Below are 281533 nucleotides of genomic sequence, written 5' to 3' on the forward strand. Positions count from 1 at the left end.
TTAGCAGTTGCTTATAATTTTTCTCAATTGTTGATTCACAACTCACCAAAAATTTAAATTTAAGTGGCAAATACCTATTTTTTTTTTTTTTTTTTTTTGAGTCTCACTCTGTCACCCAGGCTAGAGTGCAATGGCGCCATCTTGGTTCACTGCAACGTCCACCTGCCAGGCTCAAGCAATCCTCCTGCTTCAGCCTCCCAAGTAGCTAGAAGTACAGGAATGCGCCACCACACCTGGCTACTTTTTGTATTTTTAGTAGAGACTGGGTTTCACCATGTTGCCCAGGCTGGTCCCGTACTCCTGGGCTCAAGTGATCTGCCCACCTCCGCCTCCTAAAGTGCTGGGATTACAGGTGTGAGCCACCATGCCTGGCCCCTGTCTAATTTTTATTCTGCCTCCACAATTATCCTAAGGATTATGTCCAACTCTCACAAACTTCAGAATGAAATTAAATCTAATTCAGTTTAGCAAGTAAAGGTCTTACAGCACCTTTACTAGAAAGTCTATGCAGAAAGGCCAGGTGTGATGGCACATGTGTGTAGGCCTACCTACTCAGGAGGCTGAGGTGGAAGGACCACTTGAGGCCTGGAGTTCAAGACCAGGCTGGGCAACATAGTGAGACCTTTGTCTCTACCAAAAAAAATTGTTTTTTTTTAATTAGCTAGGCATGGTGGCATGCACCTATAGACCCAGCTACTGAGGAGGCTGAAGCAAGAGGATTGCTGGAGCCCAGGAGTTCCAGATTGCAGTGAGCTAAGATTGTGCCATAGCACTGTAGCCCGAGTGACAGAGAGAGACCCCATCTCCAAAGAAATAAATAAATAAATAAATAATCTGTGCAGGAATTGAAAAATTAAAGAATGGTAATAAAGATGCTGTAAAAGCCAAAAAATTATGAACAATTTCTTTTTTTTCTTTTTTTTTTTTTTTTTGAGTTGGAGTCTCACTCTGTTGCCCAGGCTGGAGTGCAACGGTGTGATCTCAGCTCACTGCAACCTCTGCTTCCCAGGTTCAAGTAATTCTCCTGTCTCAGCCTCCCAAGTAGCTGGGATTACAGGCATGTGCCACCACACCGGCTAATTTTTGTATTTTTAGTAGAGAGAGGGTTTCACCATGTTGGCCAGGCTGGTCTCGAACTGCTGACCTCAGGCGATCTACCCGGCTCAGCCTCCCAAAGGGCTGGGATTACAGGCATGAGCCCCTGCACCCGGCCGTATGAACCATTTCTTTAGGTGAGTTTTGCTTCTTTTTATCTGACCCTGAAGAAAATAATTGGAATGAATACAGTAATTCCCTTCCCCTTCCCCTTTCCCTTTCTTTTCGACAGGGTCTCACTCTGTCACCCAGGCTGGAACACAGTGGCACCTTCATGGCTCACTGCAGCCTCAACCTTCTGGACTCAAGTGGTCCTCTTGCCCTCTGAGTAGCTGGGACTACAGGCATGTGCCACCATGCCCAGCTAATTTTTGTTTGTTTGTTTGTTTTGTAGAGACAGAGTCTTGCTTTGTTGCCCAGGCTTGTCTAGAACTCCTGCACTCAAGCAATCCTCCTGCCTCGGCCTCCCAAAGTGTTGAGATTACAGGCATGAACCACTGTGCTTGGCTTCCTTTTTTTCTGATATAAATAATCTGTTTTTTAAAATTGCTGTTTTTGAAGGCCAGAGATTTTTTAATGTTTTTTTCATTTTCTGAGTAAACATATGTCTCAGTGTACTAAGTTTTTAAATTCACAGTGGCTTTCTGGACTAACAGTGACAACATTCAGTCACAACATTCATGTTTATAAATGTAAACATTTACCTTAGGAACAGTCTTTAACCAGTAACTGAACCTCTTGTTCAATGTTGGTTAAACAGCAAGATGGGATATTCTGACCAAAAAGCAGAAAACCGATTTTAATTAAAAATACTTTTAAAGTTTATGTAGTCAATTTTCTATTGTCTTGACACAAAAGATCTATACCTCTAGTTTAGGTCACTGAGTTTTAAGAATATCTCGGCTGGGCACAGTGGCTCATGCCTGTAATCCCAGCACTTTGGGAGGCTGAAGCAGGCAGATCGCAAGGTCAGGAGTTCAAGACCAGCCTGGCCAACATGGTGAAACCCCATCTCTACTAAAAATACAAAAATTAACTGGGTGTGGTGGTGGATGCCTGTAATCCCAGCTACTCGAGAGGCTGAGGCAGGATAACTGCTTGAACCCAGGAGGCCAAGGTTACAGTGACCAAGATCACACCACTGTACTCCAGCCTGGGTGACAGAGCGAGGCTCCGTCTTGGGGAAAAAAAAAAAAAAAAAATCTCAAACCACTATAGTGGTTTACTATATTTCTAGTTACTATAAAGAAACTGGAAATGTAATGGATTTGAAAATAAACTATCATCATGTCAAATCAAATACACCACAGGCAGCTCTTTTGTACAAGGAATATTCTGGGCTTTTAACTCTCATAACCCTCAAGAGTTAGATATTATTATTTTGTATTTTACAGTGGAGGAAACTGAGGCTGAGAAAAGTTAAAGAGTTTGCTCAAAGACAAATAGCTAGTAGCAAGTTAGGACTCGAACCCAAGTTTTCCCAAAAGGAGCTTTTGTTGAGAAGATAAACAAAAGTACAAATATAAGTTACCACCAACAAAAATTACCACAAACTTAGTTAAAAATAACATTATAGGAAATGCCACTATATTAGAAAGCACTTCTGTGATTACTGGTAAAACGTATCATTCAGATATGAGCTACAAAAGTTAGAAAAAATGAGAACTTGCTGACCTGGGGCAGAAGATTCAGCCGGCAACAAATTCCAGCTTCACCACACACTGGCTGTGTGGCTTGAGGGAAACATAGTCTCCTCATCTGCAAAATGAAGATAACATCAACCTTCCAGAGTTATTGTGAGGGTTACATGAAGTACCAAGTAAAGCTCCAAGTAGAGGGCCTAGCACACATAGTAAACACTACATACTGACTCCTTCCTTCTTAGGAAAGGCTCTCCTTGGGTCTAAGACCTTGAACAATAGATTGAGTTGGGATATTGAAAGAGAATGGGGAAGCTCATTTCAGGAAGAAAAAAGAAGCAGAAGTCAGAGATACAGCAGGAAAAATTGGGTTTAAAATAGTTTACCTGATGCAGAACATTTAAATTTAAGGGTATATAATAAGCCTGGAAAGCAGTTTGGGCCAAATTACATCAGGCCTCAGTCAAAGATTTTAGACTTTATATTATAAGTAGCAGGGAATGACGGAGAGTTTGGTTCCTTTGTTTACATTATGCTTTATTGACCTTATGTTTTATTATAAAGCAATACATGTTCATTGTAGAAAGTCTGTAAATTGGCCGGGCGCAGTGGCTCATGCCTGTAATCCCAGCACTTTGGGAGGCAGAGGTGGGCAGATCACTTGAGGCTAGGAGTTTCAGACCAGCTTGGCTAAAATGGCGAAACCCTGTCTCTACTTTAAAAAATTAAAATTTAGCCGGGCGTGGTGGCGCAGGCCAAGATTGTGCCACTGCACTCCAGCCTGGGCAACAGAGCAAGAGACTCTGTCACAACAACAACAAAAAAAAAAAAAAGAAAAAAGAAAAAAAAAATCTGTAAATTACAGAGAAGTGTGAAGAAAAATATACAAAACACCTTATTCAATAGTTACCTTGAGAGATAAATTTTTTTATTGTTTTATCCTTTGGTGGAATTTTTTTTCTTTTTTCAGTAGCTTTACTGAGGCATAATTGACAAATAGAAATTATATAATTCAAAGCATACAGTACGAATATTTGATATACATATACATTGTGAAATGATTACCACAATCAAATTAATTAACACATCTTTCCCCACACACAGTTACTATTTTCCTTTGGTAGTATTTTGATTGAGTTTTTTTTTTCCACGTACATTTGTTATTTTAATACTAATAATAAAATGTATAAGTACATGGAAAACATTAAACACATTTACATAACTGTTCTTTTTATAAGAAGATTTGCCTCTCAAAAAAGGATTTGCATATTTGAGATGGTCAGATGGCCAGTGAGAGTTCCCCAAGGCTAGAACCACACATTTTATAGGGTACAATGGTTGCTAATCTTTATATGCATCTTGGCCTATCATTTCAACATATCGTTGTAACACATTTTTCTTTTATTTTTAATATAGCTAAATTATTTAATTTCTTTAAAAAATATTGCTATCATAACACTCTCCAAAGATTACCTCTGGGGACATTTGGGTGTATCTTTTTCAGTTTGAAGGTTTGAACTTGAAGATAGATGGAATAAAAGTGGGACTTTAGGTGGCTTACTCTGACCAAAGCAAATTAGAAAGATGCGAGGAAGGAGATTATAGAACAAGGAAGACCATATTGGGCTATGGTAGCAATTCAGGCATAGGTCAATAGGTCAAAAACGGGCAAGACTGGTACAGTGACAATGGACATGGAAAGAAAGCAACAAACACAAGTAACAATACAGAGGGAGAATTGACAGGACTTGGTGACTCACGAGCTATGGAGGGTGAAGGAGATGAGTAATGAAAGATGATGCTAAGGTGTCACCTTTGGCAATTTATATAAATTTCAATTTCCTCATCTATAAAATGGGGTTAACAATTGTACCTTCCTCATAGGGTTATTGGGAGGATTAAATGGATGACATCTAAAATGCTTAGCACAAAAACAGGAATGCATTCTTAGCCAATAGTGGCTGTCATAGTTTTTATAGATGTTGAATCTACATGGCTGGGTTTAAGAATAATGAAATTCTTAAATAGGAAAGTCAGGAGAAAGGTCTGATTGAGGTAGAGAGGTAGAGTTGAGCTATAGTTTAGACATGTCAGATTTAGGTTTATGGTGGACAGTTGATTAAAAATGTTCAGCAAGAAGCCACCACTGGCAGTGATGTTTGACAGTGGGTACATTTTAGGAAGACTTCATGTTCATGAGAAGCAGATACCTGGAGGGTGGATACCGCTGCACAATGTCCACATGTCTGCCCGTAACCTCCACTTAACGATCAGAAATTACCTGATCTAATAAGCAATCTCTACATATCGTACACTTCCCGGCTGAGTGGCTCTGGTAGGACAGATACCAAAGTAGTGAAGCATTTAAAGGTTTTGGAACCAGACAGATCTGTTTGAATCCCGACTCTTCCATTTACTGTTGTCTAATTGCAGGAAAAATAATTTTCTTAGCTTCACGTTTTCTTATTTACAAAATGGAGTAATAAAAATTTCTACCTCATAGCATTGATGGGAGAATTAAATGAGACTATTTAAAATAAGGTCAGGCATGGTGGCTCACACCTGTAATCCCAGCAATTTGGGAGGCTGAGGCGGGCAGATTACCTGAGGTTAAGAGCTCAAGACCAGCCTGGCCAACATGGTGAAACCCCGTCTCTACTAAAAATACAAAAATATGAACGGGGCCTGGTCTTGGGCACCTGTAACCCCAGCTACTCAGAAGGCTGAGGCAGGAGAATCGCTTGAACCCAAGAGGCAGAGGTTGCAGTGAGCAGAGAACATACCATTGCACTCCAGCCTGGGTGACAAGAGTGAAACTCCGTCTCAAAATAAATAAATAAATAAATAATAAAACATAAAAATACCAAGTTGTTTTGTTTTGTTTTGTTTTGTTTTGTTTTGTTTTGAACAGGGTCTCACTCTGTTTCCCAGGCTGGAATGCAGTGGTACCATCACGGCTCACGGCAGCCTCAACCTATCCCAGGCTCACGTGATCCTCCACCTCAGCCTCCTGAAGTAGCTGGGACCACAGGCGCTTGCCACTAATAAACTGTTAATTGTTGTACTTTTTGTAGAGACGGGGTTTTTGTCTTATTGCCCAGGCTAGTCTTGAACTCCTGGGCTCAATCAATCTGCCCGCCTCAGTCTCCCAAAGTGCTCAGCCACTGCACCTGGCCATAAATACCAAGTATTGCTATTAATCATGCCTCTCCTTGAGGTTAATAGTTCGTTTATATTTCCTCTCCATTCTTTACGGTGTCAAACATGAGAGGCACTCTCTGCTAACTGCTGATCACTGTGCCTCCACAACTTTGGTTTTCAGCCTCTCCCCATGGCTCAGTTCTTTTTGGAACTTTGTAACTCATAGTTTCGTGAAATTCCAGAATGCCAAACAGCATCTTTGGAGGAAGATGGTCTGTTAGTCTTTGTTTGGAGAGAACTTCTGTATTAGTTTCCTATCACTGCTTAAACAAATTACCACAAACTTAGTGACTGAAAACAACACAAATGTATTGTCTCACAGTTCTGTAATTCAGAAGTACAAAATGGTCTCCCTAATAAAATCAAGGTGTCAGCAGGGCTGCATTCTTTTCTGGAGGCTCTAGGGGATAATCCATTCCCTCACCCTTTTAAGTTTCTAGAGGCCACTTGCATTCCTTGGCTCATGGCCTTCTTCCTCCATCTTCAAAACCAGCAATAGCAGCTTGAGTTCTTTTCACCTCATCAACCATCCCTCTGGTTCACTTCTGCCTCCCTCATCTCCTATTAAAGACCCTTGTGATTATATTGGGTCCACCTGGATAATCCAGAATGCTCTCCCTATGTTAAGATCTGCTAACTAGCAACCTTAATTTCCTTTGCAACTTTATCTCTCTTGCCATGTAACATAACATAGGACAGGTTTTGAGAATTTTGATGTGAACATTTTGGGGGACCATCATTTTGCCTACCGTACCCTCCACAAAGAAAACTCCAGGGAGATTTGCCCCTGCTTTGTCTCTCTGTCTTGCAGGACCTAACTGATCCTCTAAATCATGAACCATCTATCACAATATGATAATTGCAATAATCACAATTGGGAGGCCTTTCATGATAATATTTTTCTTCTGGTCTAAGTCTGATTCTGTTCCATGCTTAAAGATTTATTTGTAGCTAAATACAATGACTGTTAACTAAAAATTCATAAAGAAATAGTGATCTTGGCCAGGCACAGTGGCTCACGCCTATAATCCCAGCACTTTGGGAGGCCGAGGTGGGTGGATCACGAGTTAAGGAGTTTAAGACCAGCCTGGCCAACATGGTGAAACTCCGTCTCTACTAAAAATACAAAAATTAGCCAGGTGTGGTGGCAGTCGCCTGTAATCCCAGCTACTCGGGAGGCTGAGGCAGAGAAAAAAAGAAATAATGATCTCAGGAAATCCTTTCCAGTATGGGGGAAAAAAAGGTTTATCATCAACCATTCACTTTTATAAATGATATGAATGTCCATTTCTTTTTTTCTTCAAGTCAGAGTCTTGCTCTTCTGTCACCCAGGCTAGAGTGCAGTGGCCCAAGTACAGCTCACAGTAGCCTCAACCTGCCAGACTCTAGCAATCCTCCTACTTCAGCCTCCCTAGTAGCTGGGACAACAGGCACTTACCACCATGTCCAGCTAATTTTCGTATTTATTTATTTATTTATTTATTTATTTATTTATTTATTTATTTATTTATTTGTAAAGAGAGGGTCTTACTGTGTTGCCCAGGCTAGTCTCAAACTTCTGGGCTCAAGTGATCCTCCTGCCTCAGCCTCCCAAAGTGCCAGGATTACAGGCATGAGCCACCACACCTGACTGAATGTGTATTTTATTTCTGAAACAAAACCACTACACATGATTGTTACCAATATGTTTCTATTTTTTTTTTTTTTAGCTGGGTATACCTGTAATACCTGTAGTCCCAGCTATTCAGGAGGCTGAGGTGGGAGGATCACCTGAGCCCAGGAGTTTGAGGCTGCAGTGAGCCATGGTTGTGCCACTGACGGCATGACAGAGTGAGAGTTTCTATTTTTTTAACAGAACCCCAACAGCGGTGCTTTCATTTTAGATCCAATTGATGATTAATGGACGGCAGAGTATGTCTTAAGAAAGACAGGTGAAAAATATCAGGTTGCAAAGCAAAGCACGTAAATATACCAAAGCCAGAATTTTTTTTATTTTTGTAAGGGGTAAAAGGCCATGAGTACTATTTTAGGAGTACCAAAAGTTCAAACACTGTAGTTGGAAATGGATAAAACCTCAATACCTTTGAATCTGACACTGAAATTTAGTATTTCTATCTTTTAAGTTCTTTTATCTCAAGGTATATAAAAGTGCTCCAAATAAATATGTCCAAATCTTGGGATTTTCTTTTTTTTTGACATGGAGTTTCACTCTTGTTGCCCAGGCTGGAGTGCAATGGCGTGATCTCGGCTCACCACAACTTCTGCCCCCTGAGTTCAAGCAATTCTCCTGCCTCAGGCTCCCAAGTAGCTGGGATTACAGGCATGCACCACCACGCCCGGCTAATTTTGTATTTGTAGTAGAGACAGGGTTTCTCCATGTTGGTCAGGCTGGTCTCGAACTCCCGACCTCAGGTGATCTGTCTGCCTTGGCCTCCCAAAGTGCTGGGATTACAGGCATGAGCCACCACGTCTGGTGAGCATTAAAAATTTTGTTATAAATTTCAGCATTAAAAAATGTGTTAATGGTTGATCCTAATTTTCTAGTGGGTAGGAGGTTAGCTTTAGTACCTGATTGAAAGAAAACAGCTTGAAAAACAGGAGAGGCTAGCACTAAATTGTTTTATGACTTTGGGCAGGAGACTCAAGAGAAGGAAAATAGAGAGCCCAACAGGTATTGAGCATCTATTATTGCCAAGCACTGTGTTTGCATATATTATTTCCCTGAGTTTTTACAACATTTCCTGTGGGTCGCCATTGTTACACTTTAAAGATGAGGAAATCAAGGCTCTGAGATGTTAACAGACTCTCCCACAATCGCACAGCTAAAGGGTAACAGCACTGGGATTAGAGTCCAGTACTGCCTAACTCCAAAGCCCATGCATATGCTTTCCACCACCCTCAGCTGCTCTTGCCTTGTTTCCTCATCTACAAAACAAGGGAGTTCAGTCAGATAATCTCTGATGCCCCTCAAGTTCTACCTGCATGGCCTTTGTGGTTGGGAGGAGAAAGGGGAATCAGGGCAGGGTCTCCGGCACTGTGCTGAGTGGTCTTCTTCTGAGTGGGAAAGCAATGAAACCACGTGTCTTACTGGTGCTGTACTGACTCCCTGTCCTGTGAAAGAAGGCTGCTGCTGCTGGCAACACTGCAAATGACGATGGGACTCCCAGGCCCACAGCCCTCAAAAGGAAGTGAGTCTTCTCATTCTCCTTTGCAGGGCCACTTTTTATAAATTTACATTTCCAAAACCAAATCCATCAACATTTACTGTTGAGAATTTTATTGTGCCCAACACTGAGTTAAATGGTATTGCAAGGCTCTATATACAATAGCAAGGAAGTATAAGATGTGGTCTGTATTCTCAGGAACTTACAACTAGCTGGGAGAACACAACACACAAAGCAATTTTTGAAGGACACTGTATAATGCAGGACTGAATTGTGTAGTCCAGATGATATGTACTACAGGAGTGCAGAGAAATGGGCGTTCAGTGGGGGCTACAGCACCCGTGAGAACTGGAGCAGAGACAACGTTATTCACCTTGCATTCTTGACTAGTCTTTCTTGGCCTTTTCTGTAATTGTGAAACCCTGGTATGACTCTTTGACATAGTTCAAACATTCTCTGCTTTGCAGGCTGCAGTGATGTCCTTCATATCACGTCATCTTAGTGCCACTTCATCTTTATTGGCATGTGTGGGAGGAACAAAACCCCAGTGGTATGCAAACACCGTCATGGGGACTTGCTTCAAGCCATGGGAAGTTTCACGCAAAGCCAGTTTCTCAGTAGGGCAAATGTTGTGTAAAAGTACAAGAAGTTTGAGAAACTAGTTAAAGGCAAAGCCTGTCACAGCAAGAATGAGATTTGAATGGGGACACTTTCCTGTCTGTGTCAGGGATGGTCTGATGGTCTACTCCCAGCCCCTCACCTTCGGAGCCCCTGTGCTTAAGTACTTCGCTGACAACATGGCCCAGAGGCGAAAGGACCTTGTCCAATGCAGCAGGAACTTCTTATTCCCAAACCCTCTGCCCACCCTCATAGGCCAGTCTTTTGATAAGAGGCTGTAGACCTGAAAAATTATTCTAGAATGTTGGATCTAATAGATTTAATAGTCACTATATATTTACTGCATGTTCTGAAACAAGGCTGGATTGAGGACTGTTTTCATTTGAGCTGAAGACACAAAATGAATATACAGGAAACAGCAGCTAAGTGTACCTGACAGATTAATGGCATCAAGTGCTAAGCCAAGGGTAATTGGTTCAGAAAAATGAGACACTGATAAGTACAGAAGTAATGAGGGAAAGTGTCACCAAGCCAACGTTTAGGAGAGACCTTAAAAAATGGAAAGAATCTGGATTGGCAGGAAAGAGAAATTATGACATTCTAGAAATGATATAGTACCTACTATTTCATGTGATGAATTATAAATTATAATAGGAAACCATTATCAAAGGCAAGAAAAGTGAAAGATATATTCATGGAAAACCAAAGCAGTCAGCCTGTCTGGAGGAAGGGTGGCATAAGAATGTACATAGCAAAAATTAATGGGAAGTTAAGATCATCTGAATAAGATGAATTCATCAACATACTTAGGCTGGGCACGGTGGCTCATGCCTATAATCCCAGCACTTTGGGAGGCTGAAGTGGGTGGATCGCTTGAGCCCAAAAATTCAAGACTAGCCTGAGAAACACAGTGAGACCCTTTCTCTACAAAAATACAAAACAATTTAGCGGGGTGTGAAGGTGTGCGCCTATAGTCCCAGGGAGTATAGTACTTGGGAGGCTGAGGTGGAAGGACAGCTTGATCCTGGGAGGTCGAGGCTGCAAGTGAGCTATGATCACTGCACACCAGTGTCGGTGACAGAGTGAGACACTGTCTCACACAAACAAACTTACCAAACATATATCAAGTGCTGATTACACTAGGTCTCTTGCTGCATAATTATAATAGTTTACACCTATTAAAGCTTACAATGTGCCTTGCACTGTGTTAAAGTGCTTTACATATATTATCTCATTTAATTGTCACGACAGACCTATGAGGTATATGTTACCTCATAGGTAATGTATCCATTTTACAGATGAAACTGATGAAACCCAGAGAGGCTAAGGAACTTGCTTCAGGTCACATAGTTACTGAGTGGGAAAGCCTAGTATTGAACCAAGTAAGTCAGCCCAAACACGGGTTCCGAGCACAATGCTAAACTGTCTCCACAGATATTACTACAATCTCATAAACTTCCCTATGACATAGGTATTATCACCCCAGTTTTGCAAATGGGGATTCAAGGTTTCGAGAGTCAGTGAATTGCCCAAGGTCATTCTGCTGAGTACGGGGCTAGGATTTGAAAGCAGATCCACTAACTCCAAGTCCATTAAACTTCCCATTACAATATAGCCACCTGGCAGAAATATTGTCTAGTATGAGATCAGATTAGAGGAAATTTTGACAGCAAAGAAGAGCAAGAAGTCTATATGAATAGGGAAGAACTTCAGGGTTTTGAATAGACATGATTTGATTAATGAAGGTAGTCTAGGTCTGGCCTCAGTCTTTCACAGGTAATTGAATCAGGGAAAGGGTAGACATGAACAGTAGATGATATTAGAGGAAGTAAGGACCTAGAAATGGGCATAGGAGAGAGGGAATGACAGAAACAAGATCAATATTTGAAGGAAAACCTGATTGTTCTAGGGGCTGAACAGCTGAGAGTGATGAAAGAGGAGATCAAATCAAAGAGGAATTTGCTTCTCTATATCTAAATAACTTCATGGACTATTGACAGGGACTGACAGTTTATATGAGCAGCTGATTTGTGGCAAAAAAAAAAAAAAAAAAAGAAGAAGGTTGTTTTTGGACATGTTGCAATCTGCTTGGCAGAACAATGACCTGCACATTCCAGAGGAAATGGCCAGTAGGCAGTCAGGGAAATGGGATTGGAGCTCAGGTAGAGAGCAGAAGCTGTCAATAGTATCTGACAAATAAGCTCTGCAAGGACCACTGAAGGGGCAGACAAGTCACATCCCAAGAAAAATAGGGTTTTTTTTTAATAATCAGAATGCGCCAGGAGTCAGCAGAGAACCAAAATGCACTATAATGAAAGAGATCAGGCCCAAGGGCAAGCCACAGGTCAAGATAAGTGGTTAGGGACAATGCAGAGATAAAAATTAAAGGGATGCAGCAGCAAATCTGATCTCATCAGTATCAAGGATAAATGACCACAGAATAATTTCCTGTCCTGTTTCTGGTATTTTGGGGTATTCCCCTATTGCAGGAGCCAAATCCACTTAACTGGATGACGCCCTCAGAATGACCCTGCAGAACAACCAGGAATCTTCCTAGCAGGGAGTACACAGTCTACATCAGCACAGGGAGAGAATGAAAGTTATCAAAAAGGGCCTCTCCACTGAATTGTACATGTAAAAATGGCTAAAATGGTAAATGACATTTATGTAGATTTTACCAAAATTTAAAAGGGAGTCTATCTCTTGAAAAGATAAACATCTACGGATTCCCCCAAAATCTCCAAAAGTTCACCTAATTACCATCTCCTGGACTTCCCCTGTTTGTTAAAGATCTTGATTTCCTTGCTTAAGTTGGTGGCTATGGTGCTAAAGGGATGAAGATACTTAAGAAACCATGGAGGCTGCAGCTACCTGGTGCCCTTGTCCCTTCCAGTCTGGGAAGGGAATGGGATAGTTGGTTGTGGTCAGTTTGCTGTGGAAACTCCTCTTCTGGCCTTTCTGCTCCCTCTGTCCTTTTTTCAGAACTTTGAGAACATGACACATTGGCCAATGCTCCACCCTCTGTGACCTCTTCTGCTTGACACAATTAAGAAAATGAGCCATAGAGCAACTCAGCCAACACCTGGAAGGGACTTACCTGAGACAGGAACCTGAGAGTCCTGTAACTTCAGTTCTTGCTCACTGCCCTGTGCATATGGCCTTAGAATCCTAGGATCCTCTTTCTGACTTTACAGAGATCACCTCCAAGCCTATATCGAATTCCTTTCCTGATCAATATATAATGTGTTCTTAGTTCAGGGGGCCTTCACAAACCAGGGCAACCCAAAGGTGCTCAGCTCCTACGCTCTTGGAAGTAGCAAGGTGGGGCTCCTCTTCATCTTGTAAGTAAGGAAACAGTGGCCCAGGATCAGTTCAATGGCTTGCCCACGGGCATATACCTGGCTAATTGCAGAAGGGGAAGGAGATGCAGGCCTTCTGATCCACTCTCCAAATCTCTGTTAGTTAGACAAAGAGATCCCAGCTGAAATATTTGGAATGCTATTTTTACTGAAGCTTTGCTTTCCCCCAGATTTAGTCTCTTTTACTGCCTTTTTCTCAAAACATATTTAAACTGCTTGGAAATGCCAATTAGGGGTCTAAAATAGAATGATAACTGCACCGATCAATTGGGGAAGCTCACTGGTTACCCACAAAACCATCACAGACCGCCTATTATGCTGTGGCTAAAACTCGGATCCATGCCTTCCCGCAGCCTCATATGGCAGAGCACCCCAGTCCCTCCTGTCGTTGCCCCATGTTGGCCTTGATGTCTGCCTCTGAAATCCTTGATTACCAACGTCAACAGGCAATTGGCCAGCTTAGGAGGGGCCTTCCAAGGCTATGGCAAGATAGAAGAATGACAGTACAGCTCATCATAAACGTATTTATCAGGCAAACTTCAGGAAAAACTGGTTTCTCAGGCTTGCCACCTGAAGCAAAATAGTTCTGGGTGAAGCTTGACATGGTGTATATCTGTGGGTCAGGTCAGCACACACACAGAAAAAGAATCTTTTTTGTTTTCTCTTTGGAGATTATCCAAACTATAAAGTTAACCAGAGAAATGAATTATCTGTTTTAGTCAAGCCTATATTTCTTTCCAATGGTCATTTTCTGGAAATGCAGGAATTCAAGTTTAGAACTTCTAAGTGATAGAGTCATATACTCATAAAATAGTAGCACTGTATGGGACCCGGAAATTGTCTAATCTAGCGTCTAATTTTGCAGATAAGAAAGCTGAAGTTTCCCATTATTAAATGAATATTGTACTTCCATGCAGGCAGAGATTGCACTCATTTCTTTACAAGCTGAAATTACACTGTTGGCTCCCATGGCACTGGCAGCCAGCCTAAATAAAACCCATAATATTTTTCATATAAACTGCTCAGCTAGATTTTCCGCATTCCAGGTTTATACATAAATTTCTTAACATTTTGTTCAGGAGTTTACATTTTCCCTTTCTAATTTTACTAGTTTAAACTCTATATGCCAGTCTATGATTTGAATTCTGGCCCGGTCTTAAGCCTTATAAGTACTTGAGAAAGGGCAAGATCATTTGCTAGTGTGCACTTTACAGTGTACCTGTCTTTATTTATTTTTGTATTTATTTACTTATTTATTATGTTTTGAGACAAGGTCTCACTGTATCACCCAGGCTGGAGTGCAGTGGCACCATCATGGCTCACTGTAGCCTCAACCTCCTGGGCTCAAGCAATCCTCCTGCCTCACCCTCCCAGGTAGCTGGGACCACAGGCACATGCCACCATGCATGTAGAAAAATTTAAATATTTCTAAAATGTTGCCCAGGCTGGTCTGAAACTCCTGGGCTCAGGTGATCCTCCCACCTCAGCCTCTCTCCCAAAGTGCTGGCATGACAGGCATGAGCCACAGTGCCCGGCTCCCCTACAACTTCACTTCTTGCTCACTGCCCTGTGTGTATGCCCTTACAGTCCTAGGATCCTCCTTCTGACTTTACAGAGATCACTTCCAAGTCTATATCCAATTCCTTTCCTGATCAATATATAACATGTTCTTAGGTCAGGGGGCCTCCACAAAGCAGGACAACCCAAAGGTGCTCCTGCACTTAGCTATTAGGACAATAGCTAAGTTGTCCTAAATAAAATGCTATTTATGAAAAGCATTTAACTTAGGTTTCCCCCACCTAGTTTTGTCCTAATTTAATTCCTCAAGGAGGTTTGGTAACTTTTCCTCCCTTCTTACATGAAGGAGCTCTAAAAGGGGTCTTTCCTCTATAAGGGAGAAGAAACTTTCGTAGCTTGTCTCCTACCAGAAGTAGAAGTGACTGGAGTAATGTGGTAAAAGGCTACCCTCTAAACTCCAGAGTCAGAAGAACCCTTTCTTTTTTTTTTTTTTTTGAGACACAGCCTTGCTATGAGGCCCAGTCTGGAGTGCAATGATGCTATCTCGGCACTCACTGCAACCTCTGCCTCCCAGGTTCAAGCAATTCTTCTGCCCCAGGCTCCTGAGTAGCTGGGACTACAGGCACACACCACCAGGCCCAGCTAATTTTTTTGTATTTTTAGTAGAGATAGGGTTTCACCATATTGGCCAGACTGGTCTCAAACTCATGACCTCAAGTGATCCACCTGCCTCGGCTTTCCAAAGTGCTGGGAATACAGGTGTGACCCACCACGCCCAGCCAAGAATCCTTTCTTATGTCCATGTTGATGTATAGGTTAGTAGTTTATCTTCCATCAGTTATGAAAACTGCAGGAGTCAAGAAATTTAGGAGTAGGGAGGAAAGAAAGGAAAGATTTCCTAATCTCTTCATACTCAAAAGGATATGTGCTATATGAAAAAGGAGAATTGAGTGAAATATCTGTGATTACTTTATATATTGTAAGTAGCCTAGAAACCTAAGAATTATACCTGACTTCTTCCTTCCCTTCACCCCCCATATCTAATAACAAGAATCACTAACACTTATCAAGTACTTACTGTGTGCCAGGTACTGTGCTGAGCATTTTATAAGCCTGATTAATTGAATCCTCAAAACAATTAGGATTTTAAGATGAGAAGATTGGCACTTTTAAGAGGTTACATTACTTGCTTGAACTCATATATCAAAGATTGATGGAGCCAGATTACCACCCAAATTATTGTGACTCCAGAGCCCAAAAGCTTACCCACAATAAATATTGTCCTCTAGGAGAGCCATCAGACCATGATACAGGTTTGTCCCTTATGAGACATAGAAGGAAGAATGAAAGGAAGTTCAAGAGGGAGAAAGATGCTGGGTAGAAGGAAGGACAAAGGAAGGTTGGTGGGTTGTGCGGCAGGAAGGTTAGGTGGAGGGTTGGTGGGTTGTGTGGAAGGAAGGTTAGGTGGAGGGTTGGTGGGTTGTGCGGCAGGAAGGTTAGGTGGAGGGTTGGTGGGTTGTGGGGAAGGAAGGTTACCTGGAGGGTTGGTGGGTTGTGTGGAAGGAAGGTTAGGAGGAAGGTTGGTGGGTTTCGTGGAAGGAAGGTTAGGAGGAAGGTTAGTGGGTTGTGCGGAAGGAAGGTTAGGTGGAGGGTTGGTGGGTTGTGTGGAAGGTTGGTGGGTTGTGTGGAAGGAAGTTTAGGAGGAAGGTTGGTGGGTTGTGTGGAAGGAAGGTTAGCTGGAAGGTTGGTGGGTTGTGTGGAAAGAAAGTTAGGTGGAGGGTTGGTGGGTTGTGCAGAAGGAAGGTTAGGTGGAGGGTTGGTGGGTTGTGCGGCAGGAAGGTTAGGTGGAGGGTTGGTGGGTTGTGGGGAAGGAAGGTTAGGTGGAAGGTTGGTGGGTTGTGTGGAAGGAAGCTTAGGTGGAGGGTTGGTGGGTTGTGTGGAAGGTTGGTGGGTTGTGTGGAAGGAAGGTTAGGAGGAAGGTTGGTGGGTTATGTGGAAGGAAGGTTAGGAGAAAGGTTGGTGGGTTGTGCAGAAGGAAGGTTAGGTGGAGGGTTGGTGGGTTGTGTGGAAGGTTGGTGGGTTGTGTGGAAGGAAGGTTAGGAGGAAGGTTGGTGGGTTGTGTGAAAGGAAGGTTAGGTGGAACGTTGGTGGGTTGTGTGGGAGGAAGGTTAGGAGGAAGGTTGGTGGGTTGTGCGGAAGGAAGGTTAGGTGGAGGTTTGGTGGGTTGTGTGGAAGGTTGGTGGGTTGTGTGGAAGGAAGGTTAGGAGGAAGGTTGGTGGGTTGTATGGAAGGAAGGTTAGGAGGAAGATTGGTGGGTTGTGTGGAAGGAAGTTTGGTGGAAGGTTGGTGGGTTGTGTGGAAGGAAGGTTAGGAGGAAGGTTGGTGGGTTGTGTGGAAGGAAGGTTAGGAGGAAGGTTGGTGGGTTGTGTGGAAGGAAGGTTAGGTGGAGGGTTGGTGGGTTGTGTGGAAGGAAGGTTAGGTGGAGGGTTGGTGGGTTGTGTGGAAGGAAGGTTAGGTGGAGGGTTGGTGGGTTGTGTGGAAGGAAGGTTAGGTGGAGGGTTGGTGGGTTGTGTGGAAGGAAGGTTAGGTGGAGGGTTGGTGGGTTGTGTGGAAGGAAGTTTGGGTGGAGGAATCTTAGACTGCTGTGCAGTATTAAGAAAGTTCAGCAAGGACAATGTAACATCTTGGAGCTAAAGTTGCCCATTAGAGGGGTCCCACATTCCCCAGGAATGGGCCTGCCTTAATATTCCTGTTGCACTCAGTCATGGAGTAGCCTTCGAGAAGCATGAGCTGAGCAGGAAGCCGTGATGGATTTCAGAATGTAGAAGTTGGGGCTGTAAGTCAATTATGAGGTGCATTTCTTTGGTAACATCTTACATCACACTGTCTTTTCAAGCAAATCTTTTAGCTTTGTCTTCAACAAATGTCTCCACCTACTGCCCTAGTTCAAGCCTCTGTCACCATTCACCTAGACAATTCCAAAAAATGTTTTGTTTCCCTACTTCTAGTCCTAATACCCTTACAATGATTTCCCACAATGCTATAAGGATGAACTTTATGATACATAAATGCAACTGTGTCATAATTCGGCTTAAGAATCTAGGTGGATGCCAGGCCGGGTGACTCACGCCTGTAGTCCCAGCACTTTGGGAGGCCAAGGTAGGCAGATTGCCTGAGATCAGGAGTTCAAGACCAGCCTGGCTAACATGGTGAAACCCCATCTCTAGTAAAAATACGAAAATGGCCGGGTGCGGTGGCTCATGCTTGTAATCCCAGCACTTTGGGAGGCCGAGGCGGATGGATCACGAGGTCAGGAGATCGAGACCATCCTGGCTAACACAGTGAAACCCCGTCTCTACTAAAAATACAAAAAATTAGCTGGGCATGGCGGCATGCGCCTGTAGTCCCAGCTACTTGGGAGGCTGAAGCAGGAGAATGGCGTGAACCTGGGAGGCAGAGCTTGCAGTGAGCGGAGATCGTGCCACTGCACTCCAGCCTGGGCGACAGAGCAAGACCCCATCTCAAAAAAAAAAAAAAATTAGCTGGGCATGGTGGCACACACCTGTATTCCCAGCTACTCAGGAGGCTGAGACAGGAGAATGGCTTCAACCTGGGAGGAGGAGCTTGCAGTGAGCCAAGATCACACCACTGCACTCCAGCCTGGGCAACAGAGTGAAATTCCATCTCAGAAAAAAAGAAGCTAGGTGGAGATGTCTTTTTGTCAATTGATAATGGGTACAATGATCCTTTAGCATATATATGACAACAATCTCACCAGCTTTCATTAACAAAGCTAATTTCAAAATTGCCTCATATTCTTTTTGGTAAGGTCATCATTATATTTATATATGGAGCTATCCCAGTTACCATATGTCATTTATCTGCTTAAAAACCTACAAATATTTACTAGGATAACACCTAAGCTTTTGATCACAGTAAACTAGGACTCCCAGGACCCAGCCACTTTCTACTTCTCCTGTATTATCCCTGCTACTCCTTTCCTGGCATTTAATACTCCAAAAATACAGTACCAAACTGTCTGTAGCTTCTGCTGTGCTGTACACATCATCTTCATGTCTTTGTTTATACTATTCCCTCTACTGGGACTGCCATTGTCTCTTTTCCTCCTCCCCTCCTTTCTGTGCCTATTTGAATGTCATTTTAGATTCAGCTCAGCTACCACCAGCTTTCCAAGACTCCAATACACCAACTCAAAGATCATTTAGTCCAAGCTCTGTCCCAATTCAGGAATCCTATGGAAACCGTTCAGGCAGAAGGTAATCCAAGGAAGAGCTCACAGTATCACAAGGCAACTAGCTGTATCTTTGGACTGTGCTCATGGTCACATAAAGCAATGACAGCCACTTCCCATTGTGTTTTATCAGGGAGTCTATCAGTTCCTGTTTCTCCATCTTTTCTGGGTGCAGTGGTTAGAATAATATACTCACTTGAAGCTTTAAGATGAACGGAGAGTTAGAAGTTGGGAGGCTGACTGAGAAATTCTCTTGGCAAATCCTATAGAGGTGGACCAAGTGTGGTGGCTCACACATGTAATCCCAGCACTTTGGGAGGCTGAGGTAGGTAGATTGCATGAGGTCAGGAGTTTGAGACCAGCCTGGCCAACAATGGTGAAACCTCGTCTCTACTAAAAAAAATAAAAATAAAAAAATAAAAAATTAGCTGGGTATGGTGGCGCGTGCCTGTAATCCCAGCTACTTGGGAGGCTGAGGCACAAGAGTCACTTGAAACTGGGAGGCAGAGGTTGCAGTGAGTGCAGATCGCACCACTGCACTCCAGCCAGGGCAATAGACTGAGGCTCTGTCTCAAAAGAAAAGAAAAGAAATCCTATAGAGGTGATCTCCTGCTTTGAACCTTCAGATCTTGGGTGGGGACAGAAGTGGGGAAGGTGAGGATGAGGAAGGACAGAGCTTGTCAACAAGCCATTGGTCATGTCCTTCTGCTTGTAATGTCTGAACTTTCTAGCTTTTCATTTCTAAATTCCCTGCCTATGACTCACAGATGTTTCAAGGGGCCTTCAGAATGCCTGTGGACTTTAGTAGGTGAGAGCCATGGGCAGAGGAAAGATGTAGTAGATGACAAATCACGTGAGGGTTAGAATTTGGCCACGGTGACTGCAGTTGCTAAGATTCTAAATGTTTCCTTAGTGCTTTTTGGTAAATCTCTCTTCTCCCAAGATCGAAAAGTTGCATCTAGAACTAGATATATAGATGGAAGTTACCTAATATGGAGGAAAAAATAGTGAACAAAGGCTAATTTGGGAATCCTAAACTCAATTGGGATTGTGGAATGAAAAGCATGATGAATATGAGTTTTCTTTATCCACATCTAAAGCAAGCATCATTTTCCCAATTTTGAGTAGGTACTGCCTGCTTTTATGCATTTTAGAGGGTTCAGTGTGGTGGCCGAGTAAGCACTGGGACACTGTCAAGTAGTTTCAGTCAAAAGTTCATTTTGGGGAAGCATAAAAAGGACTCGTAATATGTATGAAAAAATAAGTAAAATAAATATGAATAATTATGAATAAAAATTTCACCACTAGCAATGTTATTCACGCTGCAATCATGGAAATAAAAACAACAATAAAAAATACTGAGCATTAAGAATCACTAAATTATCTTACCAGCCATCATGACTCTGTACAAACAGAGCATACAATTAAATTTTTCACTGGAACTTGAGTATTGATCATCTGGGAATATAAACATGAGAGAAAGATAATAAAAGGAAACTAGTGGCTGCAGCGGCTCACGCCTGTAATCCCAGCACTTTGGGAAGCAGAGCTGGGAGGATCACTTGATCCCAGCCTGGGCAACATAGAGAGACCCTGTGTCTCTTTAAAAAAAAAAAAAAAAGGAAATTAGTTTCATTGTATTTTAAAATTTGTTCTAAAGCTACATTAATTGAAACAGTTGGAGGCCGGGCACAGTGGTTCACGCCTGTAATCCCAGCACTTTGGGAGGCCAAGGCGGGCGGATCATGAGGTCGGGAGATCGAGACCATCCTGGCCAACATGGTGAAACCCCGTCTCTACTAAAACTACAAAAAATTAGCCGGGCGTGGTGGCGGGCACCTGTAGTCCCAGCTACTCGGGAGGCTGAGGCAGGACAATGGCGTGAACCCGGGAGGCGGAGCTTGCAGTGAGCTGAGACCGCACCACTGCACTCCAGCCTGGGCGACAGAGCGAGACTCTGTCAAAAAAAAAAAAAAAAAAAAGAAACAGTTGGTATAGTGCAGAAATAGACAGATCAATGGAAAAAGCTCAAAAGTGGACCCACATGCAAACAAAATTAGTTTACAATAAAAGGAGCATTCCAAATCAGTAGGAAAAATATTCAATAAATGTTGTTGGTATAAGTGATTAGTCTTTTAGAAAAAATGAAAATGCATCCATATTTTTCTCTGCACATCAAAAATAAATCCCAGAACTAAGACTTAAATATAAAAATGAAAAAACCAAAGTACTAGAATAAAATAATGAATTTTTAAATAATCTTGCATGGAGAAGGCTTTTTCTTAGTATGAAAACTTGGCAATATTTGTCTATAAAATCCAGAAGTTGTCATAAAGAAAAGATTAATAAATATGACTACTTAAAAATGAAAACTTCTGAATAAAAAAATACAATCAACAAAGTCAAAGACAATTGACAATCTGGGAGAAAAGTGGGCAACACGTATTATCTATATATGTTCTCATTCCTTTAGTATAGATGAAGCCTTTAGAAATCTGTAAGGTAGGCTGGGTGCAGTGGGTCATGCCTGGGGTAATTCCAGCACTGAGGGAGGCCAAGGCAGGCGAATCAACTTGAGGTCTGGGGTTCAAGACCAGCCTGGCCAACATGGTGAAACCTGGTCTCTATTAAAAATACAAAAAGTAGTCAGGCGTGGTGATGGCACACACCTGTAATCCCAGCTACCCTGGTGGCCAAGGCATGAGAATCACTTGAGCCTGGGAGGCAGAGGTTGCAATGAGCCAAGATCATGCCACTGCACTCCTGCCTGGGCCACAGAGCTAGACTCTGTCTGAAAAAAAAAAGAAAGAAATCTGTAAGGTAAAGCCAACCACCTATAAAAGAATGAGCAAAGGAGGCCGGACACGGTGGCTCATGCCTGTAATCCCAGCACTTTGGGAGGCTGAGGCGGGTGGATCACCTGAGTCAAGAGTTCAAGACCAGTCTGGCCAACATGGAGAAACACCGTTAGAGACTAAAAACACAAAATTAGCTGGGCGTGGTGGTGCATGCCTGTAATCCCAGCTACTTGGGAGGCTGAGGGAGGAGAATCACCTGAACCTGGGAGGCGGAGGTCGCGGTGAGGTGAGATCGTGCCATTGCACTCCAGCCTGGGCAACAAAAGCTGGAAACTCCATTTCAGAAAAAAAGAATGAGCAGAGGACATGAACTGGTACTTCTCAGAAAAAGAAATATGAATGCACCCAATGCACACATAAAAAGAATACTCAACTTCGCTGCTAATTCAAATAATGCAAATTAAAATAGCAGTAAGATGGCAATTTTTAACCAGTCAAATTGGCAAAGCTTTAAAAGTTTAATAACAAAACATGTTGGCTGGCAAGCAGGGAAACACATTACCAATGGAAGTATACGTATTTATAATGCTTTTGGAGAAAATTTGGCAATATTTCTTTTAAGGAAATTTCCTTTTAATTCTCAGCAAGGCAAGTTACTTCTATACAGAAGCGTGTGCCCTTACAGATGGAACAATGAGGACTGCACATCTGGACAAGGGAGGGGAAGGGGTTCTTATCCCAGAAGCACTTGGCCCCTGCTGCTGTGTCGTTCCCCTATTGGCTAGGGTTAGACTGCACAGGCTAAACTAATTCCGATTGGCTAATTTAAAGAGAATGATGGGGTGAGTGCTTTGGCGGGAGTCAGGGCAGAGCAGGTAGCAGGTAATTGGAATGAGTTAGGGTGGAGCAGGTGATCAGAATGAGTTAGGGTGGAGCAGGTGATCAGAATGAGTGGAGAGAATGAGTTAGGGTGGAGCAGGTGATCAGAATGAGTGGAGAGAATGAGTTAGGGTGGAGCAGGTGATCAGACTGAGTGAAGAGAATGAGTTAGGGTGGAGCAGGTGATCAGAATGAGTTAGGGTGGAGCAGGTGATCAGAATGAGTTAGGGTGGAGTAGGTGATCAGAATGAGTTAGGGTGGAGCAGGTGATCAGAATGAGTTAGGGTGGAGTAGGTGATCAGAATGAGTTAGGATGGAGCAGGTGATCAGAATGAGTTAGGGTGGAGCAGGTGATCAGAATGAGTTAGGGTGGAGCAGGTGATCAGAATGAGTTAGGGTGGAGTAGGTAATCGAAAAAGGTTGCTTTACGAGGAAGTTTAGTTTAAAAGTAGAAGGCAAAGAATTGAACATACTGCCTTTTTGTCTCTGTCTCTTCCTCTCTCTCTCTGCCTCTCTTTCTCTCTCTCTTTGACTCCTTCTTTTTCTGTCTCTTCCTTTCCCTCACTGCCTCTCTGCCTCTCCTCTCTCTCCTCTAGGGTAGGGACTTGCACGAGTGGAGCTACTCTCTCTTCCCCTGAGAAGGAAGGAAAGGGGGTGGGGTTGTGTCAGGTTCAATCCTTGAAATTAGTGGAAGGCCCAACCCCTCAACACTAGGGATGTCTCGCCTTGAAATTTGGCAATATTTCTAAAAAATTCAAGTGCAACATATACACCACGGAATACTATGCAGCCATAAAAAAGGATGAGTTCATGTCCTTTGTAGGGACATGAATGAAGCTGGAAACCATCATTCTGAACAAACTATCTCAAGGACAGAAAGCCAAACACTGAATGTTTTCACTCATAGGTGGGAACTGAACAATGAAAACACTTGGACACAGGATGGGGAACATCACACACTGGGGCCTGTCATGGGGTAGGGGGAGGGGAGAGGGATAGTGTTAGGAGATATACCTAATGTAAATGACGAGTTAATGGGTGCAGCACACCAACATGGCACATGTATACATATGTAACAAACCTGCACGTTGTGCACACGTCCCCTAGAACTTAAAGTATAATAAAAAAAATTCAAGTGCAAATACTTTTAATCTAGAGGTTCCTCTTCTAGGAATCTGTTCTACATATAAATTCACACAAGAACAGAAATATGTATAATAAAGGTTGTATATTTCTGCATTAACCAGTAAAAATAAAAAGTAAAACAAAGTAAATTATGAAAGGAAGGAAAGAAAAGCAACAATGAAGGATGAAAATAGTGCTCTATACTGTGATATGGAATAATGTCCAACATATAGTTAATTGAAAAAATGTAGAACAGTGTGCATGATATAATACCATTTGTATAAAAATGAAACGGAGATACCTATACTCCTTGTAGTGCATAGAAACTTTTTAGAAGGATATACAGTGGTTAACTCTGGAGCGTGCATCAGAGAGATGGGGAAAATGTTTTTATTTTTTATCTTATGGCCTTTTTTTATTGTTTGGATGTTTTACCGTGGCCATGTATTACTTTTGAAATAAGCTACATTTTTAATTTTTGCAAATGAAAAAGATAATTCCATCTGGTTCAGGAAAAGTGTCTGTAGAGAACATGGAAGGTGTTTTTTTCATTTTGCCACCTTTCTTTTTTTGAGAGGGTCTTACTCTGTCACCCAGGCTGGAGTGCAGTGGTGCTGTTATAGCTCACTGCAGCCTTGAACCCCTGGTCTCAAGTGATTCTCCCACCTCAGCCTCCTGAGTAGCTAGGACTACAGGCATACTCTACCACAGATGGCTAATTTTTAAGTTATTTTTTAAGAGACAGGGTTGCTATGTTACCCAGACTGGTCTCGAAATCCTAGGCTCAAGCAACCCTCCTGTGTTGGCCTCCCAAAGTGTAGGGATTACAGGCTTGAACCACTGTGGCCAGCCCACCTTTCTTTACTTCTCTTTTTTTTTTTTTTTTATTGAGACAGAGTCTCACTCTGTTACCCAGGCTGGAGTGCAGTGGCACAATCTCGGCTCACTGCAATCTCCACTTCCCAGGTTCAAGCCCTTCTCCTAGCTCAGCCTCCCAAGTAGCTGGGATTACAGGCATGCACCACCACACCCGGCTAATTATTTTTTATTATTTTTTATTTTTAGTAGAGACGGGGTTTCACTATGTTGGCCAGGTTGTTCTCGAACTCCTGACCTCAAGTGATCCGCACCCCCTCAGCCTCCCAAAGTGATGGGATTACAGGCACGAGCCACCATGCCCAACAGCCCATGTTTCTCAAATAATATTTATTCAACTCTATTGAGTAAGTGATAGGAGTCTAAATTCAATCTCACTGTTTATCATTCTATTTGCCCATCCATCAGTTCTTGGTAATATGTGTTAATAGGCATGGCCTGGGAAAACGAAGTGCACTGAGAATTTTTAGTCTAACTGCTGTGTGTCCATTACAGGTATCACTCATCTTGCAAAATGGATATTGTTCAGCAAAATTAAAAGGCTTCTCTAGAGTAAAATCCATGTCTTACTAACATTTCAGAAGTTAATGTTCTTTCCCAGATACAATAGATTGGATTAAAATTTTGATTGAAGAAGGGATTAAGATAATTTCTGGAACATATATTGGGCATTGCCATGTAGCTGCACTACGTATTTATGGGGACATCCCAAGGGTTCCTTTGTCACTTGTTGCATGTATGTGACAGAAAGAATCTGGAAGGCAATGAAGTCAGGACACTTGGCCTGTGATCCTCCAGTCCCACCTCCATCTGACCAAGGGTGAGACACTTTTAAAGAGTTTTTGTTCGGTCATCAGATATCGGGAAGTGTTACTATATGGCAGGCCCTTACACTCAGTTATATTCAGTTCTGTATGCCATACCACCATATAGTATATATTATGAGTATGGTATAATCTAGTGTAATAAAATGTTAATAAATAAATAAAATAGTAAAATAAGAGGTATAGAGAGCTGCCAACTGCGTGTGAACAAGCCAAGTTCTCTCAGATTTGTCACTCTCCTGCTTAAACCTTCAGTAGCTCCCCAGTACCTTCAAATTAAGTCCACATCCTAAGCTTGGCATTCAAGGTGCTTCGTCATCTATCACCTGTCCACTTCTTTGGCCTCAGCTCTTGACACTGCTCTCATCTCTTGAGATGCCTGTGTTACACTCAAATCTAATTATTTGCAGTTCCCCCCCATTATTTCACAGAACTATGACTTTGCAAATGTTTCTTTACCTGCCTGCTTGGAAAAACATGTACTCAGTGTTTGAGACCTGGCTCAGAAATCAGCCTTTCTGTAAAGGCTTGCCCTGGTTCCTCTCTATATTTTCTGAATAACTTTATTATCACACTTAACAAACTATATTGAAGTTATTCATTTACATTCTTAAGGAAGTTTGGAAATGAAATGTAAAATAAATCCCCATTAGTGTATAAGCTCCTTGAGGGCAGAGGCCCTATCTAGTTAATCTTTGTATTTCTAGTATATAGCACACTGCCTGCTCAACACACTTTGTAAATGAATGCATAGATAAAAGAATGAATTTGTTATACTATAGCTGAAGGATTTCTTTGTAGTTTGACATTTCTTAATATAGTGACAAATGCAGTAAAACCTGCATCTCTCCTGGATTCCATGTTATCTCTACCTCTGCCCTACAGGCACTACTCATAGCATTACAGTGAAGTTCCTGTAACAATTCATTTATTTTAAAACATACTAAATCAGCAAGCATATATCATTTATATCTTGACAGTGTACTTTAAAGCAGATGCTTCAGTTTTTCTTCCTTCACATAGCTAGCATCTCTCCAGACAAGCTTAGATAGCAACCTGTTTTCTTTGGCAAATTGATTAATGGGGACATTACTCATATGCCTGGTTGCATGACATTTCCAATAACATTGTCATTTTGTTTATGGAGTGGTGGGTAAAAATATCCAGGAATTTACTACCAGTGGAGGAACCACCTGTTTGCTGGAAACATTAAAGAGGAAAAACTGGAGAGGCAGCTCTCTTGGAGAATGCTGAAAAAGGTCTAATTCCAGCACGAGCCTGCCCCACAACAAACCACCTCCCAGGGGCACCTGTGGAAACAGGAGAACAGCCTTGCCGTGCATCTTAGCACTTTGGCTGGGGACTGAACTGCCTTGCGGGGACCTGGCAAAACTGCAGAGGTAGCTTTTCTCATGCCTGAAGGGTAGCAAAGGGGGTTGGGGAGAGCTGCCCAGCACTGTGTCAGTGGCAAGGAGTGGATTTAGGAGTAGGAAAAAGGGAGAAAACCATGAATGAGTGGAGGGTTCGGAAGTGGCAGGGCGTGGTGGAGGCACACTGGGGAGTAGGCAGGGACCCAACTGTATGACAGAAAATTGGGCAGGTGTAATCAGCCTACACCTTCCACCTCATCTCAAAGACCTCACAGCATAGGGGGAGGAGTGGGCGACCATGAAGAGAAGTTATGATCTCGTCCTCTGGAAGCCATGGGCAGGAAGGTTACAAGCACGTATTTGGGCCTCACCTGCAGCAGCAAGAACAGAGCAGGTGAACAGGCACGTTCCATGCTGAGTGGGAAAGGGAAACACACTGAAGGCTTGAAGTTTTCCGAGACAAAGCAAAGCCAACTGCGGAAACCTTTAAGAATTAGGGAAAGGATGCTCCCCCCTCCCAAGAACTTTCTGTCTTAAAACACAAAACAACAGAAATAACAGAACACAACACAAGAACCACGTGCTAAAAGGAGAAGGGGGAAGCTGTGGCGGAGGAGCTAAGTCCAGGATGATGACCCGGGTGCTGAACACCACGGGAAAAGATCAAGGTTTCTTGTGCAATCCTTCCCTGCATTTGCGTCAGCCAGCACAAGGCCATCTTGAATTGGCAGCGGTCAATTCAAGAAGCTTATGTGAAAGGCAGCATTACTTAAGACAAAATGACTTTCTATCCTACTTCTGGAGAAATATCTAGAAGCCAGGGCTTCAATGTAAAGCAAATCTATAAAATTCACAATGATATGTATGTTCTCCTGGCAAAATGTGGAAGGAGGGTGTTGCTACTTTCGTGTTTTGAATCTCATTATTGCGAGGGCAGCAGGAGTGTCAGGAGAGCCCGTAGCTCTAAACTCTCAGGACTTTAAAATTCCTATGCTATGTTATAAAATAATCCCTGTAACAGAATAGTTATATAAACTCCCAGTTCTAATAATACTATTTTATTGGGGAAACAAGGTGTTTGTCTAAAGAGCTAATTTTTGAAAATTAAAGGAACAAAGAGCTTAGTCATTTGTGTGAAAAATATGTATATGCCTTCACCAAGTTCCTGTAGATCACTGTGGTTATGTGTCCAAAAGGTTCCAGCAGAAGGCCCCAGAAAATGTTGGGCAGCACCAAGTCCAGAATAGGAATGAAAACAGAATATTTATTTTACTCAGATTAAAAACAAGCCCCAAACAGGACGGGCATGGTGGCTCACGCCTGTAATCTCAGCACTTTGGGAGGCTGAGGTAGGTGGATCACCTGAGGTCAGGAGTTCGAGACCAGCCTGGCCAACATAGTGAAGCCCCATCTCCAAACATACAAAAATTAGCCGGGCAAGGTGGCATGTGCCTGTAATCCCAGCTACTTGGAAGGCTGAGGCAGGAGAATTGTTTGAGCCTGGGAGGTGGAGGTTGCAGTGAGCTGAGATCGCGCCACTGCACTCCAGCCTGGGTGACAGAGCGACACTCCATCTCCAAAACAACAACAACAAAAAACAAGCAAACAAACAAGCAAAACTATCATTCACACACAAACGGAAGAGCTTGCGGAGGCAGCTTTGGTGACTGTCTCTGGAAAGGGGTGATGATATCAGGAACTGTTCAGAAAAGGCCAGTGGAAAACTTTATGAGGGCTAGGTGTGAGGAAGCATCTTTTCGGAACAGTGCCTTTCACCTCGACTAGGTAAAAGCTGAGAAATAGCATCATGTGAGTCTATAAAAACCATAAACAGTAGGCATAGAATCAGCATGGGTTTGCTTATGAAATAAGGATGAAAGAGTACTCTGAAACTTTTTTGAAATAAGCTTAGAATACATTTTTAAAGGACTATTTCATGGAGCAAGCAAAAAAAGTATCTTTCTTTTCTTTTTTTAAATAATTTTATTTTCTTTCTATTTTTAAAAATCTTATAGCCTTCAGTTTCATCTCCAAAAAAAATTTTTTTTTTTTTTGAGACAGGGTCTCACTCTGTCACCCAGGCTGTAGTGCAGTGGCATAATCTCGACTCACTAAAACCTCTGCCTTTCAGGCTCAAGCGATCATCCCACCTCAGCCTCCGGAGTAGCTGGGACTATAGGTACGTGCCACCAGGCCTGGTTAATTTTTTCTATTAAAAAAAAATCTTGGCCAGGCGTGGTGGCTCACACCTGTAATCCCAGCACTTTGGGAAGCTGAGGCTGGTGGATCATGAGGTCAGGAGTTTGAGACCAGCCTGGCCAAGATGGTGAAACCCCATCTCTACTAAAAATACGAAAAAAAAATTAGCCAAGCATAGTGGCGGGCGCCTGTAATCCCAGCTACTCGGGAGGCTGAGGCAGGAGAATCTCTTGAACCTGGGAGGCGGAGGTTGCAGTGAGTGGACATCACACCACTTGCACTCCAGCCTAGGTGACAGAGTGTGAGACTCTGCCTCAAAAAAAAAAAAAAAAAAAAGTCTTTACCGGCAGCCTGAGGTGAGAGGATCACTTGAAGGCCAGGAAGTGGAGACCAGCCTGGGCAACATGGTGAGATTCCATTACCCAACCCCCACCTCCTCTACAATTTTTTTTTTTTTTTAATGCTGGGCATATTAGCCCATCTACTTGGGAGACTGAGGCAGAAGGATCACTGAGGAACACTGAAGCCCAAGAGTTTGAGGTTACAGTAAACTATGATTGTGCCACTGCACTCCAGCCTGGACACATATATGCATAACAGAGCCAAAAGTGGCTACTAAGCAAAATTTATCAAACTTTTAGGGATGGCTGAGCGCAGTGGCTCATGCCTGTAATCCCAGCACTTTGGGAGGCCAAGGCGGGTGGATAACCTGAGGTTGGGAGTTCAAGACCAGCCTGACCAACATGGAGAAACCCCGTCTCTACTAAAAATACAAAATTAGCCAGGCATGGTGACTCATGCCTGTAATCCTAGCTACTCGGGAGGCTCAGGCAGAACAATTGCTTGAACCTGGGAGGTAGAGGTTGTGTTGAGCCGAGATGCACCATTGCACTCCAGCCTGGGCAACAAAAGCGAAACTCCATCTCAAAAAAAAAATGTATATATATATATATAAAACATTAGCTAGAACAACTATGCCCTCTAACAAAGAACTGTTGTTGGTGACAGAAATAGCATGTTAGGTTAGATTCTAAGTGACAACACCTTCATTCCTACAAGAGATAATATTCACATGAACATTTTTGGAAACCATTAACTGGTATTATCACTAAAAATTTTATAATTTATCACAAAATATTAGGTGCTATGTTGTTCATGTAACATTGAATTAACCAAAGAATGACATTAACTACCTTCAGATTTAAACAAATGTTTTGGAGAACAATTCTTTGTACAAGCAGAAAGATTTAAAGATAAAGCCTACGATGGAAATCTTTCTATACAGATGAAGGAAGCCTTTTAAAATTAAAGGAGGCTGGGCGCGGTGGCTCACGCCTGTAACCCAACATTTTGGGAGGCCAAGGGGGGCAGATCACCTGAGGTTAAGAGTTCAAGACCAGTCTGTCCAACATGGCAAAACCCTGTTTCTACTAAAAATACAGAAATTAGCTGGGCATGGTGGTGGGCGCCTGTATACTTGATCTTAGCCAAAGGCCGAGAAGCAATAAGGGCGCCTGTAATCTCTGCTACTCGGGAGGCTGAGGCAGGAGAATCGTTTGAACCCGGGAGGTGGGGGTTGCAGTGAGCCGAGATCACACCACTGTACTCCAGCCTGGGCAACAGAGTGAGACTCTGTCTCAAAAAAAAAAAAAAAAAAAAAAAAAAAAGTCAAAGGAATTGAAAATATGCTTTTATGCTTTAAAATATGTAGATTATATAAGTCAAAAAATAAATATGTGTGACTACTATATGATCCCAAACAGAAAAATCAGAATATCCATAGTATTATAAAATAAGCCAAAAGAAAGAGATATTTACATCTAGCAATAGACAGTATATAACTTAGAGTCAAGAAATGTTGGGCCAGGCGCGGTGGCTCACGCCTGTAATCCCAGCACTTTGGGAGGCTGAGGTGGGTGGATCACCTGAGGTCAGGAGTTCAAGACCAACCTGGCTGGCCAACATGGCGAAACCCTGTCTCTACTAAAAATACAAAAATTAGCCAGGTGTGGTGGCACACACCGGTAATCCCAGCTACTCAGGAGGCTGAGGCAGGAGAATCGCTTGAACCAGGGAGGCAGAGGTTGCAGTGAGCTGAGACCGTGCCACTGTACTCTAGCCTGGGGGACAGAGCAAGACTCTCTATCAAAAAAAAAAAAGAAAAAGAAAGAAGAAAAGAAATGTTGTTAGCACTTAAATCCCCATAAATATTTATGGCTTTTCGAAAATATCTTTATGGTCATAAGTAGGTTTGATAGCATTTCAATAGTAAATTTCCTTGTATTTTTTTCTTAGAAATGGGGAAGATTGAAGCAAAAAATGGAACAGTTAAGGCTATTTATGAAGTAAGAAATGGTTCCCCTGCTACTCTTGTGAAGTTTCCAGGTACCAAAAGCAAACTTCCTCCTAACGACTCAGGGTTCCAATCTTTTCTCCCTTAAAAATACAAGATCCAGAAGAGGAGCCCTGTCAGATTTCCATTCAACAAAACCGCTGGGCTTACCAACCTTACACTGGAAACAACAAGCTCAAAAGTGGACTCTGAAACTTGCTTTTTAAAAAAAGCGTTTCAAGCGATAAGTGTAACGTGCTACAGCAAGTTTAGACATCTGCAGGTCTGATGCAGTCATCTCCTGAGGGTTTACCCAACAGACACACACAGGGCCAGGCACCTTTTCTTCTTTAGCAGCAGAAGAAAAATGTGCTCTTTATTGCCAAAAATAAACACTTTTTAAAAGACGACTTCTGTTCCTCAATAAATATCCCTTCCTTTCTATAGTGGATCTCTGGTTTTCTCCAGGCTGCCTAATTAACTGCTTTGGGTGTGTTCCTAACTGGAGACAGTGCTGAGGGGTCAGGGCCACAGCCTTCATTAAGGAGAAATGAAATACTCCTCCTGTGTACGTAGGAGGTGCCCTTGGTCCCGCCGGCCGCTGCCACCACCACCAAACTAAATGATCAGGCTCTTGGTGGTGAAGGGGTTCATAAATGCTGGGTAGAGAAAGGAATATTAGGTTTATTGGCAGGGAGGGGACAGCCAGGGTCTAATGCTATTCTCAGAAGGTTACTCTCAAATTAGGGACACCTGGGAATTTGAAGTGTTAGTGGCCCTGGGGAAAGGACTGGAAGGATTTATAAGCCCCTTGAATGAACGCCGTGGCACTCAATCTTAACACCAGAAATCTAAGGTACAACTGAAAATTACTCCTTTTGGACAGAAAGGAACAGAAGGGAGAATTGGTTTTATTTTTTCGGGTTGTTTGTTTTTTGTTTTTTTTTGAGACGGAGTCTCGCTCTGTCGCCCAGGCTGGAGTGCAGTGGCGCAATCTCGGCTCACTGCCAGATCTGCCTCCTGGGTTCATGCCATTCTCCTGCCTCAGCCTCCCAAGTAGCTGGGACTACAGGCGGCCGTCACCACGCCCAGCTAATTTTTTGTATTTTTAGTAGAGACGGGGTTTCACCGTGTTAGCCAGGATGGTCTCCATCTCCTGACCTCGTGATCCGCCCGTCTCAGCCTCCCAAAGTGCTGGGATTACAGGGGTGAGCCACCGTGGCTGGCCGAGAATTGTTAAAGAAGGTACTGGACTATACTTTCTCAGCTCTCTCCTACCTCCCCGACCCTAACCCCCATGGGTATCCAGTTTCTACTTGCTGCTCTTCAAATGCTGAAAGCCCAACCACAGCAATCAGATCTACTCAGATCTTCCCCCTCTTATAACATCCATCCTCCAAAACCATATATTCCTCTTTTCTCCCCCATGTAAACCCTGTGTTAAATTAATATTTAGGGAGCAGGTAAGAGAAAAAGAAGCATATCCATACTAAAGTGTAAATGACTAATAGGGATGCTTGGAAAGCCCTCTCTTACAAAGGGTTGCTCAGTTTTAAACAGTTGCTTATTGGCCAAATAAATACATTTTCTATTATTTCCTCAAATAAGGGCGCATTTTATTCTTTCTCACTGGGCGAGGGACGTATATGGCTTAGAAACAGCAACAGTAGGCCAGGCACGGTGGCCTGTAATTCCAGCACTTTGGGAGGCCAAGGCAGGTGGATCACCTGAGGTCGGGAGTTTGAGACCAGGTTGGCCAACATGGTGAAAGCCCGTCTCTACTAAAAGTACAAAAATTAGCTGGGTGTGGTGACACATTGTAATCCCAGCTACTCGGGAGGCTGAGGCAGGAGAATCGCTTGAACCTGGGAGGCAGAGGTTGCAGTGAGTCGAGATCACACCACTGCACTCCAGCCTGGGCGACAGAGTGAAGACTCCATCTCAAAAAAAAAAAAAAAGAAAGAAAGAAACAACAACAGTATTTTAAGCAGAAAAGAGTAAATAGTACAGTATCAAGAACTACTGGTGTTGCATTTGAAGGGAAGCTTTTAGTATGTTGGTGAAGGGGAAGAGGTGAGGGAAAGTTTGAGCTTGGAAGGTTTTAGTTCCTTGAGCTTCATTTTCTCTTCCTTATTTTTATGCTGATTGGGTCTCTTTTTCCTTGTCAACAGACTGCTTCAGTACTTCTTGGCTTTATTTATTTATTTTGCTCCTGCTAACAAGCTGGAGGCTGAGTTATGTGCTCAGTCTGAAAATGTTCCTTTTGACTGTTGTCTCTGAACTTTCTAACCAATACAGAGAGTAAATAGGTACTGTGCTGTATGCAAATGTAGGCATATTTGTCCGTGTAGGCCAAAGGAGGGGAGGCATGTTGCAAAATGCCTTTAGAACAAAAACAAACGTTTCCAATAGAGTATTTTATAGCCTTTTGAAAATAAGCTAAACTTTTAGAAAACGAAAAGTACAGAGGAAGACTTATCTATAAAATAAATTGGAAAAAACCACACACAAAACAAAACATGACTAATACTTCGACAGTGAGTTCACCTCAAGCATTTCATGAATTTCACATGACCCACCCACTTTTTCTCTGTACCTCTGAGGATTACCATATTAGCAGCAATAATTACTCTTTTGTTCAAGTGCCAGATTTACATATCAACGTAGCCATGGCATTCCTGAATGTAGAATATTGTACTGTTCGCCTCGTTTGTGGTTTCTATAATAAGGTTAATTTTTGTTCCCTTACCCTCCTCACTTAATCTCATGCCACCCCCTACCTTTCTTCAATTAGTGGTTTGTTTTTTACTTTGAATAGTTTTTCTCCTTTCCTTTCTCAGTCTCTGTGTCATGATTTGAACTATCCTCAAATTCACTGTACGAACCATGCTGCATTTAAAACTTTTTATCACCCAGCCATGGATGATCAATTCTTTGAAAAGACAAGCCAAAGACAGAGAAGTTATGAATGGGCATTTCTAGGATGACTCTAGAATACCTTCTTCCCCAAGTTTAGGATGTGTGGTAAGATGCGTCAGAAGTTACCATGGTAGATTTCATGGCCATCTTTGTCTTTTTTTTTTTTTTGAGATGGAGTCTCGCTCTGTCACCCAGGCTGGAGTGCAGTAGTGCAATCTCGGCTCACTGCAAGCTCTGCCTCCTGGGTTCACGCCATTCTCCTGCCTCAGCCTCCCGAGTAGCTGGGACTACAGGGGACTGCCACCATGCCTGGCTAATTTTTTGTATTTTTAGTAGAGATGGGGTTCACCGTGTTAGCCAGGATGGTCTCGATCTCCTGACCTCGTGATCTGCCTGCCTCAGCCTCCCAAAGTGCTGGGATTACAGGCGTGAGCCACCACACCCGGCCCATCTTTGTCTTTTCCTTGGTAGGCCTTTAAAAAAAATTATTGCTATTTCTAGATTTTATTGGAGATGGATCTAGCAAAAATTTCCAGAATTGCATCAGACATTTTTAATTTCCAATGGATGTTTGGAAAGGGTTGGACAGTTTTAAAATTTTTCAGACTCAAACATGTCAAACTGGCCAGGTGCAGTGGCTCACACCTGTAATCCCAACACTTTGGGAGGCCAAGGTGGGCCGATCACCTGAGGTCAGGAGATTGAGACCATCCTGGCCAACATGGTGAAACCCTGTCCCTACTAAAAATACAAAAATTAGCTGGGCATGCTGGCACATGCCTATAATCCCAGCTACTTGGGAGTCTGAGGTAGGAGGATTGCTTGAACCCGGGAGGCAGAGGTTGCAGTGAGCTGAGATCATGCCACTGCACTCCATCCTGGCAACAGAGCTAGACTCCACCTCAAAAAAGAAAAAAAAAAGTGTCAAACTAAATGGAAAGCCAGCTTGGGCCTAACAAGCTATTTTAATGAGCATTCTTTCTCTGTGATGTTCCCCAGGGGATATGAGCCCAAGAAGACCCATGTGGCCCAGGGAGTAACATGATCATCTTGGCTCTGTTTAGACACCTGTGCCCAGCGGTAAGGGGACCAGGAGGCAGACAGATAGATGAGGGCATGGAGGCATGCAGACCCATTAGGAGTGGGTGTGCACCATGCTACTTAGAAAGTTACTACAAGAAACTCCATAGCAGTGACAGAGGCTTGATGCAACATAGGCCAACAGTGCCTCTATGTGGGGTGTCTGAGAGTATATGAAATGTGTTTGTGACTGTTGGGGAGGGAGTGAAGAGAGGAGAAATGTATGTGTTTTTTAAAGGAATTGCATGCCTTGGAGGTTCCTTTTGAGAAGATGATATAGGAAAAAAAGATTGAGAACCGTAGATATAGAACACATCCAGGATGCTGAGAGCACATTCTTCCCCTAACCATTTAAAAAACACTTTGCTGTGTTTGCTCTTCTAATCAGTCTGATGCGCAGCTTTCCCTGCCCACCATAAGTTTTACATCCTCTTACCTTCAACTTATCACCACATAGATATTAAACTTGATCTGTATTATTTTTTACCAGATGCTTTGTTTAGTGAATGGTCTAAGTTTTCTGTATGTCACCTCCTGGATTATAAAGTCCTTGAGGATTTACACTGTAATTTTAGAAGTTAATACACCTACTAGGTGCAGTGGCTCATGCCTGTAATTCCAGCACTTTGGGAGGCCGAGGCGGGCGGATCACGAGGTCAGGAGATAGAGACCATCCTAGATAACACGGTGAAACCCAGTCTGTACTAAAAATACAAAAATTAGCTGGGCGTGGTGGTGGGCGCCTGTAGTCCCAGCTACTCGGGAGGCTGAGGCAGGAGAATGGCATGAACCTGGGAGGCAGAGGCTGTAATGAGCCGAGATTGCACCACTGCACTCCAGCCTGGGTGACAGAGCGAAACTCTGTCTCAAAAAAAAAAAAAAAAGTTGCATGGGACACACTTTCCTAAAAGAGTATTTGCGGTTTATCTGAAATTCGAATGTAATTGAGTATTCTGTGTCTATATTGCTAAATCTGAGAACTCTACCTCAGTTGGATTTTGCAAGGGTTGAGAAAGCACTTTGTGAGTCTTTGAAAAGGTGTGAGCCAAAGGGCTCTTCAGGAGCAGCATTGACAAATATGCAATCTTTGTCAAGTTCTCAAAGGCCCGAGGTAGGCCAAAACAAAAACAACAGTAAAAACAAGCTCACTGACTTTATTAAATGAGGACACAGCCAGTTATTTTTAAAATAACTTTATTGAGATATAATCCACTCATTTAAAGTGGTTTAACTACAGTTAAACTACAATTTAGTGGTTTTTAATATATTCACAGGATGTGCAACCATCACCAAAATCAATTTTAGATAATTTTCTTTTCTTCTTTTTTTTTTTTTTTTTTTTTGAGTCGGAGTTTCGCTCTTGTTGCTCAGGCTGGAGTGCAATGGCACGGTCTCAACTCACTGCAACCTCCGCCTCCTGGGTTTAAGCCATTCTCCTGCCTCAGCCTCCCACGTAGCTGGGATTACAGGTATGCTCTCCCAGGCCTGGCCAACTTTGTATTTTTAGTAGAGATGGGTTTCTCCATGTTGGTCAGGCTGGTCTCGAACTCCTGACCTCAGGTGATCAGCCCACCTCGGCCTCCCAAAGTGCTGGGATTACAGGCGTGAGCCACCATGCCCGGCTGAATTTTAGATCATTTTCATCACCTCAAAAAGAAACCCAGTACTCATTAACCGTCACTCTCCTTTCCAGGATCCCTCCATCCCTGCCATTCTTCAACCCTAGCCCTTGGCAACCACTAATGGATTTTTTGGTCTATTTAGATGTGCCTGTTCCAGACACTTCATTATAAATGGAATCATACAATATGTGGCCTATTGTGTCTGGCTTTTTTCACTTCACATAAAGTTTTCAAGGTTCAGACATATTGAAGTGTGTATATCCCTTCATTTTTTTTCATTGCTGAATAATATTTCTTTCCTTTTTTTTTGAGACAGAGTCTTGCTCTGTTGCCCAGGCTGGAGTGCCGTGATCACAGCTCACTTCAGCCTCCAACTCCAGGGCTCAAACGATCCTCCCACCTGGGCCTCCCGAGTGGCTAGGACTACAAGCACCACCACCACACCCAAGTAATTTTTAAATTTTTTGTAACACACCCAACTAATTTTTAATTTTTTTTGTAGAGACTGCATCTTACTATATGGGTCTTCTTCCTTCTTCTTTCTTCTTCCTTCTTCTCCTTCTTCTTCCTTCATCGTTCTTCTTCCTTCTTTCATTCTTCTTCTTCTTTTTTTTTTTTTTAAATACAGTGTCTGGCTCTGTCGCCCAGGCTGGAGTGCAGTGGTACAATCTTGGCTTATTGCAGCCTCTGCCTCCCAGGCCCAAGTGATCCTCTCATGTCAGCCTCCCCAGTAACTGGGATTACAGGCATGTGCCACCACACTCGACTAATTTTTGTATTTTTTTGTAGAGACAGGTTTTGCTATGTTGCCCAGGCTGGTCTCGAACTCTTGGGCTAAAGCAATCCTCCCGCCTCGGCCTCCCAACGTGCTGGGATTACAGGCGTGACCCACCACCCCTGGCCAGTATTTCTTAATTTGTATAGTCCACACTGGTTTATCCATTCATCCAGTAAAGGACATTTGCGTTGTTTCCACTTTTTGACTATTATGAATAATGCTGCTAGGAAAGAACATTTATATACAAGTTTTTGTGTAGTCACTCGTTTTAATTTCTCTTGGGTATGGGAGTGGCCAATATTCTGAAGAACTGCCAAATTTCTTCCCAAAGTAGCTGCACTATTTTACATACTTAGTTTTTGTTTTTCGTTTTTTTTTAAATAAAGAACCTTTAGGGTTTCCTCAGCGTCCCAGAGGAGGGCCTGCTTCCGGCACCCCGCCTTCAGGGCTGCCTCCGCAGAGCACCAAACTCCCGTCCCCGCCATTCCAGGCCCTGGCACTTAGGAGCCAAAACCTCAGGTCAGGCGCACTTTGGGCCTCCAGCCCAGCCCCGCCTCCTCAGCGCTAGCTAGTAGGCAAAAGGAAAACAGCTGCCCCTTAATGAGGCTATGTGGACATCGTAGTTTTTTTTCCAGTCAGTAGCGCAGAGACTGTGATAAGAAAAATCACAATTCCCAGAATGCCGCGGTGCTACGGCAGCCGAAGGGGCCATTCCGTGTGCAGCGCTCCCGCCCACCCTCCGGTCTCGGCGGCTCTCCAGAGCGTCTGTAAACACCCAGAGACTGTCATGGAGGGGGAGGAGGAGGCGGCGGCGGCGAAGGGAGGCGTTTGGGGCCGCCTCCAGGGTCCGCTCTGCCATTCCTGAACTGGTCCCTCGTCCCCGTGACTCTGGCATCAGGGAAGCGAACTGTTAGGCGAGAGGAGGAGGCAGCCAGAACCATATCCCCTTCTTCCTCGGGGCGGGGGCCGGGCCAGGCCGGCTGAGCCGGGGGAGGGCTCCGGGAGGGAGTGCCTGGCCAGGCCGGCCTGTCTGCCGCGATGGATGACAGTAAGGTAAGTCTTGTGGTTTGCACGCGCCGCCGCCTTCTTGTCGCTCAATGCTAGTCCCGCGGCTGAACCTCCGCTATGTAGTCCACGCCAACACCCAAGAGACACCTGCCTAAAACATCCCTGCGCCTCTCCAGTCCACTGCCCGATGGTACCCAGCCAGGAAATCAGGGAACACCGGGGCTGCGTTTTTCCAGGAAGGGCCCTCTCTGGAAATTTTTCACTCCCAGGGCGTTTGCTAGCTTTCCAGGTAGTGCAACCCCTAGTCCTTAACTTGCCTGTCGAGATAAGAAACTACTGTACTTTTTCTTCTTGCACTTTTTTGCTGCCTCCTCTCTCCAGTTTGGAGACTTTAGTGCACGCTGAACCAGCCTTATTCCCCTTGACGATTCCCCTTCTCTCAGGCTCCCTTACTCAATGCCCCATTCATATAATCAGTTCACTCCCCCTCTGAGCTATTTCCTGTGGTTGGTTGGAACACCGCTAAGCTCCTGTTGCTATTTGGCCAGTGTGGAGTTTAACCTCCACTAGAAAGCCTTCTCTAAAAAAATACTGATTTTCCTCTTGTTAACTTTAATAGCCCATCACCATCCAATTTCCCTGTCCAAATCACTTACTTTATGATTATAAAATAATAGATAATGTTCATTATTGGTTAATCCAAATAGTTTATCTATGTATAGCCTTTTTGTCTTTATTTATTAATTGAGACGGAGTTTCGCTCTTGTCGCCCAGGCTGGAGTGCAATGGCGCGATCTCGGCTCACCACAACCTCCGCCTCCCGGGTTCAAGCGATTCTCCTGCCTCAGCCTCCCGAGCAGCTGGGATTACAGGCATGCACCACCATGCCCGGCTAATTTTGTATTTTTGGTAGAGATGGGGTTTCTCCATGTTGGTCAGGCTGGTCTCGAACTCCCAATCTTAGGTGTCCGCTCGCCTCGGCCTCCCAAAGTGCTGGGATTACAGGCGTGAGCCACCGCGCCTGGCCGCCTTTCTCTCTTTACATCTACCCACATTAGTGTTGTTTAGTTTTATTTCCTGAAGATAGGGATGGTCAAAGATTTGTTTATTGATGTTTCAGGTTGTTTTGGATTTGGACTTTTTTATTTTAAGGAATCAGACTTCTAAAATTTGCCAGTTTTTAAAGTAAAAACCGTCCTTCTTTGTGCTTCTCAGCGTCTTCTGTTTCACAGTCTTTGGCATACTCTTTACGATAGCTTTGTCCTTTGTTTGGGTGTCTTTTTTTGCTGCTGCTGCAGTTTTTGTTTCACATATCCTCAGAGAGATTCAAAAAATTTCCAACTTCTCTGTGTTCCTTGTTTTATTCTTTCCTTCTTGTTTTCTCTTCCTCTTCATGTAGAAGGCTGTGAGGAAGTGACAGATGGAAGGGAAAGCCCAGTGCAGTACTCTGGAATTGTTACTCACCTAGAGGAACGGATTGCTTGTGAAGTAGTAAACCCCTCTTAATAGGAAGTGGTATTTCCAAGACAGAAGGGGGGCGAGTTTCAGGAAGCTATCAGCTCATAAGAGTGCTTAATATGCTCAGTACACACATTAATTCCCTTGACAAGAATCTTGCCCTTGTTTGTTTACAACAATGCAACAGAATGCGGGATAACATTGTAGACTCTTCAGTTTTACTATAGTAACATTCGTGGGGTATGATATTGGGGAAGTGGTATTTCCAAGACAGAAGGGTAGCGTTCTAAAAGTTTTCCAGAAAAATCAGCAAGTAATTTTTTTTTTTTTTTGCTTTGAATATTTCTTTGGGGAGGGGACATCACACTTCTTTCTTTTTTCTTTTTTTTCTTTTTTTTTTTTTTTTTTTTGAGACGGAGTCTCCGCTGTATCGCCCAGGCTGGAGTACAGTGGCACGATCTCGGCTCACTGCCGAGAATTGCTCTTGGGTTCAAGCAATTCTCCTGCCTCAGCCTCCTGAGTAGCTGGGACTACAGGCGTGTGCCACCACATCCAGCTAAATTTTTATTTTTCGTAGAGACAGGGTTTCACCATGTTGATCAGGCTGGTCTCAAACTCGAGTGACCTCAGGTGATCCGCCCACCTCAGCCTCCCAAAGTGCTAGGAATACAGGTGTGAGCCACTGCGCCCGGCCAGGACATCACACTTCTACTCAATGAAGATAAACGTTTTTACACCTTTTGTCTTTTTTACCCCTATTATGCCACGAATTCATAGGGAATAAGTTCTAGTAGCTCAGGCTGTTTTCCACTGGTGGAGTAGGCTGGTGCTTCAATTGAACCCAGGTACCTTTCTTATTTAGTTTCCTTTTTTTTTTTTTTTTTTGAAATAGGGTCTTGCACTGTTGCCCAGGCTGGGGTGCGTTGGTGTGATCACAACTCACTGCAGCCTCGAACTCCTGGGCTCAAAGCAATCCTCCACCTCAGCCTCCCAAGTGGCTGGGACTACAGGAATGCACATCCATTCCTAGCTAATTTTTTGCAGAGATGAGGGTCTCACTGGCTTTTTTTTCTGATCATTTTCCTTCACACGTTTCTGGAAGCTGTCAGCTCTTAAGAGTACTTAATATGCTCAATATACACATTAATTCTCTTGGCAAGAATCTTTCCCTTTTTTGTTTACAACAATGCCAACAGAATGCTGGGTAACATTGTAGACTCTTCCAGTTTTGCCATAGTAAGATTTGTAGGGCATTAGTTTTTTTTTTTTTTTTTTGAGATGGAGTCTCTCTCTGTCCCCCAGGCTGGAGTGCAGTGGCACGATCTCAGCTCACTGCAATCTCTACCTCCTGGATTTAAGCGATTCTCCAGCCCCAGTCTCCCGAGTAGGTGTGATTACAGGCATGGGCCACCATGTCCGGCTAATTTTTTTTTGAGACAGGGTCTTGCTCAGTCGCCCAGGCTTGATGCAGTGGTGCAGTCTTGGCTCACTATAAACTCCGCCTCCCGGGTTCAAGTGATTCTCCTGCGTCAGCCTCCTGAGTAGCTGGGATTACAGGTGCATGCCACCACAACCGATTAATTTTTGTATTTTTCTTAGAGATAGGGTTTATTAGAGCCTGCCATGTTGGCCAGGCTGACAGGGTTTTGCCATGTTGGCCAGGCTGGTCTCGAACTCCTGGCCTCAAGTGATCCGCCCACCTCGGCCTCCCAGAGTGCTGAGATTACAGGCATGAGCACTGCACCTGGCCAACTTTTTGCATTTTTTTTTTTTTTTAACAGAGACAGGGTTTCATCATGTTGGCCAGGCTGGTCTGGAACTCCTGACCTCAGGTGATCTGTGTAAGGTATTCCCTTTTAAACAGTCCCCATTCCATTGATGTCTAAAATATCAACCTTCTTTTTTTTTTTTTCTTTGAGACGGAGTCTTGCTCTGTCACCAGGTTGTAGTGCAATGGTGCGATCTTGGCTCACTGCAACCTCTGACTCCCTGGTTCAAGCAATTCTCCTGTCTCAGCCTCTGAGTGGGGATTACAGGTGTGTGCCACCATGCCCAGCTAATTTTTGTATTTTTAGTAGAGCTGGGGCTTCACTAGGTTGGCCAGGATGGTCTCAGTCTCCTGACCTCCTGATCCGCCCACCTCGGCCTCCCAAAGTGCTGGGATTACAGGCATGAGCCACCGCACCTGGCTACAATATCACCTTTCTTGTAGGTTTCCATGTATGTGGCCGAAGGAACAACTCCATGTGTTCTAAAAGGCCTGGAGAACATCTGTTGGTGCCTTTTCTCTTTGCCTTTGTGTTAATCATTTTGGTGAATTACTGGAAGATGGCAGTTCCAGCCAAAAGGCAGAAATAATATTTCATAAAAGTCTTTGGTAGCTTGATCTTTCAGTGTTAATTTTGAAATTAAATATTAACACTGTATCTATTATCTTGATGAGAAAATAATACTAATGTTATGGGTATTTAAGGATGGTAGAAGAACATACTGTTCTTTATTTTTCCTAACTTGAGATTCAGAATATATTCTTTCTGATTTTCAGTTTTTTCCTTTTCAGACCTTTGAAACATTTAACAACTTTCTGAAAGTCTTCAATAATTTCAAATAAGTCGAAGAAAAATACATAGGATTTTGGGCTACTTAGCTGTAAGATCATATAAAAGTTATTTCTAAAACTAGCAATCTGGTGGGGTGAAGGAAGGTTCAAAATGTCATTGTTTAGCCTGAAAGAGTGAAGTTAAAATTTGAGGGCAAGCTATCCGTGAATTACTTCCTAAAGGATACACAGGTAAGCACAGTGAATTTGATTCTCACTCTTTATTAATTCATTGTTTTTATAAGTACTTAGAAACCAGCAGCTTTGAAAACCTTAGTGAGCATCAAAAAGAAAATTCATTTAAATGTCTCTGGATGGAGAGTGCCTCTGGAATACTCTACTTGCACTTTGAATGCATGTTGTAGTTGTAGATAAGTAATATTTACATGTCATGTATAATACTGGACTCTCCTTCAACAGTCAGGCAGTGTGAAACTGTCCTTATATAAGGCTTTGGCAGCTCCCAGCCCTGCGTTTTCTGTGCCCTAGTTATAATCCCACAAAATTGTACTGTCCTCCTAGTATATACAGACATACACACAAAACACACTTTTCCCTCACATTCTGTATGAGTCACACTCTCTCGTCCCATTTTCTTCAGTGTAAGGGAAGATGAGGATTGGGGTTTGGAAGTATGGTGGCTGTGCCCTTGAGAGCATAAAGGATGATAAACTGGCTGACAGCAAGACCAGGGCAACAGGAAGAAGACAGAGTAGGCAGGAACAGCAGTTATAGAGAGGTAGTATTTGAGTGAGTAGGTCAGGAAACATGATGATGATAATGTGAGGGCCTCCCTTTATAAAGATTTTGTATTCTGAGTTGTTTTTACCAGTGGTGATAAATGAGTTTGCTGCGAGTTCTCCACACTCTGCCATCTAGCTGGCTGGAGTGAGAGCAGGACAGATTTGAATGGGGAATAGCTTTGCCTCCCAAGTTTCTAGCAGTGTGCCTAATACAGCATAAAGTACTCATTTATAGAGATTGAATTGAATTGAATCAGGGTGACATTAAGGAGATTGCCCTGATGTACTCGGGCTTTATTAATCAGTGTGCTCCAGCTGAGCAAACCAGCCAGCACATACTTACAATGGCAAATGAGAGAAATAAAGCAAGAGACAGATTTGGCATCTCTAAAGTGGGGGTTTAGGAAAGTGTTAAGTAGCAGAGCTCAAATACTGAGTAGATCTCCTACTAGGCTAGTTGGGAAGGAAAAAATCTTGGCTAATTTATTTAACTTTTTTGAGCTTCCATTTCCTTATCTGTTAAATGTGGCCAATAGGTGAGGCCTTGGTGAAGATTAGGGTTGATACATTTAAAGCTCTAGTACAGACTCTAACACATAGTAGGCTCTCAAAACACGTTATCATTATTATATTACCTAACAGTGATTCCTTGTGCTTTACTACGGTGCAGTAGGTCCCTGAGATGCTCATTTTAGTAATTCTTTTTTTTTTTTTTTTTTTTTTTTTTTTTTTTTTTTTTAGTATTTATTGATCATTCTTGGGTGTTTCTCAGAGAGGGGGATTTGGCAGGGTCACAGGACAATAGTGGAGGGAAGGTCAGCAGATAAACATGTGAACAAGGGTCTCTGGTTTTTCTAGGCAGAGGACCCTGCGGCCTTCCGCTGTGTTTGTGTCCCTGGGTACTTGAGATTAGGGAATGGTGATGACTCTTAACGAGCATGCTGCCTTCAAGCATCTGTTTAACAAAGCACATCTTGCACTGCCCTTAATCCATTTAACCCTGAGTGGACACAGCACATGTTTCAGAGAGCACGGGGTTGGGGGTAAGGTTACAGATTAACAGCATCCCAAGGCAGAAGAATTCTTCTTAGTACAGAACAAAATGGAGTCTCCTATGTCTACTTCGTTCTACACAGACACAGTAACAATCTGATCTCTTTCTTTTCCCCACATTTCCCCCTTTTCTATTCGACAAAACTGCCATCGTCATCATGGCCCATTCTCAATGAGCTGTTGGGTACACCTCCCAGACGGGGCGGCTGCCGGGCGGAGACGCTCCTCACTTCCCAGACGGGGCGGCTGCCGGGCGGAGACGCTCCTCACTTCCCAGACGGGGCGGCTGCCGGGCGGAGGGGCTCCTCACTTCTCAGACGGGGCAGCCGGGCAGAGATGCTCCTTACCTCCTAGACGGGGTGGCGGTGGGGCAGAGACACTCCTCAGATCCCAGATGGGGTCATGGTGGGGCAGAGGTGCTCCTCACATCCCAGATGGGGTGGCGGGGCAGAGGCGCTCCCCACATCTCAGACGTTGGGCGGCCGGGCAGAGACGCTCCTCACTTCCTAGACGGGATGGCGGCCGGGAAGAGGCGCTCCTCACTTCCCAGACTGGGCGGCCGGGCAGAGGGGCTCCTCACATCCCAGACGATGGGCAGCCAGGCAGAGACGCTCCTCACTTCCCAGGCGGGGTGGCGGCCGGGCAGAGGCTGCAGTCTCGGCACTTTGGGAGGCCAAGGCAGGCGGCTGGGAGGTGGAGGTTGTAGCGAGCCGAGATCGCGCCACTGCACTCCAGCCTGGGCAACATTGAGCACTGAGTGAGCGAGACTCCACCTGCAATCCCGGCACCTCGGGAGGCCCAGGCGGGCAGATCACTCGCGGTCAGGAGCTGGAGACCAGCCCGGCCAGCCCGGCCAACACAGCGAAACCCCGTCTCCACCAAAAAATACAAAAACCAGTCAGGCGTGGCGGCGCACACCTGCAATCCCAGGCACTCGGCAGGTTGAGGCAGGAGAATCAGGCAGGGAGGTTGCAGTGAGCCGAGATGGCGGCAGTACAGTCCAGCCTCAGCTGGGCATCAGAGGGAGACCGTGGAAAGTGGGAGACGGGAGAGGGAGAGGGAGAGGAGGGAGAGGGAGAGGAGGGAGAGGAGGGAGAGGGAGAGGGATCATTTTAGTAATTCTTAAGTATATGCTGTTGTATAAGATTTGTAACACCTACACTACCCTTTGCTCCAGACTATGCTCCAGATGGGACAGGGGCAGTGGGGTGGGACATAAAATGAACTTAAGCTCTGTCATTAAGTTAGATAGTGTGAGAAAGGTAGTCTCCTGAGGCCACCTCCATGTTTACCACTAGGAAAAAGTGCTTGTTTTTATGAAAATTTCTTCTTGGCCAGGTGTGGTGTCTCATGCCTGTAATCCCAGCACTTTGAGAGGCCAAGGTGGGTGGATTGAGTTCAGGAGTTCAAGATCAGCATGCGCAACATGGCGAAACCCCATCTCTTCAAAAAATATAAAAAATTATCCAGGTGTGGTGGTATGCAGCTATAATCCCAGCTACTCAGAAGGGAGGCTGAGGCACAAGAATTGCATAAGCCCAGGAGGTGGAGGTTGCTGTGAGCCGAGATCACGCCACTGCACTCCAGCCTGGGCAGTGGAGCCAGACTCTGTCTCAAAGGAAAAAGGAAAGTTTCTTCTCCCTTGACCTGCTGCATTCAATTAGAAAATAGAAATGTGTTATTTTCAGAGGCTTTGATCATAGATAGAAGGTTCTTATTTTTTATTTTATGTTGGACTTTATTGAATGAACACATGAATGAATTGAAATATCCTAAGGCGTCAAGATCCAGTTGAGGGACTGATGCAGGAGTGGGCCAACTACTGGCTGCAGCATGCCAATGTGAGCTGCCATTTCCCTCCACACTTCTTTTCTACCTTGTGTTCTACGTGATTATCTGGAAATGAGGTTTCTTACACTTTCCTTACCCTTTTAACCCTCTCCCTCTGCCAAAGTCTTCTGATTCTTTCCAGTTCTGAGTAGTTCTGGTTCTCAAAAAAATTTTAATTTGGCAAAAAAATCTCTTTGACATTCCCTCATTTATCTTTTGGCTCCTTAACCATCCTCTGCTGCAGTTGGAGCTACCTTCCTTGGGCCGTGCCTTATAGCCCAGACATTTTCTGCTTTTCCTGTCCTCTTACTCACATCAACACTTTCTAGAAGACCAAGACAAAAGAGCCATGTTGTCTATTAAACAAATCTCTGACAGTAGACATTAATGTGCTTGCTTTCTTTTCTTTTCTTTTTCTTTTTTTTTTTGAGACGGTCTCACTCTGTCACCCAGGCTGGGCACAAGTGGTGCAATCATGGTTCACTGCAGCCTCCACCTCCCTGGCTCAAGCGATCCTCCCACTTCAGCCTCTGGAATAGCTGGGATCACAGGCACCTGCCACCATGCCTGACTAATTTAAAAATATTTTTTGTAGAGACAGCCTGTGTTGTCCAGGCTGGTTTCAGACTCCCAAGCTCAAGCAATCTGCCCGCCTCTGCCTCCCAAAGTGCTGAGATTACGGACATGAGCCACCATGCCCGGCCGCCTTCCTTTCTTGTCTAGGTTACATGCACATTTCAACTTGAGTACCTCTACAGATAATTCAGAAACCAAGGAGTAATTTAAATACCACAGAAACCAGTTGAAATCTAAGTTTAAATAACCTTAATCTAAGTTTAATCTAAGTTTAAATAACCTTATTCAGAATGTTTTGTCCTCTTAAGATTTTCAGAAAAGTTTATTTATTAATTCATTCAACATTTGTTGGACACCTGATATGTACGAGGCATTGTGCTAGGCATTGGAGTTGCAAAGATGATTAAGAGTTTGTAACTGTTCTCAGGGAACATTTTATTGGGTGAGGCAGACAAATAGAAAAGTAATTACAATACAGTGAGGTAGAAAATGAGGGCAATAGAGGCAAAGTTCTTTTGGGGCAGTAAGAGTGGGTGCTTAACTGTCGAGGAACGTCAGACATGGGTTTACAGAGTAGGAATGAATCTTTAAAGAACTGGAGTCCCCTCCAAAACAGGAAAGATGGAATATCCTGTTGTAAAGCATCTTGCACAGTAAAGTAAGTATTTTGGTACAGCTAGAGAAGGATCGACAGACTTTCTGTAAAGGGCCATGCACACCATATGGTCTCTGTTGGAATTATTCCACTCTGCCATTGTATCATGAAAGCAACCATAAGCAGAATATAATGAATGGGCATGGCTGTGTTCCAGTAAAACTGTATTTTCAAAAACTGGGCCAGGCACAGTGGCTCACGCCTGTAATCCCAGAACTTTGGGAAGCCAAGGCGGGCAGATCACCTGAGGTCAGGAGTTCGAGACCAGCCTGACTAACATAGAGAAACCCCATCTCTACTAAAAATACAAAATTAGCTGGGCATGGTGGTGCATGCCTGTAATCCCAGCTACTCGGGAGGCTGAGGCAGGAGAATTGCTTGAACCTGGGAGGCAGAGGCTGTGGTGAGCTGAGATCACACCATTGCACTCCAGCCTGGGCAACAAGAGCAAAACTCCGTCTCAAACCAAAAAAAAAAAAAAAAAAAAACTGGCAGCAGGCTATATTTGAGTTGCCAGCAGGGCGGTGATATATTAACCCTGAGCTACAGCGTAAAGCAGAAGTAGAGGTGTGGTCAGAGATGAGGATGAAAGATAAGCAGGGACCAAATTACAATATACCTGGTAAACAAGGCTGACAAATTTGGGTCAGTATCTTTCAGAGTGGAAGAGACCTGGTGAATCAGATTCTTTCGGGATAGGGTCTGGGAATTTAAATTTTAATAGGCTTCCCAGTTGAGTGGCTCTTATGTGTAATGAGGTTTGAAAACCAAGGCCATAAATGTTGGGGAGCCATTGAAGGGTTTTAAAGCAGAAGTGACAAAATCTGATTTGTGTTTTTGAAGAAAAATGCCAATGGCTATATGGAGAACAGATTAGGGTGAAAATGTAGGAACTGGGACAAGACCAGAGGCAGACGGTCCGATTATGAAAGAACATGGGTTTTAGCATATGACTGGAGTTCAAATCTCATTTTCACCCTTTCAAACTGTTGTGATTTTGGACAGATTATTTAATCTCTTCAGATATTACTTTCTTCAGATACGGATTGGGTGTGTTAATAAGGACCTTATTGAGTTATTGTGAGAATTAAATGTAATATATGTGTGATCCCATACCAAAATAACTTAATACATACTGAGTTCAATAAATCCTGGTCTTTTTTGAATTCTCACTGGCATGGTTAGATTGCACAGAAGAAAGGCCTGGACTGAAGACCATATTAGAGACTTTACAATGTAAGTTGCAGTTGATGCGGCGTGCATAAAATTCTGAAAAGATAAAGAGTGAAGAGAATAGAGAGCTAAAGAGAACCCTGGAAAACTCTAAAGTGATCAGAAGATTCTTGAAGAATAGGACTCAGCAAAATAAACTGAAAAGAGAGGTCAGTGACGTAAGAGAACCAGAAGACAGGGCTGTTATGCCATCTAAGAGTGGAGAGACTTTTAAAAAGAGGACTTACCAGTTGTGGGGGATGAGGGAGGGGATAGGGGTTGAGAGAGGAGAGGCAGAAGTTAACTCTCAGGCTAGAGATGCCTACTTGATCTTTCTCCTGTCGACTAGAAAAACTGGCAGAAAGGTTAGCAGCAGGAAGATGTGAGTAGACTTTGCTGCTTTCTGTAGATCTGGCAAATATAAAAAGAGAAGAAGCCTAACCCACAGCTGTGAAGGAAGTTATGGGAGCCTTAACATCAAATGAAAACGCCACTGCTTGTTTTTTTTCTTTAAAGTGGTAAAGAGCAGTGGCTAGCCACATTCATATTTATCTTAATTTTTCTTTAATCCGTGGGAGATAACTTTTCTCTTTATGTTTTTAAGAGAAAGACAAAACAAGCCCTCCTGTTTTCCTTTTTGGCTGAGGCTGCTGGTACTTCTTCATCTAAATACAGTAGTTCTCTTAACTTTAACAACTTGAAACTTTTATTAGTTGCCTTAATTAGAGCATCAGGATGTAAATAAGTGTAAAAAGGGTGATAAAAGAAGAGTTCTTAATTGCTTTTCAGATTTTACATCCCTGAGAGGGAGCATTTCTTTGTAACAACTTCTTTTTTTTTTTTTTTTTTGTAACAACTTCTTTAAAGTTGTTGGTGATAGTAGTATCAGTTTAAATCACTTTCAAAATATTGCTGATTTTTCTTTTTCATTTCATTAAATTATCAATCTTTTAATAAATATCTCTTAAATGCCTGGCTCTGTGCTGGATACTATGGGGTTGCAAAAGAAGTAGAAAACACAGCTTCTGTGCTTGAGGAGCTCAGACTACTTGGGGAGATAGAAAAATGTGTGAGTCCACTAAAAAAAAAATAAAGCATATAAATTCAGTGGGATATTAACTCTGTGTTCCAGAACTTTGAAGAAAAATGACTTATGGACTGAGGGTGGTGGTCAGTGAGAGCTTCAGAGAAAGAGGGCTAGAGCTGATCTTAACAAAATAAAACAAGATTTGCCCTTCTGGATGGTGGGAGGATAGAGGGAAAATAGAAATGTAGGTATAGTTAGAAATGCAGGGGATGGGGTTCAGGCTGGTGGTCTCTAGGGAGACTGGCTTGAGTTGATAGAGAGGGTGCCTGCTGGGGATAATGAAAGAGAGAACTGGCTTTTTGTGGGAATCCTGGATGCAGTGGGCTGAATGGTGGCCCCTAAAAAGATATGTCCATGTCTGAATCCCTGGAACCTGTGGTTATCACCTTATATGGTAAAACAATGAATATTACCTTGTATGGCAAAAGATGTGATTAAGGATTTTGAGAAGAGGAGCTTATCCTCCATTATGTGGATGGGCCGTAAATCCAGTGACAAGTGTCCTTATAAGACTAAGGTAGAGGGAGCTTTGATGGACAGATGAGGAAGCAGCGTGACCACTGAGGCAGATTGCAGTGATGTGGCTACAAGTCAAGGAATGCTGGCAGCCACCAGAAGCTGGAGAGGCAAAGAATGGATTCTTCCCCATGACCTCCAGAGGGAATGCAGCTCCACCAGACTGCCCCAGTCTGGACTTCCAGAGCCAGAGAATAAATTTTTGTTGGTTTAAGCCACCACATTTGTGGTAATTTGTTACAGCAGCCCCAAGAAATGAGTATACTGGATATGGTGACTTAGTAAGTAGTGCTGAGCCAGAGGTCTTTTCTTGAACTCGAGGGTGACATGGCCAGGGGCCATTAGAGAAAATTTATTATTTCTATAATGATCAGGTATTACTTTTTTACAGGGAAGAAAAACACCCTAAAGTTATTAAAAGAAAGGTTAATCTGGCAGCTCTTTGCAAAATGAATTGACTAGGGAAGTGGGGTGGAAACGGAGAGATGGTGGGGAGATGCACTGGGAACCTATTGTAACAACCTGTGAGTAGTGCCCTGACTGGTATTAGGGAGTCAGTGAAGCAGGATATTTCCCTGACCCTTTCACGGGACTCACAACGGGTGCCTCATATACTCAGCCCACCACTCTCAACTCCTTGCAGGAGGGAGCATGTGAGCAAATGAGTGAGGGAACTGGAGTGAATGAGCACGGGAATCGGCCAGCTGCTTTGGTGCTAGCAGGAGTGAACTTTATGCAGGCCCAATGGCAGCATCCAGGTAGGGGTGCCTGAGACTTCCGAAGCCCCAGAGGGAGTGTTACAGTGCTCTTTGAGCTCTGCCATCCGTGGATAGCTCAACTGTTAATAGCTCAGTGGACTCTTTGCCTTTTCTTGTGAGGCAACTGCCTTCCACCAGCAAGGACAAAGGGCCAGTGTGACAGCCTTTTGTATCTGCACTTGTGGCTCCCAAGCTCTTATCCAGCGTCCAGGTAAAATGAGGTCACACAAATGAATTGAAGGATGGTGAATGCAGGGGATTTTATTGCTGATGAAAGTAGTTCTCAGCAGGAGGGGGAACTGAAAAGGGGATGGGACTGGTAGGTAATCTTCCCTTGAAGTCCAGCTGTCTCCAGCCAGACTCTTCTCTGAAGTTATGCCGTCAAGCCATTCCTCTGAAGTCAAGCCACTTCTCTCTGACATCTAGCCGTAGTCTCGTCTACCAGTCTCGTCTGGGGGTTTTATAGGCACAGGATGGGGTGGGGCAGGGCCATGGGTGATTTAGGAAAAGGCAACATTCGAGTGGGAAAACAGGGATGTAAGTTCTCATTTTGGGCCGTCATTTCAGGCTTTTCGGCTTGAGGATGGGGTTTTGTCGGGGACCCACCCTTTTCTGTCTAGAATTTTCTGTCCCCTGTCCCTCTCAGTAGGAATGGAGAAGAAGAGAGAAATCAGAGGTTTATAAAGGAATACATTGGCATCACTTTAGTGGGTGAGCATGGAGAATCACAATAGCAGAGGGAAACTTCAATGAGGTGTAACATGAAAAAGTTTGTTAGTTAACCTCCTCAGCACACCCCTTAACTGAGTGCCTAATATCAAAGTGAGTTACATTAAATGAATGACTGTATAGCATAAATACAGCAGTGCATTTAATGCACCTGTCAGTGTTAGAGCTTTTTCAGGAAATTATATGATCAGATTAATGTGTCCTGTCTGAGATGTGGATGGTAATAGGCATGCTTGATTACCTTCTGACAGGTTGCCATGATACAAATCTAGGGACTTGGGTTCTAGTCCTTGCTCTGATGGAAGTCTCTGGACTAAAATCTTGTCATCTATGAAATGAAGAGATCACATATCCTTATCTGTGTCTATGTATACACATCCCTCCACCACCAGCATTCTTGTCTATATTGATATTCTGCTATCTGCAATGTTATTGTTTATTTCATATCTGCTTCTTTTCACTAGTCTAAATACATTAAGATTAAGTGTCCTATTGTTTTGTATTTATCCCTAGAGTTTTACAGTGTTTGGGACAAAGTGGGTATTTAATAAAGGGTCATTGAATAAAGGAATTAATGTGCTCCTCTTTACCTGAAAAAGATGAGGATAATAGTGCTTACCTCATCTGAGGTAATGTGAAATAACATGAGATAGCGTGTAGAGTGCCTCACTCAAGGCCTTGTTCATAATGAGCGCTTTCTGACCACACACCCTGGTTTAGCCCCGAATTTATGTTTTTATTCTGTTTGTCCTGAAAAATGGGAGGTAAATGGTCCAAGAATCTTTGGAATAGGATTAAATGTGGGTGCTGGAGGCTTCCTCATTTTAAGAAGCCCCAGTTAACTCCTAAAGAGCATGCAACTATAATTATATGTTCTCTTTCTGTGGAAGTTAAACTTGTTGACTGTGAAGCCTAGGCCATCCATAATTTCCTCAGGCCTTTGCAGACTGATTTCTGTTTTGTCTTTCGCTGTAATGGTTAATTATAGAATTATCAGCAATCCCTCCCTTGATTAAATCCAGTTTTATCTTAATTCTCAACCTTAAAACTCATGAGTTAGAACCTTATGCTTGACCCCTCCCCTCCAGAATACTCATTCTTCTCATAAGCTTCTGTATCTGTGCTACCTTGATTCTTTCCTTTCAGCTATTTTTGCTTTTTCAGGCTCACTAGGCAACCATGTCTTTTTAAAAAATAATAGCTTTATTGAAAGGTAATTCACAAACCATAAAATTCACCCTTTTAATTTGTTCATCCTGTGATTCTTAGTATATTCACAGAATTGTGCAATGATCATCACTATCTAATTCCAGAACAGTTCTATCACTCCAAGAAGAGACTCTTACAAACAAACTGTGGTACATCCCTCTGGCAGAATACTATTTAGCAGTAAAAAGAAACGAGTTGCTAGGTGTACCTGTAGTTCCAGCTACTTGGGAGGGTGAGGCAGGAGGATAGCTTGAGCCCAAGAGTCTGAGACCAGCCTGGGCAACATAGCGAGGCCCTGTTTCTTAAAAAAAAAAAGAAAAGAAAAGAAAGAAAGAAAAATAAATAAACAAGCTATCAAGCCACGAAAAGTCATGGAGGAGCCTTAAATGCATATTGCTAAGTGAAAGGAGCCATTTTGGAGAAGGCAAAACTGTAGAGATAGTAAAAAGTTCAGTGATTGTCAGGGTTTCAGGAGAGGGAGGAAGAGAGGGAGGAATAGATGGAGCACAGGGGGTTTTTAGGGCAGTGAGACGATTCTGTATGATACTGCTTATCAAAATTCATAGAATATACCACACCAAGAGTGAACTCTAATGTAAACTGTGGACTTCAGTTACTAATAATAAATCAATGTTAGTTCATCAATTATAATAAATGTACCACACTAATGAAAGATGTTAATAATAAGGGAAACTGTGAGAGTGGAGAGGGGATAGTATAGGAACTCCCTGTACTTTCTTCTTAATTTTCCCGTAAACCTAAACAGCTGTAAAAAAATAAAGTCTATTGATTTAAAAAAGAAAAAAAGAAACTCTGAGGCCATTAACAGGCACTCCCCATTTTTTCTTCCCTTCTCAGCCCTAAGCAACCATTAATCTACTTTAAGTCTCTATAGATTTGGAATAATACAATATGTGGCCTTTTGTATTTGTCTTTCACTTAGCATAATGCTTTCAAGGCTATCAGTGTTGTACCGTGTGTCAGCACTTCATTCCATTTTATAGCTGAATAATGTTCCATTGTATGGATATACTACTTTTTGTTATCTATTCATCAGTTGATGGACATTTGGGTTGTTTCTGCTTTTTAGGTATCATGAGTAATGGTGCTGTGAACATTGATATACAAGTTCTAATGTGGACCTATGTTTTCCTTTCTTTTTGGAATATACCTAGGGCTGGAATTGCTAGGTTATAAACTTTATGTTTAACTTTTTGAGGAACTGCCAAAATGTTTTCCAAAGTGGCTGCACCATTTTACATTCCCACAGCAATGTATGAGGATTTCACTTTCTCCACATCTGCACCAGTACTTGTTACTGGTTGTCTTTTTTTTTGAGACGGAGTCTCACTTTGTTGCCAGGATGGAGTGGTGCAATCTCGGCTCACTGCAACCTCCAACTCCCGGGTTCAAGCGATTCTCCTGCCTCAGCCTCCCGAGTAGCTGGGCCTACAGGCGCGCGCCACCATGCCCAGCTAATTGTTTTTTATTTTTAGTAGAGATGGGGTTTCACTATGTTGGCCAGGATGGTCTTGATCTCTTGACATTATGATCCGCCCACCTCAGCCTCCCAAAGTGCTGGGATTACAGGCTAAGCCACCATGCCTGGCATTGGCTATCTTTTTGATTATGTAAACATCCTAGTGGGTGTAAAGTGATATATTTTGTGGTTTTCATTCACATTTCCCTGATGACTAATGATGTTGAGTATTTTTTCATTTGCTTATTGGCATTTGTATATCTTCTTTGGAGGAATGTCTATCCAAATCCTTGCCCCTTTTTAAAATTGGGTTGTCTTTTTATTATTGAGTTGTAAGAGTTCTTTATGTATTCTAGATACAAGTCCCTTATCATATTTGTGATTTACAAATATTTTCTCCCATTCTGTGGGTTGTCTTTTTACCTTGATTATCCTTGAAATACAGTTTGGTAGCTTGTGCTTATCATATCTAAGAAACCATTGCCTAATCCAAGGTCATAAGGAGTAAATCCTCTGTTTTCCTCTAAGTTTTATAGTTTTATCTCTGACATTTAGGCCTTTGTTCTATTTTTTTTAAATTTGAGACAGGGTCTCACTCTGTCATCTAGGCCGGACTGCAGTGGCACAAACCCAGCTTCACTGCAGTCTTGACCTCCTGGGCTCAAGAGATCCTCTCGCCCCAGCCTCCCAAAGTGCTGGGATTACAGTGTGAACCACTGCACCCGGCTTGTTCAATTTTTAATTTTTGTATATGGTACGAGGTAGTGATCCAACTTAATTATTTTGCAAGTGGCTATCCACCTGTCCCAGCACCCTTTATTGAAGAGACTATTCTTTCCCCATTTAATTGCTTTGGCACCTTGTCAAAAATCAATTGACCATAAACGTAAGGATTTATTTCTGGATTCTCTATGCTTTTCCATTGGTCTGTATGTCTGTCCTTGTGCCAGTATTACACTGTCTTGATTACTGTAGCTTTCTAATAAATTCTGAAATCAGAAAGTGTGAGCCCTCCAATTTGCGTCTTTTTCAAGATTGTTTTGGTTATTCTGGGTCCCTCGTATTTCCATGTGAACTTTAGGATTAGCCTGCCAATTTCAGCAAAAAGGTAGCTGAGATTTTGATAGGAATTTTGTTGAAACTGTAGATCAATTTGAGGAGTATTCCTTTCTTAATAATAATAAATCTTCCAGCCCACTAACATGGGCTGCCTTTCCATTTATCAGATCTTCTTTAATTTCTTTTAATGATATTTTGTGGTTTTTAGTGCACAGATTTGACACTCCTTATGCTAAATTTATTCCTGAGTATTGTATTCTTTTTTAGGCTACTGTAAGTGGAGTCATTTTCTTAATTTCATTTTCAGATTGTTCATTGATAGTGTGTAGAAACACAACTGATTTTTGTATATTGATCTTGTATCCTGGACCCTTGCTCTACTCATTTAGTAGCTCTAATAGGTTTTTTCAGGGGGGCAAGAATTCTTTTGGATTGGATTTTCTATATATAAAATCATGTCACCTTCAAGGAGATAGCTTTACTTTTTCCTTTCCTTTCCCTGAATGCTTCCTATTTTTTCTTGGTAGTTCAGTGTTAAATAGAAGTGATGAGAGAAGACAAGATTGTTGCCTTATTCATGATCTTTGGGGGAAAGCATTCAGTATTCTACCATTAGTAAGATGTTAGCTGTGGGTTTTTTGTAGATGTCCATTATCAGATTGGGGAAGTTTCCTCCTATTTCTAGGTTATTGAGTGTTTTTATCATGTGAAGATGTTGAATTTCTGTCAAGTCCTTTTTTTGTGTGTGTGTGAGATGAACATGCAAGTTTTGTCCTTTTTTTCCTGTTGATACAGTGTATTATAGTAATTGATTTCTCAGTTGTCAAACCAACATTTATTCTTGAGATAAATCCCTTTTAGTCATGGTGTATAATCTTCTTTGTTGCTAGATTCAGCCTTCTAGTATTTTATTGAGGATTTTTTGCATATAAATTCACAAGACCATATTGGTCTGTAGTTTTCTTCTGATATCTTTGGTTTTGGTTTCAAGTACATATTGGCCTCGTGGAGTAAGTTGAAATAAGCTTTCTCCTATTCCACTTTTTGGAAGAGTTTGTGAGGTTAATTATTTAAATATTTGGTAGAATTCATTAGTGAAGTCATGTAAACCTAGGCTTTTCTTTGATTACTAATCGAATAAAATTTTTTATTACTGATTGTGTCTTGTTATTGCTATAGATCTAATTCAGATTTTCTATTTCTTCTTGAGTCTGTTTTGCTACTTTGTGTCTTTCTAGGAATTTGTCCATTTCATCTAGGTTATCTAGTTTTTTTGGCATGCAATTTTTCCTAGTATTCCTTTGCATCCCTTTTATTTCTGTAGTGTTAGTAATGGTGTCTCTTTCGGTCATGATTTTAGTATTTTTGAGTTTTTTCTTTCTCTAATGGTCCGTCTAGCTAAAGGTTGGTGAATTTTGTTGATCCTTTTGAGGAACAATCTTTTGGTTTCATTGATTTTTCTCTGTTGTATTTCCATTCTTTATTTTATTCATCTCTGCCTACTATTTATCATTACATTCTATCTGTCTGCTTTATGTTTAATTTGCTCTTCTTTTGCTAGTTTCTTAAGGTGGAAGATTAGATTACTGATTTGAAACCACCTTTCTTCTTTAAAACAAACAAAAAGGTGTGTTCCGCTCCCTCTGAGGAATGCTCCAGTTGTACCCCATGAGTTGTGGTATGTTGTATTTTCTTTTTCTTTCATCTCAAAGTATTTTTCTAATTTCCCTTGTAATCACAATTGCCATCTATTTTCCTCAAAGTATTTTTCTAATTTCTCTCATAATCACAATTTTCTTTGACACATTGGTTATTTAAGAATGTCTTTTGTTTTTTAACTGTCATTTATTAAATACTGATTACCAGGTACTAAGAATTATATGACACAGTTCCAGGTGCTTACTTTGAAAAAGTCATGACCTTTAGTTTAGCTTGTCTTAAAAGAGAAAGTGTTTAAAACAGGGAGTTGGAAAATTGGGACCTTTAGTCTTGCTTGTAATCAGTAGACTTTAACACTTTTGACATATAATGAAGACAGACTTAGTATTTCAGAAACCTTACTGATGTCTAACATCTTTAATAGCCCACCTTTGTGAAAGAAGCTCTCTGTGAAGGGTAAGAAAAATCACTGGCTAGCGGGTTTCTTTTCTAAGTGATTGGAGGTAGGGAGACAGGTCTTTATTGTTTCCCTTGGGCTCACTGTCCGCATCTCACAAATGTGCTCTAGGGCAGAAAAAGACATAAAATGGATAGTGGGTAAAGAGGTATACTGTTTTAAAGCCAGCTGTTTAAATTTTCACATGACTCTATGTCAGTAGAAATAAAATTAGAACAGGAAAAAAAGCTAGATGTGTGGGGTTATTTTCATAGTTTTCTTTGGAGTTTATGTCGGTACATGAAAGTCAGTAATTTTGTTTACCCATATTAATATGCTTCCTCACAGAAGTTATCAGGAAAGAGCAAGGGAACAATGTGGTTATCATTGAGTTTGTGAAAACTATGAATTGTGAAGAATGGTCTTTTGGCCCAGGAATTAGTGGGCTTGATTTCAGTTTTAGCTGCTGGTTCTTGGTTCCTAATTAACGCCCCCTATCTGTTCCTCAGTCTTTATGGCTTATGAAATATATAAAGTTTAGTAGTTAAGGCAACTGGTACTAACCTACATTTGTGTAATACTTTTTTCTCTTTTATTTTTTTAATCTCCTCAAATTCCTTTTACCAAATACTTTTTTTCTTTATAAAGTAGTCTCATATACATTGTTATAGCTAAGATTTACAATAATCCTGTGTTATACTTACTCTCTTAGAACTTTAGGCATTAGCTGTTACAAAAAGCCAAAACATTTGGTTTATTACTGAGAAAAAGTTAAGCTAGAGAAGTGGTGATTATGTAGTTTTAAATGTAACTTTATAGGAAATGACATAAAATACAGAAACCTTGGATTCATATACTATGCCTTTCTTTTTTTTTTTTTTTTTTTTTTTTTTTGAGACGGAGTCTCGCTCTGTCGCCCAGGCTGGAGTGCAGTGGCGGGATCTCGGCTCACTGCAAGCTCCGCCTCCCGGGTTCACGCCATTCTCCTGCCTCAGCCTCCCAAGTAGCTGGGACTACAGGCGCCCGCCACTACGCCCGGCTAATTTTTTGTATTTTTAGTAGAGACGGGGTTTCACCGTTTTAGTCAGGATGGTCTCGATCTCCTGACCTCGTGATCCGCCCGCCTCGGCCTCCCAAAGTGCTGGGATTACAGGCGTGAGCCACCGCGCCCGGCCAGCCTTTCTAATTTAAAAAAAAGGAATAACACAGTTCCAATTAAAATATTTTGCTGCCATAAAAACTAAACAAAGGGTTATAGCTTTTATTTTATATTTTTATGATTGCTAGGTTTGTTTCAAAAATCAGTGAAGTCCATGAAGTACACTGTGTTCTCTTTCTGGCGTCTCAAAAGCAGCTACTCCTGAATTAATTAAAAAGAGCAATATATGAGGTATTGGATTATAGTGTTGTATGATTAATGACTCATTTTACTACATGAAGAATAGATGTCATTATCCATTTATTTCACTACAGACATGAGTTCTTGATGTAATATATAAGCTTTTCAAAAAGTGTATTCAATAGTAAATACACTTTGTTTTAACTCAGGTTGATTTCAAAATATTTTATTAAAATTATGTGATTGATGAGATATAAGCATAATTTTAAATTTAACCCATTTTAATATCTGGATGAACTAGGTCATCCTGCAATTGCTTTCAAATATTTGGCTCTGAAGAAAGTTTCATTATTTTTATATATATATATAAATTTTTTTAATTTTTATTTTTTATTTTTTACTTTTTGTTTGAGCTGGGGTCTTGCTCTTGTCATCTAGCCTGGAGTGCAGTGGCCCGATCTGGACCCACTGCAACCTCCACCTCCCACGTTCAAGCGATTCTCCTGCCTTGGCCTCCTCCCAAGTAGCTGGGATTACAGGTGCCCACCACCGTGCCCGGCTAAGTTTTGTATTTTTAGTAGAGAAGGGGTTTCACCATATTGGCCAGGCTGGTCTCGAATTCCTGACCTCAGGTGATCCACCTGCCTCAGCCTCCCAAAGTGTTGGGATTACAGGTGTGAGCCACCACACCCAGCTAGATGTATATTGTTATAATGTAATAAAAACATGACGATTGGGCCAGGCCCGGTGGATCACCTCAGGTGGGCACCTGTAATCCCAGCTACTTGGGAGGCTGAGGCAGGAGAATCGGTTGAACCTAGGAGCAGGAGGTTGCAGTGAGCTGAGATCGCGCCATTGCATTCCAGCCTGGGCGACAAGAGTAAGACTCCATCTCAAAACAAACAAACAAACAAAAAACATGACGATGATGCAGAAGAGAAAAGCTTTAAAAGACCAGGTTTTGAAAACTTGAAACTAACTTGGAAGCAGTACTGAAGAACCTGGCTTTAAGACGGTGATGGAAAGGACAGATTTTTTTTCCCCAGAGCCTTGGAGTAATCTGTGTCATTTCAGAGCCACCCCACAAAAATGCTAGATACAATGGTTGGCCATCATGATGTGACAGAAGTTTGGTAAATGTGGCTGATTCACATTTAAAGCTTGGTTTTCTTGACCTAACTATTAGACTTAGTAATGATCTCATCTTTTTAGGGTACTTAGCATTGTGAATGTGATACTAATAGTGATTTCAAACAAATCAGAGTTTTTGTTTCCAAACAGATATTGACCCTTTGAGTTTTGCTATCTGGGAAGGCACCTACATTTATTCTAATGATTTGCCAGTGTTTGAATTTTGCATCTTCTCTTTTAGAATTGCCTTTAAAGCCTTAGCAATATTCCTGTCAGGACACTAAAGATATAAAATGTTTATTCTTCGAGGGCGATTTTCAGAAAGAGCTAGACATCAGTCATTCAGAACCATGTCAGAAAAATAAAGTGGATAATCAGATTGGGAATTTAAAGAATAGTGTATAGTTCTAACATATTGTGTTATGCCTTATAAAACTTATAAAAACAGGCTCCAATACTACTTTTCAGAAAATCTTTGAACTGTGGCATTATTGGAATAAATGTACCCCCTTTCAAGGTGACTGCATTAAAGAACACTTACTTGATGTGTAAGTTCAGGTTCAAGTGTTTAGTAATTCATCATCTTTACCATATAGTTACATCTTGCATAAAAACTTGGGAAGGTTTCAAAGCTAAACAATGAAGAAGATTAAATTACTTTGGCAGTCACCTAATAATTGTGCCTAGGCAGGTAATTGAGTAACAGGAATATTGAGAGGTTGCTTTATGACATCAGTGGGAGCAGGGAGAAATCTACTGAGACAGTTGAGGCTTTCTGTTTGTTCCTTTGGGCTCAACAAATTTGAGGGAATTTATAGCCAAATTCCTTAGGATACATATTTATGTGTGTATATATATACGATTTTATACACATATTTTATATTTTATTATCTAATTTGAAAATCATAAAAATATAGGTGAGGAAAAGCTATTTATAATTACACCTATCAGAGAAGTCTTCACTGACCTTGTTAACTTCCTTTCTTCTATGTATTGTCTTATAATGTTGAGATCATAATGAACTTACAGTTTTGAATGTTGAGTTCTTTAAATGTATTTTGTTGCAATTATTTTTCTCAAGGCAATAAAAACTTCTTCATGAGTCCAGGCACAATGGCTCACACCTGTAATCCCAGCACTTTGAGAGGCGGAGGCAGGAGGATCGCTTGAGGCCGGGAGTTTGAGACCAGCCTGGTCAACATAGCAAGACACCATCTCTACAAAGCGATTTTTTTTTTTTAATTAGCCAGGCATGGTGATGCTCACCTGTAGACCCAGCTACTAGGGAGGCTGAGGCAGAAGATCACTTGAACTCAGGAATTCAAGACCGCAGTGAGCTATGATGGTGCCACTGTGCTCCAGCCTGGGTAACAGAGTAAGCGAGAACCTGTCTCAAAAAAAGAAAAAAAAGTGGGGCCTGGCACCATGGCTTACTCCTAGCACCTTGGGAGGCCAAGGCAAATGGATCAGTTAAGCCTAGGAGTTGGAGACCAGCCTGGGCAACATGGTGAAACCCCATCTCTAAAAACAACAACAAAAATAGAAAAATTAGCCAGGCATGGTGGCTCATGCCTATAGTTACAGCGACACGGGAGGCTGAAGTGGAAGGATCACCTGAGCCCTGGAGGTCAAGGCTGCAGTTAACCATGATTGTACTACTGAACTCTAGCCTGAGTGACAGAGTGAGACCCTGTCTGGAAAAAAAAAAAAAAAAAATTGTCATGAACAAAATATTTAGTAGACATTTTTCTTATCTATCTCCATATGGTTTGTAAAGTTTACTGGTGAGCTAAATAAATAAATAAATAAAGTTTTTATTATCTCCATATGGTTTGTAAAGTTTACTGGTGAGCTATTTAAACTTTATTATCAAATAAATAATAAAAATGTATATTATTTCTTCTTTCACATTCATGGTTTCAAAAGTGTCAGAAAATAAATTAGGGAAAGACCCAGAAGGCATTTGATGGGATTATGCTTTCTTAGTTCCGTAGGGCTTCACTCACGTTTTGTTTATAAATGTTCTCTTTGCTAATATGCAGCCATATTCACTTTTCTGTACACAGAACTAAGGAAAAAATTATTTCTTCTCTCGCTTGCTGAAGGTGGTTGGAGGCAAAGTAAAGAAGCCCGGTAAACGTGGTCGGAAGCCAGCCAAAATTGACTTGAAAGCAAAACTTGAGAGGAGCCGGCAGAGTGCAAGAGAATGCCGAGCCCGAAAAAAGCTGAGATATCAGTATTTGGAAGAGTTGGTATCCAGTCGAGAAAGAGCTATATGTGCCCTCAGAGAGGAACTGGAAATGGTAAGAAATCGTCAGTAAACACATGAAAAAATCACCTTAACAGTCAAATAAATAATACATTAAAATACGAAAATACCAGTTATCACCTGTCCAGTTGGCAAACATTGGAGAGAATATTAATCTGTTAGCCAGGATGGGGGCAAATAGGCATCTTCATACACTGCTGGTGGGAGCAGAGTGTACGTGACTGTTAACACTAAGGGATTGTTTATGAGAGAAGAAAATGGAAAATAACCCAGATGGACAATAATAAAGGACTGGTTAAATAAATGTTACTACATCCATGTATTAGACTACTTCGTAGCCAGTAAAAATCACAATGCACATATATTTACTGATGTAGAAAGATACAATATATTGCTAAGTAGACAAAGCAATATAACAATATGTAACTATGCATAGCATACCATTTGTGTTTAAGTGACTTTATTTATTTATTTTTATTTTTTATTTTTTATTTTTTTGAGATAGAGTCTTGCTCTGTCGCCCAGGCTGGAGTGCAGGGCGCGATCTCAGCTCATTGCAAGCTCTACCTCCCAGGTTCACGCCATTCTCCTGCCTCAGCCTCCTGAGTAGCTGGGACTACAGGTGCCCATCACCATGCCCGGCTAATTTTTTTTGTATTTTTAGTAGAGATGGGGTTTCACTGCATTAGTCAGGATGGTCTCAATCTCCTGACCTCATGGTCCACTCGCCTTGGCCTCCCAAAGTGCTGGGATTACAGGCATCAGCCACTGCACCCAGCCAAGTGATTTTGTTTATTTTACATGTTTTATTCACTCATCCATTCAGCCTTTGGGCAGTGGCTGTAAAAATGTGAAAGAGAGTAGATAAAACAGAATTGAAACTCCATTATTGTGAGCTGAGGGAGGAAGTGACAGAAGAGAGAGATGATATTACTGTGATCATTACACAACTGGGACAGGCTTCTACAGGTTTTTAGAAAGTAAGACAACAAGGTTGGAACATGAAGAGGAGGGACATGAACAGTGTTGTATATATTGTCCAGATATATGCTATTCAGTAGATTTTTTTGATATGTTGAATGTGACATGCTATCAATTATTTCTTACTTTCTGCAGTGTAAGCCACTTGAGGGCAGAATCTTTGGTCAGCTTTGTCTTTGTATACCCCCAAAGTCCCTAGCATGCACTCTGGTAGATAGTAGATGTTTAATGATCACTTGTTAAAGAGAGAAAGGAAATTACTAACATTTATTTCTTTATTTTGGGAGTAGAAATAATACTGTGACAATTATTAAAAAAAAAAAGATTAATTCTAACTAGTGGCACACTGTGGGGAGATGTCCTTTTAACCACAGGGGCCTTTTAAATCTGAGCAACACTCCAGTACATCAAAGACAATTCAGCAGCAGTTTTTCCGCCTCTTCTGAAAGATGGCAGATCTCGTACATGTCCTCAGTTATAAATAGGTAATACCATGGAGGGTGGGATTCCCAGCAGCGAACGTGACCTCTAGCCATGGGAGTTCCTATGTCTAGGATTTCTACCAGTGGTTCCTGAACTCTGACAAGTAAAAGTTAATTTAAATATGTTTTAAATTTATATTTATATTTAAAATTAAATATGTTTCAGTACAAGCAGTGGTGCATGGCAATGGACCAAGGAAAAATCCCTTCTGAAATAAAGGCCCTACTCACTGGAGAAGAGCAGAACAAATCTCAGCAGAACTCAAGCAGGCATACCAAGGCTGGGAAGACAGATGCTAATAGCAATTCCTGTAAGTGCCATCAATGGGAGAATTTATATTTAAGAGAGTGTCTCGGTTGGGCGCAGTGGCTCATGACTGTAATCCTAGCACTTTGGGAGGCCGAGGTGGGCAGATCGCTTGAGCCCAGGAGTTCAAGACCAGACAGGGCAACATGGCAAAACCCCATCTCTACAAAAAAATACAAAAATTCGCTGGGCATGGGGGTGCATGCCTGTAATCCCAGCTATTTGGGAGACTGAGGTGGGAGGATCACCTGAGCCCAGGGATGTTGAGGCTGCGGTGAGCCATGATCATGAAACCCTGTCTCAAAAGGGGGGAACAAAAAGAGGGTATCTCAAGGTAGGGTATCTCAGGGTAGGGTTTCTGTTGACCACTTTTCTTAGTATGTCTTTAAATAAAATGTTGATGCCATTTTTAATACACTAATAAGCAAATGAAATGGCATTAGATTCTGGCCAGGTGTGGTGGCTTATGCCTGTAGTCCCAGCACTTTGGGAGGCTGAGGTGGGCAGATCACTTGAGGCCAGGAGTTTGAGATCACCCTGGCCAACATGGTGAAACCCCATTTCTATTAAAAATACAAAAATTAGGCGCAGTGGTGTGCGCCTGTAATCCCAGCTACTCAGGAGTCTGAAGCACAAGAATTGCTTTAACCTGGGAAATGGAGGTTGCAGTGAGCTAAGATCATGCCATTGCACTCCAGCCTGGGCGACAGAGTGAGACCTCGTCTCAAAAAAAAAGAAAAAGAGAAATGGCTTAGATTCTAAATATTAAAATGCATTTTACATGGAGTCTATAAAGAGCAACTGATAAATTTATCGAAATTTTATTATTAATAGACTTAGTCCATAAATGGGAGTGGCACGAATCTAGCTTTTTGTTAATAATAATACCTTTTATTTGTATTTTGATTTACAGTTTACAGAGTACTTTCATTTATATTTATCTTAAATATTCCCTCCATTGATTGTGTTAAGGAATTATACTTATTTTATAGATGAAAAAATAGCAGAAAGGCTGGCTAAGGTGCCCAAGGTCACACAGCTTTAATGGTAGAACCTGTCCTCACCTAATCCAGGCTGTCTAGTGCAGTAGCCCATCATCGTAAGGATTGTTTTTAATTGAGGTAAAATTCACATAACATAAAAATTGAGAGCCATTTAGTACATTCACAATGTTGTGCAACCATTATGTCTACCTAGTTATGAAACTTTTAATCACCTCAAAAGAAAATCCTGAACCCATTAAGCAGTTATTCCCCATTACCCACTTCCCCCAACCCCTGGCAACCATGAATCTACTTTCTGTCTCTATGGATTTACCTATTCTGTATATTAATATTTTATATACCTGGAGTCTATACAGTATGTGACTTTTTGGGTCTGGCTTCTGTCACCTAGTATAATGTTTTCGAGGTTCATCCACATTGTAGCATGTATCATCAGTATTTAATTCCTCTTTATGGTCAAATAATATTTATATATATACAGTTGTTTATCCTTTGATGGACATATGTTTTTACCTCTTAGATATTGTGAGTAGTACTGCTGTGAACATGTGCATATAGGTATTTGTTTTCATACCTGTTTTGAATTCATTTGTATGTATACCTAGGAGTCAAATTGCTGGGTCATATGACAATTCTGTGTTTAATTTTTGAGGAATAGTCAAACTGTTTTCCACAGTACCTGAAACATTTTACATTCCCACCAGCAATGTATGTCTGCTCCAATTTGTCCACATCTCATCAACTTATTTTCCATTTTTTAAAACTATAGCCATCCTAATGGGTATGGAGTGGTATCTCATTGTGTTTGGTTTGCATTTCCCTAATGCCTAATGATGCTGAACATATTTTCTATGCTTGTTGGCCATTCGTATGTATTCTTTGGGGAAATGTCTAGGTCCCCTGCTCATGTTTTAATTAGGTTGTTTTTGTTGTTGAGTGGTAACAGTTCTATTGGGGGAACCTGCCCCCAATATTTCAATGTAGGTTCTTTCTATTTTCCATAAATGTCGGCCAACTGAGAAATAAAGAGAGACAGTACAAAGAGAGGAATTTTACAGCTGGGCCGCCAGGGGTGACATCACATATCGGTAGGACCGTGATGCCCGCCTGAGTCTCAGACCAGCAAGTTTTTATTAAGGGTTTCAAAAGGGGAGGTGGTGTAAGAACAGGGAGTAGGCACAAAGATCACATGCTTCAAAGGGCAAAAAGCAGAGCCACTAATAAGGGTCTAACAAAGATCACGTGCTTTTGAGGGAACAGGACAAGGGCAAAAGCAGAACCACTGATAAGGGTCCAACAAAGATCACAGGGCAAAGGGCAAAAGCAGAACCACTGATAAGGGTCTATGTTCAGCAGTGCACATATTGTCTTGATAAACATCTTAAACAACAGAAAACGGGGTTTGAGAGCAGAGAAGCGGTCTGACCACAAATTTACCAGGGCAGAGTTTTTCCCCACCCTAGTAAGCCTGAGGGTTCTGCAGGAGACCAGGGCGTATCTCAGTCCTTATCTCAACTGCACAAGACAGACATTTCCCAGAGTGGCTGTTTATAGACCTCCCCCCAGGAACACATTCCTTTCCCAGGGTATTAATATTAATATTCCTTGCTAGGAAAAGAATTTAGCAATATCTTTCCTACTTGCATGTCCGTTTATAGGCTCTCTGCAAGAAGAGAAATATGGCTCTTTTTGTCTGACCCAGCAGGCAGTCAGATCTTATGGTTTTCTTCCCTTGTTCCATAAAAATCACTGTTATTCTGTTCTTTTTCAAGGTGCACTGATTTCATATTGTTCCAACACACATTTTACAATCAATTTGTACAGTTAACACAATTATCACAGTGGTCCTGAGGTGACATACATCCTCAGCTTACGAAGATAATAGGATTAAGAGTAAAGTAAAGACAGGCATAAGAAATTATAAAAGTATTATTTGGGAGCAGATAAATGTCCATATTAATATGAAATCTTCACAATTTATGTTCCTCTGCCGCGGCTCCAGCCGGTCCCTCTGTTCAGGGTCCCTGAGTTTCCGCAACAGAGTTCTTTATTGTGGTTATAAAACCTTTATCAGATACATGATTTGCAGATATTTTCTCCCCTTCTCTAGGCTTCTTTTCACTTTGTTGATAGTGTTCTTTGATACACAAAATATTTTAATTTTGGTGAAGTCCAATTTATCTATTTTTGTTTTTTTGTTACTCATGCTTTTGGTGTCATATCTAAGACTCCATTGCCAAATGCACAGTTATGAAGATTTACCTGCCTCATGTTTTCTAAGAATTTTATGGTTTTAACTCTTTTATTTGGGTGATTGATCCATTTTGAATTAATTTTTCTATATGGTATAAAGTGGGAGTCCATATGTTGCATGTGAGTATCTAGTTGTCCAAGCAACATTTGTTGAAGAAACTGGAAAGACTTTAAAATGAATATGTCCTATGTTGATTTCTTCATTATTGTGATTGCTCTGGGAGCACTTTAAATAGCTATAAAGAAATGTCACAAACCTTTATTATTATTATTATTATTATTATTATTTTTTTTTATTTTTTTTTTTTTTAGGTCAACCTCTGGGAGCACAGAACAATGTTTCAATATTTTTTTTTTTGAGAAGAAGTCTCGCTCTGTCACCCAGGCTGGAGTGCAGTGGCACGATCTTGGCTCACTGCAACCTCTGCCTCCCAGGTTCAAGCGATTCTCCTGCCTCAGCCTCCCAAGTAGCTGGGGTTACAAGTGTATGGCACTGCACCCGGCTAATTTTTTGTATTTTTAGTAGAGACAGGGTTTCACCATGTTGGCCAGGCTGGTCTTGAACTCCTGACTTCAGGTAATTCACCCGCCTTGGCCTCCCAAAGTGCTAGGATTACAGGTGTGAGCTACCACGCCCATCTAGAACAAACTTCTTATGTTTTCAGTATTTTTTACAAAATTGAAGAAATCGGCTTTTTGATAACTTTTATTAGATAACATTTGTCTTCATCTAGGTTGACAAGTGCACTAAAATATCAGACTCCACCACTATACAATTCACCCACGTAACCAAAAACCACTTCTACCCCAAAAGCTACTGAAATGTTTAAAAATTAAAACATTTGGCTTCATCTAAATTAAATTAATGGAAAAAAGCCAAATCAGCTTTTTTTTAGTCTGTATTTTTAAAAATTAGCCTTACTGAAGATACTAAACTGAAAAAAAAAATTTATGCATCTTAAAACAGATTAATCAAACTTTATTGACTCTAAAAACATTCTTACATTGGTAACTTTTATTTTTCAGGGTGAAGATTATATAAAGATGAGTCAGTGATTGAAGCCAATATTCTGATTCCCATGGAAGATGGATGGGCAAGAGTGTACTTCTTGGCTCCATTTACTACCTACTGCTCAGTAGTCATCTCTGTAAATCTGCAATTTCTACCAAAATGTGTGATCGTAGATCTCAAAGGATCTTGCTTTAACTTTCAACACTTAGAAAATCTACAAACATTCAGACCTGTCTGGGTTGGTATTGCCACCCATGACATTTAACATGTTGTGATGCTTGAAAACACAGGAGTAGAGAAAATCGATGAAGATTGTATTTTTGCACCTTAACTCCACATTGCTTTATTGGTTAATTTATATTCTTTCCATGTAATTCATGTAATTGTATGTCTGTGTGTGTTTTATGTGTCACCACCTTTCATGTTTTTGATTGCCCTACAAAGAGAAACCAAATGAGCTGATTACTGACTATAAGTTCTCAGCCTTTATGGACCTAATCTTATTTTTATTTACTTGAGTAATGTTTATTCTCTGCATGAACCATGATTTCTCCTGTGAGCCATTCCAGCATAAGCTGTGAATATGTATTAACAAATATATACATTTCTATTTTTATAATCCATAAGGATATGCCTGTTTTAAATAACATACATATTAACAATATCTATCAGGAAAACCCTCAAGACAGCTTCTAGTTAAAACCTTTGTTGCTGTCCTCTCAAACTATATTTATAAAAATTTGCTAGGGCCAAATCCATACTTGCAGAATAATTCATCAAATTTTATTTTTAAGTGAAAAGTAACCTTTCAGGCATTTCAGCAGCATACATTGACAATCTAGGGTATATATGTATGTATGTTTCTTATTGTATGTCTATATATGTATGTGGGGAGGACAGGAGTGAATGTTCACACACTTTTCTTGCGTACTCAACTAAATTGGAGAATGTTTCTGAAGAAAATTGGATGAAATTAGCTGCTGAGATTGAGTTTCTGCCTTAAAATCTGAAACAAAAAAAGGGACAAATTGCTGGTAGATCTACTGACTGTAGCCATCACCAGAACACTTAGTTTCTTCCCAGACATGAATTTCCTGACAGGCTCTGAGCCAGAAACACACTGTGGGCGTGCATCTGGTTCAGCCCTGGATATGCCTCCACTGTGGAGGGAAGCATTGGAACTGGAGTTGTGCACAGCACCGCAGCTAGTGGGCCTGGCTGGGGGTGCAGAAGGGCAGGGTAGTTCTTTCCATTTCCCCTTGCAGCTACACTTACTTTCTCCCTGACTACCAAATGGAGTGACGGTTGAAGAATCAAGCTCATAATATGATACACCCAGACAGACCCAGAAATCTTTTGATTTCCCCAGCGAGATACTTACCACTCTCTCTTCTCTTTCCCATGGTTAAAACAGGAGTTGTGTTCTCTGTCGCTGCTAAATTATTCTTCACTTGAGTGAAGCAAATATTTAGCTTCCAAATAAAGTATATTTTGTTCTGAACTGGCAGTTTAAGAGGAGATACCGTAGTCTAGATTGTCTTTGAGGTAGAATATATGATGGACCACATAGTTTAAGATTACAAGGTACTTTCCCTCTTCTCTCAGGCCATGCATTTGAATAAAGTGCCTCCCTTAGCCTGAGCTCCTAAAGACCTCTTGTACTTGGTTGCAAACTCAGATCTCTAGTCTAGTCTAGTCTAGTCTAGTCTAGTCATGTGTGACTGTGTACTGAGATACCACTAGCCCAGTTTGCTGGGTCTCTATGTTTTGGAAGTTGGGGGTTTAATAATATTTAATGTCTTTTTAGGATCATAAACATAAATAGGTTTGTTGATATTCAGGCCTTCAGAATTTAAGGGTTTTAAATATAGCATTCAGATTGTAATTGGTATGTTTTTGCCATCTGGTCCACTCAATTGTATATTTTTATTTTGCAAAACAACCCAAAACTTACTTTATGTTGCTTTGTTCAGTACCTTTTGAATTCCCCCAGAAGAGTTGTTTTCAAAACAAACATTCCAGAATGAATGTCGCTCTTCAATGGAACGTCTTTATTGTGCTTGAAGTATTTCTTCTCTGGTTGTAATTCTAAATTACAGAGTCATTTGAGCTTTCTCCCCTCCCGCTAGTATCTTTACAGGAGCAGGGAAGAGCAGTAGAGGATGTATAATTTTGGGCGAAGTTAAATTACAATTTATTTGAGGTTATTCCTAAACCTATTTATTTGGTGTTTTGGAGGAGATCACACACTAAGAGAACGTTGATTGCCTCGGCTATTGTGCTGGCTGGACACTTTGGTCACTTTTGAAGCATGTTAATAAATGTCACTGATTAAAACAGCTGGAGCATTTCCTTCCCTTTCCAGTGAAGGAGCAGCATAGTGAAATCCTGGCACCCCTCACCTTTTTGTGATGACAAGATGGCTGACAGTCACGGAGTCCAGGAGAAGGTGCTGCTCTCCTTGCTTTCTGAGTAAACAGAGTAATGTTTTTTTTCTTATTTTCCCAAAGAAAGAAAAGGGGGAAAATATATTTGTATGTTTAGACCAGCCAAATTCTGTCATTATTTTAGTATCAACCTGCTGTATATTAGAGCAACTGAATATAATATGGAATAAGTTTGACCAGGTCAAGTTTTAGGATATAGTTGAATTTCTTTAAAAAGTTTTCTATTTTATCTAAAATCTTTCCATTATATCTAAATTAGAATGATCATCCTGCGCAAATTCAGATTACTGTTTGCTGGCTAATTGACAGTATTTCTCAGCATCACTATGTAGCATTCTGTTTTAGCATCTTTGAATTATGATCATTTGATTTGGCTAATTACAAAAAGTACAGGTTTAAACTGGACTTAGCTTGAGTTAAAGGCAAAGAAAATCTAAAAACATAAATGTTATATTTCACAAGAAATCAGTTGCATATTATCCATTACATATTTAGTTTTAAAAGGAGGAGTCACCTTGAATTATTTTCTGAGTCACCTTGAGTTATTTGATCTCTCAGCCTGCTTTCTCATCTGTAAAAAAGGGGGGAGGATAACTTTCACAGGGTAATTGGTAGGCTAAATAGGAGTTACAGAAAACTGTTAAATAGGGAAGAACTACATTAAATTTAAATATTCACATTATGCCTGTGTTTGACTATTGTTAGCATTTAAGTCACTAAAGATCAATATATTTAATGAGTTGGACTCTAAATATGTGGTACTGTAGGTATCACATTTCCCAAGTCTTTTTAGCTATATCATGTCTATCTTCGGAATGGTATAGTCGGGGGCCCTTTTTATCAATAATAGCCTTCTATTAATTAGACTAATTTTAAGAACAACTAATACTTCAACTGGCAATATCATCCTATAATTATCCACATAAAGTAGTCTTTCAGGCTGCTAGGTAACTTGGCTGTCTTCTATTCCATCCGTTTTATTTAACTACACGATGGTCATGAATCAGTGGCAGGACTGCCTTGTAAAGTTGTGCTGATTTTGCACTGCACAAAAGTACATAGTTAAGGAGGCGAATGGACTTTAAAATCTAGTTCACATTCCCCTCAACAAGCTACGTGTGGAGGAAGGGGCTCTTGCCTTCTCACCAAGGTGTACATGTGGCACAGGTCTCCCCAGAAGAGGTGTCTTTTTCTAATTTGCCCAAAGGGGATACCTGTCTTAATACATCCACCAGGGGGTGCCTTTTTAAAAATGTGCAAAGCCGTGGTGTGTTGCAGCTGGCTTTTGCTGGCTCCCCAGAGGAGAACCAATTGTGTGCATCTCTTCCCAACTTGATGTTCAGTGACATCAGGTTGGTAGCTTTTAATGGACAATGGTAGGAGTATTTGTATCATAGAAGTTAGTAAATGCTGCAAATTGTGGATCCCCCACCCCCTCAGTCAGTTTCTAACACACCACTGAAAAAGGCCCGATGTAGGCTAGCATTGCATTTCCCAGAGCAGGCACACTGGAGTCCTAAAATGTGTATGATTAAAGGACACATAGACCTGGAAGAACTCTTTTTATAAAGCTGTAGGCAGCTTGGAGTTGTCCGTATCAAATTCAGATTGGTTCACAGACATATGGTAGTTCTGACTCAGAAACTGTTACGGGTCACAGAAAAATACACAGTCCAACTCTAGAAATGACTAGGAAGTGAATCAGCTGAATTACTATTTTTGAGATGGAGTCTTGCTCTGTCACCCAGGCGGGAGTGCAGTGGTGCCATCTCAGCTCACTGCAGCCTCCACCTCCCGGGTTCAAGTGATGCTCCTGCCTCAGCCTCCTGGGTATCTGGGATTACAGGCATGCGCCCCCACGCCCAGTTAATTTTTTGTATTTTTAGTAGGGATGGAGTTTCACCATTGCTGGACAGGCTGGTCTTGAACTCCTCACATCAGGTAATCTGCCTGCCTTGGCCTCCCAAAGTGCTGGGATTACAGGAGTGAGCTACCACGCCCAGCCGAATCAGCTGAATTCTTAAGCCTTAGCATAAAAGCAGGCACAACTAATACACCTACTGTGTTGTGATACAGTTCACCAGACACTCCTGGATTGAGGAGGGCTGGAGCTGGACAGTGAACTCTGGCTTACAGGCCATTTTGACTTTGCAGTAAGATAAATATTTGGGCAGGAAAATTTTCCCATGATCCAACAGATCCCAATCCAATCTTACTATGCCTCGGCAACCCTTTCCTGAGAAGGACAGCAGTGCCTGGCAAGCACATTATAAACCTGAGTCCAGGTTTATCCCCTTGTGTAATCAAGTCCATGGGCTGGATGTGACAACACATGTGCCTAAGCTAGGTAGGCTTGAATAGTACAGAATGAAATAGGCCAAAAGGCTGTCCCAAGCCCACACTGAGTTTCAGATCTTACCTCTTAAATGGAACAGAGACCATGCTTGTCAGCACCACAAGAAAAGTTTGTACAAGACTTGTGGCAATAAATAGATACCTCTAAACCTGCTCATTCTCAGGCCAGGACAGGCCTCAGCTGCCACAAAGGAAGAGAGAGAATGTTGAAAAAGTAAGGAAGAAAGAAAACCAAAAGATGGCCAAGCCTTCTTTCAGAAGGAGGAAGATAGTTCATATGGGGGCTATATTAGTCCATTCTCTCATTGCTGTAAAGAAATAACTGGCAGAGCTTGCAGTGAGCCAAGATCACACCACTGCACTCCAGCCTGGGCAACAGAGCAAGACTCTGTCTCAAAAAAAAAAAAAAAAAAAAAAAAAAAAAACAAAAACTGAGACTGGGTAGTTTATAAAGAAAAGAGGTTTGATTGGCTCACATGTGGTTCTGCAGGCTGTACAGGAAGCATGACTGGGGAGGCCTCAGGAAACTTACAGTCATGATGGAAGACAAAGTGAGAGCAGGCATCTTGCATGGCAGCATTGGGACCAGGGATCGGGGGTACCACACGCTTTTAAATAACCGGATCTTGTGAGCACTCACTATACAGCACCAAAGGGGGATGGTGCTAAACCATTCATGGGAACTCCACCCTCATGATCCAGTCACCTCCCACCAGTCCCCACCTCCCAACACTGGGGATTACATTTTGATATGAGATTTGGTGGGGACCAGATCCAAGCCATATCATTCTGCCCCTGGCCCCTCCAAATCTCATGTCCTTCTCACATTGCAAAGTATAATCATCCCCTTCTCAGTAGCCCCCCGAAGTCTCAACTAATTCCAATATTAGCTCAAAAGTCCACAGTCCAAAGTCTTATCTGAGACAACACAAGTCCCTTCCACCTATGAGCCTGTACAGTCAAAAACAAGTTAGTTACTTCCAAGATACAAAAGAGGTACAAGTATTGGGTAAATACTCCCACTCCAAAAGGGAGAAATCAACCAAAAGAAAGGGGCTACAGGCCCTATGCAAGTCTGAAACCCAGCTGGGCAGTCATTAACTCTTAAAGCTCCAAAATCTCCTTTGACTTCATGTCTCACATCCAGGGCACACTGGTGCAAGGGGTGGGCTCCCAAAGCCTTGGGCAGCTCTGCCCCTGCGGTTCAGCCTCCATGGATGCCCTCATGGGCTGGTGTTAAGTGCTAGTGGCTTTTCTAGGTGCATGGTGCAAGCTGTTGGTGGCTCTACCATTCCAGGGTATGGAGGATGGTGGCTCTCTTCTCACAGCTCCACCAGGCAGTGCCCCAGTGGGGACTCTCTGTGGGGGCTCCAACCCCACACTTTCCCTCCTCAGTACCCTACATGAGGGCTCTGCCCCTACAGCAGGCTTCTGCCTGCACATCCAGGCTTTTCCATACATCTTCTGAAATCTAGGCAGAGGCTCCCAAGTCTCAACTCTTGCACCCTGTGCACCTGCAGGCTTAACACCATGTGGAAGCTGCCAAGGCTTATGGCTTGCACCCTCTGAAGCACCAGCTTGAGCTGTATCCAGACACCTTTGAGCCATAGCTGGAGGTGGAGTGGTTGGGATGCAGGGAGCAGAGTCCTGAGGCTATTCAGGGCAACAGGGCCCTGGACCTGGCCCATGGAACCATTCAATCCTCCTAGGCCTCTGGGCCTGTGATGGGAGAGGCTGTCTCTTAGATCTCTGAAATGTCTTGAGGGCTTAACCTCATTGTCTTGACTATCAGCAATTGGTTGCTTTTTACTAAGTAAATTTCTGCAGTGGGCTTGAATTCCTGCCCTGAAAATGGGCTTTGTTTTTATACCACATGGCCAGGCTACAAATTTCCCAAACTTTTATGCTTTGCTTCCCTTTTAAATATAAGTTCCAGTTTTATGTCATTTCTTTGCTCATGCACATGAGCATATGCTGTTAGAAGCAGCCAGGCTAAATCTTGAATGCTTTGCTGCTTAGAAACTTCTTCCGCCAGATACCCTAAATCATCATTCTCAAGTTCAAAGTTCCACATATACCTAAGGCAGGAGCACAATGCCTCCGAATTCATTGCTAAAGCATAGGAAAAGTGATCTTTGCTCCAGTTCTCAGTTAAGTTCCTCATCTCTGTCTGAGATGTCATCAGCCTGGCCATCTCTGTTCCATATCACTATCAGCATTTTGGTCACAACCATTTAACAAGTCTCTAGGAAGTTCCAAACCTTCTCATCTTTCTGTCTTCTTCTGAGCCCTCCACACTCTTCCAACATCTGCCTGTTACCCAGTTTCAAAGCTGCTTCCACATTTTCAGGTATCTTTATAGAAATACCCCACTTCTGGTACCAATTTTCTGTATTAGTCTGTTCTCACATTCCTATAAATAAATACCTGAGACTGGATAATATATAAAGAAAAGAGGTTCAATTGGCTCATGGTTCCATAGGCTGTATGGAAAGCATGGCAGCATCTGCTTTTGGGGAAGCCTCAGGAAAAAGCAGGAGCAGGTGTCTTACATGGCAGAAGCAGGACCAAAGGGGTGGGGAAGATGTTACACACTTTTTAAATCAACCAGATCTTGTGAGAACTCACACTATACAGTACCAAAGGGGGGATGGTGCAACTCTGCCCTCATGATCCAGTCACCTCCCACCAGACATCACCTCCAACACTGGGGATTACAATTTGACATGAGATTTGGTGGGGACACAGATCCAAATCATATCAGGAGCCAAAGCAAAGATGAAAGCTGGCAATGCCTGTTTTCTTGTTGGAGTAACCTCACCTTTTTGCCACTCCAGACAAAAAAAGAAAAACCCATGTGCCCATGAGCCTTTTGAACCAGGCAGAGTAAGAAATCTACCTAGCAATAACCAATAAAATGTCTTTAAAGCTGACTGTAGTGCAACAGTCCTCTTCCTGAAATAGTGGGGAGAAGGGAGACTTCAGCACAAATCAGAAGAATACAGACTAGTGTAAGAAACAAACCATAATAAATCTGGGCTCAGGAGATGATAACTCATTTTAGATGATACAGGGGTAACCAGCTAGATATATTTGAAGTAGGAAATTGGGGAAGATGGTTCCAAATACATGGGACTCATCACAGGGTTCCTTTATTTTTATTTATTACTATTTTCGAGGCAAGGTCTTGCTCTGTCACTCAGGCTGGAGTGCAGTGGCATGATCTCGGCTCACTGCAACCTCTGCCTCCTGGGCTCAGGTGATTCTCCAACCTCTGCCTCCCAAGTAGCTGGGACTACAGGTGTGTGCCACCACACCTGGCTACTTTTTTCTTTTTAATTTCTATTATGGATATGCTGGGAATAACTGGCTGATTTTTTAAAAAAAATTTTTGTAGAGATATTTTGTTATGTTGCCCAGGCTGGTCTTGAACTCCTGGCCTCAAGCAATCCTCCTGCCTCGGCCTCCCAAAGTGCTGGGATCACAGGTGTGAGCTACCATTCCCAGCTTCCTTTAAATGACCACGCTTAGTGAAATTAATGTTTTCAGATCATTAGGCATACCATTATGTGACTGGAGGTGACACAAAACATCAAGCTAAAATGTGCTTATCCATTTGTTATTAGGTTAGATGAAAACAGAATGGCTCTACAAGTCTGATATGTGCCAATATCATTTTAAGTAAACATGACTTTTTAGGAGCTTTTTTTTTTTTTAGTAAAAAATGTAACCAGTTGTGTACTGATAGATGTTTAACACCTGACGCTTGGTTGAGGGGAGGCCTAATTTGTAGTATTTGCCAATTTCTGGGGTGGAAATATTCCCACCATAGTTGGTTTCAAGCTACTGTGTTCTTAACCAGCTCCCAAAGTTTTTGAAAATTTAGGATTGGCTCTTGCAAGTGTGTATGAGCCAATTGTACATCATGGGATAACATATATGGCATAAAGATGGGATATCAGTTAGGAATCTCTTGGCTGCAAGTAAAGAATACACAACTAAAATTGACAAATAATAAAGACCTATCTCACATAATAAGTCTGAGGACTACAGTGGCTCAACAATGTCATTAAACAGTTTACAAATGTCATGGCAAAGTCAGGAAGTTACCATATATGATCTAAAAAGGGGAGGCATGAATGATCCACCCCTTATTTAGCATATAATCAAGAAATAACCACAAAAATGGGCAACCAGCAGCCCTTGGGCTGCTCTGTCTATGGAGTAGCCATTCTTTTATTCTTTTTTTTTCTTATTTTGAGGAAGAGTCTCGCTCTGTTGCCCAGGCTGGAGTGCAGTGGCGCAATCTCAGCTCACTGCAACCTCTGCCTCCTGGGTTCAAGTGATTCTCATGCCTCAGCCTCCCAAGTAGCTGGGATTACAGGTGCCCGCCACCATGCCTAGCTAATTTTTGTATTTTTAGTAGAGATGGGGTTTCACCATGTTGGCCAGGCTGGTCTTAAACTCTTGACCTCAAGGAATCCATCCGCCTCGGCCTCCCAAAGTGCTGGGATTACAAGTGTGAGCCACCGTGCCCAGTTCATTCTTTTATTCTTTACCTTCCTAATAAACTTGCTTTTACTTAAAAAAAAAAATGACATTAAAAACCCAGAATCTTTCCTTCCTTCTGCTCCACCATCCTCTGCAGATTGGCTGTCACCCTCAGCTTACCCACTCATGGTTGTAAGACAACTGCTCCAGGCATCACTCTCACAACCATGATCTAAGGAGGAAAAGGAGTTTTTTCTTGCTACTGTTAATGGTGGAGGGTCTCCAGGTTCTTGACGTTTTGAACAAAGAATTGGACAAAACGCACAAACAAAGCAAGGAAAGAATGAAGGGTTTTACTGAAAATGAAAGTACACTTCACAGTGTGGGAGCGGGCCTGTGCACAGGGGCTCAAAGACTCTGTTAACAGAGTTTTTGTGAGCTTAAATACCCTCTACTTGGGGTACGACCTATGTAAATGAAGAGGATGAAGTAAAGTTACAAAGTCATTTACTCAGTGTATGCCCTATGGAGAGGATATTTCCTGTCATAGCTGAAATGTGAATCAGCCTTATGTTCCCTGCCTCCAGACCCTATTTTTCTGCCTCACTACTTCATCTTATCAGGGAGAAAAACCTTTCCCAGATGCCCCCTCAACAGACTTATCTTTACATCTCATTGGCCAGAAGTTTGGGCTAGATGAACACCAATAAGCCATTCACTGATAAGAGGGAATGGAATTGCCATGATTGGCTTAAACACAGTTAATCCCTTAAAACCAACTAACCTTGACTTCATTGCTACTTCACACCTGAACAAAATCAGTGCTGTTGGCAAGGAAGGGAGTGGCTGTTAGGAAGTACAACCAACAATGTCTACCACAACAAATGAATGCAGTTAACTGTGGAATAAACCAGAGATCATCAGTAAACAAATGACTGAGCTTTGGTAGAACTTCCTAAATTCCAATCAAGGTGACTTTGGTAGACTCTCAAGAAAGCATACCTAAATGTGATATAATTTATTAAGTACAAACCAATTCTGCCCTCTTATGAGAATATATGACTAGATGGAGGATGATCAGAACAAAGAAAATGGAAATCAAAAGAGTCAGAAGGTGGTAGAGTTTATTCAGCACTCTTCAGAAAGAGACTATGAATATGGCATACAAAAGTCTAGTTGTCAAAGAGGTACATGTAAATATTGAGCTGAGATGGTTCGTTAGGTCCTTTCATGGCCTGAATGAAATAAATATATTTCAAAAATACTTCAGTACTATAGAGGCTGATTCTTTTTTTTTTTTTTTTTTTTTTTTCTTTTTGAGACAGGGTCTGGTCTGTTGCCTAGGCTGGAGTGGAAAGGCATGATCTCAGCTCACTGCAACCTTTGCCTCCTAGGCTCAAGTGATCCTCCCACCCCAGCCTCCCAAGTAGCTGGGACTACAGGCATGCTCCACCATACCCAGTTAATTTTTTTGTAGAGATGGGGTCTTGCCATGTTGCCCAGGCTGGTCTCAAACTCCTGGGCTCAAGTGATCTGCCTGCTTTGGCCTCCCAAAGTGCTGGGATTACAGGCGTGATCCACAGTGAGCCACTGTGCCTGGCCAGTTCCCATTTGATTTATTTATTTATTTATTTATTTATTTATTTATTTATTCATTCATTTATTGAGATGGAGTCTCGCTCTGTCACCCAGACTGGAGTGCAGTGATGCTATCTGGGCTCACTGCAACCTCTACCTCCCAGGTTCAAGTGATTCTCCTGCCTCAGCCTCTCGAGTAGCTGGGATTACAGGTGTGCACCACCACACGGCTAATTTTTTGTATTTTTAGTAAAGACAGGGTTTCACCATATTGGCCAGGCTGATCTCGAACTCCTGACCTCAGGTGATCTGCCTGCCTCGGCCTCCCAAAGTGCTGGGATTACAAACGTGAGCCACGACACCCGGCCCCCATTTTAAATTAAATACTTCTTTCCTTTGACAAAATTAATTCTAGATGAGCAAAGATGTAAACATTCTACAAAACCAAAACCAGTCAGGCATGGTGGCTCACGCCTGTTATCCCAGCACGTTGGGAGGCCGATGTGGGCGGATCACCTGAGGTCAGGAGTTTGAGACCAGCCTGGCCAACATGGTGAAACCCCATCTCTACTAAAAAAATACAAAACTTAGCCAGGTGTGGTGGCACATGCCTGTAATCCCAGCTAGTCTACTCAGGAGGCTGAGGCAGGAAAATCACTGGAACCTGGGAGGCAGGGGCTGCAGTAAGCTGAGATCACACCACTGCACCCCAGCCTGGGTGACCAAGCGAGACTCCATCTCAAAAAACAAACAAACAAACAACAACAACAACAACAACAACAACAAACTCAATAACCTTTACCTCTAGAGAGAGGTACTGGGAGACAAGCCTAGGGTAAGAGACAGATTTAGTTTTCACCACATGTCATTTTGTTGGGGCAGACAGCCTCTAAAATGGCCCCCATTTCCCCGCCTCTGATATTCACACCCTTGCTTGGCCCCTCCCCTTGAGTATGGGCAAGAGCTATAACTCACTTCTGACCAACAGAACACAGGAAAGGTGATGGAATGTCACTTCCATGCTTAGGTTACATAAGATAGCAACTTCTGTCTTGATAGCAGCCCCTCTCGTTTGATGCTTTATGAAGCAAGCTGCCATACTGGAGAGGCCCATGTGCAAGGAGTTGAGGGCCAACAACCAGCAAGGGACTGAGGCCCTTGATGAATTGAATTCTGATAACAACTACATGAGCTTGAAAGCAGATCCTATCTCAGTTGAGCCTTCAGATGAGACCCCATCCTGGTTGACACCTTGATTGCAGCCTTGTGAATCAGAAGATTCACTGTTAAGCAGTTAAACTGTGTCCAGATTTCTGACCCACTGAAACTATGAGATCATATATGTGTGTGGTTTTAAGCTGCCAAAAAAAAAAAAAAGCCCCAAAACAAAACAAAACAAGACAAATTAGCTGGACATGGTGGTGTGCAACTGTAGTCCCAGCTATTACATTTGGAGGGCAGAGGCAGGAGGATCATTTGAACATGGGAGGTTGAGGCTGCAGGGAGCTGAGATTGTGTCACTGTACTCCAGCCAGTCTGGGTGACAAAGTGAGACCCTGTCTCCAAAAAATAAACAAACAAAGGCTGCAGCATCAAATCTTGCCTGCTGGCCTGCCCCACAGATTTCAACCTTGCCAGCAGCACCCATAATTGCATGAACCAGTTCCTAAGAGTAACTCTCCACCCAACCATCATCTATGCATATTTCCTGTTGGTTCCGTTTCTCTGGAGAACCCTAATATGGGTAAGTTCTGTTATTTCCCCCATTTTAATCATGGAGAAGGCGGGGTCTGAGAACAATTTGCTTAAATAGCTGGTAAGCAGAACCTGGACATGGACCCAAAAAGTTTGGCTCCAGAGCCCTTGAAAATAACCATTATACTATTCTGTAACTAAGGACAACTGTGCTGGCTGCCTATCTCACTGGAGTTTTGTACCTTTTTTTTTTTTCTGATTTGTAAAGGGTCATTCAAGTGCAGTGCATCTGCTTAGAGAACCAGATAGCATGGAAGTGAAATGACCCTTGACTGATGAGCAGAGACCCATCCGTTCTTCTCAGCTGTTGTGCTGCCATCCTCCCCACCATGCAACTCTTCACAGCTACTATTTTGTTGTCCAGCGGTCTATGCTATGGTCTTATTGTCCTTCCTGAGCAAGCATAGTCAGGGTCCTGCTGGCCAAATGTACAGTAGTCTTTTAAAGGAGACTGTTCTTTGGAAGATACTGCAGGGAAACAGAATAGAGAGGATTCATTCAGAATTCCCCTCAAGGAGTTTGAATCTATATCTAGGGGTTGTGGGTAAATAACTGGAACTGCCTTCCTGACTGCCTGCTGGGAACCAGCCTATGTTCCCAGACCTCCAGACCTGCATCATAATCCTCAAACCAGATACATGCGAACTCCTCACTGCAGAGCCCAGCATTTGTTGGAGGTCTTTCTTCTGTGGAACTAAACTCACACATTCTTCAAATTATTGGTGAATCCAAATTGCATAACCCTACACATAGAACTTAATTAGGGTTCACAGAGAGTCTGTAAAGCAATTCTTTTAAAGAAGCTTCTTCTGGCCAGGCCAGTGGCTCACACCTGTAATCTCAGCACTTTGGGAGGCCAAAGCAGGAGGATCATTGAGGCCAGGAGTTCAAGACTACCCTGGGCGGCAAAGCAAGATTCCATCTCTACTAAAAAATAAAATATATATATATATTTATAAAAGAGGCTTCTTCTGAGAAAGAAAATATAGAGCTCTTGAAGTGTTCAATTGTCCAAAAAAGTTCAGAATGGCCCGGATTGTAGGGGCTTACTTTAAAATACATTTAACTGCCTGCTTACCAGCAGCATATGAACATTCACTTGTAGGGAAACTCTAGATACACTGCGATGAAAAAGTCCATGAATTCTCTGAGTCAATGATGAAAAGAGCGGAAAAGGAAAAGACAGGCCCTGGCAAGTGTGGGTGGCACTAATGCCAGCTTGGTGGTCTGATGGAGTTTTTTGAAAATGATCACATTTGTAGAATGGGTTTAAAACAATATTTTGACTAGTGATTTCATGTCTGAAAAGGGTATTATTTTGGAATTTCCTCCAGTGTTTAAATGCTTTGTGTTTTGAACACACTGATTGATTACTTAATCTACAGCTGCTTCTGGGTGCTCAGCAATTTTCCCTGTCTTGTTGCTATGAGACGAGGACTTCCCTGAATTCGCCAGTGTGACAGGCATCGTGAAGAGGTGGTGGGCTCTGCCCACAAGTCACAGTGCCATCAAGCGGTCATTCTGGAAAACTGTTAGAGGAAGTCGGTTTGTTTCCACTGTTCTCTAATTATGGCACTCTAAGGTCATCATTTTCACAGATGAATTAGCAGGTTAAATGAACAGTGAAGGCTTATGTATTCCTTTCATATTCTCCTGCACACAGTTTGGATTTTTAAAAATCGAATACATCCAGCCCGGCCAACATGGTGAAACCCCGTCTCTACTAAAAATACAAAAAAATTAGCAGGGCGTGTTGGCACGGGGCCTGTAATCCCAGCTACTCAGGAGGCTGAGGCAGGAGAATCACTTGAACCTGGGAGGCGAAGGTTGCAGTGAGCCAAGATGAGTGCAGTGGCAGATCTCAGCTGTAACCTCCGCCTCCTGGGTAGCTGGGACTACAGGCACACGCACCACACCCGGCTAATTGTAGAGATGAGGGGTCTCACTATGTTGCCCAGACTGGTCTCAAGCTCCTGGGCTCAAGCGATCTGCCTGCCTGGCCTCCCAGAGTGCTGAGGAATAAATAAAACTAATGTATTAAAAAATAAATGAATCAGGCCGGGCGCTGTGGCTCACGCCTGTAATCCCAGTACTTTGGGAGGCCAAGGTGGGTGGATCACGAGGTCAGGAATTCAAGACCAGCCTGGCCAGTATGGTGAAGCCCCGTCTCTATTAAAAATACAAAAAATAGCTGGGTGTGGTGACGCATGCCTGTAGTCCCAGCTGCTTGGGAGGCTGAGGCAGGAGGATTGCTTGAACCCAGGAGGCGGTGGTTGCAGTGAGCTGAGATTGCACCACTGCACTCCAGCCTGGGCGACAGAGTGAGACTCCATCTTGAATAATAATAAATAAATAAATATATAAATAAAGCCACAGCAAGCCAAATGGTAAAGTTGAAAGAAAGTTGAGGCCAGGCGCGGTGGCTCACGCCTGTAATCCCAGCACTTTGGGAGGCCGAGGCGGGTGGATCACGAGGTCAGGAGATCGAGACCATCCTGGCTAACACGGTGAAACCCCGTCTCTACTAAAATAAAAAAAAAAAAATACAAAAAATTAGCCGGGCATGATGGTGGGCGCCTGTAGTCCCAGCTACTCAGGAGGCTGAGGCAGGAGAATGGCGTGAATCCGGGAGGCGGAGCTTGCAGTGAGCCGAGATCGCGCCACTGCACTCCAGCCCGGGGGACAGAGGGAGACTCCGTCTCAAAAAAAAAAAAAAAAAAAAAAGAAAGAAAGAAAGAAAGAAAGAAAGTTTAACCGGTGGGTAGGGGACATTGCAGGTTAGCCCTAACTTCACATCTCTTGGTCTCAATTTCCGCTTCTAACTAATGAAGGGCTTGGCCTGGGTCTCCCAACATCCCTTCTGCTCTGAAAGTGTCTAATTCCTTGCTTCTTTTACATATGGTTTTTAGAGGAGCATAACCTGGAAGCGGATCCTGGTCAGGTCTCCCCAGCTGAGCCTGGTTATGTGACTTCAGAGTGAGCTTGTGCAAATGGCAGCAAAGATGGAAGGGCGGAAGAGGGTCTGTGCCCACAGGGGGAGGTGAAATTGCCAGCACTCTCTGGCAAACGACTCCACTCCCCACATGCTTGGTGGAGATGGGCCTCCACCAAGGACAAAATTGTCATTCCTGAGGGAGAAGTCTGGCCCGGGGTATCAGCTCCGGGCATGGGGGCTAAGCCTGTGATGAAAGGCTCACAGGCAAGCGCATCTGTGCAGGATGTGCTTATTGACTCAGCAGCAGGCTGGACATTAACGTATTCGATGAAGATGAGAAGAAAGGGAGAATTCAGATTCCACTCAAAGGATGCATCCCTGTCCCTTCCCTCCTCACCGACGGTTTACGAGAACCTGGAGCCAGGTAGGAGAACTGCCTCTACTGTGGAGCCTGCTTCCAACTGTTTCCTTTCTTGTACTCCTGTTTGAAGGGCCACATGATTCTGGGTGTGTGGTGCACCTCATTGTCTCCCTGTGGCTTAATTCTGGTTCTTGTGGAGTAAATGTGAGATGTAGTGAATGCTGTTCTTGTGTTGAGGGACTTAAGCAAATTTTCATCCATCTGTGCATTATGTAAAGCCTCTTCCAAATTCAGGATAAGAGAAACACCAGGAATGCTGAATATTAAGCTAAACAAAAATACAGTGAATTACCAACACCCTGAGAGAACATAGCTGAATTAATACAGGTCACACGACTTTGGGGCTCTCTTGACTGTGACTTAATACTCTTAATTTGTCATTATTTGGGGGATTAAAAAATACCTTCTGGCCGGGATGGTGGCTCGTGTTGTAATCCCAGCACTTTGGGATGCTGAGGCGGGTGGATCACTTGAAGCCAGGAGTTTGAGACCAGCCTGGCCAACATGGGAAAACACTGTCTCTACTAAAAATACAAAAATTAGTTGGGTGTGATGGCTGTAGGCCCAGCTGCTTGGGAGGCTAAGGCATGAGAATTGCTTGAACCTGGGAGATGGAGGTTGCAGTGAGCTGAGATCGTGCCACTGCACCGCAGCCTGGGTGATAGAGCGAGACTCTGTCTCAAAAAGAAAAAAAAAACAAACTGTTTACACAAGAGCTTGTATCACATTGTCTCACTGAATATCCACCTACTGTAGTAAACTCCCAGAACGTTAGACACAATAGAGCTTAGAAATCACCTAGTGTAATTCTTTTCAGTTTAAACCGAGACCTATAAATATATAAAAACAAAATGGAAACAAATTAAACTTTTCACACTGTAACTCGAAAAAATAATATTTCACTTAAAAAGACAATAAAACTACGGCAGGGATCTCTTCTACATTTTAACAAGTCTGAACCATGAAATTCAAGGGCTAAGTGAGGTAAATATCTGGCACATTTTGCTGTTTTAGAGCCATTTGCTGATGGGATAAGAATGTGAGGAGGATGGGAAAAGGGAGAAAGAAAAATATGATATATTATTTCTCTCTTTGGAATCTGCAATTGAACAAAGCATCTCAACTTAAAAACATCAGCTCTGTAAATGTTTTGTAGATTAAATATTTTGTTATTCTTTGTTCCAAATATCAAAACGTAATCTTGTCTCATTCCCCTGTGTCTGGGAGGTAGGAAGGCACAGGTTTCCCTCCTTATTGCAAACATTCCGCAGCACAAGTCCAAGAACCTAGCTACAGCCAAGGAACAGGTGAAGGCCAGCTCATTACATTTCAACTAGACCCTTTTTAAGAATCACCAGTGAACCTTAAATTCAGCTGATTTTTTAAAATTGAAAATAAAAAAGAGGCCAGGTGCGGTGGTTCGTGCCTGTAATCCCAGCACTTTGGGAGGCCAAGGCAGGCGGATCTCCTAAGGTCAGGAGTTCGAGACCAGCCTGGCCAACATGGTGAAACCCCCGTCTCTATTAAAAATACAAAAATTAGCTTGGCATGGTGGCGGGCACCTGTAATCCCAGCTACTTGGGAGGCTGAGGCGGGAGAATCACTTGAACTCGGGAGGCAGAGGTTGCAGTGAGCCGAGATCACGCCATTGCACTCCAGCCTGGACAACAGAGTGAGACTCTGTCTCAAAAAAAAAAAAAAAAAAAAATTAAAAAAAGAAAAAAGAATGGCCACATTCTCTTAGACCTTTGACTTCCACCAAGGCAGTGGTCAGGAGGCCCCTTCAGGGCCTGGATGGGTTTGGCGCCTCGTGTCGTCTAGGGAGACATCTGAAATGTCAAGGAAAGAGCAACAGACAGACATGCGGTTAGAGGCTCGAGTTTGAATACCAGCTCTGTCACATTCCAACTTGGGCAGGTCACATAACTATTGAGTTCCAGTTTGCTCATCTATAAAAGGGATGATAATAAATATATCACAGAATTATTGAGAGGATAAAGGAGATAATGCATGTAGAATTGCTGAACAACTGGAGTTATTATTTGCAGCTCTTGTTAACTAGGGCGTGAAAATGCATACCAGTCTTGTCTGTAAACCCTTTATTGTTTAAATAAAAACATTTTTTAAATGTGCTGGCTGGTCCTCGATTTGAAATAATGGAGATCTGGGAACCAGAGGAAAAAAATTCCCTAGTTATCACAGGCAAAGAAGAGTTTGAGGTTGGCCAGGGTATGGTGCTGTGCTCTGGAGAGAGATGAGGGAGAACAGGCTCTGGCTAGAGAAATGGCCTCCAGTTTCTACAAGAATGAGGAAGACAGTCCTTGCCCTTGCTGTCCTGGTGTATAGGGTAGTGCTGCGCAGCTGAAAGTCTCGGCTTGAATTGCAGAGCACAGAGAAATGCCATCTGTCATTTCTGTCTTTGGCATTTTTTAGATATGCTAGCAACAGCACCTGCTCATTTACTTGTATATAACTCAAAAATGGGAGGTGAATGTCCTAGACACAGCCTAGATGGGACACAGGTGTGAGGAAAACATTGCATTAACTTTGCATTTTTCAAGGCTTCATCAGCTGCTTAGATTAAGGAAGGATAAAAACAAGAGAAAGAGCAAGAGAAATTAAGCAACTCGTATGCTTTCTTCCCCTAAGAATCCTGATTAAAATCCAACCACAGAAGACTTGCCAGCAAGTTCCAATATATGGCGTGCTTTCCATAGCAGATCTGGCTAGTGGTTACTTGGAGGAAGGTAACGTGACAACCTATACAATATTAACTCATCCTAAATGTTGCTTAGTGAAAGAAATATAAATCTCTGAGATAGGTGACACGGGGATTTCATTTGGAACTGAAGCCCATAGTTATAAAAATTCAGTAAGGAGGAGAAAAAGAAAACAAAATAAAACTAGATTGAATCATTAATCAAAGACTGTGTGTATGGCTTAGGTTTATGTTTTTGAACCAACAGTAAATAGTAAGAAAGCATTTTCTTTTTTATGCATGTAACTAATATATTAATAGTAAAAGGACTGTTGGCTAAAGTTCAAAGTGAACGCTTTTCCTAAAACATAAAAAGCAAGTAAAATAAAACCCACAAAAACTACAGTAAACAAATGAATGCATTTTACAAAATAAAACATTTCCCTTGGAAAGTTGAGTGAAAACAAATATGTAAATAGCTTCTGTTTTTATAGTTAAAGCTTTTTAATCTCTGGTGCATAACAATTGAAAGAATGAGAACTTAGACAAAAGTATTTGGTGGATTTGAGTTAATGGGCCAAGCAAGCTTTTTTTCCTTGGCTTCTCTGTCAAATGAGTCATAGATCGAGTCTTTGGTAATAGTTTTGGCCATGGAAGGGATTTCTGAAATGCCAACGTAGTTTTTTTTGGCCATCCTTGAACTTGTTGTGATAGTATAGGCATTGCTTCGGTAACATTTCATAGAGGACATGCAAAAAGTCTCTTTCATCCCTCTCCGAAAATTGGCATTATAAATTGAATACAGAGTAGGTTTAGAGGCTGAAGAACTAAAGGATATCCATGTGATAGCTGTGAAAACAAGGGAACTTTTCTTATAGTCTTGTTCATGGGGGTGCCATAGCTGAGCTACATGAAAAGGCAGCCAGGAGAGCAAAAACAACAGATTTAAAATGAGGAACATCTTGATAGTTTTCACTTTTGTCCGAGGGACAATGTTCATTGTCCTCCTCACCGTTCGGCCATCTGTGCCTATTCTCCAAATATATTTTATGACCTTTTGGTAAAATAAAATTATGAGGACAGATGGAATCACAAAGCCCACCAAGAAGTGGATGACAGTGTAGGCAGTGCCTTCCCAAGAGGAGGGGAGGAAATAGTTACAATGACTGTCCCAGTTGGAGCCATAGAAAAAGAGCACAGGGGTCACAAAGCCTGCATCAAAGACCCACGATGCCGCAATCATTTTCTTGGCTTTTTCTCTGGACACCTTGAAGCTCAGAGGATAGACGATGGTGTAGAACCGGTCTATGCAGATGGAGAGGAGAACGTAGATCTGGACACCTGGAGTGAGATATTGAAAATATCGCACAACCTTGCACGTTGCACTACCCAGCGTCCACCTTCCAGTGGTGAACTGGAGCAGGACGAAAGGCGTGCTGGCAACGCTGATGAGAAGGTCAGCACATGCCATGGAGACCACAAAGTAGTTGGTGGTAGACTGAGTCCTCCTACTCCTATGGATGACCAAACAAACCAGGGAATTGCCGAAGATAGAAAACAACCACAGAATCCCAAAGAAGATGCTGGCTGTGGCCACTTCCCCGGGTTTCAGCACATAGTGAAGGTCTGTTTGGTTGCTCATCCAACTGTGCTCCTCACTTAATTCCATCAGGTATTGGCTTGGCAGAGGTGTGGCTGTTTCAGTGCAGCTGCGGTTTTGGAGGGGCACCAGAAGTGTAGGAATAATCAAATGTGGCTTGCTGTTATCCATTCTGTGAGCAAAAACCATATTCACTTTTTTTCTCTTAATTCTGGTTGGGGAAAAGAAGAATGAGGCCTCCTGTTAAAAAGGTGTCATACAGATTGGTTATGATTACTCAGGCTAACGATCTTATTTGACATTTACATTGATTGTCATTTGTCTTTGTGTAGGACTTGAGCGTTGGCAGGAAAACATAACTACTATCCAGAAAAAATTCTGGCCCCAACTTTGTTTTCATTTTAGGAGCTGTTTCAGCAGATCTCAGCTCAGGCTCTCTCTGGCCTCACCTTCTCTTGACCCTTAGTCATACCGAGCTCCCCTCCTACACATATCCTTGTTCCCTTCACTCATCAGGGATCACAGAATATTAGGGATCTCAAATCTGGCTCATGGTAACGGTGTTACCACCAACTGAAGATCTGCTGGAATTCTGGGCAAGTATGTGAGAAGTTCCTAATTGTCCTAAGGTTGCAAAAGAGGAAAGCTTGGGCAGATGAAAACACACAGATTTTGACTATGGAAGTAGCTAACAGCAGTCTGTGAATGTAGACAGGCTAGCTACTGGGAAGGGTGCTGTCCTTACTTAGTGTAGATTTTCCATCACAGAAGGATTATGGTAACACATGGAGCAGTCAACACTGCTACATGAGCCAGAAATAGCTCCTAATTTAATGACATCTGAAAATAGCTTGCTTTTTCTAAAAGACGATACAGTTCATGCACTAATAGCTTGCCACCTACCAGTGACATATATTTTGATGCTATTCTGTTGTTATTGTTTCATAAAATACTGACTGAAGAACATACAAGATGTCCTCTAAGAAATGTAACCAGGTTACGGGAGACCTTATGGCAGTCAGGTGATTAAAAACAACAAAAAAATGTAACTGTTAGCTAAGCACAGTGGGGAACACCTATAGTCCCAGCTACTCAGAAGGCTGAAGCAGGAGGATCAGTTGGTCCAGAAGTTTGAATCCAGCCTGGGCAACATAGCAAGACCCTATCTCAAAAAAAAAAAAAGTAACTTAAAATTACTAAGCACTTTTTAAAAGCTTATAAAGCTTACAAATCTTAGATACAAAAGAATATTTTAAAGTTTAGCCTTTATTTTGTACTTTTTGTATTATTCAGTGAGAAAAAAAGTCACACTGTTTAAATAGGCAAAAAGATTAAATAGTTGTGGGTCATTCAATTAAAATTGAGGTGATTTTGCTCACAGATTATAAAGGCTTAATTTGGTCTGAATCCAGGAAACAAAAAGAGAAACAGTAGCAATTTAATCCATAATAACCATAATAATTATGGTTATTAAGGTAAGATAAGGATAAACATTAATATTTTCAAAAATGTGCCCACTAAAAGTAAAAGCCCATGTGGGGTTACAGCCACCATTTTGCAGAGATTCCATCTGGCCTGTGGCACAAGGGGATGTGGCTCCAGCAACAGGCTTTTCTAGTAGTCACTAGTTTCTTTCCTGGTGGGCTCCTGTGTCTGCACCTCACAAAGAAACATTTCTCAAGTGACAGTCAGGATTAAATAATAGTTCATAATGAAAGAACGGTTCTTAATGACTAATATTTTCTTTTTTTTGAGACAGAGTCTCGCTCCGTCCCCCGGGCTGGTGTGCAGTGGCGCGATCTCTGCTCAATGCAACCTCCCCCTCCCAGGTTCAATTCTTGTGTCTCAGCCTCTCGAGTAGTTGGGACTAGAGGCGCGTGCCACCATGCCTGGCTAATTTTTGTATTTTTAGTAGAGACCGGGTTTCCCCACGTTGGCCAGGCTGGTCTTGAACTCCTGACCTCAAGTGATTCGCCCGCCTTGGCCTCCCAAAGTGCTGGGATTACGGGTGTAGCAATTGCGCCCAGCCCTCATTTTTTCTTTGAGGGATTTTTGTACTAATTTGTGGTAGAGAAAGAAGTGTTAATATATATAATCTTCACCAAAAAGCTATATTCAATACAAGTCTAGTGCTCAAGGCAATATACTCAATGCCTGTTCTATATTATCTTTAGGCTTTTTTGTCCATGAGGCAACCTTACTTAAGAAAGCTTAAGTAAGATAATTAAAATTTTAAAAATTAAAAAAAAAGTTTTTGCTCACCACACAGAAAGCAAAAATAATTAAACATTTTGACTACTAAAAGATCTTTAAGCATGCTGGGAAAATGATAGCCAATGGTAAGAATAGCAACCATACACTTTCCATATAAGAAATCAGGGCCAGGCGCGGTGGCTCATGCCTGTAATCCGAGCACTTTGGGAGGTCAAGGCGTGCAAATCACGAGGTCAGGAGATCGAGACTATCCTGGCTAACACAGTGAAACCCCGTCTCTACTAAAAATACAAAAGATTAGCCGGGCGTGGTGGCAGGCGCCTGTGGTCCCAGCTACTCGGGAGGCTGAGGCAGGAGAATCGCTTGAACCCGGGAGGCGAAGGTTGCAGTGAGCTGAGATCGCGCCACTGCACTCCAGGCTGGGCGACGGGGTGAGACGCCATCTCAAAAAAAAAAAAAAAAAAAAAAAAAAAGAAATCAGGACATAAGATCTAAAATTAGCATTGTCCTAGAAAATCTGGACTGCACCCTCATACATATAAGATTGAAATCATCTTTTCGCCTTCATGTGTGTAAAACCTATTAAACTTTTTAAAAAACCTGTTAAGATTTAAAGTTTAAAAATAAACTAAAACAGACAATTTCCCCAGACAGAAAACTGTTCTAACTTTTCTGGGATGCCTGTGGCCTGAATAAAACAGGAGTCCACACAGGCACTTTTCCTTAATGCGCATACTTGAAAACCTGTGAACTTCCTTCTGTCTCTTTCTTCCTCTAACAACAAAACTCTGCAAATGAAACTCAAGCTCACCGCTTTAACTAAAGCCCGGAGGCGGGGGGCCCTTCCATCATTTCCTCCAGCTGCTTTACACCCATGAGTCTGTCTGCCCATTTCCCCAGCCCAACCACTTGGAAGCAGAGGATCCCAATGCTCAGAAACAGGACGAGGGAGCCCGAGGAGTTCCTGAGTCTAGATTTCCCCTGCTGGTGGCATAAGTTCTCACTCCACCTAAAATCGCTGCAGTTCTGAATATTCATTCAATAAGCCGAGAAACTGGGCTAGGTATTAAGAAAACAAAGATCGGCCGAGCGCGGTGGCTCACGCCTGTAATCCCAGCACTTTGGGAGGCCGAGGCGGGCGGATCACAAGGTCAGGAGATCGAGACCATCCTGGCTAACACAGTGAAACTCCGTCCAACTAAAAATACAAAAAATTAGCCGGGCATGGTGGTGGGCGCCTGTAGTCCCAGCTATCCGGGAGGCTGAGGCAGGAGAACGGCGTGAACCCGGGAGGCGGAGCTTGCAGTGAGCCGAGCAGCCTGGGGCACAAAGCCAGACTCCGTCTCAAAAAAAAAAAAAAAAAAAAAAAAAAAAAGAAAACAAAGATACGTAAGCAGTGTGCCATATTATAACTCAATTTGATAATAATTATAATTCACTGCTAAGAACAGAACTTTGTACAAGGAGCTAAGTAAGACAAAAATAGGGACCCAGTTTTGCCCGGGTAAGGGGAAGAAAAGGAAAGGCTTCACAGAAGAGGTAAAGTTTGAGCTGGGAGCTTAGAGGATGAATAGGACTTCTTCAGGAAGACAAGTGAATAAAACATTCCAGGGGAGAGAGATAGCATGTGGATTGAATTTTGGGGTCATTTTTCTGGGTTGATCTTTTTTGGGGCCCTTTTCCCCTCAGAAACATAGTTTCCTTCAGACCATGCCTCCCAGAGTATATAGTTTCTAAATGCCCTACAATCAAACTGATCTAAATTTTTCCCCTGGTTACAATGAGAGGTTATATTTGCTGCATTCATGGGCAGAAATGCGGTCAGACAGTGGATAAGAATATTAGCATATCCAGAATGGTTGTGGTACCCTTGCTCATACAGCATCTTGTTAGTCCTTTACTGCAGCATTTTCCAAGTTTGTTTTTCTCTAGCTTAGCAATACAGTAGATTGGAGTCTTCCAGGCAGCCTTAAGAAATATTGATGCCTGAGTCCCAGCTTCAGGGATTTTAATTTAATTGCTCTGGAGTGCAGCCTGGGTGTCGGATGTTTCAAAGTTCCCAGGTGATCCTGAGTGTAGCCAAGATTAAGATCTGTGCTTTAGAAATACCTCCATGTTTCTGTCTTCTCCAATAAACTGTGGACTCCAGTAGGGAGATGGGGATGTTATTCTTTTTCTCCATGCTCTACAGCTTCCACTGAAGTTCTTTACATTAATAATTGCTTATTCGATGTTTACTAAATTGGATCTGTAAGGACAGAGAACTGAAATAAATGACTCTTACTCTATGTGCCTCTGCTAGGAGAATTAAATGCACATAGAAAATCACTATATATTCTCAGAGAGGTGAAACATTGGGGATTATGGTGATAGGGGAAAACATGACTCCTGATAAAAGCAGGGCAGGTGAAACTGAAGCTACCAGGTCAACTGCTATATGAAACAGATATCTCATCTAAGGGAAAGCCAAGGTAATTTAGGTGTCCTCAGACAGGTTCTTGCACTTTCCTCCCAGAAAAAAGTCTGCCATATTATAACTAAATTCTAGGGTCCCAAAGTAAAGTTTCAGAAAGGCCTCCCCTGCTCCATTAATTTAGATAAAAATATATCTTCAAGGGGGTGTTTCTGAAATATAAGATCTGGTTAATTAGTAATTCTGTTCAGAGCCATCCATATGCAGTAATTTTAGCAGTGACAAGAAAGGCTTCTTCACCTCTTTCCTGTTCGACCTATCTCTTCCCAGCCAGTTCTGAGACTACCATTTGACATACTCCCTTGGCTGAGGTATTGAAGGTCCTTATTTATCTCTACCTATATATGATCTAAAAGAGGAATCATTCATTTATCCTATTATCTACTTCTCACCCATCCAAGCTTTAAGATTAATACATGAGTGGGGAAAATGGTAGATGGGTTGTCATAGCACAGAACTGGGGGCCAGGCATGGTGGCTCATACCTGTAACCCTAGCACTTTGGGAGGCTGAGGCGGGCGGATCACCTGAGGTCAGGAGTTCAAGACCAGCCTGGCCAATACGGCAAAACCCCGTCTCTACTAAAAATACATAAATTAGCCAGGCGTGGTGGCATGTGCCTGTAGTCCCAGCTACATGGGAGGCTGAGGCAGGAGAATCGCTTGAACCCGGGAGGCAGAGGTTGCAATGAGCTGAGATCACGCCACTGCACTCCAGCCTGGGTGAGAGTGAGACTCTGCATCTCAATTAGAAAAAAAAAAAAAAAAAGAACTGGGGACTGGTTACCCCTGTAATGATGGGATCCTGGGGCACCTGGGAGGAGAATGTACCCTATCACTTTGCTTTGTAATTTTTATTTTGCATGTTTGTCTCCCCCATTAGGTTATGAGTTCCTTGAGGATAAGGACTATGTCTTTACTTCTATATCCCTGGGGCACATAGCTATTAAAAAAGGTTTAATGAATATATGAATGGGTGGATATGTTAGTAAAAATTATCCAATACTTGAAAATAAGGCAAAAAAGGACATATACTCTTAAGATCTTGCTGGGACATTCTTAAATGGGCCTCTCTCTCTGGGAGAATGTACCTGTGCTTGACTTTGCTATTTAATATTTGACTAGAGCTGAGACATTGTGAAGATATTTATATGTTAACTTGTAGATTTCTTTCTAGCAGAAAATAATAACCCCAAAGGTTATGGACTTACTGCCCTCTAGGACATTAGCCAGTTTAGTGTTTACCTAGCAATCTTATGCTGAAATTCTTTTTAAAAAATGCCTATAAAGATGCATTCTTCAAATGCTCTTGGAACCAGCTTTATTATATCATTGGTTCCTTCGGTATTATGTTAATAAATCTTTAACATATGTTCATTCAATATTTGTAAAAGTCATGATTCTAACTTTTTGAAAATCATACTTTGTTGGATGCAATGGATGGATGAATGACTGGAAGCTAATAAGAGGGAGCGGAGGACCACAGAGAGGAATGGGGCATGGATGACAAACTTTGCTTCACAATTCTGCATCAACTGTTGGATAGGTTTTTTAGTTAGTCTATTTTTTAAGTCTAAAAATACCCTAACAACTAACTTTTTGTCCTCTTGAGATTATAAAGATTCACAAACATTCTCACAAGGTATAAAGACCATTTTTATTTCTTGAGATTTGTTTAAAAATTTAATGTCAAACAAGAATTTTTATAATATTGATTTTTTACATGATTTGGTTGAAAAAAAAAAACAGAAACATTTTCTGTAGAATGGGAAGTATCTGCTGGACCTACATGGATACATATGGGTATTTACTAATGAGCAGTAAGATTACAATCATGACAGTAGTTATAGCATTAATACTACCAAGAGTTAATACTTATTTTTGTGCTTACTATGTGCCAGGCACTTTATATGTGTAACCCCTCAAAGTAGGTAAAATTACTGGCCTTGTTTTACAAATGAAAAAAACTGAAGTTCTTCCCCAAAGTCATACCGTTGGAAAGTGGTCACTCCAAAGCCCTTGCTCTTAACTACCATCAGGGTTTCCTGACCAGTGAGACCACAGAGGGCTGGATCTGAATTCAGAGAGTCAAATTGGCTGTACATGGGTAAGTCTTTCTTGACTATTCATTCAAAGAGAGGAATACAAAGTTATTCCCTATAGCCTCTTGCCTACCCACAGATACATCTGTTCAATATGCTAGCTCAGAAATATGTGACATAGTGAACAGTTTTAAAAAATGATCACTCCCACAACGCACTGCACAGAAGCTTAGCATCAAAAGTGCGCCAGACATGCTGGCCTGGAGAAATAGCCTTTCTTCAGAATAAAGAGTGTGAGAGTATTGGCATTTCAACATGCTGCATAATTAACTGTTGCCTTTTAAACAGAATGAAAGCAGAATTCTAGACTTCAATTTGAATTGAAATGAGGAAAAAATTTGATCAATTGTATTATCCCAAGTAGGAAATTATCTTTTAAAATTTTAGTTGTTTAAATTCAAGAAATACCACGGTACGGAGATTTTAAGGTAAACCCTTCATTGTTGTGTAGGCTTGATTTGTTTACATGTGAAAATGAGAAATGCCTGTAACACTAGTGGGCTGGGACTGGCTTACATAGGGAACCCTGAGCCAACTGTATATACATTTCTTCCCAACTCCAGGCTCAAAGACATCATGTTGGCATCATGAAGCAGCCATGGTAGGAGTATGGCAAACACCAAAAATTGAAGTTTTGTTTTTTTCCCCCCTCTGCAGAGCCAGTTGTTAAACATTTACCCGCACACCACTTCCAGTAGGGCAGGGCTTTCAGGGCAGCCTATCCTAAGTCCTGAACTTACACACATTGCTGAACTTAAAAATGGCTCAGGAGGCCACACAAGCTCTTCTGAAGCTTCCTAACTGACTCTCTTGCTGTGTGGCCTTGAGATAAAGACTCTGGTGTATGTGTGCTTGTGTGTGTTTTATAGAGATGAGGTCTTGCTATGTTGTCCAGGCTGGTCTTGAACTCCTGGGCTCAAGCAATCCTCCTGCCTTGGCCTCCCAAAGTGCTGGGATTATAGGTGTGAACCACCATGCCCAGCTGAGAAAAGACTGATATGAACATTAGGTGATTTATAAAACTACATAAGGCTAGGTAGCCACCAGCATGACTGTGTGGGGTAACAGGAAAATCAGAGAGGGTGAGACATGTTCTTACAATGTCGACTCAGATGAGGTTGCTAGATAAAATACAGGATGCCCAGGTAAATGTGAATTTCAGATAAATAACAAATAATTTTTTTGTAAAAGTATGTCCCATGCAATATCCCATGCAACATTTTACTGGTGTCCTGTATTTTCATTTGTTAAATCTGGCAAACCTACACCCAGAATGTAATCTTCTGCTAAAAAAATCTCATGTTTTAAATCTCACAGTGTAGGCATACTGCAAAGTGGATATGTATGTAGGCTTTGAAGTCAGTTGCATCCTATTCCTGTCACTCACTCACTAGCTGGGTGACCTTGGGCAAGTTACCTAACCCTCTTGAGCTCCAGTTTTCTTCTGTAAAATGAAGATAGTCAGTTCCTATCTCATTTGATTATTATAACTAGATGAGAGAATATACACAGGACTTAGATGAGTTAATACATGTGCATCTGCCTGGTATGAGGAAAACAACAGGTGTTATTTTTATATACAGTTCTACAAAACACCTAGTTCTGTGTCTGGAACAAAGCAACTGCTTCAAAAATTAGTCTTTTAAACCATATGACAAACAAATTTTAGTAACCATATTACACATCACATACTATAGTAATAATACTAACATTGGTCACATAATTTAGCTTTGTCAAGGGTAAATGGCTTTTGTGAAGGGGCCTGGGTACCTAATCATCATTTACAACAATGTTTTTAAGGGGGAAATCATTGAGGCCAAATAAATAAACACATTTTCTCCAAGTTGTGGATGATTTTATGTGACATGTTGTCCAGATCAAACTTTTTAAGGTATCCTACATCAAAATACATAATACAACTGGATTGAATACGCCTTTTTCAAAAGCCCATAGAATCTATTCTGCTTAAATTATTTCCATTAGAGGCTGGGCATGTAATCTCAGCACTTTGGGAAGCCGAGGTGGGCAGATCATCTGAGGTCAGGTGTTTAAGACCAGACAGGCCAACATGGTGAAACCCCATCTCTACTAAAAATAAAAAAAAAAAAAATTAGCCGGGTGTGGCGGCTGGTGCCTGTAATCCCAGCTACTAGGGAGGCTGAGGCAGGAGAATTGCTTGAACCAGGGAGGCAGAGGTTGCAGTGAGCTGAGATTACACCACTGCACTCCAACCCAGACAACACAGTGAGACTCCCTCTCAAAAAAAAAAAAATTGTTTCCATTAGATATTTTAAATAATTGCAAAAGAACCTCACACCAATGAAAACAGAGCTTCTTTCCACCACCTGAAACTCCTGGTGCCACAAGCTTATAGGCCTGGAATTTTCTCTACTGGTCTTTTTCCTTTCCTCCTTTTATATAATATATATAAGTATTCCTCCATAATAATCCAGCTCTGTACCTTTCAAACTGTTTCCTAACTGGCATCAAGCAGTTTCTCAAGCTCAGACTGGGTATATTTTCTTTTTGTTTGGAAACTCGATATGCTTTCATGGGAACATAATTTTTTTTTAAACAGAGATGTTTTCAAAACAGCTTCTTCTAACTTCACAAAATAGCTTAAAACAACCATGAACATTCCTGGCTCAGAAATTCTGCCTATGTAGATTTAAGGGACTATTACTCTCCTATCACATTTGCCTCTTTCTTTACCCTTCACATGAATTCAAAAAATCAACCTCTCTCACAATTACAGCATCATCCTTTAAAGTGAAGATCCCTATTAAAATATAAATGTTTCTTAAAGACCAGTTGTACATTTTTTTCAGTTTTATATTTTATCAGTAGTGATTTCTGAGACCTATTCATTCTATCTCTGAAATCTACGATTAGTGAAAATGAAAACAGAAGAGATGCCAAAAGCAAAAGCCGTGAGGACCATCAGTAACTGAGAGAATTAAGATGGGGTGTCATTATGAGAAGGGCCGGGTGAAGGGTGAAAGGTGAAGTTGAAGAAGATAAACTTCACCTCCTTGACAGTTTTGTGAAGGAATGGATAACCACTGGTAGCTACCCTACCCAAAGGAATAAAACAGAAAGGAGCCTGAGCTTTACCCCACATGAAGGTTTAAGTTGACCACAGGCTGCAGTCCTCCCCTAATTCCTTGTAAACAATGTTGCATGACAAAAATGTTAGGTCGTGTTGGCATCTCTTTGGGGGTGACCACCCCCACGGATGTATAAAGAATACTATCTAATATTTCTCTTCCCAACTGCTGCTTAGTAGCTTAGTAGAGTTCCGTGTATACAGGACACAGCTGCAGGTTTAATACTGAACTTCCCTACCTCCCTACATTCACACAAAATCTGAAAAGTAAGATACAATGTAAAAAAAACAAGTGCAAAAAAATTTCACCCTGGCTGGGTGTGGTGACTCATGCCTATAATCCCAGCACTTTGGGAAGCCGAAGTGGGTGAATCACTTGAGGTTAGGAGTTTGAGACCAGCCTGGCCAACATGGTGAAAACTCATCTCTACTAAAAATACACAAATTAGCCAGACGTGATGGTGGGTGCCTGTAATCCCAGTTATTTGGGAGGCTGAGGCAGGAGAATTGCTTGAACCCCGGAGGCGGAGGTTGCAGTGAGCCAAGATTGTACTACTGCACTCCAGCCTGGGTAACAGAACAAGACTCCATCTCAAAAAGAAAAAAAAAAAATTCACCCTAAGAAATGACCATTTTGTTATGATGGCATATGCAAAATAGTCTTCAATCATAACATTTATCCATTTTTTAAAAAGATCACTTAGTGTGGCCAGAGTTGTGTTCATTGCTGGGGACACAGACATTATAATAACTAGACAGACAAGATCCCTGTTTTTATGGAGCTTACTTCTAACATGGGAAACAAATAATAAACAGCTAAACAAATAAAAATGTCAATAATTCAGAAATGATTAGTGCTATGTAGAAAAAGAAAACAGAATGAGGGACCAAGAATTGACGGGAAATGGAATGGCAGATGGCTGGTTAGCTGGTTACCCAATGACCATTCCCAACTCCTCCCTCTCCTGCCTCTTAAGAGGCTAAAAAGGTAAGATAATAATTTCCCCACCATCCCTTTCAGTTAGGTGTGGTCACATCAATATAATCTTCTTCTGGCCAGTGACAAGAGAAAGTCTCCTGGCAGGGTGTTGGGAGGTTCTTGGAAAAATGTTTCTTCCTTGATAAAAGGAAAGAGGTGTGTAGTGAGTATTCTCATGGGCCTGACTGCCTCTCTGCTTCTTGCCACTGTAAACTGTCACATGAAGATGTCAGGGCACTGGGTGGTATCTTCTGAGGTCAGGGGAAGTCCTGAGACTCACCGGGACATAGTGCCCTGACACTGTGGTGCTGCTAGGACACTCACCTCCAGACTTACTAAGTAAGCAAACAATGTCTTTATGGCTTAAGCCACTTTGAGTTTTGTTACTCATCTCTGAAAGCACCCTGTCTGAAACAGGGTCTGGTTTTAGATGGAGTGGTTAGAGAAAGGTTCTCTGAAGAGGTTATATGGCAGCTGAAACCCCAACGACAGGAAGTCCGCCATAACATTCAGGCAGAAGAAATGATGAGTGCAAAGACCCTGGTGTAGGAATGAGCTTGTTATGTGGCTACAGCATATGAATACCAAAGAAAATGATACCTGATATAACCGGAAAGGTGGGCAAAGGTAGGATGACACAGGGCATTGTAGGGCATGGTTTTAGTCTATTGAAGGAAAATTCATCGCAGGTTTCAGGCAAAGGAGTGAAATGAATATGCCATTTTTTTTAACCCCCTCACGCACATTTATGTTTTAAAAATACAACTTTAGTTGCTGTGTAGGTGGCCAAGCATAGAAGCAGGGAGAATAGTTAACAGGCTATTACACCCAGCACTTTGGGAGGCCGAGGCAGGTGGATCACTTGAGGTCAGGAGTTCGAGACCAGCCTGGCCAACATGGCAAAATCCTGTCTGTACTAAATATATAAAAATTAGCCCAGCATGGTGGTGAGTGCCTGTAATCCCAGCTACTCGAAAGGCTGAGGCAGGAGAATCACTTGAACCTGGGAGGCGGAGGTTGCAGTGAGCCGAGATTGTACCACTGCACTCCAACCTGGGCGACAGCCAGACTTTGTCTCAAAAAAAAAAAAAAAAAAAAAAGGCTATTACAGCCTGGGCAACATAGTCAGACCCTATCTCTACCAAAAAAAAAAAAAAAAAGTAAAAATTTGCTGGTTGTGGTGGGAGGCTCCCAGCTACTTGGGAGGCTGAGGCAGGAGAACTGCTTGAGCCTAGGAGGTTGAGGCTGCAGTAAGCTGTGATGCTGTGATCACACCACTGCTGATGATGGTGGCTTAGACCAGGGTGATGGCAGTGTAGGTGGAGAAAAGTAGATGAATATTGAAAATATTATGGAGACAGAGCCAACAAGATTAGTTTATATGTGATGGGGTTAGGGAATGGGGATGACCCCTAGTTTTGAGAGCCTGAGAGCAAGAGAGAAAAAGTTTAGGGAGCTTGAAATCAGTAATACTACTATACACAAGTTAAATTCCCACTAGATATCCACGTAGAGATATCAGTTGGCTATTGAATATGTACATTTGGAAAAATCTCTTTTGAAAACCTGTGCCCATTTGAATCAATTCATTCATCACTCCATAAATATACACTAAGATCATACTACACTCCAGAATGTACTATGTTAATAATTAGATATACAATGGTAAACCAAACTGTATCCCTACCCTCATGAAGATCTAGTATAATTAGTTGTAGAGGGGTAGAGAGTAGTAAACAGATAAGAAGAAATGAATGTATTAAGTTGTAGTAAGTCCAATGAAAGAAGAGTAGGCTGCTATAAGAGAGCATGGTGAGGACCCTCCCCTGGGCTGGGGTCAGGGAGGCAATGGAAGCAGCAGCAGAGATGATGAAGAATGGCTCATCTAAGGTAGACCCTCCAGGACCCCTGCTGCTGACAGATGACAAGAGAGTCTAGCCAACATGCCGCCTTGGGTCCCAGCCGTGTTCCAGGTCCTTAACAACGTTCTAGGCTCCTTGAGGCCTGGACTTAGGACTGTTGTGATAGTCTGTTGTCCTGGAAGCAATTCAGAGGTTTTTTTATAGACAAAAGAACCTAAATCATCACGTGGGGAGCAGGTTAGAGAGAAAGAGGGATAAGTGGAGCCGAGAGGAACAAAGTATCCCCATAGATTTTGTTCTGTGTAAGAACCCCAGGACCTAGGAAGGGGAAGAGAGTCTCAGTAATGTTTGCCATTGATGTTCCCATCAGCCTGGTAGGATAGAGCCTTGCCGTTATTTAAAGGAAATAATGTGAGTAGTAGGCAGAATGGTTCCCCAAAGATATCCATGCCCTAATCCCTGGAACCTGTGAATGTGTTATGTTATATAGCAAAAGGGATTCTGCATAATAATTAAGGTTATGAACCTTAAAGTGGGGAGACTATCCTGGATTATCCAGGTAGGCCCAATCTAAGCACATGAGCCCTTAAATGCAGGGAACTTTCTCTGGCAGCAGCAGGAGAAGTCAGAGAGACTCCAAGCATGAGAAAGAATTGACATGCTATTGCAGGCTCTGAGATGCAGGGGCCCACATAGAGGGACCAGGATGAGGCCTCTAGGAGGTATGATGGCTCCCACCTGATAGCCATCAAGGAAATAGGATCTTAGTCTTACAACCACAAGGCACCGGATTCTGCCAACAACCTGACTGAGCCTGGAAGGGCAGTCAACCTCAGAGCCTCTAAAAAGGATCACAGTCCTGCTAAGATCTTGATTTTAGCCCTGGGAGACTCTAAGCAGAGAACTCAGCCAAACCCACCCAGACTTCTGATGTACAGAACTGTGAGATAATAAACAGTGTTATCTTAAGCCACTAAATTTGTGTTAACTTGTTACAGCAGCAATAGAAACTAATTCAATGTAGCATTTCTTATATAATTTAATTTGAGTACTAAAATTCATACCAGTCATTCTATCACCTTCTAATACCCTACTAGCACCTGAAATATTAGAAAACCAAAAATCTTAAAGAGTATAGTGCTTTCTACTTCACCTTACACATTGGGCTGGGGGCTAAGAAACCTGGGTTCTAATTCTGATTATAAGCACTGAACAAGTCAAGAGACCCCGGTCTTATTTTTTATTTCAGCATAAGGACCTTAAGTAAATCAACCTCCTTGAACCTCTGTTTCCATATCTACAATATGCATGAGTTGGCCTAGATGATTTCTAAGGTCATTTCAGCTCTATGAGCAAAAAGTGACAGGTGGACATTGTTATCTGAGATGAGCTAATTTAATTTATAACCCACCACTTTCATCTGGCAGAGAGCTCATCCTGAGAGTGCATTTTGATGGGAGGAGAGGGAAGTTGTTTAGGGCTGCTGGGGCCCAGCACTGAGAGTTTTTGATATCAAGGATCAGTAGCATGGGTCTCCAAAGGAAAGATGAATTTTACCTAGGGTCCAGCCCAGCTTTCCACAGTAATTATCCTAGATGTGTCAACAACTTCTTACTGAAGATTCCTTGCAAGAAGTGGTCTGGTCAAAGAGGACCTGCCACCTGTGTTTGCTTTCCATTCTATCTAATACCAAACCTCTCAGAGAAGAGACACATTTCTAGAACCCCCGAGTGTCCTCTGTCAGTTTCTACACGTTTCTTCCCAGTATGAGGTCTTTCAAATTCTGAAGAAAACAATTTGGCCAAGGAATTTGCACCTCACTAAATTCAATTCACTACAGCAAACATTTTTTGAACACCTGCTGTGTGCTCATTGAGTTAGTGGGAACCAGTTGTTTTGGAGGTAAATGTTTGGTTTCATTTCTAAGTTCTGACTTCAGTATCAAGAGGCAAAGACTAGACTTACTAAAGTCAAAGCAAAGAACAACGAAGTAGTTGAGATTTACAGCTATTTGAAAAGGAGGTGAAGGACTTGTTAAGAAGCGAGTATAAGCACTGAGCAGGAAGTTACTAAGCATTATTTCTCAGGAGCATTCACCTTCTGTCTCACATCTTATTCACATCAACATTCCGGGTAAATTTTGATCTGTACCACTGTCCTCAGTCAGGGTTTTCTAGAAAGCAACCTTCAAGTTTATGAAGCAGATGTTAATTTTTTTTTTTTTTTTTTTTGAGACAGAGTCTCGTTCTGTCTCCCAGGCTGGAGTGCAGTAGTGCGATCTTGGCTCACTGCAACCTCTGCCTCCTAGGTTGAAGCGATTCTCATGCCTCAGCCTCCTGAATAGCTGGGATTACAGGCATGTGCACCACGTGCAGCTAATTTTTGTATTTTTAGTAGACATGGAAAATGAAAAATGAAAGTCTTTCCACTTATATTTGTATATTTGCTCTATTATTTGAGAATTTTCAATTCTGCGTTACACCATGTTGGCCAGGTTGGTCTTGAACTCCTTGCCTCAAGTGATCCACCCGCCTTGGCCTCCCAAAGTGCTGGGATTACAGGCATGAGCCACTGCGCCTGGCCACAGATGTTAAATTTAATATCGCATTAACATGTATTTTTTCATGGACAAATTATGTGACTATATGAAAACATGGCTGAACATGTATTTTCATATATTTCACATGGATAATATATATATTCAGTATATTAGACAGTTTATAAATGATCATTTCTCAGTGCTTCTTAATTCAATCCTCTCTGCATTTCAGTAATCGTTGACTCAAATCACCTATGCTGGCTAGGCAGGGTGGCTCACGCCTGTAATCCCAGCACTTTGGGAGGCCAAGGCGAGTGGATCACCTGAGGTCAGGAATTCGAAACCAGCCTGACCAACATGGTGAAACCCCATCTCTACTAAAAATATAAAAATTAGCTGGGCGTGGTGGTGGGCGCCTGTAATCCCAACTACTCAGGAGGCAGAGGCAGGAGAATTACTTGAACCTGGGAGGCGGAGGTTGCGGTGAGCTGAGATCGTGCCACTGCATTCCAGCCTGGGTGACAGAACGAGACTCTGTCTCAAAAAAAAAAAAAAAAAAAAAAAAAAATCACCTATGAAGCAATTTTCAACCTTTCTTCTTCAGAGACACATCACAAATGTGTTCATATGTGTGATATACCCCCATATATCCAGAATTATGTGCAATTCTAGGAGCTCGACCTGTAATTCCAACCCTTTAATCTCCATCTAAGAAATCATACTGAAAAAAATATTGTTATGTATATACCCTTAAATTTATTCCAATTAATTTAAAAAAACCAATGATTATTTATTAGTAAGCAGTTATTTGCAACATGCTCTGTTTAGGACATAGCAATATATTTTGACACCTTTGTTGATATGCACGGTCCTGATATGCCACAAGTATAACATGAAATCTAAATTCTTGAAGGCTAAGGTGCTTGGCACAGAGAACCAGAGAAAGGTAATAAGAGAGAAAAGTGCACTTATTCTCTCTGCTGGGCAACTGTGAGCTTATAACTAGTTCTCCGAGTCTACTAATAAGCATTTAATAAGAATCTACTAATGAGCACTTTTCTTGATCCATAAAGTCACTATTGACATTCCAGCAAAGTTTCACGGCCTGCCCCCAATTTGAAGATTTATTTCTCTCTTTGGATATAGAACAAAATAACTTTATGTACATTTTATTTCACTTTATTTTACTTTATTGGGTTGGTGCAAAACAAATTGCAGTTTTCCCATGAAAAGTAATGGCAAAAACTGCAATTACTTTCGCACCAGCCTAATATTTTATTTTGAGACAGAGTCGCACTCTGTTACCAAGGCTGGAGTGCAGTGGTGTCATCCCAACTCACTACAGCCTCTGCCTCCTGGGTTGGAGAGATTCTTGTGCGTCAGCTTCATGTGTAACTGGAATTACAGGTGCACGCCACCACGCCCAGCTAATTTTTGTATTTTTTGTAGAGATGGGGTTTCGCCATGTTGCCCTGGCTGTTCTCAAACTCCTGACCTCGAGTGATCTGCCCACCTCAGCCTCCCAAAGTACTGGGATTATAGACATGAACCACCGTGTCTGGCTCTTTATGTGCATTTTTAATATGAAGAGGCTATATAGTATGGTGGCTGAGAGCACAGGTTCTAGACTAGTGGTTCTCAATCAGAGATAATTCTGCCTCACAGTGAACATTTGGAAATGTCTAGAGACATTTTTAGTTGTCATGTCTGAGAGAGGGAAGTGTTACTGACATCTGGTAGGTGGAAGCCAAGGATGCTGCTAAACATTCTACAATGGTTTGGGCACAGTGGCTCATGCTTGTAATCCCAGCACTTTCGGAGGCTGGGGTGGGAGCATCACTTGAAGCCAGAAGTTTAAGACAAGCCTGGGCAACATAGTGAGTCCCTGTCTCTATCAAAAAAAAAAAAAAAAAAAATTAGCCGGGCATGGTGGTGCATGCTTACAGTCCCAGCTCCTTGGAAGGTTGAGGTGGGACTATCATAGACCTAAAGGGAAAAAACTAACAAGCACAAGATAGGGTATGTTAGCCCTAGGAGTTTGAACCTAGGAGTTTCAGGCTGCAGTGAGCCATGAGTGTACTACTGCACTCGAGGTTGGGTGACAGAGTGAGACCTTGTCTCTGGAAAAAAAAAAAAAGCCCAAAACACTACAATGACAAGGACATTCCCCGACCCCCACCACGACAAAGAATTATCTGGCCCCAAATGCCAATAGTGCTAAGGTTGAGAAAGCCTGCTCTAGAGTCAGCCTGCCTGGGGTTCAAGTCACTTATAATCTGTGTAGCTGTTGGTAAATTATTTTACATGTTTGTGCTTATTGGGTGTCTTCAACAATAAAATTAGAATAAATAATAACAATACTCACTTTATTGATTTTCTATGATAATAAAATAAATTACACAAGAAAGGAGCTAAGGACAATGTCTGGAACAAAGCAAGTGCTCAACAAATATTTGCTTTTGCTTTCATTATATGCATTGAAAAAAAATTGAGAAGAAATACACCAACATTTTAACAGTGATTGTTTCTAGGTGGCAAGATCACAACTGATTTTTATTTTCATTATCCTTTTATACTGCTTTATATTTTCCAAATTTTCTAGAATGATATTTGTATTACTCTAATATCCAAAAACATGTTTTAAAAGAATGCAGATAAAAGAACTTTATTTGTGATATAGTAAAAAGAGCACAGAATTAAAAAGACCTGGATTCAGATCCTGACTCTACCTGCCGTCTGTGGACATTGAATAGGTAAGTTAATCTCTTTGAGCTTCAGTTTCCTCAGCTAAAATTGGGGCTAATAATGCATATCATAGAGAGTTGCTATGAGAATTAAACATGACAGACATGCAGTGTCTGGGAGAGTATACCAAAGGAAAGGCTCCAGGAGATGACTGCTTTAAAGGTTTGGCCAAGGGAAAATGACTCCACAAACAGGGAAACATATTCATGATGGTAACTGCCCTTTTGCCTTTTATTTTTTGTTTTTTGAGATAGGGTCTTGCTTTGTCACCCAGGCTGGAGTGCAGTGGAGTGATCACCGCTCACTGCACCCTCAACCTCCCAGGCCCATGCAATCTTCCTACCTCCGTCTCCCGAGGACCTGGGACCGCAGGTGTGTGCCACCACACCCAGCTATTTTTGTAGATCTCCCTATGACTTTTTTTTTTTTGAGACAGAGTCTTGCTCTGTCACCCAGGCTGGAGAGCAGTGGCACCATCTCAGCTCACTGCAACCTCCACCTACCGGGTTCAAGCGATTCTCCTGCCTCAGCCTCCCAAGTAGCTGGGATTACAGGCACCTGCCACCATACCCAGCTAATTTTTGTATTTTTAGTAGAGATGGGGTTTCAGCATGTTGGCCAGGCTGGCCTAGAACTCCGGACCTTAAGTATTCTGCCCCCCTCAGCCTCCCAAACAGCTGGGATTACAGGCGTGAGCAACCATGCCTGGCCTAAGGTCTCCCTATGTTTAGGCTGGTCTCAAATTCCTGGGCTCAAGCAATCCTCCCGCCTTAGCCTCCCAAAGTGCTGGGATTACAGGCGTGAGTTATGGCACTCAGCCTCCCTTTTTCTTTTTAAGCCATCCTCTCAGCACAACTCCCATGTCATCCAATTTTTTGCCTTGGCTGATGGAGAAGAAACTACGTCCACACTCTGGTCCTTCTCTCTCCTCTCCCCTCCCTACATACACCCTAGGAAGGGATCTGATCATTCCCCTGGCAGGCCCTGACTCATTTGGCAGGGTTTACTTGCAGGCAAGCTGTTGTGTCCGAAAGGCAGGACCCAGGTATCACTTTCTCATAGTCTTTACCCATGCTCATTGTCCCTCTTCTTATTTCTGCTTTCACCCCTCACCTCTAGGTTGAAATCATACTTGGCAAGGCCTCTCCTCAAGGGGAAGCCTCTCCACTTTCTCTCCCTCTGTTCTATCCTCCCATTTAGCTGGTTGAGTAGGTTGCCCCCTTTTAGACTCCAGAGGGATGTGTAGGAAGCCCAGCTAGGCTTCCAGATCCATGCCTCATGTGTGTGCTAGCCCTGCTTATCTGAGAAGCCCTGCATGTGTGGGGGGCATGTAGCACTTGCCAGCTGGTTTGTGCTTCCGTCAGGGCTGTTGTCTGTTTTGTGCAGCTCGCTCAGCAGGTAATGTTTGAGGTGAGCAGCATGAGCTGGTAGAATTCAAGGACACACACTTTATCCACAACCCCTTAATGATTTAATTAGATGGAAAAATCATAGATTATGTTTGTGTATATTATCAGGAGGGTGACTACTTTAAGCCTTACTATCTTGCTAACTTGAATTTAAATCCTGACCAAGCTTTCAAAATGCCCCAGGAAAATCTTCTTCATTCAGGACAATCTTCTTCAATCATGCCATGGTTTGGGAAAGGTAGTCTGACCCTAACCCACACTGATACTCAAGATCCCAGAGTTCCCTAGGAAATAGTCCTGCAGTCCTGTGAGCTTTCTATACAGAGTTCTAAGGACTGGGAGTCAGACTGGATTAGGAGAGAATTGCCTGAGGCAGGAGTTGACTTCTCAAGACATTCACTCTCAAACTGAATTAAACTGTTTCAACGCTGGGAGATGGAACCACCCAAAACATCAGAGGAAAATAAGACTGTTAGGGGTGCTTCCATTTAGATATGAATGAAAATATCAGGAGAACTTCATTCTAAATATAAATAAAAATGTCAGGGGGATTGGTGATCTCCAGGAAATAATTTATGTATACTTTCTAAACTGTAATTTGTAGCTGCTCCAGGGCCAGCCTAACTATATAAACTTCAGGCATAATTTTGACTGTTGCCAAGTTCTTACTACACATGTGTCTCCTCACTGTCCTCTCTATAAATACATGCAAAATAAAACAGGCATGGACTCCCAAATTGGCACCAGCAGAATATGTCATTGTTTTGAGTCTTCTCAGTCTTCATTCACAAGAGTATATTGAGAGTTCACCATAAACCAGGCCTGGTGATAAGTGCTAGAAATCCAAAGAGGAAAGGATACCATCCCTCAAGAAGCTCACTTCATGTGACTATAATAGCATCAAAGTGTTACTTGTTCCAGAAAAATGTAGATTTCAGCAGGGATCAAATGCTTAAGCTAAAAGACTAAAGTTCAATATTGTAGGGGACACAATTACGTCTTAAAGTACTGCGCAATGAAACCCTGAAGGGAACTGGTAACTTTTCTTAGTTTTTCCATAGCTTATAGGAATCAGATCAGTCATCTTTTATTATCAAAGGCCAGAAGGAAATCTACACAGATCAAAAAAAGGAAATCTTTATACCTCAGAAATTTCTAGCAGTTAAAAAAAGTTATTAGCAAATCTCCTCTTTTACCCTTAAAAACCTAAAATAATTTGCAAAAGATACCTATTCCCTTATTTTAGGTATAATATCATTTTAAAAAATAAATCCAGTCAGTTTGATATTATAATTTATATACATAGTTTTAGAAGTTTTTAATCTATTTTATTTTGAGAACTAGGTAGGTGCTTTTAAAGAAAATATGCTTAGGCTGGCCTTGCTAGGTTCTAGGATGGAAGAGTGTTTCTACGTTCGATTTTTTAAAAAACCCATGATATAATTCTAGATTTCTTTTTTCTTGAGACATCAATTGGTCACCATAGTAACATAGCGTTTTACTACAGAGATCTATACAGCACAAGGGAAACAGAACGGCAATTACTTACTGGGTTACTTGGGGGTACAGAATGTGACTACAGGGATAATTTAAGATTAAATATAGATTTCTTTGGGGATCTGTTTTAGCAAAGCAAGCTGATTCAATCTTCTAGTAGCGTCAGCTGAACAAAATTTGAAGCCAAATTGACTGCTGACATCATTTGAAATAATATGAGCAGGCAAGCAGCATAGCTCAGTGGTTAAGAGCACAGGCTTTGGGGTCAAGTTTCGTAGGTCCAAATTCTGCTTCTACTGTTTGCTAGCTGTGTGACCTTGGGAAAGTTCCCTAACTTCTCTGTGCCTCTGTTTCTTCATCTCTAAAATGTGGGTAATAAAACCTTCCTCAAAGGGTTGTTATAAGGATTCAATGACTGTTTGTGCTTAGAACAGTGCCTTGCACATTAGAAAGAACTTTCTTAAGTATTTGTTAAATAAAGACAAAATAAAATTTAAAGGGGCTCCTCTCTTTGTGCTGAAAATAGTCAAAGACATGAAAATTTGAGTTCACGGCTGATTATTTTAGCCTGTAACTTTGGTAGATTCCTTTGAGAACTTCCCCAGGGTCTTGTTGCTAGCATTTCTACAAGATGTGAAATTCTGTGGCAGTCTACTGTCCTAAATCAGAGCTGGGAACAATCACAAGCACCCCTGGTTCCAGGAACATCAGAAGGAAGATGATCACACAGCACAAAGGAACAGCACGCCTGCCCACTTCAGCTCCCCAAGCCCTGCCAATAACCTCTGGGAACATGGGCATAGAATAAGCAGCTGAAAAAGGATGAAACAGCTTTTATTACAGTGATGATGAAACCTAGTTGGTTTCGGTAATTTTTTCCCCTCTTTCCAGGCTTCAAGGGGAAAAAATCCTTTTCATCAATGAGTGCTTTGTTTCATTAATTATCACTATACACAATTTCCATCCAATTTTTCAACTGACACATACTCTGATGAATTTTCATTTTACAGAACTACCTAGGCATCTTTTCTGGACTGGTAACAAACCTAAAGCCTCTAACCAGCATCTAAGGCAGGACAAAATCTCCAAATTGCCTGGAAAAAAAGAAGGCATTATGTCCTCTGAGCCAAATTTCAGTCGCAATACCAAGGGATCCCTATCACATACCTTCATCCGGACTTGATTTCAGAGACGTTCTCTTTAGATCTTCTTGGTCAGGAATAGCCCTTGCATAGGAGTTTGGAGAATGCCATAAACCACCAGGAAAGCCTGGAAACACATTCATTTCTGTCCTCTGCCTTCCCCTTGGCTCACAGCCTGCTTCCTGTTAGGGAGACAAGATGACGCTGTGCAGGGTAGACTGTTAAACCATCTTCCCGCCCCCAGCCCCACTCTCTTGTTGCCCCTCCCTTCTCCTTTCCAAGGCTCTGGAATGTGTCACATGGGAAATGGATCATGTGGCTGAAGGGGAGAATGTGGCCATCTTCTCCCTCCCTTCCCCCACTTTTCCTTTCAGGAGCAAAGCAGCAGAAATCTCTGTCTTGATTGGCTCAGACCAAAAATCTCCATATGAAAAGGGGAAGATTCAATCACCCAAACCTCCTTCCTTCTCTATTTTCTTTTTTTTCTATCTGAAGATTTATCCTGACCATTCAGAGTTGCTCAGTATGGGAGATAAATGATGCTTTCTTAACCTCAACCCCTCTCTTTCTTTCTTACAGTCAGTATCCTGACCTGGCAAGGTGTTCCTTAACCTCCCCTCTGGATCCCCCTTAGCACACATCTGGGACAATGGAGCGTTCAGCACCACGGACAGCATTACACCCTCTTCAAGTGCTTGTTAAAGCCATTTGTCTATTTCACTCTCAAGTAAATAAAAATATTTTTTAAAATTTCCCTGAGGTCCTGTGCCTAAACATAAACCACACCATATGTTTAGGGCTCTGACTTCCCCTACTATCAGCTTACTGTTACCTTATAAACACAAACATAATTTTCAAATTTCCTTAAACCCAAAAGACCATCCCATACCTACCTCCCTGTCCCCATCCCATCACCCATCCTCACTCTTTAAATATGGTCTTTTTTTTTTTTTTGGTGGGGGGGAGGGAGATTCCTGTAACATAGTTTACTGCATGCCCAAATATCTATGCTTATGGGGAAAACCACAGAAACACATAGGAATTCTGGGGTGTACAAGTCTAGATGTCATTAGCCCCATCCCTAGGCCTCAGGCAGGGCTGAACTGGAGAGGCAGGGAGGGAGCCTGCTTGGAGCTGTTTTGTGCAGGGTCTATCCTGCTTTGCTGACGTCCTAGTTGCCATGGTGCTAGGTAACTGCTGAAGAGGATGATTTCTTTTAAAACCGGTCGCCATGGGAGCCTGCTGACTAAAGAAAGGAAGAGGGAAAAGGACTGAATTGCTGAGGAGGGATTTAAACAGTATTCTCAGAGCCAAATTGGATTGCTGTCGGTCCTAAATCTTGAAAGGAATCTAGGAATTAGTATGGACACTGCAATAGTTACTCTCCCCATCCTCCACTGCTTCTTTCCTTAAAAATCTAGTTAGGTGCAACTGAATGAAAATTCCAGCTTCACAGATTGACCCTGAAATGCCATCACAGGGTGGTGGAAAGAACTCAAGAAATCAATTTCTCCTCAGGTTAGAATATCTGACTTTTGGGAAGCCATTATCTAAGTCCTAACAGCCTTAATTGGGAGATACTTTAGAGCCACACCTGACTGTCGATGCTAGGAACAATGTGTGGATTCTTTATAACACTATGGAAGAAAAGACAATTTTTTAAATGTGAGTTGTCAAATTATTTTAAATAAATACAAATTTTATTAATACTTGGATAGCATTTGGATTACTCCAAGTCAGAAATACAAACTGGCTATACATTTGTCTCATAACACTGGCATATAACTTGTTGTTTCTAACTCAGAATCCTAACCAAAGCAATTCAGAATATTTATTTTTTGAAAGACGAATGCTGACTTGCAATGTGTAGAAATGAAAACTTTGTAAGCAAAGAGGTGGCACAAGGAAGCTGGAGTATAATTTTCAAGAAACTGAAGGTCCTTCCTGGATCAACATCCTCATCGTATTTTCTACTTTTATTTTAGGAGGAGTGAGGTTAATTCTAGTTTTTCTATGTAAGACTCAGAGAAATTCAACTGTTAATTTTAACACTTGACATTTTAAGAAAATTCATTTATCAAAAAAGTTAGATATTGAAGAAATTCTTTGAGTCAGCAGGTTGGTGACTTGGATATCATCTCCTCTCTTAGTCAAGAATAATTACAACAATAAGAACAACTAATATTTAACATGTGCCAGGTGTTTACATACATTATGTCATTTAATCCTATCAACCCAACAAGATGAGTACTATTACTGGCATTTCTGTTTTACCGATGAAGAAATGGAGGCTTGGGGGAATAAGTAATGTGCCCAAAGCTGCATAGTGTGGGAGCTAGGATTTGGAACCACTGACTCAGCCTCCAGAGCAGGCATAGTGTACTATGCTATTCTGCATCATGCATAGTAGACTAGATTAAAATAACTGGTCAATTTAATGTGTTGTGACTTACTACTATGGCCCCTTGACATAAGAAATCACAAAGATTGCTTTAAATTATTTGAGACAAAAAAAATGACCAACATATTTATTCCTTCCAGGATGACTGCATGTATATATTATGGCTTAATGATATTTAAAATCATCTTGTAAGGAGTCATAACCCAAAATTTTATTAAGGATGGTCATAAAACATGTTACATAATATACTAATTCTGCTTAAAATATATTGCCAAAGTTATAATCACCAAATTTACTTTTGACATTGGAAGAAGATAAAGAAACAGTTGTCTTCCATCCAAATGCACAAAATTCCACAATACTTGTGCAACTGGGGTAATATTTTGAACATGAGTAATGTGATCTTCTCATCTGCCTGGGGAATCCATTTGCCTTGGAGATAGTGTTTTGGCACTGTTTAGATGTTACAAAAGGAATGGAAAAAAAGAAATTAATATTTGGCTTCTGAAATTCAAAATAGAAACAAGACAATAGGCTTGAAATCCAGGCTATTGTTTTGAAAGCCAGTCTCTAAATTCCTTTATTTCTGCCCTTAGCTTGTCATCAACCAAACCTGGAAGACTTTGCTCAGTGTTCTGTACTATAGACCTCTGGCTTCAGGTAAAAACTTTCCAAGGGGTCCCAAAGCATGCAGAGTTTTATGGGAACTAATTTCTAGATCCTCAACTTCTACAAGTATGCATTCTAAAACTGCTTTTCTGAGAACTGGTGCAGTCGAGATGTCATGCTGGTTCTTGGTTTCCACTTAGCTTTTCTTCCATCTTACACAGATTGCTGAATCTCTCTTCCACCTTTACCTCAAATCCTGCGTTGTCTGAATTTAAAAACCTCCTGGGGACCAAACACAGGAATAACTGAAAATATTGGGGATAGTACTGAGAAAGTGAATAGCTCCAATAATTAGGTAACAAATCCTTTTAAAAATCAAGAGCTTTCCAAGTGCTTTCAACAAAATTGGAAACAAACCACTACCCAGTGGTCCACTGAGAAATTCATTAAAATGGTTTTCTTAAAACAACGCTCTTACCAGGCACGGTGGCATGTGCCTGTGGTCCCAGCAACACAGAAGGCTGAGGTGGGAGAATCGCTTGCACCCAGGAGGTTGAGGCTTCAGTGAGCTCTGATAGTGCCACTGCACTCTAATCTGGGAGACAGAGCTAGACTCCGTCTCTTAAAAAAAGAAAGTTCTTCTTTACAGAAAAATGCTAGTTAATAAATACAGACTACTATAGTTAGAACACCATTTTTGCAACCCCCAGTGAAATAATTGACTCAGGAAAAGATCACAAAAGGTGTTCAAAGTATAAGATGAAAAGTTGTTGAACGGGTTATTTGTAGATTACTTATAAAGTGCAAAGGGATGTGTGTCCTTTTTCAGTGAAGAGAGTGGGAGGGGGGGTCATCATCTTAACCAAGTGACCAAATTTAGCGTTACTAATAGTGAGACAAGCTGAAATTATGTGCCTAACATGAAATGATGTAACCTACTCAATGTTACTGAAGTATTCTTTCTAAAAATGTTTAACCCGAATATAATCAAATCTGTACATATAATGTCGAGTTTTTTTTTTTAATAAAAAGGCAAGGGTTGGAGAAACAAGTTATAAGATATTATGAGGAAATAATTGGCCAAATCAAGAATGCATAATATTCTACAAGAGAACTAGCATGGACTCATCAAAAAGTCAAATCATGAAATAAAAGGCTGCCTACCACAGTGAGTTACCTCCATGTTGAGAGCAGTGCTCAGGGTAAGGGATTTCTGCCTTGACTCCCTTTTTGAGACAACTGCCCAAGTCCCTCAAACCTCATTCCTTGCATTTCTATGGCTGTTCAGGCCAAGTCCACAATAGCATGGTCAGACACAGATATGACAATCAATTATTCTAAGCCTTTCTGTTCTCTTGAAGGATGATGCTGAACTAACAGCCAGTAGGCCTGCCACAACCAAGACAAGGTAACCCCACAGCAGGGGCCAGGGGTACTGAGTCTGCCAGGGGAGGTGGCCAATACTCCCTGGGAGATTTGTCTGAATCCAAAGGTGGGCCACGAGTTCACCATGAGTTCACCAGCTGCAGGCTTCAGCATCACAGGACAGCATGTTCCCCAGGGATCAGGCAGACAAGGGGTATGTATTAGGTTGTTCCTGCATTGCAATGAAGAAATACCTGAGACTGGGTAATTTATAAAGAAAAGAGGTTTAATTGTACACATTTGCAGGCTGTACAGGAGGCATGGTGCCCACATCTGCTCAGCTTCTGGGTAGGCCTCAGGGAGCTTTTACTTATGGCAGAAAGTAAAACAGAAGCTTGCATGTCACATGGCGAAAGCAGGACCAAGAGAGAGAGTTGGGGGTGGTGCCACACACTTAATACAGCAGATCTTAAGAGAATTCACTCACTATAGTAAGAACAGCACCAAGACATGAGGGATCTGTCCCACGACCCAAACACCTCCCACCAGGCCCCACGTCCAATACCGGGTATTACAATTCAACATGATATTTGGCAGGGACATATATTCAAACTGCATGAGGGTGTCATCCTGGAAACTTGAAAGTACCTCAGTGCATACTCTAGGTCCAGAATGAAGCCAGGAGGTACCCTCTCTCTCATCAGTGCCACAAGGATATGTAATTATACCCCCACTTCCCCCCAAACAAATGAAAGTCATCTACAGAAAAAAGTGACAGGACCTCTTTGGGAGGTATTATGAAAGATGAAACATTTCATCCATAGGATACTAATACTATCTAAAGGAACTGAATGAATTGAACTATATTTGAAACAGGATTAGACACTTTTTTTTTTTCCTGTAACCTAACAGGTTGTGGTGGTTTTAAAATACATCCACAAATTCTTTGATATGCCTTCAAAGAATGCATCTAAGGTCTGGCTGCCACATTAGATTTTAGATGTGAAACCTAATCCACCTCCCCCTGAATGTGGGCTAGACTTAGTTACTTCTTTCTAATAAATAGAATGTGACAGAAGTGATTCTGTGACAGTTTCTACCTGGCTCTCACCTTCTTGGATTACTTACTCTGGGCAAGCCAGCTACCACGTCATAAGGAAACTCAAGCTGCCTTGTGAAGAGGCCCACACATAGCAAACCGAGGCTTCTCACCAACCAGCACCAACTAGCCAACCTTGTGAGTGAGCTGCCTTGGAAGGAGATTCTCCAGCCCTAGTCAGTGACCATACCCCTAGCTAACATCTCAACTACAGCTTTGTGAGAGACCCGAAGCCAGATGGCCTAGTTAAGCTGTTCCCAAATTCCTGATCCACAGAAACTATGACATAATGTTTTTGTTTGTTTGTTTTCTTTTTTAAGCTCTGTTGAACTTGATATTATTCTTCCAAGATATTAAACTGTAGGGAATTTTGTTATGCGGTAATAGATGACTAATAGGTGAAAACTCTAGACAAAATAAAGGACCTACATTTTCATGAGATATCTGTAGCGAGTTAAATAAGTGTCTTTGCTATATATGTGTATTCCTAATGTGGAAGATACATGGTTTTATTAGGACAAAAAACATTAAGAAGGGGAGAACATAATTAGGCACATAACACTGTTGTCTAAGGAGAAAAATGAATCCCCTTAGGTTGAGATGGATTTATTATGACTCAGAGGAAGTGCAGGGAAATCAAGAACAAAAAGTGGCAGCCAGACGTTAGATTAGACAAGGGTCCTGAAAGTGGTCAGACCCAAGGTAGCTACTGACTCTCTTTCTCTAGGAGACCACATGGTCTACTGCCTCCAATTCTCTCTGTTTCTTCATTAGCTGCATTCACCAGCTTCTCTTGAGATCAACTAGTTCTGCTTGTCCCTTATTGTATTACTGGCCCCAAAATGGCTGCCCCTAAATGGTGGCCTTGGATCTGAAATTCACATGTCCTTATAAATTCAATGCTTCTGTCAGAGTGACCCAGTCTCTCAATGTTCTGACTCTAAATTCTTAGGAGGCAGAGTCTGTTTGACCCAGCCTAACTCAGATACAGAGCCAGATCCAAACAGCTGGGAGAACAGGATGGAGAAGAGTTCCCATACTATCTTCTCAGCACTCTCTAAAAAGGGCTGTTGGCAATTTTGCCTTTTTGTAATTCTATTTGAGCAAGTTGGAAGTTTAATTAGCTTTCCAATCAACCAAATTTCTGCATTCGAGTCTTAACCATATATAAGTGTTACTGTGGCTTCAAAGAAAATATGGATTCTGAAGTAGTGGGTTTTGATTGAGTTGACTGTTTTTAAATAACTCTTTGGATTTTAATTGTGATGCAGAAGTTATAGTAACAAACATTTGGTTTTGTACAGACATTATTTCCACGCTGGTGGATAAGCTCAATAAAGGTCATATCCCAAACTAAAAAATATAAAATAAAATAAAATAAAAAATAAAAAAATAAAAAGGGCTGTTGGTCAATTTTATAAAAGGCAAAGTCAAACAGAGGGAGGAATGACTGATAGATGAAATGACTGGTCTCTTGGTGCATCTGTTTCTAAAATTCCGTTAACTTTCCAGAATGAGCCTGCCAATAGCTCTGGTCTAAACTCAACCCCTGTGACCTCCATTTCACCTCCATTTGAGTCACCTGCTGAACAAGCATGCCCTTCACACTGCTTGTATTGCCTCCGTGGCTTAGACTTGACAGTTTCTCTGCCTTGTCCTCTTTGTGAACATCTACTCCTCTTTTCAAACCCTGCTGGGTTTTATCTTATCTGTAGTTCTATTTCTCTCCCACTCTGTATCCTTCCAAAATAAGTTAGTCACATTTTCCTTTTCACCATAGTACTTTAATTTTCATATATACTACTTATACGATTGCATATGTCATATTGCATTGACTTCATAGATTCTTGTAAGGTGGATGTCATCCAATTCATCTTTATACCTCTAGGATCTAAAACAGCAAAGTAGGTGCTCAGCGACAGTGTACCAGCACACTGAATAAGCATGACTTTTGAGATTAACCTAAAACCACCTAATTTTCATTTTCCACTGTCCCTTTGAAAACACCCTTCAAGGGTGTCTGGTTGCAAGGCTGGTTCTTCTCTTATCCCTGAATTAAAACTTGGGTGGTCCCATTACTTTTTCTGGTCATTTTTAGTTAAGAGATGTTAATAACTAAAATATCCAGTCCTATATAACAATCAAAAGTTGGCACCTGACTTAGTTTAGGCATTTCTCCCTCCTCCCAGTTTGTGCCTTCTGTAGTAGATTTAACAAAACAGTGTGGCCACTTCTCTTTTTTCCTGACTTGTTTCCTTAGATCTTGCCCCTCCTAGTTTCTGATCCCTCCAGGGTTTGAGAGGAGGATGAGCAATACGTCTTACTTTGTTGGTACTAACATGAGCTGCCATCAGTTTCCCTGTACCTCACAGGTATTAAAGACTGATTCCTTATCTCAATGGGCACTTACGTGGGTTTAGGGGGACAAAACTCTACTTCTATGAATTTTTCAACTATAGCTCCTTTGACCAGCTGGCCACTTATCTAACTCCAGAAAGACCTTTAGCTTTTCCCTGCTGAAGTCTATTCCTCTCTTTGAGTGGTCATCTTGGTCAGGTCCAGTGATGACTCGCTGCTGGCTTCTCTTGTCTTTTTTTTTGTAATATTAGCCAGGTTAATGGCGGGGTTTTGCCATGTTGCCCAGACCGGTCTTGAACTCCTGGGCTTAAGCGATCCTTCTGCTTTGGTCTCCCAAAGTGCTAGGATTACAGGCGTGAGCTACTGCGCCTGACTCAAATTTAATTTCTTGTACCCCAAAAAGAGGCAGAAAGAAAGACGGACTGGATACCCTCATTTATAGAACCAGAACCCCATACTGGTACAATATGAAAGTTTCTGAAAAAGGTCCAACAGGTATTTGATATCCACAAAGCACAAAAGACCTAATTATAGTTGTTTTTTTTGTTTTTTTTTTTCTCCAACTGGGCTTAAGCCCCTTTCTCCTTTGCTTTCTGAGCAAAAGTACTACTGGCCTCCAGCAGCTGAAAAAGCCCTTAAGAAACTGAAGCATTACTTGTCTTTGGCTCTAGTCCTGGCTCACTCTAACCCATAAAAACCTTTAAAGACAGAGACCAATCTGTCTAGCATTCCTATCGGTCCCAGGAAGATTCTCTGTCACTCATGTGTGCCTGCTTTTCAAGAAAAGGAACCCAATTAAAGACAGGTAACTTCATGTGGCAAAAGATATTCTTGGCCATTATCACTACCTTTTTTGTCTTATATTCAATAACTAAAGTAGTATGGTGATTTCAACTTCTGAGTTATTTATAAACCTAGAAACCAGAATTGTCCTACTAGCAAGTAACTTGTCTCTTAGAAGCTGAAATTGCTGACCATGCCACTTGTATTCCAAGTGATTCTGTGTTCCCTGAAAGGCTACAAAGACAGGCTTGAACCTCACCTTTCTCATCTGTTAATAATAACAAAACCACTTGTGTGGTCAGAGCTGCCACATCAACCCTGATAGGCTACCGGAAAACACTTCATTATCAATGCCCTGCTGCACATGCATTCCCATGTACAGCAGCCTCTCATTGGAAAAGAACACACATTTCAATCATGCCTTGATGCCCTCCCCAACCAATGAGGTATTGCAGGTTGTAAAGATCCGCCCCAACCCACTACTGCCATCAGCCCTGCTGATGGCCCAAGATTCACCATGTGTAATGCAATAAAGACATCATTATCTGTGTTGCCTGTGCTAGATCAAAAGACCAGCTTGGGAGACTGACACTCTTCTATCTCTACAGCTAAGCCTGTGTATCCTGGCAATTATACTAATGGCTTTATCAATGACCTTTCCCAAATTAGTACGTTAACCCCATTCTTATCACAGTGGCCTTCCTCCTGAATAGAGCTCATGATGCCCTACTTATCTGCCTGTCTCAAGCTCTAAACTTCATTCCTCCAAACGTGTTTTCCAAAACGGAGTCTTGCTCTATCACCTAGGCTGGAGTGCAGTGGCACGATCTCGGCTGACCGCAACCTCTGCCTCCTGGGTTTAAGCAATTCTCCTGCCTCAGCCTCCGGAGTAGTTGGGATTACAAGCGCGTGCCACCACACCCAGCTAATTTTTGTATTTTTAGTAGAGATGGGGTTTCACCATGTTGGCCAGGCTGGTCTCAAGCTCCTGACCTCGTGATCCCCCCGCCTCCGCCTCCCAAAGTGCTGGGATTACAGACGTGAGCCACCGTGCCTGGCCCTAGAGGGAACTCTTAAAGCAGTGGCTCTCAACCTTTGTTGCAAAATGGAGGGTTTTAAGAAAGTACTGATGTCTGGGCTCCACTCGCAGAGATTCTGATTTAATTGGTATAGAGAAAAGCCAGGGCATTAGGATTTTTTTAAGCTCCCAAGGTGATTCTAATGTGTGGGCATGGTAGAGTACCTGTCTTTTTTTTTTTTTTTTTTTTTTTTTTTTGAGACGGAGTCTCGCTCTGTCGCCCAGGCTGGAGTGCAGTGGCGTGATCTCGGTTCACTGCAAGCTCTGCCTCCCGGGTTCACGCCATTCTCCTGCCTCAGCCTCTGGAGTAGCTGGGTCTACAGGTGCCCACCACCACGCCCGGCTAATTTTTTGTATTTTTTTTTTTTTAGTAGAGACGGGGTTTCACCGTATTTGCCAGGATGGTCTCGATCTCCTGACGTTGTGATCCGACCGCCTCAGCCTCCCAAAGTGCTGAGATTACAGGCGTGAGCTACCGCGCCTGACCCGGTAGAGTACCTGTCTTAAAGCTCCCTAAATACAGACGGACCTACGATGCACAGAGCATCCACAATTCAACTGATAGGTGGCATGTACTTTACACTAAGTTCTATGCTACCTCATTTTGTCATTACAATAATCCTATGGCACAGGCACTATTATCCTTATTTTATAAATTGAGAAACTGAGATTCAGACAGGACACACAGAGTGACTGGCAGACCCTAAAGTCAAAGCCCAGGTCTGATTCCCAATTGTACACACTTTATATGACATCATATCGAGATGTCATGCCTCTCAGAGCTGGATGATCCCACTCCCTAAAACAAGACACCCAGGCTTCAACCCTGAAATCCTATTCCATTGCCTCCATGGATTTTTCCTGCAGCATTTTCCTATGCACTTCACACATACAGCGCAGCTGCCAGGATATACTTTAGGCTGCCAAAATGAAATGAAGTCACTTTCTTGGTAAGTGATTACCATGCCTGGCTCTTTACTGAAGTACTTCCATTCTATATATTCACACTGGGATCCTTCTCCATCACTGCTAGCTTCAATCCTGTGGCTTTCCATATTTAGTTTTTCTTACAGATGAAGTGATACTCTTTACCTATCAGCCATTCCTTTGTTGGAGTAAAATTACGTATTCCATCAGCATTCTTCTGCCTTGTACTCCAGATAGTATACAAAGAATCAAATTATAGTAGCTAAGTGGCATAGAATTGCTGCCGATATCAAGATGGACTCTAATATCTAGTGAACTGGGAGGCTAGAGGCTAGAAGTATGTACTTCTGTAAGGTGTCAGTGACACATCTGAGTAATGTGGTAGCTAAATGCCACCATTTCATTCCATGAAATCCACATTTCATTCTGGCTAAAGGGTAAAGCTGGTGAGAGGTGGGAGGGGCCAGGAGGCTCCATCGGAAGGAGGCAGACACTTCAGGTGTTGGGTGGTACCTTTAAGATGTTGCGGGGCCAAATCCAATGCCGGTGCAGGTGTCCCATATATCCTGAGAGACAAAAAGAGGTCAGATTGGTCAGATCCCTCGAGACAGTTCCCAAATTCCTGACTTCTGTTACCGCGACTGTTCTTCGCAATTCCACCTCGGCCTGTGTTCAGGACTGTGGCTTTTAGAATCTTCCTCATTCCATTCCATTAGGGGCGTCCCGATTTCCACCTTATATACACCATGTACTAAATGCATGCCATTTCTGCCTGTTTACAAACATGCATAAGTTCACACTCTTTTAAGAAAAATGTCCTCTACTGTCAACTTCTTTCTAGTCTGGCCTCCCAGGTAGGCTACAGAGCTACTGCCTTCATTTATCTCTCAAATCTTCCCATCTTCTCCTTCCCACTGTATTACCTTAGCTCACACTCACATCCTCTTGGTCACCAGCCAAAAAATAAATAAAACTCCTTTGTCCCTTCAGATTTCTCTCTTATTCTACAACCTCATTAATCGGCTCTCCCGCTCCCACTCCTTTACTACTTCAGTCGCTGAAACCTCCCCTCACAGAGTTCACGGCCAATATAAAAACGGAAAGAAGGGATGACCATACGAGCTTGTGGACTTTTGCCTGCAAAATCTCATAGAATGTGGTGTTGTGTACGTGAATCCATCAGATCAACGCGACGGACACTCCCCAAGGGCCAAATCGGACCGCCTCTCACTAGGCGGAAAGTTTTGAAACTTTTGCGCGCTAAAAATGATGAGCCAGACGCATGCGCAAACGTGCACTCCCGGGGTGGCGCTTCTCCTCAGGCAGATCTCGCGTGGTTTGGTGATGGCCGGCTAGTATGAAGGTTTTCCGTGGCGTTGAGATCCCACCCGCCCTTTTTTTTTTTTTTTTTTTTTTTTTTTTTTTTTTTTGCTGCCCCAGTGGATTAGGATTAGTGCTGCAGTCAAATGAAAAAGATCAAGACAAAAAATTAGGCTAATATAACTAGCCGACAGGCTAGCGGCATTTCTCTGGGGCCGAGGAATTCCACGAAGAAGATCTCTGCGAGGCCCAGAAGGCCGCACAACTACTTCTTCAGAAACAAAATTTTTTAAAAAAGTAAAAATAGAGGAAGTCAGCCAGTTTATCACCTTGGAACCAGCGTTTTGTTTGGCTTTTCCGCTTTTCACTCTACGAAAAAGCCCATTGGCGGCTACCCAGGTTACCGTCCTGTTGCCATTGCGCCTGCGCGGCGGTTTGTTTACCAGTCCAGGCGAAGCGCTGTGTCGCGGTTCTCGCCGCCCCGAGCGCCTTGGTTTGCTCCCTTGACGTGTAATTCGTAATGAAAGTCATGTTTTCATTTGGGAACACGGATCGGAGGTTTAAAACTGGACAGTTTAAGTGTCAACTTCAGACCAAAGAAAATAATGGTAGGGAAAACACTGGACACTCAGAAATCGGTGCCGCGTCAGAGCTGTCACGGAAGATGTTTCTAATGAACCTGAGGAAAACAATAGCACCACCCTAACCAGAACTAAAAAGTGGCAAGCAGCCACAGTTAATGAAACTCATAGGTGGCATTTAGTTACTTATTTAGAATGTAGGCCTAGTTATGGTAAAAATGCAAATAAGACCAAACCTAAGGTCCTCTTGCTCGAGCAAACCTCAAGCAAAACCTACATGATTTAAGACTGACTCTTGAAGCGAAGTAAAAAAAAAAAAAAAAAAAAAAAAGCAGCCATGCAAAATTTGAAACTTGGAGACGACTCTAGAAGCATTAACCCAAGAAAGCACAAGCCAACAAACAAATTTTTGAAATGGTTTGAAGAGCTCTTCAAAGTCAGTTTCAGGTGGCTTAGAAGAGGATGTTGCTTATAAAATGAGATCTGATGGAAACTTGTTTTACAGATATGACTGGATTCGTTTGAAAACAAAAAAAAAGGCAGGCAAAGTGACTTTTTAAAAAGTATTTTTATGGAAGGATTTCTAATGATACATTTTAATGTGCTCAAAAAACAACCTTAAATAACTGGTAGATTCAGCCAAACCTGGATCATTGTTATCTTAGAGCTGGATAAGAGCATAAATGTTAACAATTTGGCAATTTTATTGGACTCTGTTATGTTTTTGAATGGTGAATTTGAAGACTTCAACTTGTAACAAGAAATTTTCTAAAAGGAAAGTGGGATTTTCAAGACATATGAAATTAAGCAGAGAATATGTATGGACATGTGAACAGATGGAACCAAATTTTGAAAGCTTTGCATGTGTCCAGCATCGGTCACAGAAAATCCTTTTATCTCAAGAAACTAGCCTCTGGATTTTCTCACGTTCAATATGATAAAACTCAGTAAATCCAGCAGCTTGAATACCTTTTAACACAAATTTGTACCAAAATGAGAAGTAACTTTAAAATTCCGCTCCATTATCTAGAGGTACTCTGACTTGGTTAAGGTAAGGTGAAAATCGGTTTTCCAAGCCAGTATTGAACTGGCATTTTCATCATGAAGAAAAAAAAAATGCAGATAAAGTGAATGGGTATCTTGTTCACTTTAATGATTAAGACTAACTCAGAAAGCTGGCTTACTTTGTCAAGGCAAACAACCAGTATTAAACAAACTGAATACTCTCATTGCACATAATGAGAAGGCTTGAATGAAAATTAAGTATGGGAGTGGAAGAGCTGATAAAGAACAGTGACTTCTTTGAGACTCCTAGTTCATTTACATGTGATGAAAATTATAGTGTAAGAATAGTAAGTTGTCAAATAAAACATTTTTCTTCACTGAAAAAAAATCTTTGGTGAGTAACAGAAACTGACTGATGGATTGGTAATTTAGTCTGCCCCGTGACTCAGAAAATATACTTACCAAAATTTCCACTGTCAGTAGCTGAAAAAGTTAATCATGCCATTTCTTTAGCCAGTATTCTGGGCATACTCCCCTGTGATTACTCTGATACTGTAAAGTAATGAAAAACCTGATGCCATCTGTATCCACATATTTATGTGAATCTGAGTTCTCGAATTATTGTGACCCCAGGACAAATGAAAGAAATTGCCAAATAATGAATCTGATATGCATCCCCAATTACTCAAACTTGGTTAAAGCAACACAATTTAACCTTATTAACTGAATGATAGGACATTTTTTTCATGATCGATAACTTAAAGCATTTTTTTTTTCTCAAGACGGTCTTGCTCTGTCACCCAGTCTAGAGTGCCATGGCTTGATCTCGGCTCACTGTGACCTCCACCTCCCGGGTTCAAGCGATTCTCTTGCCTCAGCCTCCCGAGTAGCTGGGATTACAGGTGCGTGCCACCACGCCCGGCTAATTTTTTGTATTTTTAGTACAGACGGGGTTTCACCATGTTGGCCAGGCTAGTCTCAAATTCCTGACCTCGTGATCCGCCAGCTTTGGCCTCCCAAAGTGCTGGGATTACAGGCATGAGCCACTGTGCCCAGCCCATTTTATATAGCATTCTACAGTCACTCCTAACTAATACATAGGGAACAGTTTGGGAGATAGGGAATAGGGAAGATGAAAAATTTGGTTTATCACAGTCAGTATGAGCATTGAAATTAGCTTAATCTCCAGGGAAAAGAAAGAATGAATTTGGCCAGGCACAGTGGCTCACGCCTGTAATCTCAGCACTTTGGGAGGTTGCAGTGGGTGGATCATGAGGTCAGGAGTTTGAGACCAGCCTGGCCAACATGGTGAAACCCTGTCTCTACTAAAAATACAAAAAATTAGCCGGGCGTGGTGGTGCACACCTGTAATCCCAGCTACTCGGGAGGCTGAGGCAGGAGAATCACTTGAACCTGGGAGGTGGAGGTTGCAGTGAGCCGAGATCGTGCCACAGCACTCCAGCCTGGGCAACAGAGCAAGACTCTGTCTCAAGAAAAAAAAATTGAAAACATACATATTAGGGCCAAATTGCAGGGTTTGTGTATGAATCCCTAATAAGCCAAATAAATTTTGCTTACTTTTAGCTCTGCACTCAGGTCTTAAGTATTGGGGGTAATTCAGTACTCTTGTCATACCTAAAGAAAGGATGTTTCTGCTGGCACAGGCCCATGCCTATAGTCCCAGCTACCCAGGAGGCTGAGGCAGGAATATCCCTTGAGCCCAAGAGTTCAAGTCCAGCCTGGACAATATAGCAAGATCCCATCACTAAAACAGTGTTTCAATCAGAGGGAAGAGAATCTTCAGCACGAGAGGGGAAAAGGGAGAAAGAAGGGCAAATTTGGTTTGTGACTGGTCAAATAATGCCCACTGAGGACAGGAAGCAGATGCACTCTACTTCCTGCTAGGGAACTCTGCCCTTGCCTCCATCTACTGGCATGTTTGCATGGCTGACTTCATTCCATTTACATCTCTGATAAGGAGAGATACCTTTATGGTCTGTTATCTTCAATGTATTAAAGAGTCTATTATCATAGTCACAAGATAGCTGCCGCAGTTCCAAACATCATGTTCTCATATGAAATGTTTCAAATAGAAAAGAGAGTATGAGCCAAAAAAAGCTTTCTTTCTTTTTTTTTTTTTTTGTAAAGATGGGGTCTCCTCATGTTGCTCCTGCTGGTCTTGAACACCTGGCCTCAAGCGATCCTCCCACATCGGCTTTCCAAAGTGCTGAGATTACAGGTATGAGCCACTGCACCTGGCCAAAAGCTTTCTCCTTGAGGCCTCTCTCTTCTTTTTTCTCTCTCTTTCTTTCTCTCTCTCTCTGTCCCTTTATTTTTTATTTTTTATTTTTTTTGAGACAGAGTCTCACTCTGTTGCCCAGGTTGGAGTGCAATGGCATGATTATGGCTCAATGCAGCCTTGACTTCTTGGGCCCAAGTGATTCTTCCACCTCAGCCTCCCAAGAAGCTGGAATCACAGGCATGCACCACCACACCTGGCTATTTGTTGTTGTTGTTGTTTTGTTAGACTCTCTCATAAGGGCAAAAAATGTTTCCCATATGATGTTGCAGACTTCCCTTTATTTCTTACTGCCCAGAACTATGTCATATGACTACCTTTAGCTTCAAGGGAGGCTTAGGGAAGTATGTACAGAGAAAACAAGCATGTTTTTTTAATGGTGCACTAAAAATAACAGGACTTGTGGGAAATATAGGGTTAGAAGCAGGTCACTCAAAACCTTTGCAACTTTGTTAGTTGAGGGCTATAAAAATTACTATGCTAATAAAAAATACACAATTAAATTCCCTCTGACACTTGTACTCAATATCACAGTCATCCTTTAGGGCCATGCTGTCCAATACAGTAGTAACTAGCCATCTGTGTTTATTGAACACTTAGATGTGATAGTCCAAATTGAGAAGGGCTGTTAAGTATAAAATATACACATAAGATTTTAAGAATTTAGTATAAAAAATAATGTAAAAATCTCAATAAATTTTATATTGATTACATGTTGAAATGTCACTTCAACATTTCTTTTTACTTTTACTTTTTAAAAATGTGGCTCCCAGAAAACCTAAATTGTCGAATGTTTCTGTTGGACAGTGCTGCTTTAGTTTCTTGAATCCTGGGGCACATGATTCTTCCTTGGATGTATATGCCCTTGAGGGTATTAATTCCAATTAAGAGCAGTTTCATCAAAATTAAAAATCCGATCGAGGATTTTGTCTTTTTTATCAATCAGTTTTCCCCCAATGGGGTAAAATGGTTTTGCACCTTCATTTACACTTTGCAGTTTACCACAGAACTTAATGTTGTAAAAAACTCTTGAAGCCACCAAACAAGCCTCTGTTTGCACCAAAGGAAGGCATTCTTGCAGAATTTTCTGCTTTTTTTCTTAACATCTTTATATGTTGCTAAGGTTTTCTCTTTAATTGTGAGAAGCTTGTCCCTGCTTGCCCCAAAATGTTAGTGTGCTGGGAAAAATAATGAATGAAGCAATGTAATTTCTGAATTATATTAACATTATCTCCCCATTTGTTGCTTGCCCATTAGCTAATAATGACTATATCTGGCATATAAAGCTTTTATTGTGGGAGATAGGACTGCCAGTAGACAAAAGGGAGAGAAAATCCTAATCCTATAATTTCAAAGAGTTGGTACCCAATTATGGGATATTTTGGACAGTGTCCTTTCTATTCACCAAGTTAACATTTAGTTAATCGCCCCATTTGATTTACTCAATTACCCCTTTCTCCCAGCTAAAATCCATTGAGTTCTAAAGAACCATTTCAAAGGCCAGGCCAGGTGGCTCATGCCTGTAATTCCAGCACTGTGGGAGGCCAAGGCAGGAGGTTTGCTTGACTCCAGGAGTTTGAGAGCAGCCTGAGCAACATGGCGAAATCCTGGCTCTACAAAATATGAAAACTTTAGCTGGGTGTGGTGGTGCGTGCCTGTCATCCTAGCTGCTTGGGAGCCTGAGGTGGCAGAATTGCTTGAGCCTGAAGAGGTCATGGCATAATCATGGCATTGCACTCCAGCCTGGTGACAGAGTGAGACCCTGTCTCAAAAAAAAAAAAAAAAAAAAAGAATGGACAAAGGCTGTCTCTTCAGTAAATCTTTTCCTGATCTCTCCTATAAGCATTTTGCTTGCATCATCTTTTTATAGAACACATATTTGGCCTTATGTTTATGTTATTGTCTGATTTTTATATGTAGAATAATATTTTTAATTTGCATATGTAGAATAAAGCTCCTCCCACTGAAGACAGTGATTGTATTTTATTCACTTTTCAAAATTCCTCTGATGACTAGCCTTATGGTTTGTACAAATTAGGCACAACTAAATATTTGTTGAATTTAATTGTGCTGTATCCTAAAATAATAGAATACTAATAGAATAGAATAGAATAAATAATATAATATTTCTAAAATATTAATAGAATCTTATTCTATTAGGAATAGAATAACAGATTAGATAGAATATTTCTAAAATTCTAAATACAAGTTGGTATTTGACTCACATCTCTAGTGCTTTAAAAAAGTGCAACAGAATACTCTGTAAAATAGTGTTACAAAGTCAGGCTAAACATGTTAGAGTATGTACTGGTGGGTTTTTTAAAAAATTAGTTTCAGTAATTATGATTAAATCCATGGTAAATATAGACCTGTGATAAATCTAGATCCTTACGGTGATGACTCATTTTAAAAGACCCTAGTTTTCTGGATCTCCATTCTCCTTTTACTCAGTGCCTTCTCGTTTTTTTTCTCTATTTTAAACCAGTTTTCATTATTTCTCTGCTTTGAGAATCACTCAAAACAAACCAGTAAGGGATGTTCAACTTAAATCTAAAACATCATAGTCACATTTAAAGTCCTGAGAACGCAGCATTCCTGTTAAATAATGGTCATAATGAACTTATTAATCCTGGCCCTCTAATTACACTATTCTACACCCCAGTGATAAAGGTGTTAAAAAATGATGATTTAATTTTGTTCTGGTCTTTTCACTTGGATGTACCGTATACTGACATGAATCTCATCATGACTGATAAACTGAACTTGGATAGAAGAGCTGTTAGGATGACTTAAGTGCAAAAGAGAATCTACCGTTTAGGCAATCAGTATACAGTTTCCTTAAATTTTCTATAATTTATTTCCTTTTTTTGTATGATGTTCCAGCTTTTCCCACAGAGCTAGGAGCCCCACAAAAATAGAGACTTTGTCTTATTTGTTTCTGGTGCTTGTTTGTCTCTGTAACTCTAGCACTCAGCACAATGCCTGACACATTGTAGGTAATAAAGGATACATATTGAGTGAATGAAGTACACCTGGGGTCAAGTATCACATGTTCCAAATGAGCTTGGCTGAGGTTAGATTACCCTTATATTGGACGTGGAAAGGATCTATTACCTAATTTCAACTTGCCTCTATGTCTGTGGCATTGGTGGTTGGGTAAGGTCTATTGATTGTGAGACACAGTCTCACTTTTTACCACAAGTAGTATATGGAGTATGCGTGAGTGCGTGTTCGTGTGTGTAACAGGAATCTTAGCCATAGGACATGAAAAGCCAAACTATGGGACCTTGAAAGGTTCGCAGGTAAATGGTAATCAAAGATTCCCAAGGTCTGTGAATTCTAGACATCTTTGCCATAGAAGCCTATGGCCCCTCGCTCTAGCACATAGTGATTCTGCTGGTCCCTACATGTCTTCTCAATGCACCTGTCTGTTTTCTTCTTACTGTACTTCCTAGTTCTTACTGTACTTCCTAGTTCTAGTTCTTGGCTTAGCTAATAACCATTTTCTTTCTTTTGGGTAGAGCAGTCTGTACCAGGCCCCATCATAAACCATAGTGCTGAGTTAGGAGCCCAAGCCAGTGGCTTGGAGTTGGAGTACTTTTCTCTTGGAAGGGGCTATAGACTGTATAAGTTGCATGACTGCCATGTCTAGGATTCCTAATACCGTGCACTGGGAGCCATCTCTGGGATCTTCACTAGAACCAGGTGTACTTGCCAATCATATCTACTGGGTGCTAATTACCTACTTTGCGGTTATTTTGTTTAGAGCATTAGATTAGCTTCATTGGAGGATACAAAAAAGATTAAAGACTAAATAGATTTATATCTGAAGTCAAAGTGAGTAAGTCATAGAGACAGTGTATGTGTTGGTGTGTATGTGGCGGGGGAAGCACTTTCTGAAAGAGCTATGTGTAGTGGAAAAGGATCAAGTTTAGGTTGTTATCTTGACTTTGCAACCAATCGTGTGTGACTATAGAGAAGTCACCTTTGATCTTTTGTTCTACTTCACTTGTTAAGGGTTGTAATACTTAACTTGACTGTATAGACAACTGTTAAAACACTATCATAAGGCCAGGCGCTGTGGCTCACACCTGTAATCCCAGCACTTTGGGAGGCTGAGATGGGCGGATCACTTGTGGTCAGGAGTTTGAGGCCAGCCTGGCCAACATTGTGAAACCCTGCCTCTACTAAAAATACAAAAGCTAGCTGGGTGTGGTAGTACAGGTCTGTAATCCCAGCTACTCAGGAGGCTGAGGCAGTAGAATCGCTTGAACCCAAGAGGCAGAGGTTACAGTGAGCCGAGATCGTGCCACTGCACTCCAGCCTGGGCAACAGAGCGAGACTCTGTCTCAGAAAAATAAAAACAAAAAATACTATCATAAAATAATTGTTAAATTCAGATTATTGTGTGAGTAGTGTATGAAAATGATATAAAAATGTTGAATAGGTAGAATCTATGCAAATTTAGAGTTCAATTAAATTTGGTGGGGATTAAAACTCTTGTGTATGCATTTAGAAAAGCAGATTATAAATACAGTTGTGGTTTGGAATAGTTGCAGGATTAGGGCTGACAGTTCTGGCCTTGTGCTGCCCTCCTGTGCTGTTTAAACAGCACAGCAGGTCAATTACATTCCTGCTTCATGAATGTTCCGAATTGGGGGAGGGTAGTCTATCTCATTACTAATCCTCTTCTGTCCTCCTGTGGCCACAGAGCGCCTAACTATTTTGGATGTTTCTGTTTCTTCAGTAAAGGAAGGGAAGGAAAACTACTTGGAAACATTCTAGGTCAAACAATCTTATCCTGAGTTATGGAAAAAGGCAACTAATTGCAAATTGCATTTGACATTGGAGATATAATTGATACACCAATATAGAAGATCCGAGCAGATTATCGAGGTTTGGAGAAAAACACCATCATTACAGCATTGGGAAAGGCTTTTTGTCAAGAATAAATAGAAATGCATCTTTTTTTTTTTTTTTTGAGACGGAGTCTTGCTCTCTAACCCAGGCTGGAGTGCAGTGGTGCGATCTTGGCCCATGCCTGTAATCCCAGCTACTCGGGAGGTTGAGGCAGGAGAATCACTTGAACTTGGGAGGCGGAGGTTACAGTGAGCTGAGATCGTGCTATTGCACTCCAGCCTGGTCAACAAGAGCGAAACTCCATCTCAGAAAAAAAAAATTGCTGAGAATTTATAATAAAGCCATACACTGTTTATCTGGTTAATAAGATAGTCTATTATGGTGGGAACAGAAGATGCTGTTCTACAGTGATTTTCTAAGCAGAACATTTGCCAGTTGAAATGAGAGACTCACAAGCAAAGCTAATTATTTGCTAATTCTCTTAGCATATCCTGCAAAAATGGTTACTTTTAAAGATAAGGTCATTTGTCAGCATGGCAATTTTTTTTTTTTTGAGACAGGATCTCGCTCTGTTGCCCAGGCTGAAAAGTGCAGTGGCATGTTTACAGCTCACTGCAGCCTTGAACTCCTGGGTTCAAGAGATCCTCTCACCTCAGCCTCCCCAGTAGCTGGGACTACAGGCATACACCACCACACACCCAGCTGATTTTTGTGTTTTTTGTAGACACAGGGTTTCACTATGTTGCCCAGGCTGGTCTTGAACTCCTGGGCTCAAGTGATTCTTCAGCCTCCACCTCCCAAATTGCTGGGATTAGAAACATGAGCCACCAAGCCTGGCCAGTATGATAATTTTTTTATGACAGTTAAGAAAAGATATTGAAGGAAACAGTGTAAAACCAGGCAATGAAAGAGTAGAGAAAGGCAGTCAATATATGGCACCATTTTAATATGCTTGCTTCCCCGTCAGCCAGCCCTCACCCCTGGCCACAGCCTGGCCTGTTGCCAGACTGGTTTCCTGATCAGAACCCATCTACCCTCTGCTTAGACTAGGAGTGTGTGTGCATAATTTATTCATGTGGGTACACAGCATGCATAACATGACTTTCTCTTTTTAACTCACACCAGTCAGGCTTTCACATCTTTACCAAGACTCCTCTTATCAAGTCATCAGTGAACTTGATGGCCAAATGCAATGGTCAGTTTTCAGTGTTTATCTTACTTGACCTATCAGTGGCATTGGAATCATTTGATCATGCTTTCCTCCTTGGAACACTCTCTTTACTTGATCCCTGGGTCACCTCTCTCTTGGCTCTCCTCCACTCTACTAAGGGCTTTTTCCCTATCTCCTTTATCTAGATACTTCTCATCTTGATTTCTAAAAGTTGTAGTACCCTAAGGCTAACTGCCTAGCTCTTTTCTACATCTAAACCCACTCCCTTGGTGTTCTTATCTAGTCTCATAGCTTTAATATCATCTGAATGCCAAACATTTCCAAATGTGTATCTCCAGCACAGACCCTTCTGCCCTGAATTCCAAACTCACATATCCATCTGCTTACTCGACATCTCCATTTGGATGTCTATGGACATCTCAAACTTAACATGACCCAAACAAAATCTGTTCATCTCTCAATCAACCCTATCTCAGCAACTGGTCATACCTTTCTTCAGTTGCTTGGAGTCATCATGAACTCTTTCTCACACACACAGACCATTTCCAAATCTTCAGCAAATCCCATTGGCTGTATCTTCAAAAAACACACTATCAACTCTCTACCCTTCTTTTCATGTACACTGCTACCACCCTGGTCTGAGGCCCATGACCTCTTATCTGGATTAGTGTATAGTCTACTATAATACATGGTCTCCCTACTTCTCTCTTGCCTCTTTGAAATACTTCTTACTCAGCAAAGTGACAAAAGTTACCCGAAGTCAGGTAAAAAAACTCTATGCTCAAGGATGATGCACTTCAATTGGCATAAAATCCAGCCTTTACCATGGCTTATAAAGTTTACATGATTGGGGTCTCTACTTCCTTCTTCTCTGACTTCATCTCCTACTCCCCAGCCCCCACTCACCATGTTTCCAGCTTACTAGTTCCCTTATTGTCCCTCAACTATCCCAGACACATTCCTACCTCAGAGCCTCTGGATTTGCTATTTCCTGTGCCTGCAACACAAAATTACATGGTCCATGCTCTCATTCCATTCAGGATTCTACTCAAATATCACTTTATTGAAAAGTCCTTCCTTGTTCATACAGCATCTGCCTTCATTACCCTCCGTACTCTTAATTAGTTGATTTGTCGTGTTAGCACTTACAGCAACATGACATATTATGCTTATTTATTTGTCCATTGTCTGTCTTCCACACTTGAGTGTAAGTTCTGTTTCATGACAGCAGGGACTTTGGCTATCTTTGTTCTCTGCTGTGTCCTCAGAGAGTCTGGCATCTGGTGAGGGTTCATTAAAAATTTAATGAATGAAGAAATGAACAAATATTAATGTGGATAATTATTCAGAGAGTTGGTCAAGAACAGCAAGTGGGTAGGTTCCAGTTTTGTTTTACATGGAAGTTTGTATAAACTGAAGACTAAGATCAGAATCAGGGAAAATGTTCTCCTTTATGTCTTCTCAATGTAAAAAATAGAATGTAGTTGAATGTGGTGGATTGGTAATAAATATGTTTATTGTTCCAAATTCCATATTTTATTTATTTATTTTTTTAGGGACAGGGTCTCGCTCTGTCGCCCAGGCTGGAGTGCAGTGGTGCCATCATAGCTCACTGCGGGGTCAAACTCCTGGCCTCAAGCGATCTTCCCACCTTGGCCTCTCGAAGTGCTGGCATTACAGGCATGAGTCACTGCGCCGAGCCCAAATTCTGTATTTTAGTAGTAGAAGTTGTCCACTTATGTTTTAACCATGGAAATTAAATTATGTGTGTGATCATGAATCCAAATTTTGCTATTTATTTCCTATTCTTTTTTTTTTTTTTTTTTTTTTTTTTTTGAGATACGGCCTAGCTCTGTCGCCCAGGCTGGAGTGCAGTGGCGTGATCACAGCTCACTACAGCCTCAACCTCCCTGGCTCAAGCGATACTCCCACCTCAGCCTCCTGAGTAGCTGAGACTCCAAGCATGTGCCACCATGCCCAGCTAATTTTTAAATTTTTTGTAGAGATGGGGTCTCGCTATTTGCCCAGGCTGGTCTCAAACTTCTGGGCTCAAACCATCCTCCCACCTCGGCCTATTTCCTATCCTTATGGTCCTGGCAATGCTGGTAAACTTGCATTAGTTCATTACATTTTACTTGGAAATGAAAATTTTCATCTAAGTAAAATGCCTGATGCATTTTTTTTCTTTAAATTCTGACCCCACTAGATTAGTTTTAAACCCTTCTTGAATCTAATTTTTTCAAAGATGCCATTTTTCCAGGCATTTGAATCCCATTTTCCCCAGAGCCTTTGTTTTGTGAATAGTGCATTCTAAGTAAATTAAACCAATGAAGCCTTAGTGATATAATTGCAAACCTATCCAGTCACTGCATCTTCTACAATGGATTCTGGACTCAGCTTAAGTAGGACTAATAAGTACACTAGTCCTAGTGCCTTCTCTGCTCTCTTTTGTGGCTTTGGAACACTCAGTTCTCTATTTCAGAGCTTCATCTGCAAGAGTGGATAATAGCATTTGCCTCACAATTGTGGTCTTATGAGGATCAAATGTGATGACACCAGGGAACCTGCTTTAAAGTATTTAAAGTGGCTGGGCACGGTGGCTCACGCCTGTAATCCCAGCACTTTGGGAAGCCAAGGCTGGTGGATCACGAGGTTAGGAGTTCAAGACCAGCCTGGCCAAGATGGTGAAACCCCATCTCTACTAAGAATACAAAAATTAGCTGGGCGTGGTGGCACACACCTGTAATCCCAGCTACTTGGGAGACTGAGGCAGAGAACTGCTTGAACCCAGGAGAGGGAGAAGTTGCAGTGAGCCAAGATCACGCCACTGCACTCCAGACTGGGTGACAGAGCAAGACTCCGTCTAAAAAAAAAAAAAAAAATTAAAGTATTACGTTAATTAGGGATGACTTGGGTTCAACCAACAGAAACTCATAACAAGCTAGCTTGGAGCAAAGGGGGGGAAATTACTTTATAAACACAGTGCTATAGAACGTAAATGTAGGGAGTAGTACCTCATGAACTAATAGAACGTAAATGTAGGGAGTAGCACCTCATGAGCTAATAGAACGTAAATATAGGGAGTAGTACCTCATGAGCTTCAGGATCCGGAAACTGAAGAGTCTTTGGTTGCTCGGGGCTGTCTGTCTTCCTAAAACTATGTGGTCTCTCTTCTCTGCCCCCTTTGCACATTTTTTTCTTTCTTCTGACACTCTGCAGACAGACATTATCTGCATCTTCATCACACATGGGCTGAAGATAGTGTCCTTTTGTTTTTGAGACAGGGTCTCACTCTGTTGCCCAAGCTGGAGTGCAGTGGCATGAACAGGGCTCACTGCAGCTTCGATCTCCTGGGCTCAAGGGATCCTCCACCTCCACCTGTCGTGTAGCTGGGATCACAGGCACATGCCACCACACCTGGTTAACTTTTTAAATTTTTTGTAGAGACGGATCTTACTTTGTTGCCCAGGCTGGTCTTGAACTCTAGGATCAAGCAGTCCTCCCACCTCAACCTCCCAAAGTGTTGGGATTATGGGCATGAGCCACCGTACCCCACTGAAGACAGTGTTCTTAAAAGGGTACTTTCAATCTCAAGTCTACATTACCTCATTAGTCTCTGCCTTACAATTTACTAATTGAAGTTTCTCAGACTTGATTCCAAATTTTCGGGAGAAAAAATTTGGCTAGCCAAGTTTAGGTCAAACAACCACCTCCTCTCCCCTTGTCTGATCAACTTCGGTAAGGGAATGGGAACAGGGTTTCATAATCTGCTGTCCCCCCAGCAGAGGTTATGGGAACAGAGTCTGAGAAGGGAGTACAGGACAACAGAGAAACAATGAGTGTTGCACACCTCAAGTGTGATGTGAAAGAATTAAGAATACCACATGCAGCCAGGTGCGGTGGCTCACACCTGTAATCCCAGCAACTGGGGAGGCCGAGGTGGGTGGATCACCTGAGGTCAGGAGTTCGAGACCAGCCTGGCTAACATGGTGAAACCTCGTTTCTACTAAAAATACAAAAAATTAGCTGGGCCTGGTGGCGCGCACCTCTAATCCCAGCTACTTGGGAGGCTGAGGCAGGAGAATCGTTTGAACCTGGGAGGTGGAGGTTGCAGTGAGCCAAGATCGTGCCATTACACTCCAGCTTGGGCAACAAGAATGGAGCTCCATCTCCAAAAAAAAAAAAAAAATACCACATGCATCCTTATTCCTGTACCCGTGTAACTGTTAATCTACTCAGGATCCAACCTGGCCATATGATTAATGGCACATTTGTAAATATGGATAGGTGTCAGAGAGCCCCACCAATCATAACATCCCTTCACATTTTGTGTCAGATGCTTGTCTCCAGTATTGTCTCTTTTGCCCTCTTTTTATTTTCGTTACAGACAGAGTCTCCCTCTGTTGCCCAGGCTGGAGTGCAGTGGTACACTATAACATTGAACTCCTGGGCTCAAATGGTCCTTCTGTCTCAGCCCCCCAAGTAGCTGGGACTACAAGTGCACAACACTGTGCCCAGCTGTTTTTTAAAAAATTTTTTTGTAGAGACAGGGTCTTGCTATGTAGGCCAGGCTGGTCTTGAATTCCTGGCCTCAAGTAATCCTCCTGACTCAACCTACCAAAGTGAGGGGATTACAAACATGAGCCACTGTGCCTGGCCTTCTGTAGCCCTCTTAAGGGACATACCTTTTCATTCTTTCTTTTCCCTGGGGATTAAGTTAATTTCAATGCTCATACTGACCATTGAGTGATAAACCAAATTCTTCACCTTCCCTATTCCCTATCTCCCAAACTGTTCCATATGCATTAGTTAGGAGTGACTGTAAAATGCTATAAAAAGTGGGCCGGTGTGGTAGCTCATGCCTGTAATCCCAGCACTTTGGGAGGCTGAGGCAGGCAGATCAGGATATTGAGACCATCCTGGCCAACATGGTGAAACCTCGTCTCTACTGAAAATACAAACATTAGCTGGGTGTGGTGGCACGTGCCTGCAATCCCAGCTACTCGGGAGGCTGAGGCAGGAGAATTACTTGAACCTGGGAGGTGGAGGTTGCAGTGAGCTGAGATCACGCCATTGCACTCCAGCCTGGCGACAGAATGAGACTCCATCAAAAAAAAAAAAAAAAAAGACCCCAAAATGAAAACTTATTTCTTCTCCCAAATCAGGTCAGGGACCCAAGTTGAAGGTGGCTCTGTCATCTTCAACATGTGGCTTCCAAGGTTGCTCTAGTATTCACCTTTCCAGCCCATGAGAAAGGGGAAAGAGAGTGGCGGATTCTGAGGGGGTCACATGACAGGTTCTATGCACTAGGCCTGGAAGACACATACCACCTTTGCTTACATTCTATTGGAAAATACTTCATCATAAAGCCACACCTAATTGCAAAGGAGACAGGGGAATTTCATGTTGCTGGGCAGTTGTATGCTCAGTTATAATTCTGCTACTGGGAAAGAAGGCAACAATGGATTTTGATGGACTGGATCCATCAGTCGCTTGAGAGACTGAGGCAGGAGGATAACTTGAGCCCAAGAGTTCAAGGTTATAGTCTCTCCTACATTCTCCTTTTCTGTTACCTCTCTTAGTTAATGGCATTATTCTCTCAAATACCCAAGCTTGAGTCCTTAAATTCGTCCTCCCTTTCTCCATCTCTCTCAATCCTCTTATATGTTCCAGCTACCTAAGTAACCACCCTGCATTTGTTCCTTGCTTTCCATTTCCTCTATAGCATGACTTAAATCCATTGTATCTGTTGATTGAATAACTCATCATCCTCCAAAATTACCTCCGTGTCAGTCTCTCCAGGCTCATCACACCCATCCTTTACTCTGCCGTCAGACACTACTTCCAAACACAAAGATCTGCTTGTCCAAGACAGCCTGGGCCCATTAACAGGCACCTCCCCACTCACAGTCAAGGCTGGAAGCACCATATAAAAAGCATCTGCAGCTACACCTTTGCGGCTCAGGAGATTATGGCAGACTGCCTCCTTTCTCTGCCAAGCCCTGTCCTCCTGGGCTCAGGGTTCTCTGTCTCACACTTGAACTCTGCCCATCTCCCCACATCCCACTGGATGAACACCACAGTGGGACTGTCTGCCCAGCTTTTCATTTAGCCCTGTCCCTAGACACTGTCTGTCATATCACCCTCAGCCCCATCTCACAAATCCAAACTCCAGAGCTCCAACCCAGGCCCAGGGCCCAGGCTTGCTTTTGTTCAGGAGACAAGTTTGGACGCTGATCATTCTCTTCACTTAAAGCTCCATCAGTTCGCAGTACTTACGGAGCAACAGATTTTTTAGCATGCCATCCATGGCCAACCACTGTCTGATCCCATCCCCACTTACCACCCCTACCAATTCATCCTCATAATCATCTTGACATTTTCTTATTCTTCAAGATCTGACTCATATATCACTTCTTCCATGAGGCCTTCCTCTTTCTCCTTGCTTTGTACTTCATAGCATCATGTTTTTCTATGTATTGCTTTCTACCTCTAGTTTATTTATTTGAGACAATGTCTTGCTCTATCACCCAGGCTGGAGTGCAATGGCATGATCATAGCTCACTGCAGCCTCGACCTGGGCTCAAGTGATCCTCCCACCTCTGCTTTCTGAGTTGCTGGGGCTACAGGTGCAGGCCACCAGGCCTGGTTCCAACCTCTAGTTTTTGTGCACATGGTATATACTCCCCACAGGCAAGGACTCTGACAAATATTTCTTCACTTCCCACATTGCTGAGAATAATGCCTTGGACAATACCTTACACATGGTATTGATCACTGCTTAAAACCTCCTAATGCCCCAATGGCTTTCCATATCGCCAGGCCAATAATAAAAGCCCTACCTATGCCTACCTGGTCCTATCTGATCTGATGCGCTTTTTTTTTTTTTTTTTTTTTTTAAGACAGAGTCTCACTCTGTCTCTCCCGGGCTGGAGTGCAGTGGCACGATCTTGGCTCACTATAACCTCCGCCTCCCAGGTTCAAGCAATTCTCCTGCCTCAGCCTTCCGACTAGCTGGGATCACAGGCGTGTGCCACCATGTCCAGCTAATTTTTGTATTATTAGTAGAGACAGGGTTTCACCATGTTGGCCAGGCTGGTCTTGAACTCCTGACCTCAAGTGATCCACCCACCTTGGCCTTCCAAAGTGCTAGGATTATAGGCGTGAGCACCGTGCCCAGCCCTGATGCTCCTGTTACCACTCCCCACTTGCTCCGCCCTATCCACCATGGGCCCCCCTGCTGTTCCTTGAACACATTAGGCAAGATCCCACCTCAGAGACACTTCATTTGCTCTTTCCCCAGATAGCTGTATGGCTGCTCTCTCATGTCTTCAGGGCTTCTCTCAAAGGCCACCTTTTTTGTGTGTGTGAGATGGAGTCTCACTCTGTCTTCCAGGCTGGTGTGCAGTGGCAAGATCTTGGCTCACTGCAACCTCCGCCTCCTGTGTTCAAGTCATTATCCTGCCTCAGCCTCCTGAGTAGCTGGGATTACAGGCCTGCACTACCATGCCCAGCTAATGTTTGTATTTGTAGTAGAGATGAGTTTCATCATGTTGGCCAGGCTGGTCTTGAACTCCTGACATCAAGTGATCCACCTGCCTCTGCCTCCCAAAGTGCTGGGATTACAGGTGTGAGCCACTGCACCTGGCCTCAAAGGCCACTTTCTCCATGAGGCCTTCCCTGACCACTTATTCACATTGTGATCCTTGAAACACTTCCTTTTCCCTCTCCGCTTATTGTTTCTCCATAGCATTTTTCACCTCCTTACATAGTATGTACTTCTTTCATGTGCTGTGTTCATTTTCTGTCTCCTCTCCCCTTTTTGGAATGTCAGCATCATTCTAGTTTAAATCTGTTTGTTTACTTCTGTGTTCCCAGAGCCTAAGGATAATGTCTGGCATAGAGGAGGCACTCAATAAATATTTGTTGAAAGAAAGAAGGAATAAGCAAATTAATAGAAGGTGCTCCGTAAATATTTGTGAAATTGAATTAAAAGTGTCAGAAGGAGATGACTGTGAAATTCCCAAAGTCTAAAAATATGTGAGCTTAGAAGAATGGTGGAGTTGAGTGCTGCCTCATTATAAACATCCTCGAGGAAGGACTGAAACTGTGTGCTTGCGGTGGGAGGGGCAGCTGGGCAAGGAACCGTGAACCTTCGCAGAAACATTTGGGGCTGCAGAACTTGGGTGAGAGCGCTGCATCTGGGAGCTGGCGACGCTGGCGGCTTGCTCATTCACCCCATCTGAACACTTGTCTATGACACAGGTGTTTTCTCTTAAGTTATTTTGGTCTTTGCCTCTCTCCTCAGGTTGTGAAGATTACAGAAATCTGGGATGGCTTATGGGACGCTTCTCAGCCCTAAGTAGGAAAACAGCAGTGAAAATGGCAACCAAAACATCACGCAGGACTGGGGGTTTTGGGGAAACAGCTCACTTTAGAGCAGTGCAGTGTAGAGCTTTCCGTCTTTTACCAGGGTCCACCTTTAACACTGTTTATCTGAAAATTTTCCCCCTGGCTTACTCGCTTGCAGCTGCCCACTTTGCAGAAGGATGGCGCTCTGATCTCTACGCTCCCTGTTCCTTCAGGGACTCCATAGTATTTTTTTTCACGCGTCGTCGCTACTACAGCAGACGCCTGCGTTCTCATTATTTGCTGTACAGATCTCCGGTGCCTTGACTGTAAACAAAACACTTTAGATCATTGTGAGGTCGATGTAAGCACAGCCTTTCTGCTGGCAGCCAGACTTCTTAAGGTGGTGTGACTGTGACTTGCTTACTTTTCGAGATCAACAACAACAAAGCGACAAAATGGTGCTCCTACATATTAGTTGAAAGATTCAGCATGTGAAGGGGATCGAAGTGTTTATTTTCCACTTCCATATAAGACATGAATTCCATGAGTAAAATCAAACTTCTGTGGCAAGGTGAACTACTCTAGAATGTCTCCATTTACATACATGTGGTAGTTTGGGTGTTTATGCATATGGATAGATGCACATATATAGAGTTCCTGTGTTGTCTAGCAATTGTTTTAAAATTTGGACAATTATCTAATTTCTAGGGTAAGGTATAAATTATGGTAGGGAGGCCTACCCTAATTTTCCTGTTCCTTTTCCCCCAGTCTGCAGTCCAATAAATTGACAGCCTTAAAAGTAGAAAAACTAAAGAGGATGAGACCTCTTGCTTGATCCTAGGTGAATTCTTTTCTGTCAGTTAGGTAGGAAGTCCTGACTTGAAAACTAGTTCTGGGCACTGCCCCCTTTACTGTTCTCTGGGTATCAACCCCTGTCCTTCAATTTTAGTTGAACTAGTGGATGGTGATACCACAGGCTCAAGACAGCTGCATTTAAATATCAGTGACCACAGGCCACATCAAGGAAACATCTGCAGGCAACCCAGGGCCTGGGAAGGAGCCATTTTCAGTCACTTGTAAGACAGCAGGACCTGCAGACTACAGCACAATCAAACTCAGACAAAACCCTGAACCAGTGAGAACCATTAGGAAGGAAAGGAACAGAAAATGAACCAACCTGAGTGTTAGGAGACTTGCATCTAGTCCTGACTCCGGTACCAACCGAATGCATGTCCCTGGACAGGAAACCTCTCTGAGTCTCGATTTCCTCCGTGGTAAAAAGGAGAGGGTTAAACCACAGGGTCCCGAGGGTCCCTTCCAGCTGTCACATTCTGGAGCGTATGAGATGAGGTAGGCACACAAAGTGGACAAGATGTGGCTAAGAAAACAAGCTACACATCAAGCTCATCTGTAGCATAGGTGCTTAAGAAAACTTTGCTGCTGTGTAATATTAGAACGGAAGGTTGGTTTCCAGTAAAATGCATTAACTTTGGCTCAAACCAAGATGATGGGTACCGGGCATGGGGGTGGGGAGGCAGTTGAAGATCCACTGAGCTTTGTCTCAGGGCAGCCCTGCTCATCGTCCTACTTTACCTTCCACCACGGTGCTCAAGCCCACACTGAGAGAGAAATTTCCAGCTGCAAAAGGGAGAAGAGAAACGCTGGAATACTAGTATCGGACGTTAGGACATGGTTGTGGTGTTTTAAAAATCATTTCATCATCTGGAGTTTGACCCCGAGGGGAGTATTTTCACCCTTCAGCCCTCTGAAAGCATTCACTAGCATCTGAATATTGTTCTGAGTTTGTTGGAGCAGTGAAATCTGGTGAGAGAGAAGGGTGGAGGAAGGAAGGAGCTGTTGTATTTGGCGGCTGGACTCAGGTAGAGGAAACTGCTACAATCCCGGGAAAGAACAGAAAAGTAGAAAGGGACGAGTTCCCACACGCAGCCAATGTCCATGGCCTTAACTGTGCTTGGGAAGGAAGATCCTGGGCCAGGGGTGTACCCTCGTTTTTCAAAACTAAACGTGTCTGAGACAGCTACAAAGTTTATTAAGGGACTTGAGAGACTAGAGTTTTTTGTTTTTTTTTTTTAATCTTGAGTTCCTTTCTTATTTTCATTGAGGGAGAGCTTGAGTTCATGATAAGTGCCGCGTCTACTCCTGGCTAATTTCTAAAAGAAAGACGTTCGCTTTGGCTTCTTCCCTAGGCCCCCAGCCTCCCCAGGGATGGCAGAAACTTCTGGGTTAAGGCTGAGCGAACCATTGCCCACTGCCTCCACCAGCCCCCAGCAAAGGCACGCCGGCGGGGGGGCGCCCAGCCCCCCCAGCAAACGCTCCGCGGCCTCCCCCGCAGACCACGAGGTGGGGGCCGCTGGGGAGGGCCGAGCTGGGGGCAGCTCGCCACCCCGGCTCCTAGCGAGCTGCCGGCGACCTTCGCGGTCCTCTGGTCCAGGTCCCGGCTTCCCGGGCGAGGAGCGGGAGGGAGGTCGGGGCTTAGGCGCCGCGGCGAACCCGCCAACGCAGCGCCGGGCCCCGAACCTCAGGCCCCGCCCCAGGTTCCCGGCCGTTTGGCTAGTTTGTTTGTCTTAATTTTAATTTCTCCGAGGCCAGCCAGAGCAGGTTTGTTGGCAGCAGTACCCCTCCAGCAGTCACGCGACCAGCCAATCTCCCGGCGGCGCTCGGGGAGGCGGCGCGCTCGGGAACGAGGGGAGGTGGCGGAACCGCGCCGGGGCCACCTTAAGGCCGCGCTCGCCAGCCTCGGCGGGGCGGCTCCCGCCGCCGCAACCAATGGATCTCCTCCTCTGTTTAAATAGACTCGCCGTGTCAATCATTTTCTTCTTCGTCAGCCTCCCTTCCACCGCCATATTGGGCCACTAAAAAAAGGGGGCTCGTCTTTTCGGGGTGTTTTTCTCCCCCTCCCCTGTCCCCGCTTGCTCACGGCTCTGCGACTCCGACGCCGGCAAGGTTTGGAGAGCGGCTGGGTTCGCGGGACCCGCGGGCTTGCACCCGCCCAGACTCGGACGGGCTTTGCCACCCTCTCCGCTTGCCTGGTCCCCTCTCCTCTCCGCCCTCCCGCTCGCCAGTCCATTTGATCAGCGGAGACTCGGCGGCCGGGCCGGGGCTTCCCCGCAGCCCCTGCGCGCTCCTAGAGCTCGGGCCGTGGCTCGTCGGGGTCTGTGTCTTTTGGCTCCGAGGGCAGTCGCTGGGCTTCCGAGAGGGGTTCGGGCTGCGTAGGGGCGCTTTGTTTTGTTCGGTTTTGTTTTTTTGAGAGTGCGAGAGAGGCGGTCGTGCAGACCCGGGAGAAAGATGTCAAACGTGCGAGTGTCTAACGGGAGCCCTAGCCTGGAGCGGATGGACGCCAGGCAGGCGGAGCACCCCAAGCCCTCGGCCTGCAGGAACCTCTTCGGCCCGGTGGACCACGAAGAGTTAACCCGGGACTTGGAGAAGCACTGCAGAGACATGGAAGAGGCGAGCCAGCGCAAGTGGAATTTCGATTTTCAGAATCACAAACCCCTAGAGGGCAAGTACGAGTGGCAAGAGGTGGAGAAGGGCAGCTTGCCCGAGTTCTACTACAGACCCCCGCGGCCCCCCAAAGGTGCCTGCAAGGTGCCGGCGCAGGAGAGCCAGGATGTCAGCGGGAGCCGCCCGGCGGCGCCTTTAATTGGGGCTCCGGCTAACTCTGAGGACACGCATTTGGTGGACCCAAAGACTGATCCGTCGGACAGCCAGACGGGGTTAGCGGAGCAATGCGCAGGAATAAGGAAGCGACCTGCAACCGACGGTAATGACCCTTTCCCAACCATAGAATGTGTTTGGGGCCCCGCTTTGCCTGCTGGAGGGTGTTAACCTTAGCTTGCTTTTCGGCGTATTCTGATTTAGCTTTGGGAGAGCTAACTTTATTGGTCTTAGGTGTTCAGTGCTACCTGGCCCACTGCTTGTCTGTTTGTGACTTTTAAGTCAGAAACTGGAGATGGTAAGATCCGATAATTTCCCTAACTTAATACATCGCGGTCCCTCTCACTAGCAACTCCTAGGTATGTGACAAAGTTGGGATGTTTATCAACGGTCCGCCTCCTGGCTAGGGAAAGAGCTCTGGGGCGGAGAATGCACTTTCTGTTTTTTGAAAACAACCTCATTTTGTGCCCTTAAAAGCCACTGGGGATGACGGATCCAGGATTGTGGGTGGAGGTAGTGGGTTTTTCATCCCCTGACTATGGGGCCAACTTCTGCCAGCCATTGTTTTTTCTAATAAAGATTGTGTGTTCTTTTTAAAAATTTCCCCTGCGCTTAGATTCTTCTACTCAAAACAAAAGAGCCAACAGAACAGAAGAAAATGTTTCAGACGGTTCCCCAAATGCCGGTTCTGTGGAGCAGACGCCCAAGAAGCCTGGCCTCAGAAGACGTCAAACGTAAACAGCTCGGTGGGTTGATCACTAAAGGAGCACGCACTGGAACCCGGGGCCTTCAGACCTCACGATACCTGATCTTACTGGTTGCTGGCAAATTAAAAGCTTATGGGGTTTTGTTTTGTTTATACTTCGTGAGGTCAAAAAAGTAGCAATGGGGAAGGCTGGGGATACGGTAATTCCTCAGAGTTTCTATGCCCAGAGATACTTTCTCTTCAAACTGTTGACCAGAGCAGCTACTTGTAACCCAGGCCCCATCGGGTAGGAAGGTCGTTTCCCTGTGAGTCCCACTAAAACGTGTTGGGAGCAATAGGTTCTTTGCCCATCCGAACAAGAACTAGGGTACTCCCTCAGTCCGAATTAATGAGAATTAATTTCCTAGAGGTTCAGCTTGAGTCGGTAACAGATTTTGAGCCATACATGGAAAAATGGCAAATACATGATTAAGTTTCAATTTTGAGGGGGAATGTTTGGTAGAAATTGCTCATCTTTGGTTATGCAAGGGATTAGAGATGTGAATAGGATGGTATGTTGTGTTCTTTGACATTTTAATAAACTGTCACTTTCCCTGTTGTCTCCTAAGTTTGGAGAGAGAAGGAACCAGTATTTGCAAAAACCAAATGGAAAGATAAAAAAGTTACTAAAGTTTCTACAGAATTTCTGGTAACACTGAAGTTGCAAAGCAGAAGTTAAATTAACTCTTGTCAGTAAGCAATCCAGGAACACGTCAGCCAGTGTATGCTAATTGTGCCGTAACAGGGTGATTTGGATATTTGTAGGGGAAATGGGTAGTAAATATCAAGACTGGTGACCGTAGGTCAGCCCAGCACAAAGGAAGTGGAGATTTTTCCATGCACAAGAATCTGATCACTGTAAATAGCTAATTTGAATAATTCAGTCCCCAGATAACCAACATGGGTTGGTTATTCATAATAAACTACATATTTTAATAGTTTATTAGCTTCCTTTAGACCAAGACTGTGACCTCTTTATTTTCTAAAGCACACACGTAGTTTAGCATATGAGGCGATAAAATATTGATGTTAACTTTTTAAATCCCCAGTTATAAAAATTTTAAAATAACAGGGATTAAGGTGAGATTCAGGTTTGTTGTGTCTTTAAATTGTATATGTGACTTCACATATCTTTTTCAGCGCTTATACAAAACGGCACTATAGAACCTCCATTTTACAGCACCATATGAAGTGGGAAAATTAGGTGAAAATTTTCCTGAAGCAACCTTAACATGCGCAGCCCTTGTTGGTTTGTGACTTGTGGCCTAGCTCATCAGATGAGCCACGAGAATCAGACCTGGATTTTGATCTGGCCCTGTTCTGACATGCAATGAGGCATTTGTAGGATTTAGTAATATTGCTAGTTCAAAGAATACTAGAAATATTAGTAAGAACCTATTCAAAAGTATTCATGAGTATTTTCTGCATATGAATCAGGAATTAGAATATTTTGAAAATGATGTTAATAAAATTTTCCTCTGGAAGGCCTTTATAATTTTTATTCCCAATCATTTTTCAAATTTAGAAAGTTTAATCTGTCACAGGAGAAAAAAAATTAAAAATTTTCAAAAATTTAGAAAATTTTTACCCGTAAGTATTACAGTTTCCTAATTATCCTATTTATTTCCCACTTGCCTTTGACCTAGATTATTTAGAGTAGGGTTTCTCAGCCTCTGCACTAATGACATTTTGGGCCGAATAATTCTGTTGTAGGAGGCTGTCCTGTGTGTTTTAGATTGTTTGGAATTATCCCTGGCCTCTCACACTAGATGCCAGCAGTATCCTCCTCCCCCAGTGTGACAACCTAAAATGTCTCCAGACATTGCCAAATGTTCCCTGTGGGGCGGGGGCAACATTGCCTACTGTTAAGAACTACTGCTCTAGACCAAAGAACACAGCACAGAGGAAAGGAAAAAAAAATCCAGTTAAGAGAATGTTAGGTGGAGATGACTATAGTCATCAAACTTTTTTCCCCATCAAGTATTTCCAAGCTAACATAGTGACAAAATAATTCCTGTACTCTACTGGTAACGTTAATCTAGTGCTCTTCCTTTAATTCTTCCGTTTTGTTTTCTTTTGCAGAATTAAGAATATGTTTCCTTGTTTATCAGATACATCACTGCTTGATGAAGCAAGGAAGATATACATGAAAATTTTAAAAATACATATCGCTGACTTCATGGAATGGACATCCTGTATAAGCACTGAAAAACAACAACACAATAACACTAAAATTTTAGGCACTCTTAAATGATCTGCCTCTAAAAGCGTTGGATGTAGCATTATGCAATTAGGTTTTTCCTTATTTGCTTCATTGTACTACCTGTGTATATAGTTTTTACCTTTTATGTAGCACATAAACTTTGGGGAAGGGAGGGCAGGGTGGGGCTGAGGAACTGACGTGGAGCGGGGTATGAAGAGCTTGCTTTGATTTACAGCAAGTAGATAAATATTTGACTTGCATGAAGAGAAGCAATTTTGGGGAAGGGTTTGAATTGTTTTCTTTAAAGATGTAATGTCCCTTTCAGAGACAGCTGATACTTCATTTAAAAAAATCACAAAAATTTGAACACTGGCTAAAGATAATTGCTATTTATTTTTACAAGAAGTTTATTCTCATTTGGGAGATCTGGTGATCTCCCAAGCTATCTAAAGTTTGTTAGATAGCTGCATGTGGCTTTTTTAAAAAAGCAACAGAAACCTATCCTCACTGCCCTCCCCAGTCTCTCTTAAAGTTGGAATTTACCAGTTAATTACTCAGCAGAATGGTGATCACTCCAGGTAGTTTGGGGCAAAAATCCGAGGTGCTTGGGAGTTTTGAATGTTAAGAATTGACCATCTGCTTTTATTAAATTTGTTGACAAAATTTTCTCATTTTCTTTTCACTTCGGGCTGTGTAAACACAGTCAAAATAATTCTAAATCCCTCGATATTTTTAAAGATCTGTAAGTAACTTCACATTAAAAAATGAAATATTTTTTAATTTAAAGCTTACTCTGTCCATTTATCCACAGGAAAGTGTTATTTTTCAAGGAAGGTTCATGTAGAGAAAAGCACACTTGTAGGATAAGTGAAATGGATACTACATCTTTAAACAGTATTTCATTGCCTGTGTATGGAAAAACCATTTGAAGTGTACCTGTGTACATAACTCTGTAAAAACACTGAAAAATTATACTAACTTATTTATGTTAAAAGATTTTTTTTAATCTAGACAATATACAAGCCAAAGTGGCATGTTTTGTGCATTTGTAAATGCTGTGTTGGGTAGAATAGGTTTTCCCCTCTTTTGTTAAATAATATGGCTATGCTTAAAAGGTTGCATACTGAGCCAAGTATAATTTTTTGTAATGTGTGAAAAAGATGCCAATTATTGTTACACATTAAGTAATCAATAAAGAAAACTTCCATAGCTATTCATTGAGTCAAATTGTAATGTGCTTTACCAAACAAGGTATTTGACCTGGCATTCTAGTCATATTTACACAAATGTAAATGTGAAGTGGCAAATACCTAGGTAATTCAGGCCCACAACTCAGATGATGTTTTATGTAGTCCGAATGTAGTTAGCAGTTACTGTTTTCCACTTAGCTCTGTGTGGGAGGACAAAACTTTAGAAGGTGAAAATGGAAAAGCTACATTTTCATATGAATAAGGTTGTCAAAAGTCTGCATTAGTAAAAATATTTATGTCTTCTAGGATATGAATGTGTCAAAACCAAAGAATCCTTACATAAGTGTACACTGACACATTTGCAGGATTGAAAATGAAAGTAACATGGTGACTTCTCTAAATTCTGTATTTACACATGAGAAGTGTGAGGAATTAAAGCAATTGTTTGGACCATCTAATGTATAAATCTTGTTTAAAATATTCAAACATATGGGCCCTTAAGAAATTGGTGTGCACTCTACGTAGCTATTTTTGAAATTTAACTGGTCATACAAAAATTCTTTCAATTTCTATATTTAGAAACGGGGTATTTCCTTGTTATAATCTACACAACCAAAAACTGGCTAATGTAAGTAACCAAATCTGAGGATTTTGAGTCTCCATAGCCATACAGCAGATATACAGTTTTTACCTAAGGAAAAAAGTATAAGACAAGACATTTTAAAGTCAGATTACTAAAATGATTCCTGTAATTCCACATTCTCAAGAAAAAATGTGTTTAAGGTGTAATAGTAAATTCTTATAGGACTTATTCTAGTAAGTGGGTAAATCGTAAAAATCTAAATTTGGGTTAAATTTTTTCGCTCAAATACCTACATTTCCTTTATCGTACCCCAAAAGGAGCTCTCAAAGAGTAGTTTGAACAGTTTTTGACCCGAAGATTTTTTTTTTTTTTTTTTTTTTTTGAGCAGGTTGGACTCTTCGGCTTCCTGGAAGGGAAAAATAGGTCCTTTAGTGGCTGGGCTACATCTTTCAAGTAGGTATTATTTTAATGAAAGACTAGAGGTGTTTTGTGATTTTGTTTGAAACTCGCATCCAAGAGTGTTTTTCGAAAACAGACTGAAGGAGCAAGAAAAACAATTCGAAATAGGAAGGAGAGGAGGGTCAGAAAATAATGAAATTAAAGTTCCTCTGAGTAAAAAAAGATAATTCAGAAAGTGTCTCTAACAGAATAAAAAATATCGCCTGGATTGCTGCAGGCACCCCAGTCTCCTTTCCTAAAGAGGTCTCTTTAAACAGAATTTTGAGAGATTGCGTTTTAGTTATGCGGGCCAGGGAGAAGTGGATGCTCGCCGCGCCAGGCACGTCCACAGGAACGCAGCCCCGAGTCACCGTGTCCTTCGTCCTTTACCCGCCTGTGTCAAGCCTCCCAAAATGACCCGCAGTTCAGCTCGTCCTTCGCCGTGAACGTCCCTTTGCGGGGTTGCGGCCGCCGTCGCCCGCCACCCCTTGCCCCACTACCCAAGCCACTGCGCCGTCGTCTCCCCAAACTGCCCCGCAGTTCCGCGCCCGCCCGCCGCGGCAGTTGCGGGGTCGGGCTGGCTGGTGCCTCGGGACGAGAAGGCCATCAAGTGTTGCTCCCTCATCTGTAACGTGCAGCCCCCCGCACTGTCGCCGTCGTCGCGCGCAGTTCCCGCGCCCGGGCGGCCGCGCCTCCGCCGCGCAGCCGGGCTGGGCGGTTTCTCAGAAACTTTCCTCCCTCCTCCTCTCCTCTGCGCTGAGAAAGCAGCGAAAGCTCCCACTCCTCTCCGCAAACGGACTCTCCACCTGAGTAACCGGCCGCCTCCCCGGCCGTGGGGATATCGGAGCTAAGGGGAGAGCCTTCCCGAGTTCGCCGACCCTCCGGCGCTGCAGCCCGCTCCCACCCCTACCCTGGGCTCCAATGATCCGCAGCCCCGCGCATTTCGAAAGCCCGCCCGGCTCGCCGGCGCCTGGGGAGGGCCACGGCGGCGCGCAGCCCGGGCCCCGCACCACGGCCGCCCGCGTGGGTCCCCTCTGCCCTCACCCCCGCTCGGCAACGTGCCCCCATCGCAACCCCGGCCGCCCGGCGCGGGGGCCTGGGACGGGGAAGAACTGGGGAAATGTGGGTTTGGGGGCGTGTTTGGGGGACTCCGGGAGCGTGGGCTTCACAGGCGAGGAGCGGGGCGAGAGGCCTCTCAGGCCGGGGTGCGCCCACCGCCCCGGCCTCAGGGAGCGACTTTCCCGGAGGCCGGGGGACGCTGCCTTCGCCATTTCATCTTCATCATCACAGCGCCCACACTTGCTCTTCTCTCAAGCTCTTTGCACAGAAAAAGTGATTCTAAATCTCCTCTAGGATCTCCTGTCTGGTGTTCAGAGTATGAATTTCTTTTTAAAACTTGCTGTGTCTTTCACCTGGGCCACACCCTACGCCCACCCACCCCCTCTCAGCCAAAAGGGAGGTAAAAAATCCTGCGGGCCCAGCTGGGGGTGGGGAAGGGGCCCACAGTCCCGCTGGAAAACCTCAGCGGCCACCTCCCGGATCCGGGCTGGCCTGGGGACTGGGGTGGGATGGGGTGGGGTCCGCCTCAGGCCGACCCCGCAGAACCGAAAGTGCCGAGTTGACACGTAAGGCCCAGCCCCTCTGCGGCCGCCCGCGCGCCCGGCCTGTCACGCGTGGGGACACTGAGCAGCAGGCATCGGAGCGAGCAGTACAAAAAGAAATCAAGGCGTTGGGCGCGAAACCTCGACGCGCCTCTAAAGGAACGTTGAGAAAAGGCAGGGAGCAGGGCGCGCGGCCGGGGGATTGCATCATTGCGGCTCCCCCTCCAGAAAACGGGCCCCGAACCGCGGCGACCATCATGGCGCTCGCGCCGGGCTGCGCTCCCCGCGCGCCTGCCCCGCGCTCCGGCCGCGGCCCCGGAGCCTCGGACGCGCATTTCACAAACATTCTCGCCCTCTCCCGAGCGCCCGCCCCCACCCCCTCCTTCTTTCTGTGTGTGTGTGCGTACGTGTGTGCGTGTGTGCGCGCGCGTATTTGTGTGTAGGGAGAACTTGCAGATGATTTTTTTTTTCCCTCCCGTGCTGCTGGTTGTAAACTTGATTGGCATTGGCTGCGCCCACTGACCCCGACGCTGAGTCCGCTGAAGATTTAAGGTGGATCCGAGAAGCTGCAGCTTCAGGCGGAGTCTCGCGCTCTAGTCGGTTTTGGGAAGAGAAAAAAAAAAAAAAAAGCCCCGAACCGGGCGCCCGCCGCGTTTGCCGAATCTCCCGCGGCCCCAGCCCCCGCGCCCGCCCGGGGCCCCTCCCCGCCTCGCGCGCCGCGCGCGGCCTCCGCCCACCTCCCACTTCTTCCCCATTGGCCGGCGCGTGCAGTTTGAATTTTTTTTTTTTTTTGATGCTTGTTTTCTTGTAAAAAATACAGTCCCCCAGATCGTGTGACGAAACCTGCTTCGGCGGCCCGAGGTGGGGGTTTTGAGTCGGTTAGTGGAGGCAGTGGGAGCAGGATGGGCGGAGCTTCTGTTCCAAAAATTTCCCCTAAGTGCGGTTGACAGTGTGCAGGCAGGCGGGGGTGCGCGGGGCGGTCAGCGATCTGCAGCTTCGCGGGGACAGAGATGTAACCCAACTCGTTCACGGATGTTCCGCGCGCCGTGTCACCGGCTGCGGGCCAGGGGTACTCGGAAGGCGCGGGCAGGAGCCTGGCGAGGATGCACCTTCCCCTGCCTTGGAAAGGTAGAACTGGGGAGTGCGGGAGGGTGGAGGTGGCCCGGAAAAGAACACCTCTTCGCAACCAAAAAAAAAAAAAAAAAAAAAAAAGAGGAAATAGAGGAAAAATGTGTTATTTCAACCGCCACTCAGAACCCATCATAATTCAGCCAGTCGGTGTCATTTTTATTGAATTAAATTTTAAAAAAGTTTTCTTTGATTTCCAGAGCGTTTTTGCGGGAGGAATATGTTAAAACAAACTCAAGATACGAAATGAGACTTTTGAAGTGCCTTTGATTTCTGGGTACGGAAATTCTTTTGATAAAGCGTGTGTACGTTAAGATTTAGGATGACTTTTTTTTTCTTTTTTGTAATACAGGTCTAATGGAAATGACATTCTTTATGAATTAGAACCCAATTATGTTTTAAAGTTTATAATAAGTCAAATGATTCTCTCAGTCCCTATGTCCGTATTAGTGAAATTCTATCTCCATATTAGCGAAATTTGCATAGATACACACCTTTTTCTTTTTGTCTTTTAGTCTTGCTGCAGTGTATCGGACGAGTTTAACCAGATATCCAGCACTAGCCTTCTAACAGTTTCTAACTCAGTGGTGACATTTTTTAGTTCTTAACTCCCCCAATCCTTCTTAGCCTAACAAACCTCTTAATTAAGGTCCATGAAAGACCATAAACCAACCTGATTATGCCTTTAGCAAGGCTGTGTTCACTTAATCTCTAATCCCATATCATAAAAGTCCGCTAGTCACTCCTGACCTCCAGGAACCCACCTAACCAGGGTGGACACTATAAGAAAACATGTGTTTTAATGGAATGAGAACTTTTTTGAGTTGAAGACACGCTAGCCTCAGGAAGCAGTGAGCTCACCATCCCTGGAGTGTGAGTCAAGCACTAGTCTTGGATGACCCCTTGATAGGAACGTTGTAGACAAGATTCAAATATCAAATAGTATTTGGACTAGTGATTTCAAAGTCTATTCCAGACCCCTGTGAAACTGTATTTCCAACCTTGGCATTTCTGGATTTCCACTAAATTAAGCCACTTTCCTTGCTCATTAGCATCTTGTAGAGCTGTGTGGCTATTTGAGCGCTTGAATGTGGCTAGTCCAAATTGAGATGTGCTATATGAGATAAACACCACGTTTCCAAGAATTAGTATGAAGAGAAAATGTTAAATATTTCATTAATAATTTTAATATTGATTACCTATTGAAATAATATTTTGTCATATTGGGCTAAATAAAATATATTATTAAAATGAATTTCATCTATTCCATTTTACTTTTTTAGTGGAGTTACTAGACAATTTACAGATGTGTCTCAAATTATATTTCTATTGGACATTACTGTTCAAGACTATCACCTGTGGTAACTTGAGGCCCCATCTTTAAAAGTGGTGACTATTAATACTGAGGAGTAGGTGGTAACTTCTAGCTGCCATCCTAACTTCTCAAATTAAAGTGAGACCCAAACTCAGCCTCTGAAAGCTTTATTATTTATTTATTTATTTATTCTTCTTCTTATTTTTTTTAAAAGATAGAGTCTCCCTGTCATCCAGGCTGGAGTGCAGTGGTGTGGTCATGTCTCACTGCAACCTCCAACTCCTGGGCTCATGCAATCCTCCCAACTCAGCCTCCAGAATCACTGCAATTACATGTGTGCTCTGAAACCTTTTTTTTTTTTTTTTTTAACTTTGTAGAGAGTCTTGCTGCGTTGCCCAGGCTGGTCTTGAACTTCTGGCCTCAAATGATTCTCCTGCCTTGGCCTCCCAAAGTGCTGAGATGACAGGCATGAGCCACCATACCTAGCATCTCTGAAACCTTTAAATAGAATTCTGCCAACATCTAACACCTACTGTTTAATCTTTAATTAATTAATTAATTAATTTTTCTTTTAAAGACAGGTCTCACTCTGTCACACAGGCTGGAGTGCAGTGGGCATGAGCATGGCTCACTGCAGCCTCAAGCTCCTGGGCTCAGGAGATCCTCTACTTCAGCCTCCCATGTAGCTGGACTACAGATGTGTGCCACCACATCCAGCAGTTTTTTTTTTACTTTTGTAGAGATGGGGTCTTGCTATGTTGACCAGGCTGGTATTGAATGCCTGACTTCAAGGAATCCTCACACCTTGGCCTCCCAAAGTGGTGGGATTACAGGTGTGAGCCACTGAGCCCAGCCTGTTTAATACTTAATGTAGGGTTCAAGCCCAGACTATGGGAATATAGTATAGATATGTCTGATGAACTCAGACTTGGTCACCACAGCTTTTCACATTATGGCAATAGGAAGACTGGAGGCCGGACACATTGGCTTACACCTGTAATCCGCACACTTTGGGAGGCTGAGGCGGGCAGATCGCTTGAACTCAGGAGTTCTGGACCAGCCTGGGCAACATGGTGAAACCCCGTTTCTACAAAAAACAAAAAAAAATTTAACCAGGTGTGGTGGTGCTGCCTGTAGTCCCAGCTACTCAGGAAGCTGAGGTGGGAGGATTGCTTGAGCCTGGAAGGCTGAGGTTGCAGTGAGCCGAGATCATGCCACTGCATGCTGGCCTGGGCAACAGTGAGACCCTGTCTCAAAAAAAAAAAAAAAAAAAAAAAAAAGAGAGAGAAAGAAAAGAAAGAAAGAGAAAGATTGGAAACTCCAATATGTTAGTTGTGACTCTGCCAAAAAAAACTATTTAGACCCCACACAAAACCTGCACAGGCAGAGCCTCACTGCGACTCTTCAGGAGATAGGAAGAAAGTGGGGAGACAGAGCAGTATGCTCATTCTAAGATTGGGTCTCTAGCAGAAGCCTGCACAATGAAAAAGTATACCATATTCTTGGATGGGAACACCCAACATGACAAAGATGGCAGTCCTCCCTAATTCATCTGCACCTCTTTACACTAAATTCTGATAATAGGTTCTGATCATCCTGTTTCGTTCCTTTGTTGTAGCAGTCTGTCCACTCAGGACCATAATATAATTACTGTAAATTTGGAATATGTTTGAATTGCTGGTGGGCCGAGTCCTCCACATCTCGATGGGTCCCTTTACTCCTTTTTTTCCCCCAGAATGTTCCTGTTTTCTTTTGCTTGCCATTTTCCCCATGTGGATTTAAAATGAATTTGTCTAGTTTTAAATATAATTCTGTCGGCATTAAAAAAAAAAATAAAGTGGGATTCTTATCTCACACATCAGGATAAATTCCTGAAGAATTAAAGAGGATGAAGTAGAAAGAAATGAAACCATAGACATGCAAGGAGAAACCTCAAAGGATTTTTAAAAAAATCTCAGAGTTGGGGAAAGACTTTCTGAGTACGACAATAAACATAGAATTCATAAGATGTAATTTTTTTTTCTTTTTGGTAGAGACAGGATCTCTCTACGTTGCCTAGGCTGGTCTTGAACGCCTGGCCTCAAGTGATACTCCTGCCTTGGTCTCCAAAAGTGTTGAGATTACAGTTGTGAGCCACTGTGCTCAGCTGGGAGGAGCTCTTGCGGCCAGGATTTTAAGACCAGCTTGGACAACGTAGCAAGACCTGTTTCTAAAAAATAAAAATAAATAGTTAAGCTATTCTGGAGGCTGAGGCAAGGGGATTGCTCTATCCCAGGAGTTCAGGGCCGCAGCTCAGGCTACAGTGAGCTATGATTTTACTACTGCACTCCAGCCTGGCAGCTCTAAAAAAATAAAATAATAATAATAATAATATAAAAATAATTTAAAAAGCAATGGTTTAAATGGTAATTTGTATCTTACTTGTATTTAACCACAATAAAAAAGAATATACAACTACTGGGACATTTTTTTTTGAGACCAGGTCTCACTCTGTTACCTAGGCTGGAGTGCAATGACTCATTGCAGCCTCGACCTCCTGGGCTCAAGTGATCCCCCTGCCTTAGCCTCCCAAGTAGCTAGGGCTGTAGGTGCACACCACCATGCCCAGCTAACTTTGTGTGTGTGTGTGTGTGTGTGTGTGTGTGTGTGTGTGTGTGTGTGTGTGTGAGAGAGAGAGAGAGAGAGACAGACAGGTTCTTGCTATGTTGTCCAGGCTGGTATTGAACTCCTAGTCTCAAGTGATCTTCCTGCCTTAGCCTCCCAAAGTGCTGAAATTACAGGCATGAGCCATCATGCCTGGCTCACTGGAAAAATTTAAAGTTCATCCATGGTATGTCTAAAAGAATCTCACACAGTGTACTGGGCCATATTATTTGTGAGATGCTGTAGTGGTTCAATTTCAGGCTCTGGAATCCTACTGCCTGGGTTTGAGTCCAGTTACTGAACTGCCATTTGCAAGTTACTTCACCTTTTAAAGATTTTATTTCGGCCAGGCATGGTGGCTCACACCTGTAATGCCAGCACTTTGGGAGGCCAGGGCGGGCAGATCACTTGAGGTCAGGAATTGGAGACCAGTCTGGACAACATGGTGAAACCCCATCTCTACTAAAAATACAAAAATTAGCCGGGCGTGGTGGCAGGCACCTGTAATCCCAGCTACTGGAGAGGCTGAGGCAGGAGAATCGCTTGAACCTGGGAGGCAGAGGTTGCAGTGAGCTGAGATCATGCCATTGTGCTCCAGCCTGGGGGACGAGATTGAGACTTCCTCTAAAAAAAAAAAAAAAAAAGAAAGAAAGAAAAAAGTTTTTTTTTTTTTTGTCTATATAATGAGGATGCTTATAACTCTCATAGGGTATTAAAAGTATTCGATGGAATAATGTATGTGTTGTATTTAGCCCAATACATGGTATATAATAATGACCATTACATATTTGTAAACAATCAAATTGGCCAGGCACAGTGGCTCACGCCTGTAATCCCAGCACTTTGGGAGGCCGAGGCAGGCGGATCACAAGGTCAGGAGATCGAGACCATCTTGGCTAACACGGTGAAACCCCGTCTCTACTAAAAATAAAAAAAATTAGCCGGGCGTGGTGGCGGGCGCCTGTAGTCCCAGCTACTCGGGAGGCTGAGGCAGGAGAATGGCGTGAACCCGGGAGGCGGAGCTTGCAGTGGGCCGAGATCGCACCACTGCACTCCAGCCTGGGCGACAGAGCAAGACGCCATCTCAAAAAAACAAACAAACAAACAAACAAAAAATCAAATTAATGGGGATATCCAGTTTTTATTTTGTCTTCTCCCAGTAACCACAGCCAGTACTATGTTAACCTTGTCAATATGTCTTATTATTTTTAATTACTGCTGATACTACCATTAAGAAAAACAAATATTTTAAATTGGCATTTAATAAAGAGAATTAGATATGCAAAAACAGTTAAAATGGTAAATTTTATGTATTTTTACCACAATAAAATCTTTTTAAGGCACTTGTTGAATTTAGTGTCACTTCCAATGATTTCTGAAAGGACTTGGTATAGATTTATTTGTGGTAATAAATCAGTAGCACATACACCCACATACATATGCAATGACAAATTGGGAAAAATGTTTGCAACCCACATATCACAGGGTTAATTTCCCCAATAAATAAAGAGTTTCTACAAATCCATGAAGAAAACACAAACCAGTAGAAAAATAAGCAAAGGATATGAACACAGTTATCGGAAAAGAAAATATGAAAGGCTTTTAATAAATGAAAACATGCTCAATTGTAGACTATTGGGATATAAACCATATACAGAATATATAAATATAGGGAAATTGAGGCACTCAGATACAAAGACGGCCATTATTCTTTCTTGACAGTTTAATCCTTGCTTCCCTCCTTTCTACCTAAGGGTTAGTGATATTTTTCCAGCTTCATTGGTGACCAAAGAAGCAAAGAGTTTGCATGCGTGGAAGCCACGACCGTCTTTCAGGTTCAGTGTAAAATCCCTCCCATCCAAATAATGTTATCTTTAGCTTAGTGGCATCTCCTTACTTTGTACATAGAAATCCCCCGAATCAGCCTCTTAAGGCCAGCACAACTATAAGTATGTAAGAGGCTGATGCTCTCAACACATCCCCATCCATTCCTGCTTTTAAGTTTAATGCCTGTACGTTGCTGGTGATACCAGTCTCTCCAAAACCATCACCTTATTCTGGCTTTTCGTTCAAGCTCTCTATTCTCTTTTAAAAGCCTCATGAAGAGTTGATTACATGATAAACATAAATTGTCTAATTAGTAGAGAGAAACTATGCTATGCAATAAATGGTGTTAGGTTACAGCTAACCGTTTGGAGAAAAATATTAAATCTCCCTTACATACACACACATTTTATATACTGCGCATTTAAAATGTATGTACTTTTCAGCTGGGCGCCGTGATTGTTAATTACTGCTGTTATTACCGTTAAGAAAAATAAATATTTTAAATTGGCATTTAATAAAGAGATTCAAATATGCAAAAACAGTTAAAATGGTTTGGTCTTAATGTGTTATGGAAACTTTACACCTGTAATCCCAGGACTTTGGGAGGCTGAGGCGAGAGGATCACTTGAGGTCAGGAGTTTGAGACCAGCCTGGCCAACATGGCGAAACCCCGTCTCTACTAAAAGTACAAAAATTAGCCAGGTGTGGTGGTGCATGCCTGTGATCCCATCTACTTGGGAGGCTGAGGCAGGAGAATCGCTTAAACCTGGGAGGCGGAGGTTGAAGTGAGCAGAGATTACACTACTGCACTCCACTCCAGCCTAGGCAACAGAGTGAGACTCTGTCTCAAAAAAAAAAAAAAAAGAAAAGAAAAAAGAAAAAGAAAAAGCATGTACTTTTCTACGAATTTAATTTTGAGAAATAATCAGACGTATGACTAAAGATATATTTATCAAAGTAATCACTATAATGTTAAATATTAGATTTTAAAAAGAACAAAAGAGTAAACAACCAAATAAAAACCCTTTAGATGTAGGGTTACAGAATTGATTATTTGATTGAACTAACCATAGTATATGCAAGAAGGGTACAAATTATAGCCATTAAAACACCCTGGGTAGCTTTATATGTATTAACAGTTATATATCTTGGCTGGGCAGGGTGGCTCATGCCTGTAATCCCAGCACTTTGGGAGACCGAGAGAGGCAGATGGATAAAGCCCAGGAGTTTGAGACCAGCCTGGGCAACGTGGTGAAACTCCATCTCTACAAAAAACACCAAAAAAAAAAAAAAAATTAGCTGGATATGGTGGCACAGGCCTGTAGTCACAGCTACTCAGAAGGTTGAGGTAGGAGGATCACCTAAGAAAGGAGGTCTAGACTGCAGTGAGCTGTGATCACGCCACTGCACTCCAGCCTGGGTGGCAGAACAAGACTGTCTCAAAAAAAAAAAAGTTATATGGCTTAATGTTAAAGTTTCCATAGCACATTAAGACCAAAAGCAGGCACAGAACAGTATCTATGGTATGAATGTATTTTTGTGAAAAATTTAAAAATTCACATGTATATAGGCATACAATTGAAGGTTACCCACCACATTAACATCTGTAGTTCCTATTTCTGAGGGCAGGATTATGAAGAGACTTTCCCTTAAACATTTATGTACTGTTTGCATTTTTAACAGTAGATTTTAACAAGGAAAAAACCATGAAGGTATTTCAATTTTTTTTCTTTTTTTTTGAGACAGAGTTTCGCTCTGTTGCCGAGGCTAGAGTGCAGTGGCACGATCTCGGCTCACTGCAACCTTCGCCTCCTGGGTTCAAGCAATTCTCCTGCCTCAGCCTCCTGAGTAGCTGGGATTACAGATGAGTGCCACCACACCCAGCTAATTTTTTGTATTTTTAGTAGAGACAGGGTTTCTCCATGTTGGCCAGGTTGATCTCAAACTCCTGACCTCAGGTGATCTGCCCTCCTCTGTCCCCCAAAGTGTTGGGATTACAGGCGTGAGCCACCGCGCCCAGCCGGTATTTCAAATTTGAAATAATTATTTTTACAATTTCTTGAACATGGAATCAGAGTTTTTATGTCTCACATACGGTCTCATTCTTTTCGGACATTAGCAGAGCACAAGGCATTTCTTTAATAATTTTTCCTCCATTTTTCTATCTAACTTCAGATGCCATTAAATCTGTACATGAGTTATGAGGAGTGTATGCATGTTTGTGTACATGGTTTGGCTTCTGGGGCACATAAATGAGGTATAAATATTATCCCCATTAACTCAAGGATATCTTAACAAACCATGGAAAATTGAGGTTATTCCATCTTTTTGCCATATGGGATTTTACTGGTAACATGATCCCAAAACTCACATTCCTTGATCTTTGGCACTTGGCACACTCAGGGAATCCGCCTGGGAATTCACCAGATCAACTCCCTGCCTTAGATTAGTTACTTAGGACATAGTGCTGGGAAAATAGTTTTACATTTCAAGTTAGCCGACTAATCTTTGGCTGTCCCTCTCCATGTGACTGACCTGGGGCAAATCTTAGAATCTCAGAATATTGGCTATGGGAGACCACTGTATCGATTCTTTCCATTTTGCAGATGAGAATATTCTAATTCTTGATTTCCTGTAAAGTGGGGAAGTTAAACGAAGATGATTTATAGATTCCTTCTGGCTTACAGCTCTGTGATTCTTGTTTCCTAGTCAAGATCACACATTCCATCCCTGTGGATCAGGTTATTTTTCAGGGAAGCTAGAGTCCTGATTTTTGGCCACAAACCACATATTCAGAATCAAAAGAAGATGATCTTATAATAGCGTAGGCTGAACAATAAACGTTTATAATCTCACTAGAAAAAAAGCACGTGAATGTGTAACCTAATGGTTGCTTAGTAGTGCCAGATATTGCTGCATTGTCGCGTGCAGTCTCTGGGAGCCTTTACTAAGGCCAGGCTCTGTGGGCTTCAAGGTCACAAACAGGAGCGCTGGCCTCCTGGAGCTCCACAAGGCGTCACAGCTGTAATTATTCCATGGAATTTAGGTGAGTGTTGTGAAGGATGAGTGCCATGAAGGGACCTCAGAGCTTCTGCTTCATGCTGTAGCAGTTTGGATCCCAGACAAGGTGACTAACTGAGGAAGCAAGCAGGGGCTAAAATCGAAACTCTTTCCCCAAGCCAGCCTGTGTTTACTGAAAAGAAAAGGGCCTTTAAAAATCCACCAACACTCCCTTTAGCTGAGCAGCCACTTATAGTCCCAGCTACTCGGGAGTTTGAGGTGGAAGGATCCCTTGAGCCCAGGAGTTCCAGTCCACCTGAGCAACAGAACAAGACCCCATCTCTAAAACAAACAAACAAACAAAATAAAAAATGCCATTCCATCCCCCTCACCTGCAGTGCCTTCCCCTATGTTCCAGTGGCTGCCTGTAGGATGCTGTAAGAGTTTGAAACAGGGGCCCTGACCTAGAGCGAGGGTTAGAGAATCCCTCCTAAAGAAATGACTTTCAAGTTGAGACCTGGAAGCTGAGCATGAGTTAACCAGTTGAAAGGAGGAAAGGAAGGAGAGTGAGCCAAGCAGAACACAGTCCAAGGCTGCAAGTCAGAGAAGAGCTTTGAAAGAATGTGCTTGTGGCTGGGGGGCAGTGAGCCAATGGCAGAAGGAATGAGTGCTGTGGCTGGAGTGATGGGCTTTTTAAGCCACATTAGGAATTTTGGACTTTAAGTGCAATGGGAAGCCACTGGATAATTTAAAGGTGACTTGGCAGGCACAGTGGCTGATGCCTGCAATCTCAGTGCTTTGGGAGGCCAAAGTGGATTGCTTGGGAGGCCGAAGAGGATCATTCGAGGTTAGGCATCGAAGACCTGCCTGGACAATGTGAGGCCTCATTTCTACAATAAATAAATAAATAAATAAATAAGCCAGGCATGGTGGTGAGCACCTGTAGTCATACCTACTTGGGAAGCTGAAGCAGGAGGATCGCTTGGGCCCAGGAATTCACAGTTTTAGTGAGCTATAATCCACCACTGCCACTCAGGCCTGGGTGACAGAGTGAGATCTTGTCTCTAAACTAAAATAAAATAAGCTCACACCTGTAATGTCAGCACTTTGAGAAGCTGAGGCAGGTGGATCACTTGAACCCAGCCTGGGTACCATGGCAAAACCCCATCTCTACTAAAAATACAAACAACTAGGCTGGGAGCAGTGGTTCATGCCTGTAATCCCAGCATTTTGGGAGGCTGAGGCGGGTGGATCACTCAGGAGTTCAAGACTGGCCTGGCCAGCCTGGTGAAACCCCGTCTCTACTAAAAATACAAAAAATTAGGTGAGCGTGGTGGTGTGTGCCTGTAATCCCAGCTACTCGAGAGGCTGAGGCAGGAGAACTGCTTGAACCCAGGAGGAGGAGGTTGCGGTGAGCCAAGATCACGCCACTGCACTCCAGCCTGGGCAATAAGAGTGAGAGTCTGTCTCAAAAAAAACAAAACAAAACAAAAAAACTAGCTGGGCATGGTGGTGTGCACCTGTAGTCCCAGCTACTTGGGAGGCTGAGGTGGGAGAATCACCTGAGCCTGGGAGGTCAAGGCTATAGTGAGCCATGATCACGCCACTGCACTCCAGCCTGGGTGACAGACTGAGACCCTGTCTCAAAAGAATAAATAAATAAAATAAAATAAGAGAGTGACTTGAGCAGCTTCAAATAAATTTTATTGTTTCCTCACTTTATCTAATATTAATTGAAATCCTTAGTCTTATGTTGGGGTTATCCCAATAGGACGTGGGAAAGAAAGTTCAAGCTTTCGCCTTGATAGTTCTCCATGATGCTGCTTAACATAAACAATCGAGTTTTCAAAAACCAAAACTCTTGATTTCATTAAGTAAGGAGGGTGTAATGTGTAGTGCTTGGGCCGTTAGAGGGGATGTGGTCACAAGTGGTATATCTGAGGCTTTTGAAGGAGTGCATTCAAGGAAGAGCCCTGCTTGGTGTCAGCTACTGAACCAGAGATCCGAAGAAGTGGACCTCGCCAGCCTCCTGCTCCACCCCGCTACCAGTCTTAGCTGGAGCTCCCTTTTCTTTGTCATACTCAGCCAGTTGCTCATTGCTGTTTTAGAGTCTGGCCCATGTTTTGCTCTTTGGCTGTGCGATTGGCGTGAATCTTCTAAGCAAATGAATAGCTTAGAGGTGAATACTGAATCTTTTGCTTCAAGTAGCTCAGCATTTTTGTCTTTCATTTTTACTAAGTGACTAGATTCAGTATTCGAAGATGTTTTGGCCAAATGATTCATTATTTATTTGGCTTTAGAAAGAGACTTCAAAAGGATAATAGAAATAAACAACCCAGAGGTTTTTTTTTTAAATTGAAGATTAATAAAAGAGAGACCTCTGCTGGCTACAGTGGGGTAACAACCTAGAGTTGGCCACTGACTCCACAGGAAGCTATAATGGCTGTGACCCACCCCATACGCTTTTACAGTTGTCAGCAAATTGATCACTATTTGTTCACTTCTTCAGCAATCAACTCAAGTTCTTTTGGAGTTCATTGAAGTGAGGTATAATTCCCAGTCCAATCACCACTGTTTCTGTTTCAATCTTTAGGAAAAGTATTAGTCTTTTATATTTCTCGAACATAATAGCTTTACATATGAGCCCCTGCCAAACTGAGACCTGAAATAATTCCTGCATCTTACCTTCTCTGTTTCCTTTCCCCTTTTTTGCCTCCACCTCTCCTCCTCCCCTTCTCCAGTAAAACAAAATAAAACAAATCTACACTCAAGAGAGAGTACTGATAGAAAGTGAGAAGGAGGGAGCTGGGCGCTTATCTTTGGCATATCCTCAGCTGAGGATCCAAGCTGGGGGGCCCAGGGTTGGTGTTAACTACCTGAGTAGAGCTGTAGTTCCTACTGATGTCTTCCGTGGGATTTGTTCAACCGTGGGAATGTGGCTGCACGATAGTGGAGCAAGATTCAGTGAATGCTTCAGAATATGGAGGGTCGTTATCTAGGGGGAGGAAGGGGACTGAATGTTCTCTTGAGACCTTTTGTTGGCAACAACAATAATGAGTGCCTACTATGTGCCAGGCCCTGGACTAAGTACCTTAAATACCTTAATTCTGTTTCCTGCTTTTCTTCTCTCTTCACAGTCTTAAGAATGTCTTTCTATGAGAAAAACATTGAATATATGTAAAGAACTTACAACAAGGCCTGCATAAAGTAGTAGCTATGCATGTGTTCACTATTTTATTATTATGTTTTTACTCTGGAATATGCTGCCACTCCTACACATGAGGAGAGGCTCTCCCCATACTCACCAGAGCAAGCAAGTCCTTTTTTTTTTTTTTTTTTTTAAGACACATGGAGTCTTGCTCTATTGCCCAGGCTGCAGTGCAGTGGCATGATCATGGCTCACTGCAGCCTCGACCTCTTGGGCTCAGGCAGTCCTCCTGCCTCAGCCTCCTGAGTAGCTGGGACTGCAGGTGTATGCCACCACACCTGGCTAATTTTAAATTTTTTAGAGATGGGGTCTCACTATGTTGCCCTGGCTGGTCTTGAACTCCTTTGCTCAAGCAGTCCTCCCAACTTAGCCTCCCAAATCATTGGGATGAGAAGCATGAACCACTGTGCCTGGTTAATTACATAGATATTTACATATCTACTATCTTAAAACGGTGTCCTTTTAAGAATTTCAAATGATGCTTTATAGTTTCTAATATGGTGCACTGGGTATACTGTTGATATTTAAAGTTTTGTGAATGATAAATTTCCCTACTTCAGTAGTGCCATAGAATTAATTGATTCTTGTATCTGAAATTTAATGAGTGCTTATGAAGTATGCTGGACTGTGCTAGGTTCTGACAGCATTTGAAAAGAAGTTTGACATCTGCCTGTCTGTCCCCTTTTGGCTGCCTATGAGGTGTGTAAGATGGCTGCAATTTGAGGAGGCATCCTTTGTTCCTGAGGATAGAAGGTGCATTGTGGAGTAGAAAGATACAGGAACTATAGGCGATGCCACACCAACTCTGTGCCACTTATCTCCAGAATTCCTGTACAGAAAAGAAAAGTACACTTTTATCTTGTTTAAGCCACTATGATTTCTGGGCTCTGTTACTAGCTGCCAAATGCAAATCTTAACAGATACAGAAGTCCTTGAGGATTTTTGAGCAAGGAACTGACTGTAAAACTGGTGGCTCTGCAAGGGACAGATTTGGGGAGGGGGGTGTTCTGGAGAATCCTAAGAGATAAAGTTGGCTTGGTAGGTGGGGACAGATAGTAGGGGAGACTGAATGCGGAGAATACACATCTTGCACAGGTCACTGAATTTTGTTTCTTTTTCCCAGGACACCTCTGCTAAACTCCTATTTTTACCGTGGTTATTTAAATATGTGGTTATTGAGGAATTTGTATTCTGCTATCGTCAAGTGGCCTGAAAGCCAGGGAGATCGAGAAGATGAGTGTTCTTTGTGCTTTAAAAAGAAGCAGGCAAAAGCTGGAACGGGAAAGAGTATCAGTGTTACAGTGAAGTGAAGTTACTATGTTTTCTGAACTCCTGCAAGCATTTTCAAGGAAAGGAATGTTTGTTACAGGTGATTGTCTAATCAAGATACATTTGAAATGTATCCTTTACTGGATAGCAACTGTAAACAATATTTAAAAAATATATCTCAGAGTGACTTGCAGAGTAAAGATAATTTCATATGCTAAAATTTCTAAAAGGAGAAAAACCTTTTTTATTAACTTTAATGTTCATATAATCACATTGAGTAATGGCTATTTTTTTCCTAGTGAACTTTTCATTTTAGGTTGGGCAGGTAATTTTATACCTTTAATTACATGGGTCTTAAAAATATGATCCTATAGCCATAACTGAATATTATAAGCTTGGGTACTTTATGTTTCATCTTTCATTAAGGAGTATATTTCTCAGATCCTACCAGATCCTACTTTTTTTTTTTTTTTTTTGAGACAGAGTCTCACTCTGTCACCTAGGCTGGAGTGCAGTGGTGCTATCTTGGCTTACTGTAACCTCTGCCTCCCAGGTTCAAGCAGTTCTCCAGCCTCAGCCTCCTGTGTAGCTGGGACTACAGGTGTGCACTGCCACATCCGGCTAATTTTTTTTTTTTTTTTGGGATGGAGACTCACTCTGTTGCCCAGGCCAGAGTACAGTGGTGTGATCTCAGGTCACTGCAACCTCTGCCTCCCAGGTTCAAGCGATTCTCCTGCATCAGCCTCCTGAGTAGTTGGGACTACAGGTGCGTGCCACTACGCCTGGCTAATTTTTTGTATGTTTAGTAGAGATGGGGTTTCACCGTGTTAGCCAGGATGGTCTTGATCTCCTGACCTCGTGATCCGCCTGCCTCAGCCTCCCAAAGTGCTGGGATTACAGGTGTGAGCCACCACACCCAGCCTAATTTTTGTATTTTTAGCAGAGACGGGGTTTCACCATATTGGCCAGGCTGGTCTTGAACTCCTGACCTCAGGTGATCTGCTGGCCTTGGCCTCCCAAGGTGCTGGGATTACAGGCATGAGCCACTGTACCCGGCCCTCAGATCTTATTTTCTATGGACACCCTACTTTGCTTCAGCCCTGAGGTCCCAGCTGCCCCATTCAACATTTTTACCTTCCTTTTCTGCATTGTCCTAACCTTTAGGAAATCTGAACCCCAGTAGTTGACTGTCTTCTGAACTAGGTGAACCTAATATCCCAATCTCTCTGTTTCCCTAAAAATGGGTTGGCAATTCTAAAGTTCCTTTCAAACCTGGTTGGACAGATAATTATAAGCCTTAATGCAATGACAAATTTCAAGGTCCCTCCAGGCAGTGACTTTCAGCCTTCCCTCTACACATGGAAAGGAATGTGCCCAGTATTACCTGAAAATTCTTACTAGGTTTTGCCTCAAAACGTAATATTTGGAATCTTTTTTTATAATTTTCCCACTACAGACTGGAGACAATCCATATATTACTATTAAAATTGAGTTGCGGCTGGGCACGGTGGCTCACGCCTGTAATCCCAGCACTTTGGGAGGCTGAGGCAGGAGGCTATTCAGTATTACCTGGAAATCAGAATGCCAATTACTCAATAACCATGTATTTAAATAGCCATGATGAAACAGGAATTTAGCAGAGGTTACCTGGGAAAAAAACAAACCCATTAATTATGTCTCTCAAAGTCCTTGTACCTTTTGTAACTTTTTTGTACCTCTTACCAAGAAAAAAAAAATTGTATCTCCCTACCTTTCCCTCCCCATTTGGAAAAAGTACCCTAGAATGCAAGAGACTGAACATCAGGTTGTAACCTGGACTATCTGTTGCAAACTGTCATACTTTTTTTACGAACTTGAAACATTTTAGAGATAGGGTCTTGCTCTGTCGCCCTGGCTGGAGGGCAGTGGCACCATCATAGGTCACTACAGTCTCAAACTCCTGGGCTCAAGTGATCCTCCCATTTCAGCCTCCTGAGTAGCTGAGGCTACAGGCATGTGCCACCACACCCAGCTAATTTAGAACATTTTTCTTTTTTTGTAGAGACAAGGTATTGTTATGTTGTCTAGGCTGGTCTTGAACTCCTGACCTCAAGCAGTACTCCTGCCTCAGCCTCCCAAAGTGCTGAATTACAGGCATGAGCCATTGTGCCCGGCCCCAACCCAGTTTTTATTGCAACGTGGATTGTCTACAGTTTATAGTGTGAAAAAGTATAAAAAATGATTCCCAATTTTAGGTTTTGAGTTATAGCTCCCTGAAGTTCCTGGGTTGCATTTTGCTACAGTCTGCACACAAGAAAAACAAAACAAAACAAGACACACAGTCTGATACGCAGAGAGATGTTCTCTCTGTACAGTTATATAATAACAATAGCTAACATTTGTGGAGCACTCAGTGTGTGCTAAGCCACTCATCTACATTGTTTCCTTTAATCCTGAGATTAAATAAATTCTGAGAAGTAGCTGTAATGATAAGGAAACTGAGCCTTGGAGCTGTAGCTCAACATCACACAAGGCAGCTGAGTCTGGGCTCAAATTCAGGCCTTGGGGCTGTCCTGTCATTCTTATAAATAATCTCAACAGGAAGAAGGCCAGCAGGCTCAGTGTGACACTCGATCCTAAATTATTCTCTTTCACTTTCTGCCCGATTAAAAGACCATATGGTAATTAAATATTTCTGGCCAGCAATGTCTTGCCATTTATTGAAAAATAATACCACAATATCTCTAATAATTGTTTCATTAAAAACAAGAACAGAGCCCCAGCTATGTCCGGAATGGCTCTAAGAACATCTTTCTACTTCTCTGCACCTTAGTCTCTCCTGAGGCAAGATGGAAAGAACAAAATTACGAGGTTGCTTTGGCAAAAAAAAAGGAACAATGGATATTACTTTATTAGGACTAGGAGCCACTTTTTATGGCAGGTTGCAACTGTCAAAGGACATTTTAGGGTCGAGAAGCCCCCTTGCAAAGGACAAAAGATGTCCATGGTAAGAAAAGCACGGAAGGCCCAAGGGAAAAGTTTTAAAATGAGCTTTGCCTCTAAGCCTCCTTTGATGCTCACCTCCATATCGATTCAGGCATTTCTCAAAGGCCACCTTCTTCCAAGGTAGATAAGAGGGCCCTGGTCGGCCGGGCACGGTGGCTCACGCCTGTAATCCCAGCACTTTGGGAGGCCGAGGTGGGTGGATCACAAGGTCAGGAGTTCAAGACCAGCCTGGCCAAGATGGTGAAACCCTATCTCTACTAAAAATTCAAAAATTAGCTGGGTGTGGTGGCAGGTGCCTGTGATCCCAGCTACTCAGGAGGCTGAGGCAGAGAATTGCTTGAACCTGGGAGGCGGAGGTTCCAGTGAGCTGAGATCGCGCCACTGCACTCCAGCCTGGGCGACAGAGCAAGACTCCATCTAAAAAAAAAAAAAAAGGCCCTGGTCAGGGTCTCACTCTGTCACCCAGGCTGGAGTGCAGTGGCATGATCTCGGCTTACTGCAGCCTTGACATCCAGGGCTCAAATGATCCTCTCACGTCAGCCTTCTGAGTAGCTGGAACTACAGGCATGTGACACCACCCTGGCTAATTTTTTGTAGAGATAAGGTTTTGGCATGCTGCCCTGGTCTCAAACTCTTGGGCTCAAGTGATCCTCCCGCCTTGGCCTCCCAAAGTGTTGGGATTACAGGCGTGAGCCACCGCGCCCCGCCATGGTCAAAAGCTTTATCTTCGTTAATCTTGGTTGAGCTGGTTTCCCACTTCCTATATCATTTGCCTGAAAGGGGAGACCCAGCTTACTTTGGAGGTAGGTGTAGGTAGATAAGAGCCAAGTGTTGTTTGCTAATGTATTGAGTGAGGGATCTCATTAAAAGGTCATTTTATTTGTGCAATCAAAGAACTCCTTTGGAGCCCAGTATGGTGTCACACACTTGTATTCCTAGCTACTAACGAGGCTGAGATGGAGAATCTCTTGAGCCCAGTCAATCACTGATGCCAGCGTGGGCAACATAGTGAGACCCCATCTTTAAAAAAAAAAACAGGTGTGATTAATGTTAAGCACCTTGAGATGAGGAGAGCGGTTTGGATTATCCAGGTGAGCCCAATCTAACAAAATAAATCCTTAAAAGCAAAAGCAGAGGGCCTTTCCATCTGTGGTCAGAGGAATAGGTGACTATGGAAGAGTGGTTGCTCCCTTTCCCTTGTCCCTGCTTTGTTTTCTCCACAGCACTTCTCACTCTGTGGGAGGCACAAGAATGCCCCCCTCCAAAGAGATACACATCCTAATCCCCAGAGCCTATTAATATGGTATGTTATATGGCAAAGGGGGGATTAAGGTTGCAAATGGAATTGTTTGCTGATTTGCTGACTATAAAATTGGGAGAGTATCTTGGATTATCCAGGTGGACCCAATGTAATCACAAGGGTCCTGAATCTTGGAAGAGGAAAGCAGAAGAGGGATTCAGAGTGGTGTGACGTGAGGGCTTAGCTTGCTGTTGCTGGCTTCGAGGATGGAGGAAAGGGGCTAGGAGCCCAGGAATGCAGCAGCCTCCAGAAGCTGGAAGAGGCAAGGTAAAGGATTCTCCCCCAGAGCCTCCAGAAACAAATGCAGCCTTGCTGGCACCTTGCTTTTAGCCCAGTGAGACCCATGTTAGACTTCTAGCACACAGTACTGCAAGATATTAAATTGATGATGGCTGGGCGTGGTGGCTCATGCCTGTAATCCCAACACTTTGGGAGGCTGAGGCTGGTGGATCACTTGAGGTCAGGAGTTTGAGACCAGCCTGGGGAACATAGCAAGACTGCGTTTCTACTAATAAAAAATTAGCAAGGAACGGTGTGCACCTGTAGTCCCAGCTACTCGGGAGGCTGAGGCAGGAGGATCACTTGAGCCTAGGAGATCAAGGCTGCAGTGAGCTATGATGGCACCACTGTACTCCAGCCTGGGCAATAGAGCCAGACCCTGCTTAAAAAAAAAAAAAAAAAATGGCTGGCTGTGGTGGCTCAGGTCTGTAATCCCAGCACTGTGGGCGGCTGAGGTGGGCAGATCACCTGAGGTCAGGAGTTCGAGACCAGCCTGGCTAACATGGTGAAACCCCATCTCTACTAAAATTACAAAAATTAACTGGGCCTGGTGGTGCACACCTGTAATCCCAGCTACTCAGGAGGCTGAGGCAGGAGAATCGCTTGAACCTGGGAGGCGGAGGTTGCAGTGAACAGAGATCGCACCACTGCACTCCATATCAAAAAACAAAGAACTGCTTGGTTTCTGATTTCTCAGCTCTCAACTCTAGGCAGGTGATTTATTTGTCCACTTAAGAGATGGGAATTGGACACTGCCGCTGGGATCAGTTCTGATCCTGACTATAAATTTCCGGGGTGCTCTGCCTTAGAACTTGGTTTATTGCCTATTAAGCTGCTTTCCTGTTGCCTGTGCTCAGTGTCTGTCTGGCTCCTGGCCTCCTCTTGCCAGGTGATTTGGCCTCATTCTGAACCTGTTTTATGTAGAGTGTCTGTCTGCCCGACTTCATGGGGCAGATCACAGAACAAGATCCCTGTGCCACGATCTGCTTTCCCTTCACCAAATATCACTATGAACTTGTGCCTACCTGGATCCCATACTTGCTTCACCCTGACAAAGCTTTTTCTTCTCTCTACTTCTGGCCTGCTTTGAATTTATTGTTTTATGCCTGTGTGTTAGAGGGAAAAATGTATTAAAATAATGTACTGGCAATACCTCCCTTCCTGTCTAAAAAAAGTGAATGCTTTGTGTACTCATCTCCCTAGAGGGCCTTTGTTGAATTAAGCAGGGTGATTGGCTGTGAGGAGAATTAAAAGGCAGAGAGAAGACCAAATTGCTCTACCCAACACAAAATGAGGAGATATTTGAAAGAGAATTTTACAAGGAGAAGACTGAAGAAGGCCGGGCGAGGTGGCACACGCCTGTAATCCCAGTACTTTGGGAAGTTGAGGCGGGTGGATCACCTGAGGTCAGGAGTTCGTGACCAGCCTGGCCACTAAACTCTACTAAAAATACAAAAACTAGCTGGGCCTGGTGGCAGGTGCTTGTAATCCTAGCTACTCTGGAGGCTGAGGCTGGAGAATCGGTTGAATCAGGGAGGTGGAAGTTGCGGTGGGCCAATATCGTGCCACTGCGCTCCAGCCTATGCAATAGAGCGAGACTGTCTCAGAAAAGAAAAGACTGAAGAGAAGAGGAAGGAGACATAAGTGAGCTGTACAATTTTTGAGCAAAGAAAGAAACCCAAAGAATATTTTAATGGAAAGCTTCCTATATTGCGTGTAGTGTAACATTCTCTTTGCCTCTCTAAGCATCCAGTACACGTTGAATTTGTGGTAGATTAGGTGTATTAAGTGCTGAGATTGGCCTCAAGGCAAGGGCAGGATGACTCAGAATAGCACAAATAGTTTCAGGTGGGAAGGGGGAGGAAAAAGGGAAGCAAAAGGCAAGGAAAATGCCAAGTGGTCTTGCCTACAGCAGATCTTTCAGCCCGCATGCTTGCTCTGTACTTGGAATTCTCTAGAAAGGTTGCAAGAAGAAGCTGCACTCCAGAGTAGTCTGAGAAAGGGATCAGGAAGAGGGCATTTATCTGCCAGCTCCCTCCTGTCTCCATTTTTTGTGGCTGAGGTTCACACTACTTAGCAGAGCTAAATCCCCTGAATGCCATGTGGTGTCATCTGGCAGCTCCGTGATCACTCAGGAAATTAATTTTACGCCTTGCAGTGTGGCTATTTCATCCGAGTCTGGAAGTGAGGAGTGACCAAGAGAGAACAAAAGGAAGGGTGGTGGGAATCCAAGAAGGCTTAAAACGTATGTCTCTGTAGTTGAGAAAAGGTTTTACTTAAATCCTGTTCCAGGCCGGGTGCAGTGGCTCACGCCTGTAATCCCAGCACTTCGGGAAGCCGAGGCGGGTGGGTCACCTGAGGTCAGGAGTTCGAGACCAACCTGGCCAACATGGTGAAACCCTGTCTCTACATAAAATACAAACATTAGCTGCGTGTGGTGGCAGATGCCTGTAATCCCAGCTACTCAGGAGGCTGAGGCAGGAGAATCGCTTGAACCTGGGAGACGGAGGTTGCAGTGAGCCGAGATCGCACCACTGCACTCCAGCCTGGGCAACAAGAGTGAAACTCCATCTCAAATAAATAAATAAATAAATACATAAATACATACATACATATTGCTCCAAATGGTGAACATGTGCATGACTACGTGTATGAACTCTGATGTCTTCATAAAGAATTTTAAAAAACTATTGGAAAACATGGGAAAACATGCTCTAATTTTTTTTAAATTTCATATTCAGGGAGGTACATGCACAGGTTGTACATGGGTATATTGCATGATGCTGAGGCTTGGGTTTCTGGATGATCCTATTGCCCAAGTAGTGAACGTAGTACCTGATAGGTAGCTTTTCAGCCCTTCTCTCTTCTTCTTCCCCCTTCCCTCCTTCTGGAGTGCCCAGTGTCTATTCTTATTTTTATGTCTGTGTGTACCCAATGTTTAGCACTCGCTTATAAGTGAGAATATGTGGCATTTGGTTTTCTGTTCCTGCGTTAATTTGCTTAGGTTAATGGTCCCCAGCTACACCAATGTTGCTGCAAATGACATGATTTCATTCTTTTTTATGGCTGCATATTCTCTAATGTTAATTGATAATGCCAGATAAATCTTCAGACTTCTAGATTATAATCATGGAACCAGGTAGCGACTTCCGCCTTACTTTTTAAGTTATTTAATTACCCATGTAATAATACATATATATTTTTTTCTAGAGACAGTCTCGCTTTGTCACCCAGGCTGGAGTGCAGTGGTGCCATTATAGCTCACTGTAGCTTCGAATTCTTGGACTCAAGCAATCCTCCCACATCGGCCTCCTAAAGCACTGGGATTACTGTGTGAACTACCGTGTCTAGCCCACGTCTCTTACTAGTTAAAAAAACAAAAAACAAAACCTGTCATTCCAGGTGAAGGGAGTTGCTTTAGTGTAACACCTGGCTTTTCTCTGCCTTTTCCTAACTCTGCTCCTGAGCTGTGATTTAATTGGCAAATTTGGGGAAAATAAAGTGAGCATGCTCAGCTTATCCTGTCCACTTTCCCCTTTGGAATCCAGCCAGCATGAGGCCTGCTGTAGGGGCAGGCTGACACTCTGGTCGCCAGGGAGGCAAGTCTACTTTGGACCAGAACTGCTAGATCTCATTCCGCAGCTTGGTATTGGGAAGCTCTTCTGACTCTCAGATTTAAACTGCATCCTGCAACCCAGTCCTATCAGGAATAAACTAATAATTTGATCCTCTCCCTCCATTCCTTTATCTTATTTCTTAGTTGGCTGTAAAATTTAAAAAGGAGGAGGGGTGCTTTTTATTGGGCCCTTCTTGCAACATTTGGTTCATTGGCTAAAAAATTGAAATGTAAGAAAAAAGGAAGGAGCACAATTAGGGAGAAGCAAGTGAACACACATGGAGTGATTGAGGCTTCTGGAGTGGTGAGGGATTGGCCTTGGCGCTGGGTCTTGTTCTTGGTATGTGTGCCGGACATGTTAATCTTGGCAGTTTGTATAGGCTTATATTGGGCTAGGTAGGTTTTTGTGGTGGTGCATTAGTGCTTAAAAGCCATGGCCTGGGGAAAACTTTGGAAAAGTCATTCAGAGGCTGTAGCAGGGCCTTGACAAGGGCATGGGGCTGTCAGAGGGCCTAAGTGGGGACTGGCAGGCTGAAGAGCGTTAATAAGCAGTCACAGCTGATGCAAGGATTCAATTATAGGAGGAAAGAAACAATCTTTTCATATACTATCCTTTTAGATATTAAGAGAGTGAAAAAAATATCTGCTGTTTTTAAACCATGGAGCAGCTGGGTTCTCTATGGACCACGGAGCATTAGTGAGAGATTGGCTTCCAATGTGTTAGCACGAGGTAATGTAAACAAACAGTCCAAGTTTTAATTCCTCTTTTATGTTGTTTTGCACTATCCTTAAGGGCAAGAGAGGGCAAGGTGGAGGGGCTAAGTTTGACTTCATGTGGCTCAAGAATCAGTCCCTCTACTTGTTCTCAAGGTTGCTAGAAACTGGTTGCTTAGATTTTCTCTTTCTTTCTTAGCATGATAAAGTATCAAACAATATTTTTTTGTGAATTTTTAAAACCGATACATAATGCTTGTGGATATTTCTGGGATGCATGTGATATTTTGATACATGCATACAATGTGTGATGATCAGCACCACCTCAAACACTTATCATTTTTTTGGGAACATTCCAAATCTTTCTTCTAGCTATTTTGAAATATATAATTATGGGTTTTTTTTTTTAGGCCTAAGGAATTCCACAGAAAAAGATAATGGGAAAAGCCACTGTGGCACAGGAAAAAAATGTTTACTTGGTATTGTGGGAGCCCTCTTACTAGGCAGAAGTTCACTTCCATTGCAGCACTGCAGTGCAGGCACCTAAAGATCAAAGGGGACGTGGAAATATAAAGGCTTTGAATATCTGGGTAAGAAAGAACAGCTCCTCTCAAATAAGATGTGATGACTGAAGATATTGCCATTTCATATTTCTAAACTTTACAAGAAGGCAGCATCCTCTCAAATACTCTGAGACAGGAGAAAGTACTCAGAGGGGGATCTTCCCAGATGTGGTAAGTGTGAGGTGCACAGTGCTGAAATTAACCTGTGACCAGGAGATTTCTACTAACTGGGTTTAAATTCACAGGCCATGGGGTCTGTACTCTTGGCATTGATCAAGTGGCATTTTGGTGAGGCTGCAGTCTCTGCAACAGTCTTTGGGCACCCAAAGCACTGATTCTGGGTATGCGATTCTGCTTGAGCTACCTGCTAGGAATTGGCTTATTTTATGAAGATGGCTGGGATAGAGCCAGTGCTATGATCATTTTACATGTTCTGTTAAATCTATAGATTCTTTAGAAAAAAGTACATCCCAGACTAGGCTGATATTGAGGCAGGAGAATAGGGTCTGGAAACAGGGAACCTAAGGTCATTTCACGCTAACTTTCTAGAACTAAATTTAAAGAAAAACCCTAACATTCCACGCCTAAGTAACAAAAGGACCAGAGGCTACTCCCTTTGCAAACCCCCACCTTTTCTGCCCAGCAGATGGGCAATTGGCTGTCAGCAACCAATCAGACTGATTGCAGGCAGAGTCTTAGTTTCCATAGAAGTGCAACTTTGTAACTTCACCTTAACCTCTGATTGGTTGCTTTTTGCAGCCAATTAGTTGTTTGCACAGGAGTGTGACGTTGGTAACTTCAGCCTCTAATTGGTGGCTTTCCGCCACCAATCAGAGCAACTGCGGACCACCACTTTATTTACATGAGGTGACCACCAAGTGGCCCATGGGAAACCTGTAGGGGGTATTTGGACCCAACAGAATTCTGTAACCCGGGTTTTTGAGCCGCTGCTCAGGCCGCTCCCACACTGTGGAGTGTACTTTCGTTTTCAATAAATCCCTGCTTTCATTCTTTAGTTGCTTCATTCTTTCTTTGTTTTGCTGGGCATTTTGTCCAATTATTTGTTCAAAACGCCAAGAACTTGGACAACTTGCAGTCAAGACCCTCTACTAGTAACAATATTATCATTATTTTTTGACTTGGAGGCCCTGAAGGAAATGCCCCCATTCCAATGAAATACAGCTTAAGCTGTACTTGTCAAAAGATCCCTGACTGTACCCCCACACTGAAATCCCTTCCGGTAGAGACAAAGCATAATAAGAAATTGGGAAAGATGGCCGGGCGCGGTGGCTCACGCCTGTAATCCCAGCATTTTGCGAGGCCGAGGCGGGCGGATCACCTGAGGTTGGGAGTTCGAGACCGGCCTGACCAACATGGAGAAACCCTGTCTCTACTAAAAATACAAAATTAACTGGGTGTGGTGGCACATGGCAGTAATCCCAGCTACCTGGGAGGCTGAGGCAGGAGAATCGCTTGAACCCGGGAGACGGAGGTTGCAGTGAACCAAGATCGGGCCATTGCATTTCAGCCTGGTCAACAAGAGTGAGACTCTGTCTCAAAAAAAAAAAAAAAAAAAAAAGGAAATTGGGGAAGATACATTTTGGACTTCTTTGAATTTTAACCCACACATGTAAGATAATTTTATTTTGAACTTCACTTTCTTTTATCTTTAATGTCTCATGATTTTGACTTATAAGGAGATGGATTTCATTTCTTGGACATTAATTTCTCCCTAGAAACTTGATAAAGGGAGGAGATTTATGTTAAAGTATATTTTTTCTCAATATTATTGGTATTTTCTTATTGAGTTTTTTTTGCGCATATTATTGGAGTGTAGTATACTTTTGTCATGTAATCTCATTGTTGATCCTCTGATATGTGGACAGTATGGATAAACATAATAAAAATTAGTAATAGAAAAATGGAGTTAAGCCTTGGATACAGAATGTCACTGAACCTTTTTTTTTTGTTTGTTTTGAGACAGGGTCTTACTCTGTCACCCAGGCTGGAGTGCAATGGCGTGATCACAGTTCACTGCAGCCTTGACCTCCTGGGCTGAAGCGATCCTCCCACCTCAGCCTCGCAAGTAGCTGGGACTATAGGCATGGGCTACTGCACCTGGCTAATTTTTTTTTTTTTTTTGGTTGTCTTTTGGTAGAGATGGGATTTCACCATGTTGCCCCAGCTGTTGTTGAACTCCTGGGCTCAAGCAATCCACTTGCCTTAGCCTCCCAAATTGTCAGGATCACAGGTGTGAGCCACCACGCCTGGCCCCTGAAATATTAATGTGTTATAGTGAACTATTTTGGAACCTTATGTGAGCAAAATCGCCATTGCCTACCAGGGTTCCTGGAAAGGTACAAAGTAGGGTGGTATGAGAGGGAAGGGTAACGTCATGAAGGTGGGGCAAGGATGGTCCTCACAGGCTGTCAAGATGCTGTCTGGAGGATGTCAGCCACACCTCTGGCTGGCATAGGCTGAATGGTTAAACCAATGTCTTAAGAGAAAAAACATCGAGAGAATATTAGTGGGAAATGATTCTTTTTTGTTTTGAGACAGAGTCTTGCTCTGTTAACCCAAGCTAGAGTGCAGTGGTGTAAATGTGGCTCACTACAACTTCTACCTCCCGAGCTCAAGGGATCCTCTTGCCTTAGCCTCCCAAATAGCTGGGACTACAGGGGCGTTCAACCATGCCCCACTAATTTTTAAATTTTCAGAAGAGACAAGGCATTGCTATGTTACCCAGGCTGGTCTGAAACTCCTGGCCTCGAATGATCCACCCACCTTGGCCTACCAAAGTGCTAGGACTATAGGCGTGAGCCAGCACGCCCACCCAGGAGTGACTCTTAGGCAACCTCGATATTACCTTCTGTGATAGGCTGAATAATGGGCCCCCAAGTATGTTCACATCCTAATTCTCAGAATCTGTGAGTATGTTATATGGCAAAAGGAACTTTGCAGATGTGATTAAGTTGAGGATCTTGAGATAAGAGAGGTTACCTTGTGTGTCCAATATAATCCATTGATCTCTATAAGAAGGACAGAGGAAGAGTCAGTAAAATAAAGTGATGTGACGGCAGAAGCAGATTGGAATGATGAGCTTTGGAGATGGAGGAAGAAGCCGTAAGTCAAGGAATACAGTCCAGTAGAAACTGAAAAGGCAAGAAAACATTCTCCCCTCAGAGGCTTCAGAAGGAACCAGTCCCTCTGACACCTTGACTTTACCCCTAATGAAATGGATTTTGGATTTCTGACCTCAAGAGCTATTGAGAATAAATTTGTTTTCTAAGCATCTATATTTGTGGTAATTTTTTACAGTGGAAAGAAGAGACCTTCTATAAGAAGGAACTTGATTTTATCTCCTGTGTTTTTGGACAGGGTAATTTAATCTGACTGGTAAATTCTAGAATAATAAACTGAACATGATTGGCTTAGTCTCCTTCTCTTTGTTCTTTGGGAGCCAGTCAAGCCCAAGAAAGCACAAGTTCTACTTCTTGCAGGGTAGGATGCTACCCATATGATGAGATGTGCCCCACTCAGTGCTGCTGGACCTGGGTGGCTAATTAAGTTCATGTAACTGTGGTTCAGTATTAGCATTTGGCTTTCATGTTAAGCTATATTCTCCTGTAGTTTTAATCAGAATACAGTGATATTTTGACCTCCACAGACCACTTCTTGGACTTATCTCTTTGCTCATCACTCAGGCATGACAAAATGGTGACTTTGAGGATAATGGATTGAACAAAAATGATACAATCTCTTGTAGCTCCCAATTTCTATAAGTAGTGGAGAAAATTTAAAAAAAAAATCACAACTGCATTGGAAACAAGAAATTTCCAGGAACCAGAAACTATGACAAATCCCTAAATGACATAGGATCAGGTGAAGGAGGTAAGCCACAGTTAAAACTAGAACAGTAGACTATTGCTGCAAAATATAGCGGACACTAAGAATACTCCTTGCCCCAAAGTGGTGGATAGCAGTGACAGGAAGTTCAAAGGTAACTAATAGATTGACTAATTCAGGTACCACAGTAGGACTATCTAGATGGTTCAATTGCTGCTTGCTATCCCTTCTCTATCTGTTTAGCCAGGTAATAGTGATGAGTGGTATCTATCTCCACTCAAGAAAAATGGGTAGGAGGGTGATGATAAGATAAGGCAGTGCCCAACCCCCAGTGTCTGGCAATACCTGGGAGGAGGGGGGTGCACTCACGTTGGAACACTAGCCACCAAGGTATGACCAGTGCTACATCCCATCCTCCCTCACAATAGGCTAAAAAAATAGATGTGACATACATCTAAAAGGACATTGCCTCTGTAAAGATGAGTGACAAATCAAGAATGGATGAACTTTAAAGAAGGCTAACATGAAAGAGAGACAAGAAACTCAATAGACGATAAAACTTCCATCTGAGAAAATGAATTAACACAGCAAGAAGATTAGGTCTTTTCAATAAGTATGACTTGTATCATTAAAGAAATGTGAAAGGGTAATATACATATGTATAAGAATAAATTAGATATTGTGGAAATTTGAATGATTGTTGAAATAATTTAATAGAAGGGGGTTGGGTGTGATGGCTCATGCCCGTAATCCCAAAACTTTGGGAGGCCAAGGAAGGATAGCTTGAGGCTAGGAGTTTGAGACCAGCCTGGGCAACATGGCGAGACTACGTCACTACAAAAAAATAATAAAAAAAATTTAGCCAGGCATGGTGGTGTGTGCCTGTAATCCCAGCTACTCCAGAGGCTGAGGTGGGAGGATCGTTTGAGCCCAGGAGGTCGAGGTGGTAGCAGTGAGCTGTGGATCACACCACTGCACTCCAGCCAGGGCCACAGAGTGAAACCCTGCCTCAAAAAAGTTCCAGAAAGAAAGAAATATGAGTAGGGAAGAGAGGCAGTGCATTTAAATAATTCGAAGAATTATTTAATCTCAGGCTTAGTTTCTGAGATGGAAAGAAACTACAAAGTCCCTACAAATAGCACGAAATTTGTGAATAGAAAAGATAAAGAGAAAAGCCTTAAAATCTTCCAGAGGAAAAAACCAGAAGGAAGGAGAATCAAATTGAAATCAGACTTCTTATCAGTGATATTGTATTAAAAAATATCAGTGTGAGTCAGGTGTGGTGGCTCATGCCTGTAATCCCAGCGCTTTGGAAGGCTGAGGTGGGCGGATCACCTGAGGTCAGGAGTTTGAGACCAGCCTGGCCAACATGGTGAAACTTTGTCTGTACTAAAAATACAAAAATTAACTGGGCGCCTGTAATCCCAGCTACTTGGGAGGCTGAGGCAGGAGGCTCACTCGAACCCAAGAGGTGGAGGCTGCAGTGAGCCGAGATTGTGCCACTGCACTCCAGCATGGGCGACAGAGTGAGACTCTGTCTCAAAAAAAAAAGGAAAAAGAAAAAAAGAAAAAAACATCAGTGCAATGAAGCAATGAAATGTTTGTAGTTTTGAGAGACAGTAACTCAGCCTCCCAAAGTGGTGGGATTGTCCCAGCCTCCCAAAGCACTGGGATTACAAACATGAGCCACCACACCTGGCCAACAATAACTTTTAATTTAGGATTCTGTTAGACCCAATCAAATATAATAAAAAGAGAAGGGCCTTTCCTACCAGACATCTACCTTTATTTTTATTTATTTATTTAGAGACGGAGTCTTGCTCTGTCACCCAGGCTGGAGTGCAGTGGCACAATCTCGGCTCACTGCAACCTCTGCCTCCTGGGCTGAAGCGATTCTCCTGCCACAGCCTCCAAGTAGCTGTGACTACCTGGCTAATTTTTGTATTTTTAGTAGAGACGGGGTTTTACCATGTTGTCCAGGCTGGTCTTGAACTCCTGACCTCCAGTGATCTGCCCACCTGAGCACCCCAAAGTGCTGGGATTACAGGCGTGAGTCACCATGCCTGGCCGAAATCTATCTTTAATATGAAGTTATTGGCTGGACATGGTGGCTCACACCTGTAATCCCAGGACTTTGAGAGGCTGAGGAGGGAACATCGCTTGAGGCCAGCAGTTTGAGACCAGCCTGGGAAACATAGTGAGACCTTTGTCTCTCAAAAAAAAAAAAAAAAAAAAATTAGCCAAGCATGGTGGCACACACCTGTGGTCCTAGCTACTCGGGAGGCTGAGGTGGGAGGATCGTTTGAGCCCAGGAGTTCAAGGCTGCAGTGAGCCATGATCAGCCACTGCACTCCAGTCTGGGCGACAGAGTGAGGCCCTCTCTCAAAAAAACAAAAAATGAAGTTATTGTTATTAAAACAGTGTGATATAAGTGCAAGAATAGATAATTAGACATTTGGAACAGAATAGGGAGCTCAGAAACAGACTCACTCATATATGAAAACTTTATTTGTATAAAATCAACACTCCATACCTGTAGGAAAAAGATACATTAGTCTATCAGTAGTGCTGGGACAATTCGTTATATATAATGAGATCCCTAGCTCACTTCATATAACAAAAACAAATTTCACAGAAGGATTCAAAATGAACAGCAATTTTTAGCAAAAAAAAAGGATAATATTTTTATGGTCTTGCGTAGGGCAAAAGGAAGCCCTATACCCAAACCGTAAAGGAAAAGATTGATAATTTCAGTTATATTAAGATGAAAAAATGTCTGCTTATTAAAAGGCATCATAAAAAGTGAGAAGTTACAATCTGAAAGAAGATATTGGTAACAAATATAACCCACAATAATTAGTATCCAGATTATATGAAGAACTCCAAACTGCAACATCAGCTGGGCGTGGTGGCTCACCCTTGTAATCCCAGCACTTTCCAAGGCCAAGGCAGGTGGATTGCTTAAGCTCAGGAGTTCAGGACCAGCCTGGACAACATGGAGAAACTTCATCTCTACCAAAAATACAAAAAATTAGCTGGACGTGGTGGCACATGCCTGTGTCTCAGCTACTCCAGAGGCTGAGATGGGAGGATCACTTGAGGCCAAGAGGTGGAGGTTGCAGTGAGCCGAAATTGCGCCACTGCGCTCTAACCAGGGCAAAAGAGTGAGACTCTGTCTCAAAATAAACAAACAAAAAACATAAAACCTAAAAAACTGCAACGTCAATCCTTCCCTGAGTTTCTAGCCTGCCAGCCTGCTCTAGACATTTCAGACTTGCTCCTGGCACAATTGTGTCAGCCAATTCCTTAAACTAAACCTTTCTCTCTCTATATAAGTCTATATCCTATTAGTTCTGTTTCTCTGGAGAACCCTGACTAATCCAAGTCAGAAGAATGAAGTCTGGTAGCAACTGGGAGACTCTGAGTGGAGAGAAGTGAAAAGATCCACTGTCAGATGAAGGCAGACCCGTGGGTGAAGAATCATATTGAAGAATCCTCTGTTAGATGAAAAAGCCCACGTGACTGCATGGATTTTGGTTTATGTTGTTGTGTTTTTAACCTTCTGTTAATGCCAGCAATCGATTTTTCCAGATTTCTCTTTGAGTTCTTTTTCGAGAATAGCTGCTTTACTGTAGAGTACAGAATTAGACCCGTTTGGGTTTTCATCAGCAGCCTTCAGATCTGCTGCTCCGCATGCCTCTTTATGAACGCTGGCACCTTTTAAGGATAATTCTAGGCCATCTTAATCTCTTTTAATTTGGTTAATCTTTTCAAGAATTTTTGCATTTTCTTTCAGTTTGGTAAATTGTATAGTGAATTCCCTTTCCTTCCTCTATGGATTTTTTGTATTTTAAAAAATTGTGGTAAACATAACATAAATTTATTATTTTACTGTTTTAACCACTTTTAAGCAATTTCTCATTGTTGTGCAACCATCACCACTATCCATTTCTAGAACTTTTAAAAAATCCCAAACAGAAGCTTGTACCCATTAAACACTAGGTTCCTATTCTCTTCTCCCCTGTCCCCTGGAAACCTCTATTCTACTTTCTGTCTCTATAAAGTTGTCTAGTCTAGGTACCTAATATAAGTGGAACCATATAATATTTTTCCTTTCTATAGCTGCTTTTTTTCTTTTTTTTTGAGATAGAGTCTTGCTCTATTGCCCAGGCTGGAGTGCAATGGCACGATCTCGGCTCACTGCAACCTCCACCTACCGGGTTCAAGTGATTCTCCTGCCTCTGTCTCCAGAGTAGCTGGGATTACAGGCGCCCACCACCAGGGCCAGCTAATTTTTGTATTTTTAGTAGAGACAGGGTTTTGCCATTTTGGCCAGGCTAGTCTCAAACTCCTGACCTTAGGTGATCCACCCGCCTCAGCCTCCCAAAGTGCTAGGATTACAGGTGTGAGCCACTGTGCCTGGCCTACAGCTGCTTTTTAACTGAAGAAAAACTTCTCCAAAACAAGAACTATAAAAAATATCCAATAACTCTTGCCCTTACCATCATCTCCAAAGAGATTTGAAGAGATTGGACTCAGGCTCATGTTTTCAGGCCATGATCTTGCAGGTGTCTCCAGGAGAAGCCTGAAGCTCAGTTCTGAGGCAGTCACAATGCTTTTGGTGAGCCCAAGTTCACCACAGACCTGCCTCTGGGGGTATCGGCCCACTGAACCACAACAGACCACCCATCTCATTCCACAATGTTCAGCTAACCCCGCATGACAGCTGGGACAGCAGGCTCAGGGCTCAGAGAGGCACATTGAAGAACCAGTCCAGCCCATGCTTTAAAAAGTAATAACTCATTTTACTTAACTTTTTAAACTGAAACATAAAACACAGATTCATAAAACTATGAGATAAATTATTGTAAAGAGAACATCTTTGTGACTGCCAATCAGATCAAGAACTAGAACGTTGTCAGCCACCCCCGAAAGCCCCTCTATGTGTCCCATCCAATTTCAACCCTCTTCCATCTCCCAAAAGTAACCGCTTTCTTGCCTTTTTTTTCTTTAAAAAAAAAATCATTTTATTGAGAGGTAATTCACGTAACATACAATTCACTTATTTAAGGGGTACAATTCAATGGCTTTTGGCTTATTTACAGAGTTGTGCAACACCCTCCTGAGTTTTATAGCATTTCCTTGTATCCACTGGTATCTGTAGTTTCAGGCACCCACTGAAGGTCTTGGAACATATGCCTCATAGATAAGGGGGAACTGCTGTAACTGGTCACTTTTGAAGGATGGAAAGCAACTAAAGCAACTAATTCAATATCTTTTTTTTTTTTTTTTTTTTTGAGACAGAGTCTTGCTCTGTCGCCAGGTGCGATCTTGGCTCACTGCAACCTCTGCCTCCCGGGTTCAAGTGATTCTCCTGCCTCAGCCTCCCAAGTAGCTGGGACTACAGGCACCCACCACCGTGATGCCTGGCTTTTTTTCTTTTTTTTTTTAATTTTAGTAGAGACGGGGTTTCACTGTGTTAGCCAGGATGTTCTCCATCTCCTGACCTCGTGATCTGCCCACCTTGGCCTCCCAAAGTGCTGGGATTACAGGTGTGAACCACCACGCCTGAACTAATTCAATTATCTTAAAAACTGGTAAAGTGCCGGGTGCAGTGGCTCATGCCTGTAATCCCAGCACTTTGGGAGCCCGAGGCAGGTGGATCACGAGGTCAGGAGTTCGAGACCAGCCTGGTCAACATGGTGAAACCTTGTCCGTACTAAAAATACAAAAATTACCTGGGCCTGGTGGTGCATGCCTGTAATCCCGGCTATTAAGGAGTCTGAGGCAAGAGAATCGCTTGAACCTGGGAGGCGGAGGTTGCAGTGAGCCAAGATTGCACCACTGCACTCCAGCCTCAGCAACAGAGCAAGACTGTCTCAGAAGCAAAACAAAACAAATCAAAACAAAAACTCGGTAAACAAAGGGACAGAGCCAGCATTTTTCCTGCCTTTCCTATTGAATGAACAGAAACATTCAATTTATCCATCCGTAAATGTGATGCCTTTTCCACTTCAACTAAGCACTTACGTATTGTGGCCTTAACTTTTGCAGTTTGAGATGCAACAGCAAAACTAGCATGATTTCTTTTTCCTTCTTCACAGTGTCACCGATAGAGTCATTCTTAACCACAGATCTTAGCAATCTCGGCATATGATTTCTTTTCTTTCCTTATTGAGAACCTTCACCTTTTCATTTAAAGGGAACACTTTACAGCTTCTCTTTGGCATATATGAATTGCCAGAGTCACTATTCTTGTACTTTGGGGCCATTAGGAAGTAAAATAGGGTGACTTGAATACAAGCACTGTGATATCGTCACAGCCAATCTGATAACCAAGAAGGTTACTAAGTGACTAATGGGCAGGGAGCGCCTACAGTGTGGTTCAGCTGGACAAAAGGAGGACTCACATCCTGTGCGGGAGGGAGCAGGATGGCACGAGATTTCATCACGCTACTCAAATGGCATGCAATTTAAAACTTATGAATTGTTTATTTCTGGAATTGTCCATTTAATATTTTCAGACTGTGGTTGACCGAATGTAACTGAAACAACGAAAAGGGAAACCATAGAGAAAGGGGAGCTGCTATAGTTGTTTTTTTTAAACCATTATGAACACATGGATTTAAATATCTTTGAAGGGTTTCATTCTATCGTAATTATTATCCTTAATGAAGCTCAAGTTGTCCCATCTTGGCCAAAATTGCCTCTTGTGTCCCCTTGGCAGAACTGTAGTTGTCTTTGTTAGCTTCCTTGCTATCTTGTATGACAAGATGCTATAAAGTATATCACTGACTTTTGGTAGGATGTGATATTGACTTAGGAATAGACAAATATGTTGATGGAAATAAGGAATGGGATAATTCATAAGGTTATGCAATAGATATCTGTTTTTGTTGTTGTTGTTGTTGCTGCTGCCGGCATTTATCGCACTTCCTACAAGGACAGTTTCACAAAATTTATTTGAGATATTACTCTTCATTCATTTAGCCTTATTGAAGTGTGTTGAAGGGACTGACCCCGTCTGCAGCTCGGGCTGCCTTGACGTCAGTATATCCAGTTACCCTGTTGGGAGTGACTAGTTTATAAATGGGCATGGCCAGAGCCAACGGGAGATGAGAAGACATTCACTGGGACTTCTAGGAAAGACATTAGGATAATTGGCCTTCCATTTGGAGGAAGATGCTAAATTTCTACTTCTTACCATTGGCAAATATTAATAGAAGTGAAATTAAAACCCTAGAAGAGTCTATGATTATTAGAAGAGGCAGAAAGGCAAAAAGCCATATTGATAGATTGATAATTTGATTACATGATGTCGGAACTATACAACACCATGAAAAAAATTAAGACAAGCAACTGAATAGAAGTAGACATGTTATATACATAACAAAAAACTTGTGTCCAGCTCATGCCTGTCATCCCAGCACTTTTGGAAGCCAAGGCAGGCGGATCACTTGAGCCTAGGAGTTCGAGACCAGCCTGGGCAACATGACGAAACCCCCTCTTTACAAATGATACAAAAATTAACCACCACACCCACAGTCCCAGTTACTCAGGAGGCTGAGATGGGAGGATCACTTGAGCCTGGGAGGCAGAGGCTGCAGTGAGCCATGATCGTGCCACTGTACTCCAGCCTGGGTGACACAGTGAGACCCGGTCTCACAACAAACAAACAAACAAACAAAAACCTTGGCCGGGTGCAGTGGCTCACGCCTGTAATCCCAGCAGTTTGGGAGGCCGAAGTGGGCAGATCACCTGAGGGCAGGAGTTCGAGACCAGCCTGCCCAACATGTCAAAACCCCGTCTTTACTAAAAATACAAAAAATTAGCCGGGCGTGGTTCTGGGCGCCTATAATCCCAGCTACTTGGGAGGCTGAGGCAGGAGAATCACTTGAAACTGGGAGGCAGAGGTTGCAGTGAGCCGAGATAGTGCCATTGCACTCCAGCCTGGGTGACAAAAGCGAAACTCTGTCTCAAAAAAAAAAAAAAAACAACCAACAACCAAACAACCAAACAAACAAAACCCTTATGTCCATACCACAGTAAACCTTCTATATGTGGATAAGAAAAAAGGCAAATCAATAGAAATATGTGCAAAATATATGAATAGATCATTTACATATAAGGATCTGAAAGGGCAACCCCCTTCCCCAACATATGAAAGTTACTCTACCTCTCTAATAGTCAGTAAAGCACATTTTAAAACTTGGTACATAGTAGGATATACCAAAGTTTAACCATTCCCCTACTGGTGGAAAGTTAGATCATTTAAAACTTATTATTACATACAATGCTCATTGAAGATGTGTCTTGCCTCTTTGGAACATATTCGTGCTTTTGAGATGTTAAACCTTATAACCTAAACCTAGAATGTGATAGCAAACATCTTGGTGTCTGCGTCCTGAATAGAAGTTATATATTATGTGAACATACACTAAAATTTAGCATCAGAGTGTTCTTTGAATTGTATTTTTAATCATGTGCTTAATCTAATACACTTGGGAACTACTGGAACTTTTGCTGGTCAGATTAGTTCAAACAGTTAGAAATTGTTCTCTTTCCTTGAAATAAAGCTGATTGAAGGATTATGTTGTCTGAATAGCTGTAGGATTCAGAAACTCCTTTATAAAGACTTACTTTATTTTTAGGTTTAAAAATATCCATGATTTCTTTTGGATTAATGGTCTAAACATGCTTATTTGACTAAAGCCTTACTTTTTTATTTATCATGGCTATAGCTTGTTTGTTGTTCATTAGTTGTAAGTGTGTTCCAGGGAGAGGAAATTGTTTAATCTCTACTCAGTAGGGAAAGAAAATATTTATCAAATTCAAAATATGTATGCCTTTTGTTCAAGCAATTTCAATTTGAGGAGTCTTCCCTACAGAAATACTCATAAGCATATACACACACACATACTCACACACAAGGATGTTCACTGCACCATTGTTTCTAATATATAATTCAGTTGAAAATATGATAAATGTCTATCAACAAAGGAATGAATTAGCAAATCATGACCTGTCCCTAAAATGAGTGACAGCCACATGTATCACCTTGGAAAAATGTCTGTATATGAGAGGGTGCTGGAAGGGAACAGAACTCACCCCCAAATGGTTTGAATGAACATATATATATACATGAACATATACATATATGTATATGTATAGAGAGAGAGAGAGAGAGAGAGAGAGAGAGAGTCTTGCTCTGTCACCCAGGCCTAAGTGCAGTGGTGTGATCATAGCTCACTGCAACCTTCAACTCCTGAGTTTAAGCAATCCTATTGACCCAGCCTCCCAAGTAGCTGGGACTACAGGTGTGCACCACCACCATGCCTGGCTAATTTTTTGAATTTCTTTTTGTAGAGGTGGGATCTTGCTATGTTGCCCAGGCTGCAAATGAAGACATTTTTAAGGAAGAGTTTACTTACAGAGGTTAGGTGCCAAGCAAACAAAGAAGGGATGGTGAAGTGCCTAGAGACTAGCAATGGTGGAAAGTGATGCCCATTCCTAAGGCCTCAGGTACAAAGGAGAGGGCATAGCACAGTAGGAGCCCAGTGAAATTTGGAACCATGGAGGCAGGGCCACCCAGGGAGTTATAGCTAAGGATGGAGACAGCCACTGCAAAAGACAGAGCTGATGCAGGTAGGAAACAAGGAAGGAATACCCTGACTTTTTAAAATTAATTAATTTATTTTTTATTTTTTTCCGAGATGGAGTCTTGCTCTGCCACTCAGAGCTAGAATGCAATGGCACTATCTCGGCTCACTGCAACCTCTGCCTCCCAGGTTCAAGCAATTCTCCTGCCTCAGCCTCTCGAGGAGCTGGGATTATAGACGCGCACCACCACACCCAGCTAATTTTTGTATTTTTAGTAGAGATGGGGTTTCACCATGTTAGCTAGGCTGGTCTTGAACTCCTGACCTCGTGATCCATCCACCTCAGCCTCCCAAAGTACTGGGATTACAGGTGTGAGCCACCACGCCCAGCCTTACCCTGACTTTTTTCCTTTTATTCTCTGATATTTTGCTGCAGAGACCTCTGCAGTGACCTTTGATTGGCTGAACCCACTCGGAAACATTTGGCATGGGAGCCTGAGTAAAGTGGTCCACTGGCCAGAGAGAAAGGACAAATATGGCCCATGAAGATAGAGAATGACTAGCATGATGTTTTGAGGGTATTTTTGGTTTTGAAATCAATTAGCCTGGGCGCCGTAGCTCACACCTGTAACCCCAGCACTTTGGGAGGCTGAGGCAAGAGGATTTCTTGATCTCAGGAGTTGAAGACCAGCCTGGGCAACATAGTAAGACCCTGTCTCTAAAAGAAAAATTTTAAAAGCCGGGTGTAGTAGTCCCAGCTACTCCAGAGGCTGAGATGGGAGGATTGCTTGAGCCTGAGAAGCAGAGGCTGCAGTGAGTCATGATTTCACTCTAGTCTGGGTGACAGAGCAAGACCCTGTCTCAAGAAAAAAAATTATTTTTAATTGACAATAAAAGTTGTATATACTCATTGTGCACAGCATGATGTTTAGATATATGTGTGCATTGTGAGATGGCTAAATCAAGCTAATTAACATATTCATTACCTCACATTTTTTTTTGTATGCGGCGAGAACATTTAAAAACTACCCTCTTAACAATTCCTAAGTACAATTATCCCCCCATATCCAAGAAAAATTGGTTCCGGGACACCCTGTGAATTCCAAAATTTGGGGAATGTTCAAGTACCTTATTAAAAAAAGTGTAGTATTTGTGTATAACCTATGCACATCTTCCAATATATAGTTGGCTTTTGTTATCTGTGGGTTCTGCATCTGTGGATTCAACCAACCAGAAATTGAAAATATTGTGTGTGGGGGGGGGGAAAACAATACAACAATAAAAAATAATACAAATAAAAAGCAATGAAGTATAATAACTATGTAGCATTTGCATTCTATCAGGTATTATAAGTAATCTGGAGATGATTTAAAGGATAGGGAGGATGTACATAGGTTATATGCAAACGCTATACCATTTTATATGGGACTTTAGCATCCTCGCATTTCTGTATCTACAGGGGGTCCTGGAACCAATCCCCCACTTATATGAGGGGGATGTCTATACTTTAAATCATCTCTAGATTACCTATAATACCTTATATAATATGTGTTATATAAATGGTTGTTATACTATCTTTTTAAGTTTGTATTATTTTTAAGTTTTTTTTCCCAAATATTTTTGATATGAGATTGGTAGAATCATGGATGGAAAACCTGAGGATCCAGAGGACTGACTATATATAGCACATTATTTTTATTTATTTATTTATTTATTTATTGAGATGGAGTTTCACTCTGTCACCCAGGCTGGAGTGCAGTGGTGTGATCTCGGCTCACTGCAACCTCTGCCTCCCGGGTTCAAACAGTTCTCATGCCTCAGCCTCCCAAGTAGCTGGGATTGCAGGTGCCTGCCACCATGTCCGGCTAATTTTTGTATTTTTAGTAGTGACAGGGTTTCGCCATGTTGGGCAGGGTAGTCTTGAACTCCTGGCCTCAGGTGATCCACCCATCTCGGCCTCCCAAAGTGCTGGGATTACAGGCATGAGCCACCGTGTCTGGCTACAGTACATTATTAACTATAGTTACCATGTTGTACAAAAGATCTGTTGAATGTATTCCCCCTAAATGAAATTTTATATGCTTTGACCAATATCTCCCCAATTCTCCCTGATGATGTTTATGTTATGTTTTTTAAGTGGAAAAAAAGTTGCATAGCAATATATAATATGCTATTTTTGTAAAAGAAAACCACAACCACATATGTGAAATGCACATGGTTGTATAAACATCAGCATTATGTAAGAACACATAGCAAACTATAAACCTCAGTATTACCTCTAGAGGGTGAAAACAGATGGAGAAGGATTTATTTCTAACTTTCTATATTTTAATTTTTATAATATATTTTCTATTTCTACTAGGTGTGGGCTTTATTGGTTGATTTCTCGGTGAGTGCGTTTCCAAGTGTGAAGGGACCCTTCCTGTAGTGTCTTATATACAATACAGTAGGAATGTTCCTTCTTTGCCACTCATACACCTTTATGTGCATCTCACATGGTGTTCTTCCCCAGGTGGATGTGATTCTCCATGCCAGTGAAGAGTAAGGAAGGCCACAGCATGGTATGGGGATAGAATAAACTCTGCTGGGCTAACAAATAAACCCTGAACTCTCAATGGCTTAATGCAATAAAGATTTGTTTCTTATTCATGCTGATGTTCCTGGCCTGAGAGTTCACCAGAGCAGCTCTTCTCTAAGCAGCAAATTCAGGGATCAGGGCTTCTCCCATCCTGTGCATCTGCCATCTTGGAACCTTCATTTCCAGCCATGTAGAGGAAGAGAGAAGGAGCCTGAGAGACTGGGAGAGGAGTTTTATGCAAGGGAGTGCTGGGAAATGTAGTCTTCCTGGTTCTGCAGGCTGTATAAGAGGCAAAGACCAGCATCTGCTTCTGATGAAGGGCTCAGGAAGCCTCCAATCATGATGGAAGGTGAAGAGGAACCAGAGAGGAAGGAATGAAAGTTTCATTTTAAAAATTAGAGATGAGGTCTTGCTATGTTGCCCAGGCTGGACTCGAACTCCTGGGGTCAAGTGATCCTCCCACCCCAGCCTCCTGAGTAGCTGGAACTACAGTCTCATATCACCACACCCGGCTCAATATATTTTTATATTATAGAAATTTGTTATAAGAATTATGCATTTTTTGTGATTAAATGAATAAAGATAAACTATATTTTGCATAAAAAGAAAGCACTGTTACACTTAAGGCGAAGACAAAGGTAAGAAAACCCCTAAATGGTTATTAAACATTTAATTCACTTAAGGGCACTGCAGAGAGGAAACACTTTTAGAAATCTATGTTAATTCTGTTAACATTAAAGCCAAAGTGTAGGCTGGGCATGGTGGCTCAGGCCTGTAATCCCAGCACTTTGGGAGGCCAAGGTGGGAGGATTGCTTGAGCCCAGGAATTCAAGACCAGCCTGGGCAACATGGTGAAACCCCATCTCTACAAAAAATCAAAAATTAGCTGGGTGTGGTGGCACAAACCTATAGTCCCAGCTTCTCAGGAGGCTGAGGTATTAGGATCTCTTGAGCCTGGTAGGTTGAGGCTGCAGTGAGCCACGAGTGCACCACTGTCGTCCAGTCTGAGCAACAGAGTGAGGTGCTGTCTCAAAAACACCCAAAAAACAACAAGAACAAAATGTCAAAGTCAAAGAGTAGATCTTCTGTGCTCTAGTGTTGGTTAGGATCCTCTGTTGCAAAGATCAGAAATCAAGTCACTCAAGGAATAAAAGGGGAGTTGAAAAAATAGGAATATATGAATGGCTCATAAAATGGAATGATGGCAGGAAATAAAAGTTAAGACTCTCTGTTTGCCTCTCAGGACCTTATCTCTTAATTTTCTCCAGTAAACAAAACAAACTTTCTCTGCTCTTGGGGGAATATAATGGGAATAATATGGCTGCTTCACAGATCCTGAGTTCCATATTTCAGTTCCAGTCATTGAGAAGACTGCCTCAACTCTCTTTAGGTCCATATTCCAAAATCTTGAAAGAATTTGATTGGCAAATTTGGTTTGGATGTCTACCTTTAGTCCAATTAGCTATAGTCAGTGGGCAGGATCATGTAATATAGTACCAAGATACTGGAATATTTTAAATGGAGATAAAGAGATGTTGTCAGGTTAAGGTGGGGGCCATAAGTTCCCAAGCTGCCTACTACAGTTGCACAAAGGACAAAGAATATTATAGATTGATGAGCTAAAAATCACTTTTGCATTGCCCCACAGCTAAAAAATTTAAAAAGAGATTTCTGAGAGAGCCATAAAAAGGCAATAGTAAAACACTGATATAAAATCAGCTGGGGCCAGACAGGGTGACTGACACCTGTAATCTCAGCACTTTGAGAGGCTGAGGTTATCTGCCTGGATCACCTAAGGTCAGGAGTTTGAGACCAGCCTGGCCAACATGGCGAAACCCTGACCCTACTAAAAATACAAAAATTAGCTGAGTGTGGTGGCACGTGCCTGTAATCCCAATTACTCAGGAGGCTGAGGCAGGAGAATCGCTTGAACCCGGGAGGTGGAGGTTGCAGTGAGCCAAGAGCACACTCCAACCTGGGTGACAGAGTGAAACTATGTCTCAAAAACAAAAAACAACAAAACAAACTAAAACAACAAAACAAAACAAATAAACAGAAAAAAAGAATTAGCTGGTAAATCAGCTGGCATATACTATCAGAATAATAAATAAGAGTTGGCCCCCTGGGCTGGGTGCAGTGGCTCATGCCTGTAATCTCAGCAGTTTGGGAGGCCAAGGTGGGTGGATCACCGGAGGTCAGGAGTTCGAGACCAGCCTAACAAATATGGTGAAACCTCATCTCTATTAAAAATACAAAAATCAGCCGGGTGTGGTGGTGCATGCCTATAGTCCCAGCTACTCAGGAGGCTGAGGCAGGAGAATTGCTTGAATTTGGGAGGTGGAGGTTGCAGTGTGCCAAGACCACGCCAGTGCACTCCAGCTTGGGTGACAGAGCAAGATTCCGTCTCCACAAAATAAATAAGAGTTGGCCCTCTGTATTTGTGAGTTCTGCATTTGTGAATTAAACCAACCACTGATTGGAGTTATTCAGAAAAATTAAAAACAACCGTACAATAATAAAAATAATACACATTAAAAAATTGGCCAGGTGCGGTGGCTCACACCTGTAATCCCAGCACTTTGGGAGGCCGAGGTGGGTGGGTCACTTGAGGTCAAGAGGTTGAAAGTAGCCTGGCCAATGGGGCAAAACCCATCTCTACTAAAAATAGAAAAATTAGATGGGTGTGGGGGCCCGCGCCTATAATTTCAGCTACTCGTGAAGCTGAAGCATGAGAATTGCTTGAACCCGGGAGGCGGAGGTTGCAGTGAGATCGTGCCACTGCACTCCAGCCTGGGCTACAGAGGGAGACTATGTCTCAAAACAAAACAAAAACAAAAACAAAACTAGTATAACAACTATTTACATAGCACTTACATTGTATTAGGTATTATATGTAATTTATAGATGATTTAAAGTACATGAAAGGAGGTGAGTAGGTTATACGCAAATCCTATGCCTTTTTTTTTTGACGGAGTCTCACTCTGTCACTCGGGCTGGAGTGTAGTGGTGTGATCTCGGCTCACTGAAACCTCCGCCTCCTGGGTTCAAGTGATTCTTCTGCCTCAGCCTCCCGAGTAGCTGGGACTACAGGCACGTGCCACCATGACTGGCTAATTTTTTTATTTTTAGTAGAGACGGGGGTTTCACCATATTGGTCAGGCTGGTCTTGAACTCCTGACCTCGGGATCTGCCTGCCTCGGCATCCCAAAGTGCTGGGATTACAGGTGTAAGCCACCGTGCCCGGCCTACTATGCAATTTTATACAAGGATCTTGAACTTCTGTGGATTTTGGTATCTGTGGGGAGTCCTCAAACCAAACTCCCATGGATGCTGAGGGACAACTGTACAAATATTGAACAATTGAAAAGGTCACAGATAACTAGATGTAAAAAATAGTTACTGGCTTGAAAAAAGGTAAGAATACCTGATAATTGCACCACATTGTGTAGGTCTCACAGGGTTTCCATATTCCCTTTCCAATATAATAAATAAAACCTTGTAAAAGCAATTGAGGCTGAGTGCAGTGGCTCATGCCTGTAATCCCAGCACTTTGGGAGGCTGAGGCAGGAAGATCATTTGAGTCCAGGAGTTCGAGACCAGACTGGGAAACCTAGGGAGTCCCAATCTCTACAGAAAATTAAAAACAAAACAAAACAAAACAAAAAAACCAACCAGGTGTCATGCACCTGTGGAGTCCCAGCTACTCAGGAGGTTGAGTTGGAAAGATTGCTTGAGACCAGGAATTCAAGGTGGCAGTAAGCGCTAATCACGCCACTGCACTCCAGCCTGGGCAACACAGCAAGACCTCATCTCTTAAATTAAAAAAAAAAAAAAGCAATTGAGTCTCAATAAGTCAAGTCACTTGCTTGAAGTCACACACAAACCACAGACTTAGGACTCAAACTCCTCGTTTTCACTTTATGTGCAGAGGCCTAACTTATAGAAAATGCCTCCTACCTTTTTCAAAGGTAGTTTACTTTTTTTTTTTTAGCATTGAAAGTAAAGGCAGAAATGACTTTTAAAGTGCTACATTTTCAGGGAAAAAAAGTGGATTAGGAACATTAGTTTCCATTCTGGCATGTAAGGAGCTCAGAAGTCACTACTCCTGGCTGGGCACCGTAGCTCATGCCTGCAATCCCAGCACTTTGGGAGGCTGAGGCAAAAGGATTACTTGAGCCCAGGAGTTCAAGACCAGCTGGAGCAACGTGGCAAAACCCCATCTTTACCAACTATACAAAAATTAGCCAGTCGTGGTGGCACATGCCTGTAGTCCCAGTTACTTGGGAGGCTGAGGTGGAAGGATCACTTGAGCCTAGGCAATTAAGGCTGCAGTGGGCCATGATTATACCACTGCACTACAGCCTGGGCAACAGAGCAAGACCTCCAGCTAAAAAAAAAAAAAAAAAAAAAAAAGTCACCACTCCATCTTAGCAAGTAAAAAGCTGAGTAAACTGAAAAATCAACAGCTCTTCTTAGATCCATAAGAGATGGGAGGTCATAGAGTAAACCCCAAATTGGAAACACAGGTGAATGCAGATAATCACAACTTAATTACTGGAGCAGAAATCTTCATGGGAATCAGTGCTGGAGTGGGAAAACCTGAACTGTAATTGACAAATTGCTGGAGGCTTGGTGTGGACAAGTCTGTGAGATAAAAACTTTATTGGGAGGCTCCCACACTTTTGTAGTTTTACCTCCAGGGGCTCTACTAGGTTCTCACAGTGAATTTTGCAAACGATCCTCTCATGCTTCCAACAAGGGGAGAGGAAAAGGAACCATCTTGAAATGCCCTAGAGCATTCTGTTCTTAAGAACAAGGTCTTCCCTCAGGAGAAATTACTTAACTGGAGCCTAACCTGCTGGGGTTTTATAACAGCCTAACTGATCTGGGGGAAGGGAAATACCCAACTCCAGCCTAGTCTAGCTATGTTGTCCCACCTAAGGAGAGGGGGAGACTGAGAAGCACCTGTGAAGTTCACAGTCCAGAGACATAGGCTCACTAAAAGACTGAGACCTAATTATCGGACTGTAGAATGCTTCCTTTCCCTCCACACCTTGCCACCACATTACTAAAGTCCTATTTACAGTAGTTTCTTTAGCCCAAAACATCATGCCTGGCTATCAAGAAAAAATTACAAAGTATACTAAAAGGCAAAAAAACATAGTTTGAAGAGACAAAGCAAGCATCAGAACCAGATGCTCTGGATAAAGTAGACAGCATGCAAGAACAGGTAGGCAATGTAAGCAGAGAAATGGAAACTATAAAAAGAACCAAAAGAAATGTTAGAGAGGCCGGGGGCGGTGGCTCACGTCTGTAATCCCAGCACTTTGGGAGGCCGAGGCGGGCAGATCACGAAGTCAGTTCAAGACCAGCCTGACAAGCATGGTGAAACCTCGTCTGTACTAAAAATACAAAAATTAGCCGGGCATGGTGGCACATGCCTGTAACCCCAGCTACTCAGGAGGCTGAGGCAAGAGAATCGCTTGAACCCAGGAGGCAGAGGTTGCACTGAGCCGAAATCGTGCCTTTGCACTACAGCCTGGGTGACAGAGCGAGACTTCATCTCAAAAACAACAACAAAATGTTAGAGATAAAAAACACTGCAATAGAAATGAAAAATGTCTTTGACGTGCTTATTAGTATACTAAACATGCTGAGGAAAAAATCGCTGTTTGAGGATATCTCAAGAGAAACCTCCCAAACTGAAAAACAAAGAGAAAAAAAGACTGAAAAAAAAAAAAAAGCAACAACAGAAAAGAATATCCAGGAACTGTAGGACAACTACAAAAGGTATAAGTGTGTAATGAGAATACCAGAAGGAGAAGAAAGAGAATACAGAATAAATATTTGAAACAATAGTGATTGAGAATTTCCCCAAGCCAGTGTCAGACACCAAATCACAGATCCAGAAAGCTCAGAGAACACCAATAAGAATACATGTTAAAAAAAAAAAAAACTCTACACCTAGGTATATCATATTTACACTACAGAAAATTTAAGATAAAGAAAAAATCCATATAGAAACCAGAGGTTTAAAAAATCTTATAGAGAAGAAAAGAATTACATCCAACTTCTCCTCAGACAGTATGCAAGCAAGAAGAGAGTGGAGTCAAATATTTAATGTGTTGAGAGAAAAAAATCCCACCAACCTAGAATTCTGTACGCTGTGAAATCATCCTTTAAAAGTGGCACAGAAATAAAGGTCTTCTCAGACAAACAAAAATTGGGGGAATTTGTTGCCTTGCAAGAAATAGTAAAAGAATTTCCTTAGAAAAAAGAAAGAGTATATAGGTCAGAAACTCAGATATACATTAAGAAGGAAAGAACATCCGAGTCAGTGAAGATAAAATTTTAAAAACTTTATTTTTCTTATTTTTAATTGCTCTAACAGATAACATTTTTTTTTCAGAGCTTTGGGGGAATTTATTAGAGCAGATTTTGTGTATGAAAAAGGTGCTGGGCTTTTATCTACCATTAGCAGGTGTCATGCCTGGTGGCCCCCTTATGGCCATCAGTTTGTTGGCCAGACTGCAATGGCTACAATAGCCATAAGCAGCAACAAAATCATCATTATTATCCCACAAGAGGTTGACTTTCTGTCCACCATGTTCAAATGCCTGGTTTCAGTGCAAAGTTTTTCATCTGTGTTTTCCAGCAAATTGGCAGAGATGTTAATTATCTCATTTTGTCCATCCAATTCATTCCCAATTTCCTGCCCCATTTGTTTTTGGCAACTTATGATGGAGGAAATGGCATCGAGGCCTGTGTCCTGTTCTTTGATAATTTTCTGCTTGCTATTGTCAGAGTTCATTGAAACCCAAGCCTCTTGTCTCCTCTGGCTCCTCAAAGAGCCAAGGGTTGGGCACTTCCTAACAGATAACAGTTTGTTCAAAATAATAATAGCAATAATGTTCTAGATTATATATTGCATATATATAGCTATGTATATTTATGTATAAGTGAAACAAATGACCACAATGATACAAAAGATGTGAGAGAGAAATTAGGATTATTTCTTTATTATAAGGTACTCACACTAACTGTGAAGTGGTATGGCATATTCAAAAGTGACTCAGATTCATTGTAAATGTATATTGCAAACTCTGGGGCAATCATTTAAAAAGGTTAGAAAAAAAAGAAGCATAACTGATATGCTAAAAAATGAGAAAAAAATAATTTATATGAAACGCTCAATTGTAACAACAAAAGGCAAAAGAGAAAAAGAGTGAAAGATAAAAATAAGAACAAAGAACAAGAACAACAAATAGAAAACAATAAAAAATATAGTAGATGTTAACCAAACCGTATTAACAATCACTTTGAATGTCAGTGGTCTAAATTCACCAGTTAAAAGAAAGAGATTGTCAGACTGGATCAAAAAACAAGACCCAACTATATGTTGTATATAAGAAACCCACTTTAAATATAAAGACACATATAAACGGGTAGAGAAAGATACACCCTGACAACACTAATCAAAAGAAAGCAGAATTAGCTATGCTTATGTCAGACAGAACAGACTTCAGAGCAAGGAAAGTGGGAAGAAAGAGGGACATTACATAGTGATAAAGGGGTCAATTCTCCAAGAAGACATAACAATCCTTTACCCAGTGTATGCACCTAACAACGGAGTGTCAAAATTTGTGAAGCAAAAACTGACAGAACTGGAAGGATAAATAAATGAATCCACTATTATAACTGGAGACTTCAACATCCCTCTCTCAGGAACGGACAGATCCAGTAGGCAGAAAATCAGTAGGGCATAGTTGAACTCAACACCACCATCAATCAACTGGATGTAATTGACATCTATAGATGACTTTATTAAACAGTAGCAGGTTACATGTTCTTCTCAAAGTCATATAAAACATTTACCCACATAGACCACATTCTGGGCTATAAAATACAACTTAACAACATTTAAAAGAATGAAAATAATGTAATGTCTACTCTCAGACCACAATGAAATTAAACTAGATATTAATAACAGAAAGGTAGTTGGAAAATCCCAATATACTTGGAGATTGAACAATACAATTTTATTTGTTTATTCTTCTCAAGAGAAAATTAAAATATTTTAAACTAAATGAAAATGAAAGCCAGGCATGGTGGTGCACTCCTGTAGTGCTACTCGAGAGGCTGAGGTGGGAGGATCACTTGAGCCCAGGAGTTCGAGGTTATAGTAAGTTATGATCGCACCACTGCACTCCAGCCTGAGCATCAGAGTGATATCCTGTCTCTAAAAAAGAAAAAAAAATTATATGAAAAACACAACTTACCAAATTTGTGGGATGCAGTAAAAGCAGTGCTTACAGGGAAATTTTTGTAGCATTGAATGCGTATATTTGAAAAGAAGAAAGATCTAAAAATCAATAATCTAAGCTTCCACCTTAGGAATCTAGAAAAAGAAGAACAAATTAAGTCTAAACTAAGTAGAAGTGGCCAGTTATGGTGTCTCACACCTGTAATCCCAGCACTTTGGGAGGGTGAAGTGGGAAGATTGCTTGAGGCCAGGAGTTCAAGAACCAGGGTGGGCAACATAGTGAGACTTAGTCTCTACAAATAAATTAAAAAATTAACCAGGCATGATGGTGTATGCCTGTAGTCCAGCTACCTAGGAGGCTGAAGTGGGAGAATCACTTGAACCCAAGAGTTTGAGGTTACAGTGAGCTATGATTGCATCACTGTACTCCAGCCTAGGTGACAGACCGTGTCTGTTAAATAAATAAATGAAAAGTAGGAGAAAAGATTATAAAAATCAGAGGAGAAATCAATGAAATTAAAAATAGGAAATCAAAATCTGGTTCTTTGAAATGATTAATAAAATCAATGAACCTCTTCCCGACTTAATACTTCCTATAAAGCTACAATAATCAAGACAGTGTGGTATTGGTGAAAGACTAGAAAAACAGACCGATAGAATAGAATGGAGAGCCCCAAAGTGAACCCACATAAATATAGACAATTGACCTTTGACAAAGGAGCAAAAGCAAGACAATGGCGCAAAGATAGTCTTTCAACAAATGGTGCTGGAAACCTGACATCCACATGCAGAAAAAAATGAGTCTAGACACAGATCTTACACTCTTCACAAAAATCAACCTAAAATGGGTCACAGACCTAAGAGTAAAACATAAAACTATAAAATTCCTAGAAGATAACAGGAAAAAAATCTAGATGACCCTGGACTTGGTGATTACTTTTCAGATACAACATCAAAGGCACAATCCATGAAAGAAAGAATTGGTAAACTGGACTTTATTAAAATTAAAAAATGTTACTCTGCAAAAGACACTGTGAATTGAATGAAAAGGCAAGCCACAGACTGGAAGAAAATATTTGCAAAAGACATATTTGATAAAGGACTGTTATCCAAAATATACAAAGAACTCTTAAAACTCAACAATAAGAAGAAAAAGAACCTGGACGGGTGTGGTGGCTCATACCTGTAATCCTAGCACTTTGGGAGGCCGAAGAGGGTGAATCACTTTGGGTCAGGAGTTTGAGACCAGCCTGGCCAACATGGTGAAACCCCGTCTCTACCAAAAACTACAAAAATTATCTGGGTATGGTGGTGTGTGCTTGTAATCCCAGCTACTCGGGAGGCTGAGGCAGGAGAATGGCTTGAACCCAGAAGGCAGAGGTTGCAGTGAGCTAAGATCACACTGCTGCACTCTGGCCTGGGTGACACAGCGAGACTCTAACTCCAAAAAAAAAAAAAAAAAAAAAAAAAAAAGAAAGAAAAGAAAAGTAAAGAAAAGAAAAGAAAGAAAACAAGGAACCTGAACAAAAAATGGGCCAATGACCTTAACAGGCACCTCACCAAAGAAGATATTGGTGGTAAATAAATATATGAAAAGACGTCCCAAATCATATGTCATCAGGGAATGCAAATCACAACAGCAATGAGGTACCATTACATATTGATTAGAATGGCCAAAATCTAGAACTGACGATACTAAATTCCCTGATGAGGATGTGGAGCAGCAGAAACTCTCCTTCATTTCTGGTGGGAATTTGAAATGGTATGATGAGTTTGGAAGACAGTTTGGCAGTTTCTTACAAAACTAAACATACTCTCGTCATAAGATCCAGCAGTCATGTGCCTTGGTATTTACCCAAAGGAATTGAAAACTTATGTCCACACAAAAAGCTACACACAGATGCTTACCACAGCTTTATTTGTGATTGCCAAACATCAGAAGCAACCAAGATGTTCTTCAGTAGCTGAGTGAATAAATGGTGGCATATCCAGACAATGGGACATTATTCAGTGCCAAAGAGAGATGAGCTATCAAGTCACGAAAAGATGTGGAGGAAATTTAAGTGCATGTCTGTAAATGAAAGAAGCCAATCTGAAAAGGCTACATGCTGTGATTCCAACTAATGACATTCTGGAAAAGATAAAACTATGAAGACAGTGATCAAAGATCAGTGGTTGCCAGGGGTTAGGAGGGAGGGAGGGATGAACAGGCGAGGTGCAGAGGATTTCCAGGGCAGGTAAACTACTCTGTATGAGACAGTAATGGTGGATACATGTCATTAAACATTTTTCAAACCCACAGAGCGTACAATACCAATAAGGAACCCTAATGTAAACTGCAGACTTTGGGCCAATGTAGGTTCATGAATTGTAACATAGGTACTGCTCTGTGGGCACTGGCAATAATGGGAGAAGTTATGCATGTGTGAGGGCAGGGAGCACGGGGTGTCTCTGTATGTTCCACTCAATTTTGTTGCAAATCTAAAACTGCTCTAAAAAATAGTCTAACAAAGCAAGTTTGGAGAGGAAAATAGATTACATAAAATCATTTTCTTACCTAATTCAAGAGCAAATAGAGTTGAAAACTCACCATAGAAACTACATTTTTTAAAAAACGATTGGGTACAATGGCTTATGCCTGTAATCCCAGCACTTTTGGAGACCAAGGCGAGAGGATTGCTTGAGACCAGGAGTTCATGACCAGCTTAGGCAACATAGTGAGACTTCATTACTACAAAATTTTCTTTCTTTAATTAGCTGGGTGTGGGGGTGTGCACCTGCAGTCCCAGCTACCCAGGAGGCTGAGGTGAGAGGATTGCTTGAGCCTAGGAGTTCAAAGTTACAGTGAGCTATGATCATGCCACTGCACTCCAGCTTGGGTGACAGGGTGAGACCCAGTCTCAAAAAAAAAAAAAAAAAAAAAAACACAACAAACAAACAAAACTAAATTAATAAAAGCAAATAAGGAGAATAATAATGACCAACTTTCAGGGTGTTAGAAGATACACCCCTTGCTTCATCATATTGCTTAATGTGAACCGACTGAATTCTACTAAAAATAGACTTTAAACAAAGTTAGAAAAGAAAACAAGTATCCAACATTCTCTCACCTATAACAGGCATATTACAAATTAAACCATTCAAATAGTCTAAAAGCTAAGGGAAAGCTTAAGATTTATGATGCCTCTGTAGATACAAAACAAGCAGGTGTTATAATCCAGGCTGCAATACTGTTGTAGATGTCTGAGAACTCGGAAGATAATGACTAAGCCTGAGAAAGGGCCAGACAAAGGTAATTGTTTCCCAGTATCCTGGAAGATAAGAGAATCTTTATGGCTACTGGAGGGATGTGGACTCAGCTGCAGTCTTTCTGGCACCAGAAGAAAAGGCATGTGGTAAACTAGATATTTCGTAATAGGGCCCATGGGGCAAACGATTCTATATTAATGATATAGTGTAGGTTTCACCCACAGGATCCCAGGTGTTCTGTGCAGGTGCGCACACCTGTGGAGGAGGAAGCGGAGCAAACTTTAAACTGCACACATTAGGAAGCCTGGGACAGTTAAAGAGTTCCCAGCATCAGATATGTCCAAAAGAAAAGCAAGTAAGATTAGCAAAGATACATGCCTTTTTCCCTCAGCAAAAAGCAATGAAGGTTGAGTCTCCCTTTAAAAATAAAAAATCGGATTATGAAGCAGTAACATTCAAAATCATATTATATTGAATTAAAAACAGGTAAACTGTTTAGTGGAATAGATTTCCTAGAAGTAGATATTAACAATGGTAACAAATCAATATAAGACTAGCCAGCAATAACACATCTATAGAAAAGTGTATTTTTTAAATAAAAAATGATCAAAATTATATTCATCTGAAGAAGAATTAGCACCCGCTATGCACTGTATATAATAAACTCCAGGTGGGTCAAATTAGGCTAAAATGTTTATTGTGGATATTTTCTTTTTAGTTTTATCTAACCATCAGTTTCCCTTTCCCTGACATAGCAATCCCATTGTAATTTCCTAGTGTGAAACTTCTCCCTGAGTATATATGTAATGTGGGTGGGAAGGTCAAGTTCTTTTACCATCTCCCACTTGAAAGCTGAAGGCCATTCACCCCTCTTCTCCCTGCCCAGTGCAGACAGTAGATGGGCACTTGACCTAAGCTCAGCCAACCCAGTGGTCACTCCTGGAACTTTGATTCTTAAACTGATACAAGGACAAAAGGAAAGAGTGGTTGGTCAGTTTCATCACACAGGCTGTTCCAATTACAAAACGACTGATGTCCTTTCAGTTTCTTGGTTCTTTAGAACTCCATGGTCCTTTCCCATGTTCAAGTATGTGTTCCCTCAGTCTCATAGCAATAATTCGCTTATATTAGCCAGAGCGAGATTTTTACTACAAGTTGAGTATTCCTTAACCAAAAGGTTTGGGACTAGAAGTGATTTGGATTTCAATTTTGGCAGGATTTTAGAATATTTGCATTATATGTTTACCAATTGAGCATCCCTAATTAAAAAATCTGAAATCCGAAATGTTCCAGTGAGCATTTCCTTTGAGCATCACTCTAAAATCCAAAACTTACTGAGCACCAGTGTGACGCTCAAAGGAAATGCTCACTGCAGCATTTCAGATTTCAGATTTTTGCATTAGGGAAATTCAACGTCTCAACCTGTGTATCCAGATGGAGACGGCAATTCCAAAGAACAAACTGAAGAGGAAGAGGGTATAGGAGGTGGATGATGGTGTCACAGTTCACCTGGAAATATCTTCTCTACAAGGAAAGGTGTTTTTTTTTTTTTTTTTTTTTTTTTTTTTTTTTTTTGTTGTTGTTGTTTTTTGAGACAGGGTCTCACTCTATCACCCAGGCTGGAATGCAGTGGTGCAGTCTCGGCTCACTGCAACCTCTGCCTCCTGGGGCTGAAGCGATCCTCCCACCTCAGGCTCCTGAATAGCTGGGACCACAGGGGTGCACAACCACACCTGGCTATTTTTTTTATTTTTTATTTTTTTGTGGAGACAAGGTTTTGCCATGTTCCCCAGGCTGGTCTTAAACTGAGCTCAAGCAGTCCGCCAGCCTTGGACTCCCAAAGTGCTGGGATTACAGGTGTGAGCCACTGTACTTGGCCAGGAAAGCATCCTGACAATGATCTGATGGTTTACATTTCTTCTGCTTGCTTCTCCCTGTGGGAGGCATATACCTCTCTATCTTTTTGCTTATTTTATTTTACATTTTTGAGACAGGGTCTCAGTCTGTTGCCCAGGCTGGAGTGCAATGGTGTGACCATGGCTCACTGCAGCCTCGCCCTCCTAGGCTCAAGCACTCCTCCCACCTCAGCCTCCCAAGTAGCTGAAACTACAGGTGCACACCTCCTCGTGTGGCTAATTTTTAATTTCTTTTTTTTTTTATAGAGATGGGTTCTCACTGTGTTGCCCAGGCTGATCTCAAACTCCTGGGCTCAAGCAATCCTCCTGCCTCGGCCCCCCAAAGTGCTGGGATTACAGGAGCCAGCCAGTGTGCCTAGCTCCTACCCCTTTAATGTTGGGTTGGCCACAACTTGATTGGCCAATAGAATGCCAGTGGATGTGATGGCTACCCTGTCTGAGCAGCCTTAGGAATGATTAGTCAATTTTGCTTCCAAAACATATTCTGTACTTTATCCACTCCATTGCATCCTACCAACATTAGCCAAATCTGAGATAATCTCTGTCAACTACTTCAATAACCTTCTAACTGTCTCCTGGCTTTAGTTGTGTACCTCTGAGAACCATCCTTCACACAACTGTCACACAACAATGTCAAATTAACCTTGTAAGGCCACAGATGAAAGCCTTCAATGGCTCCCTCTTTCCCACATGGCACTGGAAAGCTGTCATGACTTGTCTTCTACCTACCCCTTAAGCCTCATCCTTTGGCCTTCCCTGCTTCCCACTTTATGTTCAGCAACACTAAACACCCTGGACACTCCTCCATTCCTTTGTCCATTCTGTTCCTTTGTCCAGACTGCCCTCCTCTCTCTCCTAATTTTTGTCCAAATAACTTCTGTTTGACTCTCAAGATTCAGCTCAATATCAGTGCTCCCAGAAAGTCTTCCCTAGTACTTCCTGGGCATGTATTTGCCCTGTGCTTTCTTGGTACCAGCACACACCCCGGCACTTCCCCACCTTAAATTTAAATGATATATTCTGTCTTTTTCTCTTCCAATAGATTTGCCGTCTCCTGGAGGGCAGGGACTATATCTTATTTAGCTTTTGGTCCCCAGACTCTAGCCTGATGTCTGGCACACAGTAGGTGTTCAATACACATTAGTGGAGCTGAAATCGAACAAATTAAACATTAATATAAGCAAATTCTGAAAGCCTTCTGCCTCTATTCTTACAAAAGCTGGTGGCATTATAAATGGGTTCTTCTGGAAAGCAATATAGCACTATATAACAAAAACGATGAAGATGGTCATTCTCCTTGACTTGGTATTTTCCCGTTTGTGAATACTCCTCAAAGAAATAATCCAAAGGAAAAAAAATGTACACAGATGTCCTGGCAACTCTAGTTATAACAGTGAAAAACCTGGAAGCAATCCAAGTGTCTAACAGGGAAATGACTAAGCAAACAATGGGATTATTACATAGCTATTAAAAAATGACAGAGGTGAGGACTATGTCAACATAGACAAGTGTGTATCTATCTGCAGGAACGTTAAGTAGAAAAAAGAACACAGGCTAGTGTTTAAACACTAGTGATTAAGGATGTGTGTGTACATTAACAAAGATTGGAGGCTAATTTGGAGGAATGAAAATGGCTGGAGTGCAGTACTTGTTGAGTCTTTATTTTCCTGTGCAGTTCCATGAATTTTTGACAATAATACTTGAGATTCCATGCAATATAGATATCCTAGAGGTCTTCTGCAGAATAAGTATTCTAAGTTATACCAAGCTGTATAGTCCAAGAGAAAATTTTATGTTAAATTCTTATAAAATTGTTATAAAATAATGATATTTCTTTAAGTGAACAAAGCATTTTTCTTTAGTTAAATTCAACAAGCAACTATGAGAGCTTGACTATGTTCTAGAGCACTTACATTCTGGGGAAATTCAAAGAAATCATGGGCAAAAATCCTCAGGTGAATATGTGTTATTATTTTAATTTGCTTTTTTTTTTTTTGAGACAATGTCTGGCTCTATTGCCCAGGCTGGAGTGCAGTGGTGTGATCTCGGCTCACTGCAGCCTCACCTCCCAGGCTCAAACCATCCTCCCAGCTTAGCCTCCCAAGTACCAAGTAGCTGGGACTACAGGCACACACCACCGAGGCGCCTGCCTCAGCCTCCCGAAGTGCTGGGATTACAGGCATAAGCCACTGTGCCTGGCCGAATTTATTTTTATTTTGGTGAATGTACATATTAGAACAGATGACAAAGGAAAGTCTGCAAGACCTTTGGACTAAACCTCACATTTACAAGTTGTCTCAATTTTATTTTTTATTTCAATTTTATTTATTTATTTATTTTGATACAGAGTCTGGCTCTGCCACCCAGGCTGGAGTGCAGTGGAGCAATCTTGGCTCACTGCAACCTCTGCCTCCGGGGCTCAAGCGATCCTCCCACCTCCACCTTCCCAGTAGCTGGGACTGCAGGCACAGGCCACCACACACAGCTAATTTTTGTAGTTTTTGTAGAGATGGGGTTTTGCCATGTTGCCCAGGCTGGTATTGTATTCCTGGGCTCAAGTGATTCTTCCACCTCAGCCTCCCAAAGTGCTGGGATTGCAGGGTCACCATGCCCGGCCTGAATTTTATATTTTTGATGTCTCCAAAAGAGGTCCTATATTTAGTCACTGAGATATACAGTTAAGTATTAAAAGGAAAAAGTCATCATCACATAACTTTAAACTTGTGCCACTTTTCCACTTGGTGCACTATGAATTAATATTTTATAAATCCTGTGACTATATTGTGAATAGCAAAATACTGACATAAGATATATTACATTGCAATTAAAAGAAATAAGCCACAATTTTTTATATTCCATTATAGAATTTCTTCATTTTTAAAAATCAACTGAGAGGCTAGGCACTGTGGCTCACACCTATAATTCCAGCACTTTGGGAGGCCGAGGCGTGTGGATCACCTGAGGTCAGGAGTTCAAGACCAGCCTGGCCAACATGATGAAACCCCGTCTCTACTAAAAATACAAAAAATTAGCCAGGGGTGGTGGCAGGCACTTGTAATCCCAGCTACTTGGGAGGCTGAGACAGGAGAATTGCTTGAACCTGGGAGGCGGAGGTTGCAGTAGGCTGAGATCGCGTCATTGCCTAGGCAACAAGAGCGAAACTCCGTCTCAAAAAAATAAAAAATAAAATAACTGAGAGTCTCAAAAAATGGAGGTGGCCCAGTCCTCTGAAAGGCCTTGAGCGTAATTATCACTTTATCTTTTTTTTTTTTTTTTTTTGAGACGGAGTCTCGCTCTGTCGCCCAGGCTGGAGTGCAGTGGCATGATCTCTGCTCACTGCAAGCTCCACCTCCCGAGTTCACGCCATTCTCCTGCCTCAGCCTCCCGAATAGCTGGGACTACAGGCGCCTGCCACCATGCCCGGCTAATTTTTTGTATTTTTGGTAGAGACGGGGTTTCACCATGTTAGCCAGAATGGTCTCGACCTCCTGACCTCATGATCTGCCTGCCTCGGCCTCCCAAAGTGCTGGGATTACAGGCGTGAGCCACCGCGCCCGGCATACTTTATCTTTAAAATGTAATAGTTTTAAGTAGGGGCCTAAAGCAAATGGGTTGTTGATAACTGTATAAACACCTCCTAACATAGTCCTTTCCGCTAGACTTACTGTTTCTGCTGCCATGTAACTGGTGGTCAGAAAACTACCAGTTCTGGCTGGCCATGGTGGCTCACGCCTGTAATCCTAGCACTTTGGGAGGCCGAGGTGGGCAGATCACCTGAGGTCAGGAGTTTGAGACCAGTTTGGCCAACAATGTGAAACCCCATCTATACTAAAGATACAAAAATTAGCTGGGCATGGTGGTGCGTGCCTGTAATCCCAGCTACTTGGGAGGCTGAGGCAGGAGAATCGTTTGAACCTGGAAGGCGGAGGCTGCAGTGAGCCGAGATCGCACCACTGCACTCCAGCCTGGGCAACAGAGCAAGACTCCGTCTCAAACAAACAAACAAACAAACAAACAAACAAACAAACACTACCAGTTCCTAGAGCAGTGGTTCACAAACCTGGCTGCAGGTAGGAATCACCTGTATTCTCCCAGATCCCACTCCAGACCTCTTGAATTAGACTCTCCAGGGCTGGGGCCTGAAGATTCCTATGCTTAAAAAGCTCTTTCTCGTCCTTCCTACACTGAATTTCCTCATGGTTCGAGGACTCAGAATTCAAACTAGTACAGCTAATGCCGCGGTTCAGCTGCATCAAGAGTTTAACACAGTGACAACTTGTCTCTACAAAAAGTCAAAAAATAAGGCAGGAGGATTGCTTGATCTCAGGAGGTCAAGGCTGCGGTGAGGCGTGATGGTGCCATTGCACTCCCACTTGAGTGACAGAGTGAGACCCTGCCTCAACAAAACAAAACAAAACAAAAAAAGAGTTGAACAGATCTGAAGGCTAGTTTGAAGGCCAACTACCATTTTCAGTGTAGTCTCTCTAGGGTGATGTGTTGGAAGTGCCCAACAAACAATTTAAAAGAGAAGTCTGAGGATGTGGTCCACAGATTTTTTTTTGTGGAAACTGACCACACAGAACTTTTGAACAAAATGCCTTCATTTGTTCCTAAAATTTGTTATTGTGTCTTTACTATATGAAATTAAACAAATGCTGGCTGGGCATGGTGGCTCATGCCTGTAATCCCAGCACTTTGGGAGGCTGGGGCAGGTGGATCACCCGGGGTCAGGAGTTCGAGACCAGCCTGTCCAACATGGCGAAACCCCGTCTCTACTAAAAATACAAAAATTAGCCAGGTGTAGTGGTGCACGCCTGTAATCCCAGCTTCTCGGGAGGCTGAGGCAGGAGAATTGCTTGAATCTGGGAGGCGGAGATTGCAGTGAGCTGAGATCATGCCACTGTACTCTAGCCTGGGCGACAGACTGAGACGCCGTCTCAAAAATAAATAAATAAATAAAAGTAAACAAATGCTGAATTGAATCGCTAAGTTCAAGTGTCAGTTCTTATAAACAAGGTGAAGTACCAGTTGGGTTTTTTGTTTGTTTGTTTGTTTGTTTTTGGAGACAGAGTTTTACTCCGTTACCCAGGCTGGAGTGCAGCGGTGTGATCTCGGCTCACTGCAACTGCTGCCTCCCAGGTTCAAGTGATCCTCCTGCCTCAGTCTCCTGAGTAGCTGGGACTACAGGAGCACGCCACCACACACAGCTGTTTTTTTTGTATTTTTAGTAGAGACGGGGTCTTACCATGTTGGTCAGGCTGGTCTCGAACTCCTGACCTCAGGTGATCCACCAGCCTTAGCCTCCCAAAGTGCTGGGATTACAGGGGTGAGCCACTGCACCCGGCCCCAGTTGGTTTTTTTTTGTTTTTTTTTTTTTTGCTTTTTTTTTGAGACAAGGTCTCTATCATCCAGGCTGTGTTGCAGTGGTACCATTATAGCTCACTGCAGCCTTGACCTCCTGGGTGCAAGTGATCCTCCTGCCTCAGCGTCCTGAATAGCTAGGACTACAGGTGTGAGTCACTATGCCCGGCCAATTTTTAAATTTTTTGTAAAGATGGGGTCTCATTATGTCAACCAGGCTGGTCTCGAACTCCTGACTTCAAGCGACCCTCCCTCCTCTGCCTCCCAAAGTGCTGGGATTATAGGCATGGGCCACCATGACTGGCCAAAGTACCAGGTTTTTATGGGCAGTAAAACTTTAGCCCAAACTGTCAATTAACTCAATTTTTTTTGCCTCCATAAAGAGGCAAATACAAAGAAAATGGGCTTTCAACACAGAGAAAAACAAATTCCAAGATATGGGCTGAGGTCAGTATACACGCTGTCTATTTTCCTCTACCTTCTGGTTCTTCATCCCACCTCTGTACTATGATATTGATGCTCTGAGGAAGACCCTGTATCCCAGCAATATTCCTCATCTATAAAATAAAGATTTAATTGTGTTCCTCTAAACCCAAAACACACAGGATGATGTCCAGGGAAGTTAGAGGAACATGTGTCAGCTGAAGAATCAGTGGTATGTTCCCTCTTGTCTACCTCCCCAATTCGCGCTGGCCCACATCCCATTTGGAGTGACCATGTCTATGGAGATAGAGGAGGATATTCTTCCACTTCTAACCTCAAAAGGACACACTGGAGGCATCTAGATTGAGGTTACAGCTATCCTTTGAGGAGCTGTAACAAGAATATTTGGAAGTGGACCAAATCTAGAATAATCAAGTTTGAAAGGACTATGGTTGTCCTTTCTGTTGCTACTGTTGTTATACTGTGTTGATAAATACAAAGTATAGTCATAAAGGTGGGGGATTTAATCATGTTCCAGAATGATACGGCTGTTAAGGCTTTCCAGGTAAGCCAGAGAGTTGAGATAATCCTTATTCAAGTGAGAAACGAATTTGGCCCTCCTTATCTGGAGGAGAGGGTTAGAAGGACGATGGATGGATTTGGGGACATGTAGTAGGACTGAATTCCTAGGCTGAGCTCCAACCACCTCTGAATGCCCCAGAGATATCTATGTTCCATCTGGTCTGGTCTGCAGCAAGTCCACAGAAGCTACATTCACTTTTCTGTGCTGAATTATCAAAATAATTGCCCTTCAGCCCATGCCTCATGACCCTGTAGACAGAATCCACTCATTTCCCTATCACATGGGCTACAATTGCTACTTCAAATGAAAACCTGGGAAGCCAATGCCCTATTGTGGTTGAAAGTGTACAATTAGCTCCTCATGCAGCCTGACCCCACTGATTTTTCTGATGCATGTGACCTGGAGTGTGCCCTTTCTGAGACCGCCAATGTCTTCTCCACAGCTGGAGATGCCCAAAACTGCACGCAGCACTTCCTGTGGGTGTGGCCTTGCATTCTTAGGACTGCAGGGTACCCGCTGCATGCCAAATGATCCCAGGCTCCAGCCACTCACAGATTCACAACGCTTTTAAAAATACAGCAGTGGAGTATGAGCGGCTATGTCAGATATGAGGGTTTTCCACCCCCTCCCTTTTCTTTTAAAATATGATTTTGTAATGGTGGCCTCAAGAAACACTATAATTGGTCAGCCTGGGGTGCGTTTGAAGGCCTTCTCTATCGCGTCATTAGCTATTCTCAGGAAAGGCAGGGTATCCCACTGGGAGAATGACAACACACTTGTTTCAAGTTAGGGAAGAGCCTGTGGTTCTCTTCCTGCGTTCAGGGGAAAGCGAACACACAATGTTCGTTTCCTAAATACGGGATGTGCTGTGCTGGCAGGTCATTTTCCACCATGTCACGTCCTTCTAGATGAAGGCAGCAGGGGTCATGACAGGAAATGGCAAATTCTCAGAATGAGACAAGGCTTTCCCAGGGCAGCCATTGGTTCTCTGGAACTATAAAGCACACTCATCCAGAAACAGCCTCAGATTTTACTTTCCTGGAGGCAGACAGAAGTGAATGGTAAGTGGGGAACCCTGAGGCATATATTCGGGATGACTTTTTCTCATTTTCTCTTTTCACCTGGAAAATTATCCCTGGTGGGTTGGATTATGGAAGCATGGAAGTAAAATTAAGTCCTGTGAATAAGGAGATGAGGATTCTAGACTGGGCTCTGTGAAGAATCAGCTGCTTCTAGAATCTGATGTCTGATGCAGGCAATTCTTCCAGATGAGAATGATTTCTGCCCTGATAGCTCAGTTTTGAAATGCTCTATTTCTATGGCTCATTTGCCACTTTTAAGAAGTTCCTAATAATGAAGAGTACAGTGGACATGAAGGTGGGAATCTGCAACTAGGATGAATATACTTTTCCCCCAAGATGTACAACTTGTTCGTATCTTTGTCAGTCATCTTCAGTTGGCTTCAACGTGGTAGAAGTTGTTGAACAAAAATTTTGGCCACTTTATTTTATTCAACCATTACTCATTTTTAAAAGAAAACTTTCATAACAAAGAGACATAATGGTATTAATTTAATGTGACTTAGTTTAAATCAAGCACCCAGCAAAGACTGATGTTTCTGAAGATCCAAGGAGCCCTAGTTAGAATAAACAGTGCAAATCTCATTTTAGGCTTGATTCTAAGAAAAGAGCCTGGAAGAATCACAAGCAGAAGAGTTGCTTCAGGCAAGCATCTAACTTAGATGTTTCTTCTGCTTGGTAGAAAATACGATTTTTGAGGTTTTGGTGAAGTCTTTTTCATTCATTAGAGAGAGAGAAAAGTGTGTTGCAAAACTCCTAGGATCCAATTTTCACATGATGAAAGGGCTTTGTAAACTGTACAACCCACCACTTACAAAGTGTTATCTTAAGTAGAGCAAAGGCCTCAGTACTGGAGAAGCCTTCTAATACCACGCCCCTCCCAGTTTAAATCTTATTTAACACATAGCTGATGAAGCCCATCGTTAACGTTCCCTGGGAGAGAAGCAGAAGATAGCATTATTCCTATTTCCATATGCAGAGATAAGGTCCTGAGAACTTGTGTGGCTCCCCCCGGATTCCAGAACAGGTCTTTGAGAACTCGTCTCATGATCCACTGGAAACAGACCCGTTCCCCTAGCGTGGCAGTGGCTGCTCCGCTGAACTCGTGCCAAGTTCCCGCTGGCGTCCGGGCAGCAGGGCGGGAGCGGCGGCTGGCACGGAGACTCCAGGCTGACCGCGTGTCTATGTCCCCGCAGGGAATGGAGAGGCCGGCGGCCCGGGAGCCGCATGGGCCCGACGCGCTGCGGCGCTTCCAGGGACTGCTGCTGGACCGCCGAGGCCGGCTGCACGGCCAGGTGCTGCGCCTGCGCGAGGTGGCCCGGCGCCTGGAGCGCCTGCGCAGGCGCTCCCTCGTAGCCAACGTGGCCGGCAGCTCGCTGAGCGCAACGGGCGCCCTCGCCGCCATCGTGGGGCTCTCGCTCAGCCCGGTCACCCTGGGGACCTCGCTGCTGGTGTCGGCCGTGGGGCTGGGGGTGGCCACAGCCGGAGGGGCCGTCACCATCACGTCCGATCTCTCGCTGATCTTCTGCAACTCCCGGGAGCTGCGGAGGGTGCAGGAGATCGCGGCCACCTGCCAGGACCAGATGCGAGAGATCCTGAGCTGCCTCGAGTTTTTCTGCCGCTGGCAGGGCTGCGGGGACCGCCAGCTGCTGCAGTGCGGGAGGAACGCCTCCATCGCCCTGTACAATTCTGTCTACTTCATCGTCTTCTTTGGCTCACGTGGCTTCCTCATCCCCAGGCGGGCGGAGGGGGACACCAAGGTTAGCCAGGCCGTGCTGAAGGCCAAGATTCAGAAACTGGCCGAGAGCCTGGAGTCCTGCACCGGGGCTCTGGACGAACTCAGCGAGCAGCTGGAGTCTCGGGTTCAGCTCTGCACCAAGTCCAGTCGTGGCCACGACCTCAAGATCTCTGCTGACCAGCGTGCAGGGCTGTTTTTCTGAGAACATCCTTTCCCCCTAATGACCGAGGCCAGCAAATCATCCTCATGGGATGCTCCAGAATTTGTAGCTCCCTTAGGAAAACACCAAGCTGGGTTAGGAGCCGAAGGCAAAGGATGAGAAAAACTGTTTTTGAAGTGGGCAGGTCCCCAAAGCCCTTCTTTTCCCATCACTGTGACATCTGCCTGGGCTTGAGTGCTACGGACTTTTCAGTCTTCCTAGTGGAAAAATGTGACCCAAAAACTCTTTTTCCTTTATCAAAAACTTTCTGTCTAAACACAGCTGGGCAGGCACTCCTGTTTTAAAGTTATTTCGGGGTCCCTGACCCTGCCCTGGTGGCTTGGCCTGAGACTGGAGAGAGTGCCATCCTCTGGGTCCTCTCCAAGTCCTACTAGTCTTTGAAGTCCTCAAAATGTGCGTGAGGAAGGCGTTTGCCTCTATTCCAGAATTTCTGATACAAAGAACTCCAGAATCCAGAGCAAATCAGCCCTTCTCTGAACGTTGTAGGATGGTTCAGAACCCAGAGAGGACCCTGGTGCTGATATCTCCTCCTCTTCCCTTTCCCCTCAGCTTACTTACTCCCAGATGCGGCCTGGGTATGAAGTAGGCCTTTCCTGAGTGGCTCCCAATCCAGTCCTCCAAGTACTCAGAGGGGAAGCCCGTGAAGCCGTCATCTAAGTCCTGCTCCCTCACATGAAGCTGAGGGCCAGATAGATGGAGCGACTGCCAACTTCATTTCCCGACATCATTGTGTTCAGAAGAGAGTGATGGGTTTTGAGTTAGACAGTCCTGGGCTTGAGACAGGCTTTGTCACTACTGTGTGAGTGTAGCCACCTAATCTCTCTGAGACTGTGTAAAACAAAGATGATAAAATCTCACCCTGTTGTGAGATATTAAATGAGCCAAAGTGCCTAGCATGATGGTGCTGGCTCATATAGTGTAGTCCCTGGAATGGCAAATTAACATCACCCAGGAACTTGTTAGAAAGGCAAATTCTTGGACACAACCCTCCTGATTTATGGAATCAGAAACTCTGGCTGTGGGGCCCAGCAACCTGAGTTTAAACAATTTCTCTGGGTGGTTCTGCGGCACACTAAGGTTTGAAAATCACTGCAACAAATGCTAACTTCTAATCCCCTTGATGAGCTTTCACGAAGTCTCACGGCTTCTCTAGGGACTCCATGGTCTTCAGAGTCGTTCACAGATGACCAAGGACAGACTGTGTCCCAGAAGCCAAAATGAGAGAGAGAGAGAGAGAGCACGCGTACGTGCACCCTGGGGCAGTGTCTCACCGTATGAACAAGGGATGTAACACTAAAAGCCCATTAGGGGGCAGTGTTTCCCGCCTGTTGTAGAAACTGGTACAGAAAGGAATATGAAGTTCCTGAAACTGACCTTTGTCTATTATTACCTTCTCTGAAAAGTGCCAGTCCATGTATTTTTTATTTATTTTAAGTTTGTAATTTAATTTTTAATTATTGTTTAGTGTTTGCATTTAATTTTATTTAATCACCACATTTAGAAAATAATAAGAGCAAGTTTCTAAATGGGAGACTGCTGAGGCTCTTTGCAAGAGATGAGATTAAGTTTGAGTTTCTAAGGCAGGGCATGAGCTGGAAATAGCATTGCTTTCCTTGATTGTCTCTCTCCTTCAGGGAGATTCTTTTTCTCTAGTGTTTTAAGTGATCCTTTGAAGTAAGTGTGGAGAGTCTTGAATGGCAAGACCAGGAGCTGAGTTTAAGCTTGTAATGGAAGCTTGCATTGTGGGATATATAACTGAGGAAGCATATTTATCCTGAAGGTATTTTGCCAGAAGGTATCACTTGACCTGGAAAAGGAATCTATTTAGTTCAGGAAAGATAAAAAGTTTAGAGGTATGTGAAGGAAGCACTTAGAACTTGCAAGCCTGATGTCCTATCAAGTTATGTCTTCTGGGTGACAGACAAAATCGCTTGTCTTATGGTGGTGATGTGTTGCATTTTCACTTTGGGGTCTGTAAGAAACTGTCAGTGAAAATATGTACAATTCCTTCAATTTCCATTCTTAACAACTGTAATGTTGAAAAATAAGTTGAAAAGTCTTTGGGACCATACATGCAAAAACGGTGCCTCTGTTACTTAATTATTTAATATTCTATAAATGTACCCAATCTGTCCGCACCCTTCCCAGTGATGGGGCAGTATGTCTGAGGAAGTATAATTTCAGTACTGGGGTCGGGGAGAGGAGGTGATGTTTCTACATTTTTATTTTTTCTATAAATTGCAATTGGTCTGTATGCTGGTTTATTTTGAAATTTATATTGGTTTCTTTTCAAGCTGGTGTCATCTCCTAGACTGTTTCACCCAGATGCTAGCATTTTTTTTTTTTTTTTGAGACAGAGTCTCACTCTGTCACCTAGGCTGGAGTTGCAGTGGTTTGATCTCGGCTCACTGCAACCTCCGACTCCTGGGTTCAAGCAATTCTTCTGCCTCAGCCTCCTGAGTAGCTGGGATTACAGATGTGCACCAGCACACCCGGCTAATTTTTTGTATTTTTAGTAGAGACAGGGTTTCGCCATGTTGGCCAGGCTGGTCTTGAACTCCTGGCCTTATGTGATCCGCCCACCTTGGCTTCCCAAAGTGCTGGGATTACAGGCATGAGCCACCTCGCCTGGCCAGATGCTAGCATTTTAGATCAAACAATTCATTTTAGATGAATTGTTTTGTTTCACAATCATTTTAAATCATTTTAGAATGTACTTCACATTATTAGTTGTGTTATGGCATAAAGGTACAACCATTCCCTAACTCCATCTTTTATTAATGCTTAAGTTTAAATTATATTCTTCCAATGCCTAAGCTATTCCCTAGAATTAAACTGGGCACTTTTGGAAGCAGCAACAGTAACAGCAGCAGCAAACTTTTCCTCTCATATTTTGGGTGTATCAAAAGTTCTAGACTTTTGAAGTTATGATTTCAGTGGCCCACTTTATTTCTAAGGAAGAGTGTCTACTTTGGAACGATACTTTGCACATAGTAGGAACTCAAGAAATACATTTGAATAATTATAATTAACTGTTTAGCTATCTTAATGAGAATTTGTTGACAACAAAAGATCATCCATCGCCTTATGTGTGAGTAAGATTGGAGCCTCTATCAAGATTTAGTCAAGTTCAGTTAGATTGATTCTAGAAACAAATATTTATTTCTTTCTTTTACGGGGATGTGAATAAGGCTTTTCCTTAAGGCCTTCATTCTTTAAACAAACAGGTTGAAATGGTATGTTGTAAAAGAGAAGACGGGAGAGAGGTATTTAGATGATAAGTGTACTTCACAAAAATGCCAAAGTTTGAAAAATAGGTATGTTTGTTCTAAATGTTTAAGTGCTTCTCTGTTAGGTTCTGGGGCTTGCAATCATTTGAATTGTTCTGTTTCACAATAAAGGAGATTCACTGGGTTCTGCATTTTCAGGATTCAATAGAACTGCTCCATTAAAAAAATAATCCTTAGCAAGCATTCGAATCCTAACTGCTTTGATGCACTTGCCCTCGGGCACCTGTCATTTCCAATATGGTAGGTGTCAAAGTCAAAAGTATTTACTGGGAGAAAAAAGAGAGGAGTGGTTGTAGAAGTCTCCCTAAATCAGACATGTCAAGCAATCAGCCAACGTGGTGTATTTCTCATTCAATATTTTAGTGTGAATTGAGACACTGAGATAAAGACATCGTGCAGAGATAAATGGGGATACAGTTAAATGTAGCAACTCTTGAGTTCATTTTTTCCCACTGTAGCAAAATTAATGCTTTCTCTTTATTGAAATAAATTGCTCATTCCTCAAATTTTTTTATCTTTCTGTAATTAATTTCCTAGTTCTATGTTTCCTTGTGTATGAATTAGTAACTTTGAAAAAGGGCAGATGTTTAATCATTTTCACTTAGAATATTCAGATCAAACTATATGAATCATTTTTTTTTAATAATCAATGCATACACAGGAATTCCCTTTTGCCTAGAAATCAGACTTCCAGCAGTCTCAAAACCTTTGAACATAATTACAACCTGGGAAGGAATTGAAAGGAAACCTAGAATCAGCCAAATTAGCCTTCACAACATCCAAACACTAAAGAGAGGTGGGCAGGGAGGGTGAAGGGCAGCATGTATATCAGGAAAGAAAACTTTCCCGTAAATCTCTGAGGGACTTCACCTTGCAAGCCACCGATCTTGACCATGCAAGGCAGGCTGGGAAATGTAGTATTTTTAGCTGAGAACAACGCTGCCCCTAATATACCTAAGATTCTCTTGGTAAGAAAGAAAAGGAGGGTGATCATTAAGTAGGGGGTCCAGCAATTTAAACAAAAAGCCTATTGTGGTTGCGGCAGCCAGTTGGGGACGACTACTCTGGAGACGACCTCACTATCTCAGTGCCAGCTGCACCTTGGAAACATTCCTGGGTCTGGAGGCTGCACTGTTAATAACTGTACAACCAAAAAAGGCTGTGTTGGCAGGCCCCTGACTGTTTGCAGAGGCCAGCCGCAAGCTGGGATCCTATCTTTGCTGAAGCATATGGTATTCCTGTAGTAACAAGTGTCCTTTTAGTTAATTGCAATAAATCTCTTGTTGAGTTGACAGGAGGTTGGGATGTTACTTTTTGCTCCTGGCAAACTCATAAGAGGGAAAGTAAACCCTGCTGTGGTCTGGAATAGGACAAAGAGTGAGCCCTTAGATCTGAAAACAATCTCTTAGCAACCAGAGAGCTGTTAGGAGAGGGGAAATCGTGCTGATGAAGCGAGACCCATCGTCCAGGAATGCACATTAGGGGTCCTCAGCACCCCCAAACCTGACTAGCATTAGCACCGGGTTGTGGAGAGAAGGCCCTCTAATGTGGTCTTTGCCTGCACGCATAGAGATTATCTATATGAAGCTACATCTGCAGAAAATGATGTTTAATCCAATTTTGTATTTACACTAAAACCCCAGAGGTGGGAGGACAGGCAGGCCTGTGACCTGATTCCCCCTGAGCTTTAGCCATGGGTCACGGCCAAGGCATCTGCCTCCCTTACACACAGGAGCAGCCAGATCCTGGCCTCCTCCAGCATTTGTGTGAATACGGTTGCCAAATTCACCAAAATAATTATAACTGGGAGAAGCTACACAAAAAGGGTAGGGGTGATGTCTAAAGTCTTTCTTTTAGGCGAAACTTCTTTTTCTACGCTCCCCGGTTGATAAGCAGACATTTCTTTCTGCCCTCACTTTTTATTAAAACTGCACTCTCAAAATATCATTTAAAAACAATATTTTTTTCAGTGCTTAAATAAAATGACATTTCAATAATATTGAACATACATGTGGGATATTTAACAATAACAATAGCTAACATTTATTGAGAACTCACTAGATACTCTTCTAAGTACGATTTGACCTGTATCATTTCATTTACCTTACAAAAATCTTATGGTGTGCACACTATAATTACCCTATATTATTAGATAAAGTAAGGAATTTGAGAGGTTGCATTGCCAGCATGAGGTGCCCCAGAATTTGAATTCTGGCAGCCTGACTCCAGAGTTATGCTCTTAGCTATTCTTTTCCTTTTTTTTTTTTGGAGTCTTGCTCTGTCACCCAGGCTGGAGTCCAGTGGCATGATCTCAGCTCACTGCAACCTCCGCTTCCTGGGTTCAAGCGATTCTCCTGCTTCAGCCTCCTGAGTAGCTGGGATTACAGGCGCCCACCACCATGCCCAGCTAATTTTTGTGTGTGTGTGTATTTTTAGTAGAGATGGGGTTTCACCATGTTGGCCAGGCTAGTCTTGAACTCCTGACCTCAAGTGATCCACACACCTTGGCCTCCCAAAGTGCTGGGATTACAGGCATGAGCCGCTGTGCCCATCCAATGCTCTTGGCTTTTCTGATTTTTTTTTTTTAGACGGAGTTTTGCTCTTTTCGCCCAGGCTGGAGTACAGTGGCATGACCTCAGCTCACTGCAACCTGTGCCTCTCGGGTTCAGGCGATTCTCCCACCTCAGCATCCTGAGTAGCTGGGATTACAGGCGCCCACCACCATGCCTGGCTAATTTTTGTATTTTTGGTAGAGACAGGGTTTTGCCATGTTGGCCAGGGTGGTTTTGAACTCCTGGCCTCAGGTGATCTGCCCATCTCAGCCTCCCAAAGTTCTGGGATTACAGGTGTGAGCCACTGCGCCTAGCCAATCCTAGCACCTTGGGAGGCCGAGGCAGGTGGGTTGCTTGAGTCCAGGAGTTAGAGACCAGCCTGAGCAACATGGTGAGACCTCATCTGTACAAATAATTTTTAAATGAGCTGAGTGTGGTGTTGCACACCTATAGTCCCAGCTTCTCAGGAGGTTGAGGTGGGAGGATCACTTAAGCCCAGGAGGTCGAGGTTGCAGTGAACCGTGATTGGGCCACTGCACTCCAGCCAGCCTGGGGAACAGAGCAAGAACCTGTCTCAAAAAAAATAAAAACATCTCCTGGCAGTAACAGTCTCATCTAGGATGAGTAATCTTATGCCAGTAGGCTAGTCAATAAGAAAAAAATAAAATATAGCTTTGCAAGTCACTAGTATTTATAATAAACAGTGTGGGTGTGATTTGAAAGTTATAAAACTTTTGCTCTGATCATAAAAACCTATGTATGGGTTTTTATGGTGGCTGGGCACAGTGGCTCACACCTGTAATCCCAGCACTTTGGGAGGCTGAGGTGGGAGGATCAACTGAGGTCAGGAGTTCAAGACTAGCCTGGCCAACATGGTGAAACCCCGTCTCTACTAAAAATACAAAAATTAGCTGGGCATGGTGGCAGGCACCTGTAATCTCAGCTACTCGGGAGACTGAGGCAGGAGAATCGCTTGAACTCAGAAGACAGAGGTTGCAGTGAGCTGAGATCACGCCACTGCACTCCAGCCTAGGCGACAGAGCAAAACTCTGTCTCAAACAAAACAAAACAAAGCCTATTTACAGAATAATATTTTGTGATGCTCCCCCAAATCTCCCAAACATGGCAAAATTCTGGTGAACAAAACACCTGAAGAGGAAGGACATGATTTATAAGAACTTTTTGCTAACTGTAGATGCGCTGGAACTGAAGTTATCAGTAGAGATGACACAGACATGAATGAAGGAATTACTGGTCGAACAGGCCTATCTAGATCTGATTTTAAAACCTCAAAAAATGAAACTTCTTGGGGTCATTCCATTGAAACTACTACTGACCCTGCTTGTCAAATTTCTTCCTGTTGGGGTGTGTACTCAATTGCAGTCTAGTAGCTTATGGACTAAAAGTGTTGGAGGTATGTGGGTGAGTAGATAGGTATGAATAGGAATAAGATGTTGGGTATCATAAACTATTCAAAATCATAATGCTTTGTGGTTGATTTGAATTTAACATTGTCCCCTGAGGTTTTGCATAGCAAACACAGTTATTTAATTTTAATTCTTTCTAACTTCTCTGTAGCATTTGACTTTGCTGAATACCCAATTCTTTTTCTTTTCTTTTTTTTTTTTTTTTTGAGACGGAGTCTCGCTCTGTCACCAGACTGGAGTGCAGTGGTGCGATCTCGGCTCACTGCAACCCCCACTTCCCGGGTTCAAGTGATTCTCCTGCCTCAGCCTCCCAAGTAGCCGGGACTACAGGCTCGTGCCACCACGCCCGGCTAATTTTGTATTTTTGGTAGAGACGGGGTTTCACCGTGTTGTTCAGGATGGTCTCGATCTCTTGACCTTGTGATCCACCTGCCCCGGCCTCCCAAAGTGCTGGGATTACAGGCGTGAGCCACTGCGCCTAGCCAAATACCCAATTCTTAAAGCACCCTTTTTCTTGAATTCTGTGACACCAGCCTTTCTTATTTAGTTTCCTTGACAGCTTTTTTTTCTCCTCCAGTCTTAAGGTTCAAGTTTCCCTGAGCCTCAGACCCAGGCTGCCATTCCCCTGACCTTGTCACACAGCCCTTCACTGAGCATGTTCGTTTCCAGGGTCTCACCCGTCCTGGACTGGATGTTGGTATGGATGAAACCAGCTCCACGGCCGGGCGCGGTGGCTCACGCCTGTAATCCCAGCACTTTGGGAGGCCGAGGCGGGTGGATCACGAGGTCAGGAGATCGAGACCATCCTGGCTAACGGTGAAACCCTGTCTCTACTAAAAATACAAAAAATTAGCCGGGCGTGGTGGCGGGTGTCTGTAGTCCCAGCTACTCAGGAGTCTGAGGCAGGAGAATGGTGTGAACCTGGGAGACGGAGCTGGCAGTGAGCCGAGATCGCACCACTGCACTTTAGCCTGGGTGACAGAGCAAGACTCTGTCTCAAAAAAAAAAAAAAAAAAGAAACCAGCTCTAAAGGATTCTTTGGGGTCAAGTTGAATTTGGTGGGTATTATGTCAAATGAAAACAAATGAAATCATTGTCTGAATGAAAAAGGTTGCAGGAAGAGTGCACCAAAACAAAAGCCCTATCTGCGTTCCTACTATGCCATTCCTCTCATTGAAGTTCTATACCTGACTCCAGCCAGATGCAGTCTTGCTCTAATCTGAATGTCTAAGAGCAATCTGTGTGTCTCTTATGCAGACGTATCACTTGATACATTTTATTAAATATATATGTGCCTACCCCAAGGCTCTTAAGGACAGAAACCACATCACAGATATTGTTAAATCTCCCAGTGTCTCTTCAGCTCCCGCCACAGGAGATGCCCAGTAGCATTTATTGACTGAACAAGCACAGTTTATCCTCATGGATATGCTGGCATTCCTTCTCAGAACATCTGAAGCTAAATTTATCTGTAAAACTGGCCCAGTTTCACAACTCTTCTACTTCTACCAAAGGCAACATCAGTCTACCAGTGGCCTACCCGGAAATATCATCATCTCCAAATCTTCCCCTTTCTTACTTCTCTGATATACTTTTCTTTTCTTTTCTTTTCTTTTTTTTTTTTTTGAGACAGGGTCTCCCTCTCTCACGTGGGCTGGAGTTCAGTGGTGCGACCATGGCTCACTATAGTCTCAACCTCCCACTGTGATCCTCCCACCTCAGCCTCCAGAGTAACTGGGACCATAAGTGCTCACCACCATGCCCGGCTAATTTTTGTATTTTTAGTAGAGACGGGGTTTTGCCATGTTGCCCAGGCTGGTCTCGATCTCCTGAACTCAAGCAATTCGACTGCCTTGGCCTCCCAAAGTGCTGGGATTATAGGCATGAACTAACACTCCTGGCCACTCTAATATATTTTTGCCAAAGTATTTCCTTCCCATTAAATGTCTCTGCCATCCATTTTGATCCAACCCACTGCTATCACAACCATCTAGGCTTTACCTCCTAATACCTGCAATGACCTTCAAGCTGTTTCTTCCTGATTCCAACTTCTTTCTGCTCAGATTCACACCATACTTCAATCCTTGATTCATTTACATAACTCCCAGATTTCTTTATATTCCAATCAAATGGAACATGACCTTATCTAAACCTTGACTCTGAATTTGAGTACACAGCCCAGAGAACTGCTGAGTTCCTGTGGTTTTGGCTGTGACGGATAATACCATGAAGGGCTAACAGGAACTCAATTCTGTGGTTATTTATTCATTCATTTATTTTTATTTATATTTATTATATTTATATTACTTATTTTTATAGTATTATTATATTTATTTATTTATTATTTTTATTATTTATTTTTGAGATGGAGTCTCGTTCTCCCAGGCTGGAGTTCAGTGGCATGATCTCAGCTCACTGTAACCTTTGCCTCCCGAGTTCAAGCAATTTTCCTACCTCAGCCTCCTGAGTAACTGGGATTATAGGCACTTGCCACGATGCCCAGCTAATTTTTGTAATTTTAGTAGAGACAGAGTTTCACCATGTTGGCCAGGCTGGTCTTGAGCACCTGACCTCAGGTGATCCACCTGCCTTGGCCTCCCAAAGTGCTGGGATTACAGTCGTGAGCTACTGCACCTGGTCTAATTCTGTGGTTTTTAATGAGAAAACGATGTTGTAGTCTAGTGACTTTCAAAACAGGCTGAGTCAGGAAGAAAAGGTCCCAGGGTGGTGGTGCAGGGAAGCCTCGAGAGGGGAGGAATGGGGAAAGCAGAGAGAGACAAACAGGAGTCGGCAGGTCACGTCATCACTAGGTGAATTTCCTCCATGAAATTGAAGGCCTAGTGCTTCTGACTGACTTGGAGAGAGGACTTGGACCACCACACACCACCAAGGCAAACTGGCTGTACGACCTTTAATGATGGGAAACAAGAGCAGAGAAAAGGCAGTTGCATATTGAACCTGATATCTTCCCTCCAAACGCTCTTCAACATGTGCAGTTGTCATAGAAACCCAAGCCCGGCCCTAGGCTGGCCCCAACTCCCTTGTTAATGCTGTAGGGTTTGTAACTGAATCAAAAATGTATGGTGGTGACAATGAACTTCCTGACCTTAGAAGAGCTTTCCTCACCAGACTGACCTCCTTTATGATGTTATCTTAAGAGGGGAAGACTTCAGAGTTATCTGGGGCACCATGTTCCATCTCCCCAGCATGGCCAGTTCTAAAAGCTTTCTAATCAAGTTGGTAATCCACACTGACCTCTCAGAAGAGGACAGGCTGGAAACGGTGGCTCACACTTGTAATCCCAACACTTTGGGAAGCCAGAGGGGAGGATCACTTGAGCCTAGGAGTTTGAGACCAGCCTGGGAAACATAGCAAGACAAAAATAGACTCTACAAGACCTACAGAAAAATAGAAAAAAAGCCAGGTGTGGTGGTGTGCACCTGTGGTTCCAGATACTTGGGAGGCTGAGGTGAGAGGATTGCTTCAGCCCAGGATGTCTTGGCTGCAGTGAGCTGTGATTGTGCCACTGCACTCCAGCCTGGGCAACAGAGGAAGACCCTGTCTCAAAAATAAATAAATAAAAAGAAGAGGATTGGACTAGAAGACACCATTTCCTGTGGTGTGAAGGAGCTATTAAGGGAGACATTTTTTGTTTGGTGATTTACAGTTAGACCTTGTCCTCACATTCAAGTTGGACCTTGTCCTCACATCCCTGCTTCATACGTAGAAAGTTGTTGGGTCTCTTCTCTTTCCCAAGAATGAGCAATCTTGGCCTAAGGTAATAACCTGTCTCTAGAAGCTCAAGTTAGTGTCCTACTTCTTTTATACACAAACATGTGATCTTTCCACATCACAACTGTGGCCTCATCTTTCCTTTTCTTCATCCCTTCCCAATACACACCCACAGACACACAGATATTCATTTATTCAACAAAAGATTTATTGAGCACTCACTCAATACCTATATGCTAGGTATTTTTCTAGGCACCTAGCATAGAGTAGTCAAATATCTCTGCCATGAGGGAGTTCGTATCTATTGATGGTAGAGAATGCAGACAAAAAAAAAAAATGAAGAAGCAAATATCAGCCAAGCATGATGGCTCATACCTGTAATCCCAGCACTTTGGGAGGCAGAGGTGGAAGGATTTCTTGAGGCCAGGAGTTCGAGACCAGCCTGGGCAACATAGTGAGACCACATCTCTTAAAAAAAAAAAAAAAAAAAAGAGAAGCAGCAGAAGAAAAAGTAGATATCTAGTTTGTGAGATGGTATATATATTTTTCCTATAACTTCTGTAAAAAATTACCAAAATTTTAGTGGCTTAAAACAACACAAATAATTTATTATCTCACAGTCAGAAGTCTGATGCAATTGTAGCTCAATGGGCTAAAATCCAGCAGTCGGCAGGGCTATCCTTTTTCCTAGAGGCGATAAGGGAGAGCGTGTTTTCTTGCCTTTTCCACCTTCTAGAGGCTCCTGCATTCCCTGGCTTGTGGCCCCTTCCTCCATCTTCAAAGCCTGCAATGATGGGTTGAGTCTTCTCACATTGCATCGCTCTGACATCTTCTTTTGCCTTTTCTTCCACTTTTCAAGACCCTTTTGACTACATTGGGCCCATTCAGACAATACAAAATAATCTCCTTATTTTAAGGTCAGATGATTAGCAACCTTAACTCTATCTGCAACCTAATTCCCCATTGCCATGTAAGATAACATGTTCACGCATTCCAGGGATTAGGATATGTGCATCCTTGGGGGCCATTGTTATTGTTTCCCACATGTTGATAAGTGCCATGGAGAAAAACAAAGCAGGGACAAGGGAGAGGGAGTGCTGGGGGGGAGAGGGGCTGGAAGTCCTTAATGACAAGGGATGTTTGAGTGAAGAGCTGAAGTTGGTGTTGGAGAGAGCCACGAGGGTATCTGAGTGTTCCAGGCAGAGGAAACGGAGAGTGCAAAGGCTCTGAGGCAGAAGCATGACCGCTATGTTATTTTGGTGTTTTTTTTTTTTTTTTTTTTTAGATAGAGTCTCACTCTCTGTCGCCCAGGCTGGAGTGCAGTGGCACCATCTTGGCTCACTGTAACCTCCAGCTCCTGGGTTCAAGCAATTCTCCTGCCTCAGCCTTCTGAGTAGCTATGATTATAGGTCCACGCCACCAGGCCTGGCTAATTTTTTGTATTTTTAGTAGAAACGGGGTTTCACCATGTTAACCAGGCTGGTCTCAAACTCCTGACCTCAGGTGATCCACCCACCTCCCAAAGTGCTGGGATTATAGGCATGAGCCACTGTGCCCAGCCATTTTTTGTATTTTTAGTAGAGATGGAGTTTTGCCATGTTGGCCAGGCTGGTCTTGAAGTCCTGGCCCCAACTCTTGGCCTCAACTCCTGGCCTCAAGTGATCCACTTGCCTCAGCCTCCCAAAATGCTAGGATTATAGGCGTGAGCCACCACGCCCAGCTGACTTATGTTTTCAAAGGACCCCTTTCTGCTATGTTGAGAATTGACTGTTGAGAGGTAAGAATCAAGGCAAGAAGACTAGTTAGGAGGCTACTGCCATGACCCAGGTCAGAAATGTTGGTAGCTGAGAGTGGAGAAAAGTAGTCAGATTCCAGATGTATGATGAAAGTAGACCTGCAGGACTTGTTGACAGATTGGGTGTGGGAGGTGTAAGAGAGGAGTCCTGGCTTGAGTAATTTAGAAGGATGACATGGCTATTTCCTGATGTGGGGAAGACTGTGGGAGAAACACGCTGGGGAGGAGTGGAGTCAGGAGTTGAGTTTTAGAGGTATTAAGTTTGAGATTCCTGACATATACCTGTAGGCAGCTGAATATATGAGTCTGGAACCCAAGGAAGGACTTAGAAGGGAGATATCAATTGGAGAATCCTGAGCAAGTAGGTGGTATTAAAAATCATGAGACTGGATGTGGCCACTAAGAGATGAGTGAAAGTAGGGAATATAGAGAATAGGTCCGAGGATTCAGCCCTGGGTACTCTGACATTTAGGGTGGGGAGTGGGTGGGAATGAGGAAGTACTAGCTAGGAAGACTGAGAAGGAGTGGCCAGCAAGACAGGAGAAAAACCAGGAGTCTCCAGTGTATTGAAACCCACGTCGGCTGGGCGCGGTGGCTCATGCCTGTAATTCTAGCACTTTGGGAGGCCGAGGCGGGTGGATCACTAGGTCAAGAGATTGAGACCTTGGGAGGCCAAGGCAGGCGGATCACAAGGTCAGGAGTTCAAGAGCAGACCGGCCAAGATAGCGAAACCCCATCTCTATTAAAAATACAAAAATTAGCCGGGAGTGGTGGCGTGTGCCTGTAATCCCAGCTACTCGGGAGGCCAAGACAGAGAATTGCTTGAACCCAGGAGACGGAGGTTGCAATGTGTCAAGATTGCGCCACTGCACTCTAGCCTAGGTGACAGAGTGAGACTCCATCTCAAAAAAAAAAAAAAAAAAAAAGAGAGAGAGAGAGAGAGATCGAGACCAGCCTGGATGGTGAAACCCCATCTCTACTAAAAATGCAAAAGTTATCTGGGCATGATGGTACATGCCTGTAGTCCCAGCTACTCGAGAAGCTGAGGCAGGAGAATTGCTTGAACCCAGGAGGTGGAGGTTGCAGTGAGCCAGGATTGTGCCACTGCACTCCAGCCTAGTGACAGAGTGAGACTCCGTCTCAAAAAAAGAAAGAAAGAAAGAAACCCAAGTCAAAAGGATTTTTTAAGGAAGGGGCAGTTGGATGCTGCTAAGGAATCAAGTAAGATGAAGAATGAGAATTGACCATTGGATTTAGCACATGGGGGTCTTAAAGGAAAGTTTCCATGGAAATAGTATGGGCAAAAGCCTTACTCAAGTGGATTCAAGAGACAGGAATTGGAGGCAGCCTACATAGACAACTCATACAAAGAGTTGGCTGTCAAGGAAACAGAGAAGTGGGCAATAGCTCTAGGGAGATGTGGCGTCATCAGAATTTTTTTTTTTTTTTTTTTTTTTTTTTTGAGAAGAAGTCTCCCTCTGTCGCCAGGCTGGAGTGCAATGGCGTGATCTCGGCTCACTGCAACCTCTGCCTCCCAGGTCAAGCAATTCCCCTGCCTCAGCCTCCTGAGTAGCTGGTACTACAGGCTCACGACACCATGCCCAGCTAATTTTTGTATTTTTAGTAGAGACGGCGTTTCACCATGTTGTCCAGGATGGTCTCGATCTCTTGACCTTGTGATCCGCCCGCCTCGGCCTCCCAAAGTGCTGGGATTACCGGCATGAGCCACCATGCCCGGCCCCATCAGAAATATTTTTTAAGATAGGAAGAAATAATAGCATGTATAGATGCCGTGGGAATCATCCAGTGGAGAGAGAAACATTCATGGGTCAGGAGAGAACATAGAGACTTTAGAGGAATGTCCTTGATAAAGTAAGAAGGGGTGAGATTTAGCCCAGGTGCTCATGTGGAGGGTTGGCTGCATTTGGCAGAGGCACTGACAGGACATCTTCAAGAACAAGAGGGAAGGCAGATAGGTGATAAGACGGGCAGTGGAAACTTGTGGAAGTTTTTTTTATTTTTTCACTGAAATAGGAAGCAAGGCCATAGGCTGAGAGTGACAACGGGAGAGGGTGCACTGGAAGGCTGAGCAGAGTTGTTTGGGAAAGTGGGAGAAAGATGCAGTAAGGAAACGCACAGGCTTACCAGGCAGCACGAAGGAAAGGCTACCACAGAGGGACAGTTTGGTGAGTAGGTTTTCATAACGTGTGATCGGGAGGCTGAGGTGGGAAGATCAATTAAGCCCAAGAGTTTGAGATAAACCTGGGCAACATAGTGAGACCTCATCTCAAAAAAAAAAAAAAAAAAAAAGATCAGGCTGGGCCATGGTGGCTCACGCCTATAATTCCAGCACTTTGGGAAGCTGAGACGGGTGGATCACCTGAGGTCAGGAGTTTGAGACCAGCTTGGCCAACATGGGGAAACCCCGTCTCTACTAAAAATACAAAGATTAGCTGGGTGTGGTGGTGCACACCTGTAATTCCAGCTACTCAGGAGGCTGAGAAAGGAGAATTGCTTGAACCCAGGCGGCGGAGGTTGCAGTGAGCTGAGATTGTGCCACTGCACTCCAGGCTGGGCCACAGAGTGAGGCTCCATCTCAAAAAAAATAAAAAATAGATCAGAGAAGTATAGTTTTTTTTTCCTTTAGAAGCTGTTAGCGTTCTTAGATGCAAACAGCAGAACCTCTTCTAGTTAAGCAGAGAAGGACTTTATTAAAGTCTGTTAGGAAGCTCACAGAATCTCCAAGAAAGCAAAAGTCAGGCTCAAGGGCAATGCAGCCAGGAACAACACCTGCAGCCTGTTGTGAGATCACCACTCCAGCAGAAACCCCACTGCTGCTGTTGCTAGGCTAGGGCATCTCATACTGCACGCCTGGCACGGGCACTGGACATCACAGCCTTTGTGCTATTGCCCCTTAAGCAGGACACCTCTGCCAATGCCTGTGTCTACTTCCTTGCATGACTCATGTCTGAACTAAGCTCTGGTGTGGGTGTGTCTGTTTGGCAGAGGCCAAGTCATGTGTCTGGGACCCAGGTGCAAGGGAGGGTGGAGAGTGAGTTTCTGGTTTCTCCTTCAAGGAGGTGAACTTAGAATGGGAGAAATTTGCCAATCATTGGAAAAGATAATTAAAAGATGTTGGGTTATCATCAAGCATGAGAAATGTCCAGGATAGCAGTTAACGTTTTATTTATTTTAAACATTTAGATTTCAAACTTACTATATGAAATTCACATGCTTCTATTTTGAGTGTAGCTGGAAGCTGCTGTGTATTATACTCATTATTTCACTGTGGCCATGGTATCAGGATTGCCAAGGAACTTTATAAATACCTCCATTTCTAGTAATTTTTTTTTAATTGTGTATACATTTAAGGCTGGGTATGATGGCTCATGCCTGTAATCCTAGCACTTTGCGAGGCTGAGGCAGGCAAATCACTTGAGGCCAGGAGTTTGAGACCAGCCTGGCCAACGTGGAGAAACCCTGTCTCTACTAAAAATACAAAAAAAATTAGTGCGCGCCTGTAATTCCAGCTACTCAGGAGGCTGAGGCACGAGAATCTCTTGAGCCCGGGAGGTGGAGGTTGCAGTGAGCTGAGATCGCACCACTGCACTCCAGCCTGGGTGACAAAGTGAGACTGTCTCAAAAAAAAATTGTGTATACATTAAAAAAAACCTCACTTGTATGAAGGGAATACAAGGAAACCAGGAAATGACTCAAAGCTGCCCTTTCCTTTACTACCTGGCCCATAGCATGAACTGACCTTGAAACCCTAGCCTCCGTGGCTTTCTACGTAAGATTGTAACATAGCATTTGAATTTCCTGCTTATTGTTGACTGTAGGTTAAACTCGTTCCTTATAAATTTTATTTGCATTATGGAACATCATTTGTCCTCTTCAGTTTAGTTCTCAGTCTGAGACACCAGATTTTTTTGGGAGCACTAGACATAAAAATCTGTTATTCCTAGTGGGTCTAGGAGCTCAAGGGGTCAAACGGCAGGTTTGGTAGGAAAGTTGGCTTTTCTGCCACCCTCCAACCCCAGCCCCTCTGTGCTGCTCCTAACCACTGCCTACGGGCTGGTGTCCACCGTGGAAGTGGCCACAGCTTTATTAAATTACCACACTCCTAGGTCGGTTTCTCTCTCTCTCTTTTTTTTTTTTTTTCCCCAGATTCAGAAACTCCCTATGACCCCTATGATTAGTAAATAAATAGGCTCTGGGGATTTATTCATGCTAAGCACACTCACAGGTGACTAATCTACAAACCAGTCTCACTCACCCACTGGGCAAGTATTTTCTGAATTCCTATTCTATGCTAGGCAATGGGAAGTGCATTAGTGCACAGCACAGACGTGTTCTAGTCACTGTTCTGGTAACCCTTGCTGTCGGGTGGGAAATCAAACAACAGTAAAATTCATTTTGAACTATGATGGTAGTGATGGAAAAGGAAGAGAAGTAGTGGGACTCCAGATGAATTTTGGCAGCGGAGTCTATAAGACTTGCTGATGTGGAGCCTGCAGGAAAGAAACAGGTGAGATGAAGAAGATGGAGAGAAAAGAAAGTGTTGGGGAGAAATCCACATGCTAAAGTTTTCATGTTGATTGGGAGATATGGCTAAGTTGAGTCTCAAAACAAACTACCCACAGAAGAGACACCCCTTGAAGTGCATAGACTATGCAGGAGACAAAACAAATTGGCTTAAGCTAATTGAAAATGTTACGAGCCTATCACCGATATTTCCACTTATCATACTGGGGATAGCATAGTGACAATGTAGTATCAACAGACTTGGGGCCGGGCATGGTGGCTCACACCTGTAATCCTAGCACTTTGGGAGGCTGAGGCGGGAGAATCACTTGAGCTCATAGATTCGAGACCAACCTGGGCAACCCAGTGAGACCTCGTCTTGATAAAAACAAAAACAATAACAAACCAGGGCCGGGCATGGTGGCTCACACTTGGCCCAGCACTTTGGGAGGCTGAGGTGGGCGGATCACGAGGTCAGGAGATCAAGACCAGTCTGGCCAACACAGTGAAACCCCGTCTCTACTAAAGATACAAAAATTAGCTGGGCGTGGTGGCAGGTGCCTGTAATCCCAGCTACTTGGGAGGCTGAGGCAGGAGAATTGCTTGAACCCGGGAGACCGAGGTTGCAGTGAGCCGAGATCACGCCACTGCACTCCAGCTGTGCGACAGAGCTAGACTCCATCTCAAAACAAACAAACAAACAAACAAAAAACAAAATAGAATCCCCCAAAGCCCACACTAGGGATGGATGGCATGGGAGGGTGATAAGAGAGAGCTCTGGACCGGACTCCTGAGTGTAGGTCCTGGTTCCTACTACAGCCACTACCTTCTGAACATGACCTCTTACCTTCCACATATTTGCCCCTCCTCCAGTGTTTCCTAGCTGTGTGAATGGTTCTGCCACTTTGCTACCTGCTGAAGCCAAAAATCTGGGAATCCCCGACACATTCCTGGCTTTCACGTTCCATGTTAAATCAATCATGAGGATTTATCTAACCTGTATACACCCTTTAAGTGTCCACTGTTCTCCAACCCCATCGTCTCCTCTCTGCTCCAAAACGCCATCATCTTTTGCTCAAACAGCTGCTAGCTGATCTTCCTGCATCCCACTCCACTATCCAAACCATTCTCCACTGCGGCTGAGTGAGGAATCTTTTCAAATGCTTCTATGCTGAAATTTCTTCCACGGCTATTCATTGTCCTTAGAATAAAGTCCCACATCCCCAGATCCTTAACCTGCTCTATCACGTCCTAGTCAGGTCCCTAACTGTACTTCCAGCTTTATCATAAATCGCTGCCTTATAATTTCTATAACCATCATTTGATTTTTTCCACTGTAGGGGCTTAACTTGGAAGATTCTTTCTATCTGTAGACCACTCCCTACACCCCACGCAGCTAGTAAGTGCTGCCCAACTTTCAAGTCTCAGTTTAAAAGTCACAGGAAAGAGCGATCATGGTGGCTCATGCCTGTAATCCCAGCACTTTGGGAGGCCGAGGTGGGCAGATCACCTGAGGTCAGGAGTTTGAGACCAGCCTGGCCAACATGGTGAAACCCCGTCTGTACTAAAAATACAAAAATTAGCCAGGCGTGGTGGTACGTGCCTGTAATCCCAGCTACTTAGGAGGCTGAGGCAGGGGAATCGCTCGAATCTGGGAGGCTGAGGTTGCAGTTAGCCGAGATCTCGCTACTGCACTCCAGCCTGGGCAACAAGAGCGAAACTCCATCTCGAAAACACAAACAAACAAATAAGCAAACAAACATTAAAAAAAAGAAAATGTTTCAAATTAAAAGCCAAAAGAAAAAGAAATCAACAAATAACAAGGACTAGTTATTTTTTCTCTCTCGACGAGAATTGGTTAGATAACTAAGTAAATTGTACTTGAACTGTCTCTTTTCTAGATTTTATGTAGACTGCTGTCTTCTCTCTCTGCCTGCATTATTACATCATCTGTGTATGTCCTTTCTTCATCTGAACATACATATTCATAACAAGTTACCACTCACAAGTCTAAAGATAATTTCCTGACTGATTACATTTTGCATGGGCTCCTTCTTGAATAAAGGGCACTTTGTCATAAGTGAGCTAGCTTCCTCCAAAATAGACTTCTGGGTATGCAACTTCTCGGCCATTTCGTGTGGAAACTGATAACCAGTTTTTGTTTGAGTCCTCCACAGAACTCTTGTCCCTAAGTTGGGGGCTCACTTTACTTTTGCACCAGGAACCACCAACATCCCAGCCTGCTCACCTCCACAGTGGTCCTGGGTTCCTGGCCTGGGCAGGCTTCCTCCACGTTCCTCACACCCTTCCCTTATCTGTGGGGTGCCGTAGACAGAATGCCTAGAGCCACAATGCTTTTACATATCTCCAAAAACAGGTTTTCATTTCTTTCAAAATCAAAAGAAGGCCAGGGCAGGGCGCGGTGGCTTATGCCTGTAATCCCAGCACTTTGGGAGACTGAAGCAGGTGGATCACTTGAGATCAGGAGCTTGAGACTACCCTGGCCAACATGGTGAAATCCCACCTCTACTAAAAGTACAAAAATTAGCTGGGCATGGTGGCACGTGCCTGTAGTCCCAGCTACTTGGGAGGCAAAGGTTGCAATGAGCTGAGATCATGCCACTGTCCTCCAGCCTGGGCAACAGAGTGAGACCTCATCTCAAAAAAAAAAAAAAAGGAGGGGGGGCCAGGTGGCTCACACCTGTAATCCCAGTGCTTTGGGAGGCCGAGGTGGGAGGATCACTTGAGTCCAGGAGTTCAAGGTTGCAGTGGCACAATCAGAACTCACTGTACTCCAGCCTGGGCAACAGAGAGAGCCTGTTTCTAAAAACTAAAAAAAAAAAAAAAATTTGTTAACTCGGAGAACAAGTTTTAATACATAACATTAATATATTTATCTGTATACTAATGCAGTTGTAAAATATAATTTTTAATACTTTTTTGTGGAAGAAGAGGTGCATGAAGGCAAAGGAGTCTGGGGCTCATGAAAACCTTTGAGTAAGATGGGGTCAGGCCCTTCGACCTCTCCTTCTGGAGCCCATATATTGTTTCGGGCTTGCTTTTCCTCCCTCATCATTTAGAGTGTTTATTTAGATTTCCTCTTTAACCTTTCTCATTGTTCTGAAAGTACAGGATATGACGTGGCTCAGTGACTAGAATGGACCTCTATTATTTCCATTCCCAGAGTATAAATATCCAAACTGCTTCAACCTGATAGGAATAGTCAAAAGCAGACAATCATCTCGGCTACTGCAGGCTTTCCTCTTTGGAACCCACCTATGGTCATCCTGTCAGTCTGACATGAATCTGGTCACTGGGGTAGGTGCTGTTCCAAGGCCCAAACTTTGCTGGCAGGAACAGACTAAAGAACTGAGCAGCGCTGACGCTGCTGTCACTGCATGCCACATCCTCTTCACGGCCCTCGATACCCTGGGGACACTGACACCAGAGGAAGTTTTAAAAACAGCCTGTGTCTGAATTATCCAAGAACAAACAGAAAAGACTTGCTTGGCTAAAATCAACAGGGTTTGATGTTACAACTGCAGTTGAAAGGCTTAAATCGGTTCTCTTTAAAGCAGCAGGCACCCCCAGACATCTTATGGGTGATTCCTTTTCTTTTCTGTAACGCATTCGAACAAAACTCAGGTAACTTTAGAAGGTATATGATATGCAAATTTATAGACCTTCCAGTTGTTTCCATCTGAGTCCCCTTTTCAGGCTTTTTATCTCTGCTTCCCCTTGCTCCCCAATCAGGATCCTCTCCTCTCAGCTCTTCTTTCCCATTCCACTCTCCTAAATGCAATCACAGGATGAGTCAAGGGGAAGCAAAATAAATACTGCAGCTGCTTTCTCTCTTTGTTTTTACAGAAAAGTCTGTGTGGCTGCTTTTGAAGAAGAAAGCTGCTTTCGATTATGTAAGATGATGCTCTCTTTGGTAAAAGTTTTGGTCTGGTCTCAAGAGACTTGGCTTTTTTTTTTTTTCTTTTTGAGACGGAGTCTTGCTCTGTTGCCCAGGCTGGAGTGCAGTGGCATGATCTCGGCTTGCTGCGACCTCCACCTCCCAGGTTCAAGCAATTCTCCTGCTTCAGCCTCCCGAGTAGCTGGGATTACAGGCTCACAATACCACACCCAGCTAATTTTTGTATTTTTAGTAGAGACGGGGTTTCACCATGATGACCAGGCTGGTCTTGAACTCCTGACCTCAGGTGATCCATCTACCTCAGCCTTCCAGATTGCTGGCATTACAGGTGTGAACCATTGCCCCCAGTCTAAGAGGCTTGGCTTCTATTCTTGTCTCTTGTGATCTTTACTCTTTCTTTACTCTTGTGTCTCTTTACTCTCTGGGACTAGAGTTCCTCCTCTGTCAAAAGAGGAATACAAACTCCCCAGCCGGTCTATGTAACAGAGAAGAGGAAGAGGAAGAGCCCAATTTAGCTGGGTAGATTCTCTTTGGGAGAAGTTGACTTCCCCTTATCCCAAAGCATATGTATTGACTTTGGAGACCATCTAGAGTGGCCCAATTCCAAGTCATAGGAGAATGAGATGGTAGCCATGAGGAGGGCTAAATAGAGAGATGGAATGCCTTAGACTGGGCTAGCATAATTGTATGCCTGTGACTGCCCAATAGAATCAATTTCAGGGTGACCTGTTGTCTTATGCAGTGTGTATTTTCTCTCCTTTCCTGTAACTTGGAGTGAACTAATGTAAAAAGACCAAAGTCCCCAGCCTATTCTGCAGCAGTGTAATCTTTTTTTACTACATATATATGTGTATATATATATATATATACATATATATATAAAATTAAAAAATATATATTTTAGACAGAGTCTCACTCTGTTGCCCAGGCTGGTGTGCAGTGGCACGACCTCGACTCACTGCAACCTCTGCCTCCCAGGTTCAAGCTATTCTCCTACCTCAGCCTCCAAAGTAGCTGGGATTACAGGTGTCCGCAATTATGCCTGGCTAATTTTTGTATTTTTAGTAGAGACAGGATTTCACCATGTTGGCTAGGCTGGTCTTGAACTCCTGACCTCAAATGATCCACCTGCCTTGGCATCCCAAAGTGCTGGGATTATAGGTGTGAGCCACTGTGCCCGGCCAGGAATGTAATCTTAAATATGGAAAAACCTCACTCCCTAAAAAACAAAGAGTGAAGTCCTCTCTGGTCTGCTATGGTTCCTGATCCCAATGCTTTGCTGTTTTACTTCAGCCAGGCAGCATTTCCAGAGCATCCACTTCTTGCCAGGGCCTGTGCTTAGAGCCAGGGGTATGAAGATCATCCCTTGTCTCTTAGATTGTTGGGGACCAGCCTCAACACCACCCGTAGGGTACCCAAAGTCCGGTGGCAACAAAGGAATGAGAAGAGACAGGTTAAGAGTGCATAAAGAGTGGGGGCCGGGGGGCCAATTGCAAAATGGAGGCTGCAAAAGGCCCAGAGTTCTGGTCTTCACTCTATTTATTGAGTACAATCCCTTAGATCTAAGAAGCAGATGTTTAGGGTGAAACAGTGAAAGGGAGGCAGTATGTCATAGGCGTAATCTATAGCAATGGCTGTTTAAATGAGTCTCCTTTGTTCTCAAACAGCATATCTTTAACTTATCGAAGAGTAGCTAGTGGGAGTGGGCTTAACTAGGAGCCTGAACGTCTGTCCACATTTCAATGCTTCAAAGGAGTGTCTTTCTCCTTGAACACAGTGTTTATAGATAAGAGAGCAGGTTGCGCTCAGAGCATGGGAACATAATGGCGATAAGAAGGCTTTCCTCCTCAGAGGCCTTTTGTGACTTGCCACAACTTATTGTCCCATATTTTTATGGCCCGTTTATGCAGGCACCCCACAAGCCCTTTTCCCAACATAGATCAGGGGTCCCCAGCCTCTGGGCCATGGACTGGTGCCAGTCCGTGGCCCGTTAGGAGCTGAGTTGCACAGCAGGAGGTGAGTAGCAGGTGAGCAAGCATTACTACCTGAGCTCCGCCTCCTGGTAAATCAGCTGCGGCATTAGATTCGCTTGGGAGCACAATCCCTATTGCAAGGGATCTAGGTTGCGTGGTTCTTATGAGAATCTAATGCCTGGTGATCTGTCACTGTCTCCCATTACCCCCACATGGAACCATCTAGTTGCAGGAGAACAAGCTCAGGGCTATCACTGATTCCACATTATGGCAAGTTGTACAATTATTTCATTATATATTACAATGTAATAATAATAGAAATAAACTGCACAATAAATGTAATGTGCTTGAATCATCCTGAAACCATCCCCGCCCCAATTCTGTGCAAAAAATGTCTTCCACGAAACCAGTCCTTAGTGCCAAAAAGGTTGGGGACCGCTGTCTTAGATGGTCTCCTTTTCTCACTCTTTCTACAGCCTATCTCCATATAGAGTTAGAGTAATATTTTAAATGTGTAGATCATGTCTCTTCCCTGCTCTAAACCCCCAGTGGCTTCCTTCTGCATTTAGGATAACATCCAAAACCCCAGACCTTTTACAACAGGGTCCTGCAGAGTCTGAGCTGAGCCCAATTCTCTGACCACATCCTACCCTTTTTGTTGTTGAGACACTGCTGTGATGCCTAAATCAGGGCCCTTTTTTAGTTGTGGTGGTGGGGAGGTCGGCAGGCACATTGAGTTGAGTTCCTCACAATTCTCAGGTCAAGCACACTGGCATCACAAGTCTCCTCTCTTGCTTTGTGTATTTATTATCCTTTTTTTTTTTTTTTTGAGACGGAGTCTTGCGCTGTCACTCAGGCTGGAGTGCAATGGCATGATCTCAGCTCACTGCAACCTCCGCCTCCGGGGTTCAAGCAATTCTCCTGCCCCAGCCCCCCGAGTAGCTGGGATTACAGGCACAGGCCACCATGCCTGGCTAATTTTTGTGTTTTTAGTAGAGACTGGATTTCACTATGTTGACCAGGCTGGTCTCGAACTCTTGACTTCAAGTGATCCATCTGCCTTGGCCTCCCAAAGTGCTAAGATACAGGTGTGAGCCACCGCGGCCGGCCTATTGTCTTATACACTTAATTCTTTTATTCCCAATTCCCAGTTTTATTCTAATTCTTCTCCCTCTGCAGGCAACCATTCTAAAATATTTCAAGTGTATCTTCTGTTGGATGTGTTTTAGCAGAATGTGATATCTGTGGGCCTATATTTTAATATACTTGATATATTTTATGCTTTTCTCACTAAGCACTAGGTTTTTCAGATCTAATCATATTGTTAAGGGCATGTTTGTAGACACCATGTTCACATTTTAACTATGCATTTTCCCAGTGACGGACACCAGATTGCCCCCAACTTCCCATCCTCAGGAATAAAACTGCAACGAGCACCCTGCGCAGTGTGAGACCCAAGTGACAGGCCACAGGAGGGCACTCGCTGGCCATGGGGCATGCAACATACAGCTCTGAATTTGCTGCTTTCCAGAATAGCCTTAGTAGCTTCACAGTCTTGGTACTTGGAATTCTCTCACTCTGGAATGATTATCTCCTGGGATCTTAAAGCGTTTTCTCCTGCTCAACAGTGAGGTCTTAACTCAAATATCACTGTCTCAGAGAGGCCTTCCCAATCTCACAGTTATCCCCACAACCCACCCTCCCCAGGTTACTCTGTAATTTTTATGTGAACAGGGTTTCACTCTGTTGCCCAGGCTGGAGTACAGTAGCACCATCTCCACTCACTGCAGCCTCAACTTCCGGGGTCAACTGATCCCTCAACCTCAGCCCCCTGAATAGCTGGGATTACAGGCGCATGCCACCATGCATGCCTGACTGATTTTTGCATTTTGCAGACACAGGGTTTCGCCACGTTGCCCAGGCTGGTCTCGAACTCCTGGGCTCAAGTGATCCGCCCGCCTCGTCCTCCCACAGTGCTGGGGTTACAGGCGTGAGCACACCCAGCTACTTTTCACAATTTGAAATGCTCTGTGATAGCTTATTTATGATCTGTCTTCTTTTTCTTCACGAGGGCAGGGGTCGCTGTCCTATTCACCAGCCATCTAGCATAGCCTTAGCAAATGGTAGGTTCTCAACATTATTGAATAAAGTAATGACATAATAAAAAAATAGTATTGTAATATCAATCCGTTCCAAACTCTATGGTTAGAAAAGCGGGGAACATAACTGGCGACACACGTAGGGAAGGCTCTTTAAAAGGGACCTAAAGGTCAACTGGAGTCCCTGGTGATCAGCCCCTTCTGCACTCGGATCTATTCCGCAAGCCTACGCGCCCATATTCACTGGGCCCCACCTGCCTAGCGGACGGGTGCAATCCCCGGCAAGCCCGCAGGGGGCGCGCAGAGCACGTCGTCCGGGGAGAACTAAAACTACATTTCCCAGCATCCCGCGCGCCGCAGACCCACTTCCGGAGACCTCACACAAGATGGCGGCACCCGAGGAACACGATTCTCCGACCGAAGCGTCCCAGCCGATTGTGGAAGAGGAGGAAACTAAAACATTTAAAGACCTGGTGAGAATGGATGACGCTGGCTTCTTTTATGTACTCTGGTGCTAGGCTCAGGGAGACCCCAGGTACCTTAGATCCCGCTCTGATAGTGTACAAAAGCATCTTGGGGCCTAGCTTGGGTTTTCCCCAGAATTTCAGAGGGCTGGGTTTCGGACGTGCTCTGAGTTTGGGTGGTGGGAGGGCTGCTGGGCCCTGAGACCCCCTATTTGCCCTATTCGCCACTTTAGTGTGGCAACGTTTGTATGTGCATCCAGGAGGTTGTACATATGGGGAATGGAATTGGTCTCTTTATAACTGGAGCTTTGGAGTCAGATGAACCAACCAGATTTGAATTTTGACACAGTCTCTTACTGAGGACAAGTTGTTACCTCTCTGTGTTTCTCTTTCCACATCTGTAAATTGGGGATAGTAATAAGTACTTACCTCGCAGAATTGTTGTGACGATTAAATGAGATGATACATGTAAAGCACCTGGCCTTGGCCTTGGTGAGCAGAAAGTGTTCGTTAAGTCTTGAGCTACTGTCTCATGGTATAGTTAAAGAGTAGGCTCTGAGATGCACAGTAAATACCTTTTAAATCAAATACAATGGTTGTACATGATGGGTCTGACAGTCAGTTAAGTAGGAGGGAGGTAGGGGTGTGCTGTTCTTGGCTAAGGTATATTTTTCTGAATTCCAAGGGTGTGACAGATGTGTTGTGTGAAGCTTGTGACCAGTTGGGATGGACAAAACCCACCAAGATCCAGATTGAAGCTATTCCTTTGGCCTTACAAGGTAGGTTGTATGACTTCGTACAGATTTAATATAAAGTTATCTCAATTAGATACCCCTTTTGAAAGCTGTTGCTTGCATACTTCAAGTGAAATAAGGATATGGTCACTAAAGGTACAAAGTTTGGGTAATGGTATTTGAAAATGTCATTCTCCAATTTTACTGAGCTTACTTTCTGTCTTAATAGCTGAAAGGGTTTGTTCTCTGCCACAGATGCTGACTTTAAGGAAGCCCTAGGTTAAAGTTAAAGTATATTAACGACAATCTTGGTAGACTTTATGCATCAGTGGGCGCACACTTAGGGAAGGATGCCTGGAACACATATGTGTGTCTTGAGGAGTTGAGAATTCTTGCTGTGAGCCATGTTTATCAGATTTGTAAAACAGTGGTTAAAGCAGATTGATGGCTACTGGAACTGAAACTAATGGGATGAACTTTTTTCTTTTTGAGATCTTTTTTTTAAGATGGAGTTTTTTTTGAGATAGAGTTTCGCTCTGTCGCCCAGGCTGGAGTGCAGTGGTGCGGTCTTGGCTCACTGCAACCTCTGCCTTCCAGGTTCAAGCAACTCTCCCGCCTCAGCCTCCCAAGTAATGGATTACAGGCGCATCACCATGTCCGGCTAATTTTGTATTTTTAGTAGAGATGGGGTTTCAGCATGTTGGCCAGGCTGGTCTCGAACTCCTGACCTCAAGTGATCTACCTGCCTTGGCCTCCCAAAGTGCTGGGATTACAGGTGTGAGCCACCACATCTGGCTGTAACAGGATGAACTTTAATAGGAGTAGAAGTAAAGTCCTGCTCTTAGATTCCTAAAGTACCAACTTTACAGGATTAGGGTGGGTGATAAAAGAGGCCCAGAGGTCTTAGTTAACTGAAATCTATTAAGATCCTCAGAGAGAGTGAATGTAATCATAGCAATTGTTATAAGAGGGGTAATGTGGCTAATTATTGTTAGTATTAATGTAGCTATTACTGTATTACTATATTATTAGTGATTAATGTAAGCTATAATTATTACTCATTAGTAATTAATGTAGTGATTATTATTGATAATAATTGAAAGATTTAATGATTTGAAGAGCTGTCATGTGGAAAAGGGGTTAGACTTACTCTACAAAATTCCATTTGCTCTTTCCATAAATAGTTACTATTTGTTGTAAATGTAAGGCACTGGAGGTTAACAGTCTGTCCTCTCCAAGAGTCTATAATCTATTAAAGAGATAATTATAAATTTATTACAAGTTGAACAGGGACCTAAGAAAGTTACATTCAGAGTGCACTGAGGGAGAAGAGATTACTTCTAATTAGGATGGATTAGAGAAGATTTATTTCATTTTATTTTTGGCTGGGGAGGTTGGGAAGACATGTGAGCTGAACCTTGAACACTGACTTTAGAAGGATTTAGACATTCAGATATGATGGGAGGGGAGGACTTTCTAGGCATAGGGAACAGCATGAAAAAAAGCCAACTGGAAAACATGGGCATGTATGGAGATTTGCAAGTACTTAGCAGAGTGGTGAAAAAGTTTAGTAAGGTGATTGGGGCCGGATTATGAAGGATTTGAGTGCTGGGTCAAGGAATTTGGTCTTCGTTTCATAGGCAGTGGGGCATTTTTGGAGATGAAGGATTTAGAGTTGTACTCTTGGAAGATTAATCTCATAGCTGTGAAAGATCATTAGAAACAAGAGACTGAGTCTGGGAAACCAATTAGTAGGTCTTTGTAATGATTTTTGCAATCAATAATGGGTAGGGTGGTGGTAGAATGAAAAAGAAAATGTTGGAAAAAGAATCATTATGATTTTACAACCAGTTAAGCAAGTGGAAGGCAAGGAAGGGGTGGGGAAAATCTAAGTTTCTAGGCTGTATGTTTAGGGCATATTATTGGTGTACCACTGATACAAAAAAGGAACGGGGGAAAAATGCAGGAAAGATGAGTTCAGTTGGAAGTAATTGATTTTGGATATCAATGAGATAGAGTTGACCTTGTGGGAGGGGAATGGGGAAATGTTGCTCAGGGTACGGTTTCAGTTAGCCAGGATGGATAAGTTCTGAAGATCTATTGAATAGCATGGTGACTACAGTGAATAATGTTTTGTGTATTTGAAAATTGCTAGGAGAGTGGATCTTAAATGGTCTCCCCACAAAAATGACAAGTATGTGAGGTGACAGATATGTTAATGAGCTTGATTTAATCACTTCACAAAGTATACATGTATCTAAACTTTGCATTGTATACCATAAGTATAATTTTTTGTCAATTAACAAAACTGGGGGACAATAAAAAAGGAAAAAAATACCCAGTTGGAATCCTGGGATTGGAACTTGATTGAGAGGCCAGAGCTGGATATACACACTGTATCCAAAGAGCGGTTATAGCTGAGATTGGAAATGGATTAGATTGGCAAAGATGACAGAGGAAAATTGGAAGATTCAATAGAGGGTTGAAAATCATGAGAGTATAGTTTCACACAAATTAGGGAAGGGAAACTGTTTCAAGGAGGGATTAGTAAACACTTCAAACTTGTGCAGAGAAGTTTGGAGGATAAGGACCGTATAAAGGCCAGTGGTGGGAAAGAACTATCAGCGGCCCAGTGTTACTTTTAAATAGCAAGAAGCGTTCATGCATTTTAACTTTTCCAGCTTGCCCTACAGTGTAGGTGAGAAGGAGTCAAAATAGCTGGCAGTAATCCTAAAATTATTCTGATGTTTTCAGCCATAAGTTTAAATTTGATGCAGAAAAGAATAGGGAGGGGTCAGTGGAAGATTACTAGGAACTGACAGAAATGATCACCATAGAAATGTCTTTATCCTTATTCTTGGGTTTGTCTCATTCTAATGAATAGTTTATAAATGCTTCATTTGAATCTATAGAAATGATTCAAATAATCTGTTTGTTTTTGTTGCTGTTGTTATTCGGTGAAAATAACTTCTAAATTTGAATTTGGGACTACTGACGTTTTCAGTTTCTGCAAAGTTACTGAGCCCAGATTGTCCGCTGTTCTTAAACCTTATAACAATGCTGAATGGTAGTTACGGATAATTATTTTATTAGTGAGGAAATTGAGACTCAGGGAGTTAAGTCCTTTGGCTAAGGTCACCTAACTAATTATTGCTAGAGCCTGAATTTGAACATAGAATCTTATAGCTCAAAAAACCTCTATTAATGGACCTGCATCAAAGTTTGTTACTATCAAGAGATCAAAAGTTGTTTGATGGGCATGGTGGTTCATGCTTGTAATCCGAGGACTTTGGGAGGCTGAGGTGGGAGGATTGCTTGAGACCAGGAGTTTGAGACCTGCCTGGGTAACACATTGAGACACCATCTATTTATGTCTGTTTCAGAGATCACTTAAAGTTGTCCTCAAGGAATTTCAAACAATTTATTAGTGGCTGCCATATAGCAAGCGCTTATGTTCGGTGCCAGCAATGTGGCAGGTCTATATGACAAAATCTATTCTGCTCTTATGGAGTTTATGCATTCTGGTATATTCTCTACAGGTATAAACACTGAAAAGGCTTAGCGGTTTCTTCAGAGATGAAGAAAGGAGATGACGTAGAAAAATATATCAGTTTCACAAACTGAGGGTTGCTGTGAGGGACTTACTAAAAAACTGAAAGCAGTGCAGGCCTCAGCTGTAGGCAGTGAGCAGTGCTTATTGCTTCATGAACTAAGCGACTTCAGCTCCTTTACTTCCCTAAATCTTTCTTATGTACTCCTTTCTTCTGAAATGTTAAGATTTCCCTTGACAAAAAAAGGACAAATCCTAGTTCCCCCGCCTGCTGTTCCCGAAGGTGTATTGTGTTACACAGGCTGGGACGGCAGTATCCCCAAGGAGTTGAGGAATAAAAAGCTTTGGGAATCATTTGCTTGCACTGACCTTTATTTCTCAGATAGGTAGATGCTGTTGCAATTCATTGTTACCTACCCTGCCACTGGGAACATTAAAATAAGTAGATGAGTGAGACATTTTATCCCTGGATTGTCATTTGTCTGTAATCTTTAAAAAAATCAGTCCATTGGCTGGGCGTGGTGGCTCACGCCTGTAATCCTAGCATTTTGGGAGGCCGAGGCGGGTGGATCACGAGGTCAGGAGATCGAGACCATCCCAGCTAACACGGTGAAACCCCGTCTCTACTAAAAATACAAAAAATTAGCAGGGCGTGGTGACGGGCACCTGTAGTCCCAGCTACTCGGGAGGCTGAGGCAGGGGAATGGCATGAACCCAGGAGGCGGAGCTTGCAGTGAGCCGAGATCTCGCCACTGCACCCCAGCCTGGGTGACAGAGCAAGACTCTGTCTAAAAAAAAAAAAAATCAGTCCCATTGTCTGGTTTGACTTGTATTTCACATCTGTGCATATGCTTTTGAATGGAAAACACTGATGTTAATGAAAAGAAGGCTAAAGAATAGAATTCACTAGGATACACTGTATGTTAGTCCTTTTTCACACTGCTGATACAGACACACCCGAGACTGGGAAGAAAAAGAGGTTTAATTGGACTTACAGTTCTGTGTGTGGCTGTGGAGGCCCCAGAATCATGGCAGGAGGCGAAAGGCACTTATTACGTGGTGGCGGCAAGAGAAAATGAGAGACATGCAAAAGCAGAAACCCCTGATAAAACCATCAGATCTCATGAGATTTATTCACTACCATGAGAACAGTATTGGGGAAACCACCTCCATGATTCAAATTATCTCCCACTGGGTCCTTCCCACAACATGTGGAAATTATGGGAGTACGACTCAAGATGAGATTGGGTGGGGACACAGCCAAACCATATCACACTGTTGTCTGATCTGGCATGGCAGATCCTGGTTTAACTGATTAATGTTTAAGAGGTGGATCTTACAGGTCTGTTCTACTTGATCAGTGACATTGAACGCCACTGATCACTCTTCTTTCTTGAAGCTGCCTTCCTCCTTAATTTCAAGACAGCATTTTCTTCTGTCTTTCTAGCTGTTCTTTCTCAGTCTCTTCTTCTGGTTCTTTTCCCTTTGCCTTACAATATTGATTCTGTCTTTACCCTTTTTTCTTACTCTGAAATACTACATAACATTTCTCATTCAGTCCTCAAGCTTAAACCCTGTCTGCATCAGTGAGTCTGTATTCTTCAGAATCATCTATGGAGCTTTTTTTTTTTTTTTAAATAGAGATTTCTAGGTCCCAGCCAAGACCTACTGAATCAGAATTTCCAGGCATGGGACCGGGCATATATATATATGTAAGTCTCATCGATTATTCTGAAGCATCTGCCCCTGAGGAAGTACCAGTGGTAGGATACTCATGGCTCCCATGTCTGTTCTAACCCCCACTTTTTTCCTGAGCTCCAAACAAGTATGTCCAGCTGGTTTTTAGACATACCTCCAAATAATTATGCCCAACTGGTTTTTAGACATATCTCTAAACAAGTATGTCCAACTGGTTTTTAGACATATCTCTTTGAGTTTACTATAGGAATCTTAAGTTCCAAGTTCCCTGTGTGGAAACCAAAGTCCTTATTTTCCTCACCAGGACTAATTTTTCTGTTGCCTATATTGCAGTTTTTGGCTTTTGAGTGTCCCGTACTAAAAATGTGTGAGTCACCCACATTTCCTTTTGTTAGTTTCTGAATCTCATTCCTGTGCTCATTCCTGGCCTCAGTTCAGGCCACCATCATATCTCCCCTGAATTACATCCAATGTCCCAGTTAAGCCTTTGTTTTCCCTGTTCTGGTCATTTAAGTCATTTCTGATTGTAAGTCATGTTCAGGTTATGTCAGGGAAAAGAGATTTGTTTATTGTAGGATTATCTTCTAGGTAAAGAAAACTTCTCAGCAGTTACACAGTCAGAACAGGGGCAGCAACTGTAGGGGTCATGATTTAATAGGGAGCATTCTCACTGGCCACTGTGGTAGTGCATAGCTACCTCATGGGCTACAGCCAGCTCGGAGATAGTGATCTCAACTCAGGAGTTAATTTCCAAGTCTTATGAGTTGTGGCTTGAGTGGTGATAGCAAACAGTGGTGACCTGTTCTTAAAGAATTACTTAGAGCATTCTTCCCTCAGAAGGAGCAGTAACTGGCATGCACTGTTAAGTTCCTTGGCTCCTCCTTATGCCATCAGGTCTAGAGTTTATCTTCCTAAACAGTAATATTGATCATGATATTCCCTGTTTAAAATCCTTTAATTCTTTCTTATAGGAAAACATCAAAACTCTAGCCTCATTCTTCCCTCTTTCTCCCTTAACACTTCTGTGTTCCAGCCACATTGTACTTCTCAGCCTAACTATGCATGCTATGTTCTTTTTATTTTTTGAGATGGAGTTTCGCTCTTGTTGCCCAGGCTGGAGTGCAGTGGCACGATCTCCGCTCACCGCTGCCGCAACCTCCGCCTCCCGGGTTCAAGCAATACTCCTGCCTCAGCCTTCCGAGTAGCTGGGATTACAGGCATGCACCACCATGCCCGCCTAATTTTGTATTTTTAGTAGAGACAGGGTTTTTCCTTGTTGGTCAGACTGGTCTCGAACTCCCAACCTCAGGTGATCTGCCTGGCTCGGCCTCCCAAACTGCTGGGGTTACAGGCGTGAGCTACCATGCCCAGCCAGCATGCTATGTTCTCTAAAGCCTTAATTCTCTTTCCTCTTACAGGAATATCCTTTCTTCCCTTCTTTGCTTACTTCCAGTTTTAACTCACTTATCACCTCTGTTAGCCTTTTCTGACTCTTCTGGGCAGTAGTTACTTTTCCTTGTGTTCTCGCTGTATTTTGCAGGGGCTTATATTAAAACTCTTATCACATTATAATGCATTTGTATATTTGTCTGTCTCACCACTGGGTTTTGAGCTTATCTAAGAGAGAGGCCATGTCTTTTCTGTTTATTCAACTTTCCTCTCTCCCCAGTTCATCAGATATTTATTAAGCGTCTACTTTGTGCCCAGCATTGTGTCATTGTAGAAAACACAGAAATAGCGCAAAGAGATTACTTGGCTGTTGAATTTCTTTTTCTTTTAGGTCGTGATATCATTGGGCTTGCAGAAACTGGCTCTGGAAAGACAGGCGCCTTTGCTTTGCCCATTCTAAACGCACTGCTGGAGACCCCGCAGCGTTTGTTTGCCCTAGTTCTTACCCCGACTCGGGAGCTGGCCTTTCAGATCTCAGAGCAGTTTGAAGCCCTGGGGTCCTCTATTGGAGTGCAGAGTGGTAAGTGTCTGAGAGGGAAGGGATCCTAGGTTGCCATCACAAGTGAAGAATGAGTGTGGAGGAAGGAGAATGGAGGAAAGTATTGCTAGCATAATTTATTGACCTAAAGAGCTAATGTTGTATTTGAGCTTTGGGAAGAGTATTAATTGTAAGGGAAGAACAAATCTAAGTAGAAATCTGGCATTGGCTTTAAAAGATGTTCAGTGGACTGTGGAAAAAATTAAGGATCTCGTCTCTATGTTCTTTTTTTCTCTGTAGCTGTGATTGTAGGTGGAATTGATTCAATGTCTCAATCTTTGGCCCTTGCAAAAAAACCACATATAATAATAGGTGAGTAACTGACAAAGGTAAAAGACACTGGCAGTGATGAATTGGAGAAAATCTACCAGTGTTGGATAGAAAGACTTTGAGAAACAGATTTTGTAACCCTGTTAAATTTTTTAATTTCTTAAGTTAAATTTGGTGGAGAGCTGTGGGGTGGGGCAGATAACTTTATTTGTTTATTTGTTTTGTTTTTTTTTTGTCCTGTTCTGAAATGTCACTGTTTCTCCTCAACCTTTCTTGGTAGCAACTCCTGGTCGACTGATTGACCACTTGGAAAATACGAAAGGTTTCAACTTGAGAGCTCTCAAATACTTGGTCATGGATGAAGCCGACCGAATACTGAATATGGATTTTGAGACAGAGGTGAGCTCTCAATTTCTTTCCTCCTCTTAGAGCATCTCAAGGTTCCTGTTTCAAAATTTGGTTCATTGCCCACTTGTTTCATGTAGAACATTGCATTAGTATCAGTTTCATTCTTGATATTCTTCAAATTGCAGTTTCTCAGCACCCTTTTATCTTTAGAATATAGTCTGACTCTGACTTCAGAAATGGGAAATATCAAAACCGGATTTTCTTTTCCCTTTCGTTTAATTTAGACCTTGACATACACCCTGAAATATCTTTATTTTCTTTGATGACCCACTAATCCCAGCTTACTTAGTTGATTAATACTTTTTCTTGACTTTTCTCTTAAATCAGCTCTGGTCTACTAATTTAAACTGTTCTTTTCTCAGAAAGGTATTTTTTTTAATAGTATTTGGTAGGGTATCAGATAGTAAATATTCAGTAAACTTTAGCTGAATCAAATTGAATTTTCGAGTCCCAAATCTTCACAGTGATATATTTAGTTTGTTAGTGTCTACCTCCTTCACTACCTAGAGGATTTGCAGCTCTTCCAGTCTGAATATCATATTGGCATCTTTTCCTCTTTGTGCTTTAGGTTGACAAGATCCTCAAAGTGATTCCTCGAGATCGGAAAACATTCCTCTTCTCTGCCACCATGACCAAGAAGGTGAAATTTGCTAGGACTTTTGTTTCTTCTTTATGAGAATTGATACATAAAGTAAATAGTAATAACAATAAGGAAAAATAAATTGCTTTAGTCCGTTTTCACACTGCTATAAAGAACTATCTGAGACTAGGTAATTTATACAGAAAAGAGGTTTAATTGACTCACAGTTCCACATGGCTGGGAAGACCTCAGGAAACTTACAATTATGGCAGAAGGTGAAGGGGAAGCAAGGCAGGAGGTGGGGGCAGTGCCACACTTTAAAACCATGAGAAATTGTGAGAACTCACTATCATGAGAACCGCAATGGGGAAAACCACCTCTGTGATCCAATAACCTCCCACCAGGTCCCTCCCGTGACATGTGGGGATTACAATTCAACATGAGATTTGGGTGAGGACACAGAGCCAAACCATGTCATAAATAAAGAGTGTTTAGGCATCAGTGTGCTATTCTGGATCTTCTTCCTTCAGGTTCAAAAACTTCAGCGAGCAGCTCTGAAGAATCCTGTGAAATGTGCCGTTTCCTCTAAATACCAGACAGTTGAAAAATTACAGCAATATTATATTTTTATTCCCTCTAAATTCAAGGTAAAATGTTTACTTTGATCATTCCTGCCTCTCCCTCTTCTTTTCACCAAAGCATCTGAAAATGTGTCAACTCTTGATTAGGTAAGAGCTGTAATGCAGATTGGCATCCTGTCTGTTTGCTTTAGAGTGCATATCGTGCTTATATTATCACCGATAAGCCAGACATGCCAGGAATTCACAACACATTAAATCACAATACTGAGGTCATGATGTAATCATATAATTCCTTCCCATCCCCATCCTTGAGGTAATTTTTCCTTTGTCTGCTTATTATGTGGCTTTTATTTAGGATGAAGCCCCTGGTTTTGTGCTTTGATATAAGGACTTCTCCTGTTTGCTGAGTACAGATCTCCTGCCTGCCTTAAGGCTAAGTGGGGAATATGTGGTTCACAGAGATGATAATGCTGGTTAAGGAATGCAAAGCTGGCAGCTGGAGGTCTGGATAATTGAAAAGCGACTATAGGCTTAGTCTTTACCTTATGTATATGCCAGGTCTCCAATCCTGTCTCCCAGGTTCAATGACATATATTGTTTTGGGTTTGTAACTTAGGATACCTACCTGGTTTATATTCTAAATGAATTGGCTGGAAACTCCTTTATGATATTCTGCAGCACCTGTAATAATACCCAGAGAACAGCTTTGCTACTGCGAAATCTTGGCTTCACTGCCATCCCCCTCCATGGACAAATGAGTCAGGTAAGGATTCATCATCATCATCAGCCATGCACTGGTGGCGTGAGCGAGATAAACCTCCTAACAGTAGGTTTGTACAATAAGGCCATAGGGCACCGATGCCTGTTTCCATAATTGTTGTAATTTTATGGGCTTTGAAGTGTTGCTCTAGATACTTACTTTCTCCTTTCAGGGTAGCGAGAGGCTCCCATTAGAATATTTCATATGTACCTGTCTGGTTTGCAAGCTGTTGAGTTGATTTATTCAGCCCTAGTGGTAATAATGACTCTGGCCTCTAAAAACATTAATAAATTATTTCCCAGTTACCTTTCTATCGTGTCAAACTACCCTTATTTTGTATCATATATATTTTTTTAATTTTTTGTTGCTTCCATATTTCTGTTTTGACCTGTGAAGCCCCATTCAAAACTTAGGGGGAAAAACCTTTAAAAAATTTATGTCTGTTTGTTCTCGTGTTTGTCTATTTTGTGTTTTGTATTCCAAAACATAGGTTAAGTTTTCCAACATTTCTTTTTCATTACCTCAGAGTAAGCGCCTAGGATCCCTTAATAAGTTTAAGGCCAAGGCCCGTTCCATTCTTCTAGCAACTGACGTTGCCAGCCGAGGTTTGGACATACCTCATGTAGATGTGGTTGTCAACTTTGACATTCCTACCCATTCCAAGGTGAGTCCTATTGCTAACTTACCTTTCTAGTCCTAAAGTGTATTTCTTAATGGACTGTCTTCTGTCTTTCCTTAGTTACAGCAGTTATTTTGTTCCTGGTTAATTAAGTATCAAAAAACAAGAAAGCCCTTGGTTAGTTCATTCACATCATCTTGCACAGGCCTGTGTATGTAACATTAGTACATATGAAAGAGGTAGCCAAGGAGAGTTATTAGATGCTCATAGAAGGGGCTGGTGCGCCACATACTGATCTTGTCACTGTCATTTCTTGAGAATGACAGCTTGTAGTTTTTTTGAGGCGGAGTCTCGCTCTGAGTTTTCTGAGGTGGAGTCTGCACCCAGTCTGGAGTGCAGTGGCGCAATCTTGGCTCACTGCATGCTCTGCCTCCTGGGTTCACGCCATTCTCCTGCCTCAGCCTCCCGAGTAGCTGGGACTACAGGCGCCCACCACCACGCCCGGCTAGTATTTTTAGTAGAGATGGGGTTTCACCGTGTTAGTCAGGACGGTCTTGATCTCCTGACCTCGTGATCTGCCCACCTCGGCCTCCCAAAGTGCTGGGATTACAGGCGTGAGCCACCGTGCCCGGCCTACAGCTTGTAGTGCTTAGTGTATCTCAAGGTTTCTCAGCCTTGGCACTATTAACATTTTAAGCTTTCGAATTCCTTGTTGTGGGGGTTGTTCTTTGAGTTGAAGGATTCCTAGTAGCATTCCTGGCCTTTACCCAGTAGATAACAGCATCACACAGTCTTCCACCTGTGATAATCAGAAATATTTCCAGACATTACCAGTGTCCCTTGAGGATGGCAGAATCACCCCTGGATGAGAACTGTTGTGTCTCTTGTCTTTGTATTTAACTGCTGTAGACAAGATGCTGTCTCATTTGATTTTCATAACAACTCTGTAATATGGGCATGTATTTCTATTCCTGTTCACTAGATAGAAACCAAGGTTCAGAGAGGTTATGTGATTTGCAGGTAATTGTGTAACTGGCAGATGGGAAGGATCAGAGCTGTAATCCAGCTCTGCCTCGAGATCCAGTGCTGTTTTTTAAAATACCATGCAGCCTGCGACCATGTAGATATGCTTTGTAGATTTATCTGTCTGTGAAAGAAGGGAAAGCATTGGATCAATTTTGTGCTGCAAGGAGAACAAAAAAGATGAAGTAGATTTGTCTCAACAAATTGCCCCGGCCATTTATTTTCTCCATGTTACGAAATGAATCTATTTTCTTTCAAAGGTTTTGCAGCAGGACTTTGCATATGTAGTTTTTTTTAAACTTATAATCCATATAACTTGAATTTATTTACCCTTTTTGTTTTAGGATTACATCCATCGAGTAGGTCGAACAGCTAGAGCTGGGCGCTCCGGAAAGGCTATTACTTTTGTCACACAGTAAGTAAATCAGCTTTAGGGCCGAGCAATGTAGAGAAAAGAGCAGAACTTTCAAGCCACTGGCTGAGAACCTGACACTACCATTTACTACACTAATCACTTTCATACTGAAAACCAGGATGAAGGAGTTGAAAGATGGGAATAATAATACCTATCTAGCAGGGTTTTGGTGAAAATTGGAGATTATATATGTAAAAGATCTAGTATAGTATTTGGCATGTAGAATGGTACCTAGAGCTGGAGAGCAATTGCCTTTGTGTCAACTCAGAAAGTATTAGAATAACTATTTCCAATTGTTTTTTTTAAAGAAACAAATTTTTATGTACCCAAGGCTGTTCTGTGAATAAATACCTTGAGGGATTTTCTCCCTCCCTCCTTTCCTTTTTTTTTTTGTATTTGTCTCGCTCTGTCGCCTAGGCTGGAGTGCAGTGGTGCAGTCTTGGCTAAGTGCACCTTCCACCCCCTGGGCTCAAGCAATCCTCCTACCTCACCATAGCTTCCCAAGTAGCTGGGACCACAGGTGCATGCCAGCACACCTGGCTTTTTAAAAAATATTTTTAGTAGAGATAGGGTTTTGTCATGTTGGCCAGGCTGGTCTTGAACTCCTGAGCTCAAGCGATCCACCTGCCTTAGCCTCTCATAGTGCTGGGATTACAGGCACAAGCCACCTGCCTGGCCGATTTTTGTTTCTTTTTCTTTTTTTAAGCAGCAAGGTTTCACTCTGTTGACCAGGCTGGAGTGCAGTGACTTGATCATAGCTCACTGCAGCTTCAAACTCCTGGGCTCAAGTAGTCCTCATACCTCAGTCTCCTGAATGGCTGGGATTACAGGCACATGCCACCACGGTTGGCTAATTTTTAATTTTTTATAGAGATGGCATCTCACTGTGTTGTCCAGGCTGGTCTGGAACTCCTGGTCTCAAGTGATTCTCCTGCTTTGACCTCCCAAAGCGTTGGGATTACAGGTGCAAGCCACCATGCCTGGCCTCCCTTGAGTGATTTTCTAATGGGCTATGCACAGAGATTGCACTTAACCCATATTTAGAAAAGAAATAATATGTTCAATATTGTTTAAACCTATGGTTCCTATTGCGTTGTATCATATAATAATAGTTTGGGAATGGACAGGCATTTGCGTTACCAGGCAACCAGAGCTGTGCAGTTTTCCTTCCTCAGGTATGATGTGGAACTCTTCCAGCGCATAGAACACTTAATTGGGAAGAAACTACCAGGTTTTCCAACACAGGATGATGAGGTTATGATGCTGACAGAACGCGTCGCTGAAGCCCAAAGGTTTGCCCGAATGGTATGCATCTTTCTTTTCTCACCAGTGTCTGTGCAAACAATGTTAACTGTGTGCCACTTTATTATATTAACCCTCATACTAAACTGCAGAAGCTGGGTATTATTTTATTCCAAATTTAAGACGAGCAAACTAAGGTGCAGAGATGGTAGGTAATTTGCATTAGACCATACAACCAAATGGTTGAATCAAGGTTTGGCCTCATTCTGACATTCACACATTCACAGCACCTGTTCATGTGTCGCACGTGGTGAGATAGTTCATCAGACTTGAGGTCAGAAGATCCAGCTGTGAACTGTGTGAGCTTGGGAAATTTGCCTGATTTCTCAGAATCAGAATCAGTTTCTCACCTGTAAATTGGGAATAACACTTGCCTGAATACCTTATGGGGTTTTATGAGCACCAGAGAAGCCAATATAAACTACATAGTTACTAGTAGGGGTTGATCATACCTAATCCAAAAATTTGAAATCCAAAACCAAGATCCAAAACTTTTCTTTTTTCTTTTTTTTTTTTTTTTTGAGATGGAGTTTTGCTCTTGTTGCCCAGGCTGGAGCGAATGGTGCAATCTCGGCTCACCACAACCTCCGCCTCCCGGGTTCAAGCGATTCTCCTGCCTCAGCCTCCCGATTACAGGCATGTGCCACCATGCCCAGCTAATTTTGTATTTTTAGTAGAGATGGGGTTTCTCCATTTTGGTCAGGCGAACTTCTGACCTCAGGTAATCCCCCCGCCTCGGCCTCCCAAAGTGCTGGGATTACAGGCTTGAGCCATTGTGCCCAGCAATCCAAAATTTTTTGAGTGCGAAAAGGATTGCCGCAAGTGGAAAATTCCATGCCTGACCTCGTGTGACAGGTTGCTATCAAGACACAGTCAAAATGTTTTTAATGCACAAAAATATTAAAAATATGATGTAAAATTACCTTCAGACAATTAAAAATATTGTGTAAAATTACCTTCATATATAAGGTATATATGAAACAAGTGAATTTTGTGTTTAGAGTTGAGCCCCATCCCCAAGATAGCTCATATGTATCTGCAAATATTCTAGAATTAGAAAAAATCTGAAGTCCGAAACACTGCTGGTCCCAAGCATTTCAGATAAGGGATACTCACCCTGTAAGTAGTAGTAACAGTAATAGTGGTGATGAGAAGATTCTAGAGGAAAACCATTGGAAGTGCTGCCTGCTTTCTGGAGTTCTGGTCTGAGGGATGGAGAAACTTTGCCCATAGTTTGTTTTTGGAGTAGCTGAGGTGCACATTTGGTTTTTATTCTGTCCACATGGGATTTTTTTGTTTGTAAAAGTATTACATGTGCATTGGGAAAAAAATTCAAAAAATACAGAAAGGATTAAAGTAGTAAGTGAAAAGGTAAACCATTCCCCACAGAAAACCATTGATAACATTTGGCTATTTTTCTTTCTTTAGCCATAATTAGACTTTATCTAATTATATAGGATTAACATTTTTCTGTTTCAACAAATACAGATTCATGTGATCGTTTCTTAATGGCTACAAAGAATTCCATCATGTGTATGAAATACTTACATTCATGGATGCTTACGCTTTTTTCCAGTTTCTTTCTACTTTGGTACAGTGTTAAACACCCTACTTTGTACAGCTTTGCATATTTACTTCCTTAGAATAAATTCCTAGAAGTACACTTGTTGGGCCAAGGGACATACACAGTTAAAATTTGAATTCATACAGAATGCCAAATTGTCCCCCGCCCCAAGAAAAGCTATAGCAGATTGCACTATAAATGAGAGTATATGTGAATTTTTCTACACCTTGGCCAATACTGGGGATTACCCTTCTCTTAAGTCTTTGCCAATCTGCCATGTGAAAATAAAACCTTACTTTAGTGTTCACGTTTTGATTACTAATAAGGTTAACATCTTTGTATATTTGGAGTTGGGTCTTGTTCCTTTGCTAATGTCAGGCATCAGCAAGTTACTTGATACTTGATCTTAAGGAGAGGGGACTAGAATGAGTAACCTTCAGTGCCAGTAATTCATTTTCAATCCCATCCTCTCTTTTTTTCTTGCAGGAGTTAAGGGAGCATGGAGAAAAGAAGAAACGCTCGCGAGAGGATGCTGGAGATAATGATGACACAGAGGGTGCTATTGGTGTCAGGAACAAGGTGGCTGGAGGAAAAATGAAGAAGCGGAAAGGCCGTTAATCACTTTTATGAAGGCTCGAGTTCTGCTGTTCTGTAAAAGAGAATTGGAGAATGAAACCTGCTCCAACAGAGATCATGAGACTGAAATTGGTCAGAATTGTGTCCAGAATGTGCTCAGCTAATTCAGTATTCTTCCCCATTCTGGGTTGGAGTTTACTGCAGAGTAATTCTTACAGTGCTGATGTCAAGACTGTTACTGTTCTTCGACTTTGATTCCTTGCTCATGACATGAGTAGGGTGTGCTCTTCTGTCACTTCACACAGACCTTTTGCCTTTTTTAGCTGCAAGTCAAGGACTAGGTTGATGATGCCCATGACCTGTAATTGTAAAGAAGCTTGGACATCTGCAAATGATATTTAAACCATCTTGGCTTGTGCTTTATTCAAACTAATGTGAAACAATAAATTTAAATATTATTTTTAAAAGATTCTAACTCCTTAAAGACCTTGGTGTTAAAGGGCCTTATAGATTTAAGTAAGATCTTGTTAATAGGTAAGAACCTGACAGTGTTGATTACATGGCAAATTCATTGGTTGTCCTAATTAAGATAAATATTTATTACTTAAAAAAATCAACAAGGAAACGAGATGATGGATGGCTTTGAAAGGGAAGCCCCAGCCGGGTGTGGTGGCTCACGCCTGTAATCCCAGCACTTTGGGAGGCCAAGATGGGCAGATCAGGAGGTCAGGAGATTGAGACCATCCTTGGTAACACCGTGAAACCCTGTCTCTACTAAAAATACACACACAAAAAAAACATTAGCCTGGCGTGGTGGCGGGCGCCTGTAGTCCCAGCTACTCGGGAGGCTGAGGCAGGGGAATGGTGTGAACCCGGGAGGCAGAGCTTGCAGTGAACCTAGATCGCGCCATTGCACACTCCAGCCTGGGCAACAGCGAGACTCTGTCTCAAAAAAAAAGAGAAGTTCTACTTAAAAAAGGAGGTTGTGTTTTTCTTGCAGATGGAGCAAAGTCTATCAGTAAGACAGCAGAGGTCTTTAAAATCCCTAAATAGATTTACTTCCTTCATTCCCTCAATTAAGCAGGTGGTTAGGAAGACTGGTTTCTCACATAGACTCTTTTTTTTTTTTTTTTGAGATAATCTTGCTCTGTCATCCAGGGTGGAGTGCGGTGGTATGACCTCAGCTCAGTGCAGCCTTGACCTTCCAGGCTCAAGTGATCTCCCACCTCAGCCTCCTGAGTAGCTGGGACTACAGGCACATGCCATCACGCCTGGCTAATTTTTATATTTTTTGTAGAGATGGGATCTTGGCTTGTTACCCAGACTGGCCTTGAACTCCTGAGCTCAAGAGATCCATCTGCCTCGGCCTCCCAAAGTGTTGGGATTACAGGTGTGAGCCACTGCACCCGGCCTCTTTTTTTTTTTTTTTTTTTTTTTTTTTGAGATGGAGTCTTGCTCTGTTGCCAGGCTGGAGTGCAGTGGCACAGTCTTGGCTCACTGCAACCTCTGACTCCCTGGTTCAAGCGATTCTCCTGCCTCAGCCTCCCGAGTAGCTGGGATTACAGGCACTCACCATCATGCCCAGCTAATTTTTGTATTTTTGTAGAGATGGGGTTTTGACATGTTACCCAGACTGGCCTTGAACTCCTGAGCTCAAGAGATCCATCCACCTCAGCCTCCCAAAGTGTTGGGATTACAGGTGTAAGCCACTGTACCTGGCCTCTTTTTTTTGAGACAGAGTCTTGCTCTGTTGCCAGGCTGGAGTGCAGTGGTGCGACCTCAGCTCGCTGCAACCTCCAACTCCCTGGTTCAAACGATTCTCCTGCCTCAACCTCCCAAGTAGCTGGGATTACAGGCACGCACCACCATGCCCAGCTAATTTTTGTATTTTTAGTAGAGACAGGGTTTCATCATGTTGGCCAGGATGGTCTTGAACTCCCAAGCTCAGGTGATCCACCTGTCTCGGCCTCCCAAAGTGCTGGGATTACAGGTGTACGCTGCTGCACCCGGCCACTCTGCCTCTTATGTAGATTCTTTTCCCCAGGTGACAAGAATAAAATCAATATGCCTCAGAAATGTATAATTCTGAGACCTAATTTCATCCACTTGTCATTAGTGCCCACTGGCCACTCATCTTTTTTGTCCTCATCTATTAGGCGATGCAGGAGATGTAGAGCTGGGGCCTCAGCTCCAGGGGAGGAGGTAGGCATTGGCACTCTAGGGGCTGGTTGTTGGGGGAGGGTTACTGAAATTCAGAAACAACTTGGAAATTCCCAATCACAAACAGTCTCATGTTCTGAGGATGTTTACACATAGAAGATGCCTAATACTTTTTGTTGTCTATAACAGTTTTATTAGAAGAGTGTGTCTGGAGTGGCAGAACCAAGGTAAAGAGCGTCTAAATAATCACTTTGATGGATTAAGATTGGAATGAAGTTTGGCTGAAAAGAAACTTTCCTTATCCATCTAAGTCAGAGTATCTGGTGAGGAGTAAAGAGTAGGAGGCAGGCCGGGCGTGGTGGCTGACGCCTGTAATCCCAGCTCTTTGGGAGGCTGAGGAGGGCAGATCACGAGGTTAGATCGAGACCATCCTGGCTAAAACGGTGAAACCCTGTCTACTAAAAATACAAAAAATTAGCCGGGAGTGGTGGCGGGCGCCTGTAGCCCCAGCTACTCGGGAGGCTGAGGCAGGAGAATGGCGTGAACCCGGGAGGCGGAGCTTGCAGTGAGCCGAGATCGCGCCACTGCACTCCAGCCTGGGCGACAGAGAGAGACTCCGTCTCGAAAAAAAAAGAGTACAAGGCAATAAAATTCTCTGTGATGGTCCGGGGTGGACTGTTCACTGCAGGAAGATCTTTGCAAATATCGGGGCGGGGGGTTTTCTACCACAGATGCATTTTAAAATGGGCACCTGTGGGCAAGGCATTAGCAATGAATTGAAATACAGTGCATAACTTACTTTTTGTTTTGTTTGCTCTGAATTTCATTGCTGCTTATTATGGTACCTTTGTGTGAAGGATAATTTAGAGGAGGTAGGAGATACAAGGGAAAGGAAAGGAGAAAGGGGTACCAGAATCGGGAGGCAAATGGTTGAGCAGGGCCGTACCTGTTCCTATTTGTTATGAGTTGTGCCTCCCACTTGGGGCTAATTCTCCATTAACATTGTGTTTTCTCGATGGGACTCTCCAGGGTGGCTTAGGATAGCAGCTCTCTTCGAGTCAGCCCATGGATGCTGTTTCAGCTCAGTGGAGGACTTCAGAAGCAAGCTGAAATGGAATTGGTGTACCAGTAGGGGGTAAGAAGGAGAGATTGGAATCATCCTCAAGGATGTCTGAACTTTCCAAATAGGCAGTGGTCTCTGGCCTGGGTTTGTGGACCACTGAGGAATATGCATATTTTTGGGGAGACTAAAAAGGTTAAAAACCACTACTCGAAAGCTTAACTGCCATCTCTAATGTATATGCATAATTATGCTTTGCTAGGATGGGAAGAAAGGACACTAGTGAAAGAAATGTGGACGGGTGTGTCTTCAGGTATATTAACAGGTCCAGAGCATGGAGTCCCCAGCAGAAAATGCACAGATGCCATTGCAAAAGGCAGGAGGCGCAGAAATGAACGTGATCCACCAGTAAGTAAAAACAAGACATGTAGGTTTGCTCTATTAGTCAGTCATTCCTGTGCTCTCCTGTCCTCTAAGGTGAGATAGGTCGTGCTGCTGATACCCTTACAGAAGTACGTTTTAATGTCCTAGGACTACTGAAACAAAGTACCAGGAACTGGGTGACTTTCAATAACAACTTTATTCTCTCATGGTCCTGGATTTTAAGATGTTCAAAATTAAGGTGTGGGCAGGGCCATGTTCTCTCTGACACCTTTAGAGAAGAGTCCTTCCTGGCTTCTTAGCCAGCATTGCCCCTTGGTTGCCTGCAGTCCTTGGTGTTTCTTGGCTGTAGCAACATGACTCCGATCCCTGTCTCCATCCACACATGGCCTTCTGCCCCATATATCTTTGTGTCTTCACAAGGCCTTCTTAGAAGGATACTAGTTGTTGGATTTAGGGTGCACCCTAATCCACCCTGGCCTCATCTTAACTAATTACATCTGCGAGGATCCTATTTCCAAATAAGGTCACCTGAGGTTCTGGGTTGATATGGTTTGGCTGTGTCCCCACCCCAATCTCATCTTGAATTGTACTCTCAGAATTCCCACGTGTTGTGGGAGGGACCCGGTGGGAGGTAATTGAATCCTGGAGGCGGTTTCCCCCATACTGTTCTCATGGTAGTGAATTAGTCTCACAAGATCTGATGGTTTTATAAGGGGTTTCCCCTTTTGCTTGGCTCTCATTCTCTCTTCCCTGCCACCGTGTAAGACGTGCCTTTCACCTTACACCATGATTGTGAGGCCTCCCCAGCCACGTGGAACTGTGAATCCATTAAACCTCTTTTTCTTTGTAAATTACCCAGTCTCAGGTATGTCTTTATCAGCAGCATGAAAACAGATTAATACATGGGTAGACATGACTTTTCGTGGGATACTATTCAGCCCAGTACAAGGCATCTTTGTGGACTCTGCTACATTCTGCGGGGTTTAAGGTTGCAATTACGGAATAAAATGGTGGGGAGAACTAGTTACAAAGTGTGGAGAAGACAGGAGATGGGTCTTCAGAAGTATTTGGTTAGGTATTAATAGGAGTATAGAAGAACGTTAAAATGTCATTCTCTTAAATACATGTAAATTGCCTTTGCAGTCAAGATACCAAAAGCTCTAGATTAGGAGTGGGGAACGAGGTCCCTGACCCCTCTGCTATTCCCTTCTTGGTACAACTCCTTAGTTCTGCATTCCTGATTTAAGAAACTGTGAGCTTCGCCGGCCGGGCGCGGTGGCTCACGCCTCTAATCCCAGCACTTTGGGAGGCCGAGGCGGGCGGATCACAAGGTCAGGAGATTGAGACCATCCTGGCTAACACGGTGAAACCCTGTCTCTACTAAAAATACAAAAAAATTAGCCAGGCGTGTTGGCGGGCGCCTGTAGTCCCAGCTGCTGGGGAGGCTGAGGCAGGAGAATGGCGTGAACCCGGAAGGCAGAGCTTGCGGTAAGCCGAGATCGCACCACTGCACTCCAGCGTGGGCGACAGAGCGAGACTCCATCTCAAAAAAAAAAAAAAAGAAACTGTGAGCTTCAAAACAATCTTCTCCCACCCTAATTGTAAACAGATACATCTAACTTTTATGACTTAATAAAGGGAGTATCTTGGAATAGTCATATGATATCAGCCCAGAGAAAATGTCTTCTTATTTCTCATCTGAATTATAAAACTGATTTATATAGTATTCATTGTATGCAGTTGCAGTAACAATGGCTTCATGGTACTGGCTAGCCTAGTTTTACTTCCTCTGTACAGAGCTGAGTGAGGGTGAGAATGAGGAAAACACCTCTCTATCTTATGAAGGGGTCCTAGGATCCTAGTGAGAGGGTTTCAGTTGGATAGGCTATTTCAGGCTTAAAGCAGGCCCAGAATTCCAGGGAACCATGAAGCAGGTTCTCTGAGGGCACTCTGAGGGGATTGTAGTTGCTAAGAGGGGCCTAGACCAACTAGATCATGATTATTCTTTCTCAGTCTCTCAAAAAATGCAATGAATATCCCAGAACTTGGCTGGCTCTTTAAGGACATCTTGCTTACAGACAGAGTGTTTTCCAAGTAGCTTTCTGCCTGCAGAGGCATCCACAAACCTAAATTGGAGACTTTATCTACCTTGGGTCCCTCAAAACCCTGGGAAATAGGACCAGAAAGAACCACAGGCTGTGGTGTTGGTTACAGAAAATGAAAGGATCCAAGTTATCAAAAGTGGGTAACAAAGCAACATCAAGAAACTGTGTCCTTAAAACTAAGAGAATATACAAGACATTCTAATCCACATGGTTCTTAGGGTGAAATCTAGCCTCTGGGCAGGTAAGAAATCAGGGTGTGAGTCACCCCTCTTTAGCTGGAATGACAAGAGACTCAGACCATAACTCTAGAGATTGAAGGGTTACCCACACCCGCATTCCTTTTCATGCCTCACCTATCCCAGGTATGCACTAAAACTACCGCTAAAAATAACTGCAGAAACTTGAAGTCTGGGAAATAGCACTGAACAGTCTCACCTGAAGTGAAGAGCTGATTGGTGCCAAGTGGAAAGGAGACAGGAAGAAAATGGGCTCCTCTGGAACCATGCAGTCTCTAGGAGGTGGGCCCCAAGGTCTGCTCAGAGTCTTGGAGCTTTTGTTTGCTCGTAGCCATCCATCCCCTTATACCATCCAAACACAAAGGATGTCTCCTGTCACTGTCACCCTTCAATCATCTGCCAGTGCCGTCAAAGAGGCCGGAAGGAGCAGGAGGAATTGGGAAAGGAACAGGTGGGGAAAGTGTAAGTCATCGGACTGTTCACTGTTGCTGTGTGACCTTGTGGGAGTTACTAAACCTCTCTGAACCTTGAGTTTTCTCATTTGTTAATATGGAAAGAAGACCGTCAAGCCTATCTCTGTCACAGAATCTTTTTTTTTTTTTTTTTTGAGATGGAGTCTCTGTCACCCAGGCTGAAGTGCAATGGTGCAATCTTGGCTCACTGCAACCTCCACCTCCCAGATTCAAGCAATTCTCCCACCTCAGCCTCCCAAGTAGCTGGAATTACAGGCATGTGCCACCATGCCGGGCTAATTTTTGTATTTTTAATAGAGGCAGGGTGCCATGTTTGTCAGGCTGGTCTCGAACTCCCGACCTCAGGTGATCCATCTGCCTCGGCCTCCCAAAGTTCTAGGATTACAGGTGTGAGCCACCACACCTGGCCTGCCTCACAGAATCTCGAACCTAGTTTTTAAAATTCTGTTTCTTTCCTCCTTCCCTTCCAGTGTCCACCATATCCTAGCCAGTGTGCCAGATACTAGGAAACCAATACTGAAAAAAGAGTCAGATGCTATTTTTGCTGAACTTAGCCTTAGTATTGTATAGTGATTGTGCTTCCTACTAGGCAGGGACCGCGCCTAATTTGTGGATATTACTAATATCATACAGGGCCCATACGCAGTAAATGTTCAATATCTGTCATTTTCTGAAACCTAAGATGTGTCAGGCGGCTTGACCTGTATTATTTCTAGTTCTTTGAACAATCCCGAACAGTCGATATTATTGTTCCCAATATGAGCTATGGAGCCAGTTTGCCAAATCGGCCCCTGACTAACTGTGAGACTTTGGACAAGTTGTTAAACCTTCCTGTGTTTCAACCTTCTTATCTGAAGACACACAGTTATAGTACAGCATTGTGAAGTTAAATGAACTATACTGTGGCTCATGATAACAATCAGTAAGTGTTAGTCATTATAATGATCATTAATTGTGGCTTTTAGCATAGATGAAGACTGGCAGCGTACCCAGATCATACAGCTGGTAAAGGGCTAAGTAAAAATTTGAAGCCAAATTGGATTCCAAGCCTCTGCCCTTTACACTAAATACACTGTTTGTTATGTGTGTGTGTGTGTGTATGTATATATGTGTAATTCCATATTACTCATGCAGTATGTTCCACACAACAAGTAAGTACTATGCAAATGAACTTTCAGGTTCCAAGCTATTTTCAAATTGGCAACAGGCAGGTAAGAAAATAAGACATTCTTGTTTTCACCAGTAGATGGCAGAAGGAAGAAAAGACCACTCCGGAGAGGGAAGGAGTTTTAATTTGGAGCCGAGTGATTCACAGTGGGCTGTGGCTGAGGCACAGGGGCAGATGAGGCAGACTCCTTGTATGACTACAGTGGAGGACAGTCCCACTGGAACTAGGGGTCAGGGGTCAGGGTGGGGAGGAGAACTACCTACAGGTATGTGAAGGGTGTCAGCCTTCAAGAAGATCTGCTAGGTTGACCCAGAGGATGGGGACTGGGAGCCCCGAAGTAAAGGCAAGTTCAGATGCACTTAGAAAAAAAGGTCGCGTTCCTCTGTCGTCTCTACTGCGCGGTCCCTGGCTGTGGACCCTCCTCGTCAACTTCCAAACACTTGGTTCTTTTCCAAAGCCTGCCTTTCCCTCTGGGATGTTGATGAAGCCACTTGCTTTGTTTGCTCCTTTCCCCACCCCCTACCCCAGTCTGTAAGTCAGGAATACTCTTTCCCCCGCCTATCCCAATACACGTTGTTTGTGAGCCACCGACCCCCCTCACTGCTTCCCTCTCTCCTCACTGCGTATCCATCCAGTAGGCTTGGTCCACAGCCCGTGCTCCTGTATCAAATAAGCTTGGTGCTGGGTAACCTGTGAGCTGCTTGTTCGTTCATTTTATCCTAGAGACATGTCCTTCAGCCCAAAGTGATGGGGAGTTGTCCTTCTGGGTCCAAAAGAGTAGTAGCAGCAATCAAGCATGGTGGTCATTTATACTGGGCCAGCTCTCACTGATGTGATGCTGGCTCTTGTCCTCACACATTCTTTTGGGGGAGGAGTCCACTGGTAACTCCTGATATCTTAGAAACTCTCTTACCCAAGCTATTAAATCCAGTGCCAACTTAAAACCAACATCCCTGTCGCGATTTCTGGGTGGGTCAAGAGTGGGGACTATCCAAAGATTTCTTATTTGACATACGTCTATTTGTACATTTGTAATGGTTGTTGGTTTGGTTTTAAATAAGTGATTCTTGGACAGGGCATGGTGGCTCATGCCTATAATCCCAGCACTTTGGGAGGCCAAGGTGGGAGGATTGCTTGAGGCCAGGAGTTTGAGACCAGCCTGGGTAACACAGCAGAACCCCATCTCTACAAAAATAATAAAAAATTAGCTGGGCATGGCGGACCCCGCCTATGGTCCTAGCTACTTGGGAGGCTGAGACAAGACAATCATTTGAGTCTTGGAGGATGAGATTGCAGTAAGCTATGATTGTGCTGCTGCGTTCTAGCCTGGGTGACAGGGTAAGACCCTGTCTCTAAAAGGTAAATAGTAAATAAGTGATTCTTTACAATAGGGCTGAGGAGAGCCTCCTGTGTGTTAGGAGTTTGCCAGGTGACTGGCATATATTATTTCTTTTACTGGAGGTCATGAGTCATTTCTCGAGGAAACTGCAGATCAGAAAAGCTTGTTTGTCATATTTTAAAACTGCAGCCTAGTCTTTTTTTTTTTTTTTTTTTTTGAGACAGAGTTTTGCTCTTGTTGCCCAGGCTGGAGTGCAATGACGTGATCTTGGCTCACCGCAACCTCTGCCTCCCAGGATCAAGGGATTCTCCTGCCTTAGCCTCCCAAGTAGCTGGGATTACAGGCATGCACCACCATGCCCGGCTAATTTTGTATTTTTAGTAGACACGGGTTTTCTCCATGTTGGTCAGGCTGGTCTCAAACTCCCGACCTCAGGCGATCCGCCTGCCTTGGCCTCCCAAAGTGCTGGGATTACAGGCGTGAGCCACCACACCCGGCGCAGCGTAGTTATTCTTTATTCTGTCTTCCGTGATTTCTTAAATTCATCCAAGGGTATTCAGGAATTTTGCAGGGTGAGCCTATGCTGACAAAATGAAATTGAGCACCATAGTTTTGTGTTTTTTACTAAATCTCCAGAAAATAAAAGTGACCTTTGGACTGCCAGAAGATTCACGTGAAACCTCACATAAAATCAGCATGTGAAGACAGAGAGGATGTTGGTGATCACCAGAATCTGTTCATTTTTCCTTTGAAGATACTTAAAGGAAGTATGTGTATGTTTACAGGTTTGTATATGTTTTAGAGTGTGCCCACAAGCTCTTAGCCATTTAAGACAGACACTAAAGACTCCCTCAATTAAAAAAAAAGTTCAGTGGAATTTTGTTCATAATATCTGCCTGAGAAAAAACAGGCCCTGCTTTTCAGTCTTGAAGACTGAAGGCTCCTTTTTGAGTAGAGTAGTGGGGGCTGGGTGCAGTGGCTCATGCCTATAATCCCAGCACTTTGGGAGGCCGAGGTGGGCAGATCATTTGAGGTCAGGAATTCGAGACCTGCATGGCCAACATGGTGAAACCCCGTCTCTACTAACAATACAAAAATTAGCTGGGTGTGGTGGCTCGTGCCTGCTAATCCCACTACTCGGGAGACTGAGGCAGAAGAATCACTTGAACCCAGGAGGTGGAGGTTGCAGTGAACCGAGATCATGCCGCTGCACTCCAGGCTGGGCAACAGAGTGAGACTCCATCTCAAAAAAAAGAGAAGAGTAGTGGGAGTAGTTAGGCGACAGAAGTATGCTTTAGAGAAGGCTGGCTAGCCTAACTCATTTTCCTAATAAATGCCAGTGATGCCCCTAACCAGGCACTAGGGTCTATTGTCAGTGCGGCGTGTGGGTAAGTCACACTTTGTACCTCACCTCTTCAGCATCTATGTCTGGGTGAACTCAGAATTATGTGTGATCACCAAGGGCAGCCTTGAAGGGGACGAGAGGGCCCTACAAGGACAAGTCTCTGACTGAGAGGGTTATGTGGGAATGACAGAAGAGTGGCCCACCTGGGCGGGTTGCTGGGAGAGAGAGGAAAGGGGAGAAGGGTGTCATGTTCAGATTTACAGCCTGTCCATAAACTTCATGGTTTTATGGTACTCAGCCATGTAATCATTTCCTGCCCCTTCTCCTACTGTGTTCTCCAGAGTCCCTGAGTCACTCTTTGGCCAGTGGCCTGCAGCCAGGGCTCATTTCTCTTCTCTATGGCCTAAAGAAGTTGTTTCCGTGCCCTGGGGCACGGGCATCCAGGGACAACATATTACAAGGCGGTCTGTTGGGGTGTGGAAGACACTAGAACCTTTATCTGTATTTAACCCATCCATTTCTAATTTATATTTTTTATGTGTTATAGTGTAAAGTTTTGCTGTAAACAATTCATAATAAATATGTATGGATATGGCATATTTGTATATATTTATTATGTATGTAATTGTTTAACATATGTGCAAGTATGTTAAAGATATTATGTTGAATAGGATGCATATCAAGAAGGTTTGGCCAGCCTGGCCAACATGGTGAAACCTCATCTCTACTAAAAATACAAAAATTAGCCAGGCATGGTGGTGGGCACCTGTATTCCCAGCTACTCTGGAGGCTGAGGCTCGAGAATCGCTTTAACCCAGGAGGTGAAGGTTGCAGTGAGCCGAGATGGCACCACTGCAGTCCAGGCTGGGCAATAGAGCAAGACTCGGTCTCAAAGAAAAAAAAGTAAGTAAGTTTAGGACAATAGCCCTAGGGAATTATGCTGATAATGGTCCTTTTTTATTATTACATAAGTTAACCCATTTATTAAAGGCTAGTGATGTCTCCAATGGTGGAGAAACATCTGGTCTTTCAATTCCTTCAGTCTTCTGACTGTAGACTTTGCTGTGACGGCAGAAGTGGTATTGTAGGTTCAGCCACCACCAGCTACTGTCTTCATGCACGAACCACAGTGCCCGACCCCCATATCTCGTCTTTTCATCTTGGTTTTGTCACAGAAAGAGCAATTGTACTTGGCGTGCTAGCCGGTTTCAATTTTCTTCACCATTTTCTGGAAGGAGGCACCATAGCGGATCCTGTATTTACCGACAATTCCAACTTTATTGGTGCATTTAGCCATGTCAGTGCAAAGTTTTGAGCCCGCAATAATCTTTAAAAGCGTTATTTTATGTTTCATTATGAAATTAACTTTTCATTATGAAATTAACTAACTATAGCGGATCCTGTATTTACTGACAATTCCAACTTTATTGGTGCATTTAGCCATGTCAGCGCGAAGGTTTGAGCCCGCAATAGTCTTTAAAAGCATTATTTTATGTTTCATTATGAAATTAACTTTTTAAAAATTTTTTTTGAGATGTAGACCTGCTCTATCCCTAGGCTGGAGTGCAGTGGTGTGATCTCAGCTCACTACAATCTCTGCCTCCCGGGTTCAAGCGATTCCCCAGCCTCAGCCACCTGAGTAGCTGGAATTACAGGAGTGCACCACCACGCCCAGCTAATTTTTTGTATTTTAGTAGAGACGGGGTTTTATCATGTTGGCCAGGATGGTCTCGATCTCCTGATCTCATGACCCGCCTGCCTTGGCCTCCCAAAGTGCTGGGATTACAGGCGTGAGGGACCGTGCCCAGCCCAACTTTTTTTTGTTTGTTTGTTTTGAGACAGAGTCTCACTCTGTCACCAGGTTGGTATGCAGTGGCGTGATCTTGGCTCCCTGTAACCTCCACCTCCTCGGTTCAAGCGATTCTCCTGCCTCAGCCTACTGAGTAGCTGGGATTACAGGTGTGCGCCACCACGCCCAGCTAATTTTTGTAGTTTTAGTAGAGATGGGGTTTCACCATGTCGGCCAGGCTGGTCTCGATCTCTTGACCTCATGATCCATCCACCTTGGCCTCCCAAAGCACTGGGATTACAGGTGTGAGCTACCAAGCCCAGCCTTTTTTTTTTTTTTTTTCTTTTTTTGAGGTGAAGTCTCACTGTGTTGCCCAGGCTGGAGTGCAGTGGTTCAATCTTGGCTCACTGCAACCTCCATCTCCCACGTTCAAACTGAGTGGGGCCTTCAAATTCTGGTTTCAAACCAGGATGATTCTCCAGTTCCTTGAGAGTTTATAGGTGTGTGAGCTATTTTCACTGTTTCCAGAGCCTAATAGAAACCTTCTATTTACCCCAAATAAGCCTGCACAGGTCAACTTTAAGGTCAAGTGTTTTGCATTCGTTAGAAATGTTAGGAAATTGGAGTGGTCCTCTCATGCTGATCAGAATGTGCGGTTACGGCCTGAGTGTGGAGTGGGCAAGTGCTGCTTTGGGGCCTGACTTGGGTCCCAACCCCCTTCTATTGTGAGGGAGTTCTGCGGGAGGAAAAGTGGGGAACACCACCTCCCATAGCCCCTGAACAGCACCAACTTTAGACCTGGGCAAGTGAGACCCTTCCCCAGGCCTGCTCCTCAGGAATCCCTGCACTTTGGAGTGTGTTTCTCAAAATGTTCCAGCTTTCCCTTCTGTGCTTGGGACATGCCAGGGCCAGCAGGTAAGAGAGTTTCAGTTGCTTCCAGCCTTTCCAATATTTGGTGTTGTCAGGCTTTTTGATTTTAGCTATTCTTCACTGTGGAAATTTTTTCCCATGGAAAATCTCTCTCTCTCTCCCTCACCCTTCTCTGTCTCTCTCTTTCCTTCTCTCTTGCTGACTTCTCTCTTTCTTTCTTTCTTTCTCTCTCTCTCTCCTTGTCTCCTCCCCACAGCAGATTTACTGAGGTATCAAAAACATGGCTGGGTGTGGTGGCTCATACCTGTAATCCCAGTACTTTGGGAAGCTGAGGCAGGCGGATCGCTTGAGGCCAGGGGTTCGAGACTAGCCTGGCCAAAATAGCAAGACCCTGTCTCAAAAAAAAAAAAAAACCCATACACATACTGGATTTGATAGGTTTTGACATATATATACATCCATGAAGCTGTGACCACGATGAAGATAATGAACACATCCATCATCCCCAAAGTTTCCTCATGCTCCTTGTCATCCCTCCCTCCTGCCTTTCCTTGCTTCCTCCTCCCTGCCTGACACCAGGAAACCACTGATATGCTTTCTGTCAATATGCAAAGTAGTTTGCATTTTTAGAGTTTTGTATAAATGGAATCATTTCTTTTTTGTTTTTTAAGACAGGGTTTTACTCCTGATACCCAGGCTGAGGTGCAATGGTGTGATCTCGGCTCACTGCAACCTCTGCCTCCCAGGCTTAAGCGATTTTCCTGCCTCAGCCTCCCAAGCAGCTGGGAATACAGATGCATGCCACAGCACCTGGCTAAATACAGTGTATTCTGTTTAAAATCTGACCTCTTTCACTTGGGATAATTATTTTGAGTTTCATCCATGTTGTGTGTTTCAATAGTTCATTCCTTTTTATTGCTCAGTAGTATTCCATTACATGGATATATCATAATTTGTCTATACTTTTCTTTTTTGGTAATGTCTTTGGCAAGATTTGGTATCAGGGTTATGCTGGCCTTATAAAATGAATTAAGAAGTGTTTCCTCGGCTGGGCGCAGTGGCTCACGCCTGTAACCCCAGCACTTTGGGATGCTGAGGTGGGTGGATCACCTGAGGTCAGGAGTTTGAGACCAGCCTGACCAACATGGAGAAAACCTGTCTCTACTAAAAATACAAAATTAGCCAGGTGTGGTGGCTCATGCCTGTAGTGTAGTCCCAGCTACTTGGGAGGTTGACGCAGGAGAATCGCTTGAACCTGGGAGGCGGAGGTTGTGGTGAGCCAAGATCGCACCATTTCACTCCAACCTGGGCAACAAGAGTGAAACTCCGTCTCAAAAAAAAAAAAAAAAAAAAAAAAAAGTTTCCTCATTCTCTACTTTTTGCCCAGGCTAGAATAAAGTGACTTGATCTTGGCTTACTGCAACCTCCGCCCCTCAGGTTCAAGTGATTCTCCTGCCTCAGCCTCCTGAGTAGCTGGGATTACAGGTGCCCACCACCATGCCCGGCTAATTTTTGTATTTTTAGTAGAGACAGGGTTTCACCATTTTGGCCAGGCTGGTCTCGAACCCCTGACCTCAGGTGATCCACCCGCCTCAGCTTCCCAAAGTGCTAAGATTAAAGGCATGAGCCAACGCGCCCGGCCTTTCCTTTTTTTGAGACAGAGTCTTGCTCTATCACCCAGGCTGGAGTGCAGTGGCAAGATCACAGTCCACTGCAGCCTCCAATTCCCCAGACTCAAGTGATCCTCCCACTTCAGACTCCCAAGTTGCTGGGACCACAGCTGTGCACCACCATACTTGGCTAATTTTTGCATTTTTTTTTTTAAGAGAGAGGGTTTCACCATGTTGTCCAGGCTGGTCTTGAACTCCTGGGCTCAAGTGATCCTCCTGCCTTGGCTTCCCAAAGTGTAGGGATTACAGGCATGAGCCACTGCACCCAGCCCATTCTCTATTTTCTGAAAGGTTTGTGTAAAAATTTTTTTATAAGGCCAGGCACGATGGCTCACGCCTGTAATCCCAGCACTTTGGGAGGCCGAGACGGGAGGATCATGAGGTCAGGAGATCGAGACCATCCTGACTAACATGGTGAAACCCCATCTCTACTAAAAATACAAAAAATTAGCCAGGCATGGTGGCGGGTGCCTGTAGTCCTAGCTACTCGGGAGGCTGAGGCAGGAGAATGGCGTGAACCCGGGAGGTGGAGCTTGCAGTGAGCGGAGATCATGCCACTGCATTCCAGCCTGGGCGACAGAGTGAGACTCCGTCTCAAAAAAAAAAAAAATTTTTTTTTATAAACAAAATATTTTTCATACACAAAAGATTTTTCATTCTGAATTATACAAAAAACTTCAAACAAGTACTGTTTATAAGATCCACTAATGTTATATTTTTAAATAATATGATTACATAATAGCTTTCTTTAAATCTGAGTTCACTCAAATTTGATGGTTTTTTTTTTTTTTGAGACGGAGTTTCACTCTTGTTGCTCAGGCTGGAGTGCAATGGTGTGTTCTCGGCTCACTGCAACCTCTGCCTCCCAGGCACAAGCAATTCTCCTGTCTCAGCCTCCCAAGTAGCTCGGATTATAGGGATGCACCACCATGCCCGGCTAATTTTTTTGTATTTAGTAGAGATGGGGTTCCATCATGTTAGTCAGGGTGGTCGTGAACTCCTGACTTCAGGTGATCCACCTGCATTGGCCTCCCAAAGTGCTGGGATAACAGGCGTGTGCCACCATGCCCAGCCTCGTTTTATCTTTACTAACTATGATTACCAAGTTGTAAAAACAAAAAATTACAACCACATTCTTGGCAGAATTTTGATGTCTGATAATACCTGGATATTGGACAGCATCCAATTAAAACATCAGTATAGCTTTCATGCATTAAATAAAGTATTTTACTCAAGTTCCCAAAACAAACTTGAGTATGTTGGGTTTGAATGGAAGCAAAAGGCCAAGTTAAAATATGAAAGCAGATGGTTTTTATTTGGTAGGAGCTGAAATGAATATTTGCGTTCTAATCAGACATCTGTGCCATGTGGCATTTTCCAAATTTTTAAGAGTCTACCAGTCTAAACACTTCACTGCTTTTACCACCTTTGCTTTGCTCTTCTCCTTTCTTTCCTCTCATTTTGCCTTCAGACTTTTTCTTTCCTTTTTTTTTTTTGAGACAGAGTCTCGCTCTATTACCCAGGCTGGAGTGCAGTGGTGCTATCTTGGTTCACTGCAACCTCTGCCTCTTGGAGTTCAAGTGAGTCTCATATCTCAGCCACCCAAGTAGCTGGGACTATAGGCTTGCACCACCACACCCGGCTAATTTTTGTATTTTTAGTAGAGACAGGGTTTCACCATGTTGGCCAGGCTGGTCTCGAATTCCTAGCTTCAGGTGATCTGCCTGCCTTGGCCTCCCAAAGTGCTGAGATTCCAGGCGTGAGCCACCGCCCCTGGCCTCAGCCTTTTTCTTTACCTCTACTTCTTCCATACTGGTTACTGCCCATACTGGTCTAGAAAACCTTTTTTTCCTCTTAATATCAGCCTCCATTTTTGTGTCATCTTTTTCATCTTTCACCACACACTCATTTCCTCTTGGCAGTGTCTGGCATCACCACAGTTGCTGTCTCTTGAACATCTTTCTTTAAAACATTGCGTCTACTTTGAGAATACTTTCAAGTCAGCTGAGCACCTTTGGGGCATTCTTTTTTCTCTTTTCAGGCACTTTTCTTTTCCACCCACTCTGACACACCACATGATCATGCTGACCAGAGTTTGGTTTGTGTAAAATTGCTGTTATTTCTTCCTTAAATGTTGGATAGAATTGAACGGTGAAGCCATTTGGATTTGGGATTTTAATTATTAAATCATTCTTCTTCTTTTTTTCTTTTTTTGTTTTCCAGACAGGATCTTGCTTCATCACCCAGGCTGGAGTGCAGTGGCACAATCACAGCTCACTGAAGCTTCAACCTCCTGGGTTCCCTCCTGGGAGCGACCCTCCCACCTCAATCTCCAGAGTAGCTGGGACTACAGGTGCCTCCCACCACACCTGGATAATTTTTGAAATTTTTGTAGAGTCGGGGTCTTGCTAGGTTGCTTAGGCTGGTCTCGAACTCCTAGCTTCAAGTGATTCTCCTGCCTTGGCCTCCTAAAGTGCCAAGATTACAGGTATGAGCCAGCACACTTGGCCTGCATCCTGCACATACTGATACACTGTGTTTTCATCATCATTCAGATTGAAATACTTTCTATTGTCTTTTGTGATTTTTTTTGATTCAAGGTTATTTTGAAGAGTGTTGCTTAATTTCAGAATATTTGAAGATCTTAAAAACATTTTACTTAATTACATAACTTGGGCTGGGCATGGTGGCTCACACCTGTAATCCCAGCATGTTGGGAGGCAGAGGCAGGCAGATCACTTGAGGCTGGGAGTTCGAGACCAGCCTGGCCAACATGATATAACCCCGTCTCCACTATAAATACAAAAATTAGCAGGGTGTGGTGGCACACACCTGTAATCCCAGGTTCTCAGAAGGCTGAGGCATGAGAATCTTTTGAACCCAGGAAGTGGTGGTAGCAGTGAGCTGAGATAGTGCCACTGCACTGCAGCCTGGGTGACAAAGCAAGGCTCTGTCTCAAAAAAAAAAAAAAAAAGAAAAAGAAAAAAGAAAAACCATAACCTGAATGAATTTGATCTGTTGCCATTTTTTGAGGCTTGTTTATGGACTAGCATATAGCGCATCTCAGTGTATATTCCTTGAGCACTTCAAAAGAATGTGTACTCTGCAATTTTTGAGTATGATATTCTGTAGTCAATTAAGTCAAACTAATTGGTAATGCTATCAAATTTTCTATGATGTCACTTTTTTCCCCAACTTATTCTAACAGTTACTAAGAGGGGTTATTAAAATCTCCATATGTTTGTGGATTCATTTATTTCTTTTTAGTCTGTTAATTTTTGCTTTACATATTTTAAAGCTCTCTTATTAAGTGTATACAGATTTAGGACTTTTATGTCTTAACTAATTAAACGTTTTAGTATTAAGAAATATTCTTTATCTCTGGAATACTCTTCGCTTGAAAGATTTTATTTGGGCTGGGCGTGGTGGCTCACGCCTGTAATCCCAGCACTTTGGGAGGCCAAGGCGGGCGGATCAGGAGGTCAGGAGTTCGAGACCAGCCTGGCCAACATGGTGAAACCCCGTCTCTACTAAAAACACAAAAAGTAGCTGAGTGCGGTGGCAGGGGCCTGTAATCCCAGCTACTCTGGAGGCTGAGGCAGGAGAATTGCTTGAACCCGGGAGGCAGAGGTTGCAGTGAGCCGAGATCGCACCACTGCACTTCAGCCTGGGTGACAGAGCAAGACTTTGTCTCAAAAAAAGAAAGAAAGAAAGATGCTTTATCTGATATTAATATAGCTATAAACAAGCCAAACATTGCTTTTTTTTTTTTTTTTTTTTTTGGGAGGGAGTCTTGCTCTGTCATCCAGGCTGGAGTGCAGTGGTGCAATCTTGTCTTGCTACTAGCACTGCCTCTCAGGTTCAAGTGATCCTCCTGCCTCAGCCTCCCAAGTAGCTGAGATTATAATGTGTACCACCACACCTGGCTAATTTTTGTATTTTTAATAGAGACAGAGTTTCACCATGTTGGCCAGGCTGGTCTCAGACTCCTAGCCTCAAGTGACCTGTGCGCCTTGGCCTCCCAAAATGCTTAGATTACAGGCGTAAGCCACTGTGCCCAACCCAAATATTGTTTTCTTAAGTTTAGTGTTTGTACAATATATACTTTTTTACTATTTTACTTTCAACTTGGTTGTGTCTTTATATTTCTAAGATGTTTCTTGTAAACAAAGTAACCTGAGATTTTTGTTCTCTGTTTTCTAATTGGAGGGGCTAGTCTATTAGCATTTTTTTTTTTTTTTTTTGAGACAGGGTCTCACTCTGTCACCCAGGCTGGAGTGTAGTGGCACCATCATGCCTCACTGAAACCTCGACCTCCTGGGCTCAAGCAATTCTTCCACCTCAGCCTCCTGAGTAGCTGGGCCTATAAGTATGCACCATCATGCCTGGTGAATCTTCAAACTTTTTTTGTAGAGATGGGATCCCACTTTATTGCCCAGGCTTGTCTCATTTGTATTTAACATGATTTTTTGGTATTTTTAGGTTTACTTTTAACAAATAAAAAACCCATAACATTTTTTTCTACTTGTTCCATCTGTTGTTTGTTTCTCTGTGATATAGCTTGGGTCTGTGTCCCTGCCCAAATCTCATGTCAAATTGTAATCTCCAGTGTTGGAGGTGGGGCCTGCTAGGAGGTGACTGGATCGTGGGAGTGGGTTTCCCCTTTGGTGCTGTCCTCATGATAATGAGTTAGTTCTCATGAGATCTGGTCATTTAAAAGTATGTGGCACCGGCCGGGCACGGTGGCTCACCCCTGTAATCCCAGCACTTTGGGAGGCCGAGGTGGGTAGATCTCCTGAGGTCAGGAGTTCAAGACCAGCCTGGCCAACATGGTAAAACCCCGTCTCTACTAAAAATACAAAAATTAGCTGGGCGTGGTGGCAGGTGCCTGTAATCCCAGCTACTTGGAAGGCTGAGGCAGGAGAATTGCTTGAGCCCGGGAGGCGGAGGTTGCAGTGAGCCGAGATTGCGCCACTGCACTCCAGCCTAGGCGACAGAGCAAGACTCTGTCTCAAAAAAGAAAAAAGAAAAAAGAAAAAAAAAAGTGTGTGGCACCTGCCGCTCTGTCCTACCCCTCTATCCTTGGTCCTGCTTCTGCCATGTAAGATGCCTGCTCCGGCTTTGCCTTCCTCCATGAGTAAAAGGGTCCTGAGGCCTCCCCAGAATCAGATGCCGCCATGCTTCCTGTACAGCCTGCAGAACTGTGAGCCAGTTAAACCTCTTTTCTTTATAAATGACCCAGTCTCAGGTATTTCTTTATAGTAATGCAAGAATGGACGAATACACTCTGTTTCTCTTTTCCTGCCCACTTTTCAATAAATTGAGTATTTTTAAATATACCATTGACTTTTTAGCTAATCATCTTTTATTTTGAGTAGTTTTTCTTGAGATTACAAATATCTTTAACAGTCTACCTTCAAATTATTCTCCTTTTGTGATTCTAACACTAATTCTATTTACCCACTTCCAATTCTTTTTACCCATTTCCAATTCTTTGAGCTCTTGTTGTCCTATATTTTACTTCTAAATGTTATATATTTTGAAATATATTGTTATTATATTGGCAGCCAATTGTCTTTTTAAAATGTGTAGATAAGCCAGGAGCAGTGATCATGCCTGTAATCCCAGCTACTTAGGAGGTTGAGGTGGGAGGATTGCTTGAGGTCAGGAGTTTGAGACCAGCCTGGGAAACATAGCAAGACCCTCTCTCTAAAAAATAGAAAAATAAAAAAATTAACCAAGGATGGTGGCATGTGCCTGTGGTCTTAGCTACTTGGGAGGCTGAGGCAGGAGATTTGCTTGAGCCCAGGAGTCAAGCCTGCAGTGAGCTATGATCATGCCACTGCACTCCAGCCTGGGCAACAGAGTGAGATCATGTAACTAAACAGAAAAAAAAAAGTATAGCTCTCTTTTCTATTTAGATTCATATTTATGCTCTCTGGGTCTCTTATTGTTTCCTACAGATCTATGCTTCCATTGACATTATTTCTGTTAATCATTTCTGGTAGAGCAGGTTTTCTGGAAATGAATTTCTCCTTTTTTCTGAAAATATCCTTATTTACCTTTAGGTTGAAATATAAATAGACGTGGCCGGGCGCGGTGGGTCACACCTGTAATCCCAGCACTTTGGGAGGCTGAGGTGGGCAGATCATAAGATCAGGAGATAGAGACCATCCTGGATACCACGGTGAAACCCCTTATCTACTAAAAATACAAAAAATTAGCCGGGCGTGGTGGCACACGCCTGTAGTCCCAGCTACTCGCGAGGCTGAGGCAGGAGAATTGCTTGAACCCGGGAGTTGGAGGTTGCAGTGAGCCGAGGTCATGCCATTGCACTCCAGCCTGGGAGACAGAGTGAGACTCTGTCTCAAAAAAAAAAAAAAAGAAGAAAGAAATATAAATAGACATCTAGGCTGACAGGTTTTGCTTTTTTTTGTTTCAGTTATTTAAGAAAGCTTTTCTATTTTGGGGGGGAGGGTGTGGGGTGTACTGGTCTGTTCTCATGCTGCTAATAGAAGACATACCTGAGACTGGATAATTTATAAAGAAAAAGAGGTTTGGCTGGGCGCAGTGGCTCACCCCTGTAATTCCAGCACTTTGGGAGGCCAAAGCGGGTGGATCACGAGGTCAGGAGATCGAGACCATCCTGGCTAACATGGTGAAACCGCGTCTCTACTAAAAAAACAAAAAGAAAAAGAAAAAAAGAGGTTTAATGGACTCACAGTTCCACATAGCTGGAGAGGCCTTACAATCATGGTGGAAAGCAAAGGAGGAGCAAGGCATGTCTTACATGGTGGCAAGCAAGAGAGAAGTAGAGGGGAACTCCCTTTAGAAAGCCATCAGGTCTTGGAGGCATTCAGCTGCTTCAAGATGAAGCTGAACATCTCCTTCCCGGTCACTGGCTGCCAGAAACTCATTGAAGTGGATGATGAATGCAAACTTCGTACTTTTTATGAGAAGCTTATGGCCACAGAAGTTGCTGCTGACACTCTGGGTGAAGAATGGAAAGGTTATGTGGTCCGAATCAGTGGTGGGAACAACAAACAAGGTTTTCCCATGAAGCAGGGTGTCTTGACCCATGGCCGTGTCCACCTGCTACTGAGTAAGGGGCATTCCTGTTACAGACCAAGGAGAACTGGAGAAAGAAAGAGAAAATCAGTTCGTGGTTGCATAGTGGATGCCAATCTGAGCATTCTCAACTTGATTATTGTTAAAAAAAAAAAAAAAGTAAAGAAGGATATTCCTGGACTGACTGATACTATGGTGCCTTGTCGCCTGGGGCCCAAAAAAGCTAGCAGAATCTGCAAACTTTCCAATCTCTCTGAAGAAGATGATGTCCGCCAGTATGTTGTAAGAAAGCCCTCAAACAAAGGAGGTAAGAAACCTAGGACCAAAGCACCCAAGATTCAGCATCTTGTTACTCCACATTTCCTGCAGCACAAAGGGCAGCATATTGCTCTGAAGAAGCCGTGTACTAAGAAAAATAAGGAAGAGGCTGCAGAATATGCTAAACTTTTAGGCAAGGGAATGAAGGAGGCTAAAGAGAAGCGCCAGGAACAAATTGCGAAGAGACACAGACTTTCCTCTCTGTGAGCTTCTACATCTAAGTCTGAGTCCAGTCAGAAATAAGGTCTCGTGAGACGTTATCACAAGAACAGCATGGGAAAGATTCACTCCCGTGATTCAGTTACCTCCCGCCGGGTCCCTCCCACAACATGTAGGAATTATGGGAGCTACAATTCAAGATGAGATTTGGGTGGGGACACAGCCAAACCATATTAGGGGATGGGGAAGCTTTTCTATTGTCTTCTGGCCTCTACTGTTTCTGATGAGAAATTACCCATCATTCATAATTTTTCTTTGGCTGCTTTTAATAATTTATTTTTATCTTTGATTTTCAACACTTTGACTGTGATGTACCTGAGGTTGGTTTTCTTTGTATTTATTCTGCTTGGAGTTCACTGAGCTGATGCAATCTGTGACTTGATTTCTTTTATTAGTTTTAGAAAATTCTTGTCTATTATCTCTCCAAAGATTTCTTCTGTCTCACTCTTTCTTTTCCTTATGGGACTTCAATTACAAATATGTTAAACCATTTGCTATCATCCTAAGGATCATAGATGCTCTGTTTTATCCCCCCAACATTTTTCTATTTGTGTTTTAGTTGGATTACAGTCACGTGCTGTATAATGACAGTTTAGCCAACAACAGACCACATATATGATGTTGGCCCCATAAGATTATAATAAAGCTGAAAAATTCCTATCACCTAGTGATGTTGTAGCCATCATAAAGTTGTAGTGCAACACATTTCTCCTGTGTTTGTAGTGATGCTGGTGTAAACAAACCTGTGCTGCCGGTTGTATAAAAGTATAGCACACACAATAATGTATAGTATATAATACTTGATAATGACAAAAAAAGACTATGTTACTGGTTTATGTATTTAGTATACATTTATCATTATTTTAGAATGTACTTCACATATATATAACATTACATTATATATATATGTATAAAGTTGACTGTAAAACAACCTCAAGCAGAAACATAAATAACAAATTTTAAAAATAGAAAAAAGCGGCTGGGCATGGTGGCTCATGCCTGTAATCCCAGCACTTTAGGAGGATAAGGCAGGTGGATCACCTGAGGTCAGGAGTTTGAGACCAGCCTGGCCAACATGGCGAAACCCCATCTCTACTAAAAACACAAAAAATTAGCCAGGCATGGTGGTGCACACCTGTAGACCCAGCTACTCAGGAGGCTGAGGCAGAATCGCTTGACTCTGGGAGGCAAAGGTTGCAATGAGCTGAGATCGTGCCATTGCACTCCAGCCTGAGTGACAGAGTGAGACTCAGTCTCAAAAAAAAAAATAAATAAATAAAAGGAAAAAGCCTAAAGAATAAGGATATACAGAAGGAAATATTTTGTACAGCTGTACAATGTGTGCTTGAAGTTAAGTGTTATTAAAAGAGTCAAAAAGCTAAAAGATGAAAAAGTTTATAAAGTTAATTTAGTTACAGTAAGCTAAGGTTAATTTATTATTGAAGAAAGAAAAATTTTAAAAATAAACAAATTTAGTGGCCAGGCGCAGTGGGTCATGCCTGTAATCCCAGCACTTTGGGAGGCCGAGGTGGGTGGACCACCTGGAGTTGGGAGTTCAAGACCAGCCTGACCAACATGGTGAAGCCCCATCTCTACTAAAACTACAAAATTAGCTGGACATGGTGGCATATGCCTGTAATCCCAGCTACTTGGGAGTCTGAGGTAGGAGAATCGCTTCAACCCAGGAGATGGAGGTTGCGGTGAGCCGAGATTGTGCCACTGTACTCCAGCCTGGGCAACGAGCAAAACTCCATCTCAAAAATAAACAAATAAATAAATAAATAAAATAAATTTAGAGTAGCCGAAGTGTCCACTGTTTATAAAGTCCACAGTAGTGTGCAGTAATGTCCTAGGCCTCCACATTCACTCACCACTTACTCGCCCAGAGCAACTTCCAATCCTGTAAGCTCCATTTATGGTAAGTGCCCTATATAGGTGTACCATATTTTATCTTTTATGGTGTATTTTTATTGTAACTTTCCTATGTTTAGATTTGTTTAGATATATAAATATTTACCATTGGGTTACAATTGCCTGCTGTATTCAGTACAGTAACATGCTGTGCAGGTTTGTAGCCTAGGAGCAATAGGCTATTCCAAGCAACCTAGGTGTGTAGTAGGCTGTGTGGTATGTGTGAATATACTCTATGATGTTCACACAATGACAAAATTGCCTAATGATGCATTTCTCAGAATGTATTCGCATTGTTAAGCAATGCATGACATATTCTTATTGATCTGATTTTAAGTTTACTGTTCATTTCCACTGCTGTGTCCAGTCTACTGTACATCAAATTACTTCTTCATTTCTGATCTTTTTTTTTTTTTTTGAGACAGAGTCTTGCTCTGTAGCCCAGGCTGGAGTGCAGTGGTGCGATCTCGGCTCACTGCAAGCTCCGCCTCCTGGGTTCAGGCCATTCTCCTGCCTCAGCCTCCCGAGTAGCTGCGACTACAGGCGCCTGCCACCACGCCCAGCTAATTTTTTGTATTTTTAGTAGAGACGGGGTTTCACCGTGTTAGCCAGGATGGTCTCAATCTCCTGACCTTGTGATCCGCCCGCCTCAGCCTCCCAAAGTGCTGGGATTACAGGCGTGAGCCACCGTGCCCGGCCTCTGATATTTTTTTTTTCTTTTTTTGAGATGGAATTTCGCTCTTGTCACCCAGGCTGGAGTGCAGTGGCATGATCTTAGCTCACTGCAGCCTCCGCCTCCTGGATTCAAGTTATTGTCCCACCTCAGCCTCCCAAGTAGCTGGGATTACGGGCACCTGCCACCATGCCCGGCTAATTTTTTGTATTTTTAGTAGAGATGGGGTTTCACTCTGTTGGGCAGGCTGGTCTCGAACTCCTGACCTCAGGTGATCTGCCTGCCTCAGCCTCCCAAAGTGTTGGGATTACAGGCGTGAGCCACCATGCCCGGCCTGATATGTTTTTTATTTCTAGTATTTTCAATCTTTTTTTTTTTTTTTGAGATGGAGTCTCGCTCTGTCGCCCAGGCTGAAGTACAGTGGCGCAATCTCAGCTCACTGCAAGCTCAGCCTCCCGGGTTCACGCCGTTCTCCTGCCTCAGCCTCCTGAGTAGCTGGGACTACAGGCGCCCGCCACCACGCCTGGCTAGTTTTTTGTATTTTTAGTAGAGACAGAGTTTCACCATGTTAGACAGGATGGTCTTGATCTCCTGACCTCGTGATCGGCCCGCCTCGGCCTCCCAAAGTGCTAGGATTACAGGCGTGAGCACCGCGCCCGACCTAGTATTTTCATCCTTTAAGTGTCTACTGTTTGTTAAAATTTCTCATTTGTTCATA

General features: G+C 42.8%; 5 protein-coding genes, 3 long non-coding RNA genes, 1 other non-coding gene and 4 pseudogenes across 15 annotated transcripts, besides 43 other annotated features; 7 read left to right on the forward strand and 6 right to left on the reverse strand.

Annotated features, from left to right (window-relative positions):
- Nucleotides 1-1649: 1649 nt before the first annotated feature.
- On the reverse strand, nucleotides 1650-13473 carry LOC107984486 (uncharacterized). The gene is made up of 3 exons (XR_001749010.1): nucleotides 12816-13473; nucleotides 2770-2853; nucleotides 1650-1869 (listed from the first exon to the last, which is right to left on the reverse strand). It is a non-coding gene; the product is annotated as an uncharacterized LOC107984486 (long non-coding RNA).
- Nucleotides 9958-10017: an enhancer, noted in NCBI's record as "active region_6014". NCBI's record gives its function as "activates an Ori minimal core promoter by ATAC-STARR-seq in GM12878 lymphoblastoid cells {active_cell/tissue: GM12878}" and the evidence as "EXISTENCE:reporter gene assay evidence [ECO:0000049][PMID:35858748]".
- Nucleotides 11572-12073: an enhancer, noted in NCBI's record as "NANOG hESC enhancer chr12:12737991-12738492 (GRCh37/hg19 assembly coordinates)". NCBI's record gives its function as "activates a minimal SCP1, AML or CMV promoter by ChIP-STARR-seq in naive H9 embryonic stem cells {active_cell/tissue: H9 hESC(naive)}" and the evidence as "EXISTENCE:reporter gene assay evidence [ECO:0000049][PMID:30033119]".
- Nucleotides 23127-23361: a silencer, noted in NCBI's record as "fragment chr12:12749546-12749780 (GRCh37/hg19 assembly coordinates)". NCBI's record gives its function as "represses an EF-1alpha promoter that drives an FKBP-Casp9 reporter gene in an ReSE screen in HepG2 liver carcinoma cells {active_cell/tissue: HepG2}" and the evidence as "EXISTENCE:reporter gene assay evidence [ECO:0000049][PMID:32094911]".
- Nucleotides 26932-28131: an enhancer, noted in NCBI's record as "MED14-independent group 3 enhancer chr12:12753351-12754550 (GRCh37/hg19 assembly coordinates)". NCBI's record gives its function as "activates an origin of replication core promoter dependent on BRD2, BRD4, P300/CBP and CDK7 cofactors, and independent of MED14, by STARR-seq in HCT116 cells {active_cell/tissue: HCT116}" and the evidence as "EXISTENCE:reporter gene assay evidence [ECO:0000049][PMID:35650434]".
- Nucleotides 34846-35064: a silencer, noted in NCBI's record as "fragment chr12:12761265-12761483 (GRCh37/hg19 assembly coordinates)". NCBI's record gives its function as "represses an EF-1alpha promoter that drives an FKBP-Casp9 reporter gene in an ReSE screen in phorbol 12-myristate 13-acetate-treated (for megakaryocytic differentiation) K562 erythroleukemia cells {active_cell/tissue: K562(+PMA)}" and the evidence as "EXISTENCE:reporter gene assay evidence [ECO:0000049][PMID:32094911]".
- Nucleotides 37760-38511: an enhancer, noted in NCBI's record as "H3K27ac-H3K4me1 hESC enhancer chr12:12764179-12764930 (GRCh37/hg19 assembly coordinates)". NCBI's record gives its function as "activates a minimal SCP1, AML or CMV promoter by ChIP-STARR-seq in primed H9 embryonic stem cells {active_cell/tissue: H9 hESC(primed)}" and the evidence as "EXISTENCE:reporter gene assay evidence [ECO:0000049][PMID:30033119]".
- Nucleotides 37760-38744: a biological region, named in NCBI's record as "H3K27ac-H3K4me1 hESC enhancer GRCh37_chr12:12764179-12764930".
- Nucleotides 38105-38184: an enhancer, noted in NCBI's record as "active region_6015". NCBI's record gives its function as "activates an Ori minimal core promoter by ATAC-STARR-seq in GM12878 lymphoblastoid cells {active_cell/tissue: GM12878}" and the evidence as "EXISTENCE:reporter gene assay evidence [ECO:0000049][PMID:35858748]".
- Nucleotides 38235-38284: an enhancer, noted in NCBI's record as "active region_6016". NCBI's record gives its function as "activates an Ori minimal core promoter by ATAC-STARR-seq in GM12878 lymphoblastoid cells {active_cell/tissue: GM12878}" and the evidence as "EXISTENCE:reporter gene assay evidence [ECO:0000049][PMID:35858748]".
- On the forward strand, nucleotides 38391-71623 carry CREBL2 (cAMP responsive element binding protein like 2). Its single transcript, NM_001310.4, has 4 exons — nucleotides 38391-38702; nucleotides 62292-62489; nucleotides 64085-64229; nucleotides 68509-71623. The coding sequence occupies exons 1-4, from the start codon at nucleotides 38688-38690 to the stop codon at nucleotides 68511-68513; spliced, it is 363 nt and encodes a 120-aa protein (NP_001301.1). The 5' UTR covers nucleotides 38391-38687; the 3' UTR covers nucleotides 68514-71623.
- Nucleotides 38445-38744: a silencer, noted in NCBI's record as "silent region_4259". NCBI's record gives its function as "represses an Ori minimal core promoter by ATAC-STARR-seq in GM12878 lymphoblastoid cells {active_cell/tissue: GM12878}" and the evidence as "EXISTENCE:reporter gene assay evidence [ECO:0000049][PMID:35858748]".
- On the reverse strand, nucleotides 41169-42464 carry RPL21P136 (ribosomal protein L21 pseudogene 136; annotated as a pseudogene).
- Nucleotides 51130-51424: a silencer, noted in NCBI's record as "tiled region #2795; HepG2 Repressive DNase matched - State 5:Enh, and K562 Repressive non-DNase unmatched - State 24:Quies". NCBI's record gives its function as "represses a minimal TATA promoter and a strong SV40 promoter by Sharpr-MPRA in HepG2 and K562 cells {active_cell/tissue: HepG2 | K562}" and the evidence as "EXISTENCE:reporter gene assay evidence [ECO:0000049][PMID:27701403]".
- LOC124902880 (uncharacterized) lies at nucleotides 58927-62012 on the forward strand. Its single transcript, XR_007063213.1, has 2 exons — nucleotides 58927-59106; nucleotides 61268-62012. It is a non-coding gene; the product is annotated as an uncharacterized LOC124902880 (long non-coding RNA).
- Nucleotides 69827-71026: an enhancer, noted in NCBI's record as "BRD4-independent group 4 enhancer chr12:12796246-12797445 (GRCh37/hg19 assembly coordinates)". NCBI's record gives its function as "activates an origin of replication core promoter dependent on BRD2, P300/CBP, MED14 and CDK7 cofactors, and independent of BRD4, by STARR-seq in HCT116 cells {active_cell/tissue: HCT116}" and the evidence as "EXISTENCE:reporter gene assay evidence [ECO:0000049][PMID:35650434]".
- Nucleotides 72051-72110: a silencer, noted in NCBI's record as "silent region_4260". NCBI's record gives its function as "represses an Ori minimal core promoter by ATAC-STARR-seq in GM12878 lymphoblastoid cells {active_cell/tissue: GM12878}" and the evidence as "EXISTENCE:reporter gene assay evidence [ECO:0000049][PMID:35858748]".
- Nucleotides 87405-143761, reverse strand: GPR19 (G protein-coupled receptor 19). 5 transcript variants are annotated; one of them, XM_047428741.1, is made up of 5 exons: nucleotides 135787-139016; nucleotides 121974-122026; nucleotides 113538-115447; nucleotides 110866-111022; nucleotides 87660-89014 (listed from the first exon to the last, which is right to left on the reverse strand). In XM_047428741.1, exons 4-5 carry the CDS (start codon nucleotides 110869-110871, stop codon nucleotides 87716-87718), a joined length of 1305 nt encoding a protein of 434 aa, XP_047284697.1. In that variant the 5' UTR covers nucleotides 110872-111022; nucleotides 113538-115447; nucleotides 121974-122026; nucleotides 135787-139016; the 3' UTR covers nucleotides 87660-87715. The 5 variants fall into 5 exon arrangements, with proteins under 5 accessions (NP_006134.2, XP_047284698.1, XP_047284697.1 ...); NM_006143.3 differs by lacking the exons at nucleotides 113538-115447; nucleotides 135787-139016 and adding an exon at nucleotides 122580-122698 and having other exon boundaries at nucleotides 87405-88985; XM_011520623.4 differs by lacking the exons at nucleotides 113538-115447; nucleotides 135787-139016 and adding an exon at nucleotides 142226-143761.
- Nucleotides 90305-90554: an enhancer, noted in NCBI's record as "active region_6017". NCBI's record gives its function as "activates an Ori minimal core promoter by ATAC-STARR-seq in GM12878 lymphoblastoid cells {active_cell/tissue: GM12878}" and the evidence as "EXISTENCE:reporter gene assay evidence [ECO:0000049][PMID:35858748]".
- Nucleotides 99932-99991: an enhancer, noted in NCBI's record as "active region_6018". NCBI's record gives its function as "activates an Ori minimal core promoter by ATAC-STARR-seq in GM12878 lymphoblastoid cells {active_cell/tissue: GM12878}" and the evidence as "EXISTENCE:reporter gene assay evidence [ECO:0000049][PMID:35858748]".
- Nucleotides 102913-103741: an enhancer, noted in NCBI's record as "OCT4-NANOG hESC enhancer chr12:12829332-12830160 (GRCh37/hg19 assembly coordinates)". NCBI's record gives its function as "activates a minimal SCP1, AML or CMV promoter by ChIP-STARR-seq in primed H9 embryonic stem cells {active_cell/tissue: H9 hESC(primed)}" and the evidence as "EXISTENCE:reporter gene assay evidence [ECO:0000049][PMID:30033119]".
- Nucleotides 111347-111547: a silencer, noted in NCBI's record as "peak1575 fragment used in MPRA reporter construct". NCBI's record gives its function as "represses an SCP1 promoter by STARR-seq MPRAs in K562 erythroleukemia cells {active_cell/tissue: K562}" and the evidence as "EXISTENCE:reporter gene assay evidence [ECO:0000049][PMID:32103011]".
- Nucleotides 122446-122605: an enhancer, noted in NCBI's record as "active region_6019". NCBI's record gives its function as "activates an Ori minimal core promoter by ATAC-STARR-seq in GM12878 lymphoblastoid cells {active_cell/tissue: GM12878}" and the evidence as "EXISTENCE:reporter gene assay evidence [ECO:0000049][PMID:35858748]".
- Nucleotides 122786-122865: an enhancer, noted in NCBI's record as "active region_6020". NCBI's record gives its function as "activates an Ori minimal core promoter by ATAC-STARR-seq in GM12878 lymphoblastoid cells {active_cell/tissue: GM12878}" and the evidence as "EXISTENCE:reporter gene assay evidence [ECO:0000049][PMID:35858748]".
- Nucleotides 140711-140780: an enhancer, noted in NCBI's record as "active region_6021". NCBI's record gives its function as "activates an Ori minimal core promoter by ATAC-STARR-seq in GM12878 lymphoblastoid cells {active_cell/tissue: GM12878}" and the evidence as "EXISTENCE:reporter gene assay evidence [ECO:0000049][PMID:35858748]".
- Nucleotides 140961-141140: an enhancer, noted in NCBI's record as "active region_6022". NCBI's record gives its function as "activates an Ori minimal core promoter by ATAC-STARR-seq in GM12878 lymphoblastoid cells {active_cell/tissue: GM12878}" and the evidence as "EXISTENCE:reporter gene assay evidence [ECO:0000049][PMID:35858748]".
- Nucleotides 141211-141340: an enhancer, noted in NCBI's record as "active region_6023". NCBI's record gives its function as "activates an Ori minimal core promoter by ATAC-STARR-seq in GM12878 lymphoblastoid cells {active_cell/tissue: GM12878}" and the evidence as "EXISTENCE:reporter gene assay evidence [ECO:0000049][PMID:35858748]".
- Nucleotides 141461-141510: an enhancer, noted in NCBI's record as "active region_6024". NCBI's record gives its function as "activates an Ori minimal core promoter by ATAC-STARR-seq in GM12878 lymphoblastoid cells {active_cell/tissue: GM12878}" and the evidence as "EXISTENCE:reporter gene assay evidence [ECO:0000049][PMID:35858748]".
- Nucleotides 141521-141600: an enhancer, noted in NCBI's record as "active region_6025". NCBI's record gives its function as "activates an Ori minimal core promoter by ATAC-STARR-seq in GM12878 lymphoblastoid cells {active_cell/tissue: GM12878}" and the evidence as "EXISTENCE:reporter gene assay evidence [ECO:0000049][PMID:35858748]".
- Nucleotides 143267-143836: a silencer, noted in NCBI's record as "silent region_4261". NCBI's record gives its function as "represses an Ori minimal core promoter by ATAC-STARR-seq in GM12878 lymphoblastoid cells {active_cell/tissue: GM12878}" and the evidence as "EXISTENCE:reporter gene assay evidence [ECO:0000049][PMID:35858748]".
- Nucleotides 143857-143906: an enhancer, noted in NCBI's record as "active region_6026". NCBI's record gives its function as "activates an Ori minimal core promoter by ATAC-STARR-seq in GM12878 lymphoblastoid cells {active_cell/tissue: GM12878}" and the evidence as "EXISTENCE:reporter gene assay evidence [ECO:0000049][PMID:35858748]".
- Nucleotides 143883-148884, forward strand: CDKN1B (cyclin dependent kinase inhibitor 1B). Its single transcript, NM_004064.5, has 3 exons — nucleotides 143883-144829; nucleotides 145340-145469; nucleotides 147551-148884. Exons 1-2 carry the CDS (start codon nucleotides 144355-144357, stop codon nucleotides 145459-145461), a joined length of 597 nt encoding a protein of 198 aa, NP_004055.1. The 5' UTR covers nucleotides 143883-144354; the 3' UTR covers nucleotides 145462-145469; nucleotides 147551-148884.
- Nucleotides 143987-144086: an enhancer, noted in NCBI's record as "active region_6027". NCBI's record gives its function as "activates an Ori minimal core promoter by ATAC-STARR-seq in GM12878 lymphoblastoid cells {active_cell/tissue: GM12878}" and the evidence as "EXISTENCE:reporter gene assay evidence [ECO:0000049][PMID:35858748]".
- Nucleotides 144261-144449: a silencer, noted in NCBI's record as "fragment chr12:12870680-12870868 (GRCh37/hg19 assembly coordinates)". NCBI's record gives its function as "represses an EF-1alpha promoter that drives an FKBP-Casp9 reporter gene in an ReSE screen in HepG2 liver carcinoma cells {active_cell/tissue: HepG2}" and the evidence as "EXISTENCE:reporter gene assay evidence [ECO:0000049][PMID:32094911]".
- Nucleotides 145937-146016: an enhancer, noted in NCBI's record as "active region_6028". NCBI's record gives its function as "activates an Ori minimal core promoter by ATAC-STARR-seq in GM12878 lymphoblastoid cells {active_cell/tissue: GM12878}" and the evidence as "EXISTENCE:reporter gene assay evidence [ECO:0000049][PMID:35858748]".
- Nucleotides 146087-146136: an enhancer, noted in NCBI's record as "active region_6029". NCBI's record gives its function as "activates an Ori minimal core promoter by ATAC-STARR-seq in GM12878 lymphoblastoid cells {active_cell/tissue: GM12878}" and the evidence as "EXISTENCE:reporter gene assay evidence [ECO:0000049][PMID:35858748]".
- LOC105369663 (uncharacterized) lies at nucleotides 149419-151638 on the reverse strand. Its single transcript, XR_931366.4, has 2 exons — nucleotides 149738-151638; nucleotides 149419-149552 (listed from the first exon to the last, which is right to left on the reverse strand). It is a non-coding gene; the product is annotated as an uncharacterized LOC105369663 (long non-coding RNA).
- Nucleotides 150273-150402: a silencer, noted in NCBI's record as "silent region_4262". NCBI's record gives its function as "represses an Ori minimal core promoter by ATAC-STARR-seq in GM12878 lymphoblastoid cells {active_cell/tissue: GM12878}" and the evidence as "EXISTENCE:reporter gene assay evidence [ECO:0000049][PMID:35858748]".
- Nucleotides 150473-150602: a silencer, noted in NCBI's record as "silent region_4263". NCBI's record gives its function as "represses an Ori minimal core promoter by ATAC-STARR-seq in GM12878 lymphoblastoid cells {active_cell/tissue: GM12878}" and the evidence as "EXISTENCE:reporter gene assay evidence [ECO:0000049][PMID:35858748]".
- Nucleotides 150813-151082: a silencer, noted in NCBI's record as "silent region_4264". NCBI's record gives its function as "represses an Ori minimal core promoter by ATAC-STARR-seq in GM12878 lymphoblastoid cells {active_cell/tissue: GM12878}" and the evidence as "EXISTENCE:reporter gene assay evidence [ECO:0000049][PMID:35858748]".
- Nucleotides 151343-151422: a silencer, noted in NCBI's record as "silent region_4265". NCBI's record gives its function as "represses an Ori minimal core promoter by ATAC-STARR-seq in GM12878 lymphoblastoid cells {active_cell/tissue: GM12878}" and the evidence as "EXISTENCE:reporter gene assay evidence [ECO:0000049][PMID:35858748]".
- Nucleotides 151763-152012: a silencer, noted in NCBI's record as "silent region_4266". NCBI's record gives its function as "represses an Ori minimal core promoter by ATAC-STARR-seq in GM12878 lymphoblastoid cells {active_cell/tissue: GM12878}" and the evidence as "EXISTENCE:reporter gene assay evidence [ECO:0000049][PMID:35858748]".
- Nucleotides 152393-152662: an enhancer, noted in NCBI's record as "active region_6030". NCBI's record gives its function as "activates an Ori minimal core promoter by ATAC-STARR-seq in GM12878 lymphoblastoid cells {active_cell/tissue: GM12878}" and the evidence as "EXISTENCE:reporter gene assay evidence [ECO:0000049][PMID:35858748]".
- Nucleotides 152432-217981, forward strand: APOLD1 (apolipoprotein L domain containing 1). 2 transcript variants are annotated; one of them, NM_001130415.2, is made up of 2 exons: nucleotides 152432-152611; nucleotides 213424-217981. In NM_001130415.2, the coding sequence occupies exons 1-2, from the start codon at nucleotides 152516-152518 to the stop codon at nucleotides 214165-214167; spliced, it is 840 nt and encodes a 279-aa protein (NP_001123887.1). In that variant the 5' UTR covers nucleotides 152432-152515; the 3' UTR covers nucleotides 214168-217981. The 2 variants fall into 2 exon arrangements, with proteins under 2 accessions (NP_001123887.1, NP_110444.3); NM_030817.3 differs by lacking the exon at nucleotides 152432-152611 and adding an exon at nucleotides 212174-212209.
- Nucleotides 191164-191258, forward strand: MIR613 (microRNA 613). The gene has a single exon (NR_030344.1). It is a non-coding gene; the product is annotated as a microRNA 613 (primary transcript).
- On the reverse strand, nucleotides 197759-198216 carry STX8P1 (syntaxin 8 pseudogene 1; annotated as a pseudogene).
- Nucleotides 213461-213560: a silencer, noted in NCBI's record as "silent region_4267". NCBI's record gives its function as "represses an Ori minimal core promoter by ATAC-STARR-seq in GM12878 lymphoblastoid cells {active_cell/tissue: GM12878}" and the evidence as "EXISTENCE:reporter gene assay evidence [ECO:0000049][PMID:35858748]".
- Nucleotides 213591-213700: a silencer, noted in NCBI's record as "silent region_4268". NCBI's record gives its function as "represses an Ori minimal core promoter by ATAC-STARR-seq in GM12878 lymphoblastoid cells {active_cell/tissue: GM12878}" and the evidence as "EXISTENCE:reporter gene assay evidence [ECO:0000049][PMID:35858748]".
- Nucleotides 229413-229913: an enhancer, noted in NCBI's record as "H3K4me1 hESC enhancer chr12:12955832-12956332 (GRCh37/hg19 assembly coordinates)". NCBI's record gives its function as "activates a minimal SCP1, AML or CMV promoter by ChIP-STARR-seq in primed H9 embryonic stem cells {active_cell/tissue: H9 hESC(primed)}" and the evidence as "EXISTENCE:reporter gene assay evidence [ECO:0000049][PMID:30033119]".
- Nucleotides 230444-231643: an enhancer, noted in NCBI's record as "P300/CBP strongly-dependent group 1 enhancer chr12:12956863-12958062 (GRCh37/hg19 assembly coordinates)". NCBI's record gives its function as "activates an origin of replication core promoter dependent on BRD2, BRD4, P300/CBP, MED14 and CDK7 cofactors, with strong dependence on P300/CBP, by STARR-seq in HCT116 cells {active_cell/tissue: HCT116}" and the evidence as "EXISTENCE:reporter gene assay evidence [ECO:0000049][PMID:35650434]".
- Nucleotides 239688-239997: an enhancer, noted in NCBI's record as "active region_6031". NCBI's record gives its function as "activates an Ori minimal core promoter by ATAC-STARR-seq in GM12878 lymphoblastoid cells {active_cell/tissue: GM12878}" and the evidence as "EXISTENCE:reporter gene assay evidence [ECO:0000049][PMID:35858748]".
- On the forward strand, nucleotides 239861-256496 carry DDX47 (DEAD-box helicase 47). 2 transcript variants are annotated; one of them, NM_016355.4, is made up of 12 exons: nucleotides 239861-239969; nucleotides 240646-240739; nucleotides 247723-247911; nucleotides 248170-248241; nucleotides 248480-248598; nucleotides 249176-249247; nucleotides 249718-249834; nucleotides 250385-250531; nucleotides 251055-251192; nucleotides 252515-252585; nucleotides 253761-253890; nucleotides 255938-256496. In NM_016355.4, exons 1-12 carry the CDS (start codon nucleotides 239883-239885, stop codon nucleotides 256067-256069), a joined length of 1368 nt encoding a protein of 455 aa, NP_057439.2. In that variant the 5' UTR covers nucleotides 239861-239882; the 3' UTR covers nucleotides 256070-256496. The 2 variants fall into 2 exon arrangements, with proteins under 2 accessions (NP_057439.2, NP_957518.1); NM_201224.2 differs by lacking the exon at nucleotides 250385-250531.
- Nucleotides 249410-250609: an enhancer, noted in NCBI's record as "BRD4-independent group 4 enhancer chr12:12975829-12977028 (GRCh37/hg19 assembly coordinates)". NCBI's record gives its function as "activates an origin of replication core promoter dependent on BRD2, P300/CBP, MED14 and CDK7 cofactors, and independent of BRD4, by STARR-seq in HCT116 cells {active_cell/tissue: HCT116}" and the evidence as "EXISTENCE:reporter gene assay evidence [ECO:0000049][PMID:35650434]".
- Nucleotides 261402-262601: an enhancer, noted in NCBI's record as "MED14-independent group 3 enhancer chr12:12987821-12989020 (GRCh37/hg19 assembly coordinates)". NCBI's record gives its function as "activates an origin of replication core promoter dependent on BRD2, BRD4, P300/CBP and CDK7 cofactors, and independent of MED14, by STARR-seq in HCT116 cells {active_cell/tissue: HCT116}" and the evidence as "EXISTENCE:reporter gene assay evidence [ECO:0000049][PMID:35650434]".
- On the reverse strand, nucleotides 267319-267594 carry RPL37AP9 (ribosomal protein L37a pseudogene 9; annotated as a pseudogene).
- Nucleotides 277472-278266, forward strand: RPS6P1 (ribosomal protein S6 pseudogene 1; annotated as a pseudogene).

This window comes from Homo sapiens, chromosome 12 (assembly GCF_000001405.40).
Source record: "Homo sapiens chromosome 12, GRCh38.p14 Primary Assembly".
NCBI lineage: Eukaryota > Metazoa > Chordata > Mammalia > Primates > Hominidae > Homo > Homo sapiens.

Excerpts from the sequence above, each read along its gene's own strand:
- CREBL2 (NM_001310.4), top strand. Across the intron at positions 62,490-64,084 it reads TCAGAGAGGAACTGGAAATG|TACAAGCAGTGGTGCATGGC; the intron begins GTAAGAAATCGT and ends AATATGTTTCAG.
- CDKN1B (NM_004064.5), top strand. The coding sequence starts at position 144,355 with ATGTCAAACGTGCGAGTGTCTAACGGGAGCCCTAGCCTGGAGCGGATG. Across the intron at positions 144,830-145,339 it reads GAAGCGACCTGCAACCGACG|ATTCTTCTACTCAAAACAAA; the intron begins GTAATGACCCTT and ends CCCTGCGCTTAG.
- APOLD1 (NM_001130415.2), top strand. The coding sequence starts at position 152,516 with ATGTTCCGCGCGCCGTGTCACCGGCTGCGGGCCAGGGGTACTCGGAAG. Across the intron at positions 152,612-213,423 it reads CCTTCCCCTGCCTTGGAAAG|GGAATGGAGAGGCCGGCGGC; the intron begins GTAGAACTGGGG and ends ATGTCCCCGCAG.
- DDX47 (NM_016355.4), top strand. The coding sequence starts at position 239,883 with ATGGCGGCACCCGAGGAACACGATTCTCCGACCGAAGCGTCCCAGCCG. Across the intron at positions 239,970-240,645 it reads CTAAAACATTTAAAGACCTG|GGTGTGACAGATGTGTTGTG; the intron begins GTGAGAATGGAT and ends CTGAATTCCAAG. Across the intron at positions 250,532-251,054 it reads TCCATGGACAAATGAGTCAG|AGTAAGCGCCTAGGATCCCT; the intron begins GTAAGGATTCAT and ends TCATTACCTCAG.